Here is a 288358-nt window from a genome sequence, read left to right as displayed (position 1 = left end):
TCCGCACCTTTGGGGGGGGGGGTACTGTCACGTTCTGACCTTTATTTCCGTTGTTTTGTATTTATTTAGTATGGTCAGGGCGTGAGTTGGGTGGGCAGTCTATGTTTGTTTTTCTATGTTTTGGGGCATTTCTATGTTTTCGGCCTAGTATGGTTCTCAATCAGAGGCAGGTGTCATTAGTTGTCTCTGATTGAGAATCATACTTAGGTAGCCTGGGTTTCACTGTGTTTTTGTGGGTGATTGTTCCTGTCACTGTGTTTGTTGTCACAGGATAGGCTGTATAGGTTTTCACGTTCCGTTTGTTGTTTTTGTAGACTTGAGTTATTTCATGTATCGTTCAGTTTTCCATTAAAGAACATGAATAACCACCACGCTGCTTTTTGGTCCGCTTCTCCTCCTACAGACGAACGTCGTTACAGTTATGTTTGGCGTAAAAGCAACACAGCTCATCACCCTGAACACACCATCCACACTGTCAAACATGGTGGTGGCAGCATCATGGTTTGGGCCTGCTTTTCTTCAGCAGGGACAGGGAAGATGGTTCAAATTGATGGGAAGATGGATGGAGCCAAATACAGGACCATTCTGGAAGAAAACCTGATGGAGTCTGCAAAAGACCTGAGACTGGGACGGAGATTTGTCTTCCAACAAGACAATGATCCAAAACATAAAGCAAAATCTACAATGGAATGGTTCAAAAATAAACATATCCAGGTGTTAGAATGGCCAAGTCAAAGTCCAGACCTGAATCCAATCGAGAATCTGTGGAAAGAACTGAAAACTGCTGTTCACAAATGCTCTCCATCCAACCTCACTGAGCTCGAGCTGTTTTGCAAGGAGGAATGGGAAAAAATTTCAGTCTCTCGATGTGCAAAACTGATAGAGACATACCCCAAGCGACTTACAGCTGTAATCGCAGCAAAAGGTGGCGCTACAAAGTATTAACTTAAGGGGGCTGAATAATTTTGCACGCCCAATTTTTCAGTTTTTGATTTGTTATAAAAGTTTGAAATATCCAATAAATGTCGTTCCACTTCATGATTGTGTCCCACTTGTTGTTGATTCTTCACAAAAAAATACAGTTTTATATCTTTATGTTTGAAGCCTGAAATGTGGCAAAAGGTCGCAAAGTTCAAGGGGGCCGAATACTTTCGCAATGCACTGTACATAGACACACTGGCTTTACTCGATAATGTCACGCCCTGACTATAGAGAGCCTTTTTATTCTCTATTTTGGTTAGGTCGGGGTGTGACTAGGGTGGGTAATCTAGGTTGTTTTATTTCTATGTTGGCCTGGTATGGTTCCCAATCAGAGGCAACTGTTTAGCGTTGTCTCTGATTGGGGATCATATTTAGGCAGCCATTTCTCCACTGTTTTTTTGTGGGATCTTGCTTATGTGTAGTTGCCTGTGAGCACTCCATAGCTTCATGTTTTTTTTTTTTTTTTTTTTTTTTTGTGCGTTTCACAAATAAAAAGATGTGGAACCCATATCACGCTGCGCCTTGGTCCGAATGTTATTTCGACGATCGTGACAGATAATGTCAAAAGCCGCACTGAAATCTAGCAAAACAGCACCCACAATCTTTTTATCATCAATTTTTCTCAGCCAATGATCAGTAATATGTGCAAGTGCAGTGCGTGTTGAATGTCCTTTCCTATAAGCGAGCTGAAAGTCTGTTGTCAATTTGTTTACTGTAATATAGCATTGTATCTGGTCAAACACCATTGCTTGCAAAAGTTTACTAAGAGTTGGTAATAGGCTGATAGGTCAGCTATTTGAGCCGGTAAAGGGGGCTTTACTATACTTTGGTAGCGAAATGTCTTTTGCTTTTCTCCAGACCTGAGGGCACACACTTTCTAGTAGGCTTAAATTGAAGATATTGCAAATAGGAGTGGCAACTATCCTCAGTAATTTTCCATCTAGGTTGTCATACCCCGGTGTCTGGTCATTGTTGACAGACAACAATAATTTGTTCACCTCTTCCACACTAACTTTACAGAATTCAAAAGTACAATGCTTGTCTTTCATAATTTGTTCAGATATACTGTACTTGGATGTGTAGTGTCAGCGTTTGTTGCTGGCATGTCATGCCTAAATTTGCTAATCTTGCGAATGAAACAAACATTAAAGTATTTGGCAATATCAGTGGTTTTGTGATGAATGAGCCATCTGATTCAATTAATGGTGGAGCTGAGTTTGCCTTTTTAACCAACATTTCATTTAAGGTCCTCCAAAGTGTTTTACTATCAATCTTTATATAATTTATCACATGATTTGCCACATGCGCCGAAAACAACAGACCTTACAGTGAAATGCTTACTTACAAGCCCTTAATAACCAACAATGCTTTAAGATGTTAAGAAGAAAAATGTGATAAGTAAAAAAAATAGATAAGTAAAAAAGAGTAACAAATAATTAAACAGCAGCAGTAAAATAACAGAGTCAATGTGCGGGGACACTGGTTGGTTGAGGTAATATGTACATGTAGGTAGAGTTAAAGTGACCATTCATAGATAATAAACAGAGAGTAGTAGCAGCGTAAAAGAAGGGTCTGGGTAGCCATTTGATTAGCTGTTCAGGAGTCTTATGGCTTGGGGGTAGAAGCTGTTAAGAAGCCTTTTGGACCTAGACTTGGCGCTCCGGTACCACTTGCCATGCAGTAGCAGAGAGAAGGGTCTGTGAATAGGGTGACTGGGGTCTTTGACAATTTTTAGGGCCTTCCTCTGACACCACCTGGTGTAGAGGTCCTGGATGGCGGGAAGCTTGGCCCCAGTGATGTACTGGACCGTACGTACAACCCTCTGTGGTGCCTTGCGGTCGGAGGATGAGAAGTTGCCTTACCAGCCAGTGATGCAACCAGTCAGAATGTTCTCGATGGAAATACCAATGGGGGCGCTGTTGCATAGTTTCATAGTATTGTTTCTTTTTTTATTTTATTTAGTTAAGTCACATGATTTCTCAATTTGCAGTACATTTGCCAATCAGTTGTGCAGCCAGACTTATTTGCCATACCTTTCTCCTCATCCCTCTCAACCATACAATTGTTCAATTCCTCATCAATCCAAGGGGATTTAACAGTTTTTACAGTCATGTTCTTAATGGGTGCGTGCTTATTAGTAACTGGAATAAAACATTTCATAAATGTGTCAAGTGCAGCATCTGGTTGCTCCTCATTACATACCACAGACCAGCAAATATTCTTTACATCATGACCATAAGAATCACTGCAAATCTTCTTGTATGACCTCTTATACACTATATCAGGCCCAGCCTTTGGAACTTTGGTTTTCCTAGATATGGTTACAATATTGTGATCACAACATCTGATGACTCTGGATACTGCTTTCAAGCACATTTCTGCAGCATTGGTGAAGATATAATATATACATGTTGATGATTTCATTCCTGTGCTGTTTGTAACTACCCAGGTTGGTTGAACCAGGTTACAGGAGCTGGTTACAGTTTGTAGCTTTTTCTTGAGTGGGCAGCTTGATGGAAGCCAGTCAAAATATAAATCACCCAGAAAATATACCTTTATGTTGATATCACATACATTATCAAGTATTTCTCACATATTATCCAGACACTGACTGTTAGCACTTGGTGGTCAATAGCAGCTTCCCACAAGAATGGGCGTTAGGTGAGGCAGATGAAACTGTAGCCATATTACTTCAACAGTATTTAACATGAGATCCTCTCTAATGTCGTGTCTTTGGCTATGTCAGATTAAGTGATATGACATGCTATTCTATAAAATCCTTTCTCTGTAATTAATATTACCTGATTGAGCTAATCATGTAAATGTAATTAACTAGAAAGTCGGGGCACCACGAAATAATATTTATAGAGCTGTTATCTTCTGAATAAACTCTTAAAGACCTAGTAATATTTTACATCAATACCAGTCAATGTTAATCGTCACCTTAATTCAGTCTCATCTGAAAGTTGTCAATTATTGGTTATCTTCACGAACCCTGGCTAACAAGTTGAATCAGCAATACAAAATTGGGTTTAATTATTTATTTACTAAATATCTAACTAATCACATGGAATTACATATACACAGACTGAATCATACCTTGATTACAAATTACATCATAAAGGACAAACGTCCCTAGCGGGCGGAACAGATGTGACAGCTGGTTGCACAAAGAAAAGGGGCTGGGTTTCAGTGGAAGAGCGGGAACACTGAGGAACAAAGGGAGAAGTGATGTCTCTATCGTAAATACAGTATCTTATGCATTCTAAATTAGACTTCGGTAGGTTGGTGGTAGATGGAAGGCCGAGTTGCCCAACAGAGTCCTTTGAAGAATGTCTCTGGTGGTAAAATGGATACGTTGTAGTAACGTTGGTGTGTGGTAGTCGGGATACTCTGTATGTTCTTTCCTAGCCCAAGTTTGCAGCTGCTGTTGCTAACTCAACGGCTAGGAGGTATCACTTCTGTAGTAAATAAGAGTTCAAAGTTCATACCATTCGCAGCCAAAGCTCACGCTGAGGTTGGCTTCGTTCTGTAGTTATTATCTGAACCATTCTGACATCGGACAGTCGTCCTCGGAACAGGAGGTTACATTTTCGTCAAGGCTTTATATAGTGGAGTGAGAAGGGTGTGTTTGAAAAGTTTAATAACCCATGTCTCTTCACAGGGGCGGGCCACTGATTGAGCAGAGCCCTAACCTTATGAAAACCCAAATCTCTCATTTGGAAGCTAACATTACATTTCATCTCTTCACCAATAATTTTATATTTAAACATTTAAATTGAATAACAATTCCATGTGAATCTGATAACTACAATGTGCAGACTTTCCACTGTAGAGTTTATGTAATCCTATCATTGATGAGAATGTCTCAGATGACAACCGAACTGACATCATATTCATTAAGTACCACCGCATATGTTCAATTGGTCGGATTACCAGAATATAGTTCATTTCCCCCCAGCTTCTGATGTTCCCAGAATCTCTATGTTAACCAAGGGATTTTCAAATGTCACATCAGTAGGGTAGAGAGAGGAAAAAGGGGGGAAGAGGTATATATGACTGTCATAAACCTACCCCCAGGCCAACATCATGACACTAAGCTTTACAGGAATGTGGTTCTGAATATTGACCGCAACACCGCCCCCATTGGTATTTCTGTCTTTTCTTTGTTATAACCATCTATTGCTACCACTCTATCGTCAAAGGTATTATCTTAGTGAGTTTCAGAGATAGTCAGAATATGAATGTCATCTGTTACAAGCAAGTTATTGACTTCATGAATCTTGTTTCTTAGGCTACATGTGTACTTTTCTGGGTTGCTTGATTGTTTTTAATGCTTTACTGGGAAGCTTATCAGAAGTAGACTTGCTCATGTTATTTATATTGCCTCTGATTGTGCAGGGTGAGCTGCACACAGTGGACTTCCTACTAGGGCACACCGCCTCAGTGCTAACAGTATAAGTCTGGTTCATAGGCACAAGATTACTGCATACAATAGCTGTAGGATCAACAGAATTATTCAGGGCAGTTAGGGGGACATACATTAAGTTACTTACATTGTGTCTACCAATGCCCCTGGGATAATGTATATTTGATGCAGCATTATGACAACTCAGTGGCACAATGGTAGGATTAACTGAGCTGTTCTTGTGTCATTGATACTGTAAGTCATTGGCTCAACGCAGCCTTGAAATGCGTGGACAGAGTCCAGGAGCCAAGATGACTTGGATGGACTCCGTATTTTCTTTTTCCATGTGTCGAATGTAACTATAAAAGTGATTCCAACAGAGCTACAGTAATCTTTAGCCAGGTGTGTAATGCCAGTAGCCTGCTGAATCTTTCACACCCGTGGCCCAACAGCTACAAAGTTCAATGGCTGATGGGAAAAAACTGAGGACGGATCTATTGAAGTCATTGATAAGTCATTGTCTCAACACAGCCTTGAAATGCGTTTTAATTATGCTGTAGATCATGTATTAAACAACCCAGACACATCAAAGATGCACTTGTCCTTCTGATGGGAGAAAACTGAGGATGGATCCACAATAATAACCTCATATATATGTATGCAACAAGACACTAAAGTAATTCTGGAGAAGAAAAAAAACATAGCAAAGGAATATGTTTTTGGGCCTAAATGCAAAGACTTATGTTTGGGGCAAATCAGACACAACATCACTGAGTAACATCCTCCTTATTTTCAAGGATGGTGGTGGCTGCATCATGCTTATGAGTATGCTTGACATCAGCAAAGACTGGGGAGCTTTTCAGGATGAAAAAAAAACAGGATGGAGCTAAGCACAGGCAAAATCCTAGAAGAAAACGAGCGTCAGTCTGCTTTACACCAGAGACTGGTAGAGGAATTCACCTTTCAGCAGAACAATAACCTACAACAAAGCCAAATCTACATTGGAGTTTCTTACCAAGACGACAGTGAATGTTCCTGTGGCCAAGTTAGTTTTGTCTTAAATCTGCTTTAAAATCTATGGCAAGGCTTGAAAATGGCCATGTAGCCATGAACCCCAACACCTTGACAGAGCTTGACTAATTTTGAAAAGAAAATGTAAATTTTGCACAATACAGGTGTCCAAATCTCTTAGGAGACTTAACCAAGAAGAGTCACAGCTGTAATAGCTGCCAAAGGTGTTTCTAACCTGTACTTACTCAGGGGGGGTGAATGCTTATCCAATAAAGTATAATTAGTGTTAGATTTTTTATTAATCTTTAAAAAGAAATGTTAGAATTTTTACTCAACTTTGACAAGAGTATTTTCAGTAGATCGTTGACAAAAAAAGTACAACTAAATACATTTTAATCCCATTTTGTAAACCATCAAAGTGTGAAAAAGGTTCAAGGGGGTGTAGACTTTCTTTAAGCCCTGTACATGTAAATAATACAGCAATGCGAATGTATGAAAAAAGATCTTTATTCAAAATGGCACATTAAGATAATACATAGAGGACAGAAAACACTGACAACATGAGAACAACTATAATTGTTATTATGAGAATAACTCCCATTTAAAAGTTGAGAGAAATTTCAAAGGAAACCAAAATACATGTACATTTAAAGATCCGCACCACATCTAAACAAGAGCTATATTTGATAAATATATTGTTATGGTCCAATTTAAAACATCTCAATATTTTCTCTGATACTTTTACAGAAAAAATTACAGAAAAACAGATGATTGAGGGAGCGGTTCAAACACTTCTAGCAATATACAGCAGTAACCATGACAAAAAGTCCAAAGAAAACATGAATGGGATAAAAAGGGATAAAGATGGCAGGAACCACCTGGAATGATGGTTAAAAATGTAAAAGTTAAAAAAAAGGTTCAATAGAGTAGCACTGAGTTACTTTGCTCCACTAGGAACTTAAAAGGTTAATGTCAAGTCAGTCAACCCTAATAAATGCAAAATATAAAACAGGAATGATGAGGTTGGATAATATAACCAAACTTTTTTCAGAGCTTCAATACAAAAAGTCAGTGATCAATGGAAAGAGGTTTAGCATGAACATTCTATTCACCATGTGGTAACATTTTCAGAATTCTGTAGTAGGATTGACAACTATTTATATTTTGATGTAAAAACACTGGTATTGGGTGGCAGCTCTAGCTACAATTGCTTTTTTCAGAGACAATGGCAGAGAAATGTGCCTGGTCTTTCGATGACAGTTGAAAAAAAAAATCCCTTGCTGTCCTCATGGCTATCATTCTACACACTATTTTTGTGTAGCTATTTATTTAATTAAAGAGTGAGTTATCAATTTAAATACTCAAAATAACAAATTAGTAACGTTGCTGACTGCGTTCGCTGGTGTTCTAGTCTCTCAATGCAGTCCGGCTAAAAGTAACCAGGAGGTTACATGTTATTTTATTCAAAATGCATTCAAAATAATTGACATTGATTTAATTTAAGCAGTTGTTCATCCATCAGAAAAAAAGTACAAGTTCATTCAAATATACAATCATATTTACACATATCTGTGCTATCAATGATACTGCAGCAAAAATGCTAATTGTTTATTATTATTTATTTATTTTAAATACGCCTGCCTGAATGCCCACTTGTTTCTCTCAATGGGGTTCAGTCTTTCATAATCTATGAAGTAACATATTGTATGAAATGTCTAACCATTATTAATCTGAAGCTCAGCTAGGGACCCTGGAAATGAGTGCAAGCCAACCCTTAATGGCGCAATGCATCGCTCTTGTCTTGATAACTCAATGTTTAGTGTTCTGTTCCCAGCAAATAAATCTATCATTTTCCATAACAATTTGTCATCACCCTAAGGAGAGGCCTTAACGGTACATCCAATCACCTCATACGTATGTCCCATTACTTTGCTCAACTTCATTTTCATTATGTGACATGTTGGACCAATGTCTGGAATCGTCTCCATTCCCCCCCTCCCTCTCAGAACCAGAGGCTTGGGATGATTGAGAACCACAACAGGTTGGTTTGGGCCTGGTTGTTTCACCAGCTGGTCTTCTTTAAGTGGAGTTGGGCAGATAATAACCCTGTCACCTGTGGTATCTAACAGGTGGGTGAAAGTCTTTGACCCAGATACCATGTCTCGTCGTCTTCTTTTCTTCCTTCGTTGGTTCAACTCAGGTGCACAACGTTGAAGGCTACTTTCCTCTTCTACTCGTATCCTTTTCAATGAGAGCTTCAGGCAGGAAGAGAGTCTACCAGAAATGTCACGCTTGTTTGCTGAACTTTTCCAGTGTCTGGGGACTGACCCTTTTTCAGTGTTAATTTGGCCAATCCAACTGTCCCGTGTGTTTACTGTTTTTTTGGCCATATTTTGAGGACTTTTTTTCATATTCAAAACTGTTTTCTTTAGAAGCTTTATTGTAACACTGTTATTTTCCCCCTTGGTGCTCAAGGGATTACTTGTTAGTGATTGGGTGTGTCTAGAACATTGAGCACTCTGCATCTGGTGACAGGCTTTTGAGGTCATTTGAGGTGCATGAACAGAGGACAAACCCTCAGGGGCCATATCAGTGTTTATTGGCTTTATCTTGTGTTCATGCCCTTTGCACACTGCTGTTGTCTTAGCAGGTGTGAGGATCAAAGAATTCTTGACATTTCCTTGCTCTACCGTTGCAGAGGGTGAATTGTTACCCAAAGCTATGGTCCGAAGAGCCACCGCCAAGAGTTGAGGGCTACTTAGAGAAAATACAGCTGAAATGACTGGGAAACCTTTTGGTCCTGGCATGTCATCTACTAATGGATTCTCAGATTGAGTCCAACCAGAGGTATTTGAGTCAGCCACATGACAAGTCTCATCCTCTTTAGGTTGGTTTGTTGGAGAGGGAATGACCAGGGTGCTACTTCTAGGGTTGCACAATACAAGAGACGACATTGCAGCAGGTGCAACAGAGGGTGATTTGGTGCCATTGACATTTCCCATCATGGATACACTCGAGACAGCTGTAAATGAAGTCAAGCGTTCAGATTTTTGCCCAGAATCACAGTTCTCTTCCTTCACTTCCTCTTTCTTTATCTCAAATGGCTGATTTACATCTTTCACCATCACCAGCAACTCTTCAGAGTGTTTTTTCAGTTGTATGCCATTTGTGTTGGGGGCAGTTGTTAAATCCTTTTGTTTCTGGTTATTTATTTGTCGGGTTGATATGTTGGCTGTGCAAGTTCTCTTCTTCACTGGCTTTTCTCTAGTTGGAGTGGCGTTGGACATCGATGATTTACACAAAGTGGCATTTTGTGAGGTTGTGGTCCGACAGGCTTTCGCTACAGACCCATTAGATTGTTGTGAGACAAGTCTCAACTTTAGTTCCTTGGTGCCATTGACTGTTTTCACCTCAACAAGTTCAACAAGGCAGCCAGGGGGGATGGTCCCCACTTCAGGGAAAGAGACAGTCAAAGGCCTGTTGTGTTGAATTGGTTCATTTAAAGGTGCCAACAGCTCCACCTCTACTTTGGGCAATATGTTTGCATCCAGTGTCCCATCCATAGGTCTTCCTTCATCCACTCGTCTTCCTTCATCCACTCTGGTTGTGATATTCTTAGTGCGCAAAGGTGCGACCCTTGTATTTAAGATCCCTGATAATGTGGGATCTCTGGGCAGAGCACTGGGGAGAGAGGCCGGTTTGGGAGCTCTGGGCAAAGCAATGGATACTTTCTCAGGAGGCGCATTGTGTATTCGCTTCATATGCATTTCAACATAGTCTTTCTTCACAGCTCTATAATCACAGAACTGACACTTGAAGGGGTGTACTCTGGTGTGCTGTTCTACATGGTGGTTTAATTCGGCCTCGCTGTATGAGACATGGTTACAATAGAAGCAGTAAAATCTCATTACCGCATGCTCCATAATATGGCTGCTGTATTCATCAAAATCTGTGGTCAAAAAGCGACATTTCTCACAAAACCAAACTTTAGAGTTTTTGAATTTGGAATTTACCACACACTCAAAGTCAAACTCATCTGGCCTTCTTGAATCCTGCACAAATGAATTGTGAGTGTTTTGATTTGCAGGACTCCCATTTGATAGGTTGCTCAGACCTGCTTCTCCAGGTTGGGATGTCTTCTTCCTTCCTGTGTAGAGAACAGAATAATAAAAATTAGTGTTGATTTATGCCCCAAAAACACATTATTAGTAACAACGACTGTACCCTAAATAGGTGTGCCCAATATTAGACCTATGATTAATTATTTCATTAATTTATAAGACAAGATCTAAGGGCATTCCATAGCGACTGCATTGGAGATAAAGCATGGCCCAATGACTTTACCTGCTAGCAGCATGTATTCCGTGTCCAAATAGACAGCCATACTCAGTAGACCGTTCTGATTGGAGAATCTCAGCTTGAATTGCCGAGCAGTGAATAAGAAACTATTCAAACCCGTTTTTAGATGCTACCCCTCGAATATGGATGCCAATTATTTGTTTTTGCACACACGTGCAAAACCACACAGGTGGTTCACCTGTCTGTTGTTAGCTAATGAGTCCCGCAAAACGGTCAGGTGCTCTCCCAGACAGGGGCTGCATCTAAAAACTGGATTGAATAGTTTGTTGCTCATTGCTCTGTGTTGCAAACGGCAATGCTCCATTCAGAACCGTCTACCGATTATGGATGTAGCTTCGGGACACACGCTGCCAATAGCTAGGCATTGTACCATGAGTTATCTTGAAAGCAATCGTTATGGAATGCCTTTATATTAATGCGATAATTAAAATCAAAGGTTTAATATTGGGCTAGTGCCTATTTTGATTTGGGATCATGCAACCAACCCACATGTAAACATTTAGATGACTGGACATATCAATCCATATAGATAAGCTTTTTTCATTTTGTAAACAACGTAATTGTAAACAAACACTATAGTCTCAAAACATGGTTCATCTTTCTGTGCTACCTAGGCATCGCCTCGCCTCCTATTAGAGAAGAAACCTTGCCGCTGACCTTCTCCAAAGCGTTTTGAAGAAGCAAGTAGAAAATCAATGAATCGAGAAATAACTATGAATTTGAGCGGTTACATTTCTCCAGCCCCACCCTCTTTTTACCATGAAATTGGCGTTTTCTCGCGTTATTGTTGTATGAACTGCAGATTGCCCCTTTATCGAATTGAAAATGTTTAATAATAATTTGAATTGTATATCCCATGGCTGTTTTCCACGAGATTAAAACCGACAGAGGATGCTACGTTAGCCTAGCTACATTAGCATGTGACAATTTTGGGTGAACAAACCTTTGTTGACATTTTGACTTTGTGCCGTCATGGTCTGCTACATTTGGGACGCGCTGACTTCCATACGCCAACGAGTGGATTTCAAATGCTTGAAATAATCACAACATTTACAGCAAATACAATTTCAGCAGTTACGATGTTGCGTTTCTCCGTATTTTTCTGCACATTCTTTCAGGTAATGTTGCCAGGTCAAGCTAAAATTTCAGGCGAAATGACCACTCAAAACCCGCCCAAAAGACAAGAAAACGAACCCTTTTTTTTGCACGACAGGAGTTGCCACATGTATACAATAAAACCATTTTCCATAATGTTAGCGACATGAGAAGCTAAATTCGGTTTTCCTCAAAATAATATTTGTGAGCTATGACATAATGTAATATAGGAATTTGAACATGTTCAAGAGAAAATACAATTTGCCCTTATTAAATTCGCCAGATAATTTTCCATCAACTCGTTTGACTGCTATTATTAAGCAATAAGGCACAAGGGGGTATGTACCATGGCTAAGGGCTGTGCTTATTCATGACACAACACGGAGTGCCTCAATACATTTGTTAGCAGTGGTATATTGGCCATATACCACAAACCCCCTGAGTGCCTTATTGCTATTATAAACTGGTTACCTGCATAATTAGAACAGTAAAACAAATACAAATTGTCATACCCATGGTATATGGTCTGATATACAACGGCTTTCAGCCAATCAGCATTCAGGGCTCGAACTAGACAAACAGAACTAGACAATAATTTGTGCCAGGTGTGATATCCGTCCTAAATAGCTCGGGCTAATGTTCCTATCAACCCAGTGAAGTCAGCAGGCTAGTCTTTAAAACATGTTGGTATATATAACTGTTATGAAAGTTGTATTGTCAATGTTGTTTTGTATTTAAACGTGTACATGACAACTCAACAAAATGTCCTCATGGGGACAATAAAGTCAGTAAGTAAGAACCACCCAGTTTATAATTGTAAATAAATCCCCTTTGTGCATGTGTTTAACTACAGAAAAATCCGACAGGAGAGTTTGAGTGATGAAAGCTGGACAGAGGATCTCAAAATCCCCGAGCAAGAAATACTTGTATGAAGATTTTTTTTAAACTAATGTTAGGCTATTTTCTATCAATTGTGCTATTATGTACCCGATATTAAGTCTACAACACGTTATAAATGGCCAATTTGCAAGATTGACTTGTCATTGCAATAGGCATAGGCTACAGACTAAAATCTGGGTTTATGATTGTAATTCAACTTTGCCATGGTTTTCTTAGATAAAGACAGTTAGCCTATATCCCATGATAGGCCTACATCTCATTTCAGATAGTCTACAGTAGCCTAGACAAGATGTAAACTGAACGATTTCGCAGCTTGCTAAATTACCACAGACGAATTTATTCAACATGAATAGCGAGGCGATTGAGGTAAGTGCTTGTGTTTCCCAATAGTCTACTGGAATAGGCTACTGGGTTCATCATTTAAATCATTGAATTAAATAATTAGTGTATGTGATATATATACACACACACACACACACACACACACACACACTGAATATGCTCAACAGACCGTTTTTATTTTTTCGATTTATCTATCAAATGGTAGCCAACAGAGACAAATGTATCATTATCCACATTTTAATGTCAGTTTCATTGAGGACTTTTTCCTATAAAGAGAACCACGTGAGGGTGTTCCATAACTTCCATTTCAAATTTCCAATCGGGCAGCCCCCGAGACCCAAGAATTGAGCATGCATAAATCACTTAGCTTGATTCCGTTTTCTTTAAAGTCAACATTAGAATGCAGTTTAAACCATCACTGCGCTCAAACTCGTTTTCCAGTGCATTGTCTTCATTATTTATTGATGTGCACCAGTTCTAGCTTAATTTATGTTTTACGGGAAAAGGGTTGGAAATAGTTGTCTCCATATTGACAATCTAAATAGCCTACCTAGAAATGGTAAAAAGTTGCCACAACGTGCGCGTGCTGCTCCCACTACATGACTCCGCCAATAACAGTGGTACTCACTCCACAATAGCCTACCTCCCTCCCCCTGACAGTCAGCAGCAGGTCACAGTGAAATATATATGTTTTAATAGAAATGCCACGGCGGCCGCGGTGTAAATTAGAAATAGTTCAAAAACCCGCAACCAATACATTTTCACCCGCGAAATCGTTTTCTAAATAGCCCAACTAGCAGGAAAATTACATACATGGCAACACTGTTTCAGGTTGAAGAAAGCTCTGAAGGCCTACGGAGGAAATGAGTGATTTTGATTGGCTCCGATGGTCACGCGTGATCAACTCGAGTTAACCCCTAGCGTGATTGACATATACGTCCTATATTTTCGTCGTTTATCCAGCTGAAATATCACTGGAGCTATCATCCAAAAACGGCATTCCATAGCTAATTTAGGAATAATTAGTGAAACATTACGCATATCTTTCTATAGCCTATAAAATTTCGAGCTTTTATTTTGAAAGGTCATTTCTATCGGCTCAGGAAGTAGCTTTATTTTGTAAGCAGCATGTTGTATACACTTTGTTTCCATCCATTAAATGTGTTAAAGACGCCTTATGTTAATATGAAATAAACTACAGACCGTGAAACATGCAGTGGGTCAAAATATGCAGACAGTCGCTTTCAAGCACTGTGAACACGACTTTGACAGTGGCACTGTCTAGGTGAGTCTTTTTTTCTCGAAGTCAATTTGAACTGTTTTTCTATGAATCATTGAATAGTTGACTAATACATTTTCAGCCATCTCCGTGCATGATAAAAAAGAAAATGAAGTTGTCCCCCATGTGGTGGCTTTAGCTATTCATATAAGATAGCCCTTAGGATGATGACACTGCTGATATTATATAGGTATTATCCTTCCATTAAAAAGGGTAGACTAGGCCTATATTTTGATATTCATTTACCATTCATTCTGTCAGTGCTCCTCATATCACATATTGTAAGATTAGCCTATCATTGTAGGCTAATAGACTGCACATCACCATGACTATGTTAAAATAGTTTCTGGGATTTACAGACCATTGTTGCAATTCACAATGACTAAGCACTAGCTTTCACTTCGGGGATTGACCCTCCCATTCGCCCAAACAACTGCGTCCGGTGGTGTGCGGGCTTCCTGGTTATGGCAATAATAATACCGTTTGCCCGGATGCAAGTTCTTATTTTCTCACTCCGGCGATTGCTTCCACCCTCTTACAGACACAAACTTATCCGTCGGAGTATGGCCTCAGATGCAACAACCCGGTTCGATTTTCTAGTGATTGGAGGGGGATCTGGTGGTCTAGCCGGTGCACGCAGGGCAGCGGAGCTCGGGGCCACTGCCGCGGTGGTCGAGAGTCACAAACTCGGAGGTACCTGTGTGAGTAAAAAGTTATCCTGGTTATAGCCACTGTACTTATATAAATAGTTCAAAAAAGCAACTCTGAAATGACATCGCATAGGCCTAATTTCCACTGTTCAGTCTCTGATATTCTGTCAAGTTGTCACGTGTAGTTAACGGATTCATTGCGAAGCCTCGAGACCATACTCTTTTTGTGGGATGTTTTTGTGCACAGTGTTGTGGTTTGTTAGAGTTAAAAGCAATGGGCACCAATCCAGCGCACGAGCATTCTACTGGTACATAATAATTTTGTTTAACAGTACTAGAGTTATGGCCACAGGTGTTCATCACCCCCTTTTCCACATTTCAGTCTATGGAAGATAAGCTATTAAAGTTACCACATCCGTAAAGCCTGGTCTACCTTATATAGCTGTAATGAATTGTACAATCTTTTGAGCTAAAGTGTATAATGCAGGGATGGGCAACTTTGATGGCGGTGGAGGCCACAAGGAAAACATTTTAGCAGCTCCTCTGTGACAGCAAAGAGAAACCTTTAATTTCAAGTTAATTTCCTGCAATTCTACACATTTTACCATGGGGCGGAGAGAATATTTCGCAATTTTAAGCACATTTCATACTTTTCTACTCATTTTGCCATGGGGCGGAGAGAAAAAAATAGCAGTTTTACAGCTAATTTCCTGCAATTCTAGACATTTTGCCATGTGTATGAATATGAGAACTGACGAACAGTAGGCCCCAACCCGGTTGGTAATTTTACCAATGCGTACTACAAGTTTAGGTAGCTTGACTAATTTACCAATCTAAAAAATGTTAGCTGACATGGGCTAATTAAGTATCTGCTGATGCACAACCAAATGTCAAAATTTAATCTTGTGTATTCTAACTCTCGACAGTAAGTAGAGTCCCTTCCCCCACTGAGTCCCTTCCCCCACTGAGTCCCTTCTCCCAAAAGCATGTATATAAAATAAAAAAAATTCTACAAAAGCTGCCAGTTGCCCATCCCTGGTCAAAAGTATTGCTCTCCCACACAACATACCAGAATTTCAACAATCTGAGTTGGTGCAATGTAATTTCAGAGCTGTGGCCAGTATTCTTGCAAAATGCAAGACGATTATTTGGCTCCCCATTGCTTTGTGTCTCAACATCAACACACACACCCATGTTTCTTGGGTAGGAGCATGGATGGTTCCTTTTCATACATTGCTATTATATTTCAATTTCAAGATATTTAATGATGCAATGCAGTTAACTAATTCCTTGAAGGACTTGACACTTCCTGTGTTCGCTTGTTTTTTAGTCATGCTCATGTTTGTCCCCTTTTTTCTCCTTTTCTTATTTAGGTCAATGTCGGCTGTGTCCCTAAGAAGGTATTGTTTTATAGTCAGCCTCCTGGTAAGGGGTGGGGGGGGGGGCATGTGTAAGTAGCCTAGGCACTGTTAGTAGAGTAAGTTTTGTGCTGTGTGTGTGGAATATTGAATACACATTTATTAAACACACACTATTTATAGCTATTTGTAGGGTACAGTAATAGAAAGGGCCAGAAGAATGTGATCCTGCAAATAAGTGTTTGTTTTTGGTCTCAGGTTATGTGGAATGCTGCAGTTCATGCAGAATATCTCCACGATCACTCTGACTATGGTTTTGATGGCGGACATGTTCACTTCAGCTGGGAGTAAGTATCTGACTTGAGGTCGCCACAGTTGATGGACTTGTTCTGACATCAGCCTGTCCTCTCACACCTTAAATTACTGCATCCTGTCAACTTAGTTAGAGCCCTCACACAGCATTTCTAGTTTTTTTTTCTCGCATTGGCGTGTTAATGTGACATTCTTGCACAAGGCAAGCCTTTTCTTTGGTTCCTCATTCTTTCATGTGGGGGTGTTTGTGTGCGTTCATGGGTGTGCATGTGAAAGGGTACCACACATTTCTATTGATGTGAAATGGCAAATTCATGATGAGACATTGCAGATTTTTCATGAACTGACCTGTAAGATAACAGTCAGAGGCTTTGTTAAGATGTTGTTATTTGAACTATCTGCAAGTCATGCTCCTTTTGTTCCCCATCCCGTTCTCAGTTTACATAGCAGTCTGTTGCCCAACCTTAGCCTTCCTTTGCGTTAATCTATTTGGCAACTAACTCCACACAGATTGTGTTACCCAGGTGACTGGGAGTGATAGGGTAGACTAAGGAAGTGGCCACAACCAGTTAAAACGGATATAATTTAATTTGTCATCTGCAACATAACATGCTGTTTTTCAATTATTATTATGCCGTCAAGTTTTCTGTGAGCGCACCAACTTCACATTTTGACATTATGTGCATTATAACATATTTAGAAATTTGTGTTTATTAAATGAATTAATTAATTATATTTTTTATTTAACTAGTCAAGTCCGTTAAGAACAAATTCTTATTTACAATGACGGCCAAACCCTAACCCGGACGATGCTGGGCCAATTGTCCCTATGGGACTCCCAATCACGTCCGGTTGTGATACAGCCTGGATTCAAACCAGGGACTGTAGTGTCACCTTTTGCCCTGAGATGCAGTGCCTTAGACCACTGCGCCACTCCGGGGCACATCAGTAATCATTGGTGATAATAATGTCATCCATTAATCAGTTTTGACTGGTGTAATTTATAATAATCGCTGCGCCACTCGGGAGCCCAAATTAAGAGGAAAATGTATCCAGTTCTGTAATCAGTCCTTTTTTCTTTTGTGTGCAGAACTATTAAGACCAAAAGAGATGCATATGTTAGTCGGCTTAATAACATCTATCGCAACAATCTTGACAAGGTAAGCTTAAACCAGTTCACTGACTGGACTGTATATTTTGCTTTCCCTCATCATCCATAAAACAGGTTTTGACATGCATAGACATGCACCATAATAGCCTATATTTATGACAATTGTGTTTTTGTTCACATATTTGCACCTGGAACGGAATGGTAACTGGTCGTCTCCCATAGGCTAAAATTGAAACGATTCAAGGTCACGCCAGGTTCATTGACGGCCCTGACCCCACTGTTGAGGTGAATGGGAAGAAGTACACCGCGCCTCATATCCTCATTGCCACAGGAGGGTTCCCTTCTGTCTTGAGTGACAGTGATGTGCCAGGTAAGACTACACAATTAAATTGTATTTGTCAAGTACACAGTTTACAGCAGGTATAAAAGGTGCAGCGAAATGCCTTGTGTGCTCGCTCCCTCAACATTACGGTATGACCTAGGGTGCATATTTAAATGAACAACAACCTAAAAAAGATATTTGTGAAAAGTGACAACCCTTTTGCCATTCTTTATCTAGCATGTCATTTGTGTCTGTTTAAGCTTCAGAAAGGGTTAATGAAGTCTTCGTTAAGTTTGAAAAGTAATGTTTAGTTTAAAGATGCACTATGCAGAAATCTCTGCCATTTCCTGGTTGCTAAAAAATGTGAATAGTTTGCCAAATTTCAGTTTGTGACAAAACAAGCAAGCGTAGTGTAGAGAATCCTTTTACAATCTAAACCACTGTGAAATATATTTTCCATAACCCTAAATATTGTATTTTCAGCTGTTTGAAGCTGGTAAAAGACGCTAAAATGAAACTTAAGAACGGGAAGCACTGAAAAGATCTACCGCTTTGTAGACTTGCTTTCAATGAGAATTACATATCTATAACTTAAATTTCTATGTGAATTTGGTCGGGTCCCCCAAGAAGTTACATATTGTAGCTTTAAAGTATAACTGATCTTTCGATTAAGGTATTGCAGCCTACTATGTAAAATTGCTATACCTAAACGTTTGCTATATGCTTATTGTTGCTGTTCAAATTGTAAACATGAATCATTCTTTTTATTTTATCAAATTATTTTCACAGAATTTTTATTTATCATGAAGAAATCGTGCTTTTCAAATATAAAATGAAATAATAAGCTTGGTTAAAGCTAGAATTCTTATTTGCTGCATCCATTTTTGGACTTATATATATATATATATATATAATACACACACCCATACCCATACCCATTCATTCTTGAAGAATATAACTTATAAATGCCTCATGAGCTTAGTTTAACTGTCTTACCGGTCAGAACCCAAAATATAAGCTTGTTTTACTACAATGTTTGTAAACAAAGTAAATGTCAACAAACACTGTATAGCCTCAAAACATGGTTAAAACGATAGTTATGACACTTAAGGACGGTCAGCCCTTGCAAACAGTTCTGTCTATGATTTGAAAGTGCATACATTTCTCCAGGCCCAACCCATAGCTTTTTAGTGAAACGGGTGGAGAGATCCTTTAAGGATTCTAGCTTTAACTTTTCATATAATTCCAGGGGCAAGTCTTGGCATCACCAGTGATGGCTTTTTTGAACTTGAAAGCCTTCCTAAGTAAGTTTAATGTTGTTAAAGACAATTTCCATCAGATATATTGATATCTTGGCTTGGCTGTTTGACAGATTGTGTTGTGTGCAGTGTAAGTTTGTGTTTCATCCTTTTAAATGTTTCCTCCCAACAGGCGCAGCGTCATAGTGGGAGCTGGATATATTGCTGTGGAAATGGCTGGCATCCTTTCCACACTGGGGTCCAAAACATCCATCATATGTCGTCAGACAGGGGTAAGAACCAATCCAGGCAGACATTGGCCCATATATCATCCCACAAACACGAGGGACAGTTTTTAGAGGTGTGGCATGTACAGGAGGTGGCCACAAGAGGGCATGTCTAATCCTTTTTATCTTTCCCCTACAGGTGTTGAGAAACTTCGACACCTTGATAAGCTCAAATTGCACCAAAGAATTGCAGAACTCTGGCATAGAGTTGTGGAAAAATACTCAGGTAAAAGCATTTCTTTAATGATGATGGTCTATAACTACTATTTTTCTTGTTTTGAGTAACATTATGATTATAATGCATCCAACCATTTTGACCATTAACATTTCTATGATTATAATGCATCCAACATTTTGTCAATGAATGTATGTATAACATGCACATTGTCCTTCCACTGTTATCCCAAAGTGGTCATTATTGTTTCGGTGAGATCAACTAGGTTATAGGCAGACTACGCAGAATTACTAGCTACCTTACATCCCAAATAACTACTCATTATGTGATCCTCAAGATCAAGTGATTCTGCACCTTGCCTTGTTCAAATTGATCCCCTGAAACATGCTGATAGTCTGCTATAACCTGTGTCTGCTGTCAGGTGAAGTTGGTGAGTAAGACAGGCAATGGCCTGTTGGAGGTCACACTGGTTACCAAAGACCCAGAGAAGAAGAACGAGGAGGAGAAAATCGGCACCATCCAGGAGGTAGACTGTCTGCTATGGGCCATCGGCCGAGAGCCCAACACCGCCGGCCTCAACCTCAGCCAGATGGTGAGGATCACTCCTCAGACTGTTTACAAAGGTCTCTAGAAAGAAATGTGGAGATGTTGCTAAAACCTTTTATAGTTTCAGTACGTGGCAAGGGATTCAGAAACGAGTTTGGAATGTGGTACACTGCGATTCCATTGCCTGCATTGCTCACTGTTTTCTCAGATGTTGCAAAAAGAGAAATGTCATGTTTTTAAAGCAGCTAGAGCTACATGTATGAGTGTTGTGAATAATAGTCCCAAAGATTTCAATATAAAGTACAAACCCTGTGTATGGGATGTGGCGGCTTACTGAAGGTTGGATGTCTTATTCGACAGGGTGTGGATATTGATGAGAGAGGCTTCATCGTTGTAGATGAGTTCCAGAACACCACTCGCCAAGGGATCTATGCTGTAGGAGATGTGTGTGGGAAGGCCCTCCTTACTCCTGGTAGGCTGTTAATACACATCAGGGGTATGGCAGACAAAAAAGTGGCCATTTTGAACCGTACTTGTGTGTAGTTACAGACATAACTTCAACTGTATACAGCTTGCAATTCACCTAAGAATCATGTTGAATGTGAATAGATTGTCTGTAATGGATAAGGAAGAAGATAACTATAGATATAATCGCACAGTGTACCGTTGATAGTTCAGACACATTTTTGCATTGCAAATCTCAAGTGGGACATTTTTTCTGTTGGGTGTGGGCAGTCGCCATTGCAGCGGGCAGAAAGCTGGCACACAGACTGTTTGACGGCAAGGAGGATGCCAAGGTCGACTTCTCCAACATTCCCACGGTAGTTTTCAGTCACCCACCCATCGGCACGGTGGGCCTCACGGAAGGTGAGTACGCTCTTAGCAAAGAAGTCCTCAGGTGGATGGTTCCCCTCATTGTAAATGTTCTCCGCTGAAGTGGGATGAGTTGGTGTGTTTCTCTGTCAGTCTGTTGGATAAATAACCAGCCTGGGCCCGGTTTCCCAATAGTAATGGAATTTAGGCTTACAAGTGTTTTAACAATGCATCTTTCCTGCAACGGGCGGCATTGTAACATGCATTTCCCAAAAACCACGCAAAGAGAATGTTTGCTAAGTGCATCGTTGAGGCATAGTGTGGATACTGATAGGATTGAAAGTAAGGCAGCGCTGCTCTCGGATCGGCTTTCTCCATTGGAATCTTACCTTAACATTAGAATTATTCCACAATACTGATGACGGATCAGCTCCGAGAAAGATGTTATCGCCTATGGCTGCAAATATTATTATAATGCTTACCCTAAAATAATGCACTATATCAAGACATCATTGCGCACATGTTACGCATCATAAACTATATTGAGGCAAAAATGTAATAAATAACCAGCGTATTCAAGTGCAACTTTAACGATAGTTTTGGGGAAACAGCTTGGAGAGTTAACGATGCTCCTACGAAGGTTCTTACTATGAACGTAGCCTTAAGATGCTTTTGGAAAACCGGGCCCTTGTCAAAAGTAGCAAACTTTTTAGGGAATAGGGTGCCAATTGGAATGCTGCCTTGTGTTTGTGTTTTTCATTAGTAGAGAAGCTGATGGTCTTACATTTGGTCTCCTTGTGTTACAGAGGAGGCGATTAAAATCAGGGGGAAGGAGAATGTAAAGTCTTACAAGACCTCCTTCACTCCCATGTATCACGCCATCACCACCAGGAAGACTCAGTGCATCATGAAGCTGGTGTGTGTGGGCAAGGAGGAGAAGGTGAGAGGCCCCTTAAACCTGGTCCTGGAGACCACGGCAGGTAGCCTAGTGGTTAGAGCTGACAAGGTAAAAATCTGTTGTTCTGCCCCTGAGCAAGGCAGCTAACTTTCTGTTCCTCAGGCGCCGAAGACGTGGATGTTGATTATGGCAGCCCCCTGCACCTCTCTGATTCAGAGGGGTTGGGTTGAATGCGGAAGACACATTTCAGTTGACTAGGTATCCCCCTTTCCCTCAACTGAAATGTGTCTTCCTAGTCAGTTGTACAACTGAATGCATTCAACTGAAATGTGTCTTCATTAAAATAATCCAATGTTCGAACTTGTAAACAAGGATGCATGTTATTTCTCTCAATGGGACTCTGTGCAGACAATTGCAATGTCCACTTTAGGTGAAAAGCCGGGAACCATTGTGGATTTGACAGCTCTTACGCAGTTCCACCTCCAAAACCGTCAAAACATCAGCTATGCGTTTTTCGCCTAAAGCGGATCTGATTTGAATCTGATCAACTAATGAAGCCCTTGATTTGATGAAGTAGGTGTGTTCATAGATGGGTTTGAATAAATCTTTGTTCATTTGGCACCAAACGGAAGATTGTCAATTGTAAAATTGTCATTTTTTTTGTCCATTTTTGTATTTATTTTACCTTTATTTCACTAGGCAAGTCAGTTAAGAACAAATTCTTAATTACAATGATGGCCTACACCGTCCAAACCCGAACGATGCTGGGCCAGTTGTGTGCCGCCCTATGGGACTCGATCCAATAGGAAACTATAATTTTATTTTTCCGTTGCGATACATTTTGAATTCTACATTGCATGCCCTAATGAACACAACCCGGGATTGAAGAACACTACCCTAGACCAGTCAATATTGAGCAAACCATTCATGCCAGCATGTTTAGCCTGCCTCAATCTAACAAAAATTACCTATCTTCTCCCCCCCCCCCCCCCCCCCCAAGGTGGTTGGCCTTCATATGCAGGGCATTGGCTGTGATGAGATGTTGCAAGGCTTCGCTGTAGCCATCAAGATGGGGGCAACTAAAGCAGACTTTGACAAGACTATTGCCATTCACCCCACATCGTCCGAGGAGTTTGTTACGATGCGTTAACAATGCAAACATCTAGACGATCCTTAATTTCCTATACAGCACCAGCGAGAATCACTATACCAGGAAACAAGTGGCTCAACCGTCTTCTTTTGCAAGGGCTTGACAACGCAATGTTCAATAACAGCTCTCTACTTCCATTTTCTTTCATTTAAGTGACCTCTTTTGTGAACCTCGTATGAATATTTTTGAAAATGACTAGATGGACCAAGACAATGAAGTTACTGCTTTCTTCATCTGTACTGTTGGTGTTTAAGCATTGCTTATCAATTTATTAAACATGCAAGATTTTTCTCATGACTGAAATGGAAGTGGGGGATCTTCTACAGGCATTGTTGTCAAGTCATTGCGTTGGGAGTAAGGATAACTCTCCTAGTGTATGTGAAACCCTGATTGTCAGTCATTGTTTTAGAACGCTGCAAACACTGCCCCCAATTACCACTACTACTAGGTCGCAATTTCACTACTATTGTATTGTAATACACATTGAATAAACCTGCAGTTTTTTCTTAAGTATTGTATCATGTTTTATTTTAGACTTCTTTGACACCTTTTTAATGCCAATTTTTAGCACTAGTTTTTGCTTGCAATTTATTTAGGAATTTGGTACGCTTTTCATGTTGAATTAACTATCTTTAACCAATGTATGCCTTTATGGTAGATGCAGGGCCTAAAATGTACTCTTTGGTCCACCAGCCACTGTGGAAGATAGATTTAAATAATAATAATTACCATAGAAGATATTTGTTTCCTGCTAGAATTACACCCAACAACACAAAAACGGATTAGCATTTTTGTAATGTTTCTAAAACAAATGTATTACTAATAAGTAATTTGGTATATTATTGAATTTATTTTTAACCAAATTATTAGGAGACAAATGTTCACCTGCCCCTTTAAGTGCGGAGGTTACCGTGGTAACGGGTTTTGATTCATGTTTGTGAGATTGAGTCTGACTAGCGGAAGCGTTAATTTCTCTTTCCTAGCAGTTGAATTTCGAACGTTGAACAATCTATCTTGTGAACAAAACAATGGAAATAACCAAGAAACACAAGCACAAAGTCTTACTTCAGTAGACTTTCGTTTCAAGTAAATTAGACCAACTTGAATGCCTATTTCACTCACTCAGCTGTATGTACGCACAGAGGCAGTGTTGCAGCGCGAGGTGGAATAGGATTTGTAGTTCTTTGACTGAGATTAATTTACCAGCTATGAAACATAACGTCAGAAATATTTTCCACTAAAAATGTAAGCATACTTTACTATTTGTTTTATTCACAAATGCGAGTGAAATGCTTTCACTGTGAACCCCTGACCACCCACCAACGTGGCTGGTGAAATAGTCAATCTACCAGCATTTTAGGCCCTGGGTAGATTATTTGATAGTTACATCATTATTTATTTATTTATTTGTTTATTGTTACATACACTGGATAGCGCGATTGTAACACATTTGGGCTCCCGAGTGGCGCATCGGTCCAGGGCACTGCATCTGAGTGGTTGAGGCGTCACTACAGACACACTGGTTCGGTTCCAGGCTGTATCACAACTGGCCGTGATTGGGAGTTCCATAGGGCGACGCACAGTTGGCTCAGCGTCGTCCGGGTTTGTCCGGAGAATTTGTTATTTTAACTGTCTAGTTAAATTAATAGTTAAATTAATAAAAAAATCATCGCGATATCAGGCAACTACAATTTCGTGGAAACCACCATACTCTCACGAGAGTAGCGTCACTCTACTTTTGTGTGTTGCCCAGGCGTTGTTGACGCCTGCCAGATCATGCAAAGTCTGGATAGGTATTTAACGTATCAGCTAAACACATATTTTTTTTTGTATTTTACCCCATTTTTCTCGCCAATTTCGATCTCGTCTCATAGCAATCTGTCAGTCTATGACACCGTCGATGACGTAGTACGCAACCATCGGTTAATACGTGCAACGTTTGAGCAGTGGACGCGACCTTTGTGTCAGTAGCTAACAGGTGCACGGAACTCAAAATGATCTGAGATATGCGGAGCAAATGTAACACAACAAGGTAAGGCCGTCCTGAAATAAATCAACATGTATTGACCGACTTCCTGACAACCAAAACGTGTAATGTATACGTAGGAAGACGCTTTACTTTAGCTAGCTAGCTAGCTAGCTAGCTTTTCCAAACCTGTTTGGTGGTGTCGCACCGGCGTCCGACGATGGCACTGGCTGGCTTTATCTGGCTTGCCAAGATCGAGTTAGCGAGCAGACTGCGAAGTATCCATCCGTTTTTATGAATTGATAGTACTGCCGTAAGATTGACCAGGTTTATAAGACGCTGTCAATGCAATGTCAAGTTATGTGTCATTTGAACTTCTGCCTGTTAACCTAGCTAACCAAGAACTAGCTAGCTAGCTTTACTAGCCGGTCAGATAATTTGGAACTGTGTTACTGTTATTGTAGCTAGCTGATCTGAGCCGGGAAATGAGGCGGTATTAGCTAACTAACGTTACAGCCAGGTCCAGAGAGTGTTCTAGGTGGTAGTTACATAATGATATCTTTGGGAGGAGAGTCGGTTTTTATAATTTTAACCCAACGTATATGGCTATGAAATTAGCTAGCTAACGAGGTGTGTGATGCCAGTTGTTTGGCCGCTCTCAACCGATGCTCACTAACAGTGCTGTCTTGTGATCACTCAAACAGCAAGTTCCAGCATTGCTATACGAAGCCCCGCAACGGCGAGGATGTTCACCGGCCTGGCACAGAGACCATGGCAAGTCTTCTGCAGGGTCTACCTGCAGCAAAGAGCCCCACTGTCACAACGAACCCCCAGGGTTGCCCGACCATGCCACGGTGAGGCTCACATGTTCAAGTCAATGCACTGTTTTATGCATCACGCTCTTTGTCAACTCTAAGTGTGTGTGTTGTGGACCTATGGAATAAACATGTTATAGCTAACACGCACACATTTCCCTACAGGGTGGCACAAGGTAGGGATGCACAATCTGTGGTTCAGCCATGACTTCCGTGTAGCCTCTCTAGCAACAGGCCAGGTCCAGTACTATTGTACCTCAGGCAGCAATAAGGATGGCCCCTCTCCTCCTCCAACACAAGGACCACCTACTACGGAGAAGGTGCTGGCTGGGGCATCACAAGCCTATTCAGACTCCCCAGGTAAGCGCCACTGTTTGTCCTGTGTTGGCAATACATACATGGGTGTGTTCACTAGGAACCAAACGGAAGCAAACTTGTTTCTACCTGTTGATAAAACATTTTGCTACTGTGCCACTAATAAATACACCCCCAGTATTCTGTTGAGGTGTAAGAACAGGGAAGTCTCTCTCCTTGAAGTCTTGCTACATCAAAATAGGAATGAAAAGTATGTCTTGGCCTCCCGAGTGGCGCAGCCGTCTAGGCGCTGCATCGCTAGAGGCGTTACTACAGACCCAGGTTCATTCCCGGGCTGTGCCGTGACTGGGAGTCCCATAGGCACACAATAGGCCCAGCATCATTCGGATCAGGGGAGGGTTTGGCCGGTAGGGCTTTACTTGACTCATCGTGCTCTAGAGACTCCTTGTAGCTGGCCGGATGTCTGCGGGCTGGCCCCCGGTCGCCAGTTGAACGGAGTTTCCTCCGACACATTGGTGTGGCTGGCTTCCGGGTTAAGCTGGTGGGTATTAAGGAGCGCAATTAGGCAGGTCATGTTTTGAAGGACGCTTGACTCCGCCTTTGCCTCTCCCGAACCCGTTGGGGAGTTGCAGCGTTGAGACAAGATCGCAAAATATAAGTATCAGTCTTTAGAATGTTGTTGAAACATGCTTGACCCTAACCCCTAAAGCAGCTGGAAGTACTTCTGGTAAGTAAGTCTTCAGATATTGTGTTGAGTTATGTTCTTAGCTACTCTATTTTAATTGGGAAATTCATTGCCACTGTTATATAATATATTTTTCTATCTCAGGTTCAGTAACCCCACAAGGTCTGACAAAAATGGAGACAATTCAAGTGAAAGTGCGGGCTGTCCTTAAGAAGAGGGACTATGGATCCAAGTACACCCAGAACAACTTTATCACTGCAGTGAGAGCTATGAATGAGTTCTGTCTCAAGCCAAGGTAAACCCTCTACAACTGTGAATTGAGACATTGAAGCATGACTGGATACAGGGCAAGTCAATCAAGGCAAAAGGATTGTTATCTTGAATGTTTTCTGTTGGTGCTTTGGTAATGTACACATTGAAGGAAGTTGTAGACATTCTTTTCTGTAACCAGTGTATTCCAGGCATACCAGTGCTGCTTAGCATTACAAGCGTCCACTGAGCTAAAGGGAAACACACTGTTGTGATTATTACATTATGGGACGTTAACATGCCCGTGACTCAGTCATTGATGCAAATACTCTTAATATACTCAGCACACTGACTGTTAGTCTGTCCGTCTCTCTCTCTCGTGTGACCTCAGTGACCTGGTGCAGCTAAGAAAGATCCGTAGACGCAGCCCCCACGACGACACCGAGGCTTTCACTGTATTCCTGCGATCAGACGTGGAACTCAAGTTAGTACATTTTACTTTCCTTACTACTCAAAATCATGTCATTAAAAAGCTATTGTTGGCAGCAGCACAAATAGATATCAAGTGTTGGAATCATGCACTTTACAGTTGACCAGCACATTAGCAACCTTATGCCAATGTGACGCTATTAGGTAGACCATATTGTATACAATACGAAAGCTTTCCATCAAGCAGTTATTTTAATCTGACTTCCAGAGCTCTAGATGTGTGGGGAAGTCCTGAAGCCCTTGACAGAGAGCGGAAACTCAGGAAAGTGGAGGAGCGAGAGTACGAAGAGAGTAGGTGTCCTCCACCCTGCAAACACATTCTGTGACTTAACTGTACATTAATCGGAAGGATGTATAGACTTGCGCTGTTTATGATATGCTTTGTTTTATTTTTGTAACCCTGCCTAGTCTCTAATGGGTTGTATTCATTAGGCAACCGATTGAAGAAAACTGACTTGAAACAGGGAGGGGCGAGAAGGCTCATTTGAAGTTTTCTGTCCCATTCACAATTGCATCCCTTAGTGAATATGACCTGGGCTTAAGCTCAGATGGCTGCCTGGTTCTTTAGTGTTCTTGAGAGGAATCACTGAGTGTATGTTTCCTACAAGCTTGCACACGGCCTGTTTGAGGTCTCCTCACCCCCTTTTTATTGTGTCGTTCAGATATTTTCCGGAATCAGCAGTTGCTAAAGGAGTACAAAGATTTCTGGGGAAACACTAAGGTGAGTTTCGGCCCTATGTGACCTGAAGCAGTGTGGTGATGTTCCCTATGGAATGCCCTCAAGCTTAGCTAATATTAAAAGAGCAAATGTATCCATATTACACACTTTGACCAGAAATGTTCTGGTGGTCATTTGTGTAGATCTACCAAGATATCTTGAGGATAGAAACACAACTATCCACAATTTCTACTATATTAGCCATGTTATTTTTTCTTAGCTATACTAGCCACATCTAAATGGATGTACAGCCAGGATCTCCTGACCAGACTGCGTATGATAGACAGAGAAATGTCCACAGTACAGTAGTTACATGTCCTGCTGGCCGCTACCAAAAACTAGAGCTGTCAATGACCTTCACGTGACCTTTGACCCTGTGTGGGGTTATTTAATCCACAAAGCCCTTTATCACTGCATTACATGACAATGTCATTCACACCGACTGTCATTGACACAGTGCCTGTGTATAGTGCCGGACTCCTTTACAGGACAATACTGCACCCCCCTAGCATGTGATGGGGCATTCTATAATGTGCTTATTTTTGTGTGCTAGAATATCATCTAAATATTGCTAACTTTGATTTAGCTGGCAACTGTAGCCAGTATGAAGGGCTCTTATGGTAAAACGAAAGTTGTTTTTGCATTAATATGTCTTGATTACTTTTTTTTTGTACCATTTAGCTGAAAGGGTCAATTCTACATAAACCTAGATTTCAAAAGTGAATTTGATTTTAAAAAATGATTAAAAATGGTTTGTTTTTTTTTCTTCCAGAATTGAATTAAAATGGAATTGACCCGATTTGTTTTTCCTAGAATAAGTCTGATATAGGTGAAATGTCTCCAGTAGGCTTGATCTCCCTTCTTCTCATGTCATGTAGCCCCGATCAGGCAGCAAGAGGGCAACATTTTCACAAGGGCCGGGGAAGGTGGTGATGGTGGCCATATGCATGTAAGTCTCCTTTCCCTCGTCTGTTTTCCCCTCCCGGCATAGTATCATTACTCTTTGTTTTTTACCCTACTGTGAAGTTGAGTCATGATAACTCATAAAAACAACACAGAAATGGCTTATTATTCTTATGCATGCCAGAATTGTTTTAATGTAGTTACAGATTCAATTTCTTCATCCAGGGATTCAAATGTAAGTCAAGTACAAGTTGTTCAGGGGTAGTTTCTTACACCAGACACTGTCGGGCTATTGAGTTAGCAATCACATGAGGGACTCCACTAGGTCTGTTCACATTGACCCCCATGTCAGGCAGGAAGTACAGGAGTTAGCGTAATTCAATTACAAGACACGGTATGGGTCTTAAAGGGGCAATCTGCAGTTGCTACATACATTTTTTTTAAAACTTGGAAATGAATGAAATATATGCCCATTTGATTCTTGAAGAATATACGTAGCTTTAAATGCCTCATGAGTTTAGTTCAACTGTTTTTACCCTTTCAGAACCCAAAATATTACCTGGTTTTACTCCAATGTTTGTAAATGTAAATGCACTGTATAGCCTCACAACATGGTTAAAACTATTATTGTGATATCGTGGGTGGTCAGTCCTTGCATCCATAGCTCGGTCTATGAATTTCAGTGGTTACATTTCTCCAGGCCCATCCCTCAGCTTTTTACTGAAACGGGCAGAGTGACTGCTTTATCATTTTAATTAAGAATTCTAGCTTTAACTCTGTCTGCATACAGCCACTATCAAACGCGTTGATACATTCAGTTGGAAAATATGCTCGATCATGCAAAGAAAAGGTAGTCGAACAAAAAATGTTACAAACACTGGCAACCACCCTTTGAATTATATTGTAGGTTTATAAGACAGGGTGAACCTTTAGCTGCCCTGTTTGAGAACTATTATTTTCTTGATGTTTATACGTTGAAAGGTTGATTTGTTTTTCTCTGCCCTCAGTAATGGACTGAATTTCTTCTTCAAGCTTCTGGCTTGGGTGTACACTGGATCAGCCAGCATGTTCTCAGAGGCCATTCACTCCCTGGCTGACACCTGCAACCAGGTCAGATACAGTGGCTATGTCCAAATTATCTCTCCTTCCCACAGGGTGCATTTGGTCACTTCCCTTCGCTGATTTGAAAGGAAATGTCTGGTATTGGAAATATTGTAGAAACTTCTCACAATCCCATGCCTCGGTCAATCCACTGCTTTCAGATGTGTGGGGAGTAGTGTACAAGTGCGCACTCCAGGAGAAAGGAGATATTGTTGGGATGCACCCGCCATCCACAGACTACCAAGAAGTTCACATGTCGTCACATGCCCTTATATTGCAATTAGGGATGAGTTAGGACCAATTATATTAATACATAATTATATCTCTGTTTGCAGTAAACACCAGTATCCATGGTTAGTTGAAATGTATCATAGTCATCGTAAACGGTCTTCTATACAGTATATTGTGGAAAGGCAGCAGGTTCTGTTAACACCTATCACTCTCTCCTGCAGGCTCTTCTTGCAATCGGCATCAGCCAGTCTGTCCGCAACCCTGACGCTGTCCACCCGTGAGGAGCACACTACCGTTAATTATACTTATGGTGTTATTGTCTCGGTTCACCCTCTGCTTCAACGCATCTGTGGTGTCTGTCTTCCGGATGGGGTTGAGTGCAGATATAAAACAAACTCTGTTTTTCTTCCCTGATTTAAGGTACGGTTTCTCAAACATGCGCTACATCGCCTCTCTCATCAGTGGCGTAGGAATCTTCATGATGGGGGCGGGTCTCTCCTGGTACCATGGCATCATGGGACTGCTGCACCCACAGCCAATCGAGTCTCTGCTTTGGGTGAGTGGTGGCCTTATTGTTACTTTTATTTAATTTTTTTTTATTTTACCTTTATTTAACTGGGCAAGTCAGTTAAGAACAAATTCTTATTTTCAATGACGGCCTAGTGGGTTAACTGCCTGTTCAGGGGCAGAACGACAGACTTGTACCTTGTCAGCTCGGGGGTTTGAACTTGCAACCAACACTCTAACCACTAGGCTACCCTGCCGTTACCTCGGCTGAGGGATCACTTTGGGCATGGCCATATGCAGAATCGTTAATCTTGATCACGCATAAATAAGTGGCTGTTTGGGATGCAAAATGTGTACAGTGATTCTGCACAATCCGATTGCTATGTAATCTATATCAAACATTCACATAGTCTTACTGAGTCACTGGACTGTGATTTTGGGGCACCGTCCCTCTTAATAGTTGGTTGGTTTTTGTCTCTTGCAGGCTTACTGTATCTTGGCAGGATCTCTGGTTTCAGAAGGAGGTAGGTTATGATCTGATGGTACCATCACCCTCTGGGGCCATATTTAACAAGTGTAGAATTGCAGTGCACCTTCCCATTCAACACATCTACTGCATTACATCCAATGCGGGCTATCAAGCATCTCCGAGTAGGATTGCTGACTTGGATTCAGTTTTTGTCTTTTAGATCACAAAGAAAAATATTATCTGGGTGGCTGATCTTAGATCAACACTCCTACTCTGAGATGCTTTTTATTTTTTAAATATATTTTACCCAATTTTTTTTTTTACCCAATTTCGTGGTTAGTAATTACTATCTTGTCTCATCGCTACAACTCCCGCACGGGCTCGGGAGAGATCAAGGTCGAAGCCGCACTGCTTCTTAACACAGAGCGCATCCAACCCGGAAGCCAGCCGCAACAATGTGTCGGAGGAAACCTGGCGACCTTGGTTAGCGTGCACTGCGCCCGGCCTGCCACAGGTGTCGCTGGTGCTCGATGAGACAATATCCCTACTGGCCAAACCCTCCCTAACCCGGACGACACTAGGCCAATTGTGCGTCACCCCACGGATCTCCCGGTCGCGGACGGCTGCGACAGAGCCCGGGCGCAAACCCAGAGTCTCTGGTGGCACAGCTAGTGCTGCGAGGCAGTGCCCTAGACCACTGCGCCACCCGGGAGTGCGGCTTTGACCTTGATAGCCCCTGATGTGTATATTTATTTATAATGGATGTAATGCACTATATATTGACTGGGAAGGTGCACTGTGACTTCTATGGAACCCATGGCCGTAATATTTCTTCTCCCTCCCTCTCAGCAACACTGCTAGTGGCCATCAATGAGATCAAAAAGAGTGCTGGCCAGCAAGGAGTGTCCTTCTACGAATATGGTTTGTACAATATTAATGTGTTTTGTTCCTTTTTATTTGATGTATGCATCAATGACTTGAGTATCACCCAAATGCTAATCTACCCAGAGTTCTTACATGACCCCTAACATTAAAGGGGCAACCAGCAGTTGCCACATCCATTTTTGGACTTATAAATATATACCCATTTATTCATGAAGAATATAACTTCTAAATGCCTCATGAGCTTCTTTCAACTCTCATACCCCACCAGAACCCAAAATATAAGCTTGTTTACTCCAAACATTTTTACACAAAATAAATGTAAGAAACACTAAACCGTGTTGAGGGGATACAAACTATAATTGGAATATCATGGATGGTCAGTCCTTGCATTCATGGCTGTCTACGAATTTGATTGGTTACATTACTCCAGCCCCAACCCTCAGCTTTTCACTGAAACGGGGGCAGGGACAATGCTTTTTTTGTTTTTTATCCACTGCTCATGGTCCATCAATCCAGAAAATGTCAAGAACTTTGAAAGTTTCTTTAAGTGTAGTTAACCATCAAGCACTATGATGAAACTGGTTCTCATGAGGACCGCCACAGGAAAGGAAGACCCAGAATTACCTCTGCTGCAGAGGATAAGTTCATTAGAGTTAACTGCACCTCAGATTGCAGCCCAAATGAATGCTTCAAGTAACAGACTCAACTGTTCAGAGGAGACGGTGTAAATCATGTCTTCATGGTCGAATTACTACAAAGAAACCACTAAACGACACCAATAAGAAGACTTGCTTGGGAAAAGAAACACGAGCAATGGACATTCGATCGGTGGAGATCAGTCCTTTGGTATGAGTCCAAATTTGAGATTTTTGGTTCCAACCACCATGTCTTTGTGAGACGCAGAGTAGGTGAATTAATGATCTCCGAATGTGTGGTTCCCACCGTGAAGCATGGAGGTGTGATGGTGCTTTGCTGGTGACAGTCTGGGATTTATTTAGAATTCAAGGCACACATTACCAGCATGACAACCACAGCGATACTCCACCCCCTCTGGTGTGCGCTTAGTGGGACCGTCATTTGTTTTTCAACAGGACAATGACCAAACACACCTTCAGGCTGTGTAAGGGCTATTTGACTAAGAAGGAGTGATGGAGTGCTGCATCAGATGATCTGGCCTCCACAATCACCTAACCTCAACCCAATTGAGACTGTTTGGGATGAGTTGGACCGCAGAGTGAAGGAAAAACAGCCAACAAGTATTCAGCATATGTGAGAACTCCAAGACTGTTGGTAAAGTATTCCAGGTGAAGATGGTTGAGAGAATGCCAAGAGTGTGCAAAGCTGTCAAGGCAAAGGGTGGCTACTTTGAAGAATATAAAATATATTTAGATTTGTTTAACACTTTTTTTTTTTTTTGGTTAATACATACAGTCATGGCCAAAAGTTTGGAGAATGACAAATATTAATTTCCACAAAGTTTGCTGCTTCAGTGTCTTTAGATATTTTTGTTAGATGTTACTATGAAATGCTGAAGTATAATTACAAGCATTTCATAAGTGTCAAAGGCAATGACAATTACATGAAGGTGATGCAAAGAGTCGATTTGCAGTGTTGACCCTTTTTCAAGACCTCTGCAATCCGCCCTGGCATGCTGTCAATTAACTTCTGGGCCACATTCTGACTGGCAGCCCATTCTTGTATAACCAATGCTTGGAATTTGTGGGGTTTTGTTTGTCCACCTTCCTCTTGAGGATTGACCACGTTCTCAATGGGATTAAGGTCTGGGGAGTTTCCTGGCCATGGACTCAAAATATCAATGCTTTGTTCCCTGAGCCACTTAGTTATCACTTTTGCCTTATGGCAAGGTGCTCCATCATGCTGGAAAAGGCATTGTTTGTCACCAAACTGTTCCTGGATGGTTGGAAGAAGTTGCTCTCGGAATAAGTGTTGATTTCTTTATTCATGGCTGTGTTCTTAGGCAAAATTGTAAGTGAGCCCACTCCCTTGGCTGAGAAGCAACCCCACACATGAATGGTCTCAGGATGCTTTAATGTTGGCATGACACAGGACTAATGGTAGCGCTCACCTTGTCTTCTTCGGACAAGCTTTTTTCTAGATGCCCCAAACAATCGGAAAGGGGATTCATCAGAGAAAATGACTTTACCCCAGTCCCCAGCAGTCCAATCCCTGTACCTTTTGCAGAATATCAGTCTGTCCCTGATGTTTTTCCTGGAGGGAAGTGGCTTCTTTGCTGCCCTTCTTGACACCAGGCCATCCTCAAAGTCTTCGCCTCACTGTGTGTGCAGATGCACTCACACCTGCCTTCTGCCATTCCTGAGCAAGCGCTGTACTGGTGGTTCCCCGATCCCGCAGCTGAATCAACTTTAGGAGATGGTCCTGGTGCTTGCTGGACTTTCTTGGGTGCCCTGAAGCCTTCTTCACAACAATTGAACCGCTCTCCTTGAAGTTCTTGATGATCCGAAAAATGGTTGATTTAGGTGCAATTTTACTGGCAGCAATAGCAAAGGGCCTGTGAAGCCTTTTTTTGTGCAAAACAATGATGACGGCATGTGTATCCTTGCAGGTAACCATGTTTGACAGAGGAGGAACAATGATTCCAAGCACCACCCTCCCTTTGAAGCTTCCAGTCTATTATTCAAACTCAATCAGCATGCCAGAGTGATCTCCAGCCTTGTCCTCGTCAACACTCACACCTGTGTTAACGAGAGATTCACTGACATGATGTCAGCTGGTCCTTTTGTGTCAGGGCTGAAATGCAGTAGAAATGTTTTGGGGGGATTTTGTTCATTTGCATGGCAAATAGGGACTTTGCAATTTATCTGATCACTTTTCATAACATTCTGGGGTATATGCAAATTGCTCTCATACAAGGCAGCAGACTTTGAAAATTCATATTTGTGTCATTCTCAAAACTTTTGGCCACGACTGTACATGATTCCGTGTGTTATTTCATAGTTTTGACTAGAGGTTGACCGATTTATGATTTTAACACCGATAGCGAATTATTGGAGGACCAAAAAAGCCGATACCGATTAATCGGCCAATTTTTTTTATTTTTATGTATTTGTAAAAATGACAATTACAATACTGAATAAACACTTATTTTAACTTAATATAATACATCAACATCAATTTAGCCTCAAGTAAATAATGAAACATGTTCAATTTGGTTCAAATAATGCAAAAACAAAGTGTTGGAGAAGAGAGTAAAAGTGCAATATGTGCTATGTAAGAAAGCTAACGTTTCAGTTCCTTGCTCAGAACATGAGAACATATGAAAGCTGGTGGTTCCTTTTAACATGAGTCTTCAATATTCCCAGGTAAGTTTTAGGTTGTAGTTATTATAGGACTATTTCCCTCTACCATTTGTATTTCATATACAGTGCCTTGCGAAAGTATTCTGCCCCCTTGAACTTTGCGACCTTTTGCCACATTTCAGGCTTCAAATATAAAGATATAAAACTGTATTTTTTTGTGAAGAATCAACAACAAGTGGGACACAATCATGAAGTGGAACGACATTTATTGGATATTTCCAACTTTTTTAACAAATCAAAAACTGAAATATTGGGCGTGCAAAATTATTCAGCCCCCTTAAGTTAATACTTTGTAGCGCCACCTTTTGCTGCGATTACAGCTGTAAGTCGCTTGGTATGTCTCTATCAGTTTTGCACATCGAGAGACTGACATTTTTTCCCATTCCTCCTTGAAAAACAGCTCGAGCTCAGTGAGGTTGGATGGAGAGCATTTGTGAACAGCAGTTTTCAGTTCTTTCCACAGATTCTCGATTGGATTCAGGTCTGGACTTTGACTTGGCCATTAACACCTGGATATGTTTATTTTTGAACCATTCCATTGTAGATTTTGCTTTATGTTTTGGATCATTGTCTTGTTGGAAGACAAATCTCCGTCCCATTCTCAGGTCTTTTGCAGACTCCATCAGGTTCTTCCAGAATGGTCCTGTATTTGGCTCCATCCATCTTCCCATCAATTTTAACCATCTTCCCTGTCCCTGCTGAAGAAAAGCAGGTCCAAACCATGATGCTGCCACCACCATGTTTGACAGTGGGGATGGTGTGTTCAGGGTGATGAGCTGTGTTGCTTTTACGCCAAACATAACATTTTGCATTGTTGCCAAAAAGTTTAATTTTGGTTTCATCTGACCAGAGCACCTTCTTCCACATGTTTGGTGTATCTCCCAGGTGGCTTGTGGCAAACTTTAAACGACACTTTTTATGGATATCTTTAAGAAATGGCTTTCTTCTTGCCACTCTTCCATAAAGGCCAGATTTGTGCAATATACGACTGATTGTTGTACTATGGACAGAGTCTCCCACCTCAGCTGTAGATCTCTGCAGTTCATCCAGAGTGATCATAGGCCTCTTGGCTGCATCTCTGATCAGTCTTCTCCTTGTATGAGCTGAAAGTTTAGAGGGACGTTCAGGTCTTGGTAGATTTGCAGTGGTCTGATACTCCTTCCATTTCAATATTATCGCTTGCACAGTGCTCCTTGGGATGTTTAAAGCTTGGGAAATCTTTTTGTATCTAAATCCGGCTTTAAACTTCTTCACAACAGTATCTCGGACCTGCCTGGTGTGTTCCTTGTTCTTCATGATGCTCTCTGCGCTTTTAACGGACCTCTGAGACTATCACAGTGCAGGTGCATTTATACGGAGACTTGATTACACACAGGTGGATTGTATTTATCATCATTAGTCATTTAGGTCAACATTGGATCATTCAGAGATCCTCACTGAACTTCTGGAGAGAGTTTGCTGCACTGAAAGTAAAGGGGCTGAATAATTTTACACGCCCAATTTTTCAGTTTTTGATTTGTTAAAAAAGTTTGAAATATCCAATAAATGTCGTTCCACTTCATGATTGTGTCCCACTTGTTGTTGATTCTTCACAAAAAAATACAGCTTTATATCTTTATGTTTGAAGCCTGAAATGTGGCAAAAGGTCGCAAAGTTCAAGGGAGCCGAATACTTTCGCAAGGCACTGTACCTTTGACTATTGGATGTTCTTATATTCACTTTAGTATTGCCAGTGTAACAGTATAGCTTCCGTCCCTCTCCTCACTCCTCCCTGGGCTCGAACCAGCAACACAACGACAATTAGCGCGTGCTAACTAGCTAGCCATTTCACTTCGGTTACACAAGCCTCATCTCGGGAGTTGATAGGCTTGAAGTCATAAACAGCGCAATGCTTGACGCACAACGAAGAGCTGCTGGCAAAACGCAACAAAGTGCTGTTTGAATGAATGTTTACCCGCCTGCTTCTGCCTACCACCGCTCAGTCAGATACTTAGATACTTGTATGCTCAGTCAGATTATATCCAACGCAGGACACGCTAGATAATATCTAGTAATATCATCACCCATGTGTAGTTAACTAGTGATTATGATTGTTTTTTATAAGATAGGCTTAATGCTAGCTAGCAACTTACCTTGGATTAATGCATTCGCGTAACAGGCAGTCTCCTTGTGGAGTGCAACGAGAGAGGCAGGTCGTTACTGCGTTGGACTAGTTAACTGTAAGGTTGCAAGATTGGGTCCCCCGAGCTGACAAGGTGAAAATCTCTCGTTCTGCCCCTGAACAAGGCAGTTAACCCACCGTTCCTAGGCAGTCATTGAAAATAAGAATGTGTTCTTAACTGACTTGCCTAGTTAAATAAAGGTATATATTTAAAAAAGAATCGGCAAATCGGCGCCCAAAAATAATGATTTCCGATTGTTATGAAAACTTGAAATCGGCCCTAATTAATCGGCCATTCCGATTAATCGGTCGACCTCTAGTTTTGATGTCTTCACTATTATTCTACAATATAGTAAAAAATAAACCCTTGAATGATTTGGTGTGTCCAATCTTTTGACTGGTACTGTATGTGCATCAGTAGTTATTGTTGTGATTAGTAAGGCAGTATGTTTTGATGTGCAGTGATGCAGAGCCGAGACCCCAGCACTAACGTGGTGCTGCTGGAAGACTCTGCTGCCGTACTGGGAGTGATCATGGCCTCAAGCTGCATGGGGCTCACCTCGCTCACAGGTACACACACCCACCTACTCCGAGACCCTATTCATTCCCCCACGCATACATTCCCCACTCATACAGGCACTCACACACGTCTTTTCCAGTAGGACAACTTTGTACAACTTGAGGTCACCAGTTACCCAGCTGTCTGAACTCTGGACAGTCAGACTTTATATTACCAGTAAACCAATGCTGTGTATTCTGAGTCCGAAATCTGTACATAGTACTAACATCCTATGTAGCCTTCAAATGCAGTAAAGATTACCTGGAACGCGTCCATAGTCAGACCGCAACACTGTATAGGGTACCATTTGGGACATAGACCAACTCTCTCTTTTTTAAAAATATTTTATATATATATATTTTGTTTTCTCATCGTGCCAGGTAACCCACTGTACGATAGCCTGGGCTCTCTGGGTGTGGGAACCCTCCTGGGGGCTGTGTCCGCCTTCCTCATCTACACCAACACTGAGGCCCTGCTGGGACGCTCCATCCAGGCCGAGCACGTACAGAAGCTCACGGAGTTCCTGGAGAACGACCCCGCCGTCAGGTCAGTAGCCCTGTTGGATGCTGATCTGGCTTAGAATTAGGGGAGGGGAAGCTGATCATAGATCTATACCTAGGGGAATCTTCACCTTGGAGCGGCCCCCCCCAGGCCTCCATGTCCCCTGTCCCAGAGTTGTTTATTAACCACAAAACTAAATGCAAGCAGGTAGGGACTACCTGGAGTTTTCGATGAGAAATGCTCATTTTAGTTTTCCATTATGACCTTGTCTCTGTCCCTGTACCAGGGTTGTGTTCATAAAGTACTGAATGGAATAAAAACAGACTAAAACAGGGTAGGACAACCAATAAGAAGTAGGCCTACTAATTGTAATTTTCGACCTCAAAGCTTTCTAAAAAGTCTTCTGTCATGGTCCCCACACGATCCAGGCCTCAGTTCTCAGCACTGACATTATAGTCCAGGACAGGGTTTCACAAACTCCTCTGGGTGCATGTTTTTTTGCCCTAGCACTGATTTCAAATAACCACCTCATCAAGCTTTGATTATTTGATTCAGCTGTGTATTGCTAGGGCAAAAACCAAAACGTACCCCCTGGGAGGCCCCAGGACCGAGTTTGGGAAAGCATGGTCCAGGATCATGCTGTTCCAAAGCATCCATCATAAAGTATTTATTGCACTTGTACATGCTTTCCCGTACAGGAGGTCCGGGAGGGAAGTGTTGCCAATTTGCCAATGGGGCTTTATGTAAAGCTGTGAAATTGCCCCGTGGACTCACTTGGTGCTTTTCCATTGAGACTTACCCCTACACCAGTGGGCCGCCAGTGTTTTACCTTACTGTCAGCTCGCGTTGTGGTGTTTCCATCAGGAGTGTGACACAAAAGACTTGTGGCGAGCAGAAACAACAACCTCCGCATCATTCAAGACTGTTTCTTTGTGTGAAGTTGTTAATAGTTAGCCGTTGTTATGTAAATACAAGCTGAAAAGTCAGAGCAGGTCTGCTGGAGCCATGGCCAGAGAAAGAGAGCTGATTTAAGATCACAATGAATAAGATTGCAATGACAGAGGGGGACTTGATCCCACATCTGTACTCCTACTCTGAGATGCTTGATATATGCAGCCCCAGATATGTTCTTAATGTATTCATCTTATGGTTTGTCAGTGACCTTGCACAAAATAAATATTGCACAAGAGTTAGCTACTTAGCTAATTTACACCTGTGGTCCCTAATTTTTCTTTTATTTGTGCTATTTAACCCCCCCCCCCCTCCTCCTTTGTCTTTACTGTGACCAGGGCGATCCACGATGTGAAGGCCACAGACCTGGGGCTGAGTAAAGTGCGCTTCAAGGCGGAGGTAGACTTTGACGGGCGGGTGGTGACCCGTTCCTACCTGGAGAAGCAGGACATCGAACAGATCCTCAACGTAAGGCTGACGCTAACAAGTGTTTCATTAAGGAGACAATTGCTTTTTAGCTTTCCTTCTGCTTTGGAAAGTTGGATGCCTGGATTACTAGGGTTGACAATCTGCATTGGTAGCCTTTGTACAATCCTTTTAAAGCTGCAATCTGGGATTTGTTTTTCAGCCAAACAGTAGCACTTCCACTTGTTTTGGTATACAGCCAAGGGCTGGGGAAATTAGTCTTTGTTTCAAACTGATTTAATACTTTTTATTTAAAGTGAATGAATATTGCTTAATGACACAACTCCCTGAATGTAACAGCACAAGCTATGATTATCTAGTCATGTGTGTCTTTGTTGTGGCTTGTAGGACATCCAGCAGGTGAAGACCACTGATGAGCTGGAGAACTTTATGCTGAAGCACGGCGAGAACATCATTGACACCCTGGGGGCCGAGGTGGACCGCCTGGAGAAAGAGCTCAAGGTAGAGAGGAGCTACACTCCCATTCTCTGTTCCATTCTCCCCCAGTGTGCACACGTTCAATCCCCGTTGTGAATTTAAAAAGTACTGGATTGGTGTAAGAAATATTGTGAACTCCCTCGAGCACATGCATACATCGAATCAATTCATGAAGAACCAATCCATTAATAAAGGAGGGTAAGGAAGTGCACAGTTCAGGGAAAAGGTTAGGGATTCAGAACCAAACAGGCCTGAGTACACTGTTGCAGCTTGTGGGGCTTGTTAAGTACAGCTCAACAATATTTCACATGAGACATCTTATATTAATTGTTAGTTGGTTATCAAAACCACAAATATGAACTCTTAATGCATACTGTACTCTTATACATTGTCATCCAAGTTGATGGCTGCCATTAATTTAATACTTTTGTGGAAGATCTAATGCCTCCTGTTTCTTTGTCACTCAACAGCAACGCAACCCAGAGGTACGGCACGTAGACCTGGAGATTCTATAACACTACGGATCTACGCAGGGAAAGTTGTGCGACTGCAAGAAGGAACTAGAGAAATGTGGTTTTGAGGATAGCCAAGCCGACCTCTGCCTCCCGCTGTCTCCCATCCTCTCCAACTCATCTGAACAAGTCTTACTGTAGATTAGTCCTTTTTGGTAATTTATCAGGATCCCTATTAGCTGTTACAATAGCAGCAGCTACTCTTCCTGGGGTCCACAAGAAACATGACATAATACAGAACATTAATAGACAAGAACAGCTCAAGGACAGAACTACATAAGCAACAGACACGTGCTGGGACAGTGATTTAATTAGTTCCACTTCTTTCCATGTTGATTTGACCATGCCGTTACCAATGTTACGAAGTGTTTGTTCGAAAGCACAGAGGTATTAGAGACAGTGGCACACCTGGTGTGGCAGTGAACTGGGTTCAAAGCACGGATGTTCTGAAATTGGACTTGGCCGTGGTGTGTTTCACACACTGTAGCTGTACAGTTACCTTTTGAATATAGTTCTCGTGTTGACTTTTATTCATCTTTCCACAAGAACAAAAAAACAAGTCAGTTGAAAAATCATGTCTTTTGACTATTCAAACGGACCAGTATCAATAAGCAGTTATATACTGAACAAAAATATTAATGCAACAATTTCAACAGTTTACTGAGTTACAGTTCATATAAGGAACTCAGTCAATTGAAATAAATAAATTAGGCCCTAATATATGGATTTCACCTGTCTGGGAAATGTGGGCCTGGGACGACATAAGCACACCCACTGGGGAGCCTGGCCCAGCCAATCAGAATGAATCTTTCCCCACAAAAGGGCTTTGTTACTGATAAATACTCTTCAGTTTCATCTGGGTGGCTGGTCTGGGTGGCTGGTCTCAGGTCTTCCCACATGTGAAGAAGCCGGATGTGGAGGTCCTGGGCGTACGTGTGTGGTTACACATGGTCTGCGGTTGTGAGGGCCGGTTGGAAGTACAGCCAAATTCTCTAAAATTACATTTGAGGTGGCTTATGGTAGAGAAATTAATATTTAAATCTCTGGCAACAACTCTGGTGGACATTCCTGCAGTCAGCATGTTCCCTTAACTTGAGACATCTGTGGCATTGTTGTGTGACAAAATGGCACATTTAAGTGGCCTGTTATTCCCAGCACAAGGTGCAGCTGTGTAATGATCATGCTGTTTAATCATCTTCTCGATATGCCACACCTCTCAGGTGTATGGATTATCTTGACAAAGGAGAAATGCTCACTAACCAGGATGTAAATACATTTGTGCACAACATTTGAGAGAAATAAGCTTTTTGTGCGTAGGGAACAATTCTGGGATCTTTTATTTCAGCTCATGAAACATGGACCTAACACTTTACATGTTGCGTTTATATTGTTGTTCATTATACATAAAGCTTATGAAGCTACATGGAACTCTGCTCCCTCTGCAAGTATTCCTTTATGAATACAAATAATTATTCAAGTACACAAAAAGCAGCAGAGAAGAGTTTATTTTCAGTATGTAGAGAAAGTCTTTTTTTTCCCCTTTTCTTATATTTTAGGTAATGTACCTATGAACACTGCAAGATGGCATGTTCAGATCTCGCCGGTTCATTGAATGGAAATGTGCTTTAGTGATGACTAGCTTGCGTTATTACTATAACATGTTATTGGTAGCATAATACCATTGATGAAAGAAGAGTTGTTCAAAAGGGTTCTAAGAATTATTGATTTGAAATATTTAAAATAATTGAGTGAGATGACTGATCTTGAATCACACCAATGTTATGAAAATACTCTTGATACAGCTGTGGACCTCTGCGTGTTGTGAAATTCTGCAAACATGGGGACGGTCAGTTGTTTGCTCTGTCAGCAGATGACAGATTGGGTTTTTGCTCCAAAGATGAAGTGGTCTTCGGACAACCAGAGAGAGCGAACGTCCCCTCCTTTACCACTATAAATAATAGTAGGCTGTCGGTAGCCATTTTGTTTCTGAGCCTTATGTGAAATAAAACTCATGTTTTACCATGGACATTCTGTGTATAGACTAAGACAACGACAAATAAATAATATTAATGCTGACTATCCATAAAAGATTGATGTTTGTACAGCCATTGCCCCAACTTTGACCTTCCCAGCTTGATAGTTCTGCTCTGTGGGTGTAGTCAGTAAGTGAAATATTCAGAATGTTGCAGATAGAAATGTAATGAATAGAGCTGACATGATTCCTAATTCTATATGATGGAAAATCATTGCTCTCATATCATTAATTTCTCCCTGAATGTTCTGTAACATTTCACCTGCCTGAGAAGACCCATTGCATTCAATGACTGCTTTTCTTTGAAATCTGCGCTCATGTCTGTGTTGATGTAACGGACAGTCTAGCCAATGAACAAGTTACAGGGACACAGCTGTAAGCTTATACCCTAATGGTGAATATATACTCGGCTTTCTTTAGAGGTGGGCTGGAGTTGTTTCTAAATTTTGTCGGGGGTGAGGTGGATATATATATTTTTAAAGGTGTTCATTGATAATGTAAGATTTCCTTTGGTTATAGAACAGTGAAACTACTGCTGAAGGAGTTCAAATAAATCTTAATTTATGAGCATTTATCTTTTTTCTTAGAGTTGTTAGTATTGTTTAGTATTCCTTAAGACTGATGAATTACTCCTGTAATTATTTTGAATGGGGAGGACATAGTTCAACACAAGGAATGCCTGTCAATTTGGGAATCACAATTCCACACTATAGGTATTTGTCCACTTGGGAGACAGACTATAAATATCCTCCCTGTCTTCCCATTAGGTACCTTATTTTTTTCTATTGTGGGGCTCCACTATCTTAGTGGTGGGGCATGGTATGAGCGGATACTTACAGGGAGAACAGTATTGCAGTAATCTGCAAATGTATTTCCTATAGGCTGGTTTCCCAGACACAGATTAGGCTTCTTCTTGGACTAAGAAGCACTTTCATTGAAGAATCTCAGACTGGTCTCATAGACTAGATGTAACATAGTAAATGTAAATCTGGGACAGTCATTAGTACGATATTGTAAGATTGGTATTGTTATACAAAACCGATGGTTACTTAAGGCCCACCCTGTTCTGGATGGGTGAGGGTATATAACGTGAAGGTCTAGCAACCCAAAAGTTGCGAGTTCAAATCTCATCACGGACAATTTTAGTATTTGAGCTAATTAGCAACTTTTCAACTACTTGCTACTTAGCATGTTAGCTAACACTTCCCCTAACCTTAATCATTTTAGCTAACTCTTCCCCTAACCTTAACCATTTTAGCTACCTCCTAAACTTAACACTAACCCCTAACTCCTAACCTAGCTAAGGTTAGCCAGGTGGGTCGTACAATAGCAAAACGCATTGCAGTCTATTGTGCAGGACTTCGTACAGCCACAGCCCTACACAGCTAAGTATGTTAAATATTCGCTTATTATGAGCAGAGCGGCTGTGGTGCTGAGACCGCGATCAGTCTTCGCTGTTTATTTTGTACCGTCCATGGTGCTGAATGTTTGTGCGCCAGTAATAGTGCGCAACGATTTGATTCCCGTGGTCTAGACGTATTTTACCCATATAGTACTACAGGCCTCTGCACTAAGCTAATGTGACCCATCAATCAATTGGATGCTTTATGTTTTATGCTGCATTTGCTGAAGCATAAAACATTAGTCAATTATTGGTTATAAATATATAACCAACATAGGATACAGCATTGGCGTGGAACACCCTGAATTTAAATCAAATAAAATGTTAATAGCCACATGCGCATAATACAACAGGATAAGAATAAGAGATAAAAGTAACAAGTAATTAAAGAGCAGCAGGAAAAAATAACAATATTTCCAGGGGGTGCCGGTACAGAGTCAATGCGCGGGGGCACCGGTTAGTTGAGGTAGTATGTACATCTAGGTAGAGTTAATTAAAGTGACTATGCATAGATGACAACAGAGAGTGGTGTTGAGATGGGGGGGGGGGGGGGGGGGGGGGGGGGGGGCAATGCGAATAGTCTGGGTAGCCATTTGTTCAGGAGCCTTATGGCTTGGGGGTAGAAGCTGTTTTAGAAGCCTCTTGGACCTAGACTTGGCGCTCCGGTACCGCTTACCGTGTGGTAGCAGAGAGAACAATCTATGACTAGGGTGGCTGGAGTCTTTGACAATACCTAAAATAAAACCCATTAACTTCGAATCATCAGCAACAACAAAACAAATATCATGTCATGCAGACTTTGATGTTCGTAGCCTAGGTGCGCATCTTTATTCCCGATGGAGAAATTAGGCTCTGGAAATCACAAGAAAAAAGCTGTAGCCTATTCGGTGACGTCAATAAAAACAGTCATATTCAACCAAACTGCGCATTGACCAACCATTGAGAAGCATTGCACACAGCATCACGGCAGGACCAAGTAGGCTTCTCCGACGGAGAAACAATTGTCCACCATGGCACATCAGAAAATGCTGAAAAGGACACGCGACGTTCCAGGTTTTTTTGTCATTAAATGTTGTCTAACACATTTAACCGGGTGGTGTGAGAGCGCGCGCATCAATGTCATGTGTCGTCATGCAATTTCCAATTCAATTGTTCTTCTGACCATCTTGTCTTTTTCTTTCATGTCTCATTTCCTCCCTCAGGGAATATCAGGCGTTTGTAATGTGGGATTAACAACGCCTATAAAACTAGCATGATTACAAATGTCTCATATTGCAACCCTGTGGGAAATAACGTTGCATCGATGGCGCGCGCGCTCTTGAGATAATCAACGTTATCAAAATATGTGTAGCCTATAATAATCACCTGTTCTTCCCTATCGTTCATATACCAACAAACTGCGTTGTGTAGAGTGGAAAGATCATGCTATATAGGCTAATAATATGGCCAATGCATTGTTAGATCTGTTTATATATATATATATAATATTTATATATATATTCCTGCACCGTATTTTTATTTCTTTTCTAAGATTTAGCCTACGGATGGGGGCGCAATATACCGCAATTGGGCATGCTATTGGGTTTATTTCGTCTCCACGACCCATGTCCTAACATTATTCCTCAACGATTAGATTGTGATTAAAAATGTATGAAAGAAATCGGATTAGGCTACACATTCCACCGAATGTGTCAGGCAGATCATGAATGTATAGCCTACGTCGAACAGGAAACAATGACTATCAGTCAGTGAGTGTATGGTAAACAGATTGTGTAGCAACTATTAAAGTCAAGTGTCAAGAGTGAATGAAAGTGATGCGCCTTGCTCTTTGCTTTTAGCCTCTTTACAGTGCTGCCTTGTAGAATCATGTTCAAGCAGCATTGTACAGGGCTATGACAGCGTAGAGAGATCCTCACCGCAGAGATACATGTCTGTATTTCTTTGACAGTGGATGGCAGACGGAGAGAATGACATCATCCATCAAAAAAAATACAGTCTCAACGAAAGAGATAAAAAGGTACCACATGTCTCACACAGTATAATTGTGTTACTCTAAACATGCAAGATAAATGCTGGCTTTTTAAAATCCATCTCCCATTGCCCTCAAACTCATCTCTGGATCTTGAAGCCAGTTCCACTTCCATTTTTTCATTGTTCCCCTCTAATTAGGGACCGATTTAGACCTGATTTTAGCAATTCATTATCAGGTAGAACAGAAAACCAGTGGGCTCCGGACCTTGTAGGGTCAGAGTTAAGCTCCTCTGTCCTATTGAGTTGCATGGTATTATTGATGTGTAAAGAAAATGCAAAGCAGTGCTGTGCCCTAATTCACACTAGTAGTCACAAAGAAAGAACTCTGTAAAACCGTCCCTCTTATTTCACCTCAGGTTAAGACATGGAGTTGCAGTCAAAGTCCTTTCTGTGCTTTGAATAATTTAACGGAAACCTACTGTGCAGTGAAAAAATATTTGCCCCCTTTCTAATTTTCTCTACTTTTGCATATTTTTGATACTGAATGTTATCAGATCTTCAACCAAAACCTAATATTAGATAAATGGAACCTGAGTAAACAAATAACACAACAATGACACACTTATTTAATTTATTTCATAAACAAAGTTATGCAAGACCCCATGCCCCTTGTGAAAAAGCTATTGCCTCCAAAAGTTGTGTGCCTCCAAAAGTTATACTTTTGAGTCATCTGTCCATAGAACATTCTTCCAAGAGTCTTGATGATCATCCATGTGCTTCCAGGTGTTTTTTGGCAAACTTGAGTCAACTTTTTGGACAACATGGGTCCTATTATGCCTGATGAAAACGAAACACTGTATTCCACAGTAAGAACCTCATACCAACAGTCAAGCATGGTGGTGGTAGTGTGATGGCTTGGGGATGCTATACTGCCTCAGGACCTGGATTACTTGCTTTAATAGAAGGAACCATGAATTCTGCTCTGTATTAGAGAATTCTACAGGAGAATGTCAGGCCATCCGTCTGTGAGCTGAAGCTTAAGCGCAGCTGGGCCATGCAGCAAGACAGTGATCCAAAACACACAATCAAGTCTACATGAAAATGATTAAAAAGCAACAAATGTAAAGTTTTAGAATGGCTTGGTCAAAGTCCAGACCTAATCCCAATTGAGATGTTGTGGCAGGACATAAAAAACTAGCAGTTCATGCTAGGAAACCCACAAATGCAAGAGTGGGCCGAAATTCCTCCACAGCGATGTTAGAAACTGATCAACAACTACAGGACGCATTTGGTTGGAGTCATTGCATCTGAAGCTGGCATAACCAGTTAGAGTGTAAGGGGGGAATTACTTTTTCACACAGGGGAATTGGGTGTTGCATAACTTTGTTAATTAAATAAATAAAGTAAGTTTACATTTTTATGTTATTTGTTATTTCAGGTTCCCTTTATCTAATGTTAGGTTTTGGTTGAAGATCTGATAACATTCCGTATCAAAAATAGAGAAAATCAGAAAGGGGGCTAAATACTTTTTCACAGTACTGTAACTGGTATAAATCCATTGGTAACTATGGATTTTGGTAGCTATGCTTCCATTGTTTCTATGCACACATTTCCAATACTATTAAACTGGAATCTGCTATGCTTCCATTGTTTCTATGCACACATTTCCAATACTATTAAACTGGAATCTGCTATGCTTCCATTGTTTCTATGCACACATTTCCAATACTATTAAACTGGAATCTGCTATGCTTCCATTGTTTATATGCACACATTTCTAATCTGCTTTTACTGCTTCCACTATTTTATGACTGTAAGGAAAGTGATTTTCTCTCCTTGTGTTCTTTGATATTATTTTATTCTACCTCTGAATCAGGGCTTCTAATATTATTCTCCCTTATTTTATATCAAATTTTATGTAAGTGGAGTATCCCAATAAGTTTTTACAGAATATTCTACTTTCCCTCTCTGCTCCTTTATCCTGATCCATGTCGGCCATAGGATTAGTGATGAAAGCTTCATTAACGAGTCAGCCTCCTCAGCCTTAATTATATAACAAGCTTTAGGTCATCAGGCCACCTTTACACTGTTACATATCAGCGATGGTCTTACACCTGAATGACCAGACCTAGATTGTCCTGGTTGAGTCCCAGACTGACCCAGGATGTGTCTGTTCAACAGTGGAATGACACTGGATCCATGAGAATTTCACATCATGAAAATTCAAACTTAAAACTTGCTCTTGATCAATGGGGTGTACATGCACCACAGATAATATAACTTACACCAAATCATATTTTCTTGAAAACACAGTTTTATTGAGACAAAAAAACATGCTGTGCAAAGCATTATCTCTGATGCGGTCCATATGTACGGTGTCCATATTAGGACAATCTCAGCAGGACATGTTTTTATCTCAGGCTGTCCTATTATGGGCAACATACAACATGTGGCCCTGGTGAAGGGCCTAGGGAATGGGGATATTGGGGTCAGGCACTTGGAGTCGTCATTGGCTGCAGCTGGAACAGGGCTGCAGGCCGTTCTCGTTGCACCAGGTGCACTTCAGGGCTTTGAAAGAGTCTGTGAAGCAGTTGCGGAAAACAGACATCTTGCTACCATGGCACATGGGGCACGGGACGAAGGCAAAGCCCCCACAGGTCTGGCACGTATGGGGGTGCTGTACCCTCTGGGGGAAAAGGCACATGCACTCACACACAAACATACACAAACACACACACACACGCCAGTCATGCCACTGGCTAAATTCATAGTTTAGCATAGTTCGGTACTGTATAGAAGATCTTTGGGGGTTTGCTCTGCTGCATTGTAGTAAGCATAATTGAGCTCTTTGCTTTGATAGCTTGCCAACATGGCCTTGTATTCTGCTGAAATTTTCCCTGGGAGGAAAGGGTTAAATACAGAGCTTTTTTCAGAGCACTATGCCTGTGTAAGTATCTTGGCTCTGTTTGAATCACTTCAGTTCACACAACCTTAATTTGCCACCCCTGAGTGATATGACTCTCACCCGTGTGTGTGAACAAATTTGTTGGATGAGAATCAATAACGAGCCTTCCATTATTGATGGCCATTTATTGATGCCCGTGCATCATTTATGTCAGTTCCCTGATCTATTATTGATGTCATATCTGACTGAGGTTTATTCTTCATTCATTCTCCACTGCTGGGCTGAAGGGGGAATGGAATCAAGGCCTTCTATTCCTATTCTGTACTGTGTATCTCTCTAGATCACTGGTTCTTAATCCTGGTCGTTTGTTTTTGCCCTAGCACTACACACCTGATTCAAATCATCAACTTGTCATCAGGCTTTGATGATTTGAATCAAAGAACTACACATCTGATTCAAATCATCAACTTGTCATCAGGCTTTGATGATTTGAATCAAAGCACTACACACCTGATTCAAATCATCAACTTGTCATCAGGCTTTGATGATTTGAATCAAAGAACTACACATCTGATTCAAATCATCAACTTGTCATCAGGCTTTGATGATTTGAATCAAAGCACTACACATCTAATTCAAATCATAAACTTGTCATCAGGCTTTGATGATTTGAATCAAAGCACCACACATCTAATTCAAATCATCAACTTGTCATCAGGCTTTGATGATTTGAATCAAAGCACTACACATCTAATTCAAATCATCAACTTGTCATCAGGCTTTGATGATTTCAAAGCACTACACATCTAATTCAAATCATAAACTTGTCATCAGGCTTTGATGATTTGAATCAAAGCACCACACATCTAATTCAAATCATCAACTTGTCATCAGGCTTTGATGATTTGAATCAAAGCACTACACATCTAATTCAAATCATCAACTTGTCATCAGGCTTTGATGATTTGAATCAAAGCACTTCACACCTGATTCAAATCATCAACTTGTCATCAGGTGTTGATGATTTGAATCAAAGCACTACACACCTGATTCAAATCATCAACTTATCATCAGGCTTTGGGTCCCCAGGACTAGGACTGGGAACCACTGCTCTAGATCACAGATACATAGAACTGGTATTTTGTCACAGTAGATGAGTAGCCAATGTGGTATAGAAGTGCTCTACTGCTAGCCTGTGTTTCATTGATGTTTGTTTGGACAGAGGCATCATTTGAAACATGACATTTAACTAGTTAATAACTGTGCAGTTACCTGTGTTATTACTGAACGTATTATATCTGTCGCATGGTGGTACTTGATGAACAATTACCTCAATTTTGGCCAGAAGATCCTGAAGTTCTCCTGATTCATTCATGCCCAATATTTTTTCAGCACCCTGCAAAGTTATTATCATAGTGTAAGATTCCTCATATCCTTACTAAACATATGATTATTTCATAGATGTATGGTCATAACACTGATATGTTCAAGGTGGATTATATATTTTGTTTGAGGGTAATACGAGCTATAATGTTTCACAATAGGATGTTAGTAATTTCAAACGTCAACATAAAGCATTTTAGAGTAGGAGTGCTGTATCAGGTCCCTCTGTCCATGTTATCTTATTCGTTATGATATAAAATGCCACACTAATCCTAAATCAGCACTCCTAGTCTGAGATGGTTTATTAATACAGGCTCAGGAATTTTTAAATGAACTGTATGAACAAGTGAAAGCTCTGACCCCGAGATAGTGTCCATCGATGAACACGACTGGTAGCGAGGGAGGTTCGCCCACATGCTTGCATCGTTCCTCCAGGTCCTTCCCATACTCACAGTCCAGGGCTATGTTCTTTTCCAGGAACTTAACCCTGTGGTTGGAGAAGATCTTCCGGACCAACTCACACCTCTCAAATGTGGCCCTTACTACTCGGAAGCTGGTGGTGTATATCACTATCCGCCCAAACTCTAGTGTCAACTTCGGCTAGAAAGGAAAACACATAAAAAATTCAATGAGTTGCTGTATGTGATTAACCATCTATAAAAAGGTAACTGCCAAAAATAAATAAACACCAACATAAAGTGTCTTAATAGGGCGTTGGGCCACCAGAACAGCTTCAATTCACCTTGACATAGATTCTACAAGTGTCCGGAACTCTATTGGAGGGATGTGACACCATTCTTCCACAATAAATTCCATAATTTGCTGTTGTGTTAATGGTGGTGGAAAACGCTGTCTCAGGCCCCGCTCCAGTCTCCAGTGTTCAATTGGGTTGAGATCAGGTAACCGTTTAGAAATTACAGCACTGTTTGTACATAGTCCACCCATTTAAGAAGACCAGAAGTATTGGGACAAATTCACTTATATGTGTATTACAGTAGTAAAAAGTTATGTATTTGGTCCCATATTTATAGCACACAATGACTACATAAAGCTTGTGACTTTACAAACTTGTTGAATGCGTTTGCTGTTTGTTTTGGTTGTGTTTCAGATTGTTTTGTGCCCAATAGGAATTAATGGAAAATAATGTTATTGTGCCATTTTGAAGTCCCTTTTATTGTAAATGAGAATATAATATATTTTCTAAACACTTCTACATTAATGTGGATGCTACCATGATTACGGATAATCCTGAATGAAATGTGAATAATGATTAGTGAGAAAGTTACAGACGCACAAATATCATACACCCAAGACATGCTAACCCCCTCTCACCATTACAATAACAAGGGAGGTTAGCATTTTTTATGCTGAAATTTCTAAATGGTTCACCTGATATGGATGAAAATAGCCTCAAATTAAAGCTGACAGTGTGCACTTCAGTCATTGTGTAATTTCAAATCCAAAATGATTGAGTATAGAGCCAAAACAACAACTACATTGTCACTGTCCCAATACTTTTGAAGCTCACTACAGTACCTGGAATTTGATATATTCTGTCATCTCTGTATTTTATATGCAGACATCTTGTAGTATTGCAATGTTTCAATCCCTCAAAATCAAGTTTTCATATACTGGAAAATTACAGAGCTTTAATTCTATATTTCAGGCATATTTGGGCTGTTTTGTAGCTTTCTTTACATTTACTTTCTTTTCACACAGTAGTTTGAAAACACTATACTGCAGACCCTTTAAATATAGCATATTATGAGCCTGTTTCCCAGACACAGATTAATAAACCTAGTCATGGATTAAAAATAAATGGTTTATCTCTGTTGAAATAGCTTTGAGACTTAATCTTTGTCCAGATAACGGGCTCCTAAAGATTACATTTCACAATCGTAACAATGGCCAGACCAGATTTCCAATTTTATGAACATAGAGGGAAAAGTACCATTTGACTCGAAAATATGAGTTAACAAAATCCTCTCTGTTTAATGTGAAATTCAACTTTGACTGTGGAAATGTATTCAACTTGTAACTTGTTTCAAAAGGGCACTTCTTCTTTGTTTGTTATTAATTGCAGCTACAGTAACTGAACTATCTAGTCTGTGTAACACTACAGCCTATCAGAGGAGGCTGGTAGGAGGAGCTATAGGAGAATGGGCTCATTGTAATGGCTGGAATGGAATGAATGGAACGTTATTAAACACGTCAAAAACATATGGAAACCACATTTGACTCCTTTCCATTAGTTCCATTCCAACCATTACAATGAGCCCGTCCTCCTATAGCTCCTCCCACCAACCTCCTCTGCAGCCCATACAGTATTCAGTACACCATATCTGGCAGACAGTGTTGTGTATCTACTACAGCCCTGAGTAACCACACAGGTAATCCCTCTCTACGCCTGGCTGGCAATACTATGCACTCTTTTCACAGGCCTCATTCCATTACCACCAAATCCTGCTCTAGGAGTCTCACATAATTCCCATATTGTGCTTTAATGCAAGTTATCTAATTATGCTTACTGCTCATTAACTCTTTACACAGAAAATGCTAGAAAGCAAAGTATAGATAATTAATTAACCTGATTAGCTTCTCTTGAAACATTTAACGAAATGCATCATTCATTCCCAAGTGACCTTGTCCTCCTTTGTGTTCATTTGTCCAGGGACTGAGAGTGACTACCTGTAACCAGATGTCAGCCAGTGACATTGTGGAGGAGGTTGGCTACTGGCCTTTTACATATATGGACGTAATGCATATGACAAACAGTTATGCGATGTCATTAACACTAAGCGGTCTACGGTGTCCATATTAGGACAGCCTCAGTCTCAGCAGAACTTGCTTTATTATTGTTTTCTACCAGTAGTGGGTTTTGAGAGAAAAACAATATTGAGAGAGTGATCGGTTTATTTGGATGTTTAAACCTGGTTTACCTTGTATACTAATTAGAACATGTGCTGTGCTGTTCTCGGTCTTGTAATTTATTATATGAGACGAGGATATAAACAGCACCTGTTTTCCCTTGGTTATAAAGATACTTTCTAGGTTATAAAGCATCTTTTGATATTTTATGCAGACAAATGTTTAGAATATTAAATCATGTTTATTATGTTATATGGAGCCTGTAAGATGTATAGTGCCTATAATTTAAGCTGACACACTACACTGTTAAAAGGTAGTCAACTATTCAATTAAAACATAGACTCTGCTGTTTTTTAACACTGTGTAAAGTGAATGCAATAATAACCAGTGTTGACATGTTACTTTTATCTATTTACTGAGTTAACATTATGTGAAAGTGTTACATTTACTCTGTGTAGTGTGGGACAATATTAACAGTTTTGGGTTTTGAATTTAACACTAGAATTTATTTACCATTCACAATTTTGCTGTGATGCACTAGCAAACAAATGAGAACTATGAAAAAACACTGAAAAGGTACAACACATATTCATCATACTTTCACCTAGATCACTTACCCCAAATGCATTAGGGAGATTTTCAAATAAGGCCTGACCTGCACTGACTTTGTGCTTGACTCCCCTCACAGTCCCATTGTTGCTGAGGATGTTGACACGCTTGTGGCTGATCGGTGCTCTGTCCTTTGAGGTCCCCGCATACATGAGCAGATCCTCTGGCTCACTCTCGCTATAATCCAACTCGGAGCCCAGAAACCCATACAGAAAACCATGTCCGTTAGCATCTCCACTTGTGGAAGGTGTACTGATCCGGTCTACATCCAAACTACTGGTGCAGTCTGAATCCAACGAGTCTGATGGCCCCTCATCTTTAAAAATCTCCTTCAGCACCCGACCGCTATTCCCCGAAGCCACGCGGAACCTCAGCTGCTTCTGGGGCTTCTCTTCACCCGGCAGTGTCAACATTGTCTCCTCCATTGGAAAACCCAGTAGTAGATTACATGGTCCAGAAAGGTGCTTTGCAGTCCCCTTCTTCTTTCATTCGAAGCTTAACATAACCACCTTTGACTAGACAAACTATTTTTTCCTCATGGATTACTAGAGTAATCCTCACAGTTTGAAGAGTTCTAAAAAAGACTGGCAGTCCTAAGCTGCCTCGCTCTTGAAGTTGCAGTACAGGATCAGTAAATAATGCATGTATTTCTACCATGGTAACAGAGAAAAGCAACCTAAAGTAAACCGATAGCCCCTGCTGAATAATTCATCACACTTTGCAGTTTTCTCTGAAGATTTGACAAAACAGTTTTGAACAAACTGGCAAAATAGTTTTGAACAAACTGGGATGGATCAGTCTCCAACCTGCCAAAATTGTACAAAGTAACATTTGCCTGAACAAGGTACACTTTCACATTGCACTTGTGTGACTGATTTTCCATAGGGATCTGATTTGAACCGGTGATCATTCATTACATAATATGTCTGTTTAGGAAGAAAATCTCATCTATTGTCTTACAGACATTCTAAGTCTCCAACACCAACACACACCCTGGATGAGGAAGATTGTGACCATTTGAATTGTGTGAAGGCCGAGGCATTGTGCTTGGCAGTAAGTGCCTCCTCAGAATTGTGTTGTGACTACATGCACACACCCGTTGAACATGAATGAATGACATAAGGAGACGTCCATACATCCTTTGTCCTCATTGGTGTACATTTCCCTCCCTTTGAACTCTGGGGGAAAGCAAGGCTGCTGTTACACCCATCGTAGAGCCGGCGACAGGGAAAGGTGTTCATCAAACACACCTCACCCAACAGTAGTGGACCAGACCATATAATGTATCACGGCCACACAATACCATGGTGTGTCTGCAGAAACACCTTGCCTCAGACATAAAGATACTGCCTCAGACACAGGTCTTGAAGTGTCTTTGTGCAAATATGGTACTTTGGTACTTTAGCTAGAGCCGTGGCAAGACCACTTTGTTTGAGTGGCCCAGGTCAGCCTCTGAGGGAAGATGGGCCCTGACCCCTCATCCCTGTGCCCAGCTGTCAATGTTGTCGCATGTGCCGATGAGACAGACCAGGGGGAAGTGGGATGGCTCTTACTGGTGCCTCAGAGGCCTAGTACTATGAGATCGGCTGTGGTGCCAACTCCTATTGATCTGAGGCGACTCTCATACTCTCGTAGATTTCTTGATGATATGAGAACATTAAAGTGGCAATCAGCAGTAGAAACAATAACAAAGCATTTTCCCTGTTTTGGTAAAAGCTGAGGGATGGGGTCTGGAGAAATGTAACCACTCTCAAATTCATAGACAGAGCTATGGATGCAAGGAATGACCATCCATGTTTAATGTTATCTAAATTATAGTTTCAACCATGTACTGAGGCTACATTGTTTGTTGACATTTACTTTGTTTACAAACATTGGAGTAAACAAGTTTATATTTTGGGTTCTGGTATGACAGTTAAACTAAGCTCATGAGGCATTTATAAGTTATATTTTTCAAGAACCAATAGGTACATATAGAGTCCAAAAATGAATGTAGCTTCTGCTGATTGCTCCTTTAAAGCTGCTATAGAGATTTAGTTTTGTATGTAATGGGTTATTTCATGTTACTGCTAGGGCCAAATGGACAGTGGTGAGAAGCTAGTGTGGGAAGGTGACAAGAACAGAACAGTATGTCTCTCGTGGATTAGTAGGTGCACAGGGTACATTGGACAGTCAACGCCAATACCCCCTGTGGTGAAGCTGTTGTAGTGATAGTGTCTGTAAGACTAGTTACCGCAAGCAGCTGAGATTATCCATGCACCCACTGTGCACAGAGGTCAGTTCAACGACTAGCCAATATTTGATTGAGAAGTCAACTAACATGAATTATATGTAAAATCAACAAACTTCAAGCCATGTCAATAAAAGTGGGTAGGGAATGACCTTTTGAACACCCAATAGGTCTTCTATGGTTAAGGGCAGTGTCTTTCCCTCTAAATGTCATATTTGTGTCCGACAGAGCAACTGGGACTCAAAGGGGACCTTCCCTTAACCTACCAGCACCCGGCTTTCATCCCCACATTTCATGCTATTGACTAGTCTCTCGTGACAGATGGTTCTGGGATTAGCTATTGGCTTATCAAACGTATCACAACACAATGTTAGACTGCACCTCCTCCCACACCCAAGGCATCAAAGAGTAGGCTCGTGATCAGTAAATCATAAAAATAAAAAAACATCACACGATAGAGAACCCTGAAAAACTGTACATTCATTGTTATATCACTGACTTCAGTAAAAAACATCTGCCATTTTATCTGGGCGTGTTCATTTGGCACCAAATGGAAGAAAATGGACTGAAACAAGGCCGGACTATCTAGACTCCAATAAGAAACGTTTTTAATCATTGTGTGCCCTGATGAACACAACGCTGGTTTGATCAGATTCAGAAAAGCAAATATTTTGTGTGATTCAAGGAACCAAATATACTCAATATTAAACAGAGTGCATCGAAGTGAGAGACTGTGATCAAGAATAAGCCCTTCACAAATGAGTTGTTTTAAAAAAAATGTTTTATTCAATTCAATTCTACTCCATTCTATTATATTCTATTTTAGCTGTTAGGAGTCAAAGTCTTTGCGCTCACTCAAAGGTTCCCTTTACATGGCAATCAACCTGATCCATCCCCCAAGTATAATAGAACAACATCCACCAGAGGGCAGACTGGAATTAAATTTGCAGTGAAATAACAGGCTGGCCCATTACCTCCCAAAGGGCTAGAGAGACAAGGACTAATGCCTGTATCTATGAGCCTGGCTCAGCTCACTCCCTGGGGCTGAAGGAGGGATCAATCTCCCCCCATTAGCAAATCGTTCCAACCCACTGAACAGGAAAGAGTGAGAGGAGTACATCTCGTTGAGAGACGGCCATACTAATAATCAGAAAGAGACTAAGATGCCAAATATATATATTTTTTTTCTCCCCAATTTCGTGATATCCAATTGATAGTTACAGTTTTGTCCCATACGGACTCAGGAGAGTCGAAGGTCGAGAGCCGGGGGCCTCCCGGGTGGCGCAGTGGTTAAGGGCGCTGTACTGCAGTGCCAGCTGTCCCTGGGTTCGCGCCCAGGCTCTGTCGTAACCGGCCGCGACCGGGAGGTCTGTGGGGCGACGCACAATTGGCTTAGCGTCGTCCGGGTTAGGGAGGGCTTGGTCGGTAGGGATGTCCTTGTCTCATCGCGCACCAGCGACTCCTGTGGCGGGCCGGGCGCAGTGCGCGCTAGCCAAGGTTGCCAGGTGCATGGTGTAGCCTCCAACACATTGGTGCGGCTTATTTCCGGGTTGGATGCGCGCTGTGTTAAGAAGCAGTGCGGCTGGTTGGGTTGTGTATCGGAGGACGCATGACATTCAGCCTTCGTCTCTCCCGAGCCCATACGGGAGTTGTAGCAATGAGTCAAGATAGTAGCTACTACAACAATTGGATACCACGAAATTGGGGAGAAAAAGGGCAAAAAAAAAAAATTAAAAAGAAGGTCCATGCGTCCTCCGAAACACGACCCTGTGCAGCACTGCTCGCTTCACCCGGAAGCCAGCCGCACCAATGTGTTGGAGGAAACACTGTACAGCTGGCGACCGAAAAGTCAGCGTGCATGTGCCCGGCCTGTCACAAGGAGTCGCTAGAGCGCGATGGGACAAGGACATCCCGTCCGGCCAAACCCTCCCCCAACCCGGACGATGCTGGGCCAATTGGGCAGCTGCCTCATGGATCTCCCGGTCTCGGCCGGATACGACACAGGCTGGGATCGAACCCGGATCTGTAGTTGACAGACTGGTACTTCATGTTAGACTGGTACAGACTGGCATCTCATTGTCATGCCAAACAGATTGGTACTAGGCTAGTATGGCAACTCATTGTCATGCCAAACAGACTGGTACTTAGGCTAGCATACACCATGTTTTAGTAGACATTTATTAAGATGACAAATATATTTTTTTACCCAATTTTGTGATATCCAATTGGTAGTTAAAGTCTTGTCCCATCGCTGCAACTTCTGTATGGACTCAAGCGAGGCGAAGGTCCTCTTGGTATTCACATCTTTATTAAGATCATCTGTCCTTGACTCTGTTACATTAGTTCAGCTCAGTGGTCGGCATTTACTGGGCTCTTATCTGATTATGGAGAAAGCCACACACACACACACACACACACACACACACACACACACACTCATCTCTCTGTGTGGTCAGACTTATGCTGCACAGTCCTAGCCTGTGGTCAGTAGCAGTGCTGCCGGTTTCTCAGACCCAAGACCTTTGACTGTAGAGAGAGGCAAAGATAATTGCAGGTCCCATTACAACAAGAGTGGGCAGTAATGCCAACATAATCAAATCAAATCAAATCAAACAAGCTAAGTCCATGAAAGACTGTGGTCTACCCGGCCAAATGGCCTCACGACTCCTACAACGAGAGGATGGTGCATTAGATTGAACTTCCTGCTTCATGGTAACCGTGTTTATCTAAATGACCATTCCTCAGATGGAAAACCGGAAGTACCTGTCATCTTAAATCAAATGACATTAAGCTATTAAGCTATGACAAGCTATTAACGAATTAAATGAGTTACTTTATGGTAAGGACATGAGTTTTGTATAGAGTGGCTCCAGCGTTCTATGGTGTTCATCTCTATCAATAGGCCTACCGCCCTTTAAGCCATATTGCAAGATAGGCTACTCAGTCTAAATGTAAATGTAGTGAACCATTTCAGTTGGTGCTCCTTCCTTGCTTTTGAATCGTAGCTCTGTTGCTCTGTTCCTTCCTTGCTTCTGAATTGTATCTCTGCTATTGCCAGAGCCTTGAGGGGAAATTATCTTTGATGAGCAGCGCATGCTTTATTAAAGAAATCTCCTGCTCAAGTTACATTTGCAGTATGCTCTTCTAAGGGGCATTAAATAAGATCTGTGCAATCATAACAGTTAAGAGGTGCGTTACATCATTTATTGTGCAGATGAAAAGGATTGAATCCAAGGCAATTCAGACAATTCAGTTGCTCAATTCCCCTTACAATGCTGTCATGTTTAGTCTATATACCACTGTCCAGTCCAAACAATGGTGTAATTAGAGTTGTTAAAGCTCTGTCCTAAAATGTTTTATTAACATGTTGGATTTAGCTTATAATGTCCCACATGTCAATTCGGTCGAACAATGGCAGCCATTGTGATCATTATAGCAGAACTGAACAAAACCCAAAACATGCAGGGTTTCATGACAATTCAAACTGCTTTGACAGGGGCAAGGCATGTAGAGGGGTGAGTTGTCATTTTTTTAGAATGATATGCAATAAAAAAAAACACCACGCACATAATCAAACGGGCAGGCTTCTTGTCACTGTTGCTAAGCAACCTTAGGAGCCATAGAACCAAAACCCCTGTGGTGGCATGCGGATGTTCAATTAGGTGGAGAGAGAAAAATGAAATCTTTGCAAGAGATATATATCCAACTGTGGGTGTGGTTTTTCTAGTTCTCTTTGAATATGTCATCATCATATCCATAATCTATTCAAATTTGTATATATATATATATATATATATATAAATATATATATCTTTAACATGCATTAAACATGAATAGCATTGTGTTCTTGTAGATTTAATACTTCTCACACTTTCAGCGTTTCTCACACCTCCACAGATATGCTGGTCTGCTTGAATGTATCTTCTACTTTCCAAACATAGTTCTCATAGATCAGTGGGTTGACAGGAGCAGGAGGCAAGTTGTATGTCATAGGTGTATCTGGTACTACTATCTCCTTGAATTATCACAAATCAATAATTTCATGTAATTTGAAAAGAAACAAAGATTTATACTATAGCATAATAAACAATATATTGCATTTTAGCAGATGTGTTTATCCAAAGCAACTTGCAGTAGTGCGTGAATACATTTTCGTATCCTTGGCCCCAGCAGGAATCAAACCTACAATCCTGACCATACCGGCATTCCCTCTGGGAAAAATAAAGTTATTCTATTCTATTCTATAAAAGTCGAATGTGAATACAATCCAGACTGACAGACTAGTATATGTTCATATATCTTAGAGGGGAAGCCACAGACCTCAGTTGTGTCCAGCCACAAATATTGATCAAGCAGCCAGGTTCACAATAAGTTCTATGAATGTCAGAGGAAGCTCGTGGGAGGAGCCATAGGAGGTAGGACTCATTGTAATGGCTGGAATGGAATAAATAGAAAGGTGTCAAACACATCAAACATATGGAAACCACGTTTGAGTCAGTTCCATTTATTCCATTCAGTCAATACAATGAATGAACCCGTCCTCCTATAGCTACTACCACAAGCCTCCACTGATGGCTATGTAAATCACCCTGGATTAGACTGTCTGCTAAGCATCTCTCTAGACAATAATAACATATTAAGATTGCTACTGATACTGCTAGAACTAATTTATTTGGTGTGGCTGGTCATGCTGCAAACTCTGTCTGAGTAAAATGACACAGAAAAAAAACACCAGCTGACATGTACAGTTGAAGTCGGAAGTTTACATACACTTAGGTTGAAGTCATTAAAACTTGTTTTTCAACCACTCCACAATATTCTTGTTAACAAACTATAGTTTCGAAAAGTCGGTTCGGACATCTACTTTATGCACGACACAAGTCATTTTTCCAACAATTGTTTACAGACAGATTATTTCACTTATAATTCACTGTATCACAATTCCAGTGGGTCAGAAGTTTACATACACTCAGTTGACTGTGCCTTTAAACAGCTTGGAAAATTCCAGAAAATTATGTCATGGCTTTAGAAGCTTCTGATAGGCTAATTGACAAGGTCGCTCAGCAAGGAAGAAGCCACTGCTCCAAAACCACCATAAAAAAGCCAGACTAAGGTTTGCAACTGCACAACTGATCATACTTTTTTGAGAAATATCCTCTGGTCTGATGAAACAAAAATATAACTGTTTGACCATAATGACCATCGTTATGTTTGGAGGAAAAAAGAGGAGGCTTGCAAGCTGAAGAACATCATCCCAACTGTGAAGTATCGGGGTGGCAGCATCATGTTGTGGGGTTGCTTTGCTGCAGGAGGTATTGGTGCACTGCACAAAATAGATGGCATCATGAGGAGGAATAATTATGTGGATATATTGAAGCAACATCTCAAGACATCAGTCCGGAAGTTAAAGCTTGGTCGCAAATGGGTCTTCCAAATGGACAATGACCCCAAGCATACTTCCAAAGTTGTGGCAAAATGGCTTAAGGACAACAAAGTCAAGGTATTTGGAGTGGCCATCACAAAGCCCTGACCTCAATCCCATAGAAAATTTGTGGGCAGAACAGAAAAAGTGTATGTGAGCAATGAGGCCTACAAACCTGAGTCAGTTACACCAGCTCTGTCAGGAGGAATGGACCAAAATTCACCCAACTTATTGTGGGAAGCTTGTGGAAGGCTACCTGGAACATTTGACCCAAGTTAAACAATTTAAAGGCAATGCTACCAAATACTAATTGAGTGTATGTAAACTTCTGATCCACTGGGAATGTGATGAAATAAATAAAAGCTGAAATAAATAATTATCTCTACTATTATTCTGACATTTCACATTCTTAAAATAAAGTGGTGATCCTAACTGAACTTACTATGATTTAATGTCAAGAATTGTGAAAACTGAGTTTAAATGTATTTTGCTAAGGTGTATGTAAACTTCTGACTTCAACTGTATATAATTTTCTTCACAAACATCTTCTCCGTCAGAAAGCCTTGTAACCATTTTCACAACATGTTGTATTCGTTATGTACAATGAATTAGGGAGATCTGTATACAGACAACTGGAAAGCCATCAGTTAGGCTAAAGGTTCACAGTTTATTGTTTGTCTTAAATGACATACCCTTTTCAAGTGTTGGGTTGATAAAGATTAATTTAAACTGTTTAGGGATTATATGGTAGCCATGAATGTTTTATAACATTATTTTAAATAAACTTCTGGACTCCAAATACTCATGATTTCTGAGACGACAAAATACATTTCACATAACAAATAAATACAGTTGGCTGTTAATTTTGCTAACAGCCTACAGGAAAACAAAATGTTAATGCTTGGGATTTCAGCCTAAACCACAAGTAAACACACAAATAACGTATTCTCAACAAAAAAAGAAATGAATTGTTTTAGGGCTTTAATATCCTAAAATAATTATAAACTCAGCAAATCGCACAGTGGTGACTGCTTCAGGCAGAGACTCATAAATAGCGAACTGTCATTACTTCCCCCTTCATGACTAAACCGCAGTCGCGAATCTCCACAGGAGTCGCTAATGCATCCGCCATGTTGGGTAATACTCCTTACCAATTATTTCTGTATTCTTACATCTTATCGATATAGTCTAAATTAACTGTGAATCTGCATATCTACATTTTATTTTGCAATAGAATTTGAATGATCTCTTTGTTGATTTTATGTGAGCCAGGCAGAAATATTTAATTTAGCAATCGTTTTCCCCTACCTGCATTTGTGATGGTACCGTCCATATTGTGAAGCGGCATCATCCTCATTTCAGTTCATGTGAATACTCGTTTTGGATCTGACGTCTTTCTTCATCAATTCAATGAGTAAAGATATGCAGGGGGGACCCACGAAGTCGCGAGTACATTGTTTGTCGTTATTCGTTAGCATTTGAAGATACGTTTACCGTCTGTATGATAGATTTTTTTCCCCCGTTGAATGTAGACTGGCCTTGAATCACTAGACGGGTGAAAAGAGGCAGCAAACCGGCGGGAGCAAAGCAGCGTTTGACAGGTGCCATCGCTCGAGCTCTGTGGAGAGATGCCGCCCGTGCAGAAAACGATGTCTGATCTTCGCTCCCGAGTGGAGGGTGAGTAGCTAGATATGCACGTAGCCGGTTGGGTTAATTACAAGTTAAAATTCCCACGTTATGCCCCTGTGAGATTGATATCGTTATGTGTGGTTATGTTCAGGTAGCTAGCTATTATTATCCAGTTCGCTAACGTTAGTTGGCTAAACTTGACCTCTTCTAGCTACTTAGGTAGCTTTATAGCAAGTATGCATGCAGATATCATACAGCAAAATATTATATATCATGTCCGGTGACTAGTATTATGACCGACAGGCAATTTTCTGCATCGTAACCACCACTGCGGTTCGAAAACTGATGCATAAATACACCTTTTCAATCACATGCAATTCCCCCTCATCTCCATGAACGTTACAATGGAAATAAGATACACCTATCATAAGAAAATGTGAAGCTAGATGGCATCCTCAATGATGGGATATCTGTTTAATTTACTAATGACTCAAGATTATCCAAGTCCCTGAAAATAGAATACCACTGTGTGTATTGTATAGAAACAGCGTATTGCTATTTGTAGACATTTTACTTATTTGTAGCTAAAGATCCCTATACTTGTGTTGACAAAGGCGGGGTCGTGGCTTACTCTGGCTATGGTGTTGAAAGTTTAGACCTATGCTCGAGGCAAGTTGCAGTCGGTTTGATTTGTATCGATCGCTGTTTCCATTTGTCTGCACTCTGGATGAAATACCATGCCCCAAATGGAATATCCGGATCTCCAGCTGCTTTGAAGGACCAAGTGTTCTGTGAAATGGAAGTGTTTAAAAAAAAAAAAAAATTATACGAAGACCATGGAACGTGATCTAAATTTGAGTGAACGTTTTATTGATTTTTATTTTTGTGTTTACTTCCTCAGTGCATCACAGCTGCACTGTACATGAAATCTAGACATTTTGAGCTCAGACCATTTTGAATAGAGTATATTTCACTACAACTATTCCACAGCAAAAGCATAGTAAAGCTATTAAAGCAGATGATGTGGCTACCTATCGTCTTCTAGGCACTCCCACCATGGCAGTTGGATTGCTTGTTTAGTGGGTGTTATTAAACAAGCATTAGGACAGAACTTTGAACAAATAGCCTACCTCACCTTATGTTACTTTATTAAAAATGTCTGTAAGCCTAAGGGAAATTGACATCGTTGCACTTCAGCCTAATGAGCCTATTATAAACCTGAGAGACCAAATCCTTGAAGTGCCACGAGCCTTCCCCAAGCCAACACATATCTTATGACAATAGAAGCTAGCTAGCATAACTGGGACTGCTTTTTCTGTGTCATCTGTTCTAGATGATGTGAAAGTGAAAGGTCTGAATTACTCCCAATGCAGCTGAAGCCAGGGGTGATAATTCCATTGTGTTCAATCGAAGGAGCCTGGCCTTTCAAAGGAGAGTGAGATGAGTTTCAATGCATTGTATTGGTAGGTAGGACTCTAAATAATTAAACGAAAGCATAGATTCCGAAGAAGACTGTTGACTGTTGCAGCTGCAGTCACAAGAGTGAGAACATAAATTATGCAAGGCCTGTCACCACCCCAACCCCACCCTCACTACTGCCCTCCACTTATTTTTTTTCCAGTTACAAAGAGCAAACGTTTCCCTTTCTACTTGGCTGTGAAGCTGTCTGGGCCTTATGCCACACCCACCTATCTAAAGAAAAAGTATCCTATTTTTCTGCGGAAGCACTTTTCTGAACATTGGAATCGATTAGGGCCTGCCCTGTCTGACAAGTCCGTCGTGACCTATCCTGTCCCAGCAAGTACTTTTTTTCTTCTCTCTCTCAACTTGTTATTTTGCTGCATATCCTGCCCCCATCCTCCTGTTCCTTGCATCCCCTCCCTTCCTGTTGTGATTTTTTTTTATCACTGCAGTACATCAGGGCCCTGTTTCCATCTAGAAAGGGCAGCCCTCTGCCAGGCTTACCACCTAATCCACCCGTGGCCTGTCTGTCAGCTTCTCTGTGCGACATCACACTCCCCAGTCTCTCCACCACGTGCCGCTTGGCTTCCCTCCGCTGTGGGGACATCAGACGTCACGGCTCGCGCTGCCCTCACTGGGCCCAGGCCATGTTGCTAAAACAGCTTATCTGAGAACTGTGTGTAGACTGGGGCCTGGGTGATATGAGAGGACATCTACACGTGTACAGAACCAGGCAAGGCATTGACAGGTAATGGCACCCAGGACTTTCAAAGATGGGTTCGGTGTGCGCTGTGAATTGTCCACATCTCTTACGAGGAGGCGTGTGTGTGCTATAAGCTCAGATGAGATCCTTTTGAAAGGAGCGATGATTGCTGTTGAGGGATATCCCCCAGATGGAATGGGTTCAATAAGTCTTAATTGACAGATGTCAGCAACCACCATCCTCTTTTTTGTTTAATGACCTGTTTCACCTGCTTGTCTACAATCACCACATACAGACCCCAGCCCAGCCCCCACCTGGCCAGGTAAAGAAACCCAGACCCCACCTCCACCCCGGACCCCACCTGGCCAGGCAAAGTAGCCCGGACCCCAGCTGGCCAGGTAAACTAGCCCAGAGAGAATCACATTGGTCACATCAAGAGCTTAGTGCTTGTGTGTCTGTTCTGCCCATTCACATAAATACCTAATCCTCCACCATTCTGCTTTGTTCTAACATAAATATTATTCACAAGAAACACACTTAACAGAGTCTACCCCCTTCGCTCTTTCCCCTTCTCTCGCTCTTTCCCCTTCTCTCGCTCTCTCCCCTTCTCTCTCTCTCGCTCTCTCCCCTTCTCTCTCTCTCCCCTTCTCTCTCTCTCCCCTTCTCTCTCTCTCCCCTTCTCTCTCTCTCTCTCTCTCTCCCCTTCTCTCTCTCTCCCCTTCTCTCTCTCTCTCTCTCTCTCTCCCCTTCTCTCTCTCTCTCTCTCTCTCTCGCTCTCTCCCCTTCTCTCTCTCTCTCGCTCTCTCCCCTTCTCTCTCTCTCTCGCTCTCTCCCCTTCTCTCTCTCTCTCGCTCTCTCCCCTTCTCTCTCTCTCTCTCTCGCTCTCTCCCCTTCTCTCTCTCTCTCTCGCTCTCTCCCCTTCTCTCTCTCTCTCTCTCGCTCTCTCCCCTTCTCTCTCTCTCTCTCTCGCTCTCTCCCCTTCTCTCTCTCTCTCTCTCTCGCTCTCTCCCCTTCTCTCTCTCTCTCTCTCTCGCTCTCTCCCCTTCTCTCTCTCTCTCTCTCTCTCTCGCTCTCTCCCCTTCTCTCTCTCTCTCTCTCTCGCTCTCTCCCCTTCTCTCTCTCTCTCTCTCTCTCGCTCTCTCCCCTTCTCTCTCTCTCTCTCTCTCTCGCTCTCTCCCCTTCTCTCTCTCTCTCTCTCTCTCGCTCTCTCCCCTTCTCTCTCTCTCTCTCTCTCTCGCTCTCTCCCCTTCTCTCTCTCTCTCGCTCTCTCCCCTTCTCTCTCTCTCTCTCTCTCGCTCTCTCCCCTTCTCTCTCTCTCTCTCTCTCGCTCTCTCCCCTTCTCTCTCTCTCTCGCTCTCTCCCCTTCTCTCGCTCTCTCCCCAGATTCCTTTTCCTATCGCTTCCTCAAGGTGTCAACAGTCTTCAGACATAGTTTCAGGCTTTTATTTTGAAAAATGAGGCAGAAAGATAACATCGCATCAGGTGGTCACATGAGTTTTGCTCACGCAACAGAGTTCAGACAGCCATTTCCTTTCCCTCTCCTACTTGATATATTATCGATTATATATTTTAAAAACAACCTGAGGATTGATTATAAAAAACGTTTGACATGTTTCTGTGGACATTACGGATATTATTTGGAATTTGTCTGCGTTGTCGTGACCTCTCTTTCCTGTGGATTTCTGAACATAATGCGCCAAACAAACGGAGGTATTTTGGATATAAAAATAATCTTTATGGAACAAAAGGAACATTTAATGTGTAACTGGGAGTCTCCTGAGTGAAAACATCCGAAGATCATCAAAGGTAAACGATTAATTTGATTGCTTTTCAGATTTTCGTGACCGAGCTACTTGATGTTAAGTGTACTTAATGTTTTATCGAGCGATCAATACATTTACACAAACACTTGGATTGCTTTCGCTGTAAAATATATTTTCAAAATCGAAACGACAGGTGGATTAACAAAAGGCTAAGCTGTGTTTTGCAATATTCCACTTGTGATTTCATGAATATAACTTTTTTTTTGTAATATTATGTGAATGTGGCGCTATGCTATTCAGCGGTTGTTGATGACAATTATCCTGCAAAAGGGATGGGTAGCGTCAAGAAGTTGCTTTAGCCCCTACCCAAACGCTGACCATTTCACTTGCCCTAGCAGAGCTGGTTAGGCTGTTTTCATGTTATCCAGAGTGTAATTACGCTTTTATGCCGACATTTACTGACACCGCGTAACACCTGTTTGAATATGGCCTTTCTTAAATCCATCAGTTATTCTTCGCTCTGGCACACTCCGATGAGATATTATAGTAAGTAGCATGTTACTTTATAGATGTTTTGGATATGAAGTGTGAAAATGCTAATATAAGTGCCATTGACTTGCATTGTATTTTTGCCACATGCTAAAAAGTAATCATTGGTAACAGTGGCCAGGTAAACAAAACCAAAGCATGGGTTTTGTTCATAGACTGGAAACTAATATGTAAATAACTAATAGCAGGAACGGCTCCATCTAGTGGTCAGAACCTGTTCACTTCAAAATGTAGGATGGGACATTTCCCTAAACACGGGAAAAAACAAATGACAGATTGAAGAAACAATATGCCAAGCCGCCGCTCCATACTATTTGTCAGACATTGAGAACTGATACTAAATACTTGTTGTTGGGGTGGGATTGGCATGGGGTATGGAGGGTCCTATGGGGGTGTTTGACCATTTATTTGGATTCCTCAGGTCTTACTCATTGTGATGCCGTTTGGCCCAAATTGGATGTTGCTACTGTATTTATTGAATATTATGTGAATACTATCAATTAAAATGACCAATTTGGGTGCAATCAATTAGCTTAATTTCTCAGAGAACAAATTATATTTAAACAAATTAATGTTGCAGGAATTATAATATTATTTGGTTCTAACTACAGAAACAATCTGGCGGGTGCATGGCTTGCTGAAATGACATAGAACGACCTTGACAGGATTGGCGTCTGGTCTGCCCATGTGCCTGGCGGATCACCGGCTGATAATGTGACACAAAAGCCCAACCCGCCATTAAATCCCTTGTCTGGGGTCAGAAGCCTGTCATACCAAGTCCCCCCCGGCCCCCCTCTATTCTCCTCCCGCGCCGCACCCTCACGAGGGTATCTCCTTTTTCTATTTTCCACTTCATGTCCTTCCTTCCATCACCGCGCTACCCTCGGGCTAATATCCATTTCCCCCCATTCTCTCATTCTCTTCGGCTCACCTCAAAGAGACAACCACTCTTCTGTCTCTAAGTCAGTGTAGATGGCAGATGAGGGTTGATACAAGTGTTGGTACAATAGCCTAATCCTCCCTGCTTTTCTCCCACTTTCTCTCACTCCCACTCAACACATGCACAGAGCTGTGTGAATATGCAGTAATTTGTGCACTGCCATACAAAGATGCTCATATTATTGATTGGCTCATGGTCTTAAGATGAAGAGGGCCTATAAGCCCAATACTGTAAACCAGCACATGAAAGAGAGCCTATTGCACTCATTTTCATCAGTAGGACCCCATTGCTGACAGGTAATGATTGTCTTTCTGCCCCTCCACGTTAATCGATTTGATCCTTTGATCTCAGCCCAGATCAATCTTATTTATGAGCTATTCTGGCAACCATGGCACACCACACCTATAATAACCACATTTCATACCCCACACATCAGCCTAGTGTACACCCAGCACAGGAACATAATTCAATACGCCGCTCCAGCACGGGAACATAACTCATTTTTTAATTTTATTTCACCTTTATTTAACCAGGTAGGCTAGTTGAGAACAAGTTCTCATTTGCAACTGCGACCTGGCCAAGATAAAGCAGTTCGACACACAACAACACAGTTACATGTGGAATAAACAAACATATAATCAATACACCGCTCCAGCCCGGGAACATGACTCAATACTCGGCTCCAGCATCATTTATGGAATCTCTATAGGAGAGAGTTGAGAAAAAGCCTTTTCCTCTGGCTTCTCTTACCATCTACCTGCCTGCTATGCGTTTGTGAGGGAGAGGGGTCAAGCGTACATATCAAATGTTATTGTTCACATACAGGTATTTAATAGATGTTATTGCTAGTGATGCACCAATATAACATTTTTGACCGATATCTTTCTTGCCCCCAAAAAATATGCAGCCCTTTAAGCATTCTAGTACAGTTAAATAGTTAGACCGCTGCGTCCATGTGTGTTAAGGCACTGCATCTCAGTGCAAAAGGACTGTAGTGCATCGTCACTACAGTCTCTGGTTCGAATTCGGCCGTGATTTGGAGTCCCATATGGCGGCGCACAATTGGCCCAGCGTTGTCCGGGCCGTCATTGTAAATGAGAATTTGTTTTTTAACTGACTTGCCTAGTTAAATAAAGGTTACACACACACATACACCACACTGACCAAAAATGTATTTTGTTGGCATTATCTTATATATATTATAATATAACATATTTCTTTCACTTTCTTACTGTGCTGTTTCGTTATTCGTTTGTTCAGTCGTTTCATTCTCAACCAGGATTTCTATGGAACGCTGTTTGGGTCTTGTATGTCAAAAAAGATAAATGTCAAATAACACCTTTTTGACTTGTCAAATAATATTGTTGACCAATCAGGACCTGAATATGACTGCACGTCACATCATTTAACGCATTCTTAAATGTTTTACGTAGTTATTACACATTGACTACACTATCACTCATATTTCATATGTTACAAAAGATTCATCTTTTATGGCATTCATCATATGCCATAATATGCTGGTAGTTGTCTTGCGCACCTAGGGTGCTGGTCATAAAAAAATCGAACTCTCATGGATGCAAACAATGTTCTTCCCCAAAAACATAGCAAAACGACAATCTAGGTGTCATCATCGAAAACAACCCAACTTTATAAGACAGTTCTTATTTGATGAATTGTGGGTGGACCCATCTATGTGAAGCTAGCCACAATAAGGATTAGCCACAATAGTGTACTTTGATTAGCCTTCAAAATAAAAGTATGGCATTCTATTTGTATTCATTTGCATCACTGTCGATGACATACTTTTATTTTGAAGGCAAACCGAAAATTCCACTATTTTGCCTATTCCTTATTGTGGCTAGCTTCACAACACATAACCCGGTCCGGTCGAACCTCACTAGGCCAGATGACGCTAGCTGGCTGCTTATAATGTTAGCTTTGGGCAACTGGATTAATTAGCTGGCTAGCTATTTATTTTCATGAACTAAGATTCCATTTCAATAAGCGAACAACAAGTGGCAACCTAGCTAATACTTGCTCACAAGATTCCTAAATCATTGCTAAGAATAATGAAAATACAGCCTCTAAGGTGCAGGGTTGAGTAACCGGATGTTAATCGGCTAGTGATGGCTATTTTAAGTCTGATGGCCCTTGAGATAGAAGCTGTTTGTCGGTTACTCGGTCCCAACTTTGGTGCAACTGTACTGACCTCGCCTTCTGGATGGTAGATGGGTGAACAGGCCGTGGCTCAGGTGGTTGGTTGTCCTTGATTTTATTTTTGCCTTTCCAGTGACATCGGGTGCTGTAGGTGTCCTAGAGGGCAGGCAGTGCTGCGCCTTCTTCACCACACTGTCTGTGTGGGTGGACCATTTCAGATGGTCAGATGTGTACGCCGAGGAACTTGAAGCTTTTCACCTTCTCCGCTGTGGTCCTGTCGATACGAATAGGGGCATGCTCTCTCTGCTGTTTCCTGAAGTCCACTATCAGCTCCTTGGGTTTTTTTTTGCCGTTGAGGTTCAAGGTTATTACATGAGCAGGCCACTGTAGAACAACACACATTCTAGTAAGCGGTCAATGCGATCATGCCACAGCAGGACTGCAAGGTCAGGTGAGAAGGCGATGGCCGACATTCCACGGAAAGGCAACACCATCAATGGTCAGGAAACTGAAACCGAAGTTGCCCTTGGGCATGGGCCCGGAGTCTTGTGTTTTACGACCCTGCTCGTGACTTGGTACAACTAACCTACAGTGGTTCTTCCTTTTAAAAGTTTTGTAGTACTGCAGCACACAAGCTGCCACAGAATTCTATGGCACATTATTTAAGTGTCAGCTATTGTTGCCTTTTAATGCTAGTTAGTGCTAGTTGGACCACCAAAAGGCATCTTTGTGAAGCATTTTACTTTTTTAATATTGGCTGTACTAGAGAAATGTAAAACCTTTTTTTGTAAGAACGCAGTATATGGGATTGGTTTTAAGAAATGTTATTAATATTATGGAATTTCTAATCCAAGAAAAACGAAACTCTGACAACGTGACCGGTCGAGAGTAGGCTACTGTACTAAGAGCAAAAATAATCCTAACATTTCCACACCCTAATTGTAGGCTATCCAATACCCAAACGGAGATTCAGTGAAAATAAAAATGTAATTGATTTATCAATGCCAGTCCCCATGCTTGTCTCAGAGCAGTGTGAATCGGTGCTGAAATAGTTGACCACATGTAATTCAGTGATATTTATTCCCATAGTAATTCATTATGGATCCATAACAAAATAAACATCTGCGTTACAATTATAATGCATGGTTAATAATAAATTAATATATTTGTAGGGGTTGATGCATTTTTTTGTTCGGGCAAATCTGGTTTTGGAGTACTTAAAACAATGCCTTTGGTGGATCATCATCAAGAGAGAGGGTCCAGCATATCCATCCAGAAGGCGATGTTGAGCTAATCTAGGCTAATGCGATTAGCATGAGGTTGTAAGTAACAAGAACATTTCCCTGGACATAGACATATCTGATATTGGCAGAAAGCTTAAATTCTTGTTAACCTAACTGCACTGTCCAATTTACAGTGAAATACTACCATGATATTGTTTGAGGAGAGAGCACAATTTTGAACATGTAGTACTTAGTGTGCATCATTGTTTTCGCTCATACAGCTGCCCTTACTCTCCTAACCTCCTAATAAACAAATTAGGCACATTTGGGCAGTCTTGATACAAAATTTAACAAATGCCATGGTTCATTGGATTATTCTAAAACTTTGCACGTTGCTGCCATCTAGTGGGTAAAATCTAAATTGCACCTGGGCTGGAATAATACATTATGGCCTTTCTCTTGCATTTAAAAGATGGAACATTTTTTTTTCTTTATATTTTACCAGATCTATTGTGTTCTCCTACATTCCTTTCACTTTTCGACAAACGTAAGTGTTTCTTTTCAAATGGTACCAAGAATATGCATATCCTTGCTTCAGGGCCTGCGCTACAGGCAGTTAGATTTGGGTATGTCATTTTTGGCAAAAATGGGGAAAAAAAAGGTGGTGGATCCTTAAGAGGATTTAAACCTGAATACTGATGTAGCTACTGTGCCTTTTGCAAGCTTAGGATTTGATATCTGGCTCATCTGGCAAGGTCACGCCTTTGGTTCTGACTTCTAAACTTGAAATATCCTTGTTCATGGTAATGAGAGAGAGGGGAATGCATAACGTTTACACTCTGTCAGTACATGTTATTGTTAGACATCAGGTATTCTATGGAAAGGAGATGGGCCACAGTCTGGTTGCAGTTGTTGGGTTGTAATTTGAAATACTTCCTACACCAGAAGATGATGGATATTTGTAGGAGGAATGTGTATGGTGGGGTAAATTAAGGTTGGATATGAGCCAGGGGCTTGGAATGTTACGAAGTAAGGAAAAGGCAATCACATGGTTGCAGTCACTGATAAGGGTAGATTAGTGAGGAATGGGGGCCCAGGTCAGGTCACATTAAGGGAGAAGGAAGAGTTTATTACCAATATCACTTAACTTCCTGTCTGGCAACAGATGTATTGGGCTGTCCAGATGTGTAAGGAGGAGACTCGGCGTAGGAGGAAGGTTTAAATGCCAGGGCTTGTGTAAATGTGTTTTTGTCTAATGCAGCTGTGTGACCCAGTGGGCGAATAAACTTGGTTTGAGCTTTACTAGTTGTCCGTGAATTTTTTAAACTTTGTTTATTTAGAACATAATAGTTCAAAGGAACAATCATGTGTTTCAGTCAGCCTCTGCTTGTTATTTACTATCCGATGTGGCTTGGCTGAGGTGTCGGAACTGTCAGTTACCTCCCAAGATCCCCCGGCAAAGTGTGCTAGCAGATACTCATAGACTTCGTCATTGTGCTAACGCTAGTTAGGCTCGGGAAACTACCTCGAACTTCCTCCATACTGGGCACAGACAAAAATGCTATGCACAAGTTAATCAGGGAAATAGATAAAGGGCCTCATTGCCAAAATCCCAAAGTGTCCCTTTAATAATTCAACAGGAAGCATCAAATATGCATGTCCCTGTGGTGTGTGCTTAAGTGAGTTTTGGAAATCCTTCAGCGTATGTTGGAGTGGAACTGGACCGACTAATGTAAAGTAGGTCTATTGACACGTGGTTAGTTATGATGAATTTAATTGGATGTGACTCACCATTCTCCTAGCTGACATAGAAACACCCAGGGTCATGTTCATTAGGGCATGCAAAGGAAAATGAGCGCTTCTTATTGGACAAGTCCAGGTAGTCCCTCTTGTTGTCTTGAGCAATCCTTACAGACGAAACACAGCACTGCTTTTCTCCACATGGATACTACAGGTGTAGGATCTTAATTTGACCTATAATGTTACAGTAAAATGATCCTACAGCAACAGGATTTGAAGGTCCTGTACTGGCGTGGTCTGCCGTTGTGAGGCCTGTGGGATGTAGTGCCAAATTCTCTGAAATTACGTTCTAGGTGGTTTATGGCAGTGAGATTAACATTCAGTTAAAAAAAACTCTGGTGGACATACCTGCCGTGAGCATGCCAATTGCACGCTCCCTCAACTGGAGACATCTGTGGCATTGTGTTGTGAGACACAACTGCACATTTTAGTGGCATTTTATTGACCCCAGCACAAGGTGCACCTATGTAACGACCATGCTGTTTAATTTGTTTCTTGATATGCCACACCTGTCAGGTGGATGGATTATCTTGGCAAAGGAGAAATGCTCACTAACAGGAATGTTAACACATTTGTGCACAAAATTTGAGAACTCTGCTTTTGTGCTCATGGAACATTTCTGGGATATTTTATTTCATCTCATGAAGCATGGGACCAACACTTTTACATGTTGCGTTTTATATTTTTGTTTAATATCCATAGTTTAGTGCAAAAAAATGTGGTAATTAACTACAATGACAAATCAATTGTGGCTACTTGTCCAGTCTGTTTCTTTTACGACTGCTATGTTTGGTTAGTAGACACGGAGAGGGAGAGAAGAGACACAATAATTCACAATCAAGAGGGATAGAAAACATTTGCTTCGCGAGGCATCTCTACCTGAAAATACATAATCTAAGTGATTGATAGTTCGGACTTCTGGCAGTCTCTATGGGGGTGCCACAGGGCTCAATTCTCGGCCCGACTCTCTTCTCTGTATACATCAATGATGTTGCTCTTGCTGTTGGTGATTCTCTGGTACACCTCTACGCAGACGACACCATTCTGTATACTTCTGGCCCCTCTTTGGACACTGTGTTAACTAACCTCCAGACGAGCTTCAATGCCATACAACTCTCCTTCCGTGGCCTCCAACTAGAGGTCGACCGATTTTAATCGGAATGGCCAATTTAATTAGGGCCGATTTCAAGTTTTCATAACAATCAGAAATCGGTATTTTTGGGCGCCGATTTATAAATTTAAAAAAAGTTTTTTTATACCTTTTTATTTAACTAGGCAAGTCAGTTAAGAACACATTCTTATTTTCAATGACGGCCTAGGAACGGTGGGTTAACTGCCTTGTTCAGGGGCAGAACGACAGATTTTTCACCTTGTCAGCTCGGGGGACCCAATCTTGCAACCTTAACTAGTCCAACGCAGTAACGACCTGCCTCTCTCGTTGCACTCCACAAGGAGGCTGCCTGTTGCGCGAATGCAGTAAGCCAAGGTAAGTTGCTAGCTAGCATTAAACCTATCTTATAAAAAACAATCATAGTTAACTAGTTAACTACACATGGTTGATGATATTACTATATATTATTTAGCTTGTCCTGCGTTGCATGTAATCTGACTGAGCATACAAGTATCTAAGTATCTGACTGAGCGGTGGTAGGCAGAAGCAGGCGCGTAAACATTAATCCAAACAGCACTTTCGTGTGTTTTGCCAGCAGCTCTTCGTTGTGCGTCAAGCATTGCGCTGTTTATGACTTCAAGCCTATCGACTCCCGAGATGAGGCTGGTGTAACCGAAGTGAAATGGCTAGCTAGTTAGCGTGCTAATAGCGTTTCAAACGTCACTCGCTCTGAGCCTGTGGTTGTTTCCCTTGCTCTGCATGGGTAACGCTGTTGTCGTTGTGTTGCTGGTTCGAGCCCAGGGAGGAGCGAGGAGAGGGACGGAAGCTATACTGTTACACTGGCAATACTAAAGTGCCTATAAGAACATCCAATAGTCAAAGGTTAATGAAATACAAATGGTATAGAAGGAAATAGTCCTATAATACCTATAATAACTACAACCTAAAACTTCTTACCTGGGAATATTGAAGACTCATGTTAAAAGGAACCACCAGCTTTCATATGTTCTCATGTTCTGAGCAAGGAACTGGAAAATTAGCTTTCTTACATGGCACATATTGCACTTTTACTTTCTTCTCCAACACTTTGTTTTTGCATTATTTAAACCAAATTGAACATGTTTCATTATTTACTTGAGGCTAAATTGCTTTTATTGATGTATTAAATTAAAATAAATGTTTATTCAGTATTGTTGTAATTGTCATTTATTACAAATTTAAAAAATAAAACAAAATCGTCTGATTTTATTCGGTATCTGCTTTTTTGGTCCTCCAATAATCGGTATCGGCGTTAAACTCATAATCGGTCGACCTCTAGTCCAGAGTAGTGATGCTGGTTGGGTGAGCAGGTGCGGGCAGGGGTCGGTTAAATTGCATGCATTTAGTTTTCCCTGTGTTTACGAGCAGTTGGAGGTAGAGGTCAACCGATTTATGATTTCTCAACACAGATACCGATTATTGGAGGACCTAAAAAGCAGATACTGAATAATCTGCCGATTTTTTTGTTTTGTTTTTATTTATTTGTAATAATGGCAATTACAACAATACTGAATGAACACTTTAACTTAAAAAAAGAATAATTAAAAAAAGAAAAAAATCGGCAAATCGCCGCCCAAAAATATTGTTGTGAAAACTTGAAATCTGCTCTAATTAATCGGCCATTCTGATTAATCGGTCGACCTCTACTCTGGACGGCTCTGACTTAGAATACGTGGACAACTACAAATACCTAGGTGTCTGGTTAGACTGTAAACTTTCCTTCCAGACTCATATGAAGCATCTCCAATCCAAAATTAAATCTAGAATTGGCTTCCTATATCGCAACAAAGCATCCTTCACTCATGCTGCCAAACATACCCTCCTAAAACTGACCATCCTACCGATCCTCGACTTCGGGGATGTCATTTACAAAATTGCCTCCAACACTATTCTCAGCAAATTGGATGCAGTCTATCACAGTGCCATCCTATTTGTCACCAAAGCCCCATACACTACCCACCATTGCAACCTGTACGCTCTCGTTGGTTGGCCCTCGCTTCATACTCGTCGCCAAACAGACTTGCTCCTGGTTATCTACAAGTCTCTGCTAGGTAAAGCCTCGCCTTATCTCAGCTCACTGGTCACCATAGCAGCACCCAGATGTAGCATGCGCTCCAGCAGGTATATCTCACTTGTCACCCCCAAAGCCAATTTCTTCTTTGGTCGTCTTTCCTTCCAGTTCTCTGCTGCCAATGACTGGAACGATCTGCAAAAATCTCTGAAGCTGGAGACTCTTACCTCCCTCACTAGCTTTTAGCACCAGCTGTCAGAGCAGCTCACAGATCACTGCACCTGTATATAGCCCATCTGTAAACAGCCCATCTATCTACCTACCTCATCCCCATACAGTATTTATTTATTTATCTTGCTCCTTTGCACCCCAGTATCTCTACTTGCACATTCATCTTCTGCACATCTACCATTCCAGTGTTTAAATTGCTATATTGTAATTACTTCGCCACCATGGCCTATTTATTGCCTTAACTCCCTTATCTTACCTCATTTGCACTCACTGTACATATACTTTTTATTTTCTTTTTTTCTGCTGTATTATTGACTATGTTTTGTTTAATCCTTGTGTAACTCTGTTGTTGTATGTGTCGAATTGCTATGCTTTATCTTGGCCAGGTCGCATTGCAAGTGAGAACTTCTTCTCAACTAGCCTACCTGGTTAACTAAAGGTGAAATAAAATAAAGAAATAAAATAGTTGGTATTCAGCAGTCAAGTATGCCTTATTTACTTTAAAGAACTATTAAAATAGTGTTTTTTGTCAGACCTTATAAGCAGCATCTCTATAGAGATGAGATAACGACTTGGAATGAAATGGGCCTAATAAAGTAATCAAAATAAACAAATGTAATTTTAACAACTGAAATATTTTTTTTAAGTAATGTCAATACATGATGGTTAATAAGTGAAAGCGGTAATGGGCAGTCACTACCATCATGGGACTTGTATTAATTGTTTTATTCTGTGTTAAGGCATTCAACCCATAATGCACTTAATGTAAAAAAAAATGAAAACAAAATCGAAAATGTGATTATTTTTTAATCGAACAGACCTCAAAGCACAAATTGCTCAGCACTATTGTTAATATAACTTTTTTATTTTTTTATTGTGGTTTTTCAGTGAGTTCATGTAAATCACGAAGTGATGCAGGAAAATTCTCAGCAACAAAAGTGATCAAATTAACATCCTTCATCTCTAGATGCTACTGCAGGTTGTAAAAGTGCTTTTATGAGATTTGATAACATCATCAGGAAGCGACTATGAAAGCTGGGTCTGTTGCCACGATAACAGTGAAGGAACCCAACATATAATGTGATGGGCTAAAATCCTTTGTACACACTAATTAAAGAGATTTATTTTGAATAATTTTACATTTTACAAAACACAGAACAGGTAGCCTACAGTCACTACTTTATTTTCCAAAGTCTCTTACTTTTGAATGCCTCCAAATTATTTTGCAGCTTTGAAAACAAAGGAACCGTAAGGAACTGACTGACACAATAGTGTGCCTGTCTGCACGACTGGTATTGTCTATTTTCTGCCCTCCCGCCTTTATAAAAATACTTATAGCTTGCTGTTATAGCTTGCTGTTATAGCTTGCTGTTATAGCTTGCTGTTGTGACACCACGTGCTGGCATCTCCGCTCCATTATTCATAAATTCCCATGTAGCCAAAAGGTCTCTTCCCCTACCTGATGATCCCACACTAAGCTCCTGATGTCACAGCCCCTTGCTCATAGCCCCCAGTCCCCTTCCCCTTGCTGATGTCACAACAGCCCAATGCCCCCCTGTTTCCAGCCCCCTGCCTCCAGTCCCTACTTTAGTCTGCCTCAGCCTATGGAAAGACAGCTAGAGTGATGGGGGGGAGTCTTAATTCCATAGTGTCCTGTTGTTTTTGTGAGCACTGGTTGCAGTATTGTGATCTGATGAGATGATTGTATAACTCTCAAGAGTTAAATTAGATCAGTAGCTAGCTAGCTAGGGACCAGCCAGGGGGTTGATGCTAGCTAGTATAAAGGAATTTCTTCTCTAACCATGAATGAGGGATGCGTTGAAGTAGGCCTACTGGTAATCTATTTCTAGCTAAATTGACATGTTAGTCATTTAGCAGACACTATTATCCAGTGTGATTTGCAGTAGTAAGTGCATACGTTTTTTTAAATATATTTTTTTGTACTGGTCCCCAGTGGGAATCGAACACACAACGTTGGCGCCATGCTCTACAAGAAGAGCAACACGGGACTAGATAGGACCTTACTCTTCATGAATACATGGCTCTCTGCCTGCTGAAATATGTATCAACCATACATGAATTATACAACGCCATTGGTTGTGATGGGCTGTACACAAACAGGACAATGCGTTCAGTGGATCACGGGTCAGGCATGGCTTATAGACCATGTCTTCGGGACCCTTTCGCTCACAATAGACTTGTGCCATGACTATCATACTGGATAGTCCAGGGTTAGGGCGTGGCTATATAACGACAGCTTTTCGTCTCCAAATGACTCAGAAATTGACAATCGAGGAGACAATTTAGCTAGGCCTACGTCACAAATATTTGACCATTCGCAACCACCTCCTAATTTCATTTTATCATGGTCGCCTATTACGTTCAGTGTATTTTTGATTGTGTCAATACCGGGACAAGTGCTATGATGATGCACCTTCTCTTTTTATAGTGCCTCTTCTAATGTCAGTCTCCTCTCTCTCCTCGTTCATGCAGTTGCCTGGAGCTGTTTTTCCCCCTCCATGGTTTTATTGAATGAAAGATCAGAGAGCCACCGCTCTGGAAAGACCATATGCCTCCATTGTATCTTGTTATCGACCTGCCCATGAGTCTCACAGCTTCATTAGGGGCTTTTTCAATACCCCATCGGTTACACTGCAATGCTTCGACCCATTTCTATTGGATACGGTAATATAGATTTTTGTATCCTTTTGATGATGGCTTCTACACCCCAGGGGTTGAGTGGTATTTGAACGATTATTATATTGGTATCATATTTCTAGTGTGCCTTAGTCATCGAGGCACCTGGAGTGGATGACTGTAATTATAGTCATAGCAGCTATTGACTGGGGAAAGCGCTATAAACGGCAGCACGGCAAGCGAGATCTTTTGTGATGGCTCAATTTCAACCAGAGCACGAATAACCGGAATAGCCATTTTGCTATCACAAATGGCTATGCTGTTATTGATTTCTAGGTTCTGTCCCCGAGCTGAAATGACATGCATTAAAAGTCCATGACATTCTCATCCTGGACCATAATAATAAGCCACTTCACTATTTTCACTGTGACAATTTGTTTAATATCAGTGAAGGTGCTGTGTGATGTTTTCAACTTCTGGCACATCAGCTCAGGGGGTGCTACTGCTTTTCCAGGTCATTAAGTGATTTCTTCTGTTTATTCTGAATGATTCTCTGGTCACGACAGGCAGTATAGAGTAACACATTTTGGTATCAACTCTATTGTTACTGTCATGCTGCCACCAGATGCGTTTAATCCTTCTCGGTGTTGACAGTCATGCAGCAATAATGTTTCAACACCCCCCCCCCCCCAGCCTGACCCATGCTAATACATTACTCCTCTCCCTATCTACAGACATGGACGTAAACCAGATATGCACGGAGATTAAGCTACACTATACGGTGTAATATCATACTAGTATAGCATTTTAAAACCAACACGTATGTGATGAGGCTACTAGCCATAGGCCTATGTTTTTGGTATTCATTCATTATGCAGTGAGCACAGTTGGACAATTGGCCCTTCAGATATAAATGGAGAAAGCATATGAGCTTAAGCCTTTATGCTATTTACTCTCACTTTTTGTATTCCAACCTGTTTTCTAAAATAATTGGTGGATAACTATCTACCAAATCTTCTCTGGTGAAATATAAGACACTTGGAAGAATATCAAAACACATGCATGTTGCTTACTGCAGAGCTGTTGGACCATTTAACTGACACCGCTATCTGCCATATTAGGCTTCTCTCCTATTAAAATGGTTTGTCTTTAGAAATTACAAGAACAGGTCTTGGTGACTGATTAGCATATTGCTGTACCGTGGAGGCTGAGGATAAAACAAAGAAAGGATTTCCCATGTCTGTTGGTTCCAGAGTATTTGTGAAACGGAGTGCACTCGTTTCCTCTGACAGAAAGGGAGAAACAGGAGAGAGAGAGACCTCTGCCAGTGCCATGCCAGGCCCAGTTTTTCCATGGTGGGCACCCCTTCCACAATCTGTTTCCCTCTTAGTGTCCATTGTTCTGTCTGTCTGTTAGCTGACACAAGCAATAATCCTGTCATCTGGCCCACGTCCAAAGTCATTACGCCACTTGCCACCATTGATTCCTCCTCTGTAGGCTTCCCCTCCAGAGTGGCATGCTTCTGCTTGATCTCTCCATACGCCGGGCCCAAAACAACTCAAGAGATATGGTTCACCCGGTCTCTCAACTCCTCCACCCTCTCACACTTGGCAGTTATATTGGCAGCTAGCATAGCTGACCTGGTTTCTGTGGAGGGGGGGTATAATATTAGGGGGTGGGAGTATAACATTGGGGGGGATTGTATTAGCAGGAGGGGGAGGGGGGTTGTATTAGCAGGGGGGGTTGTATTATTTTGGGGTATATTAGGGGGGGGGTTATTATGAAACAGTGTATAAGGTTCTCTGCCTGTCTCTTGCTCTCCCTCACGCTGTCTTTATTGGCGTATGGGTAGTTAAGCCGTGACTTGCCTAAGGTTAATGAAATTAGCGCCGAGCCGATGCAACGAGTCCACTGGGGAATACTAAGAGCAGCTTCCCACTGAGAATGTGTCAGTGGCTGAGCCATTTATTCTCACAATGTGTCTTTGGAGGAAGTGAAATGGATAGGAGTAAGACTCATCCAGTAAAAGCCTCTGTCAGGGAAGTTGGCGCATAAGGCTATTCTGATAATAGAACCCCCCCCCCCCCCCCCCCCATGGGTTGACATGCCGAGGTAAACTGAAACCGTGCTTGCTGAAGCTAGTGAACGGCACAGTTGTTCAGTTAATTTAGAATTGGGGCCATGCATGCATGTACGCACTTCAAAGAGGTTTCCATGTTTATTTTCTCTCTTCCTGGGAGATTTAGCTAGGTGGAATTATGTAACTGTTCAACAGGCAATAATCCTTTTTATGTTTCTAACAAAAGGCAGAGATATTATTAGGTAGGCTAGATTGCTTGGCAGCATTGCTACATTTTTGCTCTAGTCAGTAATTACCACCTGTACATGGCTTACAACTTAGTGGACGCCTTAAATATGATTAATAGAGAACATTTGACATTTTAGTCATCTATCAGGCACTCTTATCCAGAGTGACTTACACTTAGTGCATTCATCTTATGATAGCTGGGTGAGACAACCACATTTCAGTCATAAATACTTTATTGAGGAAAAAATTATCAGCAAAGTTGGTGCTAGTAGGAAAAGACAACTGTTATCCCACCTTTATGACACTAATGTCAATGGACTGTCACCTCCCTTCAAGATCCACAGTACATTGGCTAATGTACAAATTAGAATGTCTTTTGGGCCCACCTTTATTCTTTGGTGCAACATCCTCCTACATTTAATTGTATTCACCAGCTTACCAGATGTAAAAGGGAGGGAGTGAGAGGGCCAAGTTTTGCAGTAGCACCAACCCTTGCTGGTGCAATGCACCACCTAGCCTACTACATAGCACAGACTCCCACTGTGTGGGCTCGTTCAGAGCGAAGAGAGACACTACATCAATCACAGCTGCTCAGCCGGTGCTTGCCGATGTCCCTATCCCCGCTAGTCCACAGACCTTATGCTGCAGTCATCAATTCTACCAACTCCTTATTCTCATTTGTCAGTGACTGGATTATTCCAGGCTGTTTTTTCTTAATTACACGTATTTGATCGGGATTTACAAAAGGTTCCATGTGAATGTCATATCACCCTCTTTAACAGCTGTCATGCTTGGTGACGTGCTACACATGCTTGGTGACGTGCTACACATGCTTGGTGACGTGCTACACATGCTTGGTGACGTGCTACACATGCTTGGTGACGTGCTACACATGCTTGAAGCTAAGTGTAGCCTATGTTTTTTGTTCCCCCACTTTGCTTCTGTCATTTTTGCAGAGAAAAGGGCAGGTAGCATAAACGTAACCACATGTAACATATATAGATTTTCATTACTATACGCATCAAAAGTCCCAATGCAAAGTATTTTTCAAGTCATTTCATAAAACTGATCAGAATGCTGAAGTCATGTTGGAAAATGTTTTTCTAGTGTGTGATATATGGAGGACCCAGCAAGCCAGCATATTCCCTATAATATAAATTCCAACACTAATAACTTAAAATGTATTCCTTTAAATTAAACCATTGTTTGTACTGATGACTACTGGTTCCAATTAAAATGTTAAAATATTTACAAGCAAATACTGTATGAATTTTACAATTCGATTTGCAAGGCTTCTAGCCAACTTGCCTGCCAACGGTTAGCCCAACTTACATGCCAACGGTTAGCCCAACTTGCCTGCCAACGGTTAGCCCAACTTGCCTGCCAACGGTTAGCCCAACTGGCCTGCCAACGGTTAGCCCAACTGGCCTGCCAACGGTTAGCCCAACTGGCCTGCCAACGGTTAGCCCAACTGGCCTGCCAACGGTTAGCCCAACTGGCCTGCCAACGGTTAGCCCAACTGGCCTGCCAACGGTTAGCCCAACTGGCCTGCCAACGGTTAGCCCAACTGGCCTGCCAACGGTATGTTAGCAACTGGCTGACTCATGCACTGCTATCAACAGCTAGCTTACAAGCTACAGTAAAGTAAACCAACATTTTGGAAATACGTAACGCCATCTAACCAGTTATCAAAGAGTGTTCACTATATGCAATTATCTTAGCCAGCAAGCTAGCCAGCCAGGGAATTAGTTATTTAGCCAACTAGCTATTAGCTTAGCCAGCCTAGCCAACCACCACGGTTATGGTCAGCAAGCTAGAGCCCAACTACTGGAGACCAGCTAGAACACAACTAACACAACCCCAGATTAAAGCAAAGAGGTCAGACTTAAAGATTGATGGCTGGGGCTCATCCGATTATGACACTTTTAAAAGATTGTAGGTTGAGTCGGCTAACAAAAGATAGGGGAGGCGGGCACTTCACCAGGCCGAGGGAGAGTCGGGGAACTCCAAAATTGATAGATTCCAAATGTCTGTCAGCTAGCACTAAGCCAAGGTAGCCTACTTCAGAGAACATGCCAAAAAGTTGACAAAACAAAAATGAGAACATGAGGTACTACACAATTTGAGCAAGCAGGTATACTTTTCTCTTTCGTTTTGAGCCCACAGCAAGAAATCATACATATGTGACTGACCTGCTGGATTCAGTCTTATGTAGCAAAATTTGCAATTGTGTTTTTTACATTGGGTAAAAGTAGAGACTCAGAGCTAGAAGATGGTTTATCATACACTACAGTTGAACAATGGGAAAGTAATTCTGCTTTGAAAGTTGAGCTTTCCTCACTTGAGAGGAATGGCCCTTGTTTGGTATTGTACCTACTGGAGCTCTTCTTTGTCTACACCCATTCAGCATCGTTCACACCCTTAAACTTTAGCCCCACCCATGTCTTTAAGGATTCACATATGAGTCTGTGCTAAACATCCAAAGATTTCAACACTAAAGGCTGGTTTATACTACGAGTTTGTTTTGTCAATTTAATCTGGAGTGCCAGTGTGCTCTGGCCGTTCGTAAACTCGGAGCGTTTCGCTCTTGGAGCGTTCAGAGTGCACACTGGATGCTCTGGCCGAAAAGTAGGGTTGATCCTGAACCTAACAGCAGTCAAGCACCCAAGCTAACGTTGGCCAACTTGCTAGCTCCTTCCAGACTCAAATGAGAGAACCGCTCACTCTGACCATTTTACTTGCCCTAGCAGAGCTGGTTAGGCTTTTTTCATGTTATTCAGAGTGTTGGTGACTGCAACTGTACGTACTGCTGGCAACAATTTAATGACGCTTTTTTTTGCCAACGTTTACTGACACCGGCTATATTCAACAGGTGGTGAGGGTTCAAGTCTTTTGTTTAGACATGTAGCTAGCTAGCTGAACAATGAATCATAATCCCAACTGCATGAATCTGCAGGTAGCTAACCAACCAGATTCAGTGTTAGCTAGCTGACATTAGTCAACTAGGAATGCAAATGGCTCTGACACAAATAATATTACTACACAGATCATACACGTAAGTTAGCTAGCTAGCCGGCCAGCTAACGTTAGCTAACTAGCTAACAGTACACTAACTTGAAATGAAGTTGACTTTCTGACAGAAACATGGAATATCTGAAAATGTAGCTAGCTAGACTATTTTACCAGTATACTTGGATGGACTCTTCTCCCTCTCTCACAGATGCCATGGTTGCCCTTAGTCTGAAGATGTAATCCGGAGCCTTCTGTGTGTTCTCTTTTCAGATCTGTCTGCACATTTGCAATCAAAAGCCAGAATTTTCTCCATCTCCTTAGCTATCATACTTCAAATCCACTTCTGTTGCACAGAAGGTGGAGATCAACACTTATGTAGTTCTACTATGTGATATATTGATATATAACCACACTTCCTTGTGGATCGTGGATTGTAACTCCCCAATTCCAACACTTGGTCTAGAATGTAATTATATGCTCTTGTGGCTAATGTTAACCAGCTTGTGCTCGCTACTGACCTAGCATACATACTTTGTGGCGCAGAGTAGATCCTCCATATTTTGTTGAGAATTAGTGCGTTGTGGGTAGTTTAGAAGATATCCGGAAATAAGTTAATAAATATGTTATGACAAATATTTGTGGTTATAGGTAACCAGATCGTGAATACAACTAAATGACTCAGTATTTGCTAACAGTGTGTTACATTTGTGAGTAAAAATGTAATGTTTCCTACATTTGAAGTGTTTGATCTAGTAATGTATCAATATTTATCGTTTTCAAATTACACTGAACATGTACTGAGCTAGCATGGTTTACACGTGGTCTGCGGTTGTGAGCCCAGTTGGACATGCTGCCAAATTTTCTAAAATGACTTGAGGCAGCTTATGGTAGAGAAATTAACAATTTTACCAGGCAACAGCTCCCAGATACCTGGGATATCTGTGGGAATGTGTTGAGACAAAACTGCACATTTTAAAGGGGTCTTTTATTGTCCCCAGCACAAGGTGCACCTGTAATTATCATACTGTCTAATTAACTTCTTGATATGTCACACCTGTCAGGTGGATTGGGTATCTTGGTAATGGAGAAATTGAACATTTCTGGGATCTTTTCTTTCAGCTCATGAAACATGGAACCAACACTTTACACGTTGCGTTTATATTTTTGTTCATTGTAGCAATGACATGGCCAACAGAATACGTAACACAACTTTGGATTTCGCCCACATCTCAAAATCAAATGGTTTGGAAGTTTTAACAGAGTGATCTTCTCTTTTCTGGCTTCGGCCTTGCAGTGCGCCTCGCAAAAGTGATTGCTGTCCAAATGACCATATTTGCTGATGGTGAACCTGATCAAATTTAAAATCTATTGTAAGCCCCGTTCAGCAGGTGTAATGTAGCATGATGAGTTGTCTCCGGTAGCTTACTTTTATTCTGGTAAACACAATTTTCAACAGCACATAGAAAACAACAACCTAGAAAATTACATAGTGCAGGTTGTCACTCAAAAAAAAGCCTAATATCACGCAAGCCATTTTAGCATGTTAACACTGAAGGTGCTGTACAGATGTGCAAGATCAGGAATAGGCCGCCTTCCTCGCATTGGTCAGCGTGCGAAGCTGGGCACGGGGCGCAGTTTGACTAGGCTACTGAGGGGAGAATGGCTCATAATAATGGTTGGAACAGAGTAAATGGAATGGCATCAAACACATGGAAACCATGTGTTGGATGTATTTGACACTATTCAGCTCTAGCCATTACCACTAGCCTGTTCTCCCTAATTAAGGTGCCACCAACCTCCTGTGCTACTGATATTGTTGTTTGACGTGCAAAATGACTTGTAGATCAATGACTGTCAACACAGTATGTAAGTTTCATACTGAAGGGGAGGATATGTCAGTTGTCACAAGATGAGCGGTATTTTCGTAAGGTAGAAAGCGGTGTAATATTAGCAAAAAAAAAATTGTGAATCTGCAATTAACGTTTGAATTTATTTTTAAAAATCGATCCATGCTACATTTGGATCGGTTTGGGGTCCGTGGACCGTGGCACTTGTATTGTAAACATTTGAATCTGGGACCAATGAATGTGCATTCCTATCGTTACATCCCTATTGAAAAGATCCAAATATACACTAAGTGTTCAAAACATCTTGAACACCTGCTCTTTCCATGACAGACTGACCAGGGGAATCCAGGTGAAAGCTATGATCCCTTATTGATTTCATTTGTTAAATCCACTTCAATCAGTTAAAGAATGATTTTAAAGCCTTGAGACATGGATTGTGTATGTGTAGCAGCGTTGCAGTTCTTGACACAAACCTAATACCATACACTGTTCAAAAAGGCACTTCAGGGGGTGAATGGCTGTCTCAAGATTTGTGCCTTTTTGAACAGTGTATGGTATTAGGTTTGTGTCAAGAACTGCAACGCTGCTATGTTTTTTTACCCCCCAGTTTCCTGTGTGTATCAAGAATGGTCCACCACCCAAAGGACATCAGCCAACTTGACACAACTCAATATTAGGAAGGTGTTCTTAATGTTTTGTACACCCATTTTATGCGTCTTCAAACGTGAGCCCGGATAGATAGCCTATATAGTTTGGTTGGTATTTATTTGGTCCTGTTGTTGGCGTCGTCTTTGAAATTGAATCCGTACATTTACTCTCCCCTGTAGCCCACTCTGTCACCCTGTGCTGGCCATCCAAAGTTACAAGGGAACTCTTGGCTGCCTAAACGTCTGTGACAAAATGAGTAATTTGCCTAGGTTTAAGGAATGTAATTCTTCTCCGTACGTTACATTAAATGAAAGTGACAATTACCCACTGTGAGCAAACCAGAGAGCTTTTTTTCTATGGCACGCCATTTGTGACCGACTGGTTTAAATTGGTCTTATATTGCAAAATTTGTATCAAAAGTAATAAACAATGGGAAAGTAATTCTCAAACTCACATTTGAGAAAATGGCATTTTAATGTTTTGGTACTACTGCAGGAGAGCACCTCTTTGTCTACACCCATTCAGCATCGTTGACACCCTCTTAAGCTTTTGTCCTACCCATCTCTTTAAGGGTTGATCCGAGCATTCTGTACTCACAGCATTTAAGCACTCCTGTAAAGACCTTTTTATTATACACAGATTCAAAATAGCTATTGATAACATGTGTATTTTGTGGTTGTGACCCATTTAATGCTTGAGCAGTTATTTTTTTGGACTGTTCTTATGTCAGAAGATTTTGGAGTCAGTTAGAATATTTGAATATAAAGGAAACTACTATTAATGTTAATTTGAAATAATGTTTTATTTTTATCAAAATTATATGGACCCTGATTTAACTTTCATTGTTTATTTGTTTATTTTTAATGGCAGTTTTTTTTATCCACAAAATGAAGTTGGTGGAGAACAAACTCCTCAACATAATATTTCAATTCTATTTTGAAATGATCCTTAAGTGTAAAAACAAAAAAGCATCTGTATCTGTATCTAATAGTCCTGTCTGTTTAGATATATGTACTCTTGTTGGCATATTTCAGTTAATTTGTTTTGTTCATAATAATAAAAAAAGCAGTCAAGCACCCAAGCTAATTTGCTAGCTACTTCCAGACACAAATGAGAGAACACCTCACTGAACATTAATCACCCTAGCAGAGCTGGTTGGGCTGTTATGTTATCCAGAGTGTTGGTGACAGCAACTGTGCCGTCAGTTTGTAAATTCAAAGCGTTTTGCTCTCAGAGCGTTCAGAGCGCACACTGGATGCTCTGTTGGATGAGTAGGGTTGAGCCAGACATTTTGACCTCACCATGGCAGTCGAACACCCAAGCTAACTGGCTCACATTGGCTAGCTACTTCTAGACACAAATGAGTACACCAAACTCTGACCATTTTACTCGCCCTAGCAGAGCTGGTTAGGATGTTCTCATGTTATCCAGAGTGGCGGTGACTGTAACTGTTCTGCTGGCAACAATTGAATGATGCTTTTTTTTGCCGACGTTTACTGACACCAACCATATTCAACGGGCGTTGAGCGTTCGTAAATTCATCAGTTATTCGGCACTCTGACACACTCAGACGAGAGTCCTTTGATGTAGCTAGCTAGCTAGGTAAACAATGAACCATAATCTCAACACATGACTTGCCTACCCTGCATGAATCTGCAGGTGGCTAACCAACCAGGTTCAATTTTAGCTAGCTGACATTAGGCTATAACTAGACAAGAAAATGACTCTGAGATACGAATAATAAGATCATACACGTAACGTTAGCTAGCGAGCCAGCCAGATAATGTTAGATGGCATTCAAGTTTGTTATTAAGGCACATGAAAGTTCACATGTTCAAGAAGGAATTTCTGCAATAAAATGCATTTTGATATAAAAGCGTTTACGTTCAAATGGTTCTCCTGTGAAGTAGTGACCTGCGACATACGTCTAGTTTCTTGAAACGGGTCACATTTGGGTCTTTGTCAAAAACAACAATTATATTTTAGAATGTTGTGGGCTCACTTTGCTTGCGCAAGTGAAGCGCCACCACTACGGTCAGTAGCACTGTCAAAGCTGTAAAAAAAAAATTCTGCAAACAAGCACACACACAGGCCACGATGTGCTTACAATACCCCGTTGGTAATAAGCCATTATTTGTTCGACCGAATGGGAAAATGTCTGTGTAAGCATTTGAAATAAGATCAGGATCAAACGAGCAGGATAAAAGTTAGCAAGGTAGTCCAACATTCTCTCCGACATGCAACCAGACCAGGGAAGAAAGGATGGTGATCCTATTAACAACTGCAACAGTGATGAATGGGGTGGGGGCAGAGGGAAATCCATTGGAGGGGGAATTTAGTCTAAGGAATTTGAAGTTATTGACCGTCTCCATGATGGCTCCCTTGATGTGGATGGGGGCATGTCCAGCCTGGTTCCTCCTGAAGTCTACAATCAGCTCCTTTGTTTTTGCTAACGTTGAGGGAGCGGTTATTTACCTGGCACCATGCCGTCAGAGTGACTACCTCCATGTAGGCTGTCTCGCTGTTGTTGGTAATCAGGCCTACGTCTGTAGTGCTGTCAGTCAACTTGATGATGGAGTTGGAACTGTGTGAGAGGGTTAAGTGTGTTGGGGAGGAAGGAGGCGATATGGTCTTTGACTAGCCTCTCGAAGCACTTCATGATGACAGAAGTGAGTGAGTGTTACTGGTCGGTAATCTTTCAGTTACTTTCTCTTTCTTGGGCAAACGGATGATCGTAGACATCTTGAAGCAGGTGTGTTTAGTGGCCTGGGCTAGGGAGAGATTTAAAAAGTCAGAACACAACAGCCAGCTGGTCTGCACATGCTCTGAGGGCATGGCTAGGGATGCTGTCTGGGCCAGCAGCCCTGCGAGAGTTAGCATATTTGAATGACTTGCATACATCCTCCATGGAGACCTGAGTGTGTAGCCCACGTGGTCTTTGGGGGCTCTCCTCGGCAGCTCACGGTTATTGTGCTTGAATTGTGAGAAGGCGTTTAGCTCCTCCGGTAGAGTGGCGTTGATGACCACAATGTGGCTGGCTTTCTTTTTGTAATCCATGATTGTAAGGAGCCCCTGCCACCTTCGCCTTGTCGCCGACCCGTTGAATTGCTCCTCCACTTTGTCCCTATACTTGTTTCACAATCTTGATCGATCTGCATAGGTTGTATTTGTACTGTTTATTAACCAAACTATTATCCCCTGTCACCGTACACTGTTCATAAGCAGCCTCTCTCTTTCAGTTTTCCTACAAGGCTGCTCTCATGATTTTTTGTTTTTATTTGTAGCGAGATGGAGTCATGGTCCGATTTGCCGGAGGAGAGGACCTTATACCCGTGTCAAAGGTGTGTAGCAGTGGTCAACAGTAGAAATTCCACGAGTTGGGTAATAATTTTGGAGCACGGTTCGCAACTTTTTTTTATAGTCCCTCGCAACAATTGTGGTCTCCAGTTTGTTTAGGATTCAATTGTCATGACGTTGGCCTTTTTGGGAAAAGCAAGCCCATCCCCCTCTCCTTGCCTCCTTCAACTAGATTGCTGTGGTCAGAGAGATGTCGTAAATCCCTGAGAAGACCCTGCACATGGACACACAGTAGAGAGAGAGAGTAGATTTTCATGGAGAACAAAGGAAATCCTTCCACCTCACAGAACTTGAGGTACGAACAAATTTCACATTCCGGAGAAAGTATAAAAGATCGGTGAAGAATCCAGCTTCGAACTGGTCCGTTTGTCACAACTTGGGAAAGCTCATGGGAGACGGTGTGGCCACATTACCATAACACTGTTTATATAATAGCCTCAGATATGAGGTTTACATCTAATTGTTGTATAAGATGAATGAGTGAGTATGATACTGTTTGTAATTGTGTAATATGATTTTTGGACTGTTTTAATGAAGATAAATACAATTCCCTTTTGATTTGATCAGAGGACCGCCCCTGAGCCCAGTTAGTCAGACATCCTGGGACAGCCCTCTTCGGCCCTTGCGAATAAAACCCCCACTCGGGTTTTCGATCAGCAGACCGACCTTATCTCAATTACGAGATGGCTAAAGGTTGCAGACCATGTTTTTCTCCATTAGGAGGATGAAGGTTGTAGACCTTTGCTCAATCTTTTAACCATACCACGTGGTTAAAACCTCTTGGAACTCCCTCTCCCGGATCCGGGAGAATTTTCATCAACTGACACTAATTAGCATAATGCAACGGACAAAAAATATTACTAGAAAATATTCATATTCATGAAATCACAAGTGAAATATATTGAAACACAGCTTAGCCTTTTGTTAATCACCCTGTCATCTCAGATTTTGAAATTATACTTTACAGCCAAAGCAAGACAAGCATTTGTTTTAGTTTATCGATAGCCTAGCATAGCATTATGCCTAGCTAGCAGCAGGCAGCTTGGTCACGAAAGTCAGAAAAGCAATCAAATTAAATCGTTTACCTTTGCGCTTCGGATGTTTTCACTCACGAGACTCCCAGTTAGACAGCAAATGTTCATTTTGTCCTATAAAGATTATTTTTTTATAGCCGAAACACCTCCGTTTGTACTTCACGTTTGGTTGAGAAATCCACCGGAAACTGCAGACACGACCACCCCGAAAAATATTCAAAATTAGATCCATAATATCGACAGAAACATGGCAAATGTTTTTTGTAATCCATCCTCAAGGTGTTTTTCAAATATCTATTCGATAATATATCAACCGGGACAGGTGGCTTCTTAGTAGGAAAGAGAGAAACAATGGCCGCGTTTGTCTTTTATGCACAAAACATTCTGAGATCCTCCAGCTGACCACTGACGCAATGTTGTCGTTCAGGCTCATTTTTCAAAATAAAAGCCTGAAACTATGTATTGTGACACTAGACACTAGGGAAGCCATAGAAAAAGGAATCTGGATGATATCTCATTCACTGCTCAATAGGGACGCATAGGAACGCAGAGCTTTCTAAATAAGAGCCCCTTCCTGATTGGATTTTTCTCAGGCTTTCGCCTGCAATATCAGTTCTGTTATACTCACAGACAATATTTTTACAATTTTGGAAACTTGGAAAGTTTTTTCTATACTAAGCTGTCTATGCATATTCTAGCATCTTGTCCTGACAAAATAGCCCGTTTACTTTGGGAATGTTATTTTTCCAAAAATGAAAATGGTGCCCCCTAGTTTCAAGAGGTTAAACTCTTAGACTATCGATACCGACAGAATAAGAACAAGTCTTTGATATTGATTACACTGAGTGATTGTTCATGTGCAAAGGATTAGCATTTCAATTGTTATAATTATCACTCTGTAGTGACTTCTTAGTCGACCCCCCCCCCCCCCCCACTTCCCCTTTTGTCTAACAAGCCATCATGCCGGTTTAGCCCACTAGGGCACATTCTCCTATCATTTCATGTAACCACATTTACCTTGTTTGTTTTGTTTTACGCATTTCTGTGAATTACTTAGTTAGTAATAAATAAATGATTTAAGACAATTGATGTATGGATGACTCATAGTGAAGACTGGGTTCGTGCAGATAACCAACAATTTACGACGTTTGGAATGAGACTAACGTGAGGTAAATAATTCATTAATTCGAAGACTAATTGATCAGATAAAATATCTGAAAAGTTATTTTAGGAAATTATAACTTTAATCTGAATATTTTTCCTTGGTATCCCGATTTCATAGTTAATTAGTTACGTGATTAATCAGTTGATCGCGTAATACTTAATTACAGAGAATCTTTGATAAAAACTATAAGTCTTCAGTTAATGATAGTAAAGACACAACACAATGAAGTTCTTTGAGGGCTATTTTGGTGTCCGCTTTGGGTGGGATGTACACAGCCATGGCGATAATCCCTGAGAACACTCGGAAGGTAAAAAGGGCGATGTCTCCTCTCCTTCGGCGTCTTCACTTCCTCCTCCGGTAGGACTCCAAAGCAGCTTGGTGCTTTGCCCAAGAAGCTAGTTCATTGTGCCGTTGTCTCAGGGAATTCGGGGAGGTCGGGTGGACAGTAAATTGTATTCAAATAGTTCTACTCGGGTATGTAGTAAATCACAAAACAAACTGATTAAGAACATTTTGAGAGAAACACAAAAAGTAGAAAATTGCAATGTTTTAGCGGAGCTCGAGGCGAGGTGCCCTCTGTCGGCGCCATAGCCAAATAGTGTTATTTGATGCGCCCCCTTTTTTTTTTGATACGCAAGACCCAAACGCCATTCCATATTTGTCAAACTAAGGCGAAGATGGGCTCAAATGCGTAGTTTTGAATACCATGTCTGTCGAGGCTTTTCTAACAGATTGGAGGCCTTCATCTTCCATGCATCTGGATACGCATCTGTTGCTAGCAGGAGTTGGAACTGGTTCAGGGAACGAATCAGAATTGGGAACGAAAGGGATCTATACTGTTCCGGAACAGAACAATTATTTTAAAAGCATAGGAACCAGTTAATAATGACACAATTTGGTTTATCCCACAAAATAATGCAACAAAGCGCCTATGCAAAGCCCTCACTCTGTCACTCAGAAATGTATACCAGTGTCTGCCTGCCACCTGAAAATCTCTGCCAGTGCGTGTGAAGGCTACCCCCCCGAAGCATAGACTACTGTAGCCTTCTGACGTTTTTTTTCTTTCTGGTGTCGCTCTGCACACATAAGCAGGTAGCCTATAATTCTGTCATAGGATGTCATAACAAGATGCCCGTGCATCAAGCCAAGCCTCCACCCTCACTCACTTTTTCCCCACTCTGAATATTTGTCGCATCTTGCGCCCTACACTTGTATGTCCATTGCGCATGGAAACAACTAGGCTATAGTTTGCCCGATCCATAGCAATCTGCTCTATCACTCTGATTGGTAAAGGAATTTAATGTCACGCTAAATGTAAAAAGGAAAAAAAATACAATTTTAGAGGTTTAAAAAGGAACAGAAAGGAACAATATAAACCAGTACTTTTTTGTGTGGTTCTAACTTGTTCAGAACTTCATTTTGCTGGTCTGGACAGTGGAACGGAACAAAACAAATAATTGATCTGTTCAGAATAAAACGATTGGATAATAATTTCAGTTTCACCGCCTGTTTACTAGACCGTCTTCCTTATCATGGCTAGATATTTGTCTGTTTCACAATGCTTTTTCGTATTGTCTAACCTGCTTCTTGTCAAGCGACAAATCCCTTACAGCTAAACTACCACAGGTGATAATCACTAGCATTCATGCTAGCAAGTTTCTTTACTTAAGCGGAGGCACAACTCCCTAATACCCAGTTGTTGCCTTGAACCACCCTCTTGACTCCACACTAATCCAATAATCCTGAGCTGTCATGTGGGTGGGCCGTTGCGTAACTGGCCAGGCATCGACAGCCAACCCGTATAACCCCCGGTGACCAAAGGACTGCAAGGGGGGCCGGGCTATTTATAGCCTTAGAACACACGCCAGAGACTAAAGAAGAGGGAGAGTGAGCGAGAGAGGTAGTTGGAAGTTTCTCTTCGTTCATCCTGATAAGAGCCCATGCCAATAACAAAACTGACAAGATATGCAATCAAAGACAGCGAAGATTTGCGTGACATGGGTAGGGGTATTATGGGAGATGCGGGGGTAGATAAGATTGGCTTTGAGATCTGTCAGACTTCTACTCTATGTCCTCCTCGGGAAGCCAAGAAAAGGGGGGGTCGATTGCAACTGGGTTATATCTGGTGAGGGCTCTAGTTGCAGCCCCTCATGACACTGCAGTTGTTGTTGTTGTTAGCATCTCCCTTGCCAGCTTCGTTCCCCCACTTTTAGAATGCCACATCCTCCTGGTCCATATTTATTTGCCAGAATTCCATTTACAGTCATGCTCTACCATGGCAGACAGTGTTGTCACGATACCATAATTCTGTCTTTAATACGGATACCAGGTTTAGTATCACGATACCTAAACAATACCACGGCAGAGGTGGTGTATTAGCCAAAGTCACAGAATGGCACTTGATTCAGACAGAAACTCAGCTACTACTCTGTTCAATCGTTGGGCATCTTTTCAATTCAATATCATAACATTTGAAATTTGATGTCAACATTTTTCAGACAGCCGTGTATGTATTAATGAATCATTTATACCTTTTCCCAATATTACTACATAATATAATGGTAATCCATTTATTTGAATGGTAAATATATCTTGATAAACTGGGTAAATCAAGATTTCATGTGGCTACACATGATAAGCAATCTCCATTACATTTGGGACTTTTATTGTACTGATCAACAACATTTGCATAAAAGTTTGGAATGGGCATACAAATAAATTCAATATTCAAATATGGTAGAGCATGTATTGACTGCATCAAATTGATGTAAAGAAGCTAGCTAAGATGGCCACATAGGCTAATTGGTGCTTTTTTGCTGTGCTTCCCATCCTTGTCTCTGGAATAGTCAGTGCCTGCCAGACAGGTTGTGCCATAGTGCTGTACCCACTGGAGCATAGTTGGAGAGCCATACTAGTGTGATTTCCGTTCTCCCCCTCTCCCCTCCATGTTGTGTAGTGTCATGGGGGAGCTGAGTGAGCTGTCTCCACACGTCTCTGTCCATTCCACTCCACTCGACTGGCTGCTGGTAGGTTGGAGGATATTCACTGGATATTCCCCAAAGCAGAAGGACGTAGCCTAATACTGTAGTACTCCATCGTTATGGCTGCCCTGGTCTCATCTGGATCCCTCAACTCTAACAGATGTCCTTATGTACATTTCTAATTTAACACTATCACTCTTACATGTGTGGTTGTTAATTGGACCAGTAGCTCTTGCCACATATGGTATAGTTGTGGTTGTTAATTGGACTGGTATTAGTATTTATTTATTATGGATCCCTATTAGCTGCTGCCAAAGCAGCAGCTACTCTTCCTGGGGGTCCAGCAAAATGAAGGCAGTTTATACAATTTAAAAAACATTACAATACATTTACAGATTTCACAACAGTGTTCCGTCAGGCCTCTACTCTACCAATACCACATAACTACAGTACTAAATCCATGTGTATGTATATATGTTATTGTGTGTATGCATGTGTCTGCGCCAATGTTGGTTGTTTCAGTACCCACTGTTCCATTAAAAAAAAAAAAAAAAATTTTTTTTCAAATCTAATTTTACTGCTTGCGTCAGTTATTTGATGTGGAATAGAGTGCCATGTCGTCATGGCTCTATATAGTACTGTGTGCCTCCCTTAGTCTGTTCTGGACTTGGACTGTGAAGAGACCTCTTGTGGGGTGTGCTTGGGTGTCCGAGCTGTGTGCCAGTAGTTTAGACCGACAGCTCGGTGCATTCAACATGTCATAAATAAAAGTAGTGATGAAGTCGATCTCTCCTCCACTTGAGCGAGGAGAGATTGACATGCATATTATTAATATTAGCTCTCTGTGTATATCCAAGGGCCAGCTGTGCTGCCCTGTTCTGAGCCAATTGCAATTATCCTAAGTCCTTTTTTGTGGCACCTGACCACACGACTGAACAGTCGTCAAGGTGTGACAAAACTTGGGCCTGTAGAACCTGCCTTGTTTGTGTTAAGGCGGCAGAGCATCACTTTATGATACACAAACTTCTCCCCATCTCAGCTACTACTGCATCAATATGTTTTGACCACGACAGTTTACAATCTAGGGTTACTCCAAGCAGTTTAGTCATCTCAACTCGCTCAATTTCCACATTTATTACAAGGTTTAGGGTTTAGCGAGTGTTTTTGTTCCAAATACAATGCTTTTAGTTTTATAAATATTTAGAGCTTTCTTAATCCTTTTTTATTTATTTAACCAGGAAGGGCTCATTGAGATTAACATTTATTTTTCAAGAGCGCTCTGGCCAAGATAGGCAGCACCAAGTCATTACAAAAGAAATTAGACAACATGAAAAACTACAAGTAATCTAGTAAAAACCATTGAATTCACTCGAGTATAAAACAGCAAATTTAAAACATTTACAGGTCAGGGAATCAGCCTCAAAATCCTTCATCGGTGATTTAAAAACACCAATTGGGTTTTAACATTTTTTTTTTTGCAGGATAAAGTCCAGCGAACGAAGAGAGTACCCACCACATTTCTGAACAATAAAAATGCACAAATAAAAAGGTAGTAAACCCAAAATGGCTTTGTAAATAAAAGTATACCAGTGACTGAGTCTACGAGTGACTAGAGAAGGCTATCCAATCCTGGTATACAAAGTGCAGTGGTGCGTAAGGGTTTTGCAGTTTAAAATAAATCTGAAAGTGCCATGGTAAAGAGTATCAATTGATCTCAAACACCGAGCGTAAGCATTCATATATAAAATATCCCCATAGTCTAGTAAAGGCATAAATGTAGCTGATACTATCCTCCTTCTGGCTTCAAAAGAATAACAGGCCTTATTCCTAAAATAAAATCCCAATTTCAGTTTTTTTTTTTTAAGTTGTTGAATATGCAATTTAAAAGAGGCCGTCATCAATTAAAATTCCAAGATATTTATGAGGTTACAACCTCAATCTCCTTGCCCTGACAGGTAGTAATAGGTGAAAGGTTCAGAGGTCTATTTCTTGCATTAGAAAACAACATTAGTTTAGTTTTGTCAGTATTGAGGATAAGCTTCAATTGACACAAGGTATGTTGAACAGTATGAAAAGCAGTTTGCATGTTCTGGAAATATTTTGTAAGAGATGATGCACAACAGTAAATAACAGGATCATCAGCATAAAAATGAAGTTGTGCATTTTGGACATTTTTGTCTAAATCATTTATATAAATAGTGAATAAGAGAGGACCAAGTACAGAGCCATGGGGCACACCATTCAAGACAGACAATTTAGCAGACATAAGCCCATCAAATTGAGTGCACTGAGTTCTATCAGACAGGTAGTTAGCAAACCATGCAACTGCATGCTCCAGAAAGACCTACACTCGACAATCTCTGCCTTAGTATAGCATGATCAACTGTATCAAACGCCTTAGAGATCAATAAAAAGTGAGACACAGTGCTGTTTTTTTTGTCAATGGTTTTAGTGATATCATTTAAAACCTTCATGGCTGCTGTAATTGTGCTATGCTTCTTCCTGAAGCCCAATTGGTACATTGATAAAATATAGTTAGTAAATAAAAACGATTTTAGCTGTTCACTTACAAGGGTTTCAAAGATTTTCACTAGGGGTGACAGCTTTGAGATTGGCCTATAATTATTTAAAAGAGTTGGATCTCCCCCTTATTAAAAGTGGAAGGACAAAGCTGATTTCCAAATCTTTGGAATTTCATTACATTCCAGGGTTAGATTGAACAGAGACGTAAGTGGTTCAGCTATGAAATCAGCTGCCAGATTTGAAAAGCAGGGATCCAAAAGATCAGGACCTGCAGGCTTTCTCGGATCTATGGATTCCAGGGTTTTATGTACCACCTGCACTGAGAATGGCAAAAAGCTAAAAGTTTGACCAGCTCTCACTGGTTTATCCACACAGGGTTGTACAGAGACAGAGGACACTGAATCAAACAGCCTACCAGATGATACAAAGTGCTCATTGAAACAATTCAGCATTTCAGTTTTGTCATATATAGCAACAGAGTCCTTCAAAACACATGACGGTAATTCATTAACATTACTGTTACCAGACATGGACTTAAGACTTAATCCTTGGCAACCACTCTGAAATTAACTGCAGCTCTTTGTTAAGTGTTGCAGTCATTTCAGTCACTGTAGTAGCTGAGTTTCAGTCACTGTGTATAGTGTTGAGTCATCCGCATACATAGACACTCTGGCTTTACTCGAAGTCAGTGGCATGTCGTTAGTAAAAATTGAAAAAAGTAAGAGGCCTAAACAGCTACCCTGGGGAATTTCTGATTCTACCTGGATTATATTTGAGAGACTTCCATTAAAGAACACCCTCTGATCTGTTAGACAAGTAACTCTTTAACAACATTATAGCAGTAGCAGCAGACTATGATCAATAATGTCAAAAGATGCACTGAAGTCTAACAAGACAGCCTCCACAATAATTTTTCATCAATTCCTCTCAGCCAATCAGTCATTTGTGTCCTTCCTTATAAGCATGCTGAAATTCTGTCAATTTGTTTACTGTGAAATAGCATTGTATCTGGTCACATTTTTTCCCCAGAAGTTTACTAAGGGTTGGTAACAGGCTGATTGGTTGGCTATTTAAGCCAGTAAAGGGGGCTTTACTATTCTTGGGTAGCGGAATGACTTTAGCTTCCTTCCAGGTCTGAGTGCACACGCTCTCTAGTAGGCTTGAATTGAAGATGTGGAAAATAGGAGTGGCAATATCGTCTGCTATTATCCATGCAGATTGTCAGACCGCGGTGGCTCTTGCCAGGTATGGTATAGTTGCGGTTGTTAATTGGCCGAATACAACAGAGAAATGCTTACTTATGAGCCCCTAACCACCAATGCAGTTAAAAAATATATGATTAAGAAATAAAAGTAACAAGTAATTAAAGAGCAGTAGTAAAATAACAATGGCGAGACTATATACAGTGCCTTGCGAAAGTATTCGGCCCCCTTGAACTTTGCGACCTTTTGCCACATTTCAGGCTTCAAACATAAAGATATAAAACTGTATTTTTTTGTGAGGAATCAACAACAAGTGGGACACAATCATGAAGTGGAACGACATTTATTGGATATTAACTTTTTTAACAAATCAAAAACTGAAAAATTGGGCGTGCAAAATTATTCAGCCCCTTTACTTTCAGTGCAGCAAACTCTCTCCAGAAGTTCAGTGAGGATCTCTGAATGATCCAATGTTGACGTAAATGACTAATGATGATAAATACAATCCACCTGTGTGTAATCAAGTCTCCGTATAAATGCACCTGCACTGTGATAGTCTCAGAGGTCCGTTAAAAGCGCAGAGAGCATCATGAAGAACAAGGAACACACCAGGCAGGTCCGAGATACGATTGTGAAGAAGTTTAAAGACGGATTTGGATACAAAAAGATTTCCCAAGCTTTAAACATCCCAAGGAGCACTGTGCAAGCGATAATATTGAAATGGAAGGAGTATCAGACCACTGCAAATCTACCAAGACCTGGCCGTCCCTCTAAACTTTCAGCTCATACAAGGAGAAGACTGATCAGAGATGCAGCCAAGAGGCCCATGATCACTCTGGATGAACTGCAGAGATCTACAGCTGAGGTGGGAGACTCTGTCCATAGAACAACAATCAGTCGTATATTGCACAAATCTGGCCTTTATAGAAGAGTGGCAAGAAGAAAGCCATTTCTTAAAGATATCCATAAAAAGTGTTGTTTAAAGTTTGCCACAAGCCACCTGGGAGACACACCAAACATGTGGAAGAAGGTGCTCTGGTCAGATGAAACCAAAATTGAACTTTTTGGCAACAATGCAAAACGTTATGTTTGGCGTAAAAGCAACACAGCTCATCACCCGGAACACACCATCCCCACTGTCAAACATGGTGGTGGCGGCATCATGGTTTGCGCCTGCTTTTCTTCAGCAGGGACAGGGAAGATGGTTAAAATTGATGGGAAGATGGATGGAGCCAAATACAGGACCATTCTGGAAGAGAACCTGATGGAGTCTGCAAAAGACCTGAGACTGGGACGGAGATTTGTCTTCCAACAAGACAATGATCCAAAACATAAAGCAAAATCTACAATGGACTGGTTCAAAAATAAACATATCCAGGTGTTAGAATGGCCAAGTCAAAGTCCAGACCTGAATCCAATCGAGAATCTGTGGAAAGAACTGAAAACTGCTGTTCACAAATGCTCTCCATTCAACCTCACTGAGCTCGAGCTGTTTTGCAAGGAGGAATGGGAATCTCGATGTGCAAAACTGATAGACATACCCCAAGCGACTTACAGCTGTAATCGCAGCAAAAGGTGGCGCTACAAAGTATTAACTTAAGGGGGCTGAATAATTTTGCACGCCCAATTTTTCAGTTTTTGAATTGTTAAAAAAGTTTTAAATATCCAATAAATGTCGTTCCACTTCATGATTGTGTCCCACTTGTTGTTGATTCTTCACAAAAAAATACAGTTTTATATCTTTGTTTGAAGCCTGAAATGTGGCAAAAGGTCGCAAAGTTCAAGGGGGCCGAATACTTTCGCAAGGCACTGTACAGGGGCTACTAGTACAGAGTCTATGTGCGGGGAACCATTTGGTCGAGGTAATTGAGATAATATGTACATGTAGGTAGAGTTATTAAAGTGACTAGATGATAACAGATGATAACAAAGAGTAGCAGCGGTGTATAAGAGGAGGGGGGGGGGGTGTCAATGCAAATAGTCTGGGTAGTCATTTGATTAGATGTTCAGGAGTCTTATGGCTTGGGGGTAGAAGCTGTTTAGAAGCCTCTTGGACCTAGACTTGGCACTTCGGTACCGCTTGCTGTGCGGTAGCAGACAGAACAGTCTATGACACGGGTGGCTGGAGTCTTTGACAATTTTTAGGGCCTTCCTCTGACACTGCCTGGTATAGAGGTCCTGGATGGCAGGAAGCTTTGCCCCAGTGATGTACTGGGCTGCATGCACTACCCTCTGTAGTGCCTTGCGGTCGGAGGCCGAGGAGTTGCCATACCAGGCACGTATGGTATAGTTGTGGTTGTTAATTGGACTCGTAGCTCTAGCTACACAGAATATAGTAATATTTGTCGTTGTCAGAGCGGTGTGTGTTCTGAAGTGGGGAGCTAAGCTAACTAATGTGATTGGCAGTGCCATTGGTGCTCAATCGTAAGGCCTCTTTTACAGAGGGTAATTTAAGTCTGAGGGGAAATCGGATGTAGTGGATACGTTCAAATAATGAGTGGTCTCCAACCTAGATTCCATCAATATCTGTGACTGCTACAATAGAGGAAATGGAAATTATAGCCTCTCACTTACTCTACTAGTTGAGACTGACTGACTCATTGATGACATAATCACAATAGCACTGTGAGGCACTATGCTAATGGTTTCACTGAATACATTTTTAGGCCTAATTCATATGCATATTTGCATGCATATTTGTTTTGTTCTACAAGTATCACAGAATAAAAGTGTCTGCATTGGCTGAAAGGTCAGGGGAAATTCCAGAAAATGAAAGTGCGTCATGAGGAACCACCACCCTTGATCAGGATCATATCTTCTAAATACTTTGTGGTTTACATGTCTAGACTCTATGGGTGGCGCTGTCCTCTTACTAACACATGTGCATTATTATATACAAACACATTACTAGGACAGCGCATTGCGTAAACACATTACTATGAGAACAATTGATGAGTAAACATTTTTAATTAACAGGTGATCTCATACTGCCTCTCTCAATTAGGCCTACATTACATTACGAGCTGCGTGTGTAGGCTACTACAATTCCAGTACATTACTATGGTTGGCAAAATGTACAACATAAACCCCACTGCTTATTATATTTTCACTCGTCCCATCTGTTTGAAATGTTACTGTGCATTTGCTTACTCTGCGGGTGTGTTTGCAAAAGGGGTTTGTCACCTTAGCCCTTATCTCTCTAAACGGTATTGTGCAGACAGTCAACCTAAACCTATGCAACACATTTCAGTTTGAATTAAAAGCAAATAGAAATGGACCTGTAGGCGTGTTACACAAGTTAACGTATTTTTGCCAAGACTGTGCTTTTAGCCCAGGATTGTGTATTTAACCAACGGCCCCAAATGCAGCCAAACATTCCTTTTAAACATTTTGGCCGAGTCAGATTTGAATTGCTCTCAGCTCTTTTGCATGTGTACCTTATCTGTATCAGACACCAAAACTCCAGTAACCATGAATGCACGCTGGTTCTTCATATTGAAAGCGTTGTTCCCCAGTAACCATAAACACCGGTTCTTCATATTGAAAACAGTGTTCTATCTCCAAGAATGTAAATGTGATGCAATTAGGATCTCAGAACAGAGCAGTAGCACTTCTTTGATGGAAGTCACATGTTCCTGTTGATTGATCTTTGGGCCCTTGTCTGTGTTAAGACTGAGCGCCTTAGATTAAGGTTATTAGTCCTAATGTGTGCTGCTGGGAGAGCTAGGCATGTCAACAAATGGTAGTTCTGTGGTGATGGCTCACCGACCTTTAACCGTTGATGGTAAACTCCCTGCTTTTGACTTACAACTTATTTTGTGTAGAAATAATTAAATTGGGTCACCTAACGTAGAGTAAATATGAATAAGCTATATTCAAATGTTTTCATTTTACAGGTAATAGTGGACATTGGCTTACTTACGGTGCATTCGGAAAGTATTCCTTTCCCAATTTCCACATTTGGTTACGTTAGACTTATTTTAAAATGGATTAAATAAATAAAAATCCTCAACCTACACACACTACCCCATAATGGCAAAGTGAAAATAGATTTTTAGAAATTTTTGCAAAGTTTCTAAAAAAAACAAACCGATAGTATTCAGACCCTTTGCTATGGGACTTGAAGTTGAGCTCCGGTGCATCCTGTTTCCATTGGTCATCCTTGATGTTTATACAACTTGATTGGAGTCCAGCTCTGGTAAATTCAATTGATTGGACATGATTAGGAAAAGCACACACCTGTCTATATACGGTCCCACAGTTGACAATACTTGTCAGAGCAAAAATCAAGCCATGAGATCGAAATAATTGGCCGTTGAGCTCCGAGACAGGATTGTGTCGAGGCACAGATCTGGGGAAGGGTACCAAAAAAATTTACGCAGCATTGAAGGTTTCCAAGAACACCGTTGCCTCCATCGTTCTTAAATGGAAGAAGTTTGGAACCACCAAGACTCTTCCTAGAGCTGGCCACCCAGGCAAACTGAGCAATCAGAGGAGAACGGCCTTGGTTAGGGAGGCGGCCAAGAACCCGATGGTCACTCTAACAGAGCTCCAGAGTTCCTTTGTGGAGATGGTTGTCCTTCTTGAAGGTTCTCCCATCTCTGCAGCACTCCACCAATCAGGCCTTTATGGTAGAGACGGCCTGCTTGGAGTTTGCCAAAAGGCACCTAAAGACACTAAGATTCTCTGGTCTGATGAAACTAAGTGTGAACTCTTTGGCCTGAATGCCAAGCGTCACGTCTGGAGGTCTGGGGAGTTTCCTGGCCATGGACCCAAAATATCGGTGTTTTGTTCCCCGAGCCACTTAGTTATCACTTTTGCTTTATGGCAAGGTGCTCCGTCATGCTGGAAAAGGCATTGTTTGTCACCAAACTGTTCCTGGATGGTTGGGAGAAGTTGCTCTCGGAGGATGTGTTGGTACTTTATTCATGTCTGTGTTCTTAAGCAAAATTGTGAGTGAGCTCACTCTCTTGGCTGAGAAGCAACCCCACACATGAATGGTCTCTGTTGGCATGAATGCTTTACTGTTGGCATGATACAGGACTAATGGTAGTGCTCACCTTGTCTTCTCCGGACAAGCTCTTTCCGGATGCCCCAAACAATCGGAAAGGGGATTCATCAGAGAAAATGACTTTTCCCCAGTCCTCAGCAGTCTAATCCCTGTACCTTTTGCAGAATATCAGTCTGTCCCTGATGTTTTTCCTGGAGGGAAGTGGCTTCTTTGCTGCCCTTCTTGACACCAGGCCATCCTTCAAAAGTCTTTGCCTCACTGTGCGTGCAGATGCACTCACACCTGCCTGCTGCCATTCCTGAGCAAGATCTGTACTGGTGGTGCCCCGATCCCGCAGCTGAATCAACTTTAGGAGACGGTCCGGGCGCTTGCTGGTCTTTCTTGGGCGCCATGAAGCCGCCTTCACAACAATTAAACCGCTCTCCTCGAAGTTCCTGATGATACGATAAATGGTTGTACCTAAATCAATCTTACTGGCAGCAATATCCTTGCCTTGTGAAGCCTTTTTTGTGCAAAGCAATGATGACGGCATGTGTATCCTTGCAGGTAACCATGTTTGACAGAGGAAGAACAATGATTCCAAGCACCACCCTCCCTTTGAAGCTTCCAGTCTGTTATTCAAACTTAATCAGCATGCCAGAGTGATCTCCAGCCTTGTCCTCGTCAACACTCACACCTGTGTTAACGAGAAATTCACTGACATGATGTCAGCTGGTCCTTTTGTGGCAGGGCTGAAATGCAGTGGAAATGTTTTTTGGGGGAATTCAGTTCATTTGTATGGCAAAGGGACTTTCAATTGATCCAATCACTCTTCATAACATTGTGGAGTATATGCAAATTGCCATCATACAAACTGAGGCAGCAGACTTTGTGAAAATTAATATTTGTGTCATTCTCAACTTTTGGCCACGACTGTAGATTGAGGAATACGACTATTTAATCCACGTAACAATAAGGCTGTAAAGTAACAAAATGTGGAAAAAGTCAGGGTCTAAATACTTTCTGAATGCAGTAGTTTAGCATTATACTCCTGGCAATGGTTGGCCTGTATAGACTGACTAACTTCCTCATTTCGACTACACATTTGACTGTTGCCTCATGCCGAGTTATATTATTCTCACTCCTGTCTCTGGAACTAGCAGGCATGGAATTCCTGCCTGCACATCTCTAGAGTTAGCTGTTGCCATAGAGACTAAAGCAGATTCAAAGTAGATAACATCGAGCTTATATATCCAGCATGCCAGCTGGAGTTACTGTAGACAAGTCTGCTCAGGAAATACCCAACTCTGATCAGGAAATACCCAACTCTGATCAAGTAGGCTTCCCAGCAGGAACTCAAAGCCAGAAAAATCCCTAGATTTAAATGTGTGAGATTTGTGTGATTAGGCTCCTGACTTTTTAACCTCTTGAGCTGACAGCCTTGGAGCGATGTTTTCCTGTATTTGCTATGCCAGACAATATAAAATATAGAGAGGGCCATAAAGAATAGACTAGGAAACTCTTAAATCCGCAGAAAGCTTGGGAGCTGTAGAATATAGTGGGCTGTACCATATTTGTGAGACTTAATGAAATGGCACGGCACAGGTGCAAATATAACATAAAAATATTATATTTTTCTAGAAAAACCTTTGAGTATCAAATAAATTATTCATGTGAATGAATAAAGCTTTTCACTCTTTGAATCCTTTACAAATATTATTTCAAACAGAGGGTTCATGACTTGACACAAAGGATTATTTGTGTTTATACTGTTAAAATGTATAATGGACTTATGATTTATTGTTAAAAAAAACATATTTTGGGGCACTAGTTCCATTAATTTTGCTCAAGTGTATCGTTTGTCGGACACAGACAAACGATACACCAACAACTCACAAGGCCCAGCTGTTTCGTTTTGTATTCTCCCCCCTGACCAGATGAGTAAAACGGTATCTTGCAGTTCAATTTACCTCACACGGAACTCTGTCTGAAGCTGTTGGCATCAGATTAGTCTTTCTTAGCCTTTTAACGTTTAGCAGGGGCTCTTATGAAACTAAGTTGTGAAGTATAATACACACCATTGGGAGCACTGCATTGTAATGAAACCAGCCATATGTCAGACTAATATGTTGGTTTTAATCAACAAACTTTTTTTTTTGTGGAAGTGAAACTGACAGCGTTTTTAAATAGTTTTTTTCATATCGGCAAAGTATCATAATATCAAATCCCCAGTTAATGGTACAAAACATACTTCATAAGAGGTTTTAAAAATAGGTTCATTCCATGATGTACACTAGGGCATTGTTGGCAGAATAGATGGATGCTGTTCAATGCATGATGAATATAATTTACCAATACATTTTTGGTAGTCCAACAAATATTGCTTTCAGGTTGTAAATCACAGCTGGTCTGGTACATTGTTTGCTACCTCCAGCCATTCAGGATGCACTGATTGTTTCAATGACTCAATATTTTTTACAAAAATGGACGAATGTAGCGAAGGCTGAGAATGTCAATACAATCAAAGTTGCAAGGGCAACGATCACAAGTCAGTCATACGTGGCTAATAGGCTAGCTTATCTACATTGAACAAAACTATAAATGCAACATGTAAAGTGTTGGTTTCATGAGCTGAAATGAAATGTTCCATACACACACACACACACACAGCTTGTTTCTCAAATGTTGTCCACACATTTGGTTTTCGTCCCTGTTAGTAAGCATGTGTCCTTGGCCAAAATAATCCATCCATGTGACAGGTGTGGCAAATCAAGTAACTGATTAAACATAAGTATCATTACACAGGTGCACCTTGTGCTAGGGACAATAAAAGGCCACATTTTAGAGAATTTGCCAGCATGTCCAACTGGTCTCACAACCGTATGGTGTTGTGTGTGTGTGTGTGTGTGCTAACGGTTTGCTGATGTCAATGTTGTGAACAGAGTGCCCCATGGTGGGGTTATGGTATGGGCAGGCTTAAGTTACAGATGACAAACACAATAGCATTTTCTCAATGGCAATTTTAATCCACAGAGCTACTGTGATGAGATCCTTAGGCCCATTGTTGTGCCATTCATCCACCGCCATCAACTCATATTTCAGCATGATAATGCACGGCCCAATATTTAAGGATCTGTACACAATTTCTGGAAGCTCCAGTTCTTCCAGGGCCTGCATACTCACCAGAAGTGTCACCCATTGAGCTTGTTAGGGATGCTCTAGATCAGGCCTGGACAAAGGCTGGCCCATATGCGGCCCGCAACCTCATTCAATATGGCCCGCGGAATCATGCTCAGATCACAAAGAATTTGCGATAGTAAAGTAAAAAAAAATAAAAAATGTTATTCAAATGAACAGCCCAACAAATACTTGCCTTTGTGTAATTATTTAACTCCCACTGCTTGAGTGACATTTATTTTGAAGGCGTGTGTGTATATATCAACTTCACGAGGACAGACAGTGACTGACAGGCTGACACAGTTACAAATAGTAGCTAGCTAGAAATTGCTCAAAAATGAGTGGACAATGAATGTAGGGTGTTCCAGCAAGAGTGGACATCGAAATATTTCTTTGAGGTATCAGCGAAAGCTGTGTGCAGAGAGAGCAGACTACAACTTGTCCCGACACTTCCATCCGAAGCATGCAGAGAAATATAGGAATGTCTTCTGAGCAGAGGGCAAGTGCATCGATAGAGTTGCTTTCTCAGTTGCAAAAGCAGCAAGGACTTTTCACAAAACTGCATTCCGCAAACAACGGAATTGCGTGAACTAGCTATGTAATGTCCCACACAATTGCTAAACATAGTAAGCCATTTGCTGAGGGCGAATTAATTTAAGAATGTTTAATTGACTCTGCAGCAATACTTTTCCTCGACAAGAAAAAGCTGTTTGAAAATATTTCCCTTTCAAAACGAACAGTGACACGGCATGTTGAGGATATCGCAGAGAATATGGAACAACAGTTGAAAGACATTTCTCCTTGGCCCTGGATGAGAGCAGGGATGCACGTGACACGGCGCAGTTGTTGATATTCTTACGAGGCATAACCCCAGACTTTGAAATTACAGAGGAGCTTGCTTCAGTACAATCAATGAAGCGCATAACCACAGGGAAATATGTATTGGAGGTTAATAAGTGTGTAACAAATCTGGGACTGAATTTTGAAATGTTATCCAGTGTGACCACTGATGGGTGCCCAAACGTTGGCCTTTTCAAAAAGGATACAAGATCAAGTAGCTGAGCTGAACCCAGATCAGAAAATAATTTCCCCGAATTACATTATTCATCAGGAGGTGCTCTGTAAATGTGTTCTGAAAATGAGCCATGTTGTGGATAGTCACTAAAGTGGTAAATTTCATAAGAGCATATCTTTAAACCACAGGCACTTTGTCTCACTGTTGGACGAGACAGTTGGGTCGTGCAGAACTCCCCTACCACACAAACGTGAGATGGCTGAGTTTGGGGAAGATGCTTAAGAGTATGTATGTGAACAGACATTTTCAGTGATGAAATATAATTCAAGGCACAGATCATCTCTTACTGACTCTCACTTCTCAGCAATCCTGCGCATAGCGACATCAGAAACTATACCTGACTTCACTGCTCTAGTCAATGCCCATCAGACTTCACTCCTAACACTAATTGAGTAGTTTAAATGTAATGTTGAGCTCTCTCTCGTGTTTTTGTGCATACCCGTTAACAAGAGTTCTGTCCGTGGTGCTGCATGCACATTATATTTTTTCCCTCCGTGTAGTGTATTGCATGTTGAATAATGAAAATACCAACCAAAAGGAGAACATGGATATGGTTTATTTCTGTGCATGTAAAATAAGTAGCACATCTGAATGTGATTTACAGTAGATATATATTTCAACAGTCATACACTTGATGTATAATCCTGTCATTTCATTCTGGCCCACAATGTCAAAAATATATTCTTATGTGGCCCTCTAAGGAAAATAATTGCTCAGGCCTGCTCTAGATCGATGTGTATGACCGCGTGTTCCAGTTCCTGCTGATATCCAGCAACTTCGCAGGGCCATTGAAGATGAATGGGACAACATTACACAGGCCACAATCAACAGCCTGATCAACTTTATGCAAAGATTATGCGCTGCATGAGACAAATGGTTGTCACACCTGTACTGACAGTTTTTCTGATCCAAACCCCTACCTTTTGTTTTAAAGGTATCTGTGACTAGCAGATGCATATCTGTATTCCCAGTCATATGAAATCCATAGATTAGGACCTAATTAATGTATTTTAATTGACTGATTTCCTTATATGAACTGTAACTCAATAAAAGTAAATTTGTTGCATGTTGTCTTTCAATTTTTGTTCAGCATATTTATGTAGCTTTTTTATTAAGCAAGATGAAAATGCTGAGCCTAACGTTAGCTAGCTAGCTGCGGGGAGGATGTCATGTCATTTGATGAGTGGGTGAGTGGACAACTCCCCAATATCGTTTTTTGGTTCTACTGCTGGAGATGCAGGTGTCATTTGGTTAGCTTGCAAGAAATGTGAATCACTTTGCTAGGTAGCTATACTGAACTTGAACGACTGTTATCCACAGTTAGCATTAGGGCTGTTCCCGACGAAAACAAATGTTCGTCGACAGTCGTCTGTTCTTTCAACCAATGGCTTGTTAGACATTTTTTTACGGGTATTTTTCCATATATAGACACCCTATGTGTTTTAATAAAATCAACTCTATGCATTGAGCTTGTCTGATAAGTTAAGCTTACTGTTTGATGAAATAAGACACAAATGACTCACATGGGAGCCAGAGATCTAGATAACCAGAAGAAAAAAAACTTAACCTGACCCAACCATTCTCCTCTCTCTCCTGCTGGCTTTTGCAGATTCTGACATTACTCTCCTGAAGTTGCCGGTAATTCTTGGAACAGTTTAATTTATATTAACGTCAATCTCAAATCATTGTCATGAGGTTAATAAAAATGATATCTAAATGAAAATTATAACCTAAACGCAACTTATATTGCTATTGCCTGCTACAGTGGGGCAAACAAGTATTTAGTCAGCCACCAATTGTGCAAGTTCTCCCACTTAAAAAGATGAGGCCTGTAATTTTTTATCATAGGTACACTTCAACTATGACAGACAAAATGAGGGAAAAAATCCAGAAAATCACATTGTAGGATTTTTTTATGAATTTATTTGCAAATTATGGTGGAAAATAAGTATTTGGTCACCTACAAACAAGCAAGATTTCTGGCTCTCACAGACCTGTAACTTCTTCTTTAAGAGGCTCCTCTGTCCTCCACTCGTTATCTGTATTAATGGCACCTGTTTGAACTTGTCATCAGTATAAAAGACACCTGTCCACAGCCTCAAACAGTCACACTCCAAACTCCACTATGGCCAAGACCAAAGAGCTGTCAAAGGACACCAGAAACAAAATTGTAGACCTGCACCAGGCTGGGAAGACTGCATCTGCAATAGGTAAGCAGCTTGGTTTGAAGAAATCAACTGAGGGAGCATTTATTAGGAAATGGAAGACATACAAGACCACTGATAATCTCCCTCGATCTGGGGCTCCACGCAAGATCTCACCCCGTGGGGTCAAAATTATCACAAGAACGGTGAGCAAAAATCCCAGAACCACACGGGGGGACCTAGTGAATGACCTGCAGAGAGCTGGGACCAAAGTAACAAAGCCTACCATCAGTAACACACTACTCCGCCAGGGACTGAAATCCTGCAGTGCCAGACGTGTCCCCCTGCTTAAGCCAGTACATGTCCAGGCCCGTCTGAAGTTTGCTAGAGAGCATTTGGATGATCCAGAAGAAGATTGGGAGAATGTCATATGGTCAGATGAAACCAAAATAAAACTTTTTGGTAAAAACTCAACTCGTCGTGTTTGGAGGACAAAGAATGCTAAGTTACACCATACCTACTGTGAAGCATGGGGGTAGAAACATCATGCTTTAGGGCTGTTTTTCTGCCGAGGGACCAGGACGACTGATCCATGTAAAGGAAAGAATGAATGGGGCCATGTATCGTGAGATTTTGAGTGAAAACCTCCTTCCATCAGCAAGGGCATTGAAGATGAAACGTGGCTGGGTCTTTCAGCATGACAATGATCCCAAACACACCGCCCGGGCAACGAAGGACTGGCTTCGTAAGAAGCATTTCAAGGTCCTGGAGTGGCCTAGCCAGTCTCCAGATCTCAACCCCATAGAAAATCTTTGGAGGGAGTTGATTGTCCGTGTTGCCCAGCAACAGCCCCAAAACATCACTGCTCTAGAGGAGATCTGCATTGAGGAATGGGCCAAAATACCAGCAACCGTGTGTGAAATCCTTGTGAAGACTTACAGAAAACGTTTGACCTCTGTCATTGCCAACAAAGGGTATATAACAAAGTATTGAGAAACTTTTTGTTATTGACCAAATACTTATTTTCCACCATCATTTGCAAATAAATTCATAAAAAATCCTACAATGTGATTTTCTGGATTTTTTTTCTTCTCATTTTGTCTGTCATAGTATCAACTGTTAACTTGGGTTTGGCAGAAGCATGTGCTAGTGAATTTGCAACCTACTCATTCAAGGGTTTTTCTTTATTTTTACTATTTTGTACATTGTAGAATAATAGTGAAGACATCAAAACAATGAAATAACACATATGGAATTATGTAGTAACCAAAAAAGTGTTAAACAAAATATATTTTTGAGTTTCTTGAAAGTATCCATACTTTGCCTTGATGATAGCTTTGCACACTTGGCATTCTCTCAACCAGCTTCACCTGGAATGATTTTCCAACAGTCTTGAAGGAGTTCCCACATATGCTGAGCCAACAGGCTGCTTTTCCTTCACTCTGTAGTCCAACTCAATTGGGTTGAGGTCTGGTGACTGTGGAGGCCAGGTCATCTGATGCAGCACTCCATCACTCTCCTTCTTGGTCAAATAGACCTTATACAGCCTGGAGGTGTGTTGGGTTATTATCCTGTCGAAAAACAAATGATACTCCCACTACGCACAAACCAAATGGGTTGGTGTATCACTGTAGAATGCTGTGGATGCCACGCTGGTAAAGTGTGCCTTGAATTCTCAATAATTTACTGACAGTGTCACCAGCAAAGCACCATCACACCTCCTACTCCATGCTTCACGGTGGGAACCACACATTTGGAGATCATCTGTTCACCTACTCTGTGTCTCACAAAGACACGGTGGTTGGAACCAAAAATCTCACATCAGACCAAGGGACAAATTTCCACCGGTCTAATGTCCATTGCTTGTGTTTCTTGGCCCAAGCAAGTCTCTTCTTCTTATGGGTGTCCTTTAGTAGTGGTTTCATTGCAGCAATTTGACCGTGAAGGCCTGATTTCACACAGTCTCCTCTGAACTGTTGATGTATCTGTTACTTAAAGCATTTTTTGGGGCTGCAATTTCTGAGGCTGGTAACTATAATGAACTTATCCTCTGCAGCAGAGGTAACTCTGGGTCTTCCTTTCCTGTGGCGGTCCTCATGAGAGACAGTTTCATCATAGGGCTTGATGGTTTTTGCGACTGCATTTGAAGAAACATTCTTGAATATTTATTGCCATAATATGGACTTGGTCTTTTACCAAATAGGTCTATCTTCTGTATAACAAACCTACCTTGTCACAACACAAGTGATTGGCTCAAACACATTAAGGAAAGGAATCCCACAAATGAACTTAACAAGGCACACCTGTTAATTGAAATGAATTCCAGGTGGTTGAGAGAGCCAATAATGTGCAAAGCTGTCAAGGCAAAGGGTGGCTACTATGAAGAATCTCAAATATGAAATATATTTAGATTTTTTTTTAAAAACACTTTTTAGGTTACTACATGATTCCATATGTGTTAATTCATTGATGTCTTTGCTATTAATCTACAATGTAGTAAAAATAAATAAAAACCCTTGAATGAGTAGGTGCTCAACAAGAAATATCTGTCGACCGAGACCAGTCAACTAATTGTGGTTAGCCCTAGTTAGCATATCTCTTGTTTCAATCAAATATATCTGGCGTCGATCAAATGTGCAGGCAGGCAACTTCCCACTCAGTTGTGAAGGGCGAGCAGGCTACCATTCTCCATCTTTTATCAATGCAATTTTTGACGGCCAACTATAAGCTGAGAGGGTATATCTAATGTTCCCTCGCTATTGCTAACATTAGTTGTTGATGTTGTTAATGTGCATAGGCAACAGAGACACAGCCTATCTGTTTGTGGTTGTTTGAGCAATAGCAATGTAAAGTTCCCAAATGTAAGAGGACTCCTGTGGTATTTACATATTTGCAGAAATCCATTCAGGTGTATTTTGTGGAACGCTTTCTGACCTAAAGTCTCACTGTTGCTACTGCCTGTAAACACAGTCTAGTTCAAAGTGAGTGATGGCCGGCTTGTGTCAACTGGCTTATTTGCCAATTGCCCTAGAGTAGCTCTGATTTGGCTTTAGAGCACCGGTCAAGCTACATGTCTTAACAAAAGACTCTCATCTGAGTGTACCAGAGTGCCAAATAACTGATGAATTTACAAACACTCAACACCCGTTGAATATGTTTGGTGTCAGTTAACGTTAGCAAAAAAAAGCATAATGAAATTGTTGCCAGCAGCACAGTTAGTCACCGACCCTCTGGATAACATAAACGGCCTAACCAGCTCTGCTAAGGCGAGTAAAATGGTCAGTGGGGTGTACTCATTTTTGCCTAGAAGTAGCTAGCAGGATAGCCAATACGAGCCAGTTAGCTTGGGTGCTTGACTGCCGTTGTGTGGTCAGAACGTTTGGATCAACCCTACTCATCCGCCAGAGCATCCAGTGTGTGCTCTGAACGCTCTGAGAGCAAAACGCTCTGAATTTACAAACTGACAATCTGACGGCGCAGTTGCTGTCACCAATGCTCTGGATAACAACAGCCCAACCAGGTCTGCTAGGGCGAGTTATGTTCAGTGAGCTGTGCTCTCATTTATGTCTGAAATTAGCTAGCAAGTTAGCTTGGGTGGTTGACTGCTGCTGTTAGTACAGAATGCTCGAATCAGCCGTTAGAGATGGGTGGGGTTAAAGCTTAAGAGTGTGTGAACTATGCTGAATGTTTGTATACTAAGAAGGGCTCTCCAGTAGTAGTACCAAAACATTCAAATGCCATTTTCTCAAAAGTGAGTTTACAAGTTTTGCAACTTTCAAAGCAGAAATACTTTCCCATTGTTCCTCAACCGTAGTGTATGAAATATTATTTTCTAGCTCTGAGTCTCTACTTTAATTCAATGTAAAAAAATAAATTAAAAAAACTACATTTCAAATTTTGTTACAGAATAATGATTTTGAGCCGGGTCGGTCACGTAAATCATTCTATGTAAGTATAACCATGTGAAAATGACCATATCTAAGTGGTCGAGTGTGAGAAAATGTATGAAAAGGCATCATTCTTCCTGGCGGTTTACATGAACTGATTTTTACACGATTTCATGTTGCTAAAACGCTGTAAGTTCCACTTTAAACAGCCTAGTACTCGATTAGGGGATCTAGGCTTTTTCACAGCTCAAGAATGCGATGCCAGGGAGTGTAGGCTAGTCATGTCTCATTTTAAAATAAATGCAATGAGGGCAGAAGTAGGCTGGTCGTGACTCCTCAAATTAACCTAGTATTTAAGCATTGGAGAATAGAATGAAGTCCGTAGCTGACACATCCATGTTTGTGTATTTGCTTAGTATAAGTCCCTACTGTCATGACGTGGCCCTTTCTGGGTATAGATAGTGGCCTCCCCCTCTCTCTCACTCTCTCCTACACCCAGGTTCTGTTATCTCAGGTTGTAAATTCCTGGCGGAGACTCTCTCCCCCTGGCCATGCAGAAAGAGAGACATGGAGAGAACAAAGGATTTCACATGGCGAACTTCTAAATCCCCATAATGAGAATATGAAACAAAATCTCCACTTGTGAGTAGGTGGGAATGGTCTGTGGACACTTAAAGAATGGGTATGACGAGGGTGTTTCATTTGCTGACCTCCGAGAGGACAGGAAACGCACAACTATATCTCTGAATGTGTACATTTCTCAATTATGGGGTTTGCATCTAATTATTGTGTAAAAGGAATGAGTAAAGATTAAATAATGTATTGTGATGTTAAACCTTTAATGCGAGAGAATTGCATTCCCTTTAAAGTTTGTCATTTGCCAGGCCCCGTGAGCACAGACATGATCGGGCGTCATAGAACCGCCTTTTTTACTGTTACGAATAAAACACTCCTGTGGAAATCCTCTTCAGACATCAAAAACCTCAGTGTAAGCTAAGGTTGCAATGGTTGTTCAATTCCTAACCATACCACGTGGAGCATTGGCTACACGGCGGGAAATGTTTAATCTGAGACTATTGATCCCGACACTACCCAGTGGTGTCTGTGCTTGGTCTCAGTCCCTACCCAGTGATGTCTGTGCTTGGTCTCAGTCCCTACCCAGTGGTGTCTGTGCTTGGTCTCAGTCCCTACCCAGTGGTGTCTGTGCTTGGTCTCAGTCCCTACCCAGTGGTGTCTGTGCTTGGTCTCAGTCCCTACCCAGTTGTGTCTGTGCTTGGTCTCAGTCCCTACCCAGTGGTGTCTGTGCTTGGTCTCAGTCCCTACCCAGTGGTGTCTGTGCTTGGTCTCAGTCCCTACCCAGTTGTGTCTGTGCTTGGTCTCAGTCCCTACCCAGTGGTGTCTGTGCTTGGTCTCAGTCCCTACCCAGTTGTGTCTGTGCTTGGTCTCAGTCCCTACCCAGTGGTGTCTGTGCTTGGTCTCAGTCCCTACCCAGTTGTGTCTGTGCTTGGTCTCAGTCCCTACCCAGTGGTGTCTGTGCTTGGTCTCAGTCCCTACCCAGTGGTGTCTGTGCTTGGTCTCAGTCCCTACCCAGTGGTGTCTGTGCTTGGTCTCAGTCCCTACCCAGTGGTGTCTGTGCTTGGTCTCAGTCCCTACCCAGTGGTGTCTGTGCTTGGTCTCAGTCCCTACCCAGTGGTGTCTGTGCTTGGTCTCAGTCCCTACCCAGTGGTGTCTGTGCTTGGTCTCAGTCCCTACCCAGTGGTGTCTGTGCTTGGTCTCAGTCCCTACCCAGTGGTGTCTGTGCTTGGTCTCGGGAGAAGCCAGTTAAAGGTGTACCTGCAGCATCTGATCTTCCTTAAAAAGGCACCCTGAAGGGACATTGTGTAAAAGGCATTTTATCTAGTCGTAATCCAATCTCCTGTGATTTCTGTAACACACACACACACACACACACACACATTGCCACCTGAACCCTGCAGAATGGGTGACCCTGAGACACAGATTTGCCTTCGACTCTGCCATCTGCTCTAAGAAAGCCTTGTTTGAAAATAAACCCTGCCTGGACCAACCTTGTCATACTTTTTTTCTTTTCTTCTGTGACCTTGTCCAAAAGTTCTTAGTGCCTTTGAGTCAACCTCAAATTTTCATCTAAATGGCCCCTTTTCAGCTTTGGTTCTACAGCACAGAAAAGTGCCATTAACAAAATCTATGCAAAGTACTGACTTTTATGCCTTTTTTATACTACGTCACACATTGCAAATACTCTGACTGGAAGGTGATTCTATTACGGATGAAGCTATCTGGGAAGATCTGGTGCTGAAAAGACAATTTTGTACATTTAGGCAATGACTTTTGAAAATCTGTTTTTTGAATGCGTTTTCTTTTTTCCGTTCTTCCCTCAGGGTACGAAAAGACAGAGGACACGGCAACCTCCGCAAAGACCTCTTTAGCTGACCAAGAAGATGCACGACTGATATTCCTCAATCAGCCACAGTTCACCAAGTTCTGCAGCAATCACGTCAGGTAAGACGTCTGTTCATTGGTTGGCCTATCATCCTCTTTGCTTGCATAACGTTGAAAGACTAACTGTGGCAATACAATTTCCCACAGATTCCCTCCCTCTCGCAGAGATTGCATTGCATCTGTACTACCATTACTGTACCTCAATTCCGGCTTGCACAGTTTGCATTTCCTTCTCATTTAACTTCTCATAGTATTGCCATACAAGGCCGCTTCTATAGCTTGCCTTTCTCTGCCATTTTTCCAAAGTTAACCACGATGACGTAGTGGTGGAGACTTGACTCCAAATAATTGATTCTGCGACTCCTTGAACGTCGACTCCTGATGTCAACTCCCATTTCTGAGTGTCAAGATTCGATTTAGCTAGGAATCGCCTCCTAAGAGTCAGTATTTTTGGAATGGAGGAGACTGATTATTTGCCATACTTCCGAGAACACAATCACTCGCATCTTGCAAAGCAAGCTAGTGAGGGATGGCAATCAAATGCTGTATCACACAATGGAAGGCTGTGTCTTGTCTCAACTTCAGTAAAGCAGGGAATATCATGAATGAATAGGCAAAGATATTCTACATGCAACAGACCAAAGGCTGAACACACACTTGCATCATTAGGGAGGAGGAGGAGGAAAATGTTTTGGTAATCTGTATCTCTCAATGTCTTGTCTTTCATGCCTCGCAAATTCACCACAGTAGCCTAAAGTTAGCCTTTTCCTCACAGGTTAGATTTAAATGACACAGCTTTCGCCATGTGTTTACAACCTATCATCTAGTTAGGCTATAACACGGAAAATAATATGTTTTGTGATAACTGCACCCCCCACTAAACATGGATTTATGGATTTTTCATAACTTTAAGGATCCCGACTTAGCTTTAACATCTTAAATGTTCACACCCCGACTAGAGAACAACTAAGAGTTACTTACAGTATGTTACTCATCTCCTGCTAAATATAACATGACTCTGGCTGTTTCACACATTTCCTCACACAATTCTCCAGTGCTGACCGGAGAGAAGAACAATTCAAGTACGGCTGCATTTTATATTGTTAGATATTTGCTTGATATGATGGATGATAAAACGTCTATTCCGTTTGGTGCATGGAGCTCCATCTACGGCCAATATTGTGTCATTTAATAAGTAGCCATCTTGCATATAACCCGACGAGAAACCTGATTTGAATACTAAAACAATTATTTATTTTTTTTACCTTTATTTAACCAGGCAAGTCAGTTAAGAACAAATTCTTATTTTCAATGACGGCCTAGGAACAGTGGGTTAACTGCCTGTTCAGGGGCAGAACGACAGATTTGTACCTTGTCAGCTCGGGGGTTTGAACTTGCAACCTTCCAGTTACTAGTCCAACGCTCTAACCACTAGGCTACCCTGCCGCCCTATAAGGTCAGGAGAGACCAATCGTGTGGCATCGTCAAGTTGTCAGGGCTTATTTTTGTGTGTATTGGGTATTGGACCTCAAAGGTAGCAAGAGGCCTTTGGGTCTCCGGGTTATTTTGTTCCACTGTATATCATTACCAGATGAAGTCACACTGCAGTTCTTCATGTCCTCTTCTCTTTCTCTCTCTCCCTTTCCCCCTTCCCACCTGGCCCGCTTTGCCCTGACACCTGCTGGGAAGGAAGGAGGGGGGGGGAGAAAGACTCCCAACAACAACAACAACAACAGTATTGCCATTTGTCAAAGCAGAGGAATTGTTGCTGAGGAGGCAGCAAAGTTCAAGACATGTCGAAGTATGTCGATGTGCCTGATTTGAAATATGGGCTTGGGATGATCTATAGTGGGGGTGGAAGGAGGACAGGCAGGCAGCTTCTAAACCCTGATTGAAATGTACAGCTCCTACACGTGCCTGCCTGTTTTGGTGGGAGGCATAGGCAACATGACAAACGGACAAGGTGCACCTCTTCCAGTTTGAAAAGGTCATTGTCTATTTGACAAGTAGAAGAGAATTATGAATAGCTGATCATTCTGTGACATCTGAAGATAATCCATACCTTAGAGTACGCTGCATGTGCTGGCGTGAGGATCTCAACTATTTGGGTACTGGCAACAGTGACCCAGAGGTAAGCATTTTTTCCCCATATCAGCCCCCGGCATATCCAACCTTTTTTAACCCCTTAACCCCACAGAGACACAACAGACCAGTGTCGTTCGTTGAGTCATGTTTCATCAGTAGTACTACTAGGCCGACATACACTATTCCAATGAAGGCTACATACACTATTCCAATGTAGGATACATAACCTATTCCACTGTAAGCTACTATACATTAGACTGACTTGAGCCCCCCCCCCCCCCCCCCCCCCCCCGACTCACTGCAGCCCTTTTACAACCACTAAGGGCTCTCGTTGTGGATTCGTCTAGAAACTCTACCTCGCTAGGGCTACATTCCAAATGTCATCTTATACTTAAGTAGTGCACTATATAGGGAATAGGGCTCCATTTGGGACTCAACCTTAGTTAGCTCGCTGGCGTTTCCCTCCTCTGTTCCTTGTGGAGCCGTGTTGCATTGAAAGGTCAGGTCTGGGCTGGCCATCCTCTGTCAGGGAATATTAGCGTTAGCATTCCTGCTGCATGAGCGGCTGGAGATGTCTGCATCGCACACACAGACACACCGATCCACCGCCACAGGAAAAACATAGAGCCTTAGCAGCATACAGCCAACCACTAGAATGAAACACAAAATCATGGACACAATGAAATGACAACGAGTCAATATTCAGCTTCTTAGCATAGATTAACCAAGCAAGTCATGCTGTGCCCAAAAATTTGCATTTTTGGACTCCTCTTTTTATCCGCTGCTATCTTGGATCTCCAATTCTTGTTCCGACTTGTGTCGATTTGGTTCCATCTGATCCTTGAACACTGTATGCTGCTGCCCATAAAAAGTCACCCAGAGAGTCACTTTCAGGCTCTGGTCCCAGATCTGGTTTTGCTGTCTTGCCAACTCCTATGGTCATTATGTTTGGCATGGCAACGTTTATATAGGTGTTGTCTATACCGCACAAACAGATCTGAGACCATAGAGGTATACTACGATGTAAGATAGATTTACTCAGGCTGTTGCTCATTCGCCTGCCGCTAACTCTATCAGGCTTGTAACTGCTAGTCGATCGCCAAACTCTTGAGACAATGCTGAAACCTCAATCCATGGGCCAGTCAGTGGAACATTTTAAATGTTTTCCTGAATCAAAATTCTTGCAAATTGAGTAGGCTGTGGTGTGAAATAGGCTTTTAGAAGTGATTTTTGTTTTTTTGTGTCGTTAATGCCGCCTTTGCTTTGGTGTAGAAAAGCACAAACACCCTTTTCCCCCACTCCTATCAATAAAATAATTTTGTCATTCAATAGTTTTACTCTACATAACTTTCAAATGCATCCCGTCATTGCTAAATGTGTGATGTGATAGGTATTTAAAAAAAAAATATATATATATTTTTAACCCCCTTTTCTCCCCAATTGGTGATGTCCAATTGGTAGTTGTCCCATCGATGCAATTCCCGTACGGACTCAGGAGAGGTGAAGGTCGAGAGCCATGCGTCCTCCGAAACACAACCATGACAAGCCGCACTGCTTCTTGACAGACTGCTCTCTTAACCCGGAAGCCAGCTGCACCAATGTGTAGGAGGAAACACTGTACAACTGGTGACCGTGTCATCGTGCATGCGCCCAGCCCGCCACAGGAGTCGCTAAGGACATCTCAGCCGGCCAAACCCTCCCCTAACCCGGAAGACGTTGGGCCAATTGAGGCATCGCCTCATGGGTCTCCCGGGTGTGGCCGGCTGCGACACAGCCCGGGATCGAACCCATATCTGTAGTGACGCCTCAAGCACTGCAGTGCCTATTATTAATATAATATTGAATCAGTCATCTTACCCAAATGAAGGGGATGATGACGGACTCTTTGCGAGAGGGAGGGAATCTGATTTCATTGGTCTTCATCTCGCGGCTCAGTCATTTCATTCAGGGTAAGTGGAGTTAGCCTGACCCGGAGTAGGTTGGTTCTGAAAGATTTGTTGCCATGGCTAAAACGTGAGCCACTTTCGTATGACCGGTTATACCGAGTTTACCAAAGTTAGTTGAAGTTGGAAGTTTACACACACCTTAGCCAAATACATTCAAACTCAGTGTTTCACAATTCCTGTCATTAAATCCTAGTAAAAATTCCCTGTTTTAGGTCCTCTTTATTTTAAGAATGTCAGAATAATAGTAGAGTGATTTATTTCAGCTTGTATTTCTTTAATCACATTCCCAGTGGGTCGGAAGTTTACATACACTCAATTAGTATTTGGTAGCATTGCCTTTAAATTGTTTAACTTGGGTCAAACGTTTCAGGTAGCCTTCCACAAGCTTCCCACAATAAGTTGGGTGAATTTTGGCCCATTCCTCCTGACAGAGCTGGTGTAACTGACTCAGGTTTGTAGGCCTCCTTGCTCACACACACTTTTTCTGTTCTGCCCACAAATTTTCTACAGGATTGAGGTCAGGGCTTTGTGATGGTCACTCCAATACCTTGACTTTGTTGTCCTTAAGCCATTTTGCCACAATTTTTTAAGTATGCTTGGGGTCATTGGCCATTTGGAAGACACATTTGCGACCAAGATTTAACTTTAGCTTGCTTCAATATATCCACATAATTATTCCCCCTCATGATGCCATCTATTTTGTGCAGTGCACCAGTCCCTCCTGCAGCAAAGCACCCTCACAACATGATCCTCTCACCCCCGTGCTTCACGGTTGGGATGGTGTTCTTCGGCTTGCAAGCCTCCTCCTTCTTCCTCCAAACATAACAACGGTCATTATGGCCAAACAGTTATATTTTTGTTTCATTAGACATTTCTCAAAAAAGTACCATCTTTGTCCCCATGTGCAGTTGCAAACCTTAGTCTGGCTTTTTTATGGCGGTTTTGGGGCAGTGGCCTTTTCCTTGCTGAGCGGTCTTTCAGGTTATGTTGATATTGGACTATTTTTACTGTGGATATAGATACTTTTGTATAGTTTCCTCCAGCATCTTCACAAGGTCCTTTGCTGCTGTTCTGGGATTGATTTGCACTTTTCGCACCAAACTATGTTCATCTCTAGGCGACAGAATGCGTCTCCTTCCTGAGCGGTATGACGGCTGTGAGGTCCCATAGTGTTTATACTTGCGTACTATTGTTTGTACAGATGAACGTGGTACCTTCAGGCATTTGGAAATTGCTCCCAAGGATGAACCAGACTTGTGGAGGTCTACATTTTTTTTTCTGAGGTCTTGGCTGATTTCTTTTGATTTTCCCATCATAATGTCAAGCAAAGAGGCACTGAGTTTGAAGGTAGGCCTTGAAATACATCTACAGGTTCACCTCCAATTGACTCAATTGATGTCATTTAGATTATCGGAAGCTTTTAAAGCCATGACATAATTTTCTGGAATTTTCCTAGCTGTTTAAAGGCACAGTCAACTTAGTGGATGTAAACTTCTGACCCACTGGAATTGTGATACAGTGAAATAATCTTTCTAAACAATTGTTGGGAATATTACTTGTGTCATGCACAAAGTAGATGTCCTAACCGACTTGTCAAAACTATAGTTTGTTAACAAGACATTTATGGAGTGGTTGAAAAAATGAGTTTTCATGTAATCTTCGACTGTACCTCTTCAAACCTGATTTGTAGTATAGGGCTCAGGGAATCACTTTCACACGTTCTATTTAAACTAAAAATATTTACTTGTGTATTTCTCCATACACTGCACCTCTCCACCACTATCACTACCAGCATCTCCATAATCATCTGTTGCTCCACTGCTGGTCTTGTCCCAAATGGAATCTTGTCACACAGACACATGGGCCCTGGTCAAAAGAAGTGCACGATATCGGGAATAGGGTGCAATTTGGTACACAGCCTGCTGGTCGTGTGAGTGATGGAATCTGTTTATTCAGCTGCACTACTTGTCAGACCAGATCTTGTGCTAATGTAATGTGACATGGGAGTCGGTGGTGGGATGTGCATGACTTCAACCAGGGCAAACCGGAGAGTCAGGCAGGGCAAGCTGCTGTTCATTGTGTGTTCTGTGAAAAGCTGACATGGTGGATCCATGCAGGGAATTTGGCACAAGGGGTTACGTGCGTACTCACATGAAAGGATACATGTACGCACACATTTATTTATTTATTTCACCTTTATTTAACCAGGTAGGCTAGTTGAGAACAAGTTCTCATTTACAACTGCGACCTGGCCAAGATAAAGCATAGCAGTGTGAACAGACAACAACAGAGTTACACATGGAGTAAACAATAAACAAGCCAATAACACAATAGAAAATAAAAAAAAGAGAGTCTATATACATTGTGTGCAAAAGACATGAGGAGGTAGGCGAATAATTACAATTTTTCAGATTAACACTGGAGTGATAAATGATCAGATGGTCATGTAGAGATACTGGTGTGCAAAAGAGCAGAAAAGTAAATAAATATTAACAGTATGGGGATGAGGTAGGTAGATTAGGTGGGCTATTTACAGATGGACTATGTACAGCTGCAGCGATCGGTTTGCTGCCCAAATAGCAGATGTTTGAAGTTGGTGAGGGAGATAAAAGTCTCCAACTTCAGCGATTTTTGCAATTCGTTCCAGTCACAGGCAGCAGAGAACTGGAACGAAAGGCGGCCAAATGAGGTGTTGGCTTTAGGGATGATCAGTGAGATACACCTGCTGGAGCGCGTGCTACGGGTGGGTGTTGCCATCGTGACCAGTGAACTGAGATAAGGCGGAGCTTTACCTAGCATGGACTTGTAGATGACCTGGAGCCAGTGGGTCTGGCGACGAATATATAGCGACGGCCAGCCGACTAGAGCATACAGGTCGCAGTGGTGGGTGGTATAAGGTGCTTTAGTAACAAAACGGATGGTACTGTGATAAACTGCATCCAGTTTGCTGAGTAGAGTATCGGAAGCTATTTTGTAGATGACATCGCCGAAGTCGAGGATCTGTAGGATAGTCAGTTTTACTAGGGTAAGTTTGGCGGCGTGAGTGAAGGAGGCTTTGTTGCGGAATAGAAAGCCGACTCTAGATTTGATTTTAGATTGAAGATGTTTGATATGAGTCTGGAAGGAGAGTTTACAGTCTAGCCAGACACCTAGGTACTTATAGATGTCCACATATTCTAGGTCGGAACCATCCAGGGTGGTGATGCTAGTCGGGCGTGCAGGTGCAGGCAGCGAACGGTTGAAAAGCATGCATTTGGTTTTACTAGCGTTTAAGAGCAGTTGGAGGCAACGGAAGTGGTATGGCGTTGAAGCTCGTTTGGAGGTTGGTTAGCACAGTGTCCAAGGGAGGGCCGGAAGTATACAGAATGGTGTCGTCTGCGTAGAGTTGGATCAGGGAATCGCCCGCAGCAAGGGCAACATCATTGATATATATATATACATATACAGAGAAAAGAGTCGGGGCACACATACTTAATTTAGAGTTATTAATGTACCCTTTAGTAGTTCTGGGTTCTCCCGAGTGGTGCAGTGGTCTAAGCCACTGCAGTGCTTGAGGCGTCACTACAGACCTGCTGTGTCAGAGTTTGACCGTGGGGCTTTACTTGGCTCATTGTTCTATATAAATCCTTGTGGCGGGCGGGCGCCTCCAGGCTGACTTCGGTCATCAGTTGAGCGGTGTTTCCCCCGACACATTGGTACGGCTGGCTTCCAGGTTAAGCAGGCGGGTGTAATGGAGTGTGGTTTGGAGGGTGATGTTTCAAAGGACGCATGACTCGTCCTCAGCAAATTTGGTAGGCTACTAATGACCATCAACAGCATCCAAGCTTGGAGAAGCCTAATTACCGTGACTAAACGGTCACATGGAATTTGACTCGTGACCGCCGGTGTGGTGGTAATATGGCCGCAACAGCCCTACACATGGAGAGAGACACACACACACACAAACAGATTTCATGCTCATGTGTAAATGACCAGTTAAGGGAAACCTGTCTTTCTGCTTTTTCATTTCAAGGTTAAGTGCTTTTGTGCAATTGTGTTTGCACACATTTAACTTGACATGGTCAGATTTGAAGCTACAACAGTGACATCATCCTTTTATGCCAAGTCAGGTAATGTAATGTCGATCATCTTCTCTCGACGGTCCCCAAAATTGCTACTAATGTCTTCACGGCTGTTGGCCATTGAGCCATAGGGCTTTGGCCAAAAGTAGTGCGCTAAATAGGGAATAGGGTCCCATTTGATTTTTTTTTTTCCCAACTTATTTTTTGAGTGGAGTGACAAGATGAGGAGGAAGTGGTCTCAGTCCTGAGGCCACGGGTAGATAATGAATGGAGAGCTGGTGCAGTAATCTCCATTAAGAAGAGGAGTGTTAATGGAGAGCTGGTGCAGTAATCTCCATTAAGAAGAGGAGTGTTAATGGAGAGCTGGTGCAGTAATCTCCATTAAGAAGAGGAGTGTTAATGGAGAGCTGGTGCAGTAATCTCCATTAAGAAGAGGAGTGTTAATGGAGAGCTGGTGCAGTAATCTCCATTAAGAAGAGGAGTGTTAATGGAGAGCTGGTGCAGTAATCTCTGTTAAGAAGAGGAGCGTTAAAGGATCACTTTTTTGTAATTCGCCGTGGTTTTGCCCCAAAGAAATACGGAAGGAAAGAAAGAAAGAGCGATAGGAGGAGAGATGGAAGATGGAAAGAAAAGGAAGTAGCTGAAGGAACAAAATATTAAATTGAGAGCAAAACACTGGTTATTATTTTTAACCGCTTACATCATCCCCGGGGGTTCAAATTAGGTAATGAGACCAGGTCATGGATTCTGTGGTGCAGAGGTGACCGCACTCCCTAATCCACCTGGCCAACTCCTCAACGTAACACAAAGCCACCTGGCCAACTCCTCAACATAACACAAAGCCACCTGGCCAACTCCTCAACATAACACAAAGCCACCTGGCCAACTCCTCAACGTAAAACAAGCCACTCGGCCAACTCCTCAACATAAAACAAGCCACTCGGCCAACTCCTCAACGTAACACAAAGAACAAGGGAACTAAGCCTAGCCAATATTTTTTTCCCACACGTATGACTAGCCCGTTTTTTTTCTTTTTTCCCCAGGTGCGAATTTCCACGGCACAACAATGCTGACAATGGACTTCTGTGAAGCCCAAACATGGTCCTCGTGGCAAAACTGGGATGGTGCTAGGGGGTTCAAATTACGTAGACTAGGCCAGGTCCAGTAAAGAGCTTGGCCACGAAGCAGTGGAGAGTGTCCACAATTTTTGTCAGCTTTTGTTCACACTTTCGGCTGAGAGTCAGAGGGGGGATGGAGAAATAGTTGAGTTTCATCCGCGTAGCATAGCAATGGTAGGAGAAACCATGTGAGTATATTACATTGCTGAGCGACTTGCTGTACAGAGAGAACAGGAGAGGGCCTAGATCTGAGCTCTGGTAGACACCAGTAGAGAGACCATGTGGCGCAGACACAGATCCCCTTCATGTCATCTTGTTCAAACCACCATTTAAGTTATACTTACAAGTTACTTACAAAAAAGGATTTCCAAGAAAAACTCAATTGAGGCTTGATCTGTGTTCTGATGAGGTTTTCCATTACATCGCTCTGCAAAGATGGTACATTATGGTACCATGCCCTATTGTATAGCAATCTACTGCCATGTGTGCTGTGCTGTTGTCTGATAGCCGCCTCTCTCGCAGACAGAGCCCCACTAGACGGATGTGACGGGGAGAAGATGAATGGAGCACTATCTCTTATCATTGACTGTTTGTCTCTCTCCACGCTCACTGGCGTACTATCCCCGCCCTGTGTGTGTGTCTCTGCTTGTTGTTGATTTATCACAGTCTGTCTGATTCTGTGCCTTGTCTATGGAGGGAGGCCTATTATGGATTGTGCTTACAGTATATCGTGTGTGTGTATAAGCTTGACTGGCGTTGCATTATGCTACCTTATCTACACCAGTAGATAACATCATGTGTGAGAAAATGTACAGTATTAAATTAAGTGCCCTTTAATATAGCCTGGACCACATGGATTTTTTGTTGTTGCCAGTTTCTGGTGTCTTGTGGTGGAAAACTGAGCAAGTCGACCATAACCCTTCAACCCTGTTACCAATAGATCGGCTAGAAATGTTTTAACAATGTCAGTTTCTTTGGTAAAGCTTGCCTTGCATTCAGTTGCCCCTCCCTGTTGCACACAACAAGCTTCCATTCCCCCTGTCACAAGGGGATTAATTACTTTTAAGATGAGGTTGTCAGCCCTGTTACGGTCAGCCCTGTTATGGTCAGCCCTGTTACTTTATAAACAAAACTTTTTGGGGGGAGTTTCTGTTAAAATGAAAATAAATAAATCATAAAATTCCATGTAATTTCGCAATGCAGAATAATAGTCCTATTACGTATGTATGACAGCTAGGGCCAGGCAATGGATTATATCTACCGCGACCCTTTAAAGACAGAACACAGTTCAGTAACAAAAAAAAAAGAGTGTAATGTAATTCTCTGCTCTTGCATGTAATGTTGCCTCCTTGACAACAACAAACGTTGCTGATTTGATGTCCTGCTATGTTTTTTTTTTTATGATAAGGTAGCTAAATGTCCGTTCATTCTACTAAATGTCTTGTTAAGTCGTAATGTATAACAAACTTTGACAGTTCTGTTTACCTAGTGATGAAAGCGGCATTACTTTACAGACAAGTAAAATGCTGTTCATGTCTCCAGAGGTTTTCTGTCAGCTTTTAAAAAAAGCCGTAGTGTAGCCTACCCTAACAGACAAACATGTCATAGCCTGGTGGCATGGTCTACATCACAGCGTTTATCTCCCCCCAAAGTGCTCTGGCTGGCTGGCCCTTAATGCGACTGTAAATCAGGCTCTGTCTGGTCTGGGCCGGAGGTGCTCTGCCAGGCACCCCCTCTCTGCCATAGCTTACGTCTGCCAGGAGAGCTCCCCTTAGTTATGCTTTATGGTAATTTAGCCGACTGGCCTGCCATTCATCACTCACACAGTACATGTTCAACCACAGCTCAGAGCTCCGCCACCCCCTGCACTCAGGAGAAGCAGCTTCCAGGAATGGTGGATTGTGGGGGGTGGAGGTGGAGATGAGGGTGAAATGTATCAACTCGAGGCTGGATGGGGTATCAGGAGATATACAGTACCAGTCAAAAGTTTGGACACCTACTCATTCAATGTTTTTTCTTTTATTTGTACTATTTTGTACATTTTAGAATAATAGTGAAGACATCAAAACTATGAAATAACACATATGGAATCACGTAGTAAATAAATAAATGTAGTAACCAAAAAAGTGTTAAACAAATCAAAATATACTTTATATTTGAGATTCTTGAAAGTAGCAACCCTTTGCCTTGACGACAGCTTTGAACACTCTTGGCATTCTCTCAAGTTTTTTATGAGGTAGTCACCTGGAATGCATTTTGATTAACAGGTGTGCCTTGTTAATTTGTGGAATTTCTTTCCTTCTTAATGCGTTTGAGCCAATCAGGTAGGGGTGGTAATTCAGAAGAGAGCCCTATTTGGTAAAAGACCAAGTCCCTATTATGACAAGAACAGCTCAAATAAGCAAAGAGAAATGACAGGATGGGACAGGATTACTTTGACATGGTCAGTCAGTGTGGAAAAATGTTTAGTCGCAAACACCATCAAGCGCTATGATGAAACTGGTTCTCATGAGGACCGCCATAGGAAAGGAAGACCCAGAGTTACCTCTGTTGCAGAGGATAAGTTCATTAGAAGTACCAGTCTCAGAAATTGCAGCCCAAATAATTGCTTCACAGAGTTCAAGTAACAGACACATCTCAACATCAACTGTTCAGAGGAGACTGCGTGAATCAGGCATTCATGGTTAAATTACTGCAAAGGAACCACTACTAAAGGACACCCATAAGAAGAAGACTTGCTTGGGCCAAGAAACACGAGCAATGGACATTAGATCGGTGGAAATCAGTCCTTTTGGTATGAGTCCAAATTTGAGATTTTTGGTTCCAATCGCTGTGTCTTTGTGAGATGCAGAGTAGGTGAATGGATGACCTCTGCATATGTGGTTCCCACCGTGAAGCATGGAGGCTGTGGTGTGGTGGTGCTTTGCTAGTGACACTGTTAGTTATTTATAATTCAAGGCACACTTAACCAGCATGAATACCACAGCATTCTGAAGTGATACGCCATCCCCTCTGGTTTGCGCTTAGTGGGACTATCATTTGTTTTTCAACAGGACAATGATCAAACACACCTCCAGACAGTGTAAGGGCAATTTAACCAAGAAGGAGAATGATGGAGTTCTGCATCAGGTGACCTGGACTCCACAATCACCCGACCTCAACCCAATTGAGATGGTTTGGGATGAGTTGGACCGCAGAGTGAAGGAAAAGCAGCCAACAAGTGCTCAGCATATATGGAAACTCCTTCAAGACTGTTGGAAACGTATTCCAGGTGATGCTGATTGAAAATGCCAAGAGCGTATACAGCTGTAATCAAGGCAAAAGGTGGCTACTTTGAAGAATCTAAAATATATTTTATATTTGTTTAACACTTTTTTATTTTATTTGGTTCATACATGATTCCTTATGTTATTTCATACTTTTGATGTCTTAACTATTATTCTACAATGTAGAAAAATAGTAAAACAAAGAGTAACCCTTGAATGAGTAGGTATGTCCAAGCTTTTGACTGGTACTGTATATTATGTTTACTGGTATAAGATGTCTGTTAGTGGAAAGAAACTGATTCATGGAACTGAACTTTTTCTCTTTCTCTCTGCCTTTGTTCTCTCTTTCTCACTCACTCCCTCTCTCTCTCTCTCAATCTCCCTACATGTCCTATTCTCTGCCCTGCAGCACTGCAAAGTATAATGTCCTCACCTTCCTACCTCGGTTCCTCTACTCTCAGTTCAGAAGGGCTGCCAACTCCTTCTTCCTCTTCATCGCTCTCCTGCAGGTAAGACAGAGATCATTTGTATTGGTTGCTAGAGCTTTGCCATCTGTAGTAAAGGTTACATTAATATTCAAACACACTGAATACCCCACATGCATTCCCAAACTGAATACACACACTACTGAAAAATACATGTGGGAGCGTGAGTGTCCCTCTTTAAAATAATTTAGTGTTTTACTTCCTCAACACACATCATTCCACACATCAGATGCTTTAAAAATGCACCACAACTATATGTCAGTGGTTTACCAGACATGAGTTGTAGCAGAGGACAAACAAAGATTCCTAACACAGACCAGCACTCACATGGATAGCGTGGAAATATTCTCATTTGGATGGTGGCGCTGGGATTTGTGTGGTTATATCAGGGTTGTGTTCATTAGGCACCAAAAGGATGAAAATGCACCGAAACATGGAGGGACTACCTGGGCTTGACCAATAAGAAATGCTTATTTTAGTTTTCTGTTGCGAAACTAATCAAAACATTTTCCTTTGCGTGCCCCAATGAACATGACTCTGTCGTATTAACTTTGATTTCTCCAGAATGTGGCATAATAGACCAGAGGAAATCCACAATCTACTAAAAGTTCAGAGTGATTACGCTTAACCTCACAGAACCTTAGTGTGAATCTAAAAAAAAAAACTCTTTCCTAGAAGTTCAAAGCTCCACGGAGCCGATTAGGACAATGGATTCAGGGCAAGACTTAAACCTCAATCTTTTATCACTCTGTATTCTGCTAACTAATGCAACGGTAATGAGAGCTGACTAACACAGCGTTAATGAGAACGTTTGACACTAAATGTGACTGTTTCAGGAAACTAGGTGTATGTTCGGGTCATTACTTCACAGGAGAGCGGTTTGTATGTCAATGTTTTTTGCAGAAATGCCTTCTTGGAACATGTTAACTTTCATGTGCCTTTAATAACTAACTTGTATGCCATCTGTAAATAATAAATAAAATTGTTAAAGTACGAGCCTAGTCGGTTTAGCCACAGCAACCCTCCCGCTAGCCATGATTGGCTGAGATAATGAGTGGGCTGGACATTCCGAGAGATGAGTTTGGATTGGTCTGCCATATAGCACACTTCTTTCTATTAGAGCTGGTCAGTATGTGTAGGGAATCCTGTCTAACGCTGCTTTAACCTTTTGCGACGAGCAAACCCGTATCCGGGAACGTAATCATAGCCTCAAATGCATTAGCATAACGCAACGGACATAAATACCCCTATAAACTTTTCCTATTCATGAAAATCGCAAATGATATGAAATAAATATATTAAAACACAAGCTTAGCCTTTTGTTAACAACACTGTCATCTCAGATTTTCAAAATATGCGTTACAGCCAACGCTAGACAAGCATTTGTGTAAGTTTATCATGGCATAATGCTATGCTAGGCTCTGCTGGCAGCAGGCAACATTTTCACGAAAATAAGAAAAGCAACCAGATTAAATAATTTACCTTTGAAAAACTTCAGATGCTTTCACTCAGGAGACTCCCAGTTAGATAGCAAATGTTCCTTTTTTCCAAAAATATTATTTTTGTAGGCGAAATAGCTCCCGTTTGTTCATCATGCTTGGCTGAGAAATCGACCCTAAAATGCTACAACTAAAACGCCAAACTTTTTCCAAACTTTGCTCCATAATATCGACAGAAACACGGCAAACGTTGTTTAGGATCCATCCTCAAGGTGTTTTTAACAAATATATTAGATAATATATCCGTCGAGGCAGTTGGTTTCTCATAAGAAGCGATTGGAAAAATGGCTACCTCAGTATTTTACGCAAGGTTTTCTGCGTGAGACACCATGTGACCACATGCCATATATGGTCCCTTACAGCTATTCTTCAAGGGAAATGCCTAACAAGACGTCACAATGCTGTAGACACCTTGGGGAAAACGTAAGCTCATTCGTAGCTCATTCACAGCCATACAAGGAGTCATTGGCATGAGGCGGTTTCAAAAAATGGGGCACTTCCTGGTTGAATGTTTATCTGGGTTTCGCCTGTAACATCAGTTCTGTGGCACTCACAGACAATATCTTTGCAGTTTTGGAAACGTCAGTGTCTTCTTTCCAAAGCTGTCAATTTTGTGCATAGTCGAGCATCTTTTCGTGACAAAATATCTTGTTTAAAACGAGAAAGTTTTTCATCCAAAAATTAAAATAGCTCCCCCTAAATCCAACTGGTTAAAAAAATTATATTGGGTAGTAAAACTTAACAAAACGACTCCACTATGCAAGTATTCATTTCAATGGAATGTCACTGCAACAACTGTTTCAGAGCACTCTCGTCTGAGTGCCAGAGCGCTGAATAACTGATGAATTTACGAACGCTCAACACCCGTTGAATATGGCCGGTGTCAGTAAACATTGGCAAAAAAGTGTAATTACATTGTTGCCAGGAGCACAGTTAGTCACCAATGCTATGGATAACATGAAAACAGCCAAACCAGCTTTGCTAGGGTGAGTAAAATGGTCAGAGTTTGGGTGGGGGCTAAAGCTTAAGATGATTCTTATGGCATTACACACGATCAGTGTGAACCAGAATGAGCTGTTCAAAGAAAATGGAAACAACACAGGACGTCTTATTTAATGAAAGGGGTTGCAGTCTGCCGTAAGCGTTCATCCATGTATATAGGAAAGAGTCTAGCTACATTTTCAGATATTATAGATTTCTTATTTTGTGCAAGTTAAAGCTTACTGTTAACCATCTAACGTCAGCTAGCTAGCTGACTCGCTAGTTAACGTTACGTTTTTGATCTGTGTGTAGTAATATCTCAGAATTCCATTTCACATTCCTAGTTATAGCCTGATGTTAGCTAGCTAACATTGAACCTATTTGATTCACTTCAGCTAGCTATGACAATCGGTTTGTATTGGTAGTACTCTATGGATTGGGATTATGGTTCATTGTTTAGCTAGCTAGCTACATGTCTAAAAAAAAAAAAAAATAGACCCCAAGTTAAAGCTTACTGTTAGTTAGCTAGCTGACGTTTGCGGCAGTCCGTGACACAGCCTGGGATCGGACCCAGGTCTGTAGTGCCTTAGACCGCTGCACCACTCGGGAAGCCTGAATTGTGTTTTTTTTAACATTTGTTAAAAGTAGAGACAAATAACTAGGAAATGGTATAGCATACACTGCAGTTGAAGAACAAAGGGGAAAGTAATTCTGCTTTGAAAGTTGATAAACTTGTAAACTCACGTTTGAGAAAATGACCCTGGAATGTTTTGGTATACCTACTGGTGAGCTCTTTGTCTACACCCATTCTGCATCGTTTACACCCTCTTAAGCCTTAGCCTCACCCATCTATTTAAGGATTCAAATGTGAGGCCATTTGCTAAACAGAGTGATTGGTTTAGTAAACAACCTAATATTTTAAGACTAAAAGTGGTGAAAGTAGTAGCCTACAATAAGGAAAAACTCCCGGTAAAAATACACTATCTAGTCCAAGAAGCAGTGCTGCTTGGCAGGGTCGTGTTTCAGAGGATGCATGGCTCTAAACGTTAGCATCTCCCAAGTCCGTATGGGAGTTGCAGCGATGGGACAGACTGTAACTACCAATTGGATATCACGAAATTGGGGATAAAAAGTACAACAACAAAAAAACTTTTTTTTTTTTTTTTGCTACAGAAGATTGAGGCGGTCAGTCACAGATCTTGACATTTTGATTGCTAATAATAAGCAAAACAATTTGGGACTAAATCTACAATGGACTAGTGAAACAAATACCAAAATATTGTTTTTGGGTGGAATTTCTTTAATAGTAGCTATGTAAAGTTAAAACAAATGAATTATATTATTCATTATACTGCATGACCGTGTCCTGCAGTCTTTGTAAAAGTGTTCAATGGGCGCCTTGGAGAGACTCACAATAAATCTCCCATTCCCCTTCTATGAATCTTGACTAGCATACCATCCATCTCAACCTAGAAAGAGCCAGTGACACTGTGTGTGCATACAGTATGTCAGCGAGCCCTACCCTTTCATGTCCCAGAACACTGACTGCATCCCAAAGGGCACCCTATTCCCTAGTTAGTGCACTAGTTTACATAAGTATTCAGACCCTTTGCTGAGCTCAGGTGCATCCTGTTTCCACTGATAATCCTTGATGTTTCTACAACTTTGATTGGAGTCCACCTGTTGTAAATTAAATTGATTGGACATGATTTGGAAAGGTACACACCTGTCTATATAAGGTCCCACAATTGACACTGCATGTCAGGACAAAAACTAGGTTGAGGCACAGATCTGGGGAAGGGTACCAAAACATTTCTGCAGTATTGGTCCACAAGGAAACAGTAGCCTCCATCGTTCTTAAATGAAAGAAGTTTGAAACCATCAAGAGTCTTCCTAGAGCTGGCCGCCTGGCCAAACTGAGCAATCGGGGAAGAAGGGCCTTGGTCAGGGATTTGACCAAGAACCCGATGGTCACTCTGACAGAGCTCCAGAGTTCCTCTGTGGAGATGGGAGAACCTTCCAGAAGGACAGCCATCTCTGCAGCACTTCAGGTAGAGTGGCCAGACGAAAGCCACTCCTCCGTAAAAGGCACATGACAGCCTGCTTGGGGTTTGCACTGTACACGGACTGACTGATTGATTAAACGGTGCAACCCCAGTGTCCCCTGGCCTGTCTCCTGTCCCTCTAATGACCCCCTAGTGGGTCGCTTCTGGTGTCCTCTGCTTGACAAACAGCCCTCTGCCAAGCTCAGTGTCAGAAGGTTGTCCCAAAGGGTGTCACCTGGAGCTTCATCAAGTGTGTGTGTGTGTGTGTGTGTGTGTTTGTGTGCAGATATGAGTGATCACCATGGGATGCTCTTGGGGGAGAGAACTTACTTCCAAGAGTGCTGGCTTGGTCAATACTGACTGAACAGGTGCTACACTGTAGCTAGATATTCATGGGATCGCTAGATATTTTTTATTTCAATATCAGCCTGTAGGCACTGGCCAAAAAATAGTGCACTATAAAGGGAATAGGATGCCATTTAGGATGCCTATGTGATTCAGTGATGTTTGATTTTGAACTGGGACGTGTGCTTTTCCTTTTAGCAAATTCCGGATGTGTCGCCCACGGGTCGCTGGACAACTCTGGTGCCGCTCCTCTTCATCCTGGTGGTGGCAGCAGTCAAGGAGTTCATTGAGGATCTGGTGAGGGAACACTACCATCACTGAACACTGGGGAACACTACCAACACTGAACATTGGGGGAACGCTACCAACACTGAACATTGGGGGAACGCTACCAACACTGAACACTGGGGGAACGCTACCAACACTGAACACTGGGGGAACGCTACCAACACTGAACACTGGGGGAACGCTACCAACACTGAACACTGGGGGAACGCTACCAACACTGAACACTGGGGGAACGCTACCAACACTGAACACTGGGGGAACGCTTAACTCAAATTGCCCCTTTGATACCTTAGTCTGACATTAACAGCACCTGTGTGTTTTCAAGGCTTTTAAAGATGCGTTAAAGGTTTTGTATAATTTCAGCCAGTTGTTTTGAAAGTAGCACTCACAAACCAAAACGGGTCCCCGAAAGTTGTGTACATCATCCAATTGGTATGATATGTTATGAATTCCAATTTGTACAAAATTGTTACATATATTGTAAATGCTTAAAATCCCTTTCAATCTCTTTAAGTCTTCTGACCTCAATGGAACCTAAATTAGCCTAAGGCTGAATAAAAATGAATAAAAAATAGGCTAATGGTTAACCGTATTGCCTAAAGCACATAATACATTGTCAAGGAAGAATCTGTTGCATTTGAGCGTTTGTGTGAGACTGGCACACTTCTAGACTTTATCAATAGAAAAAATAATGATTTCAGTATTAGGCAAGATGTTTGCCTGCCTTGATTGAATTGACCATACTCTAACTCAATACGGTAGCCACTGTAAATGGATGAGAGTGAATAGATGTTCAGTTGCACGGTCTGCTTGGTATTGTTGGATTCAGGCCACTTGTCCTTTGAGTGTTCTGTATGGGATTCCTTGAGCATGGGATGGGATTCCTTGATTAACAGATGTTTGAACATTTGGACCAGCATTTAGGCCTGTCTATATTTTGAAGGTTAACACATTTAGCTTCAGTTTCAAATACCAAGCGTCAGAATGTTTATTTTTTTTTTTTTTTTACACATTTCCCAAGACCCATTGCCAATAGTGAATTGAATTCAGTACTGTACCAAGCCAGAGTATGCTGCACTTTTTAGCTGTGCCCCTGCAATGCGATCCTCTCTGCCTAGCCCAGCTCCCAGTGGACTGTAATAGTTATCCTATAACGTTAGCAATGTTGTCGTTATATCTGGCATCTAGTGGTGAAGTGACCAGCGCAGCAATTTACACCCAGGCCTCTCGTGATAAATATTGGAGCAGCAAGGTGATGACTGTCTTTATTAGGATGAAGGTCACCTGCACCACGCCCACCCCCCTGTCCCCTTCCCATCGGCTCCCAATGATTAAACGGCCGACTCAATGATTGACCCGCATGCTTCATAAAACATTCATCATCGATCCATCAGTCACATCTCAGTATCCCCTCATAGCTTTGTTCTGAACTAATCACTATATGAAATAAATAGGCCTGCATTGTATAGGCAACACAAGTGTGTGTGTGTTTGTGTGTGTATTTTAGGAGCCCTGTATACGCTGTGCTTTTGTTATTTCATGCTTGAGCAGATGCAGTGTCTTCGGAAAGTATTCAGACCCCTTAACTTTTTCCACATTTTGTTAGGTTACAGCCTTATTCTAAAATTGATTTATGAGGATTTAAAAAAAATCTACACACTATACCCCATGATGACGAAGCAAAAACTGTTTTTTAGAAATGTTAATTTATTAAAAATTAAAAATGGAAATGGCACATTTTACATAAGTATTCAGACCCTTTACTCAGTACTTTTGTTGAAGCATCTATGGCAGCAATTACAGCCTCAAGTCTTCTTGGGTATGACACTACTAGCTTGGCACCTGTATTTGGGGAGTTTTTCCCATTCTTCTCAAGCTCTTGTCAGGTTGGATGGGGAGTGTGGCTGCACAGCTATTTTCTGGTCTCTCCAGAGATGTTTGATTGGGTTCAAGTCTGGGCTCTGGCAGGGCCACTCAAGGACATTGAGACTTGTCCCGAAGCCACTCCTGTGTTGTCTTGGCTGTGTGCTAGGGTCGTTGTCCTGTTGGAAGGTGAACCTTTGCCCCAGTCTGAGGCCTGAGTGCTCTGGAGCAGGTTTTCATATGTTGTGCTGCAGCCGGACAACGTTGCTGTAGTGCTGCAGCTGGACAAAGTTGCTGTAGTGCTGCAGCTGGACAACGTTGCTGTAGTGCTGCAGCTGGACAACGTTGCTGTAGTGCTGCAGCTGGACAACGTTGCTGTAGTGCTGCAGCTGGACAACGTTGCTGTAGTGCTGCAGCTGGACAACGTTGCTGTAGTGCTGCAGCCGGGCAACGCCGCTGCAGCTGGTGGGTGAGAGCCAGTGCTCCTCCACGTGACATACAGCCACATTCATTAGCCACTCCAGCACATTGCATGGATATTGAATTATATTTAATTCTATTGTATTTCTGAGTGAATGTGAAAAAGCAGGAGTGAGGTGGAGACTATGTGGAGCACATCTAAGGCAACCTGTAATGATGTGCAATTCCTCAAGGGACTCGACAAAGACTGCTGGGCGAGTAGTACGCTTAGTTGCGTTTGGTGCATAACAAAACCTCAGCGGTATAGTTTCCAACTCACAAAGGCATTTGAGTCTTTACTTTTCTTCATGCCTGAATAATGTTGGCTGTCTGATGGAGGGATACTGGTAGGCTACACCTCAGATATTTGAAGGGTATTTAAGTTGCAGCCGGGTAATGTTACTGTAGGGCTGCAGCTGGGTAATGTTACTGTAGGGCTGCAGCCGGGTAATGTTACTGTAGTGTTCACAATCAATCAATCAATCAAATGTATTTATAAAGCCCTTCTTACGTCAGCTGATGTCACAAAGTGCTGTACAGAAACCCAGCCTAAAACACCAAACGGCAAGCAATGCAGGTGTAGAAGTACAGTGGCTAGGAAAAACTCCCTAGAAAGGCCAGAACCTAGGAAGAAACCTAGAGAGGAACATGGCTATGAGGGGTGGCCAGTCCTCTTCTGGCTGTGCCGGGTGGAGATTATGACAGAACATGGCCAAGATGTTCAAATGATCATAGATGATCAGCAGGGTCAAATAATAATAATCACAGTGGTTGTAGAGGGTGCAACAGGTCAGCACCTCAGGTTATGAAAAGCCAACTGATATTTACTCCTATCATTGGGTATCTCTACCGCTCTTGCTGTCTATAGAAAGTTGAAAACAGCAGGTCTGGGACAGGTAGCACGTCCAGGGAACAGGTCAGGGTACCACAGCCGCAGGCAGAACAGTTGAAACTGGAGCAGCAGCATGGCCACGTGGACTGGGGACAGCAAGGAGTCATTGGCAGCGATTTGGCAGCGATTACAGCCTTGAGTCTTCTTGGGTATGACTACAAGCTTGGCACACCTGTATTTGGGGAGTTTCTCCCATTCTTCTCTGAAGATCCTCTCAAGCTCTGTCAGGTTGGATGGAGAGCGTCGCTGCACAGCTATTTTCAAATCTCTCCAGAAATGTTTGTTTGGGTTCTGGCTGGGCCACTCAAGGACATTTAGAGTCTTGTCCCGAAGCCACTCCTGCGTTGTCTTGGCTGTGTGGTCACGGTTGTTGTCCTGTTGGAAGGTGAACCTTTGCCTGAGCGCTCTGGAACAGGTTTTCATCAAGGATCTCTCTCTACTGTGCTCTGTTCATCTTTCCCTCAATCCTGACTAGTCTCCCAGTCCCTGTCGCTGAAAAACATCCCCACAGCATGATGCTGCCACCACCATGCTTCACCGTATGTGCCTTTCACTGAGGAGTGGCTTTCGTCTGGCCAGTATACCATTAAGGCCTTTATTGGTGGAGAGCTGCAGAGATGATAGTCCTTCTGGAAGGTTCCTCCAACTCCACAGAGGAACTCTAGAGCTCTGTCAGAATGACCATTGAGTCTTGGAGAAGTCCCTGACCAAGGCCCTTCTCCCCCGATTGCTTAGTTTGGCCAGGTGGCCAGCTCTAGGAAGATTTTTGGTAGTTCCAAACCTCTTCCATTTAAGAATGATGGAGGCCACTGTGTTCTTGTGGACATCCAATGCTGCAGACATGTTTTGGTACCCTTCCTCAGCTCTGTGCCTCAACACAATCCTGTCTCGGAGCTCCACGGACAATTCCTTTGACCTCACCACTTGTTTTTTTCTCTGACATGCAATGTTAACTGTGGGACCTTATAGACAAGTGTGTGCTTTTCCAAATCATGTCCAATCAATTGGATTTACCACAGTTGGACTCCAAGTTGTAGACACATCAAGGATGATCAGTGGAAAAAACCTGAGCTCAATTTCAAGTGTCATAGCAAATGGTCTGAATACTTTTTAGGTAAATTGGGTATCGCTGTTTTATTTTTTTATACATTATCAAAAATGTCTAAACTTGTTTACACTTTGTCATTATGGGGTATTGTGTGTGGTTTTGATATGTAAAAAAAAATATTGAATACATTTGAGAGGAACTCTGGAGGTGTCTGAGTACTTTTCAATGCACTGTAAATACATGGGTAGATAGATGAATACAATTCTAGCCAAACATGCAAATATTCATTAATCAGACCTTTACTATGACTTAATCAAGAAGCAGGCTGTATGATATTTAGCCTACATCATAAATCATCTGTATCTGCAGCAGATTGGCTCCTACAGAACTGAACTGACCACCTGCTGTGATTCTCTGCATCTTAGCACGCACACACACTCATTCATGCTACACAGACATCACAACTGTTCTCTCAGACTCTTATGATTGCTAAATACTGTGCAGTTTAAACACCCCCTTCCCCAAAACACATGTACAGTTGAAGTCGAAAGTTTGAATACACTTAGGTTGGAGTCATTAAAACTCGTTTTTCAACCACTTCACAAAGTTCTTGTTAACAAACTACAGTTTTGGGAAGTCGGTTAGGACCATCTACTTTGCATGACACAAGTCATGTTTCCAACAATTGTTTACAGACAGATTATTTCACTTATAATTCACTGTATCACAATCCCAGTGGGTCAGAAGTTTACATCCACTAAGTTGACTGTGCCTTTAAACAGCTTGGAAAATTCTAGAAAATGATGTCATGGCTCTAGAAGCTTCTGATAGGCTAATTTAAATCATTTGAGTCAATTGGAGGTGTACCTGTGGATGTATTTCAAGGCCTACCTTCAAACTCGGTGCCTCTTTGCTTGACATCATTGGAAAATCAAAAGAAATCAGCCAAGACCTCAGAAAAAAGATTATAGACCTCGAGTCTGGTTCATCCTTGGGATTTCCAAACTCCTGAGGGTAACACGTTCATCTGTACAAACACAATGGGACCACGCAACCGTCATACCACTCAGGAAGGAGACGTGTTCTGTCTCCTAGAGATGAATGTACTTTGGTGCGAAAAGTGCCAATCAATCCCAGAACAGCAGCAAAGGACCTTGTGAAGATGCTGGAGGAAACAGTAAAACGAGTCCTTTATCGACATCACCTAAAAGGCCGCTCAGCAAGGAAGAAGCCACTGCTCCAAAACCGCCATTTAAAAAAAGCCAGACTAAGGTTTGCAACTGCACATGGGGACAAAGATCGTACTTTTTTGAGAAATGTCTTCTGATCTGATGAAACAAAAATAAAACTGCTTGGCCATAATGACCATTTATGTTTGGAGGAGAAAGGGGGAGGCTTGAAAGCTGACGAACGCAATCCTAACCGTGAAGCACGGGGGTGGCAGCCTCATGTTGTGGGGGTGCTTTGCTGCTGGAGGGACTGGGTGCACTTCACAAAATACAATGCTCAAAAAAATAAAGGGAACACTAAAATAACACATCCTAGATCTGAATGAATGAAATATTCTTATTAAATACTTTTTTCTTTACATAGTTGAATGTGCTGACAACAATCACACAAAAATTATCAATGGAAATCAAATTTATCAACCCATGGAGGTCTGGATTTGGAGTCACACTCAAAATTAAAGTGGAAAACCACACTACAGGCTGATCCAACTTTGATGTAATGTCCTTAAAACAAGTCAAAATGAAGCTCAGTAGTGTGTGTGTGGCCTCCATGTGCATGTATGACCTCCCTACAACGCCTGGGCATGCTCCTGATGAGGTGGCGGAATGTCTCCTGAGGGATCTCCTCCCAGACCTGGACTAAAGCATCCGCCAAATCCTGGACAGTCTGTGGTGCAACGTGGTGTTGGTGGATGGAGCGAGACATGATGTCCCAGATGTGCTCAATTGGATTCAGGTCTGGGGAACGGGCGGGCCAGTCCATAGCATCAATGCCTTCCTCTTGCAGGAACTGCTGACACACTCCAGCCACATGAGGTCTAGTATTGTCTTGCATTAGGAGGAACCCAGGGCCAACCGCACCAGCATATGGTCTCACAAGGGGTCTGAGGATCTCATCTCGGTACCTAATGGCAGTCAGGCTACCTCTGGCGAGTACATGGAGGGCTGTGCGGCCCCCCAAAGAAATGCCACCCCACACCATGACTGACTCACCGCCAAACTGGTCATGCTGGAGGATGTTGCAGGCAGCAGAACGTTCTCCATGGCGTCTCCAGACTGTCATGTCTGTCACATGTGCACAGTGTGAACCTGCTTTCATCTGTGAAGAGCACAGGGCGCCAGTGGCGAATTTGCCAATCTTGGTGTTCTCTGGCAAATGCCAAAAGTCCTGTGGACGTCGGGCCCTCATACCACCCTCATGGAGTCTGTTTCTGACCGTTTGAGCAGACACATGCACATTTGTGGCCTGCTGGAGGTCATTTTGCAGGGCTCTGGCAGTGCTCCTCCTGCTCCTCCTTGCACAAAGGCGGATGTAGCGGTCCTGCTGCTGGGTTGTTGCCCTCCTACGGCCTCCTCCACGTCTCCTGATGTACTGGCCTGTCTCCTGGTAGCGCCTCCATGCTCTGGACACTACGCTGACAGACACAGCAAACCTTCTTGCCACAACTCGCATTGATGTGCCATCCTGGATGAGCTGCACTACCTGAGCCACTTGTGCGTGTGTTGTAGACTCCGTCTCATGCTACCACTAGAGTGAAAGCACCGGCAGCATTCAAAGTGACCAAAACATCAGCCAGGAAGCATAGGAACTGAGAAGTGGTCTGTGGTCACCACCTGCAGAACCACTCCTTTTTTGGGGGTGTCTTGCTAATTGCTATAATTTCCACCTGTTGTCTATTCCATTTGCACAACAGCATGTGAAATGTATTGTCAATCAGTGTTGCTTCCTAAGTGGACAGTTTGATTTCACAGAAGTGTGATTGACTTGGAGTTACATTGTGTTGTTTAAGTGTTCCCTTTATTTTTTAAGCAGTGTAGATGGCATCATGAGGAAAAATAGTGGATATTGAAGCAACATATCAAGACATCAGTCAGGAAGTTAAAGCTTGGTCGCAATTGGTCTTCCAAATGCACAATGACCCCAAGTATACTTTCAAAGTTGTGGCAAAATGGCTTTAGGACAGCAAAGTCAAGGTATTGGAGTGGCATTGCCCTGACCTCAATCCTATAGAAAAGTTGTAGGCAGGACTGAAAAAGCGTGTGCGAGCAAGTAGGCCTGCAAACCTGACTCAGTTACACCAGCTCTGTTAGGAGGAATGGGCCAAAATTCACCCAATGTATTGTGGGAAGCTTGTGGAAGGATACCTGGAACATTAGAGTTACACTCAATTAGCATTGCATTTAAATTGTTTATGTAAACTTCTGACCCACTGGGAATGTGATGAAATAAATAAAAGCTTAAATAAATAATTTTCTCTGCTCTTATTATAATATTATTATAATTATATAGTATAGTTATATAATTATATTATAACATTTCACATTCTTAAAATAAAGTGGTGATCCTAACTGACCTGAAACAGGGAATTTTTACCTGGATTAAATGTCAGGAATTGTGAAAAACTGAGTTTAAATGTACATGGCTAAGGTGTATGTAAACTTCCGACTTCAACTGTAATTATTGGACTATAAATTGTGCCTTCCTGTGTTTTACTTACTGCAAAATTTGTATTCAATTTGACTCAGCCATTTTCTTTGTTCATATTATTATCTTTTATTATTTCTCATTGTTGTTGCATTGTCCAGAAGGAGCCTGTGAGTAAGCATTTAGTTGGAAGGTGTATACCATGTACGACTAATACAACTTTAAACTTTATGGGGCATCAGACTCCGGGTTGTTTCCCTATTAGAGTTAGATTATAGGAATATGTTGTAATCCGCCACAATATATAGTTTCAGTCCAAAATGGCACCCTATTCCCCATGTAGTCCACCACTTCTTCAATGCAGTCATCATTACCTTGACTGTATTGCTAGTGTATTGTCTCAATGGCTTAACTTTCTGTCTTGACTAAACAGGTTTCTTTTGTCTTCTTTTGCAGAAACGTCACAACGCTGACAGTGTTGTCAACAAGAAGGAATGTCAAGGTACGGCCCAATTCTTTCTGTCTTCGTTGTTGTAATCCTAGATTGATTGATGTTTTATTGCCCTTCAAGTGGTAATTATTTTCATAGCTCACTAAGGTCACAAGTTGCACATATATGCATATATACACACATATACACACACACACACACACACACTACCGTTCAAAAGTTTGGGGTCACTTAGAAATGTCCTTGTTTTCATGAAAACATACATGAAATGAGTTGCAAAATGAATAGGAAATATAGTCAAGATGTTGACAAGGTTATAAGTAATGATTTTGAATTGAAATAATTGTGTCCTTCAAACTTTGCTTTTGTCAAAGAGTCCTCCATTTGCAGCAATTACAGCCTTGCGGACCTTTGGCATTCTAGTTGTTCATCTGAAGAGATTTCACCCCATGCTTCCTGAAACACCTCCCATAAATCAGATTGGCTTGAGATCAATGGGGTTGAGATCCGGTGACTGTGCTGGCCACTCTCAAATCAAATCAAAGTTTATTTGTCACGTGTGCCGAATACAGTGAAATGCTTACTTACAGACTCTAACCAATAGTGCAAAAAAGGTGTTAGGTGAACAATGGGTAAGTAATGAAATAAAAAGACAGGCTATATACAGTAGCGAGGCTATAAAAGTAGCAAGGCTACATACAGACATTGGTTAGTCAGGCTGATTGAGGTAGTATGTACATGTAGATATGGTTAAAGTGACTATGCATATATCATGAACAGAGAGTGGCAGTAGCGTAAAAGAGGGAATGGTGGGTGGCGGGACACAATGCAGATAGCCCGGTTAGCCAATGTGCGGGAGCACTGGTTGGTCGGCCCAATTGAGGTAGTATAGTTAAAGTGACTATGCATATATGACAAACAGAGAGTAGCATCAGCATAAAATAGGGGTTGGGAGGGGGGGGGCACACAATGCAAATAGTCCGGGTAGCAATTTGATTAACTGTTCAGGAGTCTTATAGCTTGGGGGTAAAAACTGTTGAGAACCCTTTTTGTCCTAGACTTGGCACTCCGGTACCGCTTGCCATGCGGGTGGCTGGGGTCTTTGACAATTTTTAGGGCCTTCCTCTGACACCGCCTGGTGTAGAGGACCTGGATGCCAGGCAGCTTAACCCCAGTGATGTTCTGGGCCATACGCTCTACCCTCTGTAGTGCCTTGTAGTCAGAGGCTGAGCAATTGCCGTACCAGGCAGTGATGCAACCTGCTCTCGATGTAGCAGTTGTAGAACCTTTTGAGCATCTCAGGACCCATGCCAAGTCTTTTTAGTTTCCTGAGGGGGAATAGGCTTTGTCGTGCCCTTTTCAAGACTGTCTTGGTGTGTTTGGACCATTCTAGTTTGTTGTTGATGTGGACACCAAGGAACTTGAAGCTCTCAACCTGCTCCATTACAGCCTGTCGATGAGAATGGGGGCGTGCTCGGTCCTCCCTTTTCCTGTAGTCTACAATCATCTCATTTGGCGCTGTGCTTTGGGCCATTGTTCTGTTGTAGGAGGAAATTTCCTTCAATTAAGCACCCTACACAGGGTATGGCCTGGGGTTGCAAAATGGAATGATAGCCTTCCTTCAAGATCCTTTTTACCCTGTACAAATCTCCCACTTTGCCACCACCAATGCACCACCAGGCCATCACATTTCCTCCACCATGCTTGACAGATGGCGTCAATCATTCCGCCAGCATCTTAATTTTTTCTGCGTCTCAGAAATGTTGTTCTTTGTGATCCGAACCCCTCAAACTTAGACTTGTCTGTCTGTAGCAATTTTTTCCAATCTTTCTCTGTCCAGTGTCTGTGTTCTTTTGCCCATCTTAATATTTTAATTTTATTGGCCAGTCTGAGAGATGACTTTTTCTTTGCAACTCTGCCTAGACAGCCAGCAAACCTGAATTGCCTCTCCACGGTTGACATTGACTGGTGTTTTGCAGGTACTATTTATTGAAGCTGCCAGTTGTGGACTTGTGAGGTGTCTGTTTCTCAAACTAAACACTCTAATGTACTTGTCCTCTTGTTCAGTTGTATACCGGGGCCTCCCACTCCTCTTTCTATTCTGTATAGAGCCAGTTTGCGCTGTTCTGTGAAGGAACAGCGTTGTACCAGATCTCCAGTTTCTTGGCAATTTCTCGCATGGAATAGCCTTAATTTCTCAGAACAAGAATAGACTGACAAGTTTCAGAAGAAAGTTCTTTGTTCCTGGCCATTTTGAGCCTGTAATCGAACCCACAAACGCTGATGCTCTAGATACTCAACTAGTCTAAAGAAGGCAAGTTTTATTGCTTCTTTAATCAGTATAACAGTTTTCAGCTGTGCTAACATACAGTGGGGCAAAAAAAGTATTTAGTCAGCCACCAATTGTGCATGTTCTCCCACTTAAAAATATGAGAGAGGCCTGTAATTTTCATCATAGGTACACTTCAACTATGACAGACAAAATTAGGAAAAAAATCCATAAAATCACATTGTAGGATTTTTTTTGAATTTATTTGCAAATTATGGTGGAAAATAAGTATTTGGTCACCTACAAACAAGCAAGATTTCTGGCTCTCACAGACCTGTAACTTCTTTTTTAGAGGCTCCTCTGTCCTCCACTCGTTACCTGTATTAATGGCACCTGTTTGAACTTGTTATCAGTATAAAAGACACCTGTCCACAACCTCAAACAGTCACACTCCAAACTCCACTATGGCCAAGACCAAAGAGCTGTCAAAGGACACCAGAAACACAATTTTAGACCTGCACCAGGCTGGGAAGACTGCATCTGCATTAGGTAAGCAGCTTGGTTTGAAGAAATCAACGGTGGGAGCAATTATTAGGAAATGGAAGACATACAAGACCACTGATAATCTCCCTCGATCTGGGGCTCCACGCAAGATCTCACCCCGTGGGGTCAAAATGATCACAAGAACGGTGAGCAAAAATCCCAGAACCACACGGGGGGACCTAGTGAATGACCTGCAGAGAGCTGGGACCAAAGTAACAAAGCCTACCATCAGTAACACACTACGCCGCCAGGGACTGAAATCCTGCAGTGCCAGACGTGTCCCCCTGCTTAAGCCAGTACATGTCCAGGCCCGTCTGAAGTTTGCTAGAGAGCATTTGGATGATCCAGAAGAAGATTGGGAGAATGTCATATGGTCAGATGAAACCAAAATATAACTTTTTGGTAAAAACTCAACTCGTCGTGTTTGGAGGACGAAGAATGCTGAGTTGCATCCAAAGAACACCATACCTACTGTGAAGCATGGGGGTGGAAACATCATGCTTTGGGGCTGTTTTTCTGCAAAGGGACCAGGACAACTGATCCGTGTAAAGGAAAGAATGAATGGGGCCATGTATTGTGAGATTTTGAGTGAAAACCTCCTTCCATCAGCAAGGGCATTGATCTTTCAGCATGACAATAATCCCAAACACACCGCCCGGGCAACGAAGGAGTGGCTTCGTAAGAAGCATTTCAAGGTCCTGGAGTGGCCTAGCCAGTCTCCAGATCTCAACCCCATAGAAAATCTTTGGATGGAGTTGAAAGTCCGTGTTGCCCAGCAACAGCCCCAAAACATCACTGCTCTAGAGGAGATCTGCATGGAGGAATGGGCCAAAATGCCAGCAACAGTGTGTGAAATCCTTGTGAAGAATTACAGAAAACGTTTGACCTCTGTCATTGGCAACAAAGGGTATATAACAAAGTATTGATAAACTTTTGTTATTGACCAAATACTTATTTTCCACCATCATTTGCAAATAAATTCATTAAAAATCCTCCAATGTGATTTTTCTGGATTTTTTTCCCTCATTTTGTCTGTCATAGTTGAAGTGTACCTATGATGAAAATTACAGGCCTCATTTTTTTAAGTCGGAGAACTTGCACAATTGGTGACTGACTAACTACTTTTTTGCCCCACTGTAATTGCAAAATGGTTTTCTAATAATCAAATAGCCTTTTTAAAAAGATTAACTTGGATTAGCTAACACAATGTGCCCCTGGAACACAGGAGTGATGGTTGCTGATAATGGGCCTAATAATAATAATAATATTCCATTAAAAAATCAGCCGTTTCCAGCTCAATAGTCATTTACAACATTAACAATGTCTTCACTGTATTTCTGATCAATTTGGTGTTATTTTAATGGACCAAAAATTGTATTTTCTTTCAAAATCAAGGACATTTCTAAGTGAACCCAAACTTTTGAACGTGTGTGTGAGTACATTGTGTATTTCTTTGTTGTCGAAAGATGAGACATAATATATGGCTCGGTATGCATTGTGTAACACTGTGCCTTTCAAGTAGGCTAAACAAAGCATGGTGGTGGTGATTTATCTTGCCTGTCACAACACTTCTCTTACCTTTTTGTCTCTGCTCTTTAAAGTGCTGAGGAATGGTGCCTGGGAGATCGTGCACTGGGCCAAGGTACATTACCAGACTACTTCCTTTTAGCTTAAATGGAAAGTTCTGTATTTTGCAATTCAGTGTAAGATTGTTCCGCACTCTGAAAGTAGTCTATGCACCAGGAGAGACAGTAGGGTAATCCATGGATCGGTTTTATTTGAACCGCCACTACAAACTTCTGCTAACTTTAGCCACAGGTAGTTGATTATCAATGGGAGTGATGGCGGCAACCATGCAAATAAGTAAAGTAATGGACAAATAACCTTTTTAAGGATGCTGGGATCATCTAACATTAATTTGTAAAATACGGAACTTCCCCTTTAACCAACGGCATCAGGCAGGGGTGTGATATTATTCTAGGAGAGATATTCATAGACAGCTACTGACATCCCACAAGAACTGGAACAAACAACAGATGTTGATGAGGATGTGTCCACAATAGTCTCTTCCTATCCAATCTTTCTATATTAAGTACACACACGCACACGCACACGCACACACACACACCAACACCTCCTGTTTGCCATCCGGCCCCTTTCGTCAGCCTGGTCAGTTACTGGCCTGGTCAGTAACTAATCCACTGCTTCCATGTGGACCGACAGCGATAAGAAGAGAAGGAATGCTATGCCCGAGAACATAACAGACATGGAGAGAGAGAGTAGCTTTTAGTCCAGTGATCATAAAACACCCCAGTTAATTACCTTATCAGAAATGGTCCACCCACAACAATCAGGTGAAAAGGAAAAAAGGTAAGGAAGCGTGATATTAATAGCCTGGCCGTTAAATAGAAGGCACACGCAACTGGTTTCTCCTTACTATAGCTCTGCTGGGGGGCGAGAGGAGAAAACATTAAGAAAATATTCACCATTGCCTCTGGTTCTGGAGAATGCATGGTTTTAGTGGCCCGGTAAATATATTGTCATTTCAAACCGGTAGATGTTTGTTTTTTTACCATTCCTGTGAGAAATTTCCTCAGAAATTGGGGAAGCAAAACACTTAATGATGAACCCCAGAGGATACAGAACAAGGTGAATTACTGATCTAGATATTATATTAATGCTTATGGGAAGATCTCATTTGGACATTTTGGGCAGAAACAAGGATTTTGCTGGGGTATGAAATATAGATGCACGTCTTTGCCCTGTAACTTTTATTTTTCCTCACAGGAAAAAAACTATGTAATCTACTTGAAGTGGCAGTGGAACACAAGATATTTAGGGTCGTTTCATTAGGGCACGCTAACACTGTAACAGAAAATGAAAACAAGTCTAGGTTGTCCCTTCCTGTTTAATGACACTTTCTTCCGTTTAGGCGCCTAATAAACATGACGCAGGTTTTCTGCCTGGTTGACCAACCCTGGAAAGACGACTGGCTTATTTTTCCCCTGTTTTATAATTTCTATTATTTCACTACGATTGTTTACTTCTCATTTTTCCCATGATGATCATTTCCATGACTTCCCAGGCAGTGGTCTCTATCTTTCAGTAACCAGTGTGTTTCTTCCAGGCAGTGGTCTCTATCCATCAGTAACCAGTGTGTTTCTTCCAGGCAGTGGTCTCCATCCATCAGTAACCAGTGTGTTTCTTCCAGGCAGTGGTCTCTATCCATCAGTAACCAGTGTGTTTCTTCCAGGCAGTGGTCTCCATCCATCAGTAACCAGTGTGTTTCTTCCAGGCAGTGGTCTCGATCCATCAGTAACCAGTGTGTTTCTTCCAGGCAGTGGTCTCGATCCATCAGTAACCAGTGTGTTTCTTCCAGGCAGTGGTCTCTATCCATCAGTAACCAGTGTGTTTCTTCCAGGCAGTGGTCTCCATCCATCAGTAACCAGTGTGTTTCTTCCAGGCAGTGGTCTCCATCCATCAGTAACCAGTGTGTTTCTTCCAGGCAGTGGTCTCCATCCATCAGTAGCCAGTGTGTTTCTTCCAGGCAATGGTCTCCATCCATCAGTAACCAGTGTGTTTCTTCCAGGCAGTGGTCTCCATCCATCAGTAACCAGTGTGTTTCTTCCAGGCAGTGGTCTCCATCCATCAGTAACCAGTGTGTTTCTTCCAGGCAGTGGTCTCCATCCATCAGTAACCAGTGTGTTTCTTCCAGGCAGTGGTCTCTATCCATCAGTAACCAGTGTGTTTCTTCCAGGCAGTGGTCTCCATCCATCAGTAACCAGTGTGTTTCTTCCAGGCAATGGTCTCGATCCATCAGTAACCAGTGTGTTTCTTCCAGGCAGTGGTGGGAGATATAATTCGAGTAGGATGCTCAGATTACGTACCTGCGGACTCTATCCTCCTGTCATCCAGGTAGAAGTCTGTGGGTTCACCTACCTGTTCCTGCCAGACCCTGAGGACATCTCCTCCTCTGTTCTCTCTCTCCCTCCCTCCCTCTCTCTGTCAGCTCACACAAGGAAGTGGTGATTGATTCCAAATAAGAGCAGACATTTTAAGTGCCTCGATTAAAAACATTGGCCTACTATCAAAGCAGGTTAAGTGCCAGCTACATTTTCAATGTTGTGAAGATCCAGATCTGCTGCTACTGCTATTGAAAATAGTTTTAAAGACTGAGAAACAGTATTGCATTGTGGGAATCATCACTTCCTTCTAACATGTCGTCACATCCTTTCCTCCTTCACCTTTTCAAACTTCATTTGGACCAGGTCTTACTTTGGGCCCTGCCTCGGTTTACTGTCTGATTATGTCCTTTCTGACCTATTACCCATACTTTGAAAAAGCTGAAACAATGCAACAGACCTACACGCTGTACTGTATCCAGATGGCACAGGCCTACACGCTGTACTGTATCCAGATGGCACAGGCCTACACGCTGTACTGTATCCAGATGGCACAGGCCTACACGCTGTACTGAATCCAGATGGCACAGACCTACACGCTGTGCTGAATCCAGATGGCACAGGCCCACACGCTGTGCTGAATCCAGATGGCACAGGCCTACACGCTGTGCTGAATGCAGATGGCACAGGCCTACACGCTGTGCTGAATGCAGATGGCACACTGTTTTGTCTGTTTGCACAGCAGCGATTTATTTGCACGTTATCCAGACCTCATCTAAAATATCATTAAATTGTAATTTCTCTCGCCCTATGATTTATATTGAGTAAATTTGGTTATTGTATTTGTATAGTACTGTATATGACGATCCTAAATGACTTGATATAGTCCAAAATGACATTTGAAACCAGTTTATACCAAACCCTCTGGACGTGCAAGGGTTACACTGTCCTTATTATTCCATCAAATTAAACCATTCTCTTTCCCCTCCCTTGTTTTGGTGTTTGTTTGTACTCTACCTCTCACCCTCCTCCCCTTCTTCTCTCCCTAATGTCCTTCTCCTGGATGCCCCTGCTCTCGCTGGCCCCTCCTGGTGCGTGCTGGGTACTATCAGGTGGGCGTTGGGGAGGTAGTGAAAGCGGCCAATGGGGATCACCTCCCGGCCGACCTTGTCATTCTGTCTTCCAGGTCAGGAACCGAACCACACTGCCGAGCATGAGGGTGGGAGTGTGGCGGTGGGAGCATGGGAAGAGGGGCATAGCATACAAGTCAACTACAACTCAGGATGTTTTGTCTTGCACTGCCAACATTAATGATAAATATTGGATTTAACATTCTAAGGCAGGAAGGTAAAGCTCTGGTTATGTTGATAAAGCCAGAGATTAAGGTGAATAGGTCAGTGAACACATTGTTCCTATCTAGGCACAGTCAGATGCCTTAACAAGAAATGTTTTTATGGCTTGAAAATATAGTGAGACAATACATAAATTATTGAATTGCTCTTTAAGACCTGTAACCAAACTGTTAAGCAAACATGGAAAGTGTTTCAGTTAGTTTTCTTAGTGTAGCACCACAGAAAAGCTTGCTTTAGTTTGAGACAAGAGCATAAGTTTGTGTGTGAACTGTGAATGGGTTTCCATGTTCCTAACTGTGCATGGCTAAAAAAAATCAGCCTTAAAACATGGCATGCTGGGACCATAGAAATAGTGACATTTCTATGACTGACATGACAACATTTTAATTAATCTTGGCATATTTGTTTATATTTTTATTTAACTAGACAAGTCAGTTAAGAACAAATTCTTATTTACAATGACGTCCTACCCCGGCCAAACCCTAACCCGGACTACGCTGTGATACAGCCTGGAATTGAACCAGGCATAATGGCATATTGTAACGTGCTTACAACAATGTATCTACAATAATCAAGTAGATATTTGGAATATTTGATTAATACTAAATATTCATGAATACTCCAACAGTGTTGTTGATGCACTGGTCCCATCTTGTCAACAGGATATTTGAAGCATGACTGACTGGTTTTAGAACATTCCTGCAGAGCAATTGTCTGTCGTCAGGAATCCAAAGCCCTTATTGATCAACCAATGACTCAAAACAGCTGAAACTACAACCTCATTGATTGAGATTAGGGTTTGAGTGGGACAAAACCCTTTTGGATTTTCTCCTTCTTCCCCTGTTTTTTGGATGGGCTCTTGTCATGCATCTATCACTGTATTAAAAGAGTGGCTAACCAGTGACCCTGCCTGGTCCGGTGTGCTCTGTAACTCTGTCCCTGTGTCTGTCAGAGCCCCAGTTGTTCTACTGTGGTTCTAGTGCTTGCTCGGCATGCCTGCTTACTTTCTCTGTCTTTGAAAGTTGACTGAGTTCAAGGACAGCTGCAAACAAAGATGTTAGCCTTGCCTGTGCCGCTTTTCCAGGACTTGGGACTGTCATAAAATGTTTGACTGTATTAGTTCAAAACAACTTGGTATCAGAAAACTTTGCAGTCTTTGTTTGTTTGAGTCCCACCTCCCTATTTCTTTCAAACATCATCATTAAATAGATTAATGAGTGTTTTCATTATTATATATAATTAACTTTTATCTTAAGTTCTCCAGGTCCGATGTTCAATTTGATGCTTTTTTGCGTCCCCTTTTTAAACAAGTGAGCCCCAAGGCATGTGCTACATTGAGACGTCAAACTTGGATGGAGAAACAAACCTCAAAATCCGACAGGTGATTATTTCTCTCTCCTATATTTTCGTTTACTCCATCTCCTGGGAAATAGGCAACTTAGAAGTATTGAACTGAAACTCAGCCAGGGATGACTTTTGGTCAGCCTTCCAGGAGTTTCCCCAGATAAGATGTTCTGATATTTTTTCTGATATTTCAGAAACCACATTAACCAATTTTAGCTCAGTCCATTATGAAAGTGAAGTGTTTTCTCAATATAGGCTATCCCCTTTTATTGACTTAATTGAAATATAATTGGAATGTGTGTGTGTGTGTGTGTGTGTGTGTGTGTGTGTGTGTGTGTGTTTGCACACAAAGGGACTACAAATCACCTCGGAGATCAAGGACATTGACAGCCTGATGCGTCTCTCTGGGCGCATGGAGTGCGAGAGCCCCAACCGCCATCTCTATGAGTTTGTGGGGAACATCCGTCTGGACGGACACAGGTGGGACACAACACACCGCTCTTCCCTTTTCAACCAGCTAGCTGCTTTTCCAGCACAGTGAATTGTGTGGGTTTGTGGCTAATTTAATGTTTCTATGAAGTGAAGAGAAGATTAGAAGCACCTGCTTATTGTTTGTTTGGGGGGCTTTGCCAATCCATAGTAATAAAGAACATGGTGTCAGTCATCTGAAATACAGACTTGCATCTTAATCCTGAGGTAGAACAAAGTCCCTGAAAACTGGAAGATGTGAGGACTTCTGTTCCCTCCGTACTCAGTGACAGTATCACTATAGCAGTAAAAGTTCTACGTTGGATTTAAGTTCCATAATTTCACAAGCTCCTCCACACTACGCCTATGCTGGAGACTCATGGACACTTCTGTTTGTGACTCCAGCACCATGCCTCTGGGTCCGGACCAGATTCTGCTGCGAGGTGCCCAGCTGAGGAACACCCAGTGGGTCCATGGCGTCGTGGTCTACACTGGACACGACACCAAGCTCATGCAGGTGAAGCCCTCTGCTGGTCCACATGTACATTTGTCATTTAGAGGACATTCTTATCCAGAGCCACTTAGGTTTGTAAGAAACCCACATGTCAGTCATTTTTGGGGGGGTTTTGTATTATAACTTCTATTATGTCGGTTACTTTTTTGTCCAGAATTCCACACGGCCGCCTCTGAAGCTGTCCAATGTGGAGCGCATCACAAACTTCCAGATTCTACTGCTGTTCGGCTGTCTACTGGCCATCTCTCTGGTTTGTTCAATCGGACAGACCATCTGGAAGTACCAGTACGGCAATGCAGCCTGGTACATGGACTTGAACTGTAAGAGCACCAACGCAAGATATAGTCCACATATTGTGTCTGCTTTTTGAGTTATGTTTTGTTGATGTCGCTGTGTCATTGTTTCTTTTACTTTGCCTCTGTTAAAGTATGTATTTGCAACACAAGTCAAATATGTGGCGATGGGGATTGATGGTATTCCCATGTAAACATAACTGATTGTGACATGCATAGACGTGATGTGAATGAAAGGAATGGTTGAATATCAGTGCGCTGCTGTACATTTTGGTTAATTTCTAATGTTCTGTTTTGGTTCTTTGTTTTTCTTTGTTGTTTTTTAACAGCTCCAGGTAACAACCATTTAAAAGCCTTGGCCAATCCGTGAATGACCCTTCCATACTAACACCCTAACTGAAGCTCTGCCTATGCTAAGCCCCCACTATATGGTTGTCGTATTTTGTAAGGGCCCTCTTGCCATGGACAGCACAGGCCAGGGATCCGACGCTAGGTTTACCCCTCCAGCTCTTATGCTCTACTCTTTAGTTCCTTTTAGTGCCTGATCCACACAGTGTTTCCCCCTTTCTCCTCCATTTGTGTGTGATGCATTAAACTCTTTGCAAACCTTGGCCTCAGATCCAGACCCCCCTTTTTTGTGCCTTTTTTACCACAAATGGACCATGAGTCAAGAAACTTCACTTCTGCTTCACTTTTGTCCTGTGAGAGCAAGAGATAAGATTGCGCTCAGGAAGCTCTTGGTAGGCAGGATTATTCTACGTGTAGCTGAACATAGATGCTGCAGTACAACCCAGAGGTTACCGGTGACATTTTCTAAATGCCTCCCTCCCTCTTTCTCTCCCTCCCTCTGATGCCAGTGTTTATTCTTTATAAAGCAATACAGAGAGCGAAGGAGTGATTCAAAACCTATTTCAGCACAAGAGAGATTTTAACATCCACTCTTGAGACATGTTTTTCAATTAAAGCCGGTGTTAGACTAACTACTATTGAAAGAATAAAAGCGACAGGTAATAGAACCTTACAGCCTCAGTAGTAGAATGAAGGTTAGATCACCTCTGTGGCTACTTGAAAAGTGCTTTAGTATTTTTTTTCCCCCATTGCTAAAGATGGCCTTCTTTTCCAATGAGTCTGTGAGCCTCGTTTTGCAAACTGATTAACGTCTCACTACAGCCATTACTCTATATTCAACTAGGCCTGTGTTAGGAGAGGTTGTCAATTTCATGCTTGTTTTATGACCTACTCTCCCCTCAGTCTCAGAAAATTTGATTGGCTCGATCTCCAGGGTTTCACTGCTCTTGTTTGTAGCTTTGAAACTTCCACCTAACAGACCCCATCCTATGGGGTGGAGCAGAGAGTGGTGTACAAATGAGGGTGATGTGAGTCATAAAGCAAGCGTCCATCTTGAGACTGACTGTTCCTTTTAGGGAGAGAGGGACTCAGTCCACTGAAGATTTTTCCGACCTGTGTCAAAAGAGAGAGGTGGTGAATTCATCAAATCATATTAACTTTCACTGTAGCATTTACATACTGCTTACCCAAATTACTTGACTGTAATTGCACATTGAGACATGTCAACACAATCTGTAGTCAGATGGAGAGCACAATGTCAAGATGAATGGACTGGCAGTGCACGCTGGTCAGTGGGGAGAGAAGCTGGATCACCACACATCAAACCACATACTGTACGTTCCCCATACAGTATGTCAAAGAGGGCACGTTTATGTTTATGCATACGCGATAAATAATTAACTTGACATTGACGCAGCCTACACTGCTGACATCCAAACTGGCATGGTTCCCAGTATTTAGATCTTAACAGCCTTTATGCAGATGAAGAGTTGAAAATAACTTCCGGCCATTTGTTATACGTTCACACCACCTGCTACACATAACTTTCGGTTAAATCCCCATCCACTAAAAAGCAGGTTGCTGGTTTTCCCGGATTTTGTCGGTTTCTGCTGAATGCCCACTGCTTAAACAGCTTACCCCGCACTTCAGCCGTTAACGCATCTTTGCGCAGTGTGGGTTTTCGCTGTCCCTTAAAAGTTAGCCGACGGTTGTGGCTGCTCTTTGCTCTACCATAGTAGAAAGTTATAGTAGAGGAGATGGGCTGGTTTTACTTTTGGATACGCATGCTCTGAAATAGAAGAAAATACTGACTCAAAATCACGTATTACCTGAATTTTACTCCAATGTATCACAGCAAGAGTCAGACATAAGAAGGAGATAGAGGGGTGGATGGTGCATGTCTTGGTTTGTTGTGATTGACTTGCTCATGGCTGCAATTTTAATCTGATCCCAACCTTATTTACCCCTCTGAGAATATACCAGTTCATGTGTAACAAGGTGACCTCACAAACTACACAAATAGTTACTTACAGGCCAATCACACTGCTCAATGTTGATCTCTAAATCCATCCTGCTCTTTTACACTCGTTGTTGGTTGGGACAGGAATGTGCTTTGGACTGAATCCCTCTCCTTTTGTCTTGAGACATCAAACTCGTTTGTCTTCCACCCCACCTCTGGCAAGCCCTCCCTCCTCTCCTCCTCTCCTCTCTGTGTGCTGTCGTTCCAATAGCAGTAGCTTCCATTTTGAACCCCATCTTTTTTATGATTTCATCTTTAAATCATTCTGTTGTGGGGAAAAGGGCTCCTCGCAACTGCTAATCTAAAGGGAAACGCTTTGGTTGAGGAAAGTTACTCTTGCGACTCCTGCAAGCTGAGGAAAGGTAATTCACATCACTCATGTTTTTGTGTGAGCCACTACTCTGACAGTGGGGGTTGTATGTCTCCTTTTTGTTTGTTTCATCATGGACCGGGTGAAAGAGAATCCATAATTCCTCACAGTGCGTTGTGGAATTCATTGCCTGGATCATGCTGAATGCCAAGGCTGCTGCTATATGACAAATGATTCTACTCTAGATCAGTCCCATTTCTGTAGCCAGAATTATGGGACCTTAATTGGAGTGAATATCAATTTCAGTGGCGAGAGGATGAGGTGGGGTGGAAGAGATGGGTATTAAATCTCACCTAATGCACAACATTGATACAACGTTGTACAAGGCATACACTGTGTTGTGAAAACGTTGAGCATTAGAACTCTGGGAACTGGGCTTTTTCCCGATGGTGTTGGGTGGGATTCAATGCTGACAAAAATCTTGTCTATTGTTCCTCTCCCCCCGAATCTTGCCGTCCCCCTGACAGATGGTGGTGCCGCAAACTTTGGCCTCAACTTCCTCACCTTCATTATTCTTTTCAACAACCTGATCCCCATCAGTCTGCTGGTGACTCTGGAGGTCATCAAGTTCACACAGGCCTTCTTCATCAACTGGGTGAGAGAAGACACAGGATTTTGAGCCCTGTGGTTATCATTGACTGGGGTTTACATGTATTGTTAATTCAGTCAATTCAGTTTACTTCCTGATTTGAAATGTAATTGACCCCCAACCCTGTTAATGTCTCATATAGCTCTGACCCCAATTCAAGTATTTTGTGCATGGCACACAGGCACTCTGGCTGTCTAGTCACTTGATGTCAAAGTTGAAATGTTTGAAGTTGTTGTCTCAACATTCTATATGATTATTTCAGGATACAGACATGCTCTATGAGCCCACTAACACCCCAGCCGTGGCTCGCACTTCCAACCTGAATGAAGAACTAGGACAGGTAATGCTGCTTGTTCAACATTTTTATGAATTATATTTAATTCATGAATTATATCCACCTTCCCCTGCACATAGTAGTTGCAGCAAATACACATTTGTTTCCAACGTTGACAAAAAATGTATTCTAGTCACCCATGAATTGGTGTTGGTTACCATTTGAAGTAAAGTGTTTGTGCAGTCTGATCTTATTCCATTACTGATTTAAACTGAGCGCCACTTGGCTCAAAGTTCCTGTTGCTGGTGTGCCGCAGGTCGACACTAAGCAATGATTGGCTGTCTCCGATCGACACTGAGCAGTGATTAGCTGTCTCGCTCTTGTCACAGGTGAAATACATCTTCTCCGACAAGACGGGGACTCTGACCTGCAACGTGATGCAGTTCAAGAAGTGCACCGTCGCCGGCGTGGCCTACGGGTAAGATTTGCCTCCACTCCCCCTCGCTTGTTTACCTCCCTCTATCACTTCTCTCTCCCTCTACCACTCCTCTCTCCTTCCTCCCTCCTCTCTCCCAATCACCTTCATTAAGTGAAGTGTGTACCGTGGTATACAGCTGTACATCTGGCACTCCTTGTCCTGTCCCCAGCCGCCTCATTAGCAGTTGCATCAGTGCGTTCCACTCTTCGACTCAGACTATAAATAACACGGCGTACTGTTTGCACGCAAAGGCATTTTTTTTTGCTACTGTCCCTTGGATTTTTCCCCCCCAGGTACAGTTGTGAGAAGTGTCCGTCTCTTAAAAAAAAAAAAAGTTTTTTAATGAGTGTGATGATGGTGGGTAGAGCTTCCATGTTGTGACTTAGCTCTGTATTGGAGCGCTGACCAGGAATTAATGCAGTGCTTATTGTGGTTGTAATAGATGCTAGGGGCCTTTACCCATCAGATCAGCTGTGGTATACTCAACTGCTCACAGCTGTTCAGTAAGGCTGTTCAAAGTATACTACCTCTGGGATAGCCTAGACTGTATAGTTAGTTGAGTCTTCAAAAAGTCATGTAATGTTGTAACAGAGCGCTTTAATCTCAGCCCGTGTTTTTATTTGATGGTCTTACATTGAGGGAGGGGGTTGTCCTGTTAGTTCCTAATGCATTTATTCTGTGAATATGCTATCAGTTCCTTTCTGCAATTTGAAAATGACAAACATTTCTTAATGTGATACAGGCAGCTAAGAAGCTACCAGGGAACTGTGTGTGCATCCCAAATGGCACCCTATTCCATATAAGGCACTAACTTTGACCAGAGTCTTATGGGCCTTGGTCCAAAGTAGTGCACTATAAAGGGAATAGGGTGCAAACTGTGAATATCTCAGTAGAGCGTGACAATACATGATTAGTTCAATTAAAAACATGCTTGAGGAAGTGCAGGGTTGGGGGACAAGAACGCCTGTTTCATCTCCAGTGCCGCTGGTGAAGCTGTCTGACCTGCGAGCTAGAGAAGGACAAGTAGTTGCCACGCCTTCCTTTCCAGCCAAGGTTCACGTTGCCACACCTTCCTTTCCAGCCAAGGTTCACGTTGCCACGCCTTCCTTTCCAGCCAAGGTTCACATTGCCACGCCTTCCTTTCCAGCCAAGGTTCACGTTGCCACGCCTTCCTTTCCAGCCAAGGTTCACGTTGCCACGCCTTCCTTTCCAGCCAAGGTTCAGGTGTAAGGAGGGGATTAAGCACATCAATCAAAGAACCATTAGATTTGTTTGTGGAGTGTTCAAGAATATCACTTTCTCCTTCTTTTCAAAGCTAGAGTAGCATGCCATAAACACATTGACAGCAGGTTTCTGACATGTATCTCCAAATCGAGTGGGGGAAATTGATACGTTAGAATGTGATCAAAGCATAGCCTGCTGTACTGTGTAACCATCCCTGCTGTAATCTACCCATTTAACCACTAATATGTCAGTCATAATCACATTTAAATTCTCTTACGGTTTCCTTTAACCATTGATTTTCTGGGGACAATCATGGAGAAAGGGGCTCTACTACAGTGACACAAGGTCTTTGCCTAGTCCTGGATCTTCTCGGGCTGTCTTGCCAACTCCTATGGTCATTTGTCATGACCATACAAACATATAGGATCAGGTTTAGGAAGCTGTCTGCCATTGTAGGCCTATAGCTGGAAAGTCGGAAGTTTACATACACTTAGGTTGGAGTCATTAAAACTTGTTTTTCAACCACTCCACAAATTTCTTGTTAACAAACTATAGTTTTGTCAAGTCGATTATGACATCTACTTTGTGCATGACACAAGTCATTTTTCCAACAATTGTTTACAGACAGATTATTTCACTTATAATTCACTGTATCACATTTCCAGTGGGTCAGAAGTTTACATCCACTAAGTTGACTGTGCCTTTAAACAACTTGGAACAGAAAATGATGTCATGGCTTTTGAAGCTTCTGATAGGCTAATTGACATCATTTGAGTCAATTGGAGGTGTACCTGTGGATGTATTTCAAGGCCTACCTTCAAACTCAATGCCTCTTTGCTTGACATCATGGGAAAATCAAAAGAAATCAGCCAAGAACTCAGAAAATAAATTGTAGACCTCCACAAGTCTGGTTCATCCTTGGGAGCAATTTCCAAATGCCTGAAGGTACCACGTTCATCTGTACAAACAATAGTATGCAAGTATAAACACCATGGGACCACGCAGCCGTCATACCGCTCAGGAAGGAGATGCATTCTGTCTCCTAGAGATGAACGTACTTTGGTGCGAAAAGTGCAAATCAATCCCAGAACAGCAGCAAAGGACCTTGTGAAGATGCTGGAGGAAACTGATACAAAAGTATCTATATCCACATTAAAACGAGTCCTATATTGACATAACCTGAAAGGCCGCTCAGCAAGGAAGAAGCCGCTGCTCCAAAACCGCCATTAAAAAAAGCCAGACTAAGGTTTGCAACTGCACATGGGGACAAAGATCATACTTTTTTGAGAAATGTCCTCTGGTCTGATGAAACAAAAATAGAACAGTTGGGCCATAGTGACCATTGTTATGTTTGGAGGAAAAAGGGTGATGCTTGCAAGACGAAGAACACCATCCCAACCTTGAAGCACGGGAGTGGCAGCATCATGTTGTGGGGGTGATTTGCTGCAGGAGGGACTTGTGCACTTCATGAAATTGATGGCATCATGAGAATGGAAAATTATGTGGATATATTGAAGCAACATCTCAAGACATCAGTTAAAGTTAAAGCTTGGTCGCAAATGGCTCTTCCAAATAGACATTGACCCCAAGCATACTTCCAAAGTTGTGGAAAAATGGCTTAAGGACAACAATGCCAAGTTATTGGCGTGGCCATCACAAAGCCCTGACCTCAATCCTATAGAAAATTTGTGGGCAGAACTGAAAAAGCATGTGCAAGCAAGGAGGCCTACAACCTGACTCAGTTACACCAGCTATGTCAGGAGGAATGGGCCAAAATTCACCCAATTTATTGTGTGCAGCTTGTGGAAGGCTACCCGAAATGTTTAACCCAAGTTAAACTATTTAAAGGCAATGCTACCAAATACTAATTGGGTGTATGTAAACTTCTGACCCACTGTGAATGTGATGAAAGAAATAAAAGCTGAAATAAATAATTCTCTCTACTAATTCACACATTTCACATTCTTAAAATAAAGTGGTGATCCTAACTGTCCTAAGACAGGGAATTCTTACTAGGATTAAATGTCAGGAATGGTGAAAAACTGAGTTTAAATGTATTTGGCTAAGGTGTATGTAAACTTCCGACTTCAACTGTGTGTCTTGCTATCAACCAGTATCCAGATAGATATTTGCCTTTCAGTCTCTCAAAAACCAGGGTGCAATTGAAAGGGGCTGCTCAGTCCCACCATTCATGGATATGGATCTGTGCTTTTGTAACAGTATAGACTTTACGTCTGTCCCCTCGCCCCGACCTGGGCGCGAACCAGGGACGCTCTGCACATGTCAACAGTCACCCTCGAAGCATCGTTACCCATCACTCCACAAAAGCCGCGGCCCTTGCAGAGAAAGGGGAACCACTACTTCAAGGTCTCAGAGCAAGTGACGTCACCGATTGAAACGCCACTAGCGCGCACCACCGCTAACTAGCTAGCCATTTCACATCGGCTACACTTTCATCAGAGAAGCCTAGAGTTATTGTGCTGATCCGATCCCTGTGTGCTCCCTTCCTCTCAGCCTCTCCCACGACTGTATGCTAAGGGTCACGTTCTCCCTCCCAGGTGGTTTGTAGGAGGCTTGATGATGGCTAAATTTTGATAAACAAACATGATTTTAGAAGTGCTCCACAGAACTACCAGACCAAAGAGAAAGCATAGAGCAATCTAGCTACCATTAATCGGGAAGGAAAAGTGAATTTCTAAGGTAATGCTCTGAATAATCTGAGCTGTCTGACAATGAGCGTCCTGAGAGGTCTTTAGTCTTTTATACACTAGGGATTTTAGTTTGCTCTTCCCTGCATCTCTAAGGTAGACTTTCTCTGTCTTTACAATACTATTCTCAGCAATGGTCACAAGATTTGTCCTCATGAAATGGTGTCATAATGACCTTTTCTTCTTCTGGTTGAAATGGTGTCATAATGACCTTTTCTTCTTCTGGTTGAAATTGTGTCATAATGACCTTTTCTTCTTCTGGTTGAAGTGGTGTCATAATGACCTTTCTTCTTCTGGTTGAAGTGGTGTCATAATGACCTTTCTTCTTCTGGTTGAAATGGTGTCATAATGATTTTTCTTCTTCTGGTTTAAATGGTATCATTATGACCTTTCTTCTTCTGGTTGAAATGGTGTCATAATGATTTTTCTTCTTCTGGTTTAAATGGTATCATTATGACCTTTCTTCTTCTGGTTGCGACGACGCCAGTTCAAACGGCTTTTCCCTCTGGCTGGGTGAAGTCTAGTAATGGGTTCATGTCCTTACTACTGCTTCCCACTGCAAGTCTTAATTGCTCTTCCCAGGGTTCCAGTCCAGTCTGTGGTCTGTCAGCCTGGACAGCATAGTGCCCTACTAGAGTCAGAGGCCCATTGTAATGTTACACACACATCAAATGTATTTATATAGCCCTTCTTACATCAGCTGATATATCAAAGTGCTGTACAGAAACCCATCCTAAAACCCCATACAGCAAGCAATGCAGGTGTAGAAGCACAGTGGCTAGGAAAAACTCCCTAGAAAGGCCAAAACCTAGGAAGAAACCTAGAGAGAAACCAGGCTATGAGGGGTGGCCAGTCCTCTTCTGGCTTTTCCGGGTGGAGATTATAACAGAACATGGCCAAGATGTTCAAATGTTCATAGATGACCAGCATGGTCAAATAATAATCACAGTAGTTGTTGAGGGTGCAACAGGTCAGCACCTCAGGAGTAAATGTCAGCTGGCTTTTCGTAGCCAATCATTCAGAGTATCTCTACTGCTTCTGCTGTCTCTAGAAAGTTGAAAACAGCAGGACTGGGACAGGTAGCACCTCCGGTGAACAAGTCAGTGTTCCATAGGACTGGGGACAGCAAGGAGTCATGCCAGGTAGTCCTGAGGCATGGTCCTAGGGCTCAGGTCCTCCGAGAGAGGGAAAGAAAGAAAGAAAGAGAGAAGGAGAGAATTAGAGAGCATACTTAAATTCACACAGGACACCGGATAAGACGGAAGAAATCTCTCCAGATATAACAGACTAACCCTAGCCCCCCCATAAACTACTGCAGCATAAATACTGGAGGCTGAGACAGGAGGGGTCAGGAGACACTGTGGCCCCATCCGATGATACCCCCGGACAGGGCCAAACAGGCAGGATATAACCCTACCCACTTTGCCAAAGCACAGCCCCCACACCACAAGAGGGATATCTTCAACCACCAACTTACCATCCTGAGACGAGGCCGAGTATAGCCCACAAAGAACTCCGCCACGGCACAACCCAAGGGGGGACGCCAACTCACATTCACTCCACCACGTCGTCCTCCTCAAAGACTAATTAACTAGAGCAGTAATTAATATAGCCATCCCTATGCGTGAAGACATTAATGAATTCAGCTGCACACTAGTGCTCTTAGAGACATATAGTAGCAAGAGATGTGTGCTTTTCTTTTAGGAGTCTTCTAGTCACTGATCCAAGGTCAACCCTTATGGTGAATGTTAGGAATTGGGGGAGGGTAAGCTGATTTCAGACCTTTCTTTGACACACCTGAGAAGTAATAGCATTCAAGAGTTGTGTATGTGGTTAACTTGAACATAGCATCGGGCATGTCCGGTAACGGGAATTAGATCTGTGAAAAGACCTAAGAATGCGTATTGTGTACTTTGTCCATTCACAGTGTATTTGAATGGGTGTTGTGGAGAATACAAAGCTCAGAATAGTGCATTAATTCCCAGCCTCAGTCTTATTTGGGCCAGTCAAAGTGGCCAAGCCACAATGTTCTCTTGTCATCTAGATAGCGGGACAGTGTCCGGTCAACTCAAATCCTCCCATGTACAATTAACAAAAGCCTGGACCGTAATTAGTTTGCCAGAGCGGAGATGTGAAAATAATTTGCCACTCTCGTCTTGGAGCAGTGTGCACAGTGACCACATTTGGAGTTCCCAGTGGGGAACACTTGGCAGCCCATGAGACACAGACACAGACACAGACACAGACACAGACAGACAGACGGACGGACGGACGGACGGACGGATTGATGGATGTGGGGCTGAGAGGCCTAACCCAGCTGTCCTCTCGCTCGGCTGACCAAAGACAACTGGAGTGGACAACTGGAGTATTAAAACTTACCTAAGCTTCTGCTGCTTTGTTAGCAGCCTGCTATTATAAAGATGGTCAGTCACTTCCATTGGAACAGATCCTCATCACTAACCACTATCCCAGCGATCTACCCTCATGTGAGATACTAGCCCTCTCTCAACAATCTCCCTTTAATATCTCCAAATTAACCCAACGCCTTTGGATAACCAACCAGTCAATGTAATTTTTTCATTGTCTGCATGTTAACAGAACATGTTAACAGAACATGGTTGACTGTACAGTATTCTGCAACATGATTTTCTCTCAACAGTCACATACCCGAGGCTGAGGATGGTAGTTTTGCTGAGGATGACTGGTAAGATTGCTGTGGTGGTGTTCTGTGTGCTACCGCTCTCTTGCTTCTGTGATGTATAGTGTTGCATTGTGGGTGTAGTACTTTGGAAATAATTCACTGTGCATCTGTTTTTTTGCTGTGTTTTGATACACTGACTTGGGGCGTTGTGCTGTATGGCACCAAGATAATGTTTTCTGCAGGCGTTAGAGTATAAAAACAGATTCTGCATGGAAATGAGTTACCAGTTAAAGGATTATGGGTTCTCAGCTACTGTACAGTATACAGTGTTATAGCTTACAATAGATGTCTGGAAATGCGACACAGTGCAGTCTGCTTGGCATGTTGTGAAGCATTTCTCTACTTATTATACTGTGACGCTGGCTATTGCGGCACAAACTCCCTTTTCCCCATTTGCATTAATCTAGCGGTTGAGACCCAGGCAACACACACACACACACACACACACACTCCTGTGATCCATCTGCTGCAGTGTGTTGTAATCCACAGCATGGATGTGTCTCATCCATTTTGCATGGGAGAATTTGGCCTTTTTGTTGATGCCAAATGTGGTGCCTCGCAGGCTGCTGGGGAGACGGACGTGGCTGTAGCCAGTTTCCCACCTTGTGTGAAAGCATGCCTTTTTTTTTTTTTTTTACTGCCTTTGTCTGTGAAGCAACCGGCGTGAATTTAGCACATTAATATATGACGTAACTTAGCGAACATACGGAGAGATACCAACACAAAACAGAGGCAGATATTTATTAAAAGTACTTTATCTTCTTCTTTGCCATAGTCATGAATAATAGATACTACCAGACTGCAAGAATTGTTCTCCCTCCTTCCTGAAAGAATATCTGCTCACTGATATACACTTAATAAAAAAATACACTTCTCTTGCCAGGCTGCTCAGTGTGAAATCTCATTGGATTATTCCATTCCTCAAATATACTACCTCAAACTCACTTAGGCCTACGCCGGGGACATCAATCATCCCACGTGTAATACATCTGCAATCCTAAAAACAATCCCAGTCCTGGTGGGTCGGGTGCTGCTTCCATTGTTTTTATTTTGTTATTAGAGGCAGTGCACTCTCTGAAAACGCTTAAACGCCAACCCAAATGGTTGATGAGGTGCAGACCATTGGATAATAAAGAAAGCCTGTATTAGTCCCAGTCATTCAATGGGAGTATAATTTTGCCAGACACAGATTGTGGGACTTGATAAGTATATGGCGGTGCCTAGAGTGTACAACATGGAAAGATGAGGTGAGCCTCTTTGGAGAAGAAGGAAATTAAACTCCAGCCTGCCTGCTGCCCTTCTTCAATCTCTAACCATCTGTGGTATGATCTTTACAGACCCATTCCTTACTGTCTCTGTGGGAAACCATATAATTTGGCGCTCTTTTTCATGGTCCTTAGAGCCAGATGGGAGCAATTGTCCTGTAACATTGTCAGTTGCAGCCAAGAAATTCTGGACCCATTCAGCACCAAGAAAAATCCATTCCGTCCCGAGAAACTGTTAACACACATCGGCCATTTTGGATATTGACCCATCTGTTGCTTCTTGGTGACAGAAACAGAATGTGCTGTAACAGAGCTGTTGTTGAGTTAGTACGGAGGCCAAAGATGGTGTGAACAACCAGTGCTCTTGTTCCTATAGTGACAGGATGGATCACTGCTGGGCTGTAGAAGGTAATCAATAACAGACCATCCTTCACGATCAGCTTTAGCCTCAGAAATCACATCAAGCCGATGGACTCGGGCGGCGGTGATGCCATTGCTTTGTCAGTCTCGACAAAGGGCTTAGTTTTCTGTTCACTGCCTCAGTGCTCCATTTCTATATACAGTGCATTAAGAAAGTATTCAGACCCCTTGACTTTTTCCACATTTTGTTACGTTACAGCCTTATTCTAAAATGGATTAAATTGTTTTTTTCCCCTTATCAGTCTACACGCAATACCCCGTAATGACAAAATATCATTAAAAAATGAAATCACATTTACAGTATTCAGACCATTTACTCAGTACTTTGTTGAAGTTACAAGTTTGGCACACCTGTATTTGGGGAGTTTCTCCCATTCTTCTCTGCAGATCCTCTTAAGCTCTATGGGCAGCTATTTTCAGGTCTCTCCAGAGATTTTTGATCGGGTTCAAGTCCGGGGTCTGGCAGGGCCACTCAAGGACATTCAGAGACTTGTCCCGAAGCCACTCCTGCGTTGTCTTCGCTGTGTGCTTAGGCTTGTTGTCCTGTTGGAAGGTGAACCTTCGCCCCAGTCTGAGGTCCTGAGTGCTCTGGAGAAGGTTTTCATCAAGGATCTCTCTGTACTTTGCTTCGTTCATTTTTCCCCTCTCCTGACGAGTCTCCAAGTCCCTGCCACTGTAAAACATCCCCACAGCATGATACTACCACCACAATTCTTCACCGTAGGGATGGTGCCAGGTTTCCTCCGGGCGTGATGACCAGAGAATCTAGTTTCTCATCGTCAGAGATTCCTTTTTTGGCCTTCCACCCAGGAAAATGGATCGAATCCCAGCCGGCGAACCTAAACAACGTCGCCGTAAAAGGGGCAAACGAAGCGGTCTTCTGGTCAGGCTCCGGAGACGGGTACATCGCGCACCACTCCCTAGCATACTACTTGCCAATGTCCAGTCTCTTGACAGCTAGGTTGATGAAATCCGAGCAAGGGTAGCATTCCAGAGAGACATCAGAGACTGTAACGTTCTTTGCTTCACTGAAACATGGCTCACTCGAGAGACGCTATCGGAGTCGGTGCAGCCAGCTGGTTTCTTCACGCATCATGCCGACAGAAACAACCATCTTTCTGGTAAGAAGAGGGGCGGGGGGGGGGGGGGGGTGGTGTGTATGCCTTATGATTAAAAAGACGTGGTGTGATCAAAACAACAAAACAGGAACTCAAGTTCTTCTGTTCACCTGACTTAGAATTCCTCACAATCAAATGTCGACCGCATTATCTACCAAGAGAATTCTCTTCGATTATAATCACAGCCGAATATATCCCCCCCCCCCCAAGCAGACACATCGATGGCCCTGAAGAAACTTTATTTGACTCTATGTAAACTGGAAACCACACATCCTGAGGCTGCATTCATTGTAGCTGGGGATGTTAACAAGGCTAATCTGAAAACAAGACTCCCTAAATTCTATCAGCATATCGATTGTGCAACCAGGGCTGGTAAAACCCTGGATCATTGTTATTATAACTTCCGCCCTCCTTTCGGAAAAGCTGACCACGACTCCATTTTGTTGCTGCCAGCCTACAGACAGAAACTAAAACAGGAAGCTCCCACGCTCAGGTCTGTTAAACGCTGGTCCGACCAATCTGATTCCACGCTTCAAGACCGCTTCGATCACGTGGATTGGGATATGTTCCACATTGCGTCCAACAACGACATTGACGAATACGCTGATTCGGTGAGCGAGTTCATTAGAAAGTGCATCGGCGATGTCATACCCACAGCGTCTATTAAAACATTCCCAAACCAGAAACCGTGGATTGATGGCAGCATTCGTGCGAAACTGAAAGCGCGAACCACTGCTTTTAACCAGGGCAAGGTGACCGGAAACATGACCGAATAAAAACAGTGTAGCTATTCCCTCCGCAAGGCAATCAAACAAGCTAAGCGTCAGTATAGAGACAAAGTAGAGTTGCAATTGAACGGCGCAGACACGAGGTATGTGGCAGGGTCTACAGTCAATCACGGATTACAAAAAGAAAACCAGCCCCGTCGTGGACCAGGATGTCTGGCTCCCAGACAGACTAAATAACTTCTTTGCTCGCCTTGAGGACAATACAGTGCCACTGACACGGCCCACTACCAAAACCTGCGGACTCTCCTTCACTGCAGCCGACGTGAGTAAAACATTTAAACGTGTTAACCCTCACAAGGCTGCAGGCCCAGACGGCATCCCCAGCTGCATCCCCAGAGCATGCGCAGACCAGCTGGCGGGTGTGTTTACGGACATATTCAATCAATCCTTATCCCAGTCTGCTGTTCCCACATGCTTCAAGAGGGCCACCATTGTTTCTGTTCCCAAGAAAGCTAAGGTAACTGAGCTAAACGACTACCGCCCCCTAGCACTCACTTCCGTCATCATGAAGTGCTTTGAGAGACTAGTCAAGGACCATATCACCTCCACCCTACCTGACACCCTAGACCCACTCCAATTTGCTTACCGCCCAAATAGGTCCACAGACGATGCAATCTCAACCACAGAGACCCTGAGTCTCGACCCCGCCCTGTGCAACTGGGTACTGAACTTCCTGACGGGCCGCCCCCAGGTGGTGAGGGTAGGTAACATCTCCACCCCGCTGATCCTCAACACTGGGGCCCCACAAGGGTGCGTTCTGAGCCCTCTCCTGTACTCCCTGTTCACCCATGACTGCGTGGCCATGCACGCCTCCAACTGAATCATCAAGTTTGGGGACGACACTACAGTGGTAGGCTTGATTACCAACAACAACGAGGCGGTGAGGGCCCTCGGAGTGTGGTGTCAGGAAAATTATCTCACAGTCAACGTCAACAAAACAAAGGAGATGATCGTGGACTTCAGGAAACAGCAGAGGGAGCATCCCCCTATCCACATCGACGGGACAGTAGTGGAGAGAGTAGAAAGTTAAGTTCCTCGGCGTACACATCACGAACAAACTGAATTGGTCCACACAGACCGCTTTGTGAAGAAGGCGCAGCAGCCCCTCTTCAACCTCAGGAGGCTGAAGAAATTCAGCTTGTCACCAAAAGCACTCAAACGTCTACAGATGCACAATCGAGAGCATCCTGTCAGGCTGTATCACCGCCTGGTACGACAACTGCTCCGCCCACAACCGTAAGGCTCTAAAGAGGGTAGTGAGGTCTGCAAGACACGGACACCTACACCACCCGATGTCACAGGAAGGCCATAAAGATCATCAAGGACAACAACCACCCGAGCCACTGCCTGTTCACCCCGCTATCATCCAGAAGGCGAGGTCAGTACAGGTGCGTCAAAGCAGGGACCGAGAGACTGAAAAACAGCTTCTATCTCAAGGCTATCAGACTGTTATACAGCCACCACTAACATTGAGTGGCTGCTGCCAACATACTGACTCAACTCCAGCTCACTTCAATAATGGAAATTGATGTAAAAATGTTTCACTAGCCACTTTAAACGATGCCACTTAATATAATGTTTACATACCCTACATTACTCATCTCATATGTGTATATACTGTACTCGATACCATCTACTGAATCTTGCCTATGCCGTTCTGTACCATCACTCATTCATATATCTTTATGTACATATTCTTTATCCCTTTACACTTGTGTGTGTATAAGGTAGTAGTTTTGGAATTGTTAGGTTAGAATACTCGTTGGTCATTACTGCATTGTCGGAACTAGAAGCACAAGCATTTCGCTACACTCGCATTAACATCTCCCGATCATGTGTATGTGACAAATAAAATTTGATTTAGACAGGTGTGTGTGTGCCTTTCAAAATCATGTCCAATCTATTGAATTGACCACAGGTGGACTCTAATCAAGTTGTAGAAATATGTCAAGGATAATCAATGGAAACAGGATGCACCTGAGCTCAATTTTGAGTCTGATAGCAAAGGGTCTGAATACTTATGTAAATAGGGTATTTCAGTTTTATTTTAATACATTTGCAAAAAATTCTAAAAGTTTTTGATTGGTCATGGGGTATTGTGTGTAGAGTGATGGGGGGGGGGGGGGGGGGAATTATTTAATCAATTTTCAAATAAGGCTGTAACGTGGAAAAAGTGGGGTCTGAATATTTTCCCAAGTCACTGTAGGTGGTTAGATAAAGCAGGGGTAGGCAACTACATTCAGCCGCAGGACGATTTTTGTAGGAGTGGATGGTGGGTGGAACAGAATTATAATAATTTGTACATTGCAAATTGACCACAACTCAGCCCAATAAGAGATTTGTATTTGATAATAATAATAATTTCATACATTGAGGCACGATCACGTCCCTTTTTCCTATTTGTGGGAAAACTTGAACAGAGTTCCTTTAGCACAAATGTTTTACCAACCCCTGGAGTAGGGCTTACACAACAATCAGTGTGGATTCTATTAAAACTAGAATCTACTGTTGCTGTCCTGGCCTAGGTGTGTGGGCTACTTTAGGTCTTCGTTTATGAGCTACGTGTGTTATAGTCATGTCTGTTTATAGGAAATTGTGTTTTAACTTGGCTTATAGATTAGCTAGCAACAGCAAGCAAGCTACCTAAATTGCCATGAATGTTTCATGCGTTTCGACCTGTCCCCAAATGAATATGGTTGGTTCAGATTTAGTTTTGATATTTCAGCCTGCGTGTCCTGATCGCGTCTGGTGTGGATGGACAAAATCAACATGTGCGCGATGGCTCGCGCGCCCAGTCTATTCAGCATTTAAATGAGAGAACCACATACTCAACACTACAATATTAGCCAGAAAGCGAGGTGCGTTCTGCCCCTCCTGTGTCTCTCTGTATCCCTCCTTAGACAGGAAGGAGGAGAGAGAAACAGGAGAAATTGCTTTCTCCCTGCATGCCATATTTTAATACAGGCCTCTGAGTATGATAGATTCCCTCTACTCCACCACATCTATTCTCGGTATAACACATCTGCCACAGCCCTGGTATAATTGCATTGCTCTCTCCCCGTTCCCAAAGCAACATTTGTTTGCGGTGAACTAACAGGACTATTGCCGTTTGGCTCTTAAGAACCTTAACGATCCATCCCCTGGGTTTAGGTAACTTATTATGGTGGCTAATGGCAACCATGGTACATTCCTGTTAATCCCGACCTCATCCATTGTCTCCTATTTATCACATAATCATCAATCGATTTCTGCCGGAGGTAGTAAACCACTATTGTCTGCCTAGAGTCTATTCACCCAAGATTTGGTAGCAATGCTAAAAGGCATCCTGACAAGACGTGTCACTTCTATGCTTTCAGGGTTTTGCATCCAATCATATTGCACTCACCATAGCCAACATAGCCTGGCTGCAAATTAGATTTCTTGATTATGACCAGACCATATGTTTTTTATTTTTATAAGTGTAATAGATGTTAATTCTCTTTGTTCTGGGGTGTTATTGAGAAAAACATATTTTGTCAATGTACAAGACCAGTTCCATTTTTCTTGATCTTATCGTGTGGCTTTCTGCTGATGTTATCTAAAAACCTTTACTGAATCTTTTTCAATCTTATGTACCGTATTCTTACGAGATGTCTGAGTGTATATCTGTTGAAAATGCCAACGGAAAGTTCTGTTGTAACGGGGATTTGTAAAAGTGGAAAATATGTCAATTGTCATACCCGAAATGGTCAATACCAACACAAAGTTGTGTTTTCTTGCGGTAGTGACTCCAGTATGATTGTTAAATATTTACTATTTTGTTTAGTATTTTTTCTGCTGAAAGAAATACTTATTGTCAAGGATTCTTGTCTGGTTACGGTTTCTTCTCTGCCAATTTAACAATGCACCCGACTCTGTTGCATTGTGTTTCTATTGAGATAAAACCAAAAGGTCATGTAGGGATTCTTGGAGATGGGGAGGGGAGGAGGCGGATGGGGGTTGCATGTATGAGTGGGAGGCAAATGAATTAATGTTACCCAGAAGTTGAGAGTCACCAGGGACTCCAGGCTTGCGCAACTTAATAATCCACCCCCTCTCCCGTTTCCCCTGCGTCTGGTGCATTATGGAGTCATTTCAGGCCAGCTCTGGCTGCTGGCTTTCCCAAAGTTTTTTTTGTTTTTACTGTCAACATGGTACAGAATCCCTGTTGGCCATCACTGTAACTGTATATACAAGCCCTCGGGACCAGCTTCACATCTGTCTGCAATTTTAAATAATTCCCAACACACAAACTCTTCATGCAGTCTCCAATTATTTCATACTCTCTGGAGAATTTTTTTAAATGACTAAACTTGATCAGTTTTTTTTTTTCCTTTACTTATGCTCTTGTGTTGTCGGTGTAGTGTTAGTTTTTTTTCACCAGTGTCCTTTTTTCTCATTCACAGCCACAGCACACAGTCGTCTGAGGAGGCCGGATTTAATGACCCCAGCTTGCTGGAAAACCTCCAAAGTAATCACGTAAGTAACTAGGGTTCCCCACCACCCACTTGCAGTGGCGGGGTGTGCAGGAGGACGTTAGGAAAGATGTCAGGCGTGGGTCGTGGCCATTAGGTGTGCAGGAGGACGTTAGGAGAGATGTCAGGCATGGGTCGTGAACATTGGGGACATGTATTAAAGCATTTTGCAATGGAAAAGGAAGATTAAGCTTGTTTTTTTGTCCATCCATTTGGCTGTCGGTTTTCTTGCTCTTGGTACCTAATGAACCCAACCCTGCTTTTGTGTTCTTTAGTGGGCCTCACTGACTGGGTGATGTGTGTACATACCACATTGATAACCAGTACATAAGCATTTCATAAATGTTTCTGTCAAGTTATGTTATTCCAATTTAAACTCTAAAATTGTCGTCATAGGAAAGCTTTGAGGAAAATTGGAATTGGAATTTCAGTTTACTTCCTGAATGGACTGAATTGCCCCGAACCCTGTTCCTACTTATGAATGTGGTATGTACAGTATATACAGTACATCTTGAACACTTGCTCTTTCCATGCCATAGACTGACCAGGTGAAAGCTGTGATCCCTTATTGCTGTCACTTGTAAAATCCACTTCAATCAGTGTAGATGAAGGGGAGGAGACAGGTTAAACCCTGTTTGTGCGCATTAACCGCTAGTAGGACACCTATGACAACATCCGGTGAAATTGCAGAGTGCGAAGTTCAAAATACAAAAATCGTAATATTAAACATTCATGAAAATACAAGTGTCATACATCATTTAAAAGCTAAACTACTTGTTAATCCAACAGCGTTGTCAGATTTCAAAAAGGCTTTACGGCGAAAGCATACCATGCGATTATCTGAGGACAGCGCCCCACACCAATAGTTGTTTCAACCAGCACAGGCGTCACAAAATCACAAATGGCGATTAAATAAATCACTTACCTTTGAAGATCTTCCTCTGTTTGCAATCCCAAGGGTCCCAGCTACACAATGAATGGTTGTTTTGTTTGATCGTTATTCTTGATATCCCCAAAATGTCCATTTAGTTGGTGCACTTGATTCAGTAATCCACTCGTTCAACATGCATACAAACGAATCCAAAACGTTACCAGTGAAGTTCATCCAAACAAGTCAAACGATGTTTATAATTAATCCTCAGGTACTCTAATATCTAAATAAACAATACTATTTAAGACAGAGAATAGTATGTTCAACATGGAAGATAAATAATAAAGTGCGCCACCTCATTCACGCTCCAACAAGACTACATTTCTAATGGGAGACACCTTGTAGTTTTTCCAACTATTTGCTCATTAATGTTTGTTTTTTTTAAATCCCGAAACCCTTTCTAAAGACTGACATCTAGTGGAAACCATAGGAGCTGCAATCTGGGTCCTATCCTAAAAAAATATGAATGGATTTTCCTCGGGTTTCTGCCTGCCATATCAGTTCTGAAATACTCAGACATTATTTTAACCGTTTTTGAAACTTCAGAGTGTTTTCTATCCAATGCTACCAAGTATATGCATATCCTAGATTCTGGGCATGAGTAACAGGCAGTTTACTTTGGTCACGTCAGTCATCTGAAGTTCTGGACAAAAACCAGTATGCTAATGAAGTTAAAGAAGGATTTTTAAGCCTTGACAATTGAGACATGGATTGTGTATCTGTGCCATTTAGAGGGTGAATGGGCAATGACAAAATATTGAAGTGCCTTTTGAATGGGGTATGTTAGTATGTGCCAGGCACATCGGTTTGAGTGTTTCAAGAACTGCAACGTTGCTGTGTTTTCCCGTGTGTATGAAGAATGGTCCACCACCCAAAGGACCTCCAGCCAACTTGACACAACTGTGAGAAGCATTGGATTCAACATGGGCCAGCATCCCTGTGGAATTCTTTCGACACCATGTAGATCCCATGCCCCGACTCAGACAAAAGGGGGTGCCACTCAATATTAGGAATTGATATACGTTCCCAATGTCTTGTACACTCAGTTTATATGGAAGTAGTTTAGTGCCAATTTTTTGTTTGTTAAATATGGCTATAAAAAAAACATACTTACATATTTTTTTTTCTTATCTTTTCAATATAGACACTTGAAAACCAACTTCCTTTTGATAAAATGTTTTACTAACTATTTTTCCATGTATGAATCTGTTATTCAATGCATTTCTATGGGCTAATAGCAGTAAGGCCAAATTCAACATTTCATCAAATAATTTGGTAATTCATTTTTTTATAGCTAAATGATCCTTGCTTGGTATGACCATCTTAAAACAATTCCATATGTTAGCTTAGTAGAACATTAAGTGGTGTAAGCATTTATGTCCTCAACATCAAATTTATTTTTTAGATTTGAAAAAAGTGATTTCTGAGAGCAAAAACCTGAAATGGTAACCTGGATCAACAAAACAGAGAAAATAGAATTTGGGAAAAACAAAATTGAATCAGGCAAAAAAATTAACTGAATTTATATGACCCTAAATAAACTCAGCAAAAAAAGAAACGGCCCCTTTTCAGGACCCTGTCTTTCAAAGATAATTTGTAAAAATCCAAGTAACTCCACAGATCTTCATTGTAAAGGGTTTAAACACTGTTTCCAATGCTTGTTCAATAAACAATTAATGAACATGCATACTGCTCGTTCTGTGCTTGATTTCCTGCAAGACAGGAATGTCAGTGTTCTGCCATGGCCAGCGAAGAGCCCAAATCTGGGACCTGTTGGATCGGAGGGTGAGGGCTAGGGCCAGGGCCATTCCCCCCCAGAAATGTCCGGGAACTTACAGGTGCCTAGGTGGAAGAGTGTGCTATCATCTCACAGCAAGACCTGGCAAATCTGGTGCATTCCCCCCCTTTGTTAAGGGACACATTATTAAATTTCTGTTAGTCACATGTCTGTGGAACTTGATCAGTTTGTCTCAGTTGTTGAATCTCTTTGTGTTAATATTTCTATGAACACATGTCAAGTTAGCTGAAAATAAACACAGTTGACAGTGAGAGGATTCTTTTTTTTTTTTTGCTGAGCTTATCTATTCCCATCTTACTCTGGTGGTCCCTTTGAAACATCCACATGTGGGGTTGGGGGATTGACTGCTTGACTGTGGTCCTTTTGTCGCTGAGTTGACAGAGCATGGCCCTTTGGTTTTGAGTTAGATTCCCGCTGGGGCCACCCATACAAAACATTTTACATGCTGGGCACAAAGTGGCCTGGATAAAAACATTTGCTATACAGCGTATATTATTTGTGGAATTCATAGAGGCAGGTGGCCATACTTTATCTTCCACGCTTTGTTCAAGTCTGTCATGCTATTGAACTTCAAAAAACGACGTAAAATACATTTGCCTCAATCCTGCAAACACTGGATTCACTCAAAGGCAGCAACCACCTCCTGTAGCGTAGCTGTGTATCGCTCTGTCTGTGAGAAGCGAGATGGATAAAAAGCCATGATTGATTGGCTGGTTGAGTCATCGGGTCACCAGACGGCATAGGAGGCAGGATGTCACTTCTGATTACGTGGCTAGCTAGCACAGTGTCGCCCGGGGAGACTATGTAATCCTGCTGTGATGTTTGCCGTGTTGTGACAGCACAAACTCCTCGGCGCCGTTAATGAGTTTGTGGGTAGGATCCGTTTTAATGGCATATAGATATCTGTAGTGTGTTGCCAACTCTGAGCGCTAATTACATACAAAGTGAACAAGCTCTGGTTCCTTGTTTGTAATTCACAATCCCCTGTAAGGATTTGTTGATGATAATGAAGTGGTCGCTGGCGGTATTATATTAATTAGGCCTAATTAATTAATTAATTAACGGTATTTGTATGGCAGCTATTGGTGTTTCTTCTCTTTTGGCGATATATATATATTTGATAAGCTTGGATGGAAAACGTATATTTGTTATTTTTCTTTTACCCCCTGTGGTATTAGAAGAGACCTTTTCATGTGTGGAGAGGTTGTGATGTGATGCCACTCATGTAGAGAATGAAACCTCTCTTCCATAAAGCACAGGAGTTGAACCTGCTTTGTAGAATTGGTGGTGCTGTCATTCATTTTACCAGCGTCCTCTTCCTTGTTCTTGAACACCTGAGTCAACCTGAACCAGAATATGGTGCCTTAGTTGTACTTCTACTAAAACAACTTTATTTGTCTAACTAATACTAGAGGTCGTCCGATTTTATGATTTTTCAATGCCGATACCGATTATTGGAGGACCTTAAATAGCCGCTTAATACATCAATAAAATCTATTTAGTCTCAAATAAATAATGAAACATGTTCAATTTGGGTTAATAATGCAAAAACAAAGTTTTGGAGAAGAAAGTAAAAGTGCAAAATGTGCCATGTAAAAAAGCTAACGTCTAACGTTGCTCAGAACATGAGAACATATGAAAGCTGGTGGTTCCTTTTAACATGAGTCTTCAATATTCCCAGGTAAGAAGTTTTAGGTTGTAGTTATTATAGGACTATTTCTTTCTATACCATTTGTATTTCATATACCTTTGACTATTGGATGTTCTAATAGGTACTTTAGTATTGCCAGCCTAATCTCAGGAGTTGATCGGCTTGAAGTCATAAACAGCGCAAAGCATTGCGAAGAGCTGCTGGCAAACGCAGGAAAGTGCTGTTTGAATGAATGCTTACGAGCCTGCTGCTGCCTACCACCTCTGTCAGACTGCTCTATCAAATCATAGACTTAATTATAATATAATAACACACAGAAATACGAGCCTTAGGTCATTCATATGGTCAAATCCGGAAACTATCATTTCGAAAACAGAACGTTTATTCTTTCAGTGAAATACAGAACCGTTCTGTATTTTATCTAACGGGTGGCATCCATAAGTCTAAATATTGATGTTACATTGCACAACCTTCAATGTTATGTCATAATTACGTGAAACTCTGGCAAATTAGTTTGCAACAAGCCAGGTGGCCCAAACTGTTGCATATACCCTGACTCTGCGTGCAATGAACGCAAGAAAAGTGACACAATTTCCCTAATTTAATATTGCCTGTTAACATTAATTTCTTAACTAAATATGCAGGTTTAAATAAATATACTTCTGTGTATTGATTTTAAGGAAGGCATTGATGTTTATGGTTAGGTACATTCGTGCAATGATTGTGCTTTTTTCGCAAATGCGCTTTTGTTAAATCATCCCTCGTTTGGCGAAGTTGGCTGTCTTTGTTAGGAAGAAATGGTCTTCACACAGTTTGCATCGAGCCAGGCGGCCCAAACTGCTGCATATACCCTGACTCTGTTGCACAGAACGCAAGAGAAGTGACACAATTTCCCTAGTTAAAAGAAATTCATGTTAGCAGGCAATATTAGTTAAATATGCAGGTTTAAAAATATATACTTGTGTATTGATTTTAAGAAAGGCGTTGATGTTTATGGTTAGGTACACATTGGTGCAACGACAGTGCTTTTTTTCGCGAATACGCTTGTTAAGTAGGCTGTGATTCAATGATAAATTAACAGACACCGCATCAATTAAAGTGCCATGCTGGACAAGCTAGATAAACTAGTAATATTATCAACCATGTGTAGTTAACTAGTGATTGTTAAGATTAATTGTTTTTTATAAGAAACATTTAATGCTAGCTAGCACCTTATCTTGGCTCCTTGCTGCACTTGCATAACAGGTAGTCAGCCCGCCACGCATTCTCCTCGTGGAGTGCAATGTAATCAGCCATGATCGGTGTCCAAAAATACAGATTACAGATTGATATGAAAACTTGAAATCAGCCCTATTTAATCGGTCACCTCTAACTAATACATCGGAAATGTATATTCTGCTCTGCTGTTAACACTACCATATTCGAGAGAGCACAGGGCCAGCTACAGTACTGTGCCCCTTGAGGTCGTTTTGGGTTTAAGTGCCTCAACATTAGTAGATTTGACCTGTGCTAAAGCTGCTAAAACGGCTGATAGCCTTACCGTAGCACCTCTTCCATGCACTACATTCAAACACTTCCTCCTTTGCCCGTCTGTGTTTGGCTTACTGTACTCGGAGGTCACATTTTAAACACAATGAATCCCAGCCATTGACAACAGTTTAACTCAGCCCCTGGCTGTTTGTGGGAAACCCTGTGGATACAGCAGCAAGTGGTCGCAGGGGTACCTACATTTTTTTTTTGTTTAATTACTCTGGTGCTTTTCAAATTCTCGAGTCATGTTTTCAGGCCGTGGAGTAGTCTGTCTAGCTGTCCCAAATGGCACCCTATTCCCTATATTAGTGAGAGGGGGGTGGGGGGAATCGATATAGTTACATATCGGTATATTATTTTTTACAATATATCGTGTAGTTTTGACTATCACAATATTTTTGCGCTAGTTGGCTTTACCTGCACCAAAACTCCAGAATCTTTCCTTCATAGCTTGTTTTCCATCTTAAAAAAAAATAGGAAGCCAACTTTTATTTCCCTGACTGATCAAAATGAGTTAGGGCTCTCTTGTTCCTCTGCAGCAGACACATGGTGAGCAATATGTTTGAATCACAATATCCAATCGCAATACATTGGTGCTGATACGATATATGTATTGCGATTCTCAAAGTATGATATTGTATCTTGAGGTCCCTGGCAATTCCCAGCCCTTCCCTTTATAGTGCAACCTATGGGCTCTGGTCAAAAGTAGTGCACTATAAAGGGGATATAGGGTGCTATTTGGGATGCAGGCTGTGTCTGGTTGGTTTGCTTAGTGCTCTGAGATAAAAGGCATGGAGATGGAGGCAGAATCCCTTTACACGACTTCCTGCAAGTCCCGCTAAACTTCCAGCATCGGTCACGTCCGAAGCAATGAGTATCTGTCACTGGCACCATGACACAGATTAGGCTACAAAGGTGCCCACAGGGGGCCATGGGCCGAGCCAGTAGTGTCGCGTCGGTCCTATTAGCTGTCACATCTAATCAGAACATTGGAGCTGTCTGTAGTGGCCTCTCTGTCCTCTTAGGTGACCATCACCCTGTTCTGCCATAAACACATGCGCACACACACACACACATACACCCCTTCTGCAGCGATCCCTACCTGTCACCCAAACCAGATTTAGCATTCTGCTGTGACGGAGCGGCCAAACAGCCACCTGGTCTGTAAAAATCTCTGTGTACTCTCATTTGGAAGAAGGCCTTTGATTTTTCTCCAGCTTTATTCTTTTATCGCTCCTCTGTTCCCCGCCTGGCGATATCTCTTCAAAGAGCTTGCATCACAGACACGAGGACAATAATGACAAAAGCAGCAGTAATCAAATGCGTGAAGTGTTTGTTTTTTTATAGGCAAATCCTTTGAGTTTTCATATGATAGAGAAGTTCTTGGTACAAATGAGGGGTAGCTGAAATACAGATTGTCAGAACAAGAAGTACATAAGTGGAGGCTTTCATTTTTTATGATTTTATATGTACGCTATTCAGAGAGCTGAAGCTAACACACCGTTTTCCTTCAGAAAATATCATCCTTTATGGTTTTCAAGTTTTGTCACATGCACAATTAACAGTGAAATGCTTAACTTACATAATCAATATCAAAATAGTATAACTAATATAAATATTTGTTTGTGTATATATACAGTACCAGTCAAAAGTTTGGACACCAACTCATTCCAGGGTTTTTCTTTCTTTTTACTATGTTCTACATTGTAGAATAATAGTGAATACATCAAAACTATGAAATAACACACAGAATCATGTAGTAACCAAAACAAGTGTTAAACAAAAAAAAAAAAAAAGTATATTTGAGATTCTTCAAAGTACCTATCCTTTGCCTTAAAGACAGCTTTGCACACTTTTGCCATTCTCTCATCCAGCCCAAATAAATGCTTCAGAGTTCAAGTAACAGACACATCTCAACATCAACTGTTCAGAGGAGACTGCGTAAATCGGGCTTCATGGTCAAATTGCTGAAAAGAAACCACTACAAAAGGACACCAATAAGAAGAAGAGATTTGCTTGGGCCTAGAAACATGAGCAATGGACATTAGACCAGTAGAAATCTGTCCTTTGGTCTGAGTCCAAATTTGAGATTTTTGGTTCAACCGCCTTATCTTTGTGAGACGCGAAGTCGGTAAACAGTTGATCTCCATATGTGTGGTGCCCACCATGAAGCATGGAGGAGGAGGTGTGGGGATGCTTTGCTGGTGACACTGTCAGTGATTTATTTAGAATTCACGGCACACTTAACCAGCATAGCTACCACAGCATTCTGCAGCGATACGCAATCCCCTCTGGTTTGTGCTTAGTGGGACTATTATTTGTTTTTCAACAGGACAATGACCCAACACACCTCCAGGCTGTTTTAAGGGCTATTTGACCAAGAAGGAGAGTGAAGGAGTGTTGCATCAGATGACCTGGCCTCCAGTCACCCGACCTCAACCCAATTGAGAGAGTTTGGGATAAGTGGGACCGCAGAGTGAAGAAAAAGCAGCCATCAAGTGCTCAGCATATTTGGATACTCCTTCAAGACTGTTGGAGAAGCATTCCAGGTGAAGCTTGTTGAGAGAATGCCAAGTGTGCAAAGTTGTCAATGCGAAGGGTGGTTATGTTGAATCTCAAATAAAATATATTTTGATATGTTTTAAGACTTGCATACTACATGATTCTGTTTCATTTCATTGTTTTTGTCTTAGCTATAATTCTACAATGTAGAAAATAGTACAAATTTATAAAAACCCTTGAATGAGCAGGTGTGTCCGAACTTTTGATACGTGTGTGTGTGTGTGTGTGTGTGTGTGTGTGTGTGTGTGCGCGCAGTGAATTCGGAAAGTATTCAAATCCCTTTTTCCACATTTTGTTACTTTACAGCCTTATTATAAAATGGATTATCAATCTACACAATACCCCATAATGACAAAGCAAAAAACAAAGTTTTTTTATTTTCTTCAAATGTATGAAAAATAAAAAACGATACCTTATTTACATAAGTATTCAGACCCTTTGCTATGAGACTTGAAATTGAGCTCAGGTACATCCTGTGTCCATTGATCATCCTTGATGTTTCTACAACCCGGAGTATACCTGTGGTAAATTCAATTGATTGGACATGATTTGGAAAGGTACACACCTGTCTGTATAAGGTCCCACAGTTGACAGTCAGAGAAAAAAACAATCCGTGACGTCGAAAGAATTGTCCGTAGAGCTCCGAGACAGGAGTGTGTCGAGGCACAGATCTGGGGAGGGAGTCTCTGTATGTCATTGAGTTGCCCAGCTAGAACCCGGACTTGAACCTGATTGAACATCTCTGGAGAGACCTGAAAGTAGATGTTCAGCAACCTAACAGAGCTTGAGAGGATCTGCAGAGAAGAATTGGATAAACTTCCCAAAGAAAGGTGTGCCAAGCTTGTAGCGTCAACTGTTTTTGCTTTGTTATTATTGTGTGTTGACTGATGATTGAAAAACATGTTTTAAATTCATTTTAGAATAAGCCTGTAGCATAACATAAAATGTGGAAAAAGTTGAGGGGTCTGAATACTTTCTGAATATACTGTGTATATAAAATAAAAGAACCCGTAGTAAGCTATATACAGGGTACGTACCAATACCTTTTTATATTCTGAATATGTACAGTATACTCTACTGGAAGCCAGTAAACTAACCACACCCCATGCTGTTGACTAACCTACCCTACTGCAGATCCACGCTGTTGACTAACACTACCATACTGTAGATCCATGCCTTTGACTAAATACACCCTACTATAAATCCATGCTGTTGACTAACTACACCCTACTGCAGATCCATGCTGTTGACTAACCTACCCTACTGCAGATCCACGCTGTTGACTAACTCTACCATACTGTAGATCCATGCCTTTGACTAAATACACCCTACTATAAATCCATGCTGTTGACTAAATACATCCTACTATAAATCCATGCTGTTGACTAACTACACCCTACTGCAGATCCATGCTGTTGACTAACTACACCCTACTGCAGATCCATGCTGTTGACTAACTACACCCTACTGCAGATCCATGCTGTTGACTAACTACACCCTACTGTAGATCCATGCTGTTGTTTTGGGGTTTTGTTGTCATTCTTGGCTGAGGTCACTGACACCGGGCTGGTGTTCATTCAATCTCAGCCCAGATCGGAGCCTCAGTAGCATCAACCAGCTCCAGTAGCAACAATCAGCGCTCCAGCTCCACCACTCTCTCTGCCTTAACCCTGGCTGCATACCAAATGGCACCCTATTCCTGTTGTAAGTAGTGCTCTATGTAAGGAATAGGGTGTGATTTGGCTCTGTCCCGTGTAGCTCAGTTGGTAGAGCATGGTGCTTGCAATGCCAGGGTTGTGGGTTTGATTCCCACGGGGACCAGTACGGGAAAAAAGTATGTAAATATAGGCACTCACTACTGTAAGGCGCTCTGGATAAGAGTGTCTACTAAATGACTAACGTGACAAGTATGCACATTTGGGATGCAGCCCTACTCCTAACCCAGCACTGTCTAACATCTCATGAACTCAACGTAAGCTACTACATATGCTCTTGAAGGAACAGAAGATATGACAAAGCAGTCTTGTGGACTTAATGTTTATACTTGTCATTATTGCCTGGGACCGACAAGTCCTTTGAGGGTAGAGTTATTCCCATAAAGAAATTACAGATATAGGCAAGAGAGATTTCCAGTGTCTTATTCAGTTTGATCATCAGTCGGTCAATATAGGCTATTATTTGCAGGTGTCTTGTCATCATTTTCCAGTGGTAATTGGTCATGCTCTCTAATGATGTCTCCTCACTCTCGCTCGCTTCCTCCCCTTTCTCATTCTCCCTGTTCCCCTCACTCTCCCTCCCTGCCTCTTTCACTCTCTTCCCCTCCCTCCCTGTCCCTCTGCAGCCCACTGCTCCTGTCATCCTGGACTTCATGACCATGTTGGCAATCTGTCACACGGCTGTCCCCGAGCGCACCGACGATACGATCGTCTACCAGGCTGCCTCACCAGGTACAGCCCACCAGTCCTGACCTCACAGCACTGCACTGTAAAAGTCTTACAACCGCTCTTAATAGCCTTTTAACAGCCTTATGATAGCTTGAAATGCCAGGTCAGTCACCAAACGTCCGTCAGTCAATCTACCAATCAAATATAAGAATACAGAAGCAAAGGATCTCCAGTTGACGTTGAATAAATGGCTGTCTCTAGGCGACCACTTATATTGTCATGCCTCAGTTTCCTGTGTTCCTAAGTCTCATTGTTTGCAAAGCCCCTCAAACCTCAGTATCGTCTGCAGACATATGACAACACCATCACATTGATATCAACTAATGACATCAATACCTTATTGAAGATGGGAGTGACACAAACTAGGATGTGACCAGTATACAAAAGACAGCAATTTCGTTGTGCAGGAAATCAAATCAAATCAAATTTTATTTGTCACATACACATGGTTAGCAGATGTTAATGCGAGTGTAGCGAAATGCTTGTGCTTCTAGTTCCGACAATGCAGTAATAACAAGTAATCTAACTAACAATTCCAAAACTACTGTCTTGTACACAGTGTAAGGGGATAAAGAATATGTACATAAGGATATATGAATGAGTGATGGTACAGAGCAGTATAGGCAAGATACAGTAGATGGTATCGGGTACAGTATGTACAAATGAGATGAGTATGTAAACAAAGTGGCATAGTATAGTATAAAGTGGCTAGTGATACATGTATTACATAAGGATACCGTCGATGATATAGAGTACAGTATATACGTATGCATATGAGATGAATAATGTAGGGTAAGTAACATTTATATAAGGTAGCATTGTTTAAAGTGGCTAGTGATATATTTACATCATTTCCCATCAATTCCCATTATTAAAGTGGCTGGAGTTGAGTCAGTGTCAGTGTGTTGGCAGCAGCCACTCAGTGTTAGTGGTGGCTGTTTAACAGTCTGATGGCCTTGAGATAGAAGCTGTTTTTCAGTCTCTCGGTCCCAGCTTTGATGCACCTGTACTGACCTCGCCTTCTGGATGATAGCGGGGTGAACAGGCAGTGGCTCGGGTGGTTGATGTCCTTGATGATCTTTATGGCCTTCCTGTGACATCGGGTGGTGTAGGTGTCCTGGAGGGCAGGTAGTTTGCCCCCGGTGATGCGTTGTGCAGACCTCACTACCCTCTGGAGAGCCTTACGGTTGAGGGCGGTGCAGTTGCCATACCAGGCGGTGATACAGCCCGCCAGGATGCTCTCGATTGTGCATCTGTAGAAGTTTGTGAGTGCTTTTGGTGACAAGCCGAATTTCTTCAGCCTCCTGAGGTTGAAGAGGCGCTGCTGCGCCTTCTTCACGATGCTGTCTGTGTGAGTGGACCAATTCAGTTTGTCTGTGATGTGTATGCCGAGGAACTTAAAACTTGCTACCCTCTCCACTACTGTTCCATCGATGTGGATAGGGGGGTGTTCCCTCTGCTGTTTCCTGAAGTCCACAATCATCTCCTTAGTTTTGTTGACGTTGAGTGTGAGGTTGTTTTCCTGACACCACACTCCGAGGGCCCTCACCTCCTCCCTGTAGGCCGTCTCATCGTTGTTGGTAATCAAGCCTACCACTGTTGTGTCGTCCGCAAACTTGATGATTGAGTTGGAGGCGTGCGTGGCCACGCAGTCGTGGGTGAACAGGGAGTACAGGAGAGGGCTCAGAACGCAACCTTGTGGGGCCCCAGTGTTGAGGATCAGCGGGGAGGAGATGTTGTTGCCTACCCTCACCACCTGGGGGCGGCCCGTCAGGAAGTCCAGTACCCAGTTGCACAGGGCGGGGTCGAGACCCAGGGTCTCGAGCTTGATGACGAGCTTGGAGGGTACTATGGTGTTGAATGCCGAGCTGTAGTCGATGAACAGCATTCTCACATAGGTATTCCTCTTGTCCAGATGGGTTAGGGCAGTGTGCAGTGTGGTTGAGATTGCATCGTCTGTGGACCTATTTGGGCGGTAAGCAAATTGGAGTGGGTCTAGGGTGTCAGGTAGGGTGGAGGTGATATGGTCCTTGACTAGTCTCTCAAAGCACTTCATGATGACGGATGTGAGTGCTACGGGGCGGTAGTCATTTAGCTCAGTTACCTTAGCTTTCTTGGGAACAGGAACAATGGTGGCCCTCTTGAAGCATGTGGGAACAGCAGACTGGTATAGGGATTGATTGAATATGTCCGTAAACACACCGGCCAGCTGGTCTGCGCATGCTCTGAGGGCGCGGCTGGGGATGCCATCTGGGCCTGCAGCCTTGCGAGGGTTAACACGTTTAAATGTCTTACTCACCTCGGCTGCAGTGAAGGAGAGACCGCATGTTTTCGTTGCAGGCCGTGTCAGTGGCACTGTATTGTCCTCAAAGCGGGCAAAAAAGTGATTTAGTCTGCCTGGGAGCAAGACATCCTGGTCCGTGACTGGGCTGGGTTTCTTCCTGTAGTCCGTGATTGACTGTAGACCCTGCCACATGCCTCTTGTGTCTGAGCCGTTGAATTGAGATTCTACTTTGTCTCTGTACTGGCGCTTAGCTTGTTTGATAGCCTTGCGGAGGGAATAGCTGCACTGTTTGTATTCGGTCATGTTACCAGACACCTTGCCCTGATTAAAAGCAGTGGTTCGCGCTTTCAGTTTCACACGAATGCTGCCATCAATCCACGGTTTCTGGTTAGGGAATGTTTTAATCGTTGCTATGGGAACGACATCTTCAACGCACGTTCTAATGAACTCGCACACCGAATCAGCGTATTCGTCAATGTTGTTATCTGACGCAATACGAAACATCTCCCAGTCCACGTGATGGAAGCAGTCTTGGAGTGTGGAGTCAGCTTGGTCGGACCAGCGTTGGACAGACCTCAGCGTGGGAGCCTCTTGTTTTAGTTTCTGTCTGTAGGCAGGGATCAACAAAATGGAGTCGCGGTCAGCTTTTCCGAAAGGGGGGCGGGGCAGGGCCTTATATGCGTCGCGGAAGTTAGAGTAACAATGGTCCAAGGTCTTTCCTCCCCTGGTTGCGCAATCGATATGCTGATAAAATTTGGGGAGTCTTGTTTTCAGATTAGCCTTGTTAAAATCCCCAGCTACAATGAATGCAGCCTCCGGATAAATTGTTTCCAGTTTGCAGAGAGTTAAATAAAGTTCGTTCAGAGCCATCGATGTGTCTGCTTGGGGGGGGATATATACGGCTGTGATTATAATCGAAGAGAATTCTCTTGGTAGATAATGCGGTCTACATTTGATTGTGAGGAATTCTAAATCAGGTGAACAGAAGGATTTGAGTTCCTGTATGTTTCTTTCATCGCACCATGTCACGTTAGTCATAAGGCATACGCCCCCGCCCCCCCCTGGAACAGACATCTGAACAATACAAAAGGATGCACATTAACCCTGAGTATTCTCTATTATATTATACAAGGCCAATCTGACTTTATATGCTTTGAGCCAACAAGACTAGGTGTTTTGTAGTGGTAGAGAGCAGGGTCGTGTTCAATAGGCACCAAGGCTAGATGTTTTGAAGTGGTTCAATAGGCACCAAACGGAAGAAAACGGACCAAAATATTTAGGCACTACCTTGACCGGTCCCATAAGAACCGCTTATTTTTGTGTTCTGTTGCAACGTTACACACTCATGAACACGACCCAGGGAAATACAAGGTCCTCTGAAGCAGCATCCTCATTTGATCTGCCAGGGTTGTCTCCCCCACCCCCCCTCTAAGTGGAGCTTGTTCATTTGAAATATTTAAAGTGGCGCTTACCTCAGTGAATCTGCAGAACCTATCCACTTTTCATAATTAAGAGTACATTCTCCACTCTGGCCTTGTTTCCTTGTGATCCAGACAAAAAGAGGAGATGTGATGAATGGATAGAATGTCACTATTTTATTTAACCTTTATTTTGACAGGGAAGCCATTGAGACCAAAGTCTCTTTTCCAAATGCGCCCTGTATAATACAATATAAAATAGTGTGTGTGTGTGCACGCGCAGTTTGGACACACCTACTAATTTCAAGGGTTTTCTTTATTTTTACTATTTTCTACATTGTAGAATAATAGTAAAGACATCAAAGCTATGAAATGACACATGGAATCATGTAGTAACCAAATAAGTGTTAAACAAATCTAAATATATTTTATATTTGAGGTTCTTCAAAGTAGCCACCATTTGCCTTGACAGCTTTGCACAGTCTTGGCATTCGGTTTTTGCTATGTCATTATGGCTGATTTGTGTGTAGATTGATGAGGGGAAAAAATAATTGAATCCGTTTTAGGATTAGGCTTTAACGTAACACTGTGGAAAAAGGGAAGCGTTCTAAATACTTTCCGTATGTACAAAGTGGTTGTAGCACTCATTTATAAACAACTGTATGAACATTTTTGCGGTCTAGAACAAAATTCTTAGTGCTTAGTTAGACCCCAACTGTCTTGGTCAGCTCATGTCTCTGATACTTGTGTTACTGTTCTGGTGCACCTCTCATCTCCAACCCTAACTTGGGCTCTCCTCTGGTTATACAGACGAAGGGGCTCTGGTGAGGGCAGCAGCGAACCTGGGCTTTGTGTTCTCCGGTAGAACCCCAGACAGTGTCATCATTCAAGCGGTAAGTAGATGCAGCAGAATACATATAAATATAATTCTTATTCTAGTGATTCTATTTCTATGGTATAAACAAAATAAAGTCTGATAATGAAAATGAACAGTGCTATTGTGCCTTTCACTGCTGTTCTGTAGCTCTTAAAGCTCTATACATTGTAAGGTGGTAACTCACCCATCTACAGTACCACTTGTGTGCAAACGTTTTGAGGTAGGCCTGCCAAACATTGCCCAGTACTGAAAGGCTACGGTCATTGTGTGCAGAGCGTTCTAGTAATGGTGCTCTGATTGTTCGGCCTGTTTTAACAATGAAAAGGCAACATTGTTCTATGTGACATTGCTACATAACCTACAAGGATAGACCATTACATTTGACATTTTAGTAAAACAACAGTTTCATGACGCTGTGCCCCATTTAAAAAATAATACAAATAAATAAAAAAGCATCATTAGCCTATTCACGTTTCACACGTTTACCTTGTTCTTACTGTCCAGTCAAACACTCCATGTAAAGTGGGAGATTCTAATCAATGCAAAATGGAATTCAAATGAAGGAATTAAGTTGGCTTAATGAGGAGTAGGCTACAATGATCAACCAACAGGTAGGCTGTTGTTTCATATAAATGGATTTGTTGTAGACCAGTGTGGGGAATGCAGCAAAATAGTTAGACTTGCTACTTAAGCTAACTAGCTGGCTACTGTAGCTTGCTAGCTTCTTTACAACGATTTGATGCAGTCAAGACTGGCCCTAGCAGGTGGTATGATAAATAGGCCAGTCAAGTTCTTCCACAACGATCTCGAGAAACCATTTCTGTATGAACCTCGCTTTGTGCATGGGGGATTTTTCATGCTGAAACAGGAAAGGACCTTCCCCAAACTGTTGCCACAAAGTTGGAAGCACCAAATCGTCTAGAATATCATTGTATGATGTAGCGCTAAGATTTCCCTTCACTGAAGCTAAGGGGCCTAGCCTGAACCATGAAAAAACCCACAGGCCATTATTCCTCCTCCACCAAACTTTACAGTTGACACTCTGCATTGGGAAGGTAGCCTTCTCCTGGCATCCGCAAACACGGATTAAGAGAACGCATTTCTACTGCTCCAATGGCGGCGAGCTTTACACAACCCCAGCCGATGCTTGGCATTGCGCGTGGTGATCTTAGGCTTGTGTGCAGCTGCTTGGCCATGGAGATGTATCTCATGAAGCTCCCGAAGAACAGTTCTTGTGCTGATGTTGCTTCCAGAGGCAGTTTGGAACTCGGTAGTGAGTTTTGCAACCGAGGACAGACTATTTTTACATGCTTCGCGCTTCAGCACTCGGTGGTCCCGTTCTGTGAGCTTGTGTGGCCTACCACTTCGCGGCTGAGTCATTGTTGCTCCTAGACGTTTCCTCATTACAATAACAGCACTTAAAGTTGACCGGGGCAGCTCTAGCAGGGTAGAAATGTGCCGAACTGACTTATTGGAAAGGTGACATCCTATGACGGTGCCATGTTAAAGGTCAGTAAGACCATTCTACTGCCAATGTTTGTCTATGGAGATTGCGTGGCTGTGTGCCAAAATTATATACACCTGTACGCAACGGGTGTGGCTGAAATAGCTGAATTTGAATTTTGTTTATATATAGTGTATATTATTATTATTATTATTATTATTATTACTATTCGAATAGTGAAATCATTTAAAATGCCCATCCCTGGTAGAAATAGCATTGCAAAATGTTTCAAAGGAGAAATAGCTCGGCATCCCGTATACAACACAATAATTAGGCTTATTTTTCTTCACTATACACTGGGAATGAAAGCCTTTGTTTAGCCACCACAGGGACAGACGCTGTGCTTTTTGTGTAAACACAGAACACCTCTATTGTCCCTCAGAGCTCAGACGAGTGCTCTCTCTCACTGTAAAATATCATCAAGGAGCTTGTCGCTATGACAATCACTCGGCACTTTGAGGCCTCTGTCTGATTAAATGTCTTGAGGCTTCATCTCAACATTTGGCACTCTATTCACTTTATAGTGCACTGCTTTTGACCATACCCTTATGGGTCCTGGTCAAAAACAGTGCACTATAAAGGGAAATGAGTGCCATTTGGGATGCATGCTTTGTGAGAGACGGGAAATACTTGAGGGTCGGACCAATGTACGGTGGAGCAGACCTGGGTTCAAGTAGGATTTGTTTTCTTTCAAGTACTTACGATGCATTCTTTTTTGTCCATTTACAAATCAAATCAAATTTGTACCATAAAATGCTTACTTACAAGCCCTTTTAACCAACAATGTAGTTAAGAAAATATTTACTAAATAAACTAAAGTAAAACAATAAAATAACAGTAATGAGGCTTTATACAGTTATATACATGGAAATGTATTTTGTGAGATCAGCATAAAAATTACACAATCAATGCACTTTAATACAAAGAATGCAATACATAGAGCCCTGCTTTGAGCGTTTGACTGCTCCTGCCTGGAGTGACAGATGGGTGGCGTTTGTACTTCTGTGACCATTGCATTGGCAAGTTCAATCAAACTTGGGTAAAGTTTATTTGGAGGGGGAAAAAATGATTATCCTACTATTTGGATCCAGGTCCTTTCATGTAGCTAGAGCACAGGCCCTGTCATGGAAAATAACGACTCTTCTAAATTACTTAATTAGATTACGGGTACGCGATTACGTCTGTGAACGCGTCCCTCTCTAACCTAAGGGCACTTTGTTTCCTGTAATTGGCTAACCTGATGATTGCACTTAGGGAGGAGGTTGGCCGGCACGGAAGCCTAAGCCCTCTTCAAATTTTTCTCCAGAGTACGACATTTCCAAGACATTTGTCTAGGTCCTCAACTTTTATTAGGCCTGCGAAAGCCCCTTGACGCACATGTAATCATCGGCAATTGTACCTGGTGGTCTTGACAATTTATAACATCTGAGCTGGGCGGACTGTCTGAGCACAATTTAGTTCAATTAAGATTAGACAAGGGTCAAAAATGTAGCGTTGGGTTACTTTCATAGTGAAAAGTGATAAAAGAAGGCTAGTTTAGAGTCAATGACTTAACGTGCAATGACTAACTTACTGTCTCTGTCTGTTGTTTTGTTTTCAGCTTAGAGCTGAGGAGAAGTATGAACTGCTCCATGTTCTAGAGTTCACCAGGTACGGCTTCATTAAAGTTCCCCCTGAATCTGATGGTTCTACTTCTAAATGAACTGCAGATGTCTTCATTTAGAGCAGGGGTGTCAAACTCATTCCACAGAGGGCCGAGTGTCTGCTGGCTTTTGGTTTTACCTTTCAATTAAGACCTCGACAACCACACGAGGGGAGTTCCTTACTAATCAGTGACCTTATTTGATCAATCAAGTACAAAGGAGGAGTGAACCTGCATGAGTTTGACACGTGTTATGGATGTTTAAACATGGTCCGGTACTGTGCCTCGGTCAAAGTGGCATGCAGGTGGTGAGGTTCCACTACAATACAGGAGGCGGACAGTGGTAATTATGACACCATGTTGGCTATGCAACAATCTTGCCACACATTTTACAGTAGACACATTTTTATGCGACCACCCTGGCATATATTCTAGATTTACTTGTTTTAATTTTGTGAATTTAGCTTAATACAAAGGTGTGATATATTTTACTTTCACAAATATTCTGTCTCTGCTAGTTACAGTAGGGGATAATGTTCTCTCTGCTGTTTACAGCAGGGGATAATAGTTATTTTTTAAATTATTATTAGCATTTAAAAATATATATATTTCCCTTTTATTTTTCCCTAACCCTACCACGCCTCACATAATTGGAGTAAATTAAGGGACAACAACACTTATGCTTCTTCTTCCAGTTTATATACATACTTTTATCAATTTTACAGACACAATGTATTTTACAATAGTTATCTTTTGTTTGTTTTTAATCCCATCCTTTAGCTAAAGTCAACCCCTCCCATCTATCTCTGTCGACCATCCAGTTTGGTTTCTATTTTGCCATATATTTTTAACTGTACTGTTTCACCAAAGTTCTGAACGTATATACATTTTACAGACACAGTATATTTTACATTAGTTATCTTGTTGTTTTTAATCCCACCTTTCAGTTCCACTCAACCCCTTCCACTCAACCCCTCCCATCTATCTCTTGAGACCATCCAGTTTTGAATTTCTATTTGCCATATATTGTTCTACAGTGATGTTTCATGAAAGTTCTGAACCTTTTTATTCTCATAGTTTCTACTGATTGTAAATTAAAGATGACAATTTTTGCTAAAAGTATTATTGATCAATTGACAATGATTTTTCAAATCACCCAGTAGTGCTATCTGTAGCGTTAGCTCCAGGTAAATATTGCACTTCTTCAAACATTCAAACATCCTCTGCTAGTTACAGGAGCTGGTCATGTTTTGTCTCTCCTAGTTACAGGAGGTGGTCATGTTTTGTCTCTCCTAGTTACAGGAGGTGGTCATGTTTTGTCTCTGCTAGTTGCAGGAGGTGGTCATGTTTTGTCTCTGCTAGTTACAGGAGGTGGTCATGTTTTGTCTCTCCTAGTTACAGGAGGTGGTCATGTTTTGTCTCTGCTAGTTGCAGGAGGTGATCATGTTTTGACTCTGCTAGTTACACGAGGTGTTCATGTTCTGACTATGCTAGTTACACGAGGTGATCATGTTCTGACTCTGCTAGTTACAGGAGGTGTTCATGTTCTGACTCTGCTAGTTACACGAGGTGATCATGTTCTGTCTCTGCTAGTTACAGGAGGTGATCATGTTCTGTCTCTGCTAGTTAAACGAGGTGTTCATGTTCTGACTCTGCTAGTTACAGGAGGTGATCATGTTCTGTCTCTGCTAGTTACAGGAGGTGATCATGTTCTGACTCTGCTAGTTACAGGAGGTGATCATGTTCTGTCGTACTGTATCTTTAACATTGTGATGATTTTCTGTCTCTCAGTACTAGGAAGAGGATGTCAGTCATCATGCGTACTCCATCTGGCAAGATCCGCCTCTACTGCAAAGGAGCTGTGAGTGTCTCTCGCCCTCTCGCTTTCTCGCTCGCCCTCTCGCTTTCTCGCTTGCTCTTTCTCTCTAGCGCTCGCTCTTTCTCTCTAGCGCTCGCTCTTTCTCTCTAGCGCTCGCTCTTTCTCTCTTGCCCGCTCTCTTGCACGCTCTCGTGCTCGCTTTCTCTTTCCCTCTCCATGGCAACACATGTGACAGACCATCATTAGCATAGCACAGCGCTGTTGTTAAATGCTTCTCTTATTGCTTCTAATTCCGACATAAACAATTCTTCCTGTAACAGACTAAAGATCTGATATCAAGATCACACATTAGACATATTATTTACTACACTGGTTCTCCTGTTTTTATTATTGATTTGCGCACACACACACACACACACACACAAAAAAAGGAAATGCCTCTCCCTTTCAAATTTCTTTAGAAAAAGTACTGCAGTTGTTTAATTGCTGTCTAACTATTGGGTGTTCGGTATAGACGTACAGTACATATATATATATTCATGAACATATTCATACAGTGAGCTCCAAAAGTGTTGAGACATTGACACATTTTTTGTTGTTTTGGTTCTATGGGAAAGTTACAGATGCACGATCAGACACACCGACCCCCCCCCCCCCCCCCCCGTCTAACTTTATCACTCATCATTATTAACGATTCATTCAGGATTATCCATAATCATGGTAGCATCCACATTAATGTAGAAGTGTTTCGAAAGTTATTCAAAAAATAACACAACATTTACCATTCATTTCTATTGGGCACAAAATAATGAAAAACACATCCAAAACAAACAGCAAATGCATCCAACAAGTTTGTAAAGTAACAAGCTTGATGTAGTCATTGAATGCTATGAACATGGGACCAAATACTAAACGTTTGACTACTTGAACACACACATACAGTACCAGTCAAAAGTTTGGACACACCCACTCATTCCAGGGTCTTTATTTTGACTATTTTCTACATTGTAGAATAATAGTGAAGACATCAAAACTATGAAATAAAACATAGGGAATCCTGTTGTTAACAAAAAATATATAAATTTTCAATTCTTCAAAGTAGCCACCCTTTTCCTTGACAGCTATGCACACTCTTGGCATTCTCTCAACCAACTTCATGAGGTAGTCACCTGGAATGGATTTCAATTAACAGGTGTGCCTTGTTGAAAGTTAATTTGTGGAATGACTTTCTTTAATGCATTTGAGCAAATCAGTTGTGTTTTGACAAGGTAGGGTTGGTATACAGAAGATAGCCCTATTTAGTAGAAGACCAAGTCCATGTTATGGCAAGACAGCTCAAATAAGCAAAGAGAAACAACAGTCTATTATTACTTTAAGACGAGGTCAGTCAATCTGGAAATTCCAAGAACTTTGAAAGTGGCTATGATGAAACTGATCCTCAGATTGCAGCCCAAATAAATATTTCACAGAGTTCAAGTAAGACACATCTCAACATCAACTGTTCAGAGGAGACTGCGTGAATCGGGCCTTAATGGTTGAATTGCTGCAAAGGAACCACTACTAAAGGACACCAATAAGAAGAGACTTGCTTGGGCCAAGAAACACGAGCAATGGACATTAGACCGGTAGAAGCCCAAATTTGAGATTTTGGGTTCTAACCGCTGTGTCTTTGAGATGCAGAGTTGGCGAACTCTGCATGTGTGGTTCCCACTGTGAAGCATGGAAGAGGAGGTGTGATGTGTGGGGGTGCTTTGCTGGTGACACCATCACTGATTTATTAAGAATACAAGGCACACTTAACCAGCATGGCTACCACAGCATTCTGCAGCAATACGCCATCCCCTCTGGTTCACACTTAGTGGGACTATCATTTGTTTTTCAACAGGACAACGACCCAAAACACACCTCCAGGCTGTGTAAGGGCTATTTGACCAAGAACGAGAGTGATGGAGTGCTGCATCAGGTTACCTGGCCTCCACAATCACCGATCTCAACCCAATTGAGATGGTTTGGGATGAGTTGGACCGCGGAGTGAAGGAAAAGCAGCCATCAAATGCTCAGGGTATGTGGGAACTCCTTCAAGACTGGAAAAGCATTCCAGGTGACTACCTCATGAAGCTGGTTGAGAGAATGCCAAGAATGTTCAAAGCTCTCATCAAGGCAAAGAGTGCCTACTTTGAAGAATCTCAAATGTAAATATATTTTTTGGTTACTACATGATTCCATATGTCTTATTTCATCATTTATGTCATCATTATTATTCTACGATGTATAAAATAATACAAATAAAGAGAAACCCTTGAATTATTATTTGTGTCAAATTTTTGGACTGGTACTGTATATGTGAATTTGTCCCAAAACTTTTGGTCCCCTAACATGGGTGGACTATGTACAAAAAGTACTGTAATTTCTAAACGGTTCGCCTGATATGGATGAAAACGCCCTCAAATTAAAACGGACCGTCTGCACTTTAACCTCAGTCATTGTATCATTTCAGATCGAAAGTGCTGAAGTACAGAGGCAAAACAACAACAAATTCACTGCCCCAATATTATTTTGGAGCTCACTGGTGTTTGGTAGCCAGTGATTTTACATGGTTGATTGTTTACATGGCAGTTATTTGCTGGCTGTCCAGGCAGTATGTGTGATGACTGACTGTGCTGTTTCAATAGGACACGGTAGTCTACGACCGTCTGGCCGACAGCTCCAGGTATAAAGAGATCACTCTGAAACACCTGGAGCAGTTTGCCACAGAGGGTGAGTGAGGGAACAGCTCCTCCTGTTTAGCTACCTAACACACATAGGACCTATTCAAACACTTCAGAAACCTTTCTTCCTTCATTGCTTTACCTCTATGAATATACTACCCCCTTGTGAGAGGTTGGCAGAATTACATCAACATATCCCCTGTGCTAAAATCAGCATATTTCTAGTTTCTGCAGTTTTTTTTATTTTTTATTGTGTAATATAAATGGAAATGCAGATTAATGTCAATCGCCATAAGTTAACACCCGCTGTGTCATTATTAGGTTATGTAGGCCTTCTGGGTTTACGTCAGGTGATGTATGTCCATTGTGTCTCAGGGCTGCGTACTCTGTGCTTTGCTGTGGCTGAGATTAGTGAGTCAATCTATCAGCAATGGTTGGAGGTGTTCCACCGTGCCTCCACCGCCCTGCAGAACCGAGCCCTCAAACTGGAGGAGAGCTATGAGCTCATCGAGAAGGTCAGTCACACTCACACACACGCATATGAACACTTGTGAATGCACCGACACACACGCATGCTTGCACACGCATTCACACCACAGCACTCCCCAACTAACCCCTATCCACCAATCACCATCTTCCCCTGTCCCCTCAATAGTCCTGTAAACCACCAGTAAACACAGGACATATTTCTTCTCTGTTTGAAGTTACTACCTCTACCACAAACTTTTCAAATAGTACTACCTTTACCTCTACAAATACCACTACCTCTACTACTAACTCTACAAATACCTCTACCACTAACTCTAAAAATACGACTACCTCTACAAATACAGCTACCACTACCTCTACCGCTACCCCACCTTCCCCAACCCACACTCAGAACCTGAGTGTGAACTCATATCAGCCAAGAGATTCCAGCGCTGAGCAATCAGCTCTGCAAACAAGATAATGACTTAGTTATTGACTTACCTGCCTGCTAGGTTCACCATAAGGACACCAACATTGCACAAGGCATCCATTTTAAACCTCTTTCCATGGGTTTGCTGAACCTAAATCAGTTGAACTGAATTCAGACCTGAATTCAGACCAACTTGAGTAATGTCGGGCCGTTGCTGAAAGCATACGTGTTGCAATCGAAATGGCACTCTATTCCCTATATAGTGCACTACGTTTGACCAGAAAGTAGTACTTTATATTGGGAATATATGGTGCCATATGGTGCACGGAAATGTATTCCAAATGGGTTTGGATGGTTCGATGCACGATATACTATGGGGCTTAATGAATGTATGGGGCAGGTTCGGTCGGCCCAGTACTGCAAAGCAACAGTCAGTTCCTCTGTGTGAAACGTGGTGTTGAAATACTATTCAAACATAGCAGTGGAGCCCTTGATCAACGAGCCTGCCAGACCTTCAGCGCTGCCCAGAACAAATGAACTCAATCACAGTGTAAACACAAAAGTTCTGAGAAAGAGGGGTGCAGGGATGAGAAGACCACTAGATGGCAGTCTGAATGAGGCTAGATTTACAGTATCTCTGAGAGAAGGGCCTTGTCCCAATAATCTGTCCTTTCTCCTGGAGGCATGGGCTATTGGCATTTTCCACCACAATTCTTATACCAGTCATCCCTTTCAAATCAGGGAAATGAACCAGTGCATACTTCATGAGGTAGGTGAGATCATTGAGATGTATATGTGGTGCTGATGTTTAGGAACTGTGACCTCACCATGTCCTTTTAGAGAAAACCAAAAGGAAAGCCCACCACCACATCACTTCTCTTTGCAGAACTCTCTTGACAAGCTACTCTGGAACAGCCACTACTTGGGCTTCAATGAAATACACACCTTATTACTGTTAGTTTATTTAGTCCATGTTCTGGTGTATGTTCAGCAGTCGTCTTGACTGAAATCTAGTTGCAGTCTTGGGTTCAGATAGGCCTACTGTTTGAAACCATTCAAATACTTTCAGCGTTCGCTCTAGCCTGCCTGCAGGGCCAGCCAGAGGGGCGGGTTTTGCGCTTTTGGGACTTTTCAAATAGTATTTGAACCAAGGTCTGTTGTTTTTATCTGGGGCTGTATGTATCCAGCGTCTGATCTAGGATCGGTTTTGCCTTGTAGATCATAATGAGATCAGAACCTCTACTCTGAGATGCTTTGTGTATATGGTTTCTGAACAGTAAAGAGGGAGAGTCACCCATATTACTGAGTCGGGTGATCAATGAAGAGAACAGCAAATGTGACGCAGACGCATTGAAATCCTAGGAAAAAGGGTCAGAGGCCAATACCTTGGACCATGACCACAATTAATGACCAGAAATTCCTGGTCCGAAAGCTCACTGACTCCCCTTTTAGTGACCTGTGTACTGCAGTCCCTGTTGACCTGAATTAAACAACTGTTCGCCCATGAACCCTGTGGCTTTTTAATCTGTTCTTGAAGGTCAACATGTTGCCATATTGCCTGTTTGCGTTTGACTTGCATGCGATTGCATTTAACCTACGTAAACGATCAACAATGTCCATGATTCACTTAACGTGTTGGTTGTCATTTAATGCACAAATTATGCTCTTATGTCGTGTCTTCCCAGCAAACACCGTAACATTATCAATGTTGAGACAATGTAACTTGGAAGTCGCAACATTAATTAACACACGCATCCCTCCCCCCGTGCATGGTTTCATATGGGTAGTGGGCTAAAGATATACTGCAGCCCGGCCTAGGTCACAGCTCTTTAGGGAGGATTGACCGTTGCACCCCCGGCCCAACTCTGGCCTCCCCTTTGCAGCTGCCTCTCCTCTCTCCTCTCCAGGGCCCTGTCAAAGCATCGGGCCCCTCCAGGTCCCCCCAGGCCCCTTCCCAAAGACCCGCCTGGCTTCCTGTTAAAAAAACACATTAACCACTGTGCTGCGACTACAACTGGCCCCTAAGTCTCATTCTCCCTCTATTCCCCACCCTAACCCCAAATCCCCCAATCCATGGCCCAGTTTTGGAGGGGTGGGAAAACAAGAGCAGCTGACTTGAGCGAAAAACAGGAAGTGAATGAGTGACACAGTCCGGCCCTTAATTTTTCTGACACCTGACGTTGTAAAGCCCCTTCTCTTGTTACATTATCTCTTCCTTGTTTCCTCATGCTTCTCTCACTCTCTAGAACATGCAGCTCTCGGGGGCCACAGACATTCTCTAATGTTTCTCTCCCTCTCTAGAACCTGCAGCTCTTAGGGGCCACAGCCATCGAGGACAAGCTCCAGGACAAGGTGCCTGAGACCATTGAGACGCTGATGAAGGCCGACATCAAGATCTGGATCCTGACCGGGGACAAGCAGGAGACTGCCATCAACATCGGTAAGACTACACAAACAGAAACATAAAAAAACATAACATCAAAACGACATCCTTCCCTAACGTTGTGAACTAAAATCTTTACTGAGGAAGGCTCAGTCAGCGCAGTGGCCGTGGGGCAAAGCTCAGTCAGCTCAGTCAGCGCAGTGGCCGTGGGGCAAAGCTCAGTCAGCTCAGTCAGCGCAGTGGCCGTGGGGCAAAGCTCAGTCAGCTCAGTCAGCGCAGTGGCCGTGGGGCAAAGCTCAGTCAGCGCAGTGGCCGTGGGGCAAAGCTCAGTCAGCGCAGTGGCCGTGGGGCAAAGCTCAGTCAGCGCAGTGGCCGTGGGGCAAAGCTCAGTCAGCGCAGTGGCCGTGGGGCAAAACGGTCTATTGGCAAGAAGATTTCCTCTGTAGAAGTTGGCACAACAACATGTTTCTAAATGCACATGATGTATTGCTACACCACATTGATGTTGACAGGAATAACATTGCGTGCACACACTCATACACACAAAAGTATGCATACACACATGCAAAACATCTCACATATGTACCTGGTATTCACAGGGGTTTCAACATTACCATTGCTGTCAATGCACCAGAGAGCTGACGTTGGGCATGTGCACCCTCCCTCCCCATGTTCCCCCACAAGGAGCGTTGCTAAGCCCTCAGATGTGGCCGTAATAGTAAAATTGCTAAAAACACGCAGGCCTCGAAACAGCAAACCCGATTACAGGAGCGTCCGGGAAAATAGATAATAAAAGGTGTCCGTTTGTGGCCACCTACCTTCCTTGGGGCTGAATCAGCCCTTTGTGCCCCACTGGCCAGCTGTGCGGGGGCCTGCGAGCGCTAGAAGCTCACGGGAAGTATTTTTACAGGTCCGCCGCTTGACTGAGTCGCTCTGTAAAACGCCTCTGAATATTTACTTTGTTTTTCCCGCTTTCCTCCCTCCTCCTCATCCTCCTCCTCCTGGAAAAAAAAGTAAACTGCTGCATAGGTTTGTGGCACACCTTTCGTGGCCAAAGGCGGGCTGGCGAACAAGACTGTCCCGTTCTCCGTGTTCTCTTTTCCCAGCATCTCCCTGCCTGTGGCGGCCCATGCCGTGAAAATGGCCTCATGCCATCCCTGGGACGAGCTTGTAAAACTCTGTTTACCCGTTTTAAAATTCATCGGGTGCTGAAAACATGGTTGAGCCTGTTTGACGTTGACCTCTGCTGCTCTAGAGGCTGAGAGCGCAGAGAGAACTGTCACAGCTGTAATCCAGTCCACTGGAAATGACACATCGTGACAACAACCATTCTGAAACCTTATGAACGTCTCTGCCCTGGCAGAATCAGCAAGGATTTCACATGAAATGACCTGACTCTAAAGCTGCCCTTGATGCTTTAGGCAGGACCACTTGGACTACGACTCCATGAAAGCACACTGCCCGCTGGTGTAGTGTGTTCAGAGTGTATTCAGTCTCCCAGCACATCACTGGAGCGAGGACGGCCAGGCAAACAGCATCATGTTAGTCTTGGCTGAGGGGGGCTTCGTCCCCTCTTGGAAGGCAGACATGAAAGGGCAAACGCCTTCCAAACTGCCAACGCAAACACTGGCCTACCCTAACAACCCACTCTACCCTCACCATGCCCAGTGATTTAGCGGAGTGCCACCCCCACCCTCCCTCCTAATACCCACTGCCCCGGCAGCCATTTTGAGAACCCACTATGACCACATTGTGCAGCTTTAATTACTTACCCCCCCAAACAACTGACAAACCTCTGGTGTTACCGTGTGACACGGTGTCGCGCCGTTCGCATTCCCCAACTCCTTGGAGAGCACTGTTGTTTAGTTCCGCCAGGCCCCAAAAAACAAGGAATTTACTTTCTCTGGTGAATAAAAAGGGCAGTTTGGTCAGAGGCAACTGATCCTTTAAGATAAACACATTAAGCTAGGGGCTTTTGCAGGGGTTGACGGGGGTAAAGAGGCGGGAGATATTTTACACACGATGGCAGATTTTTGTGAAGTTTGTGCTTTAACATTTAAGAAAACAATCCGCCAGGTCCAGACCTCCACCCTGCTTGTTGTTGATTTGAGCCTCTGGAGGTGAAACCTGCACACACCTCATACATACACACACCAGACACGGGGGGGGGGGGGTGTGTGTGTGTGTGTGTGTGTGTGTGTGGGGTTCTCTTACACATTCACACCCAAACACACACTTATACATGCAGATGTGAAACAGGAGTCAATTCCAAGCTCGACCAAGCCCACAATGCTTGTGTGGTCACTTCACAGATTGTCCACTCTGATATTGCTGAGGATTTAGGTAGGCCCATTTTTTTGGGGGGGGGGGCACACAACTGTATCCCCCTGAGAGCCACTATCTCTCACCTCTCTAGTAACCCTGACCGGAGCCAAAATGGCCTCTCCAAGGGGAACCATGTTGAACAAACAATGGTGTAACTGCCCCCTTAACCCAGGAGACAGACATGTAACCTCGAGTATTACTCATGTTTTTTCCACTGATGGACTCAAGACTGTCGCTGTGCACCTAATGAAGTTCTAATAATTTGTCTTTTTCACCCCATTGTGACTTTAGCTAATAACAAAGAGAAAGCAAAGAGAGAGCTCAATTTCAGGAGGGAGTATATATAACCTATTGTTTGTCATTCATTCAGTATTAAAGTTGATTTTGAAAATATAATCATGATGTATAATTATATAATGGCCACTTTTTATTTGGATTGTCCAGCTAGTCCTTCTATAGATGCTCTACAGATGGTCATACTATTTGTTGTTAAGCAACTGCTTGCTTAGGTTACGGTTATGGCTAGGGTTGGTGTGAGGGTTGGTGTGAGGTCTAGGGCTGGTGTGAGGGCTAGGGCTGGTGTGAGGGCTAGGGCTGGTGTGAGGGCTAGGGCTGGTGTGAGGTCAAGGGTTGGTGTGAGGTCAAGGGTTGGTGTGAGGTCAAGGGTTGGTGTGAGGGCTAGGGTTGGTGTGAGGGCTAGGGTTGGTTGAAATGTTACTGATAATAATGTATATAGTCCATCTGTAGATGCTGTACAGACTATCCAAATGAAGTGTTACCAATAATATGACAGCGTGAAAAATATGTTTTTGATATTTGCACAAACTGACATTGCAGCTCATCTCTTGTTTCACTTGACCCTCTCCAGGACACTCCTGCAAACTTCTGACCAAGAACATGGGCATGCTGGTGATCAACGAAGACACACTTGACGTGAGTATGGCGGACTGGCGTCATGTTATTAATAATAATCTACAATTTCACTTTCATTGAACAGGTAGTGCTCTATACTTTAGTAACCTGTAGGCTTTCTTTGTGGACTGTACCGTCCCACAATATCCTTAAAGGGACAATCTGGGATTGGTATGTCCATGTTTGGAATTGTAAATTAATGATAGGTCAGTCTGAATTTAAGAGCGGTTACATTTCTCCAGCTTTGTTGTTTTTTGAATGCCAGATTGCCCCTTTTAAAAATCTATTTTATTGAACTGTTGCAATGGATTTTCCTATGTTTTGAGTTACTGTTATGTTAGTAGTGCTGTCACTCGGCACAATCCAAATCACAACGCTCCCTCAACCTCAATTATAATAATAATCCATCCCTGTGTGTGAAACAAAAATACCAATCTGGTCTGGTTTGTACCCTGGAGCCCGCTAAGAATGTCAAACACGCTCTTTGTACCAAAGGTAAGTCACCACCACCAATGCCTGACAGTGTAATCCTGCTTAAGACCAAGCTCGGTGTGTGTGTCCTGGTGTCCCACAATCAGATAGGGCTGTTGATTACTGTTAGCTCATTAGTTGATCGTTAAATCGTTGCCACCACTCCAAAAAATGCTGGAGAAAAAAATTGTTTTTCGTAGACTTCAATGAATGAAACCAGATAGAAAGTACAGTACCAGTCAAAAGTTGACATACCTACTCATTCCAGAGTTTCTCTTTATTTTTACTATTTTCTACATTGTAGAATAATAGTGAAGACATCAACACTTTGAAATACCACATGGAATCATGTAGTAACTAAAAAAGTGTTAAACAAATCAAAATATATTTGAGATTCTTCAAAATAGCCACCTTTTGCGTTGATGACAGCTTTACACACTCTTGTATAAATAATAAAGAAAAACCCTTGAATGAGTAGGTGTCCAAACTTTTGACTGGTACTTTATGTAGAAAACATAATGGAGCTATATATTTGTTAATTAGGTCATGTTTGAGAACTAACAATCACCCCTCAAAAAAAACTAGACAGTAATGGGGGCCAACATTGATTTTGTTATATTGTTCGAGTCACTCAGATTGTATAAGAACACGGCATAAGTCATGGCAAAATGTGTAGAATTGCTGTAAATTAGCTTTAAAACATCACAATTTTGTCTCTGTGGCCAAGGGGAGGGCCTCTAAAATCAGAGACAGCGTCCTTGACCATGCCCACTCCCACGCCTAGGGGAAACTTATGTTGCTTGGCTTTACCTTTTTCTTTGTTCCTTAGTCTCTTTCCTTCTCTGTTGCTTCTCTCTGTCGGTGGCTTCTCTGACTCTCCTGTAACCAACAACCCGCCCTGTTGTGTTAGTTCCCTCTAGTGACCAGAGTGTAGATGCTTCAAGCCCACAGGCTGTGTTTACACAGGCAGCTCAATACTGATCTTATTTCAAATGGGTGGTCTTTTGACCAGTCACATCAGTTCTTATAGCCTTTAGCCGCACCCTTATCCTACTCCTCCTCTGTTCCTCTGGTGATGTAGAGGTTAACCCAGGACCTGTAGCCCTCAGTACTACACCTATTCCCCAGGCGCTCCCATAAGTTGACTTCTGTAACCGTAAAAGCGTTAGTTTCATGCATGTTAACATCAGAAGTCTCCTCCTTAAGTTTGTTTTATTCACTGCTTTAGCACACTCAGCCAACCCTGATTTCCTAGCCGTGTCTGAATCCTGGTTTAGGAAGGCCACCAAAAATTCTGAAATTTCCATCCCCAACTACAACATTTTCCTTCAAGATTGAACTGCCGACGGGGGTGGAGTTGCAATCTACTGCAGAGAAAACCTTCAGAGTTCACTCATACTATCCAGGTCTGTGCCCAAAGAATTTGAGCTTCTACTTTTAAAAATCCACCTTTCCAGAAATAAGTCTCACCGTTGCCGCTTGTTATAGACCCCCCTCAGCCCTCAGCTGTGCCCTCATCTGGACCCTCTCTTGCTAAAATTATCCGCCGCAATTGTTGCAACCCCTATTACTAGCCTGTTCAACCTCTTTCGTTTCGTCTGAGATACCTAAAGATTGGAAGTTGCAGACCGATATCCATCCTGCCCTGCCTTTCTAAAGTATTTCGATATGTAAGTTAACAAACAGATCACCTACCATTTCGAATCCCACCGTACCTTCTCCACTATGCAATCTGGTTTCCGAGCTGGGTGCTCCTCAGCCACGCTCAAGGTACTAAACGATATCATAACAGCCACCGATAAAAGACAGTACTGTGCAGCCATCTTCGTCGACCTGGCCAAAGCTTTCGACTCTGTCAATCACCCCATTCTTATCAGCAGATTCAATAGCCTTCGTTTCTCAAATGACTGCCTCGCCTGGTTCACCAACTACTTCTCAGGTAGAGTTCAGTGTGTGTAATCGGAGGGCCTGTTGTCCGGATCTCTGGCAGTCTCTATGGTGGTGCCACAGGGTTAAATTTTCGGGCTGTCTCTTTTCTCTGTATATATCAATGATGTCGCTGCTGGTGATTCTCTGATCCACCTCTACACAGACATCACCTTTCTGTATACATATGGTCCTTCGGACACGGTGTTAACTGACCTCCAAACCAGCTTCAATGCCATACAACACTTCTTCCGTGGCCTCCAACTGCTCTTAAATGCTAGTAAAACTAAATGCATTCTCTTCAACCGATCGCTACCCGCCTGCCTAGCATCACTATTCTGGATGGTTCTGACTTAGAATATGCAGACTCATATTCACTGAATATATGTCACTCATAGACACATTCACTGAATGTGGAGTCTTATATCTCTAACTTTAAGCATCAACTGTCAGAGCAGCTTACCGACCACTGCACCTGTACACAGCCCATCTGTAAATAGCCCACCCAACTACCTCATCTCCATATTGTTATTTGTTTTGCTCTTTTGCATCTCTACTTGCACATCTATCACTCCAGTGTTTAATTGCTAAATTGTAATTATTTTGCCACTATGGCTTATTTATTGCCTTACCTCCCTAATCTTACTACATTTGCACACACTGTATATATATTTTTCTATTGTGTTATTGACTGTTTTTTTTATCCCATGTGTAACTCTGTTTGTGTCGCACTGCTTTGCTTTATCTTGGCCAGGTCGCAGTTGTAAATGAGAACTTGTTCTCAACTGGCCTACCTGGTTAAATAAAATAAACAATCTTTTCACTTAAAATCTTTTTCCAGAGCTGATCTGATTGGTCCAAAGATGCCGCCATCCAGAGGATTGTAGTGAAGTATACCCCAGCTAGTCACGGGCTCTGGCGGGGCCGGGGGCTCTGGTAGGGTTGGGGCTGTGGGGCTCTGACAGGGCCTAGTGGCCTGGTTGGAGAGAGAGATGTCGGTCAGCACATAGCCAGAACCCTGCATGCCGCCTTCTGCAAGATTGCGAAAAGAACAGAAGGCGGCCCAGGGGGGACCCCTCCACCCAACCCTAAACCGCTTTAAAAGTAGAGGGGGAAGAGGTCAGCAGGGAGTCTTGAATGTTGTTGGAGGGACGTAAAGGTGGAAAAGAGACTGCTGCTGTACTCCAGGAGAGGAAGCGAGGGAGCAGAGCAGAAGACGGAGGAGGAAGCGCTCACTGTGTGAGCCCAGTGTGCCGGAGCAGGAGTGAGGGATGCACAGAGGTGATGGAGGAGGGGATACAGCTATGACCGACGACCTTCACTCTGTCAACCCGGCTGGTTAGCGTGATAAATGGAGGTAGAGAGGAGAAGTTTCAGACACCGCCGTTCATAAAGCATAAAACACGCGGATGGCCTATTTTGAAATGTCAGCTCCTATTCTCCTGTGGCTCAGCAGATGCCTATAAGTTTTCTTGTAAAATATGGAGGAATTCTCTCCACCCTTCATTCGGGCTCAATGAACAGAGGTCCTGTCGGCGGTGCTGCTGGGAATTGGAGTTCTTCTCATTTTGTGCCTGAGAGTAATTGGAGTGCGCCCCCCCCCCCCCCCCTTTCTGTGTTTAGAAACAGTTCTCAAAGAGAGGGTGAAGTTTTAGAAGGCTTGAAAGTGGCCCGAGATCTCTCCAGGCACGGGGAGTGGTGCTAAATCTCCCATCCCCGGGCCTGGAGAACACACTGACTGGTGGAGCTGCCATGGCTGAACACTGGGCCTGGAGAACACACTGACTGGGTAGTGTGCGTGCCTGTGTGGGTTGTCGATGTTGGTATGTGCACGGAAGTGCATAGGTCTGTGTGCTTTATGTATCTGTGTGTCGGATATGCCCCTCTTTGGGTCGGATATGCCCCTCTTTGGGTCAGTCCAAGGTTGTATAGAACTGTACGAGACTAATGGATACACGTCCTCTAACTTGGAATCCCTGTCAAGTGTGTCATGTCATGTTTGCTACATCACTCAAGAGTTGCATCAACAATGGCGCTCAAAGTCTTGATTAGCCACTCTTAAACCAAACACAACCTAGTCACATAGGCTAAACTGGTCAGTATAGCCATAACAAAGAGGCTTTAGAAGGAGACAAGTAACATTAGCACTAAAATACCTCAGTGGAAATGGGGAGGGGGGGGATGGGTACCCTACTTTATCGTTATTTTGTGATAAATCACTTGTATCCAAGCACATACGTTCCCAGACATATACTTTACAAAGTCCGTACTGTACACATGCTTCCATACATTAGTGTTCCCACTGTTCACCCTGTTAGAAATCTCAATTTTTTTGTTCCATGGTTGAATTCCGATATCAAATGTGATACTATGCTCACTGTATGATGTAGCTGTTACCGCAGCACACCCCAGCGCTTGCAAGCCTGTGTGGCCTTTTATGGCCCCGATCAAGAATGGGCACACTCATGTGGAGAAATCCTGACAGCTGCACTCCTCCCTGTCTCCTCTCTCTTGTTCAATTTCTCTACCTCTTTAGCCCCCCCATCTGTCTCTTTCTCTCACTCTCTCTCTCTGTGTGTCGGTCAGCTTTGAAACCTGAGGCCTTTCTCTCCAAATATTGTCCTTCAAGCTTGGGTTTCAGAGTTTTGTTATGCCAGAAGAGGGTTGCATGGCCCCGTCAGTGCCCTTAGGTATCTAACCCTCCTCAACGGACCCTTCCCAAGCCTCATTCATGACCACTAGGTCACTCTAGCGTTGCATAATGCTCATGCCCGGCCGAGCCATCTGTTCAATGCGTTAGGTGTGACCACCTTCGGGTGGAAGGGCCCACCTAGGTCTCGTAACCCAGTTCATGCCCTCGATCTCGTACTCGGCCGGAAGTGGATACCTATGAGTCTCACACACTGACCTCACTCTTCAGACCACACCAGTCTGCCGGAGTCTACCACTCCCATGGGCAAACAGGGCGACTTTCCACCCTTCTTTATGAGTTTCCCTTTACAATCGTTTGAGTCACTTCATAGTTATGGGCTCTATTAGTCATACAGGAGAAATTACAGGACAATGTTGATCCCCAATAATGGAAGTGAGGCCAGAGTAAAAAAGTTTGGGAACTATTGCTCTAGGAGATGCAATGTATCCTACTGCCCAAATAAATATGATCAGGTTTCATCCATGTTGTTTTAAGCAGTCTTATATCTTATTTCCATTAACCAAGCCCATGGCCCCAGAACTTCATGCTCGCAATCCTCTTTTATAAGCACATCCATACCTGTTCCGGTCACTCTTGGAAATGGATCCTTGTTTGGGGTTTCATTTCCTGATGGGTTTGGCATCTGGGAAATGGTTGGAGAAGTTTTCTCCAGATGCACAGATGATGTCACCACGACTAGGTCCATCTCCATCCTGGGCTTTCCTGAGTGCAGGATGTTGGCTATAGCCGCCCCTATTAGAGGGCACTTCATCTTCCTGGCCATCCTCAATATTTATGGCATTTCAACATCGCTTGTCATCATAGCACTATATCACACACGACTCGAGAATGCATCCATTCACGTCCCAAACCTTTTGCTCCGTTTGGGGTTTTAGTAATCGCCTCTTGGCCGGGCGTCTGGATAGTCTGTCCAATAGGCATGTAAAACACAGGTCAAACATGGAGGACAGCTGCTTTACGGCAGCTTAATAAGAGAACGGAGAGTGGAGAGAGCAGGGGCTTAACTTTTTAACAGCCCTTATTGATTTAGGGACTTATAAAAGATGGGGCCTCTGAGGACGCTCACAAGCCAGGTTAGGACTTAGAACTTTGGAATGGGCTTTCAAGCACAGTACTCACCTGAGATCTGTGGAAATCGTATCTAGGTATGCGCTTCTTGGTTTCCGACATGAAATGCAGAGGATGGCGGATCCCAATGACATATGTCTAGGGTGTCTGTCCTCACGGGAGCCCATACATACGAGCCTTCGCTCCAGCAGATGATCCGAGGAATCACTCTTTATGGGGGAAATTATATAGAGGTTCAGTGCATTCCCAAGCCAAACACCACCCATCCGCCAGCACACCCTAAGCCTTAGAATAACAGTCTCTTATTTAAGGCCCTATTTGCCATTTGAAGAGTAATTCTGAGTTTGAAACATAAAACCAACAGAGGGGTAAATGTAGTATCCATATTATTCAAGTCGGCAGTTATTAAAATCATCCAGGTTTAATCAGCATATGGAAATATTCCTGGCTTCCAGTTTGAAGAAATTCAGCTGGCTAGGGACATTCCTGAAAAATTACTCGTAAACCCAGACAAATGTACAGTACTTGCTGAGAACGAAATGATGGAACTGTGCAGTGAGAGAGTAGAATCCCTCTTTTCTCTTTCCTATGCTATTGGTATTAATGCCGTGTGACGTTATGCTTTTCCAAATGAACCATCAAACCATTTCTAATGGAGTATGCCTTATTTATTGTTGTGTATATTTATTTTCTTATGATGTTCTATCATCTAGCAAATGTAAATTTGCTTTGAATAATCTTTACCATATGTCATAATAGCACTGTAAAAATTATAAAGGGATCGATGATAAGGTCAATTAAATCACTGGAGAATAGGGTTGCCTAGCATCGTGTTCTATCAAAAGCATTTAATTGATAACCATATTTAATTTGCTTCATTGTAATTTGTATCTCATATTCTGTCTAGGTAGTTCTAATGATGAGAAAATGTGTGCCTTTTCAGGCAACCAGGGAGACCCTCAGCCACCACTGTGGAATGCTGGGAGACGCCCTTTACAAGGAGAACGATTTCGCTCTCATCATCGACGGAAATACGCTAAAATACGCCCTCACGTTTGGAGCACGGCAGTACTTCCTAGACCTTGCCTTGTCCTGTAAAGCCGTGATATGCTGCAGGTAAGGCCCAGTCACCTATAACAGCATTACACTATAGGGTGTGTACATAGTACATTCAAGTTCATAAGTTCCCCATTTACTGTTCGAAAAGTGTTAGAACCACACAGAAGACACACTGTACTCCGGTTCAGACGCTCATTGGATGTTTCCTGTTGAGAGAACTGAGAACCAAGACTCCAAGTACAGAGAATCCCAAAGTTGTTAGTTCAGTTGGCATTAAATCGGCGTACAATTTTATTCTAATGTACCGTAGGAGCAAATCAGGGCAAACCTGAGCATTCAAAGGTTTATGCTCTGCCCTGAAAGGTAATCATTTAGTGTGCAGTTCATGTATTTTACAAGAGCAATTTAAAACCTGAGATTGTCCCCCAAAAAATGGTAACGTTAGAATTACGAAGGTACCGGCGTGTGTTGATTTGCACTTGCTGCATAAATAAAGTACTGGAGTGCTCAGGAGCCTGTGAAGAGGTCTGGACAGAAATCAGTGCCACGTTTCTTAGGGACCACAAACCGTGATCCAATACAAGACATCAGCTTTTTTTTGTGCTACTTTCTCTCGTTATACAGCACCCTGAGCGCTAACAGACCTTGGGAGATGAACAAGGAGGTCTCTTCAGGCATGTAGAAAAATCCTGTCTCACAGGGTTGGGCTAACCCTAACCACGACATCCAGTTTCCAACACCTTCTCTTGAGAGTTTTTGTACTGTAGCTGTACATCATGGAGTGCATCTCAAATGGCACCCTATTCCCTATATAGAGCCCTGGTCAGAAATAGTGCACTATATAGGGAATAGGGTGCCATTTTGGATGCATTCCATATCTTCGACCCGGGCCAAGGCAAAGAAAGCTCTGTAGCTTGGAACTCCGGAAGCCTGTAAGACTCAGCCTGTCATTTCAGGGGTAAAAGTTGGAAAGCTCGAAAAAGGAGGGACCACAGGAAGTGGGAGATCCATCACATGACGAGTGGTTTTGCAGGCAGCCAGGGAGGTCAGCCAGGGGTCAGGGGTGGATGAGATCCGCAGACACGGGGAATTCGTTGAGAATTATCATCCAGAAAATTAGAAATTGCTTGTGTAATACCTAAAGCGACATTGTTTGAAAGACGTCGTTTCGAGTACAGCCTCGGCCTTGTGTTTTGTTGTAAGTCGACTCGGCACCAACCCACCTTTGTTACTCCCTTCTTTGTTCTTTAGTTTGAGGAAAGCATTACGTGATGAACTATACAGAATGCTTTCTTTTGTATTAATCCACATTGTCTAGATGTCTGCACCTCGCTTAGATTGGTCAGTTCTGGAAAATGGCATCTGTTTTGCAGACTCCCAAAAAATATGAATTTCCATGAAAACGGACAGTAAAACCAAGCATCTCATTCTAACGTCCTGCGTCACTTCCTACTCTCCTTTAGGGTGTCTCCGCTGCAGAAGTCTGAGGTGGTGGAGATGGTGAAGAAGCAGGTGAAGGTGATCACACTTGCCATCGGCGACGGCGCCAACGATGTGGGAATGATCCAGACGGCACACGTGGGCGTGGGAATCTCTGGCAACGAGGGCCTGCAGGCCGCCAACTCCTCCGACTACTCTATCGCACAGGTGAGGGCTCCGGAGTGAACTTTCTCCAAGGTACAGATCTAGGATCAGCTTCCCCTCCCCCAATCCTAACATTAACCATTAGTGGGGAAAATGTCAACTTGACCCTGTCTAGGGGCATCTCATTACTCCCACAGGGGAGGAGTTTGGAAGGAGTGTTAGGGTTCAAGGGGTTTACTTTGTGCAGGTATGCTAGACCCATCTGATCCAGTGATACATCTTAGTTTACCCAGGTGAGCAGCAGCAGGGCAGGCATCTGTTCACACCTCATTCTATAGCCACAGTTGGGAACCGATATAGAAACCCTATCTTGAAAATCCTAATGTATACGCATTACTTCTTCAGTAACCAGTTTGTCTGAAAATCATCTTGCATAAGCAGCATTGTGCCGGTAACAAAAGCGACAGGGTTTATCTACTGCATCGTTATCTACTGCATCATGGGTTGTTTTTCTTCGGTCTGCTTCCATTATTTTGTGGTATGTGCTGCCTATGCCTGTACATATAGCCACAGGGCCTGTGAGCGAGCCAAGGCCAGTTCACTAAAGCACAATGCTGTCTCCATAGCATCGGATTACTCTGACAAAGACTGTCTTGTCTTAAGTGCCCCCATTATCTATCTACATGACATTCAGAATGACGAATGCAGAAGGCTTCATTTAATCGGTTTAGGTTGCATCCCGGTAACGTATCGAATTAGCTTCCAGGCGTGTTTCACCCTCATTGGCATGTATCAGTGTTCTTTCTTCAATTTACTGTGCAATAAAATCGACCTTTGCAGTTGTAATAGATATTTCCTTGAATTGTGCTATACAGGCCACAGCCCTGTCCAGACTCACTCCAAATGTATATATTTATATATAGACTGTAGCATCATAGCTGCATAGCATGACAGTTCAGCATTACACTACCTGAATACAATGCACAGTACAATACTGTCCATTTACTTAGAAATCTATTTTGTGAGGTCAGCTATACATTCTAGTTCTATGTGATTGAGATCTACATGCAGCACTGTGAAACTTGTTCTGAGATCAGCTGAATGAAGTTCAGGGCCCAGGCACCCCTGCTGTCCATCCGTCATCAGCTCATGGCTGTGGGAATACAGGCCGTTTGATCCCAGAGTGCCAGGGGTCAGCAGAGCAGAATCCCCTTAAACGTTTTAATTTGCTATGGAATACAGTCTCCTCCCTACTGTTTCTCTGAAAGACGACTTGGCTGGTAAAATAATCACAATTCTGTTGACGTTTGACTTCATAAAGGCCTATACGTTACATAAAAGTAATTTACTTAAAGTTACATACAACTCAAGGTACTTAGAACTGGAAAACAGGATGAGATGTTGAGCTTCCCTACAGAAGCGTTACAGTATGTGCATTGTTTCTAAAAGCTAAGCTTGACGGTAACCAAGACAAAACAGTTCCCCAAGAGCAACCTTCTCAATCTAATCAACGTTATCAAAAAGCGATTACACGAATATGACGTCCGCCGCATGCCCCAAATAGTAGGATTATCAGAAACCCATTAAAGTATTATGTTGAGCCATGGGAGAGTGTTCCCCCTTTCTGCCTCTCCCCTTTTCAACAACTTAAGGCAAAACTAAGCCCAAGCTGTATTAAACTGTGAAAAATGCCTGGAATGTGTCTGTGAAGACCTTGCCCTCAACTCCCCTCTGGCCCTTCAGTTTCCTGCTTTCAAATGATGATAAGATTGTTCCTTTATTTAATCCAAGAGTTCCTCTCAAATGCTTTTTTCTCAAGGCATAGCCCCGGTCCTGAGTTGTCCAGGAACACTCTGTATATAAACTGTATAATGCCTGTCTTACAACTTTTAGGTTATTCATTTATCTTGGCCCTTCTCCTCCCTTCCCTCCCACACAGTTCAAATACTTGAAGAATCTTTTGCTGGTCCACGGCGCCTGGAATTACAACCGTGTATCCAAGTGTATCCTGTATTGCTTCTACAAGAACATTGTCCTGTACATCATCGAGGTAAGTCATGCAGCTCTCGACACGAACAGCCTCAGTAGGGTTCCCAGGGCAGTGGTAAGGCAGTAAACTAGATTGGTATATAAAAGGTGGATTTTCCGCATGACATTACCAGCTTAAAGTGAAGGGATTTTCCTCTTTAGTATATTTTTATGACTAGGTCTATGCTAGTATGCTAGTTTGCCAATTTGTCTCTGTCTATATACAGAAAAATATAACATGAATAAAACAGATTCCATGTATATTCCGCTTTACTGACACCCAGTCGCCAAGAATCCATTGGCAGTTTTTAGAAAGCTGCAGTATAGATAATAGGAATGCTGCTCACCATGTTAAACCTCTTGGCCTCCGTGGTCTGGGATGGCATTTGACAGAATCCAGACCTCGTGCTGATAGCAGCTTCAGATCTACCAACAAGAGTGACCTGACAAGCTGAGGGCTTGCTATCAGCACCAACTTTATCACAGGGTGCTTGGACGCTTTCATCTATAGCCCAACACACTTGACTGAAGGAAGTTGCACCTCTGGAACAGCTCAATGTTTTTCTGAAAGTCCCTGAAGCAGTGAAGCGGCCAATTAGCTTTTGGTATGACTAATATATATAAAGTCTGATGTCCCCACAGTAAGGAAACATTATAAATAAACTCAGTTCTCATCTCTCAATACTTTCTTCAACATTTTTTTTTCAAAAACAGTTACCCCCTCTCTTTTGGCTGGCAATCCTTGTGCCTGAAATGTCTGTCCCTCTGGGGAGCCAGTGATACAGACACACTCCCCTCTCCCCCTTAGTGAGACATCACTGTGTGCTCCCAGGCGCACTGGAAGATTAGACAAGGGTCTTCTGGGCCCAATCATCCTGATGATGTCATAAGAATGTCACCACTACTGAAAAATGCTCCCGGCGCATTAGAGACCATAGGGTTGTACGCTGTAAGCGACACAACCCGTACAGAAATATGTGCCATCTTTTTCTGGGCCACTTGATCTTTGAACTCCTTTTTCATCTTGGTTTTGGTTTATGTGCTGCGGTAAATCTCGGCGTAACCCAAAGGATTCCAGTATGTCTGCATCTAGTCTTTGTATGAAGGCCCACAACTATAGAAAACATGTCTTTCAATGGTTTCCTCTAACTTTGCGCTGTTACGACATGACTTCTGAGAGACTGATGTCCAAGATAACATTACCATTTTGAATGGTAGTAATCTGCCTTTTGTTGACATGGCAACAGGAAACCCATTTTCATAGGGCATCATAGACGCACAGATCCTTGAATATTGTCTCGTTCACCATTTCCCTTTGACTCAGTCTACTCGCTAAGTACAGCTTGGATGTCTGTCAAACCATTTAGGTATAGGATACCAAATGTAAATGAGAAACAAAAATTCAATTCAAATTGCAATCAAGGGCTGCCGCTGCTGGAGGCAAGTACACAGTATGGTCCGAAATTAGACATTTAAATGTAAATGCTAGTTCCTTTCATGTTGTCTTGGCTTTTGCCCCCTTGGTGTAATCTTGTTGCACCCACTGGGAAACACTCTTTGAACTTGAAATAGTTGGCAAAAATGTTGACATGAATGCAAAAGACCAGAGGTTCTCATCACACACCAGGCCATATGACCCTCTCTCATTCCTTTATGTAAATGATCCATGGACTTGACTAGTGGTGGTTTTTCCTGTCTGAGCCCCCCCCCCACTTTATTTAGCCTCTTGTGTCCAGCCACCAGCGCTCTTTCAAATATACAATTTCCCTTTTCATAAGCAGGTTGTTTCTCTCCGCTTGTCCGCAAGGCGAGTCTCTTCCCAGCACACCTTTTGTTAACACCCTGAAAATGTAACTCCCCCTTGTTCTCTGTACCCTCCTTCAGGGGATTCATATACATAATAGAGGATTTTCTTCTCTGTTTGCTGCTTTGTATAGTATAAAACACCCCTGTTTTGTAAGGGTCTGACAGCCAAGACACTAGCAACCCAGGGGAGGGCTAAAAGTTACATTTGTTGCACTAATAGGTTTACTTTTGTAGGCACATGTTTTTACTCTCCCGCTCCCAGGCCATATCCTTGAATAAGAAATGGGGAGAAAGGTAGAAAAGGGTCATTTTCACTTTTCTCTGAGAACATTGTCTGTTTCAGTGCGCATTAAAAACCGAATAGCATGGCTAGGAGATTGAATAGAGGACTGTAGCCTGACCTGGCCTTGTTCTGTTCTCTCCTTCACTCCCTAGCATTAACCTTTGGTGGTTTCAAAAGCATAGAGGGGGGAAAGGGTTTTTCATGGCCATTGTAGGGAAATGTCAGTGTAGACCGAGAGGAAGAGGCGAAGCGAGAGTTTTCATTCTCGCCAAAATCTGTCCAAAGTATGCCCAATGCGTTTCTATGGGCTTATTTTGGACCTAAGCTTGTCGCGTGCCTCCCCCCCCCATTTGGGACAATGACTCCCGTTGGTTAGGGCGAAGACGTGACTGTCTTGTCATTATATACAGATGTCTGGTGGTGGGAGCAGCAGCTGTGTTTATAATTGCTGTTTTGTTGGGAGCCTGGATGGATGGAGGTTAATTGAGAGTCAGAAAGTGAGGGAGGGACAGGTGGGGCTGCCATTCAATGCCCCAGTCAGGTTTCTCATCGTCTCTCTCCCCCCCAGCTAATGAGCTGTATTTTTCTGACAGGACACTCATTCAGAGGGAGAACTCTAAATTGACAGGGCTTTTAACTTTTTCATAACTTTGTGAGGTATAGTTGGAGGAAGACCATAATGATCAGAACATTATGGGGGAAATGAGGGAGCTGAAGACACTAAAGAGTTATGTTACACACATGCCAAAGGATATTTAACGCAGCAGTCATACGGTACTTTCCTCTGTCTATAATCTTTGCAAAGATAAACCAACTAAACAAAAACTATTAGAAAAAATGGAAGGATGAGCCACATTCAAAGAAGATACCTTTTCAATGATGTTGCCATAGTGACTTCATTCAAATGTTTGGTCTAGCTGGGCCTACTTGGTTTGATTGACACGTCGTCAAGTGGCCCCAGAGAGACTGATGGACAAGTGGCATTTATGAGGTAATTACAAGAAGCTCATTTGGCAGGGCTCAGAAAACCTGGAGAACGCCTCAAGCTCGAGAGAGGAGGGCTCCCCTAGTGCAGAGCACAGCCTGCTGACTGGTGCCACACTGTGAATACATCCACAAACCAGGGCCCCATCCAGCATTGTAACACAGGGTGCCCTCCTGTTTAGCACCACATGTTTCCAGCATATTTACTAGCTCCTGTTTCTTCATCCCTCTTTCTCCTTTGCCTTTTTATATGGAGGATAAGGAGTCTGTTGGTATTTTTTCATGGGTTCTGCATAGGGGCAAAGCGCGCTGTGATTTGTTGAGGACAAATGTCACTCCTCTCTCTCCCTCCACCCACTTCTTCCCACAGAGATGCCTACGGAGCTGTGGGACAGCGTCTCGGAATCATTGATTTTTGATTCTGCTGATGAATTACCAGGGACCTACTTTATTGGCGGCTTGCTTTCCTTCCTTCCTCCGATCTGTTTTTCCAAATGTGCACTGGGAGAGGTCAGCCGCCGCCCTCTGCTGAGGGGGAAAAATAAGAAGGAAAAACCCCTGCCTGGACCTTTCCCTAATGAGCGAATCAATGCATCTGTCTCTCGAGAGAGGGAGAGCGGGTGAGAGGGGTGCTGGTGGGACCTGAAGGACCAGGCCAAAACACTCAGGCAGAAGCTGTTACAGCATGCTCTGAATAGGCTTCTTTTTAAACTTAGCACAACAATATATCAGCCCGGAGCCCCTCATTGAGCCGGCCCTTAATTAATTCAGCACTTTGACCCGCCCGCTAGGCCAGCCACATCATACTGCCGGTTTAACCTGCTCCATGGCTTTCGCCTCGTCTCACCGTAACCCGTAGCAACAGGGCCTATATATTATTTAGTGAAGACAGACCCTTAAACACAATTTTATTTCTGATGGATGTACTGTAACATGGGACTTTAATCAAATCAAAATGTCACATGCTCCGAATACATCAGGTGTAAACTTTACCGTGAAATGTTTACTTACACGCCCTTCCCCAAAAATGCAGATTCTTCTGTGTGAGGGAGCACAATGCCAGACACCTCCGGGGGAGTCACATGTTCTTGTGTGTGTGTAAAGAAACAGGAGTTGACCACCACTGTCCCCCACTTTAAAAAGCAGCATCATGGTAGAAAGGAAAAGGGAATAGCTAGTCAGTTGTACAACTGAATGCATGCACCTGATGATGGGAAGATTGGGCGCTGGAAGAGGGGGGTGGGGTTTATGGTTTAGGAGCGCACATACACACACTTGCTTCACTCTCCTCGCCCAAGGGAATGAACAGGAGGGGTGAGCGGGTGACAGACATTTGTTTTGGGAACATTTTTGCGCATTCGCTCGATTGAATGGGAAGGCCCTGGCTGGTGGGTTGGGAATTTGGCATGTAAAGAGTGGGTGGAGGTGGCGGGTGAGGCCCTTTGTCCGAACTGAGAATTTGTAGTAATTCAGGCCTTCATAATGCAGTTAAATGAAGCGAGGAAATGTTCGCTGCCTGGCCGTGGCACAGAACAGCAACCCAACAGAGAGGGTCTGTCCAACGCCACTGTCTGTCCACACAATTACACAGAGACAGGCTGTTTCTTTCTGTGCCTGTCATATGCTTTAATTAACATGGTTGGAAATCGATTTACGTTGTTTGTATGAAAACAAGTCCACCATCAATAACAAAATGTGTTGTCGTTGCAGTCTCTGGATATTTCTCCAAAAAGTAGTATTTTTCGGTAGTAGTTTGTTTTAGACAACAACCAGCAAAATCTACCCTTCCCTGTATTCCAAAGTGGTGGCAGTTTGTTTCTTGCCTGACAGTTGAAGCTGTGTCCAGACAAGTCTGACTAATCAAGATATGAGGTGATAACATGCATCTAAACCATATGATTCTTAGTTATCTTCACCTCCCTCCTCGGTGAGCAGATCCAAGGCTGTCCTTATCCAGCCAGTCTGTCCAACCCCATCGCTCCTGCCTCATCACTAAGGCTGGCTGTCACTTGGATATCGCTGGCTGGCTCATTGGAGGGCTTGATATACTATATGTTCATATGTAATCTCGAGCTAAATCCATGGGAAATATTACACTGTGGAAATGGTATCTCTTAGGCTTCGTTTTGCCACTCCCACTAAGTCAGTCATACTTGGTCCCTGTCTCCTGTCCCCCCCCCCCAAAGATTGAGAGGCAGTGCCTTAAGAGACTAATGATGTGTTGAGCACAGGTCAGAACTTCAAAGGGACCAATATTAGATTATAGACTCATTCTAGCTCTTTTTACATTGCCTGGAAAAATGTTCTTCAATTCCTTTAGTAAAGGGCATATTACTTAATGTCAGGATGTCTTTTTGATTATACCTAATAGAAATACCTTATTTTAATGGAAGTTAACATTATAGGAATGAATGATATTGTATTGGTACAGTATGTGCAGTAGGTGTCAATGTGATGTTTCTTTATTGTCATTAGACAGTAAAGAGTGTCCCATCAGGGATGGAGGATGAGGGTGTGATATCTGCAGATCCTCTTCGGACACCCATGGACTGATGCTAATTGACTAATGGGGGCACCTCTCTCCATTACTATCAGTGATGGAAAGCATGCATTCAAAAGGAGGAGGGGGCAAGATCACATGCACTTCTATCACTGATGAAGGAACCCAATCTACTGCTTAAAAAAACACCCAAAAGATAAACGTGACAGTTGAAAAGGAAAATATTCACTTTGAGTAAAGATGTGAAACCATCGTCTTTGTGTTGGCAAAATGTTTTTTTTTTTTATCTTACCTGTGTCATTAATAACAATCACCTCGTGTCCCTTTGTTCTTCAATGTTGCACATCTAATGACCTTTTTGTCACCTTCAGATCTGGTTTGCCTTCGTCAATGGATTCTCTGGTCAGATTCTGTTTGAGCGCTGGTGCATCGGCCTGTACAATGTGGTGAGTGCTAATGTGATTTATATTACTGTGGAAGCACATGTTATATAATTCTCCTCCCCTGTTGCTCTCTGGCAAGAGAACTAATTTGCCATGGCACTCCAGACGTGATCCCTTTACTGCGGGAAATGTCCCATTTATTTATGACCTGTTGTCAAGTCCATATTCCCCTCGTGCCCCGAACTATGTACCGAATGTGAGAACAACAGCCTTGCATGCCCCTAAAGAGTGTAGTTAGTAAATGCGGTCATTTGTGAATTATAAAGGAACCGGTGGAATAGAGCAGCACACAACCAGCTCTGAGCAACTTGTGTCCCACAGGGTTCTGTGTTGGGTCCCCTCCTATTGAACCAATGTCAAATCAAAATTGTATTTGTCACGTGCTTCGTAAACAACAGGTGTGGACTAACAGTAAAATGTTTATGGGCCCTTCCCAACAATGCAGATAGAAATAAAATAAAGAACTTATTGGAAAGTAAATTGCGTAATAACATATTCATAATGAATAACGATAGCTTTGCTATATACACAGGATGCCAGTCCCGAGTCGATGTGCAGGGGTACAAGGTAATTGAGGTAGATATGTACATACAGTGGGGCAAAAAAGTATTTAGTCAGCCACCAATTGTGCAAGTTCTCCCACTTAAAAAGATGAGGCCTGTAATTTTCATCATAGGTACACTTCAACTATGACAGACAAAATGAGAGAAAAAAATCCAGAAAATCACATTGTAGGATTTTTTATGAATTTATTTGCAAATTGTGGTGGAAAATAAGTATTGGGTCAATAACAAAAGTTTATCTCAATACTTTGTTATATACCCTTTGTTGTTTTCTGTAAGTCTTCACAAGGTTTTCACACACTGTTGCTGGTATTTTGTCCCATTCCTCCATGCAGATCTCCTCTAGAGCAGTGATGTTTTGGGGCTGTTGCTGGGCAACACAAACTTTCAACTCCCTCCAAAGATTTTCTATCACTGCTCTAGAGGAGATCTGCATGGAGGAATGGGCCAAAATACCAGCAACAGTGTGTGAAAACCTTGTGAAGACTTACAGAAAACGTTTGACCTCTGATCATTGCCAACAAAGGGTATATAACAAAGTATTGAGAATAAATTCATTAAAAATCCTACAATGTGATTTTCTGGAAAAAAAAATCTCATTTTGTCTGTCATAGTTGAAGTGTACCTATGATGAAAATTACAGGCCTCATCTTTTTAAGTGGGAGAACTTGCACAATTGGTGGCTGACTAAATACTTTTTTGGCCCACTGTATAACTAGGAATGTGACAGATTATTTACAGTAGCAGCATTGTATGGGGTGAGTCAAAAATGTTTGTGCAAAAAGGTTCAATGCAGATAGTCCAGATAGCTATTTGGTTAACTATTTAACTACTTATGGCTTTGGGGGTAGAAGGTGTTCAGGGTCCTTTTTGTTCCAGATTTGGTGCATCGGTTCCACTTGTCATGCGGTAGCGGAAAGAACAGTCTATGACCTGGGTGACTGGAGTTTTAGACCATTTTTAGGGCCTTCCTCTGACACTGCCTGATGTAGAGTTCCTTGATGGCAGGGAGCTTGGCCCCAGTGATATACTGTCCGGTACACACTACACTCTGTAGCACCTTGCAGTCAGATGCCAAGCAGTTGCCATATCAAGCGGGGATGCAGCTAGTCAAGATGCTCTCAATGGTGCAGCTGTAGAACTTTTTGAGGGTCTGCGGGGCCATGCCAAATCTTTTCAGCCTCCTGAGAGGGAAGAGGTTTTGTCGTGCCCTCTTCACAACTGTGTTGGTGTGTGTGGACCATGTTTCTTGTTTGTCAAATGAAGTGAGCGCACGGATGGGAAGAAAAATATTTTTTAGTTTGTGTTAAAAAAAAAATATATTACATTGTTTGGGTTTCAACTTGTAGCGTTATACTGTTTATTAAAGATGTACCCAAGTCCATAGACAAAAAAGTGAAGGAAGTGAGATGAGAGAAGTTGCCCACACATCGTTGACGGCCCGCAAATGGAAGTGAGTTCGTCACCGACCAAGAAATTAGAACATAGTCACAGCTCTGGCTGTTTTCAAAATTGCTCAATAAACCGTGGCTCTGTGGCAGGCAGTCTGTCAGAAGCAGCAGGCCGCACCCCCCCCCCAATGGCAATGCTTGGCACCCTGGATGAGAATAGAGCCTATGCAGTGGAGCATGTCCTAATGCGGCCCACCAGTCCGCAGGGCACCCCGGCCATACTGTACAATACTGACACTGCTTTCACTTCTTCTCTCACTCCTCTTCGCCGTCTCTCTCTGCAGAGAGAAACATTACAACACCACATAGAAATGACACTAGCGCCGTGAAAATACCTAACTAGTAAGGGTGTTGCAGATGTTCGTCCAAGACGGAGCGTGTCGAATTAAAATAAAAGCCCAAAAGTGCTAAACACTCAACAGCCTCCACTCAATAAAATCAGTCAGTCATAACTTCAGCATATGACCATCAATGCAAAAGTGAAGCATTTTTTGTGTGTTTTCAATGATGCTGTGTACACTGTTTCCTCCCCAAAATGTTTTATGATCACATAAAAAAATAAAGGTTTGTCAATTTAGCAGACGCTCTTAACCTTAATTGCTCCTGTAATTTGCTATGGTTAAGGGCCTTGCTCAAGGGAAATTGACAGATTTTTCACCTAGTCGACTCGGTTACTGGCCCAACGCTCTTAACCACTAGATTACATGCTATCCCAAATGTGTGATGAACTGGGGATGACCTGTCTAATGGACAGGATGAATAATCTCATGTTGTTGATCATAGTGAGCAAATTGTCTCTTTCCAGACATGTATCTTAATAGGACATCATTAGTGTCTCCTTGTTTCCACTAACGAAGTAATGGAATCAATAACGTCTTGAAGGTCCTCGCCATTATAAAAACCCTGTCTTTTATTGAGTTATTCACTGTGGAATGATAGGTGGAATGATACGGTCTTTGCTAACAGGCCGTTAATTTAATCTGCTTAGATTCTGAGTTTACTACCTTTATCCTAATTTCTGAGTTTTGTCAGGGGATATGTTGACATTAGTGTGTTTGTGTGTTTAGATTTTCACTGCTCTGCCTCCTCTCACGCTGGGCATATTTGAGCGTTCATGCAGGAAAGAGAACATGCTGAAGTACCCGGAACTCTACAAAACCTCCCAAAATGCCATGGGCTTCAACACCAAGGTAGGTCATGTGTCTGTTTATGCTGCATTGAAGAACGTTAAAGGAACATTGTCTCAACAATTCCATAATTTTCCACTTTTATGCATCATGTCTGTCTGGGACACATTTTCATTCATCGTAAAGTCAATGCTTAAGTATTTCTAAGCTTAAATAGGTTAACTTAGGCTTACTTTGCACCAACAAACAAAAAGCGAGACAGATGACTGCAATTAACCAGGCTGTTTTTTTTCTAAACCTCCTTTCTGTCTCCGAATTGACATCCTTTACACACAATGGAGACCTGATAAGCTCCAAATGCGTCTTTCCCCATTGGCCTGTGTCTGACCTATGGGGTCTCTACCACCAGTCTGACCGGGTGCAATGGTCAGAGGGTGTCTGTCTGTCTGTCTGGAGGGGCTGTCGGTTAGCTTTCCCTGCTGTCTGTTAATGAAGATGTCTCCCCTTCTCCACGCCTACCCCTCCCTCCCTCCATCTACCACCCCCGCCTAACTCCCTTACTTTACAGCCGTGGAGAGCCGGTTAGTGCAGCATGGAGACGGATTAAAGCCCGAGTGGCCACCGAGGTCATGGGCGACAGGGACAGGAGAAGTGGGGGGATAGCGGCCCGGAGGAGTGGGGGTGTAAAGGAAGAGTGCTCTTCTGCCAGGGTGTGATGGCATCCAATGTGGAAAATTATGCAATTTGTTTAAGCAAGGGCCTGTTTGCACTGGAGTCCTTCTGCCTAGTCTGGCAGAGCTTGGCCTAAGTACTGTAAATAAGACAACCCCAGTCTACTGGTCTCTCTCGACCCCGGGAAGTTGGCCTGCATGGGGCCAGTCACCTCAGTTAGTGACCCACGGACCATAGCCGGCATTTCCCCCTCATAGCTTTTAGTTGTGTCTGGGTGAGAGAAGGGCTCTGTATGGCCCAGTGTTACATTACCCTCTAGGGAATAGCAGGATGACATTGTGCAAGACAGGCCACAGTCTCGGAAAAAACTGACTTGTTGATTCATATTGGTTTTCCACCATTTTTGTTTGACCAGTAATTTCTTAACACATGTAAATAATGACTTGTCCAGGTCACCGTTGTGTTTTAAATGGACTGTCAACTCTTTCCCTCTGATATTGTCTTTGCCACATGGCCCTAGGCGAGGTGCCAAAAATCCAGCAGGAATTTGCCCGAATCCCCTTTCTTTCTGCACGCCTGGGTCTTTTGTACACAAACAGATACTGTCTGGGTGAATTAAAGGCATTTGTGTTGAGGAAGGGGGCAGGGGAAGGGTGTGAAATATTTAAGACGTCGCCCGCCCTCGCCACTGGGCCCCCTTTCACCACTGTGGCCCCTTTCACTTTTAATTACATATTTTTGACACTTCAGTCACTCTAATAAACCTCAGTCCCCTGATGTGGCCACCAGTAATTACACTGTCCCCCCCGCTCTGTGCAACAGCATTAAAGAGGAAGGACTGGAAATATTTGGCTCGATATAAAGTACATGCATTCATGCTTTTTTAAGCAATTAGGCGCTGCACAATGGGCCTGAATCTTTTAGCCTGGGCACGAACAAGGACAGGCAGGCATTCACACTGGTGTTCTTCGAAACTCGCCGGGATACAGCGGAGGGGGTAGAAGTGGGGGGAGGGGAGTGAGGCTTCACTGTGACAAATGATTATGAACATTCGGGGTGGCAGGTAGCCTAGTAGTTAGGGCGTTGGGCCAGTAACCGAAAGGTTGCTGGATCAAATCCCCAAGCTGAAAAGGTAAAAATCTGTCGTTCTGCCCCTGAACAAGGCGGTTAAGCCACTGTTCCCCGGTAGGCCGTCATTGTAAATAAGAATTTGTTCTTAACTTACTTACCTAGTTAAATAATAGGTTAAATACATTTTTTAAAGTATTTATTGATTTCATTAGTATTCGTTAGGTTGCTGGGCACTTGGAAAGTCTGTTTTTTTCCACACTGTTGTGCTGGGTAGAGTGAGGAGGGTGATGTGAGGAGGTGTTGTTCCACACTGTTGTGCTGGGCAGAGTGAGGAGGGTGATGTGAGGAGGTGTTGTTCCACACTGTTGTGCTGGGCAGAGTGAGGAGGGTGATGTGAGGAGGTGTTGTTCCACACTGTGTTGAGCTGGGCAGAGTGAGGAGGGTGATGTGAGGAGGTGTTGTTCCACACTGTTGTGCTGGGCAGAGTGAGGATGTGTTGTTCCACACTGTGTTGTGCTGTGCAGAGTGAGGAGGGTGATGTGAGGTGTTGTTCCACACTGTTGTGCTGGGCAGAGTGAGGAGGGTGATGTGAGGAGGTGGTGTTGTTCCACACTGTGTTGTGCTGGGCAGAGTGAGGAGGGTGATGTGGAGGAGGTGGTGGTGTTCCACACTGTGTTGTGCAGGGCAGAGGGAGGATGGTGATGTGAGGAGGTGTTGTTCCACATTGTGTTGTGCTGGGCAGAGTGAGGAGGGTGATGTGACGAGGGGTTGTTGTTCCACACTGTTGTGTTGGAGGGTTGGGTTGTTGTTCCACACTGTTGTGTTGGAGGGTGAGGTGGGGCTGTTGCCAGTGGGAGGCTAATTGGGTTTAAACGTGTAGTTGTAACATTGGAGATCATCTGTCACACATTGAGAAGGGGGTGCTCCTACCCCAGCGTGGGGGCTTGTTGGCAGGGTGGGAGGTGAAGTAAGGGGGGATAGGGGTTGGACTAAGGGCTCTTGTTTTGTTAAGGTGAGAAGGTCATGCCAGAGAGGCCAAGGTATGACATAGAGCCCGAACAAGACACACTCCTCCTGTTCCTCCTCTACTCCTGTTCCCCTCCCCACCTGTGGACTACAACACTTGGTTTCCTCATCTGTTTCTAGTGCTCACTAGTGTTTTTTTGTATGAAGCATGCTTTTTATTTTATTTATCTTTTGCCGAAATACTGAGACATTCTCGCATTTGTACAACAAATAATCCTCATCCCCAGACTTCGCCCCGCAGCCCCAGACGTAACTTCCGACCACAGAATCCCCAATTGCTGACTTAACTACACATGACACAGATCCACCATTAGGGAATCTGCACTAAAGGGAAACAAGTTGGAGTACAAGGAAAAGCATGCTGCATATGCCTGCTCTTTTAAACAACTGTTTCGAGCACTAAGAGTTGATCGTTATTCCAAAATTGCTTAAAACCTGTGAAAAACGCATCGACTTCAATAAGCCGGCGGTTTTATAATATGTCTTGGATAAGAAATTGTGCGTTCATAGACCGGTTTTATGAAGTTGTCGAGGGCGCGTTTTTACGGAAGTGTGAAAATAATTTGGTCTTGCTGCCTGCCAAAAATGAATTAAAAAGTGAATATTGAGTGAAGTGTTCCCCCGCCACCCCGTTTTATTAAAATCTATTTCAACTTTTTATAGTGGAGCAGGGTATGTGAACGAGGGGGCATGAAGACAGACTTTTTTGGCGGGGTTGATTTCACGGCCATTTCATGCTACATCACCCTTTAGTGTTGTGTTTGGCGACATCCGAGCATAATGTACATTTGAAACACTGTGGTTTGGGAGAGGGACTATTGATTTAAACGGCTCATCCAAAATCTACAAACGCACACCAACAGCACACACATACTGTAGAGTCGCCTGTGTGGAAACACACAAACTACTGTGTGCCCCTTCTTTTCCAGCTTCTTACTAATTACCGTAAAAACAAGTTAATCCACGTCAAACATGTCAACTTCTCCATGTTTTCAGATTGATTTCTGCTTGTTCAGTGCCCTCTTCATTTATTTTTCCCCCAATCTTAAATTTGCATATGAAAGACTGTTGAAATTTGATGTGGGGGGGGTCTACAGGGAAAGGGAAATCCTGCCCCCCACATAGTCCGACATACGTGCACACACACACCAAACCTACACACATCCCTGCACCCTCTTCTACAGTCCTACACACAGGAGGATATACAAAGTGTGTGTCAGCGGGGTGGCCATTCAGAGAGGAGGCCCTACAAAACCGCCACTTAGCCAACTGCTGAGCCGGGACAAAGAGCCAAGGTCAGTGGTCGCTAGGCGGGTTGGGTCGGCCAACGGGTTTCTCATGCTTTTTCCTCTCCTTTTCTCCCTGGAACCCCCCAACCTACCCAACCCCCTCTCTCCTCCATCCTTCTCTCCCCCCTCCTTGCAGGTCTTCTGGGCCCATTGTCTGAATGGCCTCTTCCACTCGGTCATCCTCTTCTGGGTCCCCCTCACAGCCTTCCAGCACGGTAAGCACCTCCTAGAGACTCTAACCCTGACCTCCTAGAAACCCTGACCTCCCAGGGACTCTAACCCTGACCTCCTAGAAACCCTAACCTCCCAGGTACTCTAACCCTGACCTCCTAGAAACCCTAACCTCCCAGGGACTCTAACCCTGACCTCCCAGGGACTCTAACCCTGACCTCCCAGGGACTCTAACCCTGACCTCCCAGGGACCCTAACCTCCCAGAGACTCATCTGGCACCTTGCTATTTGTGACTGAGCCTGGATTTCTAGTCTCTACATGCTCTGGGTAGAATGAGGCCAGTTAACACATACCTTATCTTGATTACTTTTCTTTTTTTACCCACAACCTCATGAATTATAAACATTGGCATGCTTGGCACGCACGCACACTCAAACATAGACACACACACACACACACACTTTCAAGTTCCCTTGTTCAGCTCACACTTCACTATATGGCAAAGTAGCTACAATTCTCAGACTGTGGTAAGGCTCAGGGTTGAGAGAATGGGTATCTTTGAGTCGATGGAGTCTTGGCTGGTGGAGCCAGAGGACCACACAGGCTTGGGCCTGCTCTCCAAATAAAGCGAAGAGTGAAGCCCCTTCAGTCTGACTGACAGGCTGTCAGCAAGGCTTCGAAGCACACATAGGCATGTGACTAGCCAAAAGCAAAAAGGAGCCAGTGTCTTGCTCTCCCTCTTTCTTCTTCTCTTTCTCCCTCTCTCGTTCTTCTTCTCTCCCGCCCTAACAATCTCCCCAAGCACGCCCATGTGTTGAATTTGGAGGTTGCTCAGAAGTTAGGGGGTATTGAAGTAAATGTTGCTAGTACAATCAATGAGGCAATTTTTTTTTTTTTTAACTGAACAAAAGTTGACCCATGCCTTTACCGGTATTTGAGTTGCAGTTTGCTTTGATTTGAATACTTTATTTGTCAAAGATTACTGGACTAATTCTTGTTTTCTTTTTCAATAATAATCTGGTTTAACTGGTCACATCAACCATAGTCCAGACTGCTTCCTGATTCCTCCATCAGGTTGCTCCATTAAGCATATGCAATGGACACACACACACACACAGTCTTGTACAGCTCACCTTGTGGGGACACACAATTCTATCCCATTCAAAGTCCTATTTTCCCTCAACCTAATCCGTACTCTTACCCTAAGCCTAGCTCCTAACCCTTAATGTAATTCTAACACTAATTCTAACCTTAACCCTAAACCCCCTAGAAATAGTATTTGACCTTGTGGGGACTAACTGTCAAATGTTTGTTTATTTACTTTTCTTGTGGGGACTTCTGGTCCCCACAAGAATAGTTAAACATGTCCACACACATCTCACTGCTCTAATGGGCCATTATGTCCAGTGTTACATTTCACTGCTCTAATGGGCCATTATGTCCAGTGTTACATTTCACTGCTCTAATGGGCCATTATGTCCAGTGTTACATTTCACTGCTCTAATGGGCCATTATGTCCAGTGTTACATTTCACTGCTCTAATGGGCCATTATGTCCAGTGTTACATTTCACTGCTCTAATGGGCCATTATGTCCAGTGTTACATTTCACTGCTCTAATGGGCCATTATGTCCAGATTTAACACTGGACATAATGGCTCATTAGAGCAGTGAGATGTAACACACATCTCACTGCTCTAATGGGCCATTATGTCCAGTGTTAAATCTCACTGCTCTAATGGGCCATTATGTCCAGTGTTAAATCTCACTGCTCTAATGGGACGTCATGTCCAGTGTTGCATGTCTAATGGGGCATCATGTCCAGTGTTGTATCTCTAATGGGGAATGATGCTCGCCTGCACATACAGTACTCACAGGCTGCATCCCAATTACTGGAACCGAATTGCAAAAATCACTGAAGCTGGAGACTCAAATCTCCCTCACAAACTTTAAGAATCAGCTGTCAGAGCAGCTTACCGATCATTGCACCTGTACACAGCCCATAAATAGCCCACCCAACTACCTCATCCCCATATTGTTTTTGTTTTTTTTACTCCTTTGCACCCCAGTATCTCTATATGTACATCTATCACTCCAGTGTTAATTCTAAATTGTAATTATTTTGCCACTATGGCCTATTTATTGCCTTACCTCCCTAATCTTACTACATTTGCACACATCGTATATAGCCTTTTTCTATTGTATTGTTGACTGTATGTTTGTTTATTCCATGTGTAACTCAGTGTTGTTTGTGTCACACTGCTTTGCTTTATCTTGGCCAGTTCGCAGTTGTAAATGAGAACTTGTTCTCAACTGGCCTACCTGGTTAAATAAAGGTGAAATGAAATAAATGCAGACCGTCTGTCTGCTCTTTGGTAGTTTTCTCCATAGCCGAGATTTCACATTTCTTCTGGTCTAGTGGAACTATCAAAGAGGGATATGACCATACGTCTAAAAGCTTTTCATGTTCATCCTTTTCACAGATACGGTCTTTGGCAACGGAAAGACCCCGGACTATCTCCTCTTAGGCAACATGGTTTATACAGTAAGTATGTGTCTCAAATGGCACCCTTGTGTGTGTGTGTGTGTGTGTGTGTGTGTGGTGCACTATGAAGGGAATAGGGTGCTATTTGGGACACAGCCTAAGTCTCTTTTGGATGAGCACACAGTCAGTTCAGCCCTCCCCTGACTGATAACCAGTGTTGTATTTCTGCTTTTTTAGCTTTGAGAATGAAGACATCTTTGTCTGTCTATCTGTAACCTTGTGTTAGCCTCAGCGTCTTGCTGTGAGATTATTTTTCAGTTTGTTTTGAATTTCTTTATTTTTTTTTGACCGTCTTGAGCGTCATTACTGTGTTTTGATCAAATATGTGTGAGTCAAACAGTATTTCAAGTTCTATACTAAGGAATACACATTTAGCTGTCATGTAAAAAAATAGCCTTTTCCTGTCAAACTTCTGACTTTGATTTTGACTTATTCTCAATAGCGAGGAAGATGTTGGTTTAGCATTTAACGTTGATGTTCTGTTTCCTAGTTTGTGGTCATCACCGTGTGCCTTAAAGCTGGCCTGGAGACCTCATCGTGGACTATGGTAGGCTCTCTCCTCTCACTACAATATCTTGTCTTTTCATCGTCATTCTCTTATGGTACCACAAACACTTGTAACAGAGGCAGATCTTCAAAGGTCCATAATAATGCTCCATCCAGCTTTTCCTCTTCCTCCTGCCACTCCTGGCCACCATTCACACGACATAGGCTTTTCAGCAGCGCTACTAGCAGAATGACTTAGTCATTGTATAATTACTCTACAATAAGATGGTTAGTACTCTGTATTTACTGTTTACTGAACTCTCCCTGCCAACACTCTATTTATGTAAAGACAAAAGGAAGTAACATTCTCTGTCTCCTCCAGTTCAGTCACATTGCCATCTGGGGCAGCATCAGCCTGTGGGTGGTGTTCTTCGGTATCTACTCCTCTCTGTGGCCGCTCATCTCTCTGGCTCCGGACATGTCTGGCGAGGTAAACACTCATCTTACCCTCCACCCTCCTTTAAACCCAGCAAAACATTTCTGGTTACCTCTTCATTCCCAGAAAGTTAGTAAGGGCTCCATTGGAAAATTAACAAACGTTGTAGGAATGTTCACCCCCCGCAGCAGTGAAAAACCCTACTGTATCATGCTGTCATTCATAACTCAACAGAATGTACAGTATCTCCTAACATTGCTGTTACTGACTAAGGGTGGTAGTTGTTGAGAAGGATTTCAATGTGTCTATGCCGTAACCCAACTCTGTGTCTCATCGGAGGGCCAGAGGGGATCTAGACTGTCGGGACTGACAGATTCTGGGTTGTGTTGCGGAATGACTTAATTGGGCCCAATTAGCCCACTGTTTGTGTTATGTCACCCTCGCTTGCCCACTAAGTATCTGCAGGTGACGGTGAAACCTTGTCGCTGTACGGAGGAGCGATTCAACAATTCACACTAAAACCTGAAGTATTTGTGGTGGTGTTGTCAGCAAAGTTATATTATAGCAGGTATTTGTGTCTAAGCATTGTATTTGTAATACATCAAAATTAAACAGAATCAAACAGATATTCAGAACAAGGTAAAGTGTCTTAAATGCATTTTGCGGTATGACACATAAGGCACTCCTCCCTTGGTGCATCCCCGCCCGCCCGCACACACACACACACTCACACTGGTGCTTTCATCCAGTCCCTGCAGTTTTGGAGTAAAGGGAGTGATGGTGCTCTCTGGACAGCTTGGTAACCCTATGCCTAGCTCAGCCGTGGGGACCCCAGTACATCATCACACTGGAATTATGTTCCTGACACCCGAGAACATATCAGAGTCCTGCTAAATGACACCAGGCCTCCCAGGCCCCAGTTGTGGCAGAGTGGAGGTCTCTACAGGGTTGTTCCACCTCGAAACCAACCATCTCAGATTGTTCTGATATTGTTGGTTTGTTCTGTTAGAAACAGATAAGATTACATTCCTGCAACATTATTGTGTTGAAATATAATTAGATCTCTTAGATTGCATCCAAATTGGCCATTTTAATTTATAGGATTCATGTAATATTCCATAACTATAGTCCTAATATTCGATTTGGACCAAACTGTTTTCTAACAATGAGTAGGGACAAGGAATCCAAAGAAATAGTCAAAAGTCAACCACTGTCTGCCCACACCAATCCCACAACGAGTATATATTATCAGTTCTCTGTCTGACAAGGAGTATGGTGCTGCAGCTCGGGTATTGTTTCGTCATCCGTTGTAATGTGAAGTTGGTGACGTTTTCTTCCCCCTGTTCAGATACAGTTGTCATTGAAGTTATGTTTATGTCCCATCCCACGTCCTTACCAGATTCTGACCACTATTACAAAGGTACAGTGGGGCAAAAAAAGTATTTAGTCAGCCACCAATTGTGCAAGTTCTCCCACTTAAAAAGTTGAGAGGCCTGTAATTTTCATCATAGGTACACTTCAACTATGACAGACAAAATGAGAAAAAAAATCACATTGTAGGGTTTTTAATGAATTTATTTGCAAATTATGGTGGAAAATAAGTATTTGGTCACCTACAAACAAGCAAGATTTCTGGCTCTCACAGACCTGTAACTTCTTTTTTAGAGGCCCCTCTGTCCTCCACTTGTTACCTGTATTAATGGCACCTGTTTGAACTTGTTATCAGTATTAAAGACACCTGTCCACAACCTCACAGTCACACTCCAAGCTCCACTATGGCCAAGACCAAAGAGCTGTCAAAGGACACCAGAAACAAAATTGTAGACCTGCACCAGGCTGGGAAGATTGAATCTGCAATAGGTAAGCAGTTTGGTTTGACGAAATCAACTGTGGGAGCAATTATTAGGAAATGGAAGACATACAAGACCACTGATAATCTCCCTCGATCTGGGGTCCACGCAAGATCTCACCCCGTGTGGTCAAAATGATCACAAGAACGGTGAGCAAAAATCCCAGAACCACACGGGGGACCTAGTGAATGACCTGCAGAGAGCTGGGACCAAAGTAACAAAACCTACCATCAGCAAGGGCATTGAAGATGAAACGTGGCTGGGTCTTTCAGCATGACAATGATCCCCAAACACACCGCCCGGGCAACGAAGGAGTGGCTTCGTAAGAAGCATTTCCAGGTCCTGGAGTGGCCTAGCCAGTCTCCAGATCTCAACCCCATAGAAAATCTTTGGAGGGAGTTGAAAGTCCGTGTTGCCCAGCAACAGCCCCAAAACATCACTGCTCTAGAGGAGATCTGCATGGAGGAATGGGCCAAAATACCAGCAACAGCGTGTGAAAACCTTGTGAAGACTTACAGAAAATGTTTGACCTCTGTCATTGCCAACAAAGGGTATATAACAAACTTTTGTAGGTGACCAAATACTTATTTTCCACCATAATTTGCAAATAACTTCCTAAAAAAATCCTACAATGTGATTTTATGGATTTTTTTCCTCATTTTGTCTGTCGTAGTTGAAGTGTACCCATGATGAAAATTACAGGCCTCTCTCATCTTTTTAAGTAGGAGAACTGGCACAATTGGTGGCTGACCAAATACTTTTTTGCCCCACTGTATATATTGGTTTGCTTACTGTGTAAGCAGTCTCTGGACAAGTTATGACAGCAACCCATGCTTTGGTTTTGTCGGTCACGGTGTCAAATGCTAACTTTTTAGCATTTGTAGCACAAATCCAAAATGATGGTACCTAATACCTATATTAGTATTTTCAAGCTTCATATTCAAATCATCCCAAAGTATCGAAAAAATGATTGTGTAACTCAATTATGTTACTTATACAGTTGAAGTTGTAAGTTTACATACACTTAGGTTGGAGTCATTAAAACTAGTTTTTCAACCACTCCACAAATTTCTTGTTAACAAGCTATAGTTTTGGCAAGTCATTTAGGACATCTACTTTGTGCATGACACAAGTAATTTTCCAACAACTGTTTACAGACAGATTATTTCACTTATAATTCACTGTATCACAATTCCAGTGTGTCAGAAGTTTACATACACTAAGTTGACTGCCTATAAACAGCTTGGAAAATTCCAGAAAATTATGTCCTGGCTTTAGAAGCTTCTGATAGGCTAATTGAAATCATTTGAGTAAATTGGAGGTGTACCTGTGGATGTATTTCAAGGCCTACCTTCAAACTCAGTGCCTTTTTTGCTTGACATCACGGGAAAATCAAAAGAAATTAGCCAAGACCTCATAATAAAAATTGTAGACCTCCAAGTCTGGTTCATCCTTGGGAGCAATTTCCAAATGCCTGAAGATGCTGGAGGAAACGGGTACAAAAGTATCTACAGTAAAATGAGTCCTATATTGACTTAACCTGAAAGGCTGCTCAGCAAGGAAGATGCAACTTTTTGGAGAAATGTCTTCTGGTCTGATAAAACAAAAATATAACTGTTTGGCCATAATGACCATCGTTATGTTTGGAGGGAAAAGGGGGAGGCTTGCAAGCCGAAGAACACCATCCCAACTGTGAAGCACAGGGGTGGCAGCATCATGTTGTGGGGGTGCTTTGCTGCAGGAGGGACTGGTGCACTTCACAAAATAGATGGCATAATGGGGAAGAAAAATTGTGTATATTTTGAAGCAATATCTCAAGACATCAGTCAGGAAGTTAAAGCTTGGTCGCAAATGGGTCTTCCAAATGGACAATGACCCCAAGCATACTTTCAAAGTTGTGGCAAAATGGCTTAAGGACAACAAAGTTGAGGTATTGGAGTGGCCATCACAAAGCCCTGATCTCAATCCCATAGAAAATGTGTGGGCAGAACTGAAAAAGTGTGTGCGAGCAAGGAGGCCTACAAACCTGACTCCGTTACACCAGCTCTGTCAGGAGGAATGGGCCAAAATTCACCCAACGTATTGTGGGAAGCTTGTGGAGCTTGTGGAAGGCTACCCAAAATGTTTGTTAAAAAACAACAACAATTTAAAGACAATGCTACCAAATACTAATTGAGTGTATGTAAACTTCTGATCCACTGGGAATGTGATGAAAGAAATAAAAGCTGAAATAAATCATTCTCTCTACTATTATTCTGACATTTCACATTCTTAAAATAAAGTGGTGATCCTAACTGTCCTAAGACAGGGAATTTTTACTAGGATTAAATGTCAGGAATGGTGAAAAACTGAGTTTAAATGTATTGGGCTAAGGTGTATGTAAACTTCTGACTTCAACTGTAGATGATTTGGATATGAAGAGCAAAAATGCAATGCAATTGGTACTATTGACCTGCTTTGGATTTCTGAACTGACATGGAACGACCCTGCACTAGCAGCAAACACCTCTCTTTCGCTGACTCACTTTCCCTCTGTCACTGTTGCTCTGTCGTTCTCGCTTGATCTCTCACTTACAAACACTTTCTTTCTCTCTGCCTCTTCCCCTCTCCTCTTTCTTTTCCATGTTCTCTCTTTCCCCCCTCCCTCTATCACCCACCTTCCCCTCTGTCTCTGTGTCTGTTTGTAATGCCTGAGGGTCATGATATAGACACCACTTCTTGTTCTACAGTTTCTGACTCCACAATTCACCTCATTCAAGAAAGACGTTGAGCAATGGCTGACTTAATGCGATAGCATTTGTCAGTGTCAGTGAGTTTGAGCTTTACTTGGACGATTGACAAGACAGGTGCCTTGGACCATCCCTTAAACATCTTGAAACAGACATCTTAAGTTTGACAAGATGCTTGTTTGGCCCAGGCCCAAACCACACATGAATTTTAGCCTTGAGTTGACGTGGATGAAAAAGGAAGATTCAAATCGGATATTTTCCGAGGAGTGACATGAGCTGCTATAGTAAGGGGCTTAGGCACACCATACGAGATGACACGGCAAATGCCATCACCCTGGCCCGTCTCCTGGCGATTTCCTGTCGCTATCAACAACACAGCTGTAAGGATGTTAGAGCATAGATAACTCTGTTCCTTTCCGACACCTGCCATTTCCTTTGCTTTTGCCAGCGTCTGCAGGGAACAGTACTTATTCTCACACTCACTTGACTGCTTGTCATCGACACTTTGGATTCACCCCTCAACAGGTGCGCATCACATTCCTCCCGCAGTTTGTGCCAAGCGATAAGCAACACGTTCTCCTCAGTGTTTTGCTCAGAAGGGAGAGGTTCATATTTTGGCATACTACAGACGTACAGCATAGAGACAGACGTTTTCAATACGAAGGACATATGAACATTTAATAGAATTAAAGGTTATCTTCATAAATTGTATGTCTTTTGTGTCCTGAGAACCTTCACCGAAAGTTAACTTTTCTGAAATTGAACCCTCCAGAAATGTCAGATTAACAAATCCTTTTGGGTTACTTTGATCAGTCGTAGTCATGAAATGTTAACAGTACATGGAAGGGCTACATATCAGTTCATGTAAAATAAAAAGGTATTAAAAATAAGAAATCCAGGACACCGATAATGAAAGGTGACTTCACCGTCTCCTTAGGCTCTGGTCAAAAGTAGTGCACCTTGTATGGAATATGGTGACATTCACTCACATGTTTGTTTGAATGGAATTATTTATATTGAAGTACAACTATAGAGCCTCCAGTGCAAGCAGCTCATCAGGACTCACTTGCTTTGAAGAACAATAATGCCCCTACAGAATGGCACAGAGGCCAGCTGCACCTCACTAGATAACCCATCCTCTCTCCACTCAGGCCAGCTCCACTCAGCCATGACCAGTCTAGGACAATAGAGATGGTGCGTCCATGTTTTGACGGTGTGGGTGTCCCCTGTGCGGGTGTCTGCGTGCGTGCGTGCTTGTATGTATGTGTGTGTGTGTGTGTGTGTGTGTGTGTGTGTGTGTGTGTGTGTGTCTACACGTGGACTATCACCAGTGATCCTGCGATTGAAGTAGCAGGGCCACAGATGACAGATCTCCCAATTTCTCCACTATCTCCCAAATCACCAGGGACCCCTAAAAACTCAAACGAGGCTCCCAGCCCACTGTGGTTTTATAGAATCCACAAGGTTCCTCACTATTAAACCTGTGACAGCTATGATGGAATTAAAGGCACTTCAGCATTTCTATTGACTTTGTCCCCTCCACTGGTTTCCCTCTGTGTCTGTGTTTTAGGAATACTTAAGGCCTTTAAGAACCGCTCCTGTGTCGTATGGTAGCCCCCTCTGTGCTGTCGTTGAAAACCCAATGATTTATGGAAGACTTGAGCGGCTGTGGAAGCCACGGGATAGTCCATGGTGTGAGACTTGCTGTGTGTGTGTTATGTGTGTCAGTATATGTAGTTGAATGGCCATGGATATGGGCGTACTTGTCATTATCCGTGAGCTAATACATGTCAAACTGACACAGTCTGTCGGCTAATCTATCTCACTTTAATAATTCTTGAGTCACGTTGTAAATCACTATCGGACAGTTGTGCCTAGATGACTTCTGTTGAGCTATTACTGTTTTTGTTAGCGTTCTGTCCTATGTTTTTCTTCGGGATATCTCAGGGCTATTGAGAGGCGACACGCAGAGAGTAAACAGATGGACCCAATTGAGCAGGCCCAGTTTAAGTTTTCCATAGTAAAAGCTTGCTGGGGTGGGGGTGTTAGGGATTTGCTTTTGCGTTGCAATGATGACATGCAGGGAATTTGTGGGCCGCGTCCGACGTCCGAACAAGGCCCCTCACATACTCTTGCTCTCTTTCTCCTTCGATCTCTCTTTCTCCTTCGATCTCTCTTTCTCCTTCGATCTCTCTTTCTCCTTCGATCTCTCTTTCTCCTTCGATCTCTCTCTCTCTCCTTCGATCTCTCTCTCTCTCCTTCGATCTCTCTCTCTCTCCTTCGATCTCTCTCTCTCTCTCTCTCTCTCCTTCGCTCTCTCTCCTTCGCTCTCTCTCTCTCTCTCTCCTTCGCTCTCTCTCCTTCGCTCTCTCTCTCTCTCCTTCGCTCTCTCTCTCTCCTTCGCTCTCTCTCTCTCTCCTTCGCTCTCTCTCTCTCCTTCGCTCTCTCTCTCTCTCTCTCTCTCCTTCGCTGTCTCTCTCTCTCTCTCTCCTTCGCTGTCTCTCTCTCGCTCTCTCTCTCCTTCGCTGTCTCTCTCTCGCTCTCTCTCTCCTTCGCGCTCTCTCTCTCCTTCGCGCTCTCTCTCTCCTTCGCGCTCTCTCTCCTTCGCGCTCTCTCTCTCCTTCGCGCTCTCTCTCTCCTTCGCGCTCTCTCTCTCCTTCGCGCTCTCTTCAGGGCATTAAGTTTGCCTCCATCTCTTTTCTCTCCCACCATCCTCAGGGACTGGCTTTTTCATTCTGCGACTGTGTTCACAGCCTATCCGACCACTCAATAACCTTAAGGATTTGGTTTCGGGTGGTAGCATGGAGCTGGTCATGGGACTTTTGGGGGGCTTTTTTTGGCCAAACGTATAGATCCAGCTTCAGTTTGTAGCATAGAAATCTGCACCCTCAAATCACCCAATAGCCATTTCCCTAGATCCTTAGCTCCATAGCAGAACAGTCTACCCCTCTGTTCCAACATTCACCCCAGTCGTATGGTCCGGTAGAGCCAGCTGAATTTAGCCAAACGGACATGGATGGCTTTAGACCAAATCATTCACTGGGACTGGATTTGACTTTTTTTTAAACTTGTCCTTTCATCGGGCCCAATAAAAAAAAAAAAATGCCGTACAAAGAGACTCTGCGCCCAGGCTGCTAGTGTCCAAATATGAATCCAGAGGCTTTGGCTATGGCAGCACCAGGGCCATGCAGAGAAAAGGGGAGAGACTCAAATCTGACAGCCTTTCAGATATGACAGAACGAGACATGGTAAGAGTGAGGTGTGTGTGTGTGTTTGCATGCTTCTGTGTGTGTGTGCGTATGCGGTGGGCGTGTGTGGAAAGTTGGCTTTTCTCAATCTATGCTTTCTAAAGCCAAAGGCCTTGGAACGGGGTGAATAGTGAAGGCCTTGATTGTCCTTCCTTCATATTTACCATCACAATGGCAGGCATTAACATTCTTGGGGCCTTACTATCACTGTGGCCTGCCTGGCATGATCAGCCAACTGCTGCTGCGCTGAGACCCCCTGATCAATGCATCCGAGCATAGTAATCAGACGCCGCAGCACTGAGCCGACTGGATCAGTCCTGTCCCTTGACAGTCACATAAAGGATGGTTTGAAAAATCAGTTTTCTTAAACTGAGACTCAAAGTTTTAAGATTGTGAAAAATGACAAACGACTGTTGGCGTGTCCATATCGTATTCAGAGTGAAACCACTGCATCATTTTGTAGATCTAAATATATTTAGAATGTGATTCTCAAACAAATAGCCTTCAACAGCTCTGCAACAGCAAGAAAAGCTTGCTGGTCTGCTTTAAACCAGATCTTGCTGGTCTGCTCCAGACCAAATCTTGCTGTTCTGCTTCAAACCAGATCTAAGGATTTAAGTGACACAGTGAATGTTTTTTCACCTATGGCTATGAACTAACTTGGCTGTGTGTGTGTCTATTTTTGTGAGTGTGTCTGTCTCTCCAGTGGCTGTGAGGGGGTTGACAGCCTGTCAAAACACTCTGCCCTGTAGCTGCGGACACCACTGTCTGCCCACCCAGACGAGTTTGTTTGTCCTAAAATACATCCACCTGCACCCCAGCTCCATCTCTAGCATCTACCAAAATGGCTGGCTCTGCCAGTATTTAATGTGTCTATCTTCAAATCCTCAACAGATAAACATTTATTAAGATTTAGTTGAGCATTGAATTTACAGATTAGAGAAGTAGTCAGACATTCAATGCAGTTTGCTGTAAATGTTTGTTATGATTTGTTGTTTTGGATATGTTGTTTGTGCTTTGTATTATTTATGATGATATTTTGGAACAGTATTTGTAAGAAGTTGGAGTTTAAATTAGGAGCTGGTTTATTTTCCATGCTCGTTGACTTCAATGTATTGTATTTAATGTGCTGAGACACTGTCCGCGGTTTATTTTTTTATTTTTCTAGACACTTTAAATGCGGCTATTAAAATGTGGGAAACATTGGATGAAAACAAAAATAATTAAAGTTGGCGTTACGATAAAGAAAAGTCTATGTTTCTACCCGGGACTGCCTAACTTCAAACTTGACGTGAATATGTCCTGTGCGCTAATGTAATTTTCCCTCTACTTGTATTTTGGCCACTGCTGGCCAAAATAGAAAAGCTCCATTCATTCCAATATCATTTCAAACATTCGGAAAAAGCCATTTTGATTTCCACTCATTTGGGATTTCCTCTTTCCCCGATGTTTTGTCAGACATCATAGTCCGTTTGCCTGATAATGGAGAGCAGATTAGCTCATTTAGGAACACCTGAACCCTTTGATAACTTTGACATTGATCCGTGTGTGTGTGTCTCCTAAGGCGCCATCCAAGGGTCCGGCCTGTTCCTAATTACAGGAAGACCCTTGTCTGGGGGCCCCTGCGGTTTGAACAACTGGCACAAGCATGTACTGCCCAAATTGCTGATGCGAGGAGGCGTGAGTTTTGCTTTTTGACATGTAATGACCGATAGTTTCACAGCAGCCAGGCCAAAGCAAACACAGCCCTGCGCAGACGGCTGTATGTGACGGGCCGAGCCAAGAGGATTCCTCTCTGACTCCGCCCGCCAGACCAAATGGAACATACACAGCTGTAGTTGCCCACCATCTTCGAATAGGTCAATGGAAAGACTACCTTTTAGAACTGAACTCAGTGGATGTTCATGTGTTGCTGCTAACCCCTTCTAATGTTTCTCTTTCCTTGTACTGAGGATCGAGTGAACGCCCTTCAGGCATCATCAGGGCAACAGGTTACTAGTGGAGATGGGTTTCGGGGTTCGAGTTGAGAATCCCCTTCACCCTTCTTCCCATTGATACCTCACCAGTGGCCTGTCTGCTGAGGAGGCATCCCGCTTCGCTGCACCGTCATTCCCCACCTGCACTTGAGGCCAGTCACTGTAGCTAACAGTTGCCACCAGGATGGGAAATTAATGGGTTAGGGCAAAAATGCCATTGAAAATGTAATGACAAGCATGAAGAAGTGTTTCCTACTGTATTTCCTCCACTCTGGCTGAAAGTTTCCTTTTGGCACAGATCTAGGATTAGCTACATGCTTACCTTAATCATTTGAGGGTTGAATGCAAAATTGATCTTAGATCAGCTACACCCTACCCCACCCCCCGCTCCACTCTGTTCACAGGTATGTTGTCCAATACCTCTTCCTTGTCAGAAATTGAGCTTTACCCAAGGTTTCTCTACTGATAGGGAATAATTGGAATAAGGGGTTTGGACATGGTTCCCATTGGTCTGTTTGGAGAGTGAAATAACACCACAGTAACTGCCTACCCTGGTAAAGAACACCACAGTAACTGCCTACCCTGGTAAAGAACACCACAGTAACTGCCTACCTTGGTAAAGAACACCACAGTAACTGCCTACCCTGGTAAAGAACACCACAGTAACTGCCTACCCTGGTAAAGAACACCACAGTAACTGCCTACCCTGGTAAAGAACACCACAGTAACTGCCTACCCTGGTAAAGAACATCACAGTAACTGCCTACCCTGGTAAAGAACACCACAGTAACTGCCTACCCTGGTAAAGAACACCACAGTAACTGCCTACCCTGGTAAAGAACACCACAGTAACTGCCTACCCTGGTAAAGAACACCACAGTAACTGCCTACCCTGGTAAAGAACACCACAGTAAGTCACTGCCAAAGCTACTTCCTTAGCCCCAGGCTTCTCAAGATCATAGTTAAAAACCCAAACAGCAACGTGTCATTTAGTCACAGTGGATTACCATGTATTGTCAAACTGAGTTGATCCATGTAATTATTTATTGTGGGTAATTTGGTTGTTATAAAAGATGTAACAAGACTGCCTAAAGCAATCTGAGCCTTTTACCGCTACACCTACTGAGCCCTGTTTTGTCTGCAATGACCTAAGGAATGTGTTCCTGTTTTTCTGTATGTGTGTGTGTCTCAGGCGGACATGATGTTCAGTTCGGGAGTCTTCTGGATGGGCCTGATATTCATCCCTGTCACCTCCCTGGTCTTTGACGTGGCCTACAAAGTGTGAGTCCCCCCCCCCCCACTCATCACCACCACCCCATCCACATGTCCTGCTCACGGGAAATTCCTTAGATCACATGTACAATTACATATAGAAGTCATTTATAGGATCCATGTGGTGCCGGGTTTGGAACCGTTTCAGTGAACAGAACCGAAAAGCTTAAAATATTTTTTCCTGAGAAACAATCAGAACCGCAAAAGAAAGAGATTCATATTGTTCTGAAACAGAACTGTTATTTTTTAAACATGGGAACCGGTTAATAACTTTATTTTACACTCTAGGCATTTGTTTCCAGTCCCACAAGATGCACAACAAAGCACCTATGCAAAGCCCTCACTCTGTCACTCAGAAACGTATTCTAGTGTCAGCTGAAAATTCTTTGCTTAAAAATAAATACATCAGGAAATGGGAAATATACTAAACCGGTCTCAGACATGCAGGTGTAACATTTATAGTTACCGGTATATCATGTTTTTTTTTTGCAGATTCTGCTCTAGGAGAAATGTCTTGAGAAACTATTTAGACCACCAATAAATAACATGCAGGTGTAACATTTATAGTTATTTGATTCATAGCAAGAGATGTATTCTAATACTGTCCGATTCAGAGTTTAAATAAGTGTGGACCATTCAGAATGAAATTATTAATTGAGGTCATTGGGAGACTTTGATTCAGAGTTGAGATACCTAAACTGTCTCATAGTTCTGGGAAATCCAGAGGAATCACATTTACAGCAGATTGAAGCAGCAACTAAAAGCTAATTGTAGTATCATTTACCAGACATCTACTTTGCCTCTGATATGCAGAATTGATTCAGATTGCATGTACATTTTTGAGAAAGCCTCTTGGACTGATTTGGGATGGTCTGTTACATAGAGATACAATATAATCCTACTGTATAATAATATAAGGAATAGTGTTGTATTTAACGCTGTGGTTGTGAATGCCTGTTGATGACGTCTGCTCCTTTTGAGCCAGTGTGAAGAAGGTGTGCTTTAAAACCCTGGTGGATGAGGTGCAGGAGCTGGAAGCCTTGTCCAAGGACCCAGGAGCCCTGGTGCACGGGAAGAGGTACTGGACCGTCTCTCACCCTTTTCTCACCTTCCTCCTTTTCCAAGAGGACATCCCAAATGGCACCCTATTCCCTATAAAGTGCACTATTTTTGACCAGGTCCCACCATATAGGGAATAGGGTGCTATTTGGGGCGCAGACTTGAAAATGCTTTGTTTGTAGGTTAGCTTTTATCCTTTACAGTACCCTTATAAACTCAGCAAAAAATAAATAAATGTCCTCTCACTGTCAACTACGTTTATTTTCAGCAAACTTAACGTGTAAATATTTGTATGAACATAACAAGATTCAACAACTGAGACATAAACTGAACAAGTTCCACAGACATGTGGACAACATAAATTGAATAATGTATCCCTGAACAAAGGGGGGGGTCAAAATCAAAAGTAACAATCTGTATCTTCCTCATGGACTTCACCAGATTGGCCAGTTCTTGCTATGAGATGTCACCCCAATCTTCCACCAAGGCACCTGCAAGTTCCCAGACATTTCTGGGTGGAATGGCCCTAGCCCTCACCCTCCAATCCAACAGGTCCCAGACGTGCTCAATGGGATTGAGATCCGGGCTCTTCGCTGGCCATGGCAGAACACTGACATTCCTGTCAGCAGGAAATCACGCACAGAACGAGAAGTATGGCTGGTGGCATTGTCAGGATGAGCCTGCAGGAAGGGTACCACATGACGGAGGAAGATGTCTTCCATGTAATGCACAGCATTGAGATTGCCTGCAATGACAACAAGCTCAGTCCGATGATGCTGTGACACACTACCCCAGACCATGACGGACCCTCAAACCTCCAAATCGATCCCGCTCCAGAGTACAGGCCTCATTGTAATGCTCATTCCTTCAACGATAAACGCAAATCCGACAATCACCCCGGTGAGACAAATCCGCGACTCGTCAGTAAAGAGCACTTTTTGCCAGTTCTGTCTGGTCCAGCGACGGTGGGTTTGTGCCCATAGGCGACGTTGTTGCCGGTGATGTCTGGTGAGGACCTGCCTTACCAACAGGCCTACAAGCCCTCAGTCCATCCTCTCTCAGCCTATTACGGGGCAGTCTGAGCACTGATGGAGGGATTGTGCATTCCTGGTGTAACTCTGACAATTGTTGTTGCCTTTCTGTACCAGTCTCGCAGCTGTGATGTTTCGGATGTACCGATCCTGTGCAGGGGTTGTTACACGTGGTTTGCCACTGCGAGGACAATCAGCTGCCCATCCTGTCTCCCTGTAGTGCTGTCTTAAGCGTCTCACAGTACTGACATTGCAATTTATTTCCCTGGCCACATCTGCAGTCCTCGTGCATCCTTGCAGCATGCCTAAGGCACATTCGCTCAGATGAGCAGGGACCCTAGACATCTTTCTTTGGGTGTTTTTCAGAGTCAGTAGAAAGGCCTCTTTAGTGTCCTATGTTTTCATAACTGTGACCTTAATTTCCTACCGTCTGTAAGTTGTTAGTGTCTTAACGACCGTTCCACAGGTGCATGTTCATTGTTTATGGTTCACTGAACAAGCATGGGAAACAGTGTTTAAACCCTTTACAATGAAGATCTGTGAAGTTATTTGGATAATTCGTAAAAATCCAAATAATCTTTGAAAGACAGGGTCCTGAAAAAGGGCTGTTTATTTTTTTGCTGAGATTACAACCAGAACATCTCAATAACTTTTCTCCATCTCATGAATTCACAAATACTCTTTATATTACTGCATACACCGCATGTACAACACTTGACTTAGTCTATAACTTCTAAAAGTTTAAATGTGTATTCACCCCCTGAGGATTCAGTAATATTTATCTTGGCTTCCCTATTTTTAGTACGTATGGTGTAATCACGGTCTGCCTACTGTATACTATACGGTTCACTCTTACCTCTACTCTTTGAACTCTGCTCCAGGCCATCCATCCATGCTGTTATACATGCTTGGAACATGACTCTCTCCCTCTGAAACTGTGTGAAGAGAGACTGTAGTGTACTATGGAGCCTCCAGCTAATTAGAGACTTGCATCTTAAGCTAAACTCCCAGAGATGATTTGCGTTGCAAATGGCACTGTATAGTGCACTACATTTGGCCAGGGCCCATAGGGAAATGGGTGCCATTTGGGGCACAGCGATCAGTTAGCCGGGTCCCATCGATGGCCTGTGGAGTGCATTAGCATGGATCAGACCAGTGTGAAATCTCCTGCCAGCTGAAAGTGAACCCCCCTATCTGGCCACAGGCCCAGGCCCAGCAGGCTAGGAACCTGGCCCTGGACCGGACGCATGTAGATGCACTCACTCAGTTCCTTTCTCACACTCACACAATTATATACACACACACCACACATGCACACTCTCTCTCTCACACACACAGACTCCACCCCTTCTTCCTCTCCCCCATGCCTGGTCTCTCCTCAGCAGGAAGTGCAGTTGGCTGGTCTCTCCTCTGTCCTGTGGAGGACTGTACTGTGAGAGAGAGAGGGCTTGATGTATGAGTGGTTAAATCTGGCTGAAGGGCTCACCGTGGCACTCACTGTCTCTCTGTCTCTGTCTTTGCAGCCTGACGGAGAGGGCACAGCTCCTGAAGAACGTCTTCAAGAAGAGCACTGTCAGTATGTACCGATCGGACTCCATGCAGCAGAATCTGCTACGTAAGTCACACACACAATATTAAAACATGCACACACCTCACACCCTGACCTGAAGGAAAGCCCTCATGCAGTTTTTCTCAGAGAAAGAGACCCATTTTCTCTCTGTAGCAGCACTGGTCCAACACACCAAGACAGGCTTAGTTCCTATGTGGATACATTGCTCCATGTTATGGGGATTCTATATATATACTGTAGCTTCAAAGGGGACTCCGCTTGCGTCTTAAACGACACCCTATGGGCCCTGGTAAAAGTAGTGTACGGCACAGGGAATAGGGTGCCATTTGGGAATAGGGTGCATCAGCGTTGCAGAAGTGCTAATACTCTGCTGATCCCACCGCTCTTTACAATTTGATATCCATGTTCCACATTAGCCAGCATGACATCCACATACATGATCCTGTCGTTAACCTCATTAAGTAACACAAAACATCCCACTGTTCCCCCGTTGGTCTCTCCACCTGCTAATACAACCCCCCTACCACTATATTTGCATCCCAAATGGTACCCTTTCCCCTTTACAGTGCACTACTTTTGACCAGGGCCCATAGGGCTCTTGTCAAATGTAGTGCACTATATAGAGAATAAGGGGCTTTTTATGGCGCACGCTAATGGACAGTCACGTCCCATCTAATACAAATCTCATAGTAGTCTAGATAGAAGCTATAAGACAACACAGATGGGTTTTATTTTGGATTGTAAACTGGGTGGTTCGAGCCCTGAATGCTGATTGGCTGACAACCGGGGTATATCAGACTGATTAACACGTGTATGACAAAGCATTTATTTTTACTGCAGTAATTACGTTGGTAACCAGTTAATAATAGCAATAAGACACCTTGGGAGTTTATGATATATGGCCAATATACCACGGCTAAGGGCTGTGTCCAGGCACTCCGCGTTGTGTCGTGGTTAAGAACTGCCCTTAGCCGAGGATAAGAACTGCCCTTAGCCGTGGTATATTGTCAATATACCACACCCCCTCGAGCCTTATTGCTTAAATATACCACGGCTGTTCTTAGCCACGACACAAAGCGGATTTCCTGGACACAGCCCTAGCCGTGGTATATTGACCATATACCACAACCCCTCGGACCTTATTGGTTAATTGGATTTATTTCTGTTTGTTTCGCTGATCTTTTTGTATGTTTTCTGTTTGTCTCGTAGGTGGGGAAGGGATTGTTCTTGTGTGACCCCTGTTTGTCTCGTAGGTGGGGAAGGGATCGTTCTTGTGTGACCCCTGTTTGTCTCGTAGGTGGGGAAGGGATTGTTCTTGTGTGACCCCTGTTTGTCTCGTAGGTGGGGAAGGGATCGTTCTTGTGTGACCCCTGTTTGTCTCGTAGGTGGGGAAGGGATCGTTCTTGTGTGACCCCTGTTTGTCTCGTAGGTGGGGAAGGGATCGTTCTTGTGTGACCCCTGTTTGTCTCGTAGGTGGGGAAGGGATCGTTCTTGTGTGACCCCTGTTTGTCTCGTAGGTGGGGAAGGGATTGTTCTTGTGTGACCCTCGTTTGTCTCATAGGTGGGGAAAGGATCGTTCTTGTGTGACCCGTTTGTCTATTAGGTGGGGAAGGGATTGTTCTTGTGTGACCCCTGTTTGTCTCGTAGGTGGGGAAAGGATCGTTCTTGTGTGACCCCTTTTTATTTTGACGTTCTTACCTGTAGAGAAACGAAAACCCCTCAATCTCTATTAGAAACCCAACCAATGCCCTTTTCACAGTATCGTGCCGATCCAAAACACATTGTCCTTTTCAGCAGGCTTTCAGCAACTATGGTGGATGTGTAACCAGGCCATCTTAGTACAGTTTGGTTCAGCTCAATAGTGTGAAAAGCCCTCTGTACCCACCTCTCTTCCCTTGTGTGCTGTGACCTACAGCTGAAGTCGGAAGTTTACAAGTTGGCAAGTCGATTAGGACATCTACTTTGCTCATGACACAAGTAATTTTTCCAACAATTGTTTACAGACAGTTTATTTAACTTACATTTCACTGTATCACAATTCCAGTGGGTCAGGAGTTTACATACACTAAGTTGACTGCCTTTAAAAGCTTGGAAAATTCCAGAAAATGATGTCATGGCTTTAGAAGCTTCTGAAAGGCTAATTGACATCATTTGAGTCAATTGGAGGTGTACCTGTGGATGTATTTCAAGGCCTACCTTCAAACGCAGTGCCTCTTTGCTTGACATCATGAGAAAATCAAAACAAATCAGCCCAAAAATTGTAGTCCGTCACATCTTTGGGAGCAATTTCCAAATGCCTGAAGGTACCAACTTCATCTGTACAAACAATCGTAAGCAAGTATAAACACCATGAGACCACGCAACTGCATACCGCTCAGGAAGGAGACGCATTCTGTCTCCTAGAGATGAACGTACTTTGGTGCGAAAAGTGCAAATCAATCCCAGAACAGCAGCAAAGGACCCTGTGAAGATGCTGGAGGAAACGGGTACGAAAGTATCTATATCCACAGTAAAACAATTCCTATATCGACATAACCTGAAAGGCTGCTCAGCAAGGAAGAAGCCACTGCTCCAAAACCGCCATAAAAAAGCCAGACTACGGTTTGCGACTGCACATGGGGACTTTTTTGAGAAATGTCCTCTGGTCTGATGAAACAAAAATAGAACTGTTTGGCCATAATGATCATCGTTATGTTCAGAGGAAAAAGGGGGAGGCTTCCATCCCGAAGAGCACCATACCAACCGTGAAGCCCTAGGACCATGCCTCAGGACTACCTGCCAAGCATACTTTCAAAGTTGTGGCAAAATGGTAACAAAGTCAAGGTATTGGAGTGGCCATCACAAAGCCCTGACCTCAATCCCATAGAAAATGTGTGGACAGAACTGAAAAAGCATGTGCAAGCAAGGAGGCCTACAACCTGACTCAGTTACACCAGCTCTGCCAGGAGGAATGGGCCAAAATCCATCCAACTTATTGTGGGAAGCTTGTGGAAGGCTACCCAAAAAATGTTTGACCCAATTTAAACAATTTAAAGGCAATGCTACAAAATAGTAATTGAGTGTATGTACACTTCTGACCCACTGGGAATGTGATGAAATAAATAAAAGCTGAAATAAATCGATTCTCTCTACTATTATTCTGACATTTCACATTCTTCAAATAAAGTGGTGTTCCTAACTGACCTAAGACAGAGTCTTTACTAGGTTTAAATGTCAGGAATTGTGAAAAAGTTTAAATGTATTTGGTTAAGGTGTATGTAAACTTCCCATTTCAACTGTATGTGAGTGGTGGTTACACATATTTAACGATTCATTAAATGCTGCAATATTATTCCCACAATGCACTCCCCTCACCGGGCCTTTTGAACTCATCTGCTGGCCTGCAGGTAGTGACTGAATCATTTGAGACCTAAAGGTGAGTTAGGGGGTCAAAGGTTAGGATTAGAACTCCCGTAGTTGTAGGTAGTGGCTGTGTAGCTAAGTAAAGAGAGGTGTCAGGTAACATGACTGCCCCTCCCTGGCTTAGCACTGGTCAAGCTTCTTGGGGAGCTTGAAAGACACAAACACAAAAATGTTTCATGTTTAAGTTATTTCTTGGTTTATTTTTAAAGCCATTCTTTAATCTGTTTTTATTCAGTTTTTTTATTTTTTATTCATGTTTTATGAGTTTTCTGCTTTTGTTCCGAAATGGTTTACTTCTTTCTAATCACGTTTGGAATTTGAACGTCAGCCATGGTTTCTCACTCTGTCCATCTGTCCTGCTTGCAGATGGCTACGCCTTCTCTCAAGACGAGAACGGAGTGGTGTCCCAGTCGGAGGTCATCCGGGCGTACGACACCACCAAACAGCGGACCAACGAGTGGTGAAACCACACCCCTCTCTACCCGGCTGGCCTTTTAAGAGCCACAGCCGTTTTCGACGGTGATTTGAACCTGACGGGGAAGTCTCCGGATAACCCCAGCCCGAGCATCACAGGATATTGGACATGATAAAGGAAAAGAAAGAGGGATGTCTTGTACTTCAAAAAGGGAAAAAAATAGGAACAAAAAGTGTTCAAAAAGTATTCACTGCTGTAGTTGTGTGTCCAGCAGACATGAGCACTGTGCTTGCATTTTTAGCAGTCTGTGGTCTGAAGTTCCTCTGTTCTTGCTCTATCTAATGAAGAGGTTTCACTTCTTAATATCTCCTCCATTCCTATTAATAGACCCCCAAAAATATGTAGTTTGCTCCAAAATCGTCAAAACTGTTGTGTGTGTGTACTCTAATTGGTGACTGAATAATCCAGATTTGATTTTGACCCCCCCCACCACCCCACCAAATATTTAGTTTTGTTTGAAAATGCAGATTGCGAAATAGCAGTTGTAAATGCAATCTCTTTCAAGTCGGCTGTAGCTTCGATAAAAAAAAATTAAAAACTCAACCAAGAATATTGACACTCCTGAGTCTATTCCAGCTCTGAATGGACCACTTCAGAACAGACTTTTGTTGTTTTGTTGTTATTTTGCACTTCTACTGTATAAAAAGGCCTTACATTTGTTCATGCCTTCAGCCATACTTGTTTGTTTTTCTTCTAAATGTTATTATTTTAGAATGGTGTAGTTATCGTGCCCAAGTTGAGTTTTTTTAATGATAGCCGCTTGCAACTCGTCCAATTTCCACCATTTTATTACAGCACTTTGATTGCTCTATACAAGTAATTGCATTCCACACATTACTCGGCTGCAACAATCACAATGGTGCCTGACTTTTTCCCTGATTAGAATACGTAAGATATCCTAGCTAGCTAGTTTAGAACAGTGCTCTACCCACTAATTGGCAAGATGAGCTCATTGTCCCCCATATATTGCTCCCCAGTACACAATGTGGTAAAAAGTAAAGTGGTATATATAAAATCACAGGCTCCATTGTTGCTTTCTTTCTACCCAGTGTTTTGGGGGTGGCTGTATGACGATCTTGTTGAGTTTCCGTATGCTTACAGTGGCGGCTCTTCTTTCAAAAACGTCTTTTCCCTTCAAATAGAGAGTTTATCCTTCTAACATAAGTGCCATTAGCTTAAGGGAGAGAAAATTTGCCAGGAAACTCCACACAGTATCAAAACGACTTTCTCTATAGTTATTTTGAGAATTTGTATTTTTATATTGGAGAAGTACGAATTTTTGCATTGACCTGCTTTGTAATGAATAATTGTCCATGTTTTTCCTTTTTTTCTCTCAGACAAAAAAAAGAATGCCCAAAATGAATGCCGAAAAATATATTTCTTAAATGTCTCGTTGTTATTGTCATTATAGTACCTGCTTTGTTTATTTAATAATTAACTGTGTTTGTTCTCTTCTCCCTATGGGAGATCGGTTTCCATACCGGCTGCGTGTGTATGTGTGTGTGCGTTAATCCGCCATCTGCATGTGCATGTGCGTATGTGTGTGTGTGTGTGTAACCTCTTCTACTGTGGGTAACTTCTACATACGCATGTCTGTGTCATTTGTGTGAGACTGGGAGCCCTTAGAACCTCAGGTCTCCTTTTGCATTCTTTGACTGTGTTTTTGTATATGTTTGAGGATGTGTGGGTGACTGACTGTGTGTGTGGTGTCGCTTGCTCCTCTGGTCTGTCTGCATGACTCCAGGTATAATTATGGTGTACTGTCTGCTGCTGTATGGCCCTCTGTGTATGGCCAGACCTCAGCCCTGGGGGTCCTGGGCTCTGACGCTAAGGCTCTCGCTTGACAGGAGATGTTGCACAATGCACTCTGTTACCTTTCCAATAGTGGATATTTTGGTATTATCTGGTTATTGGTTTCAGTGTATTTTCTCTGGGTCTACATGTTTGTAACTTGTTTAGGTTTTTGTCTCTCATGCAGTGTACCTCTACTTTACTACAAACCTTTTTGTGTTTCTTCCTTGTTTAAGTGAGGGTATCAGTAAAGATGTATTTGTTACGCTATACTTTTGTGTTTCGATTGATTAGATGTCAACGGCTGTCACAATTCCGAAATGCTGAATGTGAGTCTTCTGATGTGAAAGTGGTCGTGGAAGGCTTGGACTGTTGCTTTTTGTCTGTGAAAGTTGTCGTGGAAGGCTTGGACTGTTGCTTTTTGTCTGTGAAAGTTGTGGGCTGCATGAATGGACTAAAACCTTCTCCGGTTAAGTGTTTATTGTACTACTTTGATTCTCCCTCAAGTGTGGGTCACTTTACAGAAAAAAATGCACTTTTCAATTTGTTTCAATATCATTTAATGATTGTTCTGCATGTTGGGACTGCAAACTTTTAAGTGTTCTGTCTTTTACTGCCATAAAGGACTACTACTAAAATAAACTTTTCAAACATGGAAACCAACCTTTGTCATCTACTATCACAATATCTATGAATGTCTGTCTGCAGTCCAAATGGCACCCTATTCTTTATGTAGTGTATTACTCTGGGCAAAAGTAGTGCACTGTGTTGGGATAAAGTGCCATCCCTCATTTAGGACTTTGTAACCGTCCAAAATGAGGGAAGGCAGCTAGTTGCGGCAGCAAACAGGGCATACAGAGCGCTGAGAACCTAAACAGGAAAAGGCAGGGGACACTCAGGGAAAACATCATTCCCTTCCATGTGTGACAAACAAACAAATGCCGTCATTATGGTTATCATGTATGATTTAGCTGACCCTCTCCTGTTGTATTCCCTGATGACTGGTCATCTGAGGTTTACTGTGCGGCCGTGCGGTAGGATATCACATCCGTTATAATTACAAATATTTGTCTCTGTTATTGACAAAGTATCCACTATCATAGCTGTGTCACAAAACCAACATAGATGGACGTGTCTGATCCATCCAGTGTCCAGCAATCTACCCCATTTGGGAATGGGTAGTTTCTCTTTAGTTGTTAGTTTACAAAGCCATATTTCCCCAACCAGGTGTACCCTTGCTAGAGTATTCATACAAGAGTATTTGTATCAAATCAAATGTATTTATATAGCCCTTTGTACATCAGCTGATATCTCAAAGTGCTGTACAGAAACCCAGCCTAAAACCCCAAACAGCAAGCAATGCAGGTGTAGAAGCACGGTGGCTAGGAAAAACTCCCTAGAAAGGCCAAAACCTAGGAAGAAACCTAGAGAAACCGGGCTATGAGGGGTGGCCAGTCCTCTTCTGGCTGTGCCGTGTGGAGATTATAACAGAACATGGCCAAGATGTTCATAAATAACCAGCATGGTCAAATAATAATAATCACAGTAGTTGTCGAGGGTGCAGCAAGTCAGCACCTCAGGAGTAAATGTCAGTTGGCTTTTCATGCCGATCATTAAGAGTATCTCTACCACTCCTGCTGTCTCTAGAGAGTTGAAAACAGCAGGTCTGGGACAGGTAGCACGTCCGGTGAACAGGCCAGGATTCCATAGCCGCAGGCAGAACAGTTGAAACTGGAGCAGCATCACGACCAGGTGGACTGGGGACAGCAAGGAGTCATCATGCCAGGTAGTCCTGAGGCATGGTCCTAGGGCTCAGGTCCTCAGAGAGAGAGAATTAGAGAGAGCATACTTAAATTCACACAGGACACCGGAAAAGACAGAAGTACTCCAGATACAACAAACTGACCCTAGCCTCCCGACAGATAAACTACAGCAGCATAAATACTGGAGGCTGAGACAGGAGGGGTCAGGAGACACTGTGGCCCCATCCGATGATACCCCCGGACAAGGCCAAACAGGAAGGATATAACCCCACCCATTTTGCCAAAGCACAGCCCCCACACCACTAGAAGAATATCTTCAACCACCAATTTACCACCCTGAGACAAGGCCGAGTATAGCCCACAAAGATCTCCGCCACGGCACAACCCAAGGGGGGCGCCAACCCAGACAGATCACGTTAGTGACTCAACCCACTCAAGTGATGCACCCCTCCTAGGGACGTCATGAAAGAGCACCTGTAAGCCAGTGACTCAGCCCCTGTAATAGGGTTAGAGGCAGAGAATCCCAGTGGAAAGAGGGGAACCGGCCAGGCAGAGACAGCAAGGGCGGTTCGATGCTCCAGAGCCTTTCCGTTCACCTTCACACTCCTGGGCCAGACTACACTCAATCATATGACCCACTGAAGAGATGAGTCTTCAGTAAAGACTTAAAGGTTGAGACCGAGTCTGCGTCTCTCACATGGGTAGGCAGACCATTCCATAAAAATTGAGCTCTATAGGAGAAAGCCCTACCTCCAGCTGTTTGCTTAGAAATTCTAGGGACAATTAGGAGGCCTGCGTCTTGTGACCGTAGCGTACGTGTTGGTATGTACGGCAGGACCAAATCAGAAAGATGGGTAGGAGCAAGCCCATGTAATGCTTTGTAGGTTAGCAGTAAAACCTTGAAATCAGCCCTTGCCGTAACAGGAAGCCAGTGTAGGGAGGCTAGCACTGGAGTAATATGATCACATTTTTGGGTTCTAGTCAGGATTCTAGCAGCCATATTTAGCACTAACCGGAGTTTATTTAGTGCTTTATCCAGGTAGCCGGAAAGTAGAGCATTGCAGTAGTCTAACCTAGAAGTAACAAAAGCATGGATTCATTTTTCTGCATCATTTTTGGACAAAGTTTCAGATTTTTTCAATGAGACGTAGATGGAAAAAAGCTGTCCTTGAAACAGTTGATATGTTCTTCAAAAGAGAGATCAGGGTCCAGAGTAAAGCCGAGGTCCTTCACAGTTTTATTTGAGATGACTGTACAACCATCAAAATTAATTGTCAGATTCAACAGAAGATCTCTTTGTTTCTTGGGACCTAGAACAAGCATCTCTGTTTTGTCCGAGTTTAAAAGTATAAAGTTTGCAGCCATCCACTTCCTTATGTCTGAAACACAGGCATCTAGCGAGGGCATTTTTGGGGCTTCACCGTGTTTCATTGAAATGTACAGCTGCATAGCAGTGAAAATTAACATGTTTTCGAATGACATCCCCAAGAAAAAATATATCGTGAAAACAATAGTGGTCCTAAAACGGAACCTTGAAGAACACCGAAATGTACAGTTGATTTGTCAGAGGACAAACCATTCACAGAGACAAACTGATATCTTTCCGACAGATAAGATCTAAACTGGGCCAGAACTTGTCCGTGTAGACCAATTTGAGTTTTTAATCTCTCCAAAAGAATGTGGTGATCAATGGTATCAAAAGCAGCACTAAGGTCTTGGAGCACGAGGACAGATGCAGAGCCTTGGTCTGATGCCATTAAAAGGTAATTTACCACCTTCACAAGTGCAGTCTCAGTGCTATGATGGGGTCTAAAACCAGACTGAAGCATTTCGTATACATTGTTTGTCTTCAGGAAGGCAGTGAGTTGCTACGCAACAGCTTTTTTTTTTATTTTTGAGAGGAATGGAAGATTCGATATAGGCCAATTAGTTTTTTTTATATTTCTGGGTCAAGGTTTGGCTTTTCAAGAGAGGCTTTTTTACTGCCACTTTTGGTGAGTTTGGTACACATCCGGTGGATAGAGAGACTTTATTATGTTCAACATAGGAGGGCCAAGCACAGGAAGCAGCTCTTTCAGTAGTTTAGTTGGAATAGGGTCTAGTATGCAGCTTGAAGGTTTAGAGGCCATGATTATTTTCATCATTGTGTCGAGAGATATAGTACTAAAACACTTGTCTCTCTTGATCCTAGGTCCTGGCAGAGTTGTGCAGACTCAGGACAACTGATCTTTGAAGGAATATGCAGATTTAAAGAGATTTGTATTACTGCCAATGTAACTTTCAAAAAGTGGAAATCTGTGAAGTATTTTCTTTGAGTTATGAGATGATTCAGAGCAGTATGATACCTCTAAAATACAGTATCTGAAAGAAGATCAGTTCTAGTGTTTTTAATGACTAGAGGTGCCCTGTCAAATGCTTTAACAAGACAAGCATTAACAATAATATAGGAAAACTTGTGACATTTGAGCAAGAATAGCTCCAAACAGTAGGATGCAGGTCTGCCTGTGTAAAGGTTTCTATTGGACTAGGGTGCTTGTCTGGCTAAACATGGTTGATTCTGAGACTTTCAAAAAAATGAGAAATGACTTGCGGTCATCTTTGGGTGTTGCTGTCATTTTTCCTTTGTTTGGCAGGTTCAGAATCTAGCCCCAAACACTATCCGCTTTATGAACTATTCCATCTTATCTGCCATAATAGGACAGTGATTTCCAAGTCGATTTCACGCTTGAATGACTAGGGAACAGAGCAGTCTTTGTGGACTCTTGCCATACCTGCTCGTGCAACCCAAAACTTTTCCCTATTTCTGGGACCAGTTGTTTTTAACACTGTGGCTATGACATGCTCATTGAGCATTGACAATGACTGATCTCATTGCCACATTCCTCATGTGAAGTATGGCATAAAAGTGAGCGACAGGTAGCGAATAACTGATCTCCAACAGTTTTAGTTGCCTATATGTCTGTGGCTGAAGGGGAAAATCCGTTATTTGCAAGCCATATTTTTGCCTTGTAGTTTCATAAACAAATGGGGAGGCTGCTGTTGGGCTGAATGTTTAAAATACAAACTCAGGATTGTGGCTTTAACAGCCTAAAGGAAACCATTGAAAAGCCATTTTCAGAAGATTGTACTATACAGTAAGTATTACTACCGAATGTATTAATAAATGAGCAATGAAGCAATTCTCAACCATCCACTGTTAGATTATTTAAGAGATGGTAACATTTTTCTGGGGAGTGTTTTTCACATTTTATAAGTTATCATTTGTAGCGTTGCATGACAAGATAAAATACTGGACTCTTATTTGGTGTTGGCTAATATGATAGTTTATTGATTTGTGTGTCATAGCCCTACATAAGACGTTGGGACACATCTGGTCTAGAGCATCAAACCAGTGAACACTGTACACAGTACATCCTTTGGCTTTGTCCACCTTACTGCACAACTTGGTGTCAGTCCTTTCCCTCTTTTTAGAGGGGCTTGTGATTGTCAAAATTATAATTTGATTTCCATTGCATTAAATGTCCAACAGCTTGCCAAAACAATTTGCAGAACACTTCTGAAAGATGTTGATGCCACAAAACTTATTGTGACAATTGAAAATCACTGTTTAACCAAAGTGTGTATAAAAGAAGACAGATACTCTTGATTACAATACAAATTAATATAAAAAAAGTGCATGACATTGAAAGAAAACGATAAAGACCAATAAACAGGTCCTGTCTGGTCTGAGCAGATTCCATTCCTGTAACTTAGAGTAGGGTTTCCAAAACGTTTTCACTCAGGTTCCCCTTCCAGCATTGGAGAACATCTGTCACCAGCCGCGCATGAGTGCACCACGTCTTTTTCAATGGACACAAGCACTGTTCATGACAAACTCTTCACACCCCTCTTGTTGGTAGATTTTGTGTTGTTGCAGTTTTAAAGCTTATATCCTGCAATTCTACACATTTTCCCATGTCTAATGTGTATTCATGTGATATTTGAGTGACAAAAAAATTACAACATCTATGGGCAAAAAGAAAACATTGACTAGTTCATGTGGACATTGACTAGTTCATGTGGACATTTCTGATAAATAGCTCTCCAAGTAATGCAATGACTGACATGACAAGAGGAACTGATGATGCACTACCCAATTTTGAAATTGCACCTTGTGCATTCTACTATTACAACTTTCAAGAGCAAGTTGAAAGCCGCACTGAGACTCCCCCCCCACCGACCCGCACAGTTTGGGAACCACTAACTTAGACAAGACCCATGTATTCTGCTCGACTAGGGAGATTTCTTGTGGTTGATCTTGAGCACCTCCTAACTGTCCTGTCACCCAGTCTCCATTCAACAGGCCAACTGTACTGCACGTCAGCGCAGTCCTCCCCTTAGCCGCTGACTGTCAACACAACACACCAGGCTTATGTTCAGTAACGTTCACTGATTTAAAACGTCTCACAGCGTTAAACTAACTCATTCTGGACAGGTTCAGGTAGTCCCTTCCTAGTTTCGGTCCATTTTCTTCCGTTTGGTGCCTAGTGAACACAACCCTGCTCACATCACACAGTGCTCCTGTAATCCCCCTCCTCATTGCCAGTGGAGCCCCGTCAGCTCTGTCCAAAGTCTGCAAAGCCCTTGGCCCCGGAGAAGGGCTCCGGCTGCAGGGGGAAGAAGTATTGCTGGGGCAGCAAGAAGCCCGTGCCCTGGGCCGGGTGTTGGTGCATGGGCTGGTGCAGCTGGGCGTGGGGGAGGGGTTGCTGGCAGCCACCTGGCATGCAGGCTGTGGGGGAGGTGTAGGGGGGCGGCGGGGGTGGTGGCAGCAGCGGCTGGGGCGTGGAGGGGGAGAAGGATGCAGATGCTGACACCAAGCACCCGTGCTGCTGCTGCCCCTGACCTCCGAGGGAGAAGCGGCGCACCGAGCTGCCCCCGCCAGCCGAGCTGGAGCTGGTGGTGGCCGTGCTGGACTGGCGCGAGGGGGTGCGCAGGCTGGGTGGCGCAGTGGTCAGGATCATGGGGATGGTCTCGGTCTGGCAGCTGCGCAGAGGGAAACGGATAGGCTGCTGTGTTGGCTGCTTGGGGCGCAGGCAGGTGCAGCAGTAGACAGCAACCAAGGAGCCCACCACCACGAAGGCCACGAAGATGGAGCCCACCATCAGGAAGGGCACATAGATGGGCTCTGCAAGGAGGAACAGGTGTTGGAATACTTGAAAACGTTAATTTGAGTACCTGTTTGAATACTTAAATTCATAATTTAACCTTTTGGTAATCACAGATCTGAATACTGGTTTGATTTGTGAAGGTATAGGAATAGGGTGGTAACATTGCTTACCCCATCAATCACTGACAGACCTGTGCTAAGCTCATGGAAACAGGGCCAATAAGAAGTGGAGTTCATAGTTAATAAACCTATGTGGAGTCAGTGAACATATGTGTGATACCAAGTGTGCATAATAAACTGTATTGCGAATGTGTACAGACCTACAGTTGAAGTCGGAAGTTTACATACACCAAACTCAGTTTTTCACAATTCCTGCATTTAATCCTAGTAAAAATTCCCTGTCAACATGCTGACCAGACCGGACACGTTGCGTGCGTTCAGGTAAAATAACAACTCAATGTTTATATCCCAGGAAAAATTAGCTAGCAACAGCAAGCTAGCTAAATAGGACAAATTAGCTAGCAAGTGCAAGCTAGTTAGCTAAATTGCCATAAATGTTTAATGCTTTTTGATCTGTCCCCAAATTAATATAATTGGTTCAGAGTTTGTTTTGATATTTTAACCTGCGTGTCGTGATCGCATTTGGTGTAGGGGAACAAAATTAATTTATGCACGATGGCGCACATGCACAGTCGGTTTGGGTTCCGTGTTGGTCAGTTAGGATCACCACTTTATTTTCAGAATGTGAAACGTCAGAATAATAGTAGAGAGAAGGATTTATTTCAGCTTTTATTTATTTCATCACATTCCCAGTGGGTCAGAAGTTTACACACACTCAATTAGTATTTGGTAGCATTGCCTTTAAATTGTTTAACTTGGGTCAAACATTTTGGGTAGCCTTCCACAAGCTTCCCACAAAAAGTTGGGTGAATTTTGGCTCATTCCTCCTGACAGAGCTGGTGTAACTGAGTCAGGTTTGTAGGCCTCCTTGCTCGTACACGCTTTTTCAATTCTACCCACAAATATTCTACAGGATTGAGGTCAAGGCTTTGTGATGGCCACTCCAATACCCTGACTTTGTTGTCCTTAAGCCATTTTGCCACAACTTTAGAAGTATGCTTGGGGTCATTGTCCATTTGGAAGACTCATTTGCGACCAAGCTTTAACTTCCTGACTGATGTCTTGAGATGTTGCTTCAATATATCCACATAATTGTCCTACCTCATAATGCCATCTATTTTGTGAAGTGCACAAGTCCCTCCTGCAGCAAAGTAAACCCACAACATGATGCTGCCACCCCCGTGCTTTACAGTTGGAATAGTGTTCTTCGGCTTGTAAACAATTGTTGGAAAATTAGCAAATTAGATGTCCTAACTGACTTGCCAAAGCTATAGTTGGTTAACAAGAAATTTGTGGAGTGGTTGAAAAACGAGTTTTAATGACTCCAACCTAAGTGTATGTAAACTTCCGACTTCAACTGTATGTTCTCTTTCTGTTTTCTACAGAATCCAGGTGTACACCTTTTAAATGGAGAGGGATTCAGGAGAAAGGACATTTTAGAAGACAAAGGTGAAATCTTACTCTTTACTCATCCTTTCCTAAATCCCCTTAATATACAGTATATCTTTACATTAACTCACAAGACCATTTTTATTGTTGCAAAGCATATTTTTTAAAAAGCCCATTTTAATGTCATACTGGTAGTAAACCTTTGCACGATATAATGTAAGTAGGCCACTGAGGTGAATTATACAATACAATGCAGGGCTGCAAAAAAAAAAAACATCTGCTACTATAACAATAAGCATGTACAGTTAGGCTGTCAATACAACGTTTTCAAAGTATTAAAAGGCATGTTTATACTATATTCTTTACATTTCATGTACCCAACATCCACCGACAAAACCATCTGTTCTGTAGTTATTAATAGCCTTCTATTTCTTGGGTGTTGTTGAGTAATTGTCTTTATATTAATTGTTTTAGGCCTGAATTGGACTATGCAACAGTTACTGCGAATACTCTTAAAATAATTTAACATAAGCGTTTTTGTCTGAATACATCTTTCCAAATCTTAGATTAAATGTTCAGATTACAGTTTAAAAGGGCAATTGGCGCCAAGGGAAGGAAATCATTTGAAGATCATTTATTTTCATTAAAGAATGGAAATTGTATTGACCACGCCAGCTAGGGCTTCGCAACACTGGAGACAAATTATTTTGAGATTTGGTGAAATTAGTTAAATGTAAGTCTAGATTCTGTTTTATTCCATAAATGGTATACATTTTGAACTAATGATGAATAATTCCCTGAATAAGCATATTTTATGTGAATTGAAAGCGTTTGTTTTTAAATTGGTAATTAATTATAAGCTAATAACCTCTACGACACAGGCATGCCAAAATATAGTGAAGTATAGTGAAATAGCCTAAGGTATCAAATACACACTCTGGTGGCAATCTGATGCCATCTTTGGACAGGATATTCTGCCATTGGTGTGCAAAATTATAATTTAAATTGCATGATTGTTTCAACGTTGCATGGTTTATATAGGGCCTTGTGGTCAAAGTCCATCCACTTATTTTCACATAGGTCTGGGGTAGTATAACACAATGTTTTTTCTTGCATATCATGTAACTGGAGGAATGCATGGTGACACTCTCCAGGTGTATCACATGCCCACAATGTACCTAACCTGAGGTCAAATGAAGCCCAAGCCAAAAAACAGGTGCCCCACATGCATGGAATTGGAGCTGCTTAGTGCTTTTTCTTTGTAAATCAAGATAGGCTGTAATTTCTGCATCTTGATAGAGCAATTACGTTGTTATAACTCAATGAAAAGTTACTTTCAGTGCTTATGTTAGGTTTCAAAATTACAAGATCCATTTTAATTAGATTATTTGTACAATATGCTTATGACAACAAAATGTAGGCCTTGATAAATAAAATATAATAGCATTTTTGTCTTCTAAATTATTTTTTCAAATAGGACAAACGATGATGTATTTATAGGTTATATTTCATCTTAATATAGACTAATTTAAACCGATTGAAAATGAAAACTTTTATAATGAAATATATTATGCTATGCCTACATGCCTGGCAGTGCCCTGAAGAGGCTGAATGGTGACAAACATGAATGTTGAGTGACATGGCTCGTTAAAAGCGTGTCTAGATGCCATTTTTTATTTTGAAATATTTCACTATATACAATCTTTATTAATACACCTTTGAAATCTTTGAATGTTATATAATAACAACACTCCCAAGTTTAGTGTTTTGCATTAAAGTTAATTGTGCATTAACTTGTCCTCTCCTCCCAGGCTCGGCATGCTTTGGAAATCTAAACTTACGCGCTGCAAACTCCGTGTTCTCCTGTTCTCTGTCGTTGGTACAGCTTCCCTGGTCCAGCCGTGCGTCCACGGCCGCGCAACAGTACCGCAGGGAACAAGACCCGCAGCACACGGTTGCGTCCATGGTGTCAAAGTCCTCCGGACACTGAAAGCCCTCGTGGTAATTTCCATTACTGTCCAGCCACCCATGGCAGTACTCTCCTTGTGCGTCTGATATCCGTAGATTCCAGGTCAGGTACCCCAGCATGAGGTAGTTTAGCAGGCGCACCATCACGACAACACTTTATTAGCAGCCCAGTAGCCTACGCACTATTCTTTATCTCTTGCGTTGTCTTTGCATTTAACACACGTGCATGATGAATGCGGTTTGAAACAATCCCACGGTTGAAACCATCAACTGGTTCAATTGGTTAGAATTGTCATCATTCGTTTTATTTTAATTTAACCATACGAATACTTTTGCATTTAAGTTTATGTTTGCATTTCCATCCATTTGGCATATAATCTCCTCAACCAAAGTCGATCCCGTATCAGGTCACAGGTGTAAAATAAGCTTTAACTGAACTCTCACGGTTGTCCAAATGAATGACTGTTTCTCTCCTCTCAAAATGTCATTATTGCACAGGCAAAACACATCACAAATATAACTAGCCAAGAGTGTATCCGAACTTTACCCAAACCTTTCTTCTCTTCACTGCGTAATTTATGAAACGAGAAAAAAAGGTGTACTTTCTTAATCCAAGTTGTTGTTCAGGTCGGTGAAGACGATGTGCTATGGATGGCTACGGTCGTCTTGTGTCCTGCCTCATTTGAAATCTGCTGCTTTTTTTGACCGACTCAGTAGGCGCGCACGCATCTCTTTGACCACCAGACGTGCGCATTCATGATGGAGCGGTCGCTTTTGCGTCCCTACGCGGAAAGAAGCCTGTCGCAAAGTGATGCTGAGAGGACATAGGCTTCAGTAGTCATGCGTGCCCTCATCTGTCCTTATCAAATCAGCTCCAAGTGATTTTAATTTTGGAAATCTGTTCCAAAGTATTCCCACGCATAATGGAGATATAATGTATATGTGATGATATGAAAATGTAAGCAAGGTTTGAAATGATTATGTTTTAGTCTAATGTTATATCTGTTTGGGGTTCTTGCCATCAATTTGCAGTCTACAAATAATTTGTAATTATGTTCCAGCCCCCTGACCATCCGCTCAGCCCGCGACAGAATCTAGTTGATGATCCCTGGTCTTTAATTTCCAATAGCCTATGCTAGTGACCATTATTTGGTATCTTTATCTTTGTACCCTGTATGAAAAACACCTTTAGAAATATATATAATATAGCCTATTCATATTACTAAGAGGAAGTTGTATATGCTCAGGTTAAGGTTTCAGTTGTCTTTTGTTTGCAGCGTAGCTTCAACTCTGTAACTTTCCCTTAAATCGCCAAATTTATATTGATGTGTCGCCCTCTGGTGGCCTTCAAAACTTTGATTGTCAGTTTATTTTATTGCCGTTTGTGTAGGTTGGATTTATTACTTTATTCGATTAATGGTTTGGTTATCCTATCTAGAGGTTAATGGATATTCTTCTATACATCTAATAGCTAAATGTAGGCTTGATGCACTGTCCTCTCAGCACATGTCAAAACTGCAGGCTAAAATTAAATCTAGACTATCGTAATCGCTCCTCTTTCACCCCAGCTGCCAAACTAACCCTGATTCAGATGACCATCCTACCCATACTAGATTACGGAGACATAATTAATAGGGTGCTCTCGAGCGGCTAGATGTTCTTTACCATTCGGCCATCGGATTTTCCACCAATGCTCCTTATAGGACACATCACTGCACTCTATACTCCTCTGTAAACTGGTCATCTCTGTGTACCCGTCGCACGACCAACTGGTTGATGCTTATTTATAAAAGCGCCCCACTCCCCCCTATCTGAGATATATAATGCAGCCCTCATCCTCCACATGCAACACCCGTTCTGCCAGTCACATTCTGTTAAAGGTTCCCAAAGCACACACATCCCTGGGTCGCTCTTCTTTTCAGTTCGCTGCAGCTAGCGACTGAAACGAGCTGCAACAAACACTCAAACTGGACAGTTTTATCTCAATCTCTTCATTCAAAGACTCAATTATGGACACTCTTACTGACAGTTGTGGCTGCTTTGCGTGATGTATTGTTGTCTTTGGCTTCTTGCCCTTTGTGCTGTTGTCTGTGCCCAATAATGTTTGTAACGTGTTTTGTGCTGCTACCATGTTGTTGTCATGTTGTGTTGCTACCATGCTGCGTTGCTGCCTTGCTATGTTGTCTTAGGTCTCTCTTTATGTAGTGTTGTGTTGTCTCTCTTGTTGTGATGTGTGTTTTGTCCTATATATATATATAGTATTTATTTTATTTTTTAAATCTCAGGCCCCATACCCGCAGGAGGCCTTTTGGTAGGCCATCATTGTAAATAAGAATGTGTTCTTAGCTGACTTGCCTAGTTAAATAAAGGTTCAATGAAAATAAAAGAGGAAAGCATACACAGATTCTCACTGTGATGTCTAGAACCTTAAAGGGTTCTGTGGCTGTCCCCACAGGAGAACCCTTTGAAAAAAAACATTTTGGTTCCAGGTGAACCCTTTCTACAGAAGCTACCTGGAACCACCAAGGGTTCTACCTGGAACCAGAAAGGGTTCCCTACGAGGACAGCCGAATAAGCCTTTTGGAACCTTTTTTCTAAGAGTGTAGGCCTATACATTATATTTTTTTGGAGAGAAAAGTAAATCTAAGGAAAACAACAATGACACTTTTATTTTGTATAATTTCCTTCTTTTATTTGTTTTGTCTTATAATAATGGTACGTAGGCCTATGAGAAACGCTGTTGATTAGTGAATTATGAAACATTTTATGGACTACATTCCTAATGAAAATAATGTACCTTTTACTCCATACATTTTCCTTGACACTCAAAAGTACTCGTTACATTTTGAATGCTTAGCAGGACAGGAAAATTGTCCAATTCACGCACTTAAGAAGAGAACATCCCTGTTCATTCCTACTGCTTCTGATCTGGCTGAGTCACGAAACGCGATTGCTTCGTTTGTAAATTATGTCTGAGTTTTGGAATGCCCCTGGCTTTCCGTAAATGTAAAAACATTAAATTAAAATAAAACAATTGTGCCGTTTGGTTTGCCTAATATAAGGAATTTGAAATGATTTATACTTTTACTTTGACACTTAAGTATATTTAAGCAATTACATTTACTTTTGATACTTAAGTATATTTAAAAACAAATACTTTTGACTTTTACTCAGGTAGTATTTTACTGGGTGACTTTCACTTTTTCTTGAGTCATTCTCTATCAAGGTATCTTTACTTTTACTCAAGTATGACTGTTGGGTACTTTTTCCACAACTGATTGTATGTGAAACTACTTATAAGACGAAAATTTACAGTTTTTCTGAACTCACCTCACTTGCGCATAGGGAGGCTTGCGCTACCCGGTGCAGGCACATGCGCAGATCAAATAAACCCATGGAACGCGGATTTAAACTGTTTACATGTCCTAATAATTCGAAAGATTGCTCAGAAAACCAGGTGTTTTAATCGGCGTATGCTTACTTTGATTATGACCTTACGGCGATTAAGATAAACAGAGTAAAGGGTTTACATGACTAATGCCATACTTGGCCTTCTGCTATAATCACTTTAATATCGAATTGTTGGTGTACATGTAAAGGTACACAGTCATGCCATGTTTGGTCTCATGTAGGTTATTTCAAACATTCCAAAAGCCAAACACAACCCAATTAGGCTGTCCTATTAATTTTAGCTGTCATTTTTAGAGACACACTTATTTGAGGCCGTTGTCATAGTGAAGGGGTAGCATATTCTCTCTTCACCCAGCTTGTCCTCAGAGGCAAAATGGCCGCTATAGTTTCATCGATATCATTTTGCTTTAAAACTGTGTATGCTCATGAAGACGATTAGAGACACAATGTACAGACAGCGAGGTGTGCAGATCGCGCCTGTATTTCCCGCTTGGCACAATCACTTTTTAACGCGGCGCCCCCCGTCTGGGGATTGGAGCTGTGTCTTGTCAGTAAATTAGCCCACCCTCTGAATATTAAAGTGCACTACTGGGGGGGAAACTGAGCCAGACAGCGAGACGGTGACGAAAAAAATAACCAGTCACCAGACAAGGACGCGACAAGAGCGAGCTCGAGTCACCACTGCGTGTTGAAACTTGCAGTGATGGAGGGGGAAATGCAACCTGCCGACGAGGGTCTCTGCGCCCCAAAGATGTGCAGTCAGCAGCGGGGTCCATACAGCAGCCTCAAGACCTTCCCAAACAAGCGGTTGGTGGGGAAGGCGCGGTTCGACAGACCCACAATGGTCGATATCCCGCTGCTGGGAGACGGAGGCGGTCATCACTACAATCATAATCTCAATCACCATCATCCGTATCAACAACAGTATCAGCAACAGCGGCAGCAGCTCCACCAAACCTCCCTCACCATCAGCAGCAGCAGCCAGTATCTCGCGACACCGCAGCTGCAGCAGCAACAGCGTTTCCCATGCGATAACAGGCCCAGCAGTAGAGCCGCGACATCTACCTCAGCAACAGTGGGGAGTGTGGCGGCAGCATCACTTGGCTTCCAGGAGAGGGTCGGCAGCGGCACCGCGGTGCGCCAGGACCCCACGTATTCGCCTGGAAAAGCCGCGCTCAACCACGAATCTCCCGATTGCACTTACGGGATAAGCTCAGGTATGTTTTCAAACTTGTTGAGAAAGTGAAATTAGGAAAAGTTTATCCTTTATTTTAGGAATTAGGTGTTGGACTAGACTAGAGGATGTCTAGGCCTGTTGCCTGTGCGCGTAAATGCAATGCAACCACTGTTAGAAATACATTCTCTGGTTAGTATTACAATCCTTTCCAACACAGAAAAAAGGGTCCCAAAAAGCTTATTCGGCTGTCCTCATAGGATTTTTTGGGGTTCCAGGTATAACTCTTTTTGGTTCCAGGTATAACTCTTTTGGATTCCATGTAGAATTCTCTGGGGAAAGGGTTCTACATGGAGCCCAATAGGGTTCTACCTGGAACCAAAAGTGTTTAACCTGGAACAAAAAATGGTTCTTCAAAGGGTTCTCCTATGGGGGCAGATTTTTTTCTATGAGTGTAATAAAACACACATTTTAAAATATGCTGTATGTATTTAGCCATATCCAGACCTTACTAGGTAGGCTATTTGCATGGTTGACCCAATATGACACAAATTTGTTGTCAAACAACAGTTTTAGGTTAAGGTTTTTTGTATTTTGCATAAAGACAATTATTGATTCACCACAAGTAGGGCCTAGGCCTATTTGAGGTATTGTAGGCTAAAATGATACAGATAGCCTAATAAAATAGTCATAGAACAACAAATGAAACCTAAATGGCATATCAGTCCAGCAGAGAGTAGTAACTATACACTAAGTGTACAAAACATTAGGAACACCTGCTCTTACCATGTCCTAGACTAACCAGGTGAATCCACTTTACACTGCTGCTACTCGCTGTTTATTATCAATGGATACCCCTACCTATGTAACGGATGTGAAACGGCTAGCTAGTTAGCGGTGGTGCGCGCTAAATAGCGTTTCCATCGGTGACGTCACTTGCTCTGAGACCTTGAAGTAGTGGTTCCCCTTGCTCTGCAAGGGCCACGTCTTTTGTGAAGCGATGGGTAACGATGCTTCGTGGGTGACTGTTGTTGATGTGTGCAGAGGGTCCCTGGTTCGCGCCCGGGTATGGGCGAGGGAACGGTCTAAAGTTATACTGTTACACCTACATGTACATATTACCTCAATTACCTCGACTAACCTGTACCCCCGCACATTGACGCTGTACCAGTACCCCCTGTATATATAGCCTTGTTATTGTTATTTTATTGTGTTACTTTTTTTACGTTAGTTTATTTAGTCAATATTTTTTTAACTCTTATTTTATAAAAAACTACATTGTTGTTAAGGGCTTGTTCTAAGCATGGTAAGGTGTTGTAACCTGTTGTATTGGTTGCGTGTGACAACATTTAATTTGATCCCCCCCCATATCTCCATCAATCTCCGCTCTCTCTATAATTTCCTGTGATAGATATTATGTACTACTGAAAATAAGCAGCCATGACTGAGTAGGCCCACTATAGGGTCTGTGTGTGCTCAAATGAGTGATAGGGTTGTGCAGTTGTTGAAGTGTGTTTGTGTTTATGTCTGTGTGAATATCCATTGTAATGATGTGCACTGCTTTTGAGCAAAAGCGGGCAAACTGGTTTCTCAAAGGAAGAGTAAGCATAGAAATACACCACACTTCTATTTCTATAGGAACCTTGATCTGCGTCCCAATTGGCACCATATCCCTATTTTAGTGCAATACCTTTGACCAGAGCCGGAAGCAGTTTTGTTACTAAATTAAACAGATATCATATTTCCCCCACAGATATAGATCTCCTTATCACTCCACTAGCAGGGGAGGTTGAGCTCAGTATTCTGAGATTGTTGTTACGCTGACACAGCACTATCTAGCTTATACTGTATTAGCACTGTGCTGTAGCATTAAGCCAAATTGGTATAATACTTGTAATGTCGCCTCATGCCATTATCCAGGGCAGTGACAAAGTACAGGCCTCATACAGTATTACATGCTCTATGGTAGGCATATAGGCTCCCCTGAACAATCACTATGTTATAACTAACCTGCTCCTATGGTACTGGGGCTTCCAATTTTGTCTTAATTTTCAACCCAATTCAAAGCCCAGTTTTACACAGTTATTAGGTATCTGCATTCGATACAGTATGGAACTTTTCACTCCACTGAGCCAACCGAGTTGACCTAAACCAAACTGTTGTAATTATGCTGAAAAGAACAGAGCATAAAGAAAATAATCGAGCAAGAACGTTTGGGTCAGTTTGGCGCAATAGTACAAAAAGGGTATATATTTTGTTAACCATACGACAAAAGCTAGCCAATACAACTAAGTATTCATGTGATTTAATGATTCGAGTGATAAGAGCACATTTCCCTGGAGGTGACAGTCAGACAGAGGTGGTGTTTCTTTCCCATTCTGCATGCCACAGACAGAAGGAGGAACCCAAGGACGCCAGCCCTGAGATCCACACACAATAAAGCAAATTGCATTTAAAAGCTTTTCCAAAGAGTTGTGATTAAAATAAATGGTGCTCATAAATTTTCCTCTGCGGAGCATGTTGTATTTAATGACATTTTATGAGGCTGTCTCCCCGTGCACACTACCAGGGAGCAAGAGAAGAGGGGCGGGTGGGAGGGACGGAGGCACGGGGGATGATATCAGATACATCTCGGCGGGTAAACAAAGACGGCACGCATATTAATAAATGCGACACATCTGCGCCAGGCCGATAGACACGTCTCAGCGGCTGCCAGAGTGCCGGGCCTCCCGCCCAGTTGCAGCGAGGACGCCGTGGGTAGCTGTCTGCGCTCATAATTACCTGCCTTGTCTCTTTGTGTGTGAAGGCAACACATTCGTAATCATTAGAGGGGAGATGTGCGAGATCATCTCATTCCGATGTGCTGAGACTGCTGGGAGAAGGACACAGGGAGAGCTGCTTTTATGAGCTGTTATGGATGATATTATAGCTCAGTAGCATCATAAACCCATTTGTTTGGCTTGGGTGATTAGTTAAGCTCAAGAGGAGGGGGGCATCAAATATCATCAAATCAAATGCATTTGTCAAAAAGTGCTCAACTGCAACCAAAGCCTATAACCCACAAAGAGCAAGCACAGGCAACAATGGCAAGGGAAGGACTAGTGTAGGCCTAGATATTGACGTCTGACTCAACCAGCTTGCTTGTACAAGAGTGCCATTGAATGGAGGGAACCTGTACTCGGGTAAAATATGACTCTTGTAGAGAAAGGGGAAGAGCCAGATAGAGGGAGTGAGGGTGGTGAGGGGAGGAAGCCAGAGCAGCGAAGCAGAAACGCCAACACCTTTATATAGAATTTGAGAGTCAAGTAGAGGTGACTGAGAAAGGGATAAGACTGAAGCAATCCTACTGTAGTATTATGAACAACTAATCTAGTCCACGCTCTTCTGTGTTTAAAAAAAATCCATGCTATCATTTCAATGCCAAGTAATCAAGGACTGTGGAAATGTAGAAATGTGTTGATGCCCAAATGTTGACTCCAAAATGTGCTGGTTGGCCTTCATGTCATAGTGAACGTCTTGGCTATCTTTATCTACTCGCTCTCTGTTCCTCTAGAAAACCGCCTCATCTTGGATGCCTTCGCACAGCAGTGTAGCCGGGTCCTCACTCTTCTCAACAACAATGGCCGGTTTGTGGAGCCTCAAGCTCCTCTGCCCTCCTCCCACATCAAGCAGGAGGACAGCTGCCTCTCTGGACCTGGGGCGGAGTCAAGGCCAGTCGCGGGTCAGGGGAGTCATTACCCCACCCTGGGCACGCCACGTCTTGACGAGAGCGCCACCGTCGACCCTGATGACGAAGCCCAGCACAGCCACTGGAGCCAACAACAAACATCTGCCTTTCTGCGCATTTTCACTGAGTCCCTCCAGAGCTATCTGCTCACCGGGAACCAGCAGCCCCACCCGGGCCCGGGCCTCGAGGGAGAGCGATGCCCACCAGCTGAGCCCGAGTCTGGGGGGTCGCCGGGCCACAACCTGGGGGGCTGGAATTCCCCGGCCCCCTCAGATTCGTATGGCCACCCCTCGTCCACCCTGCCGGAGGAGGAAGAGGAGGAGGAGGAGAGCTGCTGCCCTCGCTGTGTGGAGCTGGAGCAGGAGGTACTGTGTCTGCAGCAGGAGAACGAAGAGCTGCGCAACAAGATGGACAACATACCGGGTACAGTACTGGGGTTTCAGGATCATAGAACCCAGTAAAGGCAGATTCTTGTGAGATTGTGACTTGGTATGTGGATACTATAGAATGCTGTCACCCGTAAAAGCCTCAAGTGAGACGATGTGCTAATTTTGCTGCCCAAGACAACTCCGTGGATTTGGGTCTTTACCCTGTGACTTGACATAGCAGGTCACAATAATGACACAGTGCCAAATGAGGGGGGTAACCATGTGGTGTAGTAATCTAACTTTTTATGTCAAGTTCAAGATTTACAGTGCCCTCTGGAATTTGTTGTTGTTGTTTTGGTTCTGTACTCCAGCACTTTTCTGGGCTCCCGAGTGGCGCAGCAGTCTAAGGCACTTTATCTCAGTGCTAGAGGCGTCACTACAGACCCTGGTTTGATTCCAGGCTGTATCACAACCGGTCGTGATTGGGAGTCCCATAGGGCGGCACACATTTGGCCCAGTGTCGTCCGGGTTAGGGTTTGGCTGGGGTAGGCCATCATTGTAAATAAGAATTTGTTCTTAACTGACTTGCCTAGTTAAATAAAGGGTCAATAAAAATAAATAAAATAAGAAACTTTGGAGAGAAAAGTTTGAGTGAAGTGAATTTGTCCCAATATCTTTGGTTCCCTAAAATGGGGGGACTGTGTACAAAAAGTGTTTTAATTTGTAAATGGTTTACCTGATATGGATCAAAATACCATCAAATTAAAGCTGACAGCCTGCACTTTAACCTCAATAGTCAATAGTCATTGTATCATTTAAAATCCAAAGTGCTGGAGTACAGAGCCAAAACGTGTCACTGTCCCAATCATTTCGAGGGGGGGCTGTATTTGACATTTTAGTCATTAAGCAGATGCTCTTATCTAGAGCGACTTAGAGTTAGACACCCCGGACTCGATTTATATATCACATTCTTTCTGTGTCTTCAATCAAATCTTTTTGATGGCTTTTTATAACCCTGATTTCCTTCCAGCTCCCTGCCAGAATGTGCTGGACTTCTTCAAGACTGTTCTCCAGCACCATGACCAGTTTATACAGCCCATGGCAGAGGAACAACTAACAGAGGCAAGAAATCAGTTTGTCTCAAAACACAGACTGTGTCTTTCTAGAAAGAAATACTCTTGGTCTGTTCCAGTTTCTGTCAGGTACTGTACTGTACCTTTTTATGTTTTATCACTAGTCATACTGGCCGTGTCTGAAATCTGTCTTGCTTACTGCATACTGTGTATTAATTGTACTACATACTATATTTAGAACGTATTGTTCAGTAAAAAACGAATGCAGTACGTGCAAATATCAACATACTAAGCTCATCCATTCTGAGAATGCGTCATCTAATGTGCAATTGCAATGTTTCCCGCCATTCATTAATTTTGACAGGGAGTCAATGACCAGGGACTCTCGGGAGTGGGCTGGGGGTCCAGACGTGTATCTGGTAACTAGTTGGCTACCTAAAGAGGCTCAAAGTTGCCTACCGTTTACCCGCTTCATTGAATTTCGTCACTTTGAGATGAGGAGCACTGGCTAAACGAGGCTTGTCATTCGGTTTAGCCACATGTCAGTGTAGTTCTGATCCTTTTCTGGCTTCCAGACTGGCTGTCAGTCGCCCTGTCTAGTCATCAATGTGCTACGCATTACTTCCCTGGAGAAGAGAGAGCCAAGGGCTGACACTACTAACCGGCGTGCTTCAGCTGGGGTGAGCGGTAATCAGTATTATCTTCACTGCTTGTTTCTGTCCGGCACTTGAGAACACCTAAGGCAACACAAGAGCGATTATTTGGCTAGGAATCGGATGGTAGCGCCCTCGGCCAATATATGAAAGTGTAAGACTGTGTGGTTTGCCAGTGTGAGTGTGTTTGTGATACTTGTTACTGTACTGGATGTGTGTTGCGAGAGGACGGCACTTATCGTGTTATCCAGTGTTTACTTCCTTCTGTGTGCATGGTCCTCTGAGTCCCCTCTTCCCTTTGATATTTATTGGGCGAGGCCGGTCCCATAGCTACACTTTGAATTTCTTCACTTTGACATACAGTACATTTAGGCTGATCCAGGGGCCAGGTGAGTTCAACCTAGCCGTTAACCCCTGCAGGACTCTGTTCCATGGAGGGATTCATATTTTCCTGTTTCAATACCGAGAATAATTCATATTTATCCAGAGAGTCCGGGAAATATGGCAAAAATCAGAAGTGCCCATTTAAAGCATGTAAAACTAAAATATGGTCACTATGCCAGGGTTCTCTGCAAATAAGGTTGTCGCTGCGCCACCTTGTCACCTTGATTTCAGGGCAAATTAAACTGATATTCAGTAATGATAGAGGAACTATCTTTGATCGCCTACAACATTGTTTTGAATAGCAAAACAGGCCGTTCATAATGTTCCTCAATTAATTCAGAGAATTTCAGCAGTCGGCTAACTGGACACAGATCTAAATTAGGACACACGGAGTGCACCCCTCGTATAGCGTTGTCGAATCATACAAACTTTGTAATGGCAGTCCAACAAAAGTCAAATGAACAAAGTTGCTAAGCTTGCTAGATAACCTCCTTCAATGAATGACAGAATATTTCATATAATAAATATATCCTATATTTGGCTAAATCAAGTTGATGATTATACAGATCGATCATGAATAACGGGGGAGATAAAGAGTGGAAATAGTTTAAGCATCAAGGTACTATATCTTAACGGGGACCAACTCTGTTAAAACAGTCTCGGGATCCCAGTTACCCATGTTAATCACTAATGGACACATAGCCCGGGTCAGTTACCCTTATTATCGGATCTTGTCCCGGCCAACCCTTGTATTCCACCATGCTCTGACGGACACATAAGTGGACTCCCGACCACGGTTAGGGTTTTCCTTCTATGGAGTAGGGAGGAATATCAGACCCACTTGCCTGATGTGGTTTAAACACCTTCATCACTCTGTGCCTCTTCGTCGAGCCGATCTACATGATTGACATCTCTCAGCAGATCTATGGAGTAGAGCAGGACTCTTTGTTTTTCCAGCTTTGCGAAGTCCGCCCTTCAAGACCAAGATAGTCCCATGGCTTGCAATACTTAATCGTTAGGAGTAGGCCACTTGCTCAGGGCCCCTCTCGAGAAGCCAAACAAGGTGACCCTATCGACTCCCAGCAGCTTGTTAATGATTGATGCAGCAACAGTGATGTAGTATGCAATCTTTTCCAATATTTGACGGTGTCAACGGCGTCTTCGTATCGCACTGTAACGTCAACCACCAAAGCGGCACCATTTTTCACAAATATCAAGTCTGGTTTCCTTAGTCTCCCATCCAGCGTGGAGATATGTATCTCCTTGATAACGTTCCATCCGTTGCTTTCGGCTTCCGTTACTGATAGGTCACACACCCTGTTGTGCCTATTTATGCGGGCTCCTTGGATCAACTGGCATCGACCCAGTATATGTCAGCAAGATTCATACAGGGCTGGAAAGTGCCTCCAAGAGGAATCCTTCTCCAGCCTTCCCCTTTTGAACATCTCCTGAGTAGGATAGACATTTGCCCTCAACTTCAGTCCATTGTTATACTGGCCAAATCCCACTGAGGAAGTAAGCCTAGTTTTGCTGATCTTATCACTGCCAAAGGCCTGCGTCCCCACACCTTGAGTTGACAGGCATATCCATTTTCACATTTCTTCCTGCCTCCAATCACACGGTATTGGGAAATGCAGCGTCACTAAGCCAGTTGTGTTGTTGTCGATGGAGGGCATCTTTGTGTCGCTCTCACCGGCTTGCAGCCATATTCCCTCATCTGCCGGTGGATCCTTCTGGCCTGGATTGATGTAATCTGGGGGGCCAGCTTCACGATACCTAGACCCCCGTATCAGTGTTTCACATAGAGCAACCCGTTACATGTGCTCATGGGTGGGGGAGCCATTCTTTCACAGCGGTTCTTATCATTCCATCTATTTTGGTCAGGTCGACCCCCTTTAGGTTGCTGTGGTCAGCTCTGTAGATTAGCCTCGGGACAGTGAAAGACCTTCTGAGAAGGTTTTCTCACCGCCCATCCGATCTTGCATATCCAGTCACGAAGTAGCCCGATCAGTTTCGGTTTAACAATGCCTGCCTACGGGTTCACTTGCATTCCAAGATATTTTTAGGATTCCTCAGGCCCAATTAAGTGCAAGTCCTCTCCATTCAGTTTCCAGGATAAACAGTCATTAACCTTGAATGAGGACTTGCCCTTGTCATTACCACCTTTCTCAATTGAGAAACTGTGGCACTTTCTGGGTTGAACTCTCAACTCCATCAGTTGGCAATATTGTTCCAGAATTGCCATGTTTTTTTCCCCTACCTTTCACCGAGCTGTTCAACAGTACCAAGTCATCGGCAAAAACTAAAGTGGTAGTCTGGCGGCCTTCTGGCCCGACCCCAGAGCCCTGGCGTTCGAGTGTCTGGACGGAACAGCAGCTGCGACCTTGGATCGTATTGCTTAACCCGGACCAACATGTCAATCATCAAAGATTTCACTCCATCGAGAGTGACCCTTGTTACGCTGTTCTCATAGATGCTCCCGATCAACTCCATGATGTGCCGGTCAAGGCCCCTTTACCCAAGAACACCCAGAAGGTGCTCATGCAATGCCGAGTCGAAAGCCTTCACAAAGTCCACAAATACCATGGCTAGGGGTGTACATTGTTTACTCTGTTTGATGAGCCCCTGGAGTGACAAACCATTTTTTTTTGGTCGGAAATACAAAGGTATCTGATTGTCTTCGGACCGCTAACTTTTGTTCTTGATTAATGAAAACATTCTTGGCAAAAGCTTTCACTTTTGTCCGTCTTGCACCGGTCCAAGAATTTCACCTCTAGCGGCACAATACGAATGCCCCCCGTCCGTCCCTCTTAATCATGGCCCCAGTTCAGAAGAAAAACCCACAAAATAGAACCAAAGTCCTATTCCATTAATCCTAGCTGAGGTATTCAAGTGACCGGGCCTACTTGAACACAAATGTTTTCAAAGTCAACGATTTGGACCACACAGGACATTCAATTAAGCGCATCAAGGGAGCCCCAAGAAGCAGGGGCAGGGACAGGCGGTCCCAAGATCCAACTATAGGCTTTTTAACTGCAGCAACTTTAAGATACGCTATTGGAGCGTCACCGCCACAAAGGGCGCGAGATCGGCTCAAGGTTATCTAGAGTCACCAAAGGTGAACCGTCTCCGAAAGTGCCTCCACTGATGGAGGCCAATCCACGTGGGGAGCGAGGAACCATTTAGAAGCCGGCTGACAGGGGCCCTCTCAGGTGAATCATGAATTCCAAGAGAGTCCTCGTCACTCCAACCATTTACCTGGGCTTCAATGAATTGAATGAGAGATAGCTCCAGAGGGCCAGGTAGGGCTGGGGGCGACCCCCAGGGAGGGGAGTCGGAGCAAACCCTGCCAAGGCCGCCAGGGGACGCAACTCCATCCAGCCAGCTTCCTGCCCCAGGGAGATGGGTGGAGAGGGTCAGGGAGGGCTAGGGCTGACCCAGGGAGGACCCCAGCCATACTCATTTCAGAAAAGCCGAAGTGAGTACATCCTTTATGTAGCATACTACATTTCTGAAATTTCACATACCATAAAACTTTCTATTTTTGCATACTCAAAATGTCTACTATTTAGAAGCTTAGTACGGGTATTCGGACACGGCCAATGTGTATATTATAGCTGTTACATGAGAGATGCAAAATAAGACACCAGGGTGAACTTTTAGATCTAAAGAGCGCTCTATCTCTACAGGAAGAAGAACAGAAAACATTATATGAGGTTTGTGTTTTCAAGATGTGTTTTCTTACTGTATGTAACGGAATGATCCCTCACTTAGTTTGTGTCTTTCTAATGTGCCTTACTCTAATGGGCCTTAAATATCACCTACTCACCTTGGTGGCTTTCTCGGCATGAGAAGCATGAGAAGCGTTGTCGTCCCCACCCCCATCCTAGTTTGTCAGACATTTTGAGACCTCAAAAGTAGTCCACTATTAGAAAGAGTTTCACAATCTGTTATATAGATCCATTTAAAATGTGAAATTAACTGGGGCCTATCTTTCCCATTCATGTTTTAATCAAGCATATAGCTAGACCTACACAACAAATGGCATTGGGCATGGACTCCTCTCTGAGAGTCTAACACACTTTGATTTTGGAGAAAACAATCATTTAAAAGCCCAGTTAAATAGGGGAGTGGATATATAGATTTTTGGGGATGTTGTCACTGACTCCCTTTAAGTCATGTTCAACTGAGTTGCACAGCAGCTTTATAGATAAAACCGAAACTAGTGGCACAAGATGTGAAACTGCCATTCAAATCAGCTTCTCTATTAAGGATGTGAAAATATCATCTTGCAACAGTGTTGCATAACAAGATAAAAATAGGTTCTGTTAAATGGAGAAAAAGTTCATGGAAACCACCACAGCCTTTTCCTCAACATTGCAGTTACATCTGGCAATAACTTATTGTTCTATGGGGCAATGGGTTTACAACAATAGGAACGGGTTATTGTTGGTATCAGGTGTATAGCACAATTAATGCTTTAGATTTATTTGAGAAACTAGACTAACTAAAAAAATATCATAGTTCTCCATCACATATTGAGCATGAAGTTAACAACCTTGTTATAACACATGAATGACTGCACTTCTTCTGAATGCTTTGACAGCTTGAATGCACTTTTCAATACCCTGCTAGTGCCCCTCAGGGTTGGGGTCAATTCCATTTCAATTCAGTCAATCAACTGTAATCCAATTCCAATTTTCCTTTTTCGTTTCATTGCTTTTCAATGAGGAAAAAAATGGAAAAGGAATTTCAGTTGACTTTCTGAATTGGCGGAACTGAAATGGAATTGACCCCAACCCTGGTGGCTCTATGGCAGGGTACTCAGAGCTCATAACTAAGCCGTTCCATTCTCACCAGTTGTGGTTTGTGGAAATTTAAATGGGGGGGACAGGTTCATAGTAATGGCTGAAACTGAATAAATGGAATGGTATCAAACACATCAAAAACATGGTTTTATACCATTCCATTCCAGCCATTATTATGAGCCGTCCTTCCCTCACCTACCTCCTGTCATTCTCACCCTCTTCACTTCTTCATACCCCTCCTCAGGGCAGTAAACAGCTCCTGGGGAACTACCCCCTCTTCATCACCAACAAGCAGTGGGACGAGGCAGTCAACTCGTCCAAGAAAGATGGCCGGCGGCTGCTGCGCTACCTGATCCGCTTCGTCTTCACTACAGACGAGCTCAAGTACTCGTGCGGCCTGGGCAAGAGGAAACGCTCAGTTCACTCAGGAGAGCCTGGGCCGGAGAGACGGCCCCTCAACCCTGTCAAAGTCACCTGCCTCAGAGGTACTGGCGGCATCTCTACTAAAGAGATGGGTACTACAGCAACATGTATGCTATTAAAGAGATGGGTACTACAGCAACATGTATGCTACTAAAGAGATGGGTACTACAGCAACATGTATGCTATTAAAGAGATGGGTACTACAGCAACATGTATGCTATTAAAGAGATGGGTACTACAGCAACATGTATGCTACTAAAGAGATGGGTACTACAGCAACATGTATGCTATTAAAGAGATGGGTACTACAGCAACATGTATGCTACTAAAGAGATGGGTACTACAGCAACATGTATGCTACTAAAGAGATGGGTACTACAGCAACATGTATGCTACTAAAGAGATGGGTACTACAGCAACATGTATGCTATTAAAGAGATGGGTACTACAGCAACATGTATGCTATTAAAGAGATGGGTACTACAGCAACATGTATGCTACTAAAGAGATGGGTACTACAGCAACATGTATGCTACTAAAGAGATGGGTACTACAGCAACATGTATGCTACTAAAGAGATGGGTACTACAGCAACATGTATGCTACTAAAGAGATGGGTACTACAGCAACATGTATGCTACTAAAGAGATGGGTACTACAGCAACATGTATGCTACTAAAGAGATGGGTACTACAGCAACATGTATGCTACTAAAGAGATGGGTACTACAGCAACATGTATGCTATTAAAGAGATGGGTACTACAGCAACATGTATGCTACTAAAGAGATGGGTACTACAGCAACATGTATGCTACTAAAGAGATGGGTACTACAGCAACATGTATGCTACTAAAGAGATGGGTACTACAGCAACATGTATGCTATTAAAGAGATGGGTACTACAGCAACATGTATGCTACTAAAGAGATGGGTACTACAGCAACATGTATGCTACTAAAGAGATGGGTACTACAGCAACATGTATGCTATTAAAGAGATGGGTACTACAGCAACATGTATGCTACTAAAGAGATGGGTACTACAGCAACATGTATGCTACTAAAGAGATGGGTACTACAGCAACATGTATGCTACTAAAGAGATGGGTACTACAGCAACATGTATGCTACTAAAGAGATGGGTACTACAGCAACATGTATGCTATTAAAGAGATGGGTACTACAGCAACATGTATGCTACTAAAGAGATGGGTACTACAGCAACATGTATGCTACTAAAGAGATGGGTACTACAGCAACATGTATGCTACTAAAGAGATGGGTACTACAGCAACATGTATGCTATTAAAGAGATGGGTACTACAGCAACATGTATGCTACTAAAGAGATGGGTACTACAGCAACATGTATGCTACTAAAGAGATGGGTACTACAGCAACATGTATGCTATTAAAGAGATGGGTACTACAGCAACATGTATGCTACTAAAGAGATGAGTACTACAGCAACATGTATGCTACTAAAGAGATGGGTACTACAGCAACATGTATGCTACTAAAGAGATGGGTACTACAGCAACATGTATGCTACTAAAGAGATGGGTACTACAGCAACATGTATGCTACTAAAGAGATGGGTACTACAGCAACATGTATGCTACTAAAGAGATGGGTACTACAGCAACATGTATGCTACTAAAGAGATGGGTACTACAGCAACATGTATGCTATTAAAGAGATGGGTACTACAGCAACATGTATGCTACTAAAGAGATGGGTACTACAGCAACATGTATGCTACTAAAGAGATGGGTACTACAGCAACATGTATGCTACTAAAGAGATGGGTACTACAGCAACATGTATGCTATTAAAGAGATGGGTACTACAGCAACATGTCTGCTATTAAAGAGATTGGTGAACAGATGTTGGCAACATCAAATTGTGTGCAGTTTGTTTTTCTAATCATAACAAATATTTACTTGTACTCCTCAGAGTTTATCCGAATGCACTGTGCCTCTAACCCGGACTGGTGGATGCCTTCTGAGGAGCAGATCAACAAGGTGTTCAGCGACGCGGTGGGCCATGCGCGCCAGGGTCGGGCCGTGGGCACCTTCCTGGGCAGCAGTGGCAGTAGCACTAGCAGTCTTTACATGGAGGCTTACGACGGGCCCCTGTCACAGGATGAAGTGTACCTGAAGGGCTCTCACAATGGCCTGGGGGATTGAAAGGAGAAGGAATGAAGCCTTGGTCAGGATTCAATCCAAGGTGCGTTATTGAGAAGAACACTAGACAGCCGACAGTGCGCCTTTTTAAAGGCAATTTCACAGAGATCGCATTCATGGTGAACACTGCAAATGTTGGCTCAAGCGTAAATTACCTTTAAAAGGCACATTGTTGGCTGTCTAGGGCGCTGCTCTACAACGCGACTTGGATTTAATCCTGACCACTGTCTTCTAACATGTGGCGTCACTCCTACGCGATGTTAGTCCCTCAACCGAGGTGGTGATGCTGCTGATTTGTCACCACAGATGGTTTGTTTACATAGCAGGTTAGGATAATTAGCGTGGCAGGTTAGGATAATTAGTGTGGCAGGTTAGGAAAAGGGTTAGAGTTAGTCTTAGCTACAATGCTAGTTGTAAACAACTGTTGTCCCCGACACGCCCACTAGATGGCGATGTAGGCCTACTCCATCAAGCCACAACAGTAGAATCCTAAACAGACCATCTGTGGTGACAAGTCATCAGTATCATAACACTGGTTCAGACGAAACTAACGCTATCTGACGTAAGACAATGAGGATGAGAATGTTAGAACTGTAGGCCGAACCAACTGGTACTAACCTGCTCTTCTTCCGTAATGCTACAGAGCAGGGCAGGAAAATAACATTCAAACAACATTCAAGAGGAAATAGTCTCCCCATTGAACATTCTAAAACAGCTGTTTTTGGGGCTTATTTTCTTGGGGCGGGGGGGGGGCGGGGTTCTGCTCAAATGTTCCAACGTTGTAATATGCATTTATTAAGTTACATGAAAGCAGCAGGATGTTGTACAATTCACATTCAACTGTTTGTAAAACTACAACGCTAGTTTTCCCTCAGTCTTCCTTCTGCCATTGCTTTGTGGAAAATGTTAGAAAAGGGTTACATACAGTAATACAGAATTTCGCAAACTAAGGGAGCTACAGCAATCAGTAGGTCTGACTGTAGCTGGGTCATTTCCAAATGACAATTAAGACAAATCTAGTGTGTAATTTTTCAATTATTATAACAGTTTCCTTTTGCTATAGAACATTGCCAAGAATATACTGGAATGTACTGTACCATGATGTACTGATTGAGATGGTCGTTATGATATCTGTAATGAGAAGAGAAAATGAAAATGAGACATTATCCTTCCTTGTACAGATAAATTATGTTGGCTACTTTAGACAAAACTCCCTCTTGTATTATGTTCTGGCTGACGCCCAAACCCACGTGGCACACGACACACTGCGCCCCACTGGTCTAAAGACAGTCTTCAGAAAGTCATATTCCGGTTGTCTCAGAGAGCAGCTACATTGGTTGGTTCTCTGAAACTTTTTCCTGGGGGTTTGAAAAGCCATCAATTGTATTGGAAGGGGGCGGCGCCCGGCGGATGTGTGTGGCTGTGCCTGTGGGTGTTTGGGTACGAAAGACAGATGAGAACCAACCAGAAAAAGCACAGCCCTTTTCATTATTGACACATCGTGCTGACAACATCAAACAGCCTCCCTCCCCAGACTCAGAGGCCTGGATCTTTGGTATCAGCCAGGCAACTTATGCTAACCAAAGATAATTAAAGTAGACATGCAGGATTTGTGCAACTGTACAATGACTATCGATTGATGGATTGTCATTGATTGTATTTAATCGTGATACATTTCAATTCATTGATGGTAAATATTCAAGAGATTGGTGGTAGAGAAAACCACAAAAGCCCAGACTAGTTTGAAACTTTGGAATGATAACCCCCCCCCACACACACACACACACACACACACACACACACACACACACAGCAAGAAACACTATATTTGAAATCCCTTAAAGGTCCAGTGCAGTCAAAACTAGATGTCCTGTGTTTGATATATATTTCCGCACTAGGAGGTTGGAATAATACTGTGAAAATCCTAATAATGCCCTTTTTGTGTAAGAGCTGTTTGAAAAGACTGCCAGAAATGTCAGCCTGTTTTGGTGGGATGGAGTTTTGGCCTGCCTGTTGACATCACCAGGTGGTAAATTAGTTAGACCAATAAGAAAGAGAGTTCCAAATCTCTCTGCCAATAACAGATCGTTTTCTGTTTTCCCCTCCCCACTCAGACCACTCACAGACATTCTCTTTGCTAAGAAGCTATTTCTGTTTCCTTTTTACCATTTTAATTGAAAACAATCACGGTAAGATACTTAATTGTTACCCTGAAATGATTTGATGTTGAGATAAAAATGGCTGCATTGGACCTTTAAGATAAACTTTAACACCCATGTGTATATCTATAGTTCTGATGACTTAGCTGTTCAGAACATGGTGCTTGCATCACTGAGTTATGGGTTTGCCACATAATACTGAATAGTGTACTGTATATGTGTTAACTGTGTTTGCTAAATGACTATAATATTATAATTATACTCCAAGAACTACAGTACCCATAATGCCAGCTAGTGTCAGACTGCTTCTAGACTACTAAAATCATAAGATAAGGGCGGCAGGTAGTCTATCGGTTAGAGCAGTTGGCCAGTAACCGAAAGGTTACTAGTTTGAATCCTCAAGGTGAGAAATCTGTTGATGTGCCCTTGAGTAAGGCACTTACCCCAAATTGCTCCATGGTCACCGTTGATAATGGCAGACTCTGACCCGTGACTCCACTCTCCACAGGTGTCTCAGGGAGAGTGGGATATGCAAAAAACACATTCCCAATTAATACACACTTGTGTGAAATAGGAGAAATGTAAGCACCCACCAAGTTTATTTTTTGTATTATTATTATATACCATAGATGTGTAGTAGAGAGCTCCTCTCGATGGCCGCTTCTGTGACAGCATGGACAGCACCTCATGGGGCTTTCCCCATTTTGGTGTCATCAACTGGGTAGGACTTGCTATGAGTTAAGGAAGGATCATAGAATTCCATCCAGGACAGCAGGGGCAGTCAACCAATTAATTATACTCCAGAGCAAACATTCCGTAACTGTAGGTGGCAGTAAATCACCAACCTTGACTATACCTGTTCTTTACACACTTCAGCACAGTAGGTGTTGGTATGCACCTTTTCAGTTTATTTTCAAACTACCTACACTCAAACTTGAAGTACAAGAAGAAGAAATTGTCTACTTAAAAATGTCAATATCCCTCAAGGCGCTGCCCAAACTGTCACAGAAGCGACCATTGAGAAGAGCTCTCTAGTACACATCTAATGAAGAGATTTGAGCCTTTCACCTTCCGAAACACCTGCCATTATACTAACTGTTGCAGAATTCATCATTATGTTACTTCTTGGTCTTTCAGTCATTTCTGGAGTTGATTATAATAGAGAATGTCAATAACTTGATGAACAAGAAGATGTTCATCAATACCAAACATTTTCTCTCACAGTCCTTAACTATACTAAATATCTATCAATGTGGCTTCAACCAAAGCAGTGATTCATTGTGAATCATTGTACCAATAGGGAGAGAGAAGTCTGCTGTGTTTTTCATTATACTTATTTAATTTGGGACATTCTTGTCCTTCGATAGTGTACTGCACTCGTTTTATACATTTGAATGTATAACATTTTACTGTTGACTACAACTTGGTAAAGTTACATTGAAAGACAAAGACATGCAGTGTGTGTGTGGTGAATAACTATAATAATAACATCATTGTTAATAACAATAGCCCTTTTGAAAAGTGTGTAAAGGTAGTCTTTAAATATGTATTCTCTCTTAAATGCCTCAGCAAAGTAGAAAAGTGCCACAGAGACCTTGTTAGTGAGGTTCTGTTGTCGTGACGCGTACTGTTTTGAATGTAAATATTTCCCTGTGATTACTGCACATTCTGACAAATAATCCTTTATTCTCCAAGTGACTGTGTCAACACTGTGAAACTCCCAAGTAGATTTTTACAACAATATGATGCTTGTGTTTTTATTTATGATGAAATAAACATTCCATCCTATTTGACTTGATCATACATGATTTATGTATACAATCTTCTCACATACTTAGCAGATATTATGTAGTGAAAAATTATGTTATTCTAAATGATGTCATTTTTGGGGGGTTTGCTCAATGAGATAAATTAACTGGTTTTACTGACCTACAATTACAGATCAACGCTGTGTGGCAGATGTAATTACTACTGCCCATTGAATCACACACACCCTCTTACACAACACGGCAGGCCTACTTGCGCCAGTACTTCTATGGCTATTTTCAAGAGGGTCATGTATTCGCCAGGTCAGCTAAATACTGTAAACCACCAGTTTGATGGACAGCTGTCTGCATAACCTTTACACCTCAGCTTCCACCCTCTGGTTCTTGATCATCAGGATATTCTCAAGGAGCAGCTTGTGAGCCAATTCCTTCTAAAAGTTGCACTGGATGTATGGACCAACTTTCTCTAAACACACCTCACTGTTTTCACAAGCTGGTCTCATGCTTTCCAAGTGCTTCTGTCTGCTGGGAAACTCTTTAAACTTGCTCTCCAAACACACACACACACACACTCAGATTTGAGCCTGCTGACACAGATAACACACCTGATTCATCTCTTAATCTAGTCAACTCTTTGTCCAGAGATTATGTCGCCAAATTTTGCTTCAACCCGTACATGAATGGGAGCCATGCAAACTCATCTGTAGTTCCTTGGCATAACCCAGACAAAGCCGTTTGCCATTGTCTTTCGACAGATGGTGTCCTTCTAATGCAACCTCGTTGCCATGAACCAGTGCAGACAGATTATCCCATTGAAATGAGAATATTGCCATTCTGAAGGTCGCCATGCTGAATTACATAAATTCAATGGCAGTTTTTTTTTGTCACTTTGGTGCAATTTTCACAAGTATGTGTTACATTTTTACAACACTTAGTACAAAACTCAAAGAAAACAATAAAATACCAAATGAAACGTGAAGCAACTGTCGTGTCTTTGGCTACGCCGGATTAAGTGACATGACATGCTATTCTATAAAATAATTTATCCGTAATTAATATTACCTGATTGAGCTAATCATGTAAATGTAATTAACTAGAGAGTCAGAGCACCACAAAATAATATTTATATAGCTGTTATCTTCCAAATAAACTCTTAAAGACCTAGTAACATTTTACATCAATAGCAGTCAATATTAATCGTCATCTTAATTCAGTCTCATCTGAACGTTGTAAATTCTTAGTTATCTTCACGAACCCTGGCTCACAAGTTGAATCAGCAATACAAAATTGGGTTTAATTATTTATTTACTAAATACCTAACTAATCACACAGAATTACACATACACATAATTAAATCATAACTTGATTACAAATTACGTCATAAAGGAAAACGTCCCTAGCGGGCGGAACAGATATGACAGCTTGTTACACAAAAGAAAAGGGTCTGGGTTTGAGTGAAAGAGTGGGAAGACTGAGGAACAAAGGGAAGAAGCTGTGCTATCATAAATACAGTATCTTATGCATTCTAAATTGCCGCCCATTTGGAAAAGGAAAATGCAATAAATATTTACTCTGAGCTGCGCTTCGGTAGGTTGGTGGTAGATGGAAGGCCGTGTTGCCCAACCGAGTCCTTTGAAGAATGTCTCTGCTGGTAAATTGGATACGTTGTAGTAACGTCATCGTGTGGTAGACGGGATACTCTGTCTGTTCCTTCCTAACCTGCGTTTGCAGCTGCGGTTGCTAACTCAACGGCTAGGAGGTATCACTTCTGTAGTGAATAAGAGTTCAAAGTTCATACCATTCGCAACCAAAGCTCACGCTGATGTTGGCTTCGTTCTGTAGTTATTATCTGAACCATTCTGACATAGGACCGTCGTCCTCACAACAGGAGGTTACGTTGATGTCAAGGGCTTATATAGGAAGGGAGAGGGGGGCGTGTTTGAAAAGTTTTATAGCCCATGTCCCTTCACAGGGGCGGGCCACTGATTGAGCAGAGCCCTATCCTATGAAAACCCAAATCTCACATTTTAGAAGCTAAAATCACATTTCATCCCATCACAAATAATTTTATATTCAAACATTTAAATTGAACAACAATTCCATGTGAGTCCGATAACTCTGATGTGTAGACTTTCCACTGTAGAGTTTATGTCATCTTATCATTGATGAGAATGTCTCAGATGACAACCGAACTGACATCATATTCATTAAGTACCACCTCATATGTTCAATTGGTCAGATTACCAGAATATAGTTAATTTCCCCCCACCTTCTGATGTTCCCAGAATCTCTATGTTATCCAAGGGTTTTGCAAATGTAACATCAGTAGGGTAGTGAGAGGAAAAAGGGGGAAAGAGGTATTTATGACTGTCATAAACCTAACCCCCAGGCCAACGTCATGACACAACAATAGTGCTCACGACCTCTGATTGATTGGGAACCATATTTAGGCAGCTATTTCCCCTTTGTGCTTTGTGGGATCTTGACTTTGTGGGATCTTGACTATGTGAGCACTATTGTTGCTTCACATTCCATTTTGTGATTTATTGTTTTCTTTGAGTTTCACTTCCTAATAAAGAGAATGGAACCATACCACGCTGCATCTTGGTCCACTCATTATAACGATTGTGACAGAAGATCCCACCACAAACGGACCAAGCAGCGTGGCCAGGAGGAGCAGACATTGTGGACATGGGAGGATATCTTGGACGGTAAGGGATCCTGGACGTGGGAGGAGATCCTGTCAGGAAAGGATTGCCTTCCATGGGAGAAGACGGAGGCAGCGAGAGAGGAACAACGACGACACCGAGGTTCGCGGCCACGACGGAAGCCTCAAAAAAAAAAAATCCCCTTTGTGCTTTGTGGGATCTTGTCTAGGTATAGTTGCCTGCGAGCACTACTTTGAGCTTCACGTTTCGTTTTTTCGCTTTATTGGGTTTTCTTTGGGTTTCTCTTCCAAATAAAAAGGTTGGAAACATACCACGCTGCATCTTGGTCCACTCCTTATAATGATCGTGACAGGTACATGTTCTGTTTATATTGGTTCGCAACTGTAATCCCTGTTTAGCCTGTTTATCTGAAGATATTCATCATTATTAGGGCTCCCGCGTGATGCAGCGGTCTAAGGCACTGCTTCTCAGTGCTAGAGGTATCACTACAGACCCTGGTTCAATTCCAGGCTGTATCACAACCGAATGCGATTGGGAGTCCCATAGGACGGCACACAATTGGCCCAGCGTTGTCCGGGTTAAGGTTTGGCTGTTGCAGGCCGTCATTGTAAATAAGAATTTGTTCTTAACTGGCTTGCCGAGTTAAATATCAAATAAAACAATTACTCATTGTCACTTCTTTCTTGAGTTCTCATAGTCATCATAGTCATTATAATATAGCCTTTGTAGCGGATATTGTGACTGCACAAATCAATACAATCAGATTGTATCGTCATATAGGATAGACATGGTGTAGGCGTCAAAGTTCAATGACATGCTTACTGGTGGCAATCTTGTTCACTCATCATAGGGTGATGCCAATTTTATTAGATCATGTTGATCTAGCGTACATTTGCAGTGAAGGCTTGTTTGGTTTCAGGTGTGTAGCCCACTTTTCCCTTAACACTCTTTCCCCTTAACATGTTGGATACCAGGGCTCCGGGGCATGTGTCGAAATCACTAAGCAGGTAAATGCCTTGTTCTGATCAGTGTTG

The 288358-nt window shown here is 42.6% G+C and overlaps 7 protein-coding genes across 14 annotated transcripts; 4 read left to right on the top strand and 3 right to left on the bottom strand.

The window, feature by feature from the left end:
* Positions 1–6891: 6891 nt before the first annotated feature.
* On the bottom strand, positions 6892–13965 carry znf518b (zinc finger protein 518B). 3 transcript variants are annotated; one of them, XM_090198608.1, is made up of 2 exons: positions 13910–13965; positions 6892–10547 (listed from the first exon to the last, which is right to left on the bottom strand). In XM_090198608.1, the coding sequence occupies exon 2, from the start codon at positions 10321–10323 to the stop codon at positions 8275–8277; it is 2049 nt and encodes a 682-aa protein (XP_090054734.1). In that variant the 5' UTR covers positions 10324–10547; positions 13910–13965; the 3' UTR covers positions 6892–8274. The 3 variants fall into 3 exon arrangements, with proteins under 3 accessions (XP_090054734.1, XP_090054733.1, XP_021417224.3); XM_090198607.1 differs by lacking the exon at positions 13910–13965 and adding an exon at positions 13647–13853; XM_021561549.3 differs by lacking the exon at positions 13910–13965 and adding an exon at positions 11703–12176.
* Positions 13759–23745, top strand: gsr (glutathione-disulfide reductase). Of its 2 annotated transcripts, XM_021561548.3 has the most exons (14): positions 13759–14381; positions 14917–15076; positions 16399–16425; positions 16642–16730; positions 17786–17855; positions 18029–18176; positions 19378–19432; positions 19560–19659; positions 19793–19879; positions 20250–20420; positions 20735–20846; positions 21110–21241; positions 21994–22127; positions 23086–23745. In XM_021561548.3, exons 1-14 carry the CDS (start codon positions 14308–14310, stop codon positions 23233–23235), a joined length of 1509 nt encoding a protein of 502 aa, XP_021417223.2. In that variant the 5' UTR covers positions 13759–14307; the 3' UTR covers positions 23236–23745. The 2 variants fall into 2 exon arrangements, with proteins under 2 accessions (XP_021417223.2, XP_021417222.2); XM_021561547.3 differs by lacking the exon at positions 13759–14381 and having other exon boundaries at positions 14731–15076.
* Positions 23746–24172: 427 nt separating this feature from the next.
* slc30a9 (solute carrier family 30 member 9) lies at positions 24173–43581 on the top strand. Its single transcript, XM_021561546.3, has 18 exons — positions 24173–25267; positions 25906–26055; positions 26182–26376; positions 27161–27311; positions 27657–27749; positions 27963–28045; positions 28417–28475; positions 29351–29421; positions 30383–30485; positions 30929–30984; positions 31128–31263; positions 31699–31738; positions 32533–32604; positions 38530–38637; positions 39007–39172; positions 40417–40546; positions 40892–41005; positions 41452–43581. The coding sequence occupies exons 2-18, from the start codon at positions 25947–25949 to the stop codon at positions 41494–41496; spliced, it is 1731 nt and encodes a 576-aa protein (XP_021417221.1). The 5' UTR covers positions 24173–25267; positions 25906–25946; the 3' UTR covers positions 41497–43581.
* A 5731-nt stretch (positions 43582–49312) lies between these two features.
* On the bottom strand, positions 49313–55252 carry grxcr1a (glutaredoxin and cysteine rich domain containing 1 a). Its single transcript, XM_021561544.3, has 4 exons — positions 54672–55252; positions 51547–51786; positions 51134–51199; positions 49313–49584 (listed from the first exon to the last, which is right to left on the bottom strand). Exons 1-4 carry the CDS (start codon positions 55086–55088, stop codon positions 49405–49407), a joined length of 903 nt encoding a protein of 300 aa, XP_021417219.3. The 5' UTR covers positions 55089–55252; the 3' UTR covers positions 49313–49404.
* Positions 55253–63396: 8144 nt separating this feature from the next.
* On the top strand, positions 63397–252797 carry atp8a1 (ATPase phospholipid transporting 8A1). Of its 5 annotated transcripts, none has more exons than XM_021561541.3 (37): positions 63397–63992; positions 118322–118442; positions 131268–131367; positions 136412–136510; positions 144874–144919; positions 149282–149322; positions 152695–152768; positions 154246–154315; positions 154631–154758; positions 155152–155263; positions 155415–155580; positions 158759–158886; positions 159143–159220; positions 159544–159632; positions 166224–166268; positions 174281–174353; positions 185163–185268; positions 189778–189860; positions 192949–192998; positions 194782–194851; positions 197482–197566; positions 197893–198032; positions 200717–200855; positions 203992–204056; positions 211157–211329; positions 212736–212919; positions 214796–214906; positions 220829–220903; positions 223982–224104; positions 228236–228314; positions 230753–230814; positions 231305–231361; positions 231683–231790; positions 242731–242819; positions 243796–243888; positions 246424–246515; positions 250239–252797. In XM_021561541.3, exons 1-37 carry the CDS (start codon positions 63944–63946, stop codon positions 250334–250336), a joined length of 3501 nt encoding a protein of 1166 aa, XP_021417216.2. In that variant the 5' UTR covers positions 63397–63943; the 3' UTR covers positions 250337–252797. The 5 variants fall into 5 exon arrangements, with proteins under 5 accessions (XP_021417216.2, XP_090054730.1, XP_021417218.2 ...); XM_090198604.1 differs by lacking the exon at positions 152695–152768 and adding an exon at positions 151522–151595; XM_021561543.3 differs by lacking the exon at positions 166224–166268.
* A 4404-nt stretch (positions 252798–257201) lies between these two features.
* shisa3 (shisa family member 3) lies at positions 257202–263337 on the bottom strand. The gene is made up of 2 exons (XM_021561539.3): positions 262398–263337; positions 257202–259065 (listed from the first exon to the last, which is right to left on the bottom strand). Exons 1-2 carry the CDS (start codon positions 262666–262668, stop codon positions 258497–258499), a joined length of 840 nt encoding a protein of 279 aa, XP_021417214.3. The 5' UTR covers positions 262669–263337; the 3' UTR covers positions 257202–258496.
* Positions 263338–265784: 2447 nt separating this feature from the next.
* bend4 (BEN domain containing 4) lies at positions 265785–284682 on the top strand. Its single transcript, XM_036943165.2, has 6 exons — positions 265785–267152; positions 270663–271259; positions 272235–272326; positions 277004–277030; positions 278367–278607; positions 280501–284682. The coding sequence occupies exons 1-6, from the start codon at positions 266639–266641 to the stop codon at positions 280731–280733; spliced, it is 1704 nt and encodes a 567-aa protein (XP_036799060.1). The 5' UTR covers positions 265785–266638; the 3' UTR covers positions 280734–284682.
* Positions 284683–288358: the final 3676 nt, after the last annotated feature.

Source organism: Oncorhynchus mykiss, chromosome 14 (genome assembly GCF_057628025.1).
Source record: "Oncorhynchus mykiss isolate SJ-2025 chromosome 14, ASM5762802v1, whole genome shotgun sequence".
Taxonomy (NCBI): domain Eukaryota; kingdom Metazoa; phylum Chordata; class Actinopteri; order Salmoniformes; family Salmonidae; genus Oncorhynchus; species Oncorhynchus mykiss.
Note: the sequence above shows the minus strand (reverse complement) of the source record. Positions and strands in the feature narration are given on the sequence as shown.

Bases quoted from the DNA above. Each gene is read 5' to 3' on its own strand.
- znf518b (XM_021561549.3), bottom strand. From the start codon at position 11,733: ATGACGGCACAAAGTCAAAATGTCAACAAAG. The intron at 10,548-11,702 runs GTTTGTTCACCC...TTCTCTACACAG, and splicing joins AAGTCAAAATGTCAACAAAG to GAAGGAAGAAGACATCCCAA.
- gsr (XM_021561547.3), top strand. From the start codon at position 14,840: ATGGCAATAATAATACCGTTTGCCCGGATGCAAGTTCTTATTTTCTCA. The intron at 19,433-19,559 runs GTAAGTTTAATG...TCCTCCCAACAG, and splicing joins GAACTTGAAAGCCTTCCTAA to GCGCAGCGTCATAGTGGGAG. The intron at 20,847-21,109 runs GTAGGCTGTTAA...GGGTGTGGGCAG, and splicing joins GAAGGCCCTCCTTACTCCTG to TCGCCATTGCAGCGGGCAGA.
- slc30a9 (XM_021561546.3), top strand. From the start codon at position 25,947: ATGTTCACCGGCCTGGCACAGAGACCATGGCAAGTCTTCTGCAGGGTC. The intron at 27,750-27,962 runs GTTAGTACATTT...TCTGACTTCCAG, and splicing joins CGATCAGACGTGGAACTCAA to AGCTCTAGATGTGTGGGGAA. The intron at 31,264-31,698 runs GTGAGTGGTGGC...TGTCTCTTGCAG, and splicing joins CAATCGAGTCTCTGCTTTGG to GCTTACTGTATCTTGGCAGG.
- grxcr1a (XM_021561544.3), bottom strand. From the start codon at position 55,088: ATGGAGGAGACAATGTTGACACTGCCGGGTGAAGAGAAGCCCCAGAAG. The intron at 51,787-54,671 runs GTAAGTGATCTA...TTTCCTTTCTAG, and splicing joins ATCTCCCTAATGCATTTGGG to CCGAAGTTGACACTAGAGTT. The intron at 49,585-51,133 runs GTAATTGTTCAT...CTTTTCCCCCAG, and splicing joins ATCTTCTGGCCAAAATTGAG to AGGGTACAGCACCCCCATAC.
- atp8a1 (XM_021561541.3), top strand. From the start codon at position 63,944: ATGCCGCCCGTGCAGAAAACGATGTCTGATCTTCGCTCCCGAGTGGAG. The intron at 166,269-174,280 runs GTAAGATTGCTG...TCTCATTCACAG, and splicing joins AGTTTTGCTGAGGATGACTG to CCACAGCACACAGTCGTCTG. The intron at 228,315-230,752 runs GTAAGCACCTCC...TCCTTTTCACAG, and splicing joins CCTCACAGCCTTCCAGCACG to ATACGGTCTTTGGCAACGGA.
- shisa3 (XM_021561539.3), bottom strand. From the start codon at position 262,668: ATGGTGCGCCTGCTAAACTACCTCATGCTGGGGTACCTGACCTGGAAT. The intron at 259,066-262,397 runs GTAAGTTTAGAT...TCCTCCTTGCAG, and splicing joins GAACACGGAGTTTGCAGCGC to AGCCCATCTATGTGCCCTTC.
- bend4 (XM_036943165.2), top strand. From the start codon at position 266,639: ATGGAGGGGGAAATGCAACCTGCCGACGAGGGTCTCTGCGCCCCAAAG. The intron at 277,031-278,366 runs GTTTGTGTTTTC...ACCCCTCCTCAG, and splicing joins AACAGAAAACATTATATGAG to GGCAGTAAACAGCTCCTGGG. The intron at 278,608-280,500 runs GTACTGGCGGCA...TGTACTCCTCAG, and splicing joins CAAAGTCACCTGCCTCAGAG to AGTTTATCCGAATGCACTGT.